Below are 254,148 nucleotides of genomic sequence, written 5' to 3' on the forward strand. Positions count from 1 at the left end.
CCCTTCCTAACATCCAATCTAGATCACTCATCTCTTAGTTTAAACTCATCTCCTATCACTAACTGCTGATGTAAAAAGTTACGGTTTTCCATAAGCCACCTTTAAACACAGGAAGGCTGTAATGAGGCCTCCCCAAGATCCTTCTCTTTTCTGTGTTGAAAAGCCCCAGCTCCCCTCAGTCTGTTGAGTATTTCTGTTCTGCACCTTAGAAGACCACACTGAGTAGGACTGCAGCAGTCTTCACAAGCTAAACCTTTGAAGAGACATAATATACTGGTGCAATAAAGCTGCTGCATTTCTACTTTTGAGTAACATCTACTGCATGACCATGCCACATTAACAAGCTCACAGATGGAGCAGTCACAATAAGAAGTTTCAGTACAGTTTCTTTTCTCCAACACTCAATATGCACAAAAACCTGCATCTAAGATTTCCTTGGTTTCTGAGCTTACAAGGAACACAAACTCTTGCCTTCAGTGACAGGACCACCTTCAGCTGTACTTATGGGATGCTAGAGTCTCCTGTTCAGTAATTTCCCAACTCTGGCACAGTCCAAGTCTCCAAACTGTCAGTACTGTCCCCCGTTTTCTTTCTGAAGATCCTCAAAAAGCACCATATTGCATTAACTGCTCATGAGCCATTCAATCAATCACTGGTTATTTTCATCAAAGAACTGCTATTGACAACATTTCAGGGCTAGTGCTGCATTGTAATAATGTCTGAGCACAACCTCACTTATGAAAGTAGCTACTTGGACCATAATAATGCTCTCTAAAGCAACTAGTAGTTCATAAGACTCTACTTCAAGTAATAAGGTCATGCTGGAAGGAGAAAACAAACCAATGCCTGCCCTAGTTCACTACACAGAGGTCACAGCAGTGAACCTGGTACAAATTCCCACTAATTCCAGGATTAGGAGGCCACACAACAGCTTTAAGGTTGCTTCTTTAAGTGAGGAACTCAACTGTTAAGAATTGTAGAACCAGCCAATAACCTATTTTCCTGCTCCAGCAAAAGTTCACTAATCTCAACTTTTTCAGAAAGATTCATTGTAACACAAAGCCTAAAGCAGTGTGCAAAGAAGTTCTTATCCTGCTGCTGTTTGAGCATTGAACACAGTCCGTCCAAATCCGGGTGGATAAACTGCTCAGTTGTCAGTCACTGGAACTCCTTTCCCTCACGCAAATAATGCAAAATCATTTGGATAGTGACTACTAGCCAAATTCATGACTATTGTGACCCACAGGCATCACTTTTTATGATTAGCTAACAACTCATCCGGCAGGAATAATTCTTCACTGAATACCCCAGCTATTAATTAGATTATCAGCCACTTCTGGATGAAGCAAACTTATTTCAAGTTTTACCCTGTTCCAACAAAATAAATTTAAATCTAAAACCCTATGAACACTTAACTAGCTTGTAGCTGAGAATAACACTCCACTTAATTTTACAGGCTACCAATTCAGTGAAGCTGTAGTGCTCTTGCTACCCACAACTGAAGGTCAATCTAGCAATGACTTATAAACTCAAAGTTTAGGAAATTTTTTTTTTGGAGAGTGCCTGTCTCAGTGATTCTAGTTACATTAGCAAAAAGCCTTCAAGAGGTGCCCCTCAAAACTCCTTAATAACTGCAGCTTTCCTGAGAAAAAGCATACTTCACTAACAATTAAAACCTGCATATTTCCATTTTCCCACCAGGTGCTTTGTTCTGCTCCCTTCAAACAGGAATGTTTGTCAAGCCACACAATGAAGAGTCACATTAGAAAACCACCCATTACTATTAGGCTTATGTTTCATCCATTCTTCACTTCTATTTCCCCCATGATCACTTGCAGAAGCAAGAATGAACAGCTGAAAAAGTGCTGGATCATCTTTCAGCATGAGCACTTTTAACTGTCTCAACTATGACATTAATGCATAGTTGGATCTATTACACTGTTAGTATCTCTCTCCTTTCTCCCCTAAATACCCTTGAACTCCTGTCAGTCCCTTTGTATGGCTAAAGGTAAACAACTGTTTCAGTAACAGGTCTTAGCAAGGGCTCAGACCACACATGCATGCACAGACAGGCTACCACAGTAAGTTAAAGCCAAAAGTCTAACTGCTGGAGAGCATCCAGCCCATTGAAGTATCCTCGTTAAGAACAAACTGAAGTTCTGTAGAAATCGTTCGTTTCCCTGGTAAGCTACCATAAATGTAAACTACACACCACTTTTTGCCCAGTCTCCTACAGCTCTTTTCTTCCCTTCAAGATTAAAATAACTTGCATCAGAATGAGACAGGGCATTTGCTCTACAGCCAAAGAAATATACACATTTTGTTATTTCTAATCTCCTGCTTCACAAATAATTAAGAATATAGATGACATTGCTTTGAGACTGCACTGCAACACTACCAGAGCTACTGCTTCTTTCAAGATAACTGCTTTCCTGAGAACTGCTAAAAAAAACCAACATTGAAACAAACAAGAAATTACTACCAGCTCATTAAAGTTTGCCTTCATTTCTGTAGCTTCAAAAAAGCACAGCCACACCTCCAATACGCTGCAAGTTACACAGAGAGCTTTTAAAGTAATCCATTTCTTGGTTTTCAAGCAAAATCTGTTATCAAAATGAGTTACCTAAAAGGCTGCTTTAAGAAGTAAAATTCTAGCTATATAAACTATTCTATAACATAAGCAAACAATTCTTACACAGTGAGGCAGGCAATTACTGTTTCATAATTACAGAATGCATGCCTAAATGCAAGTACTAATAAAATGTTTTTTCCCCCCTGATCTTTACTTGAAATTAATGGTCTCCCTTTAACACATCTGCAATGAAGTATTCACAATGTCAAGTCCCACATAAATCAGTGCTGTGTTTAAAGAATCACTGTACACTGAAAGCCTCTCTGGAAGCTTCCATTACAAAAGAGTATTTACCTTGTGTCATATGATGCCTACACAAGAAGAATCAGTAATCCAGTCATTTTAATGTTTGATCAACAAACCAAGTGCCTCCTCCCAACACCATTCCAGGTTTTTTGGGGTTTTTTTTTGTAACAAAAATAATAGGCACAGCCTCACAATCTCTAGGACTCAAGAATCTTGCTCTTTATAGTCCACACAGAAGTCAGTTGGCACAATGCTCAGCTGGTAGCCACCTTCTGACACTCAAAAGAGGGGAGACTGCTCTTTTAAAAAACAGTGCTTACATCCTAAAACCTAAGCTCAAATGAGACTACAGACATTTAAAACCTTCACACTGTCATTCCTAATTACTGCCTTCTCCCTTTCTTTCCTGGCATCCTCTATAAACCTACAAAGGAAAAATGTAGTGCTGTTAGATGCTTCCAATCCTGTTTTTCTACCCTTCCTCCCACAACACAGGGATGCCCTGCAGGCTATATATGCGACCAATATGAACTACTTACAGCAGCTCCCAGGTCCCCAGTCAGTTCTTATATAACTGAACTCCACCTCACCATATTACTTATGTAACACATATTAAAGAGCAGCTATTATACAGAAATCTTCTCTATTAGTCATACACTCAGTTACTTTCATTCCAGTTCTCAAACAGCACATTTGTAAAATAATCAAGCTTCATGCCCTATCAGGTTGCTACTGTGGACGTGAAAGAAAAATCCTAACTATCCAGGGACAGACTAAGAATAGAAAAAGCGAAACACTTCCAAATAGAACAAACCAACACCTTTAAATCATTAACAATTTTAACTGTTAATTTGTTCATTGGGTTAGATGCCATGGCTAAATTTACACTGTGGCATACAAGAACAAGACACAGGAACTAGCACTGAACTGCTTTGAAAATATGAGAAGCTCAACCAAACAGTAGCAGGAGTTGCATTCCTTAAAGAAAAGAGTTAGGATTGGAAAACACACATTTTTCACTTCCCATCCAGCAAATATTGGAACTTTTTCAAAAAAGGGCCAGAAAATATATTTGCCAACATTCCAGGCCTATGTAACAAGCTCATTTACCTATGGACCTCAAAGTAAAACATGGGGAGTCTGCACAATATTTGCAGACCGTATTTTTCAATTGCACTAAGTATATACATCAATTCCTGTATTAAAGATGCAGGCCCATCTGCGGCCTGACTTTGGAATACACCTATCGCTCCACAGAAAGCTGCTTCAACTCCTGCAGTAGGACTCAACAGCACACAAAGAACAGCGATCCACTTTTCCTGTTCAAACAGAAAAAAGTCATAAACACCTGAGAGATTTTCCCTTGGCTCCCCCACCCCGGCAGAGCAACACTAGAACAGCCAAGACCTCCTCGTCAGAAGAACAACTCCGCACGGCCTGTACGTTTCCCTCAGCGGCTTTAATGAGGTCATTTAGACATCGCTTAAAACGACTGTTCCAGTAAGAACCGCTCCATAACCCCCTGCAACTTAACTCAGAGCAGAGTGCCTTCGCACCGAGCGGGCGGCACTACGGTGAGTGCACCCGGCTCCCACGCTCGGGCGGAGCTAGCAGGCACCCAAGGGGAACTTTCCCTGGCGGTGGGTAAAGCCTTGCGCAGAGAGGGGGCGGAATGGAAAGCTTCCCCCAAGAGGAGCTACACCCTGGAGGTGGGTGGAGAGTAAAGAGAGAAGCGAGAACCTTCCTCGGCAGCAGCTACACCCTCGTGCATAAGGCTGATGGGGGAAGGGAACGAGCGCGGGACCGACGACGTTGTGCAGGAGGAGGGGGAGGGAAGCCCGGGCTCTCCCGGGCAGCCGCCGCCGCCGCCTAAGCCAGCTTGGTCCGCAGCCAAACCCCACAGGAATGCAACGCGGTCACATGACCTCCGGCGGACGTGCAACTCCCTTCCCTCTCCAGGGACACCCTGCGCCATCTTGTATTGACGCAGTTACAAAGGCAGGCATGAGTTACTCCCCTCTCGCTCGTTTCCCGCTCCTCTCAGCACAGCCCCGGCACTATTCGGGAAGGAGAAGCCCAGGCCTGGTCCTGCTTTTCTTTTCGCCAGCTCTTCGGGGACGCCCTGCCCGCGGAGCTCTCCCTGGCGCTGAGATCATGGCGCCCGTTTTCTCCCTTTGCCTCCCCCGGCAGCTCCCGACCCTGCCCAGCTGCGGCTGCCCCTGCTGCAGGATGATGTCAGCGCCAGCCAATCAGGGCGCGCCGGGCCACCCGGGCCGGCCCGGCCATTGGCTGCCGCGCCGCTCCCGCCCCCCTCCTGACTCGGGCTCCGCCGCGGTTCGCTGCGGAGCCGCAGCCAAGGCACAAGTGCGGGGAGGGGAATAGGAGGGGAAGGGAAAAAAAAAAAAAGCCCTACACAAAAAACCGACAACCAAACCCACCAAGACGCCAGCCGCCATTTCGCGCAACAACAGGCAGAACCCGAGCGAGCAGCCCCAGCCAAGCGCCCTAAGGAGAGAGAGAGAAAGAAACAAGAGACACACGCACAGAAGAGTTAGACAGGAAAAAAAAATACCCATAGACTCCGCCATGATCACAAGAGGTTTAATCGCCCCCCCTCCTCCCTCAGACTTAATGCCCCATTACAGCCGCCTCCTTTGCGTCCAACCAGCTAGCAGATCCCTTCACCTCGGCTCCCTCCTGCCGCAGCAGCAGCTGTTTAGAGCCCCAAACTCTCTGTGCCCAAGGTGTGGGGGGGACGCTAGTCTATGGCGCTGCTGCTAACTGCTTCTCCAGTCACCCGAAAGTGGCGGCTCCATCGAGGCAGGGTAAGAGCTGCCAGCCCAGCTTTTATCTGGTGCCCCGAGTTTGCGCACTGAAGAAGGCTCGCTCAGCCCCTGGTGGGCGTCGAACGAAACCCCAGCCGCCGCCTCCCCTCCCTCCATCAGCCGTATCGCTGGAGGGGCTGAAGCCGGGCAGGGGAGGCAGGGCGGCGTAGGGGTACAGCGGGAGCTGGGAGGAGATATGGTGGTTAGAAAGACGGGCTGCTTACGAATGGCCGGAACTGTGCCTGCCCTGAAAGGCTGAGCGAGCTCCTGGCATTGGCAGCGCCCGCTGGTCTGGATGGAAGCACGCCATTCCTACTCCCCGAGCGCCGTTCCCTAACGGGCAAACGAGGCTCGTTCTCTGCTTGTCTCATTCCCTGCAGAACAGAAATGCCTTCAGCGAATGCACTCGCACTCGCTCTAAGGAAAGAAGGTTTCTCCCACTTGCCTTAGAGTCCTAAACGCTTCGAGGAAGATTCTCAGCCTCGAGAGTCTTACTGAAAGTTTCAGTCAAAACCTCCTGAGCAGGTCTGCAAAAATTCCCGCTCCTTTCTCGCTCCCCTCTTCCCCTCCCCTCAGGTAGTTCTTCTGCGTGTGTGAGATCCGGCGGGTCTGCCCGGCTTTTCGCGCAGTTTAGGCCGAAAATGTGCTGTCAGAGATTCATAAAGAACACGTATGCTGACAGCATCGACGGTCGTGAGGAAGAAGCCGGAGGCTGGGGGTGTGAGAGCGGCCGAGGAGGGAGTTTTGGCGTTTATTCCTCCGAGGATGCAGCTCTGACTCAGACACCCTCGCTCCCGCCCGCGCTCAGCCCCACAACAGGCCGGGACGGAGCCCCCGCCCCTCCCGCGCGGGCTGCGCCGCCGGGGCTGCGGATCGCCCCCGGCGCCAGCCCCCGCTGCCGCCGCCCCTCCTCCTCTGCCCTACTTCCCTCCTCACGGCCCCCCTGCCCAGCCCCTGCCGCAGTCTGGTGCCGCGGCCGCGCCCAGACCCCGGAGCCGTTCTGCGTGTTGCAAAATGGACTCTGAGGGCTTGGCGGGCGCGGGCTGCGCTCCCGGCCCGTAAGCAAAATGGCGGCTGTTTGGCTTCGCCTTGGTAACCCTGCCCCTGTCAGGCGGGGCCGGTGAGCCCCGTGCAGGGGGAGGGAGGGGAGAGCGGACGCCATTTTCCCAGAGAGAGGCAGTGACATAGAAGGGAGCGTAGGAGGCTGGAGGGAGGGAGGCACGGGAGCAGCGGCGGCAGCAGCGGGGTTTGTACACAGGTCCCAGGGCAAAGGCGCCTTTGAGCTGGTCCCTGTTGGGTTCTGCGCACTAAGCTAGGCTTGGGGGGAGGGGGGGGTCTCCTCTTTCCCTTTCTTTTACTAGAGCCTACTGAGGGCTGAGTCTTACCTAGGGTAGGGATATCCGCAGTGGGGCTGTTGCATTGTTTTGGTTGGGATAGAGAAGGGGCTCAGCTGAGGGGTCCTGCTGCCTGGCCTGTGACCATTACAGGTGAGTCTTTGGTTATTTACCAGCATATTCTGCTGTGGGTGCTTTGGGGGAGGAGGGGGGGTGGAAAAAGAGAGTGAAATGCGACGGGAATGTCTCATTACCTTCGGTGCGAGTATAACTCCTTCTCACCCTGAAATGTGTTTAATTTCTGTTTAAGTTTCCTTGAATTTGCTTTTCCTTTTGTGGGGTTTGGTTAAAAAATGGCAGGCTGTCGCTATATCTTATGAATATGGCGGGTTACTGTAACTGGAGGAGCTGAGGAGAATTTTTTGGCAGTTACGCCAGATTTATGCATTATGCTTGGAAAAAGAGCCAAAAGGAGCTATTATGTGACAACATAGGCTTCCTTGGGCTGGCGGTTTTCAGAACGGGTTTGTGCGTTATTGGGACTGCGTATTGAGTTTTACGAAGCTTGGGGAAGCGTATTCTTTTCCTCCATCCTGTATATTTTTGCTTTGTGGTACTAAAATGGCTCGTTATAGGCCTAATCTCTTTGCCTTCCACACCCCCGCCTCCTTGCCTGCCTCCCTCTTAATATCTCCGCTTCGTGGTGTAACCTGGACAAACGGAGAGCTGTCCCCAGGAGTTTCTGTGCCAATTTAAAAGGGGATCATTCTCCCCACCCCCTTTCTCGAGGCTGTAAGTAGTTGGACGGGTGCACCCCTTTCTTGCTTTAGTTTCTGCATCCAGTGTTCGCGTTCCCTGGGTGGCATATTTCATTCTCTTTCCTGGAGCAGTAAGTGTTGGTGGGTTCGACCGTATTGCTGCAGACACCGGGGAAGAGAAACAAACGGTTCACTGTGTACTACTAAATAGGGTAGAGAAACATAGTATAGCCTGATTATAAAGGTCCTGTATTCCCCCATACTCGGCTATTAGGGAATGTGCGGTGTCTGAAAGCCCTGAGGTCCCTAAAATGCTACATAACTACGTGTCGTCAAAAGCAGAAGTTCAGTGCTGCATCTAGATTTACGAATGTTTTAGTCTGTTTATTTACAGTAGCTTAAAGGAATAATAACGAAGCATTTTTGTTACTCAGGGTTCAGATCAGAGAACAGCAGGAGATATCCATGGCAGTACTTGCAATGCATGATTAATTGGTTATCATCACTATACTTTTGAAGTTACTTTTTAAAAAATGTGGAGCAAATTTATTAATTTCCCTCTTTTGTCCTTTAGAGATTCTAAAAATGGCGGCCTCAGGCTGATGTTGTGGTAATCTAATCAGCTCGGGTCCTCCACACCCCATGCAGTGCGTTTGTCTGCAGCATATTAGTGTCTTACTATGTTAAAATGAAAAGGCTGTTCCTTTCAAATAACGTACAAAACAACTCTTGACTTTACTGCGATTTAAAAATGTTGTGTTCCAGCTGATTAATTTTATTGGTTATGTGTGTGAAAGGCAAGTGAACGAGACCACTCTTGTCGGGGAGAAGGGGGGTGGAAAGAGGCAACAGACTCAAGCAGCTCCTTCGAGGGGTGTGTATGTGGTGCTGTAAGGTAATATGTATGTCGGTTTAGTAAATTGGAAAGGCTCCTGCGTTTGTGATCGATACTGTACAGCTGTCTGTCCTACTAACGACATAAAATCAGTAATATTTATCAACAAGGGTCGTGGATTACGATCACTAAGACAGTCAGCTAAATTCTTTGTGGTAACACATTTGTGAACGTCACGTTCATCTTCCAGGAAATACCTTCACTGGACGTCGGTGTAGTAATTCCATATATTCATAGTTAGAGGATACAGAATGAATTTAAGGGAATAATGCACGTGAGATTATAACCTGTTACTTTATTTAAAGACACAGAATTTCTTCTGCTGCCATGTAATTTTGGCATTACCTTTTTTTCCTTCAGTTTATTTTGTATATTGCTATATAAATTGTATATGTGATAATACACATACAAGTACTGAGCGAAGATTCGTAACGTCTAATTTTTTTCCTAAATGAAATATGAACCATTTAGTATCACCACTATAAATATGTTTGAGTGGGGGGAAGGGAGGTCACAAGGATTCATTATTTGGTAGTTGGTGTAGTGTACTCTGATACGTACTATGCAGCTGCAAATTGTTAAGCAGCAATAACAAAAAATAAATTTTCACCTTTTTTTAATGCCTGTCTTTAATCTTGTCCTTTAAATTAATGAGATATGAATTCCTATTCCAGTATAGCTTTAGAACCTTCTGGATTTAAGAAATCAGAAGTGAGGTATTGAAGTAGCAAAGCTGTCTTCAATCTCTGACGAATTTTAATTTGAATACCATTTAGAAGCACTGATGTAGGATTTAAGGTATACTTGAACAGTAAGACTTTTACGGTATTGTTAATGCATGCCTTTAGTGTGTTTTGAGGCCAAAGGCTGAGTGATTTCATTAATTCTCCAGTAATGCATGCTCCCATCGTCTTTATTTGTATAAATACAATTTTTTCTTCTAAGCCATGTCTTATTCTCTCTATTTAAAAGTACATGAAAAAGACAAAGAATATATGGAAGCCTTTATGGAAACCTTTTGCCTTTTTCTTTCCTTGCCTTCATTTGAAAGCTCCTGTTCTTGATGCTATACAGTCTGCAGCTCTTCATGGCTTCTGTCATATTCTCAAGCAGACATCTGATTGACAATTATAGGAAAATAACCTTGTATGCTTTACAAAAAGTGTTTGGGGGAGAGTAATGAAATAACCCAAAAAATACTAGTTTTCAAATTTTACAGGTTATTTTATGCACTAAGAACCTCTTGGGAATTTAGAGATCTTCCAGAGTTTTCCTGTATGAGTTTTAATGACTCAGTTTGCCTTCGTGACTCAGTTTCTCCATTTGTATAAACAGATTGGTGATTTGTTTTAAGGAGATGAGACTACAAAACAAATTCTACCTTTATTTATTAACTCCATTGATTTTTTATTTGTATATTAATAAATAATGAAATACCCCCCCACCCGCAAAACTAATACAAGGTTCTTGAAAGAAGGAAGGTCTGAAATCGAAATTCCTTCTATTTTAAGACGTTTCTTTTCCACAAACATTGTGTCACAAATTCAATAATATGGATTGGACTTATGAATCCATTTATGTATCTTTAAGTTTTTCCTATCTAAAGGAGAAATTTGCTTAATTGTCACTTAGGCTTTTGGGTGAGTTTTTTTGCCATCTGGGAAATTCCAGAGGGGAAATAATATTGACTCTTTAGACTAAATCTAGGGAAAGTTTCTCTTAGGACTAAGTAACCTCTTCAGGTTACTTTGAGGTAATGCAGCTCCTGATTTCTCTTGAACAGTTTCAGCATACACAACTGTTAAAGTTCTGTTGGAAAGTAGCAGTAATACAGAAATCAGTGTCACACTGAAGGCTGAAGTGTTTCTCCAGTTCTGTTCTTGGTTTGACTAAGGACAGTCTTAATTTTGCATGCATGCTAATACTAATTTTAGTAAGGACTATTTGTGGGACTGAGTTAAGGAGCGGTGTATGTAATTGTAGAATCATGGTATTGTTCTAACTAGATTAATGTAAATGAAGGTTTAATGAAAGTATTTTGCTGTTGTCATGTGACATTCTAATAAAGTTTAGTGGGAGGGGCATAGATGGGTAAAGATATAAAATAGAACCCAATTCAGACTTCTGCAGAGATCCTAAAGAAGTGCATCTGTGTTATTTGCCTCATGACTTCCATACAAATGAGCATTTGTGAATCTCTCAAAACCAGATTTTGTTGGACAGTGTTTTTTCAACAGGTACACTGTTTAAGTGTTACCACTGTGCAAATAGTTGTGATTTATTGCTGAGAGTGACACTTAAGACATCTCTGGGGGGAAAAAATTTCCACAGATGAGAAACGTGGATTTGGGAAAAAATCCTCAATTCTATACTTCCAAATTCTGGATTATTTAAAATATTAATTGTAGCGGTCTTTTGAATGGTGCAAGATGGATATTTCTATCTACTTCAGTGTTCACATTTTCTTAGCAACAGGAGAGTTGTACCCACAAGACCTAATCTCTTTGAGGATCCAAAATTCTGCTCATGACCTTCACATTACAGAAAAAACCTGCAGTAGTTGTGTTCAAAGAAAACCTGCTGTTAACCTTTAAGGCCTAACAAACAAGTACTTAAAAGAAACCTTTTCAGGGTTTCATATACTTGCTAGGAGATAGTGCGATTATATTTATTTCCTTTTGCAAATCTTAATGTAATAATGAAACGGGCAAGATTTAAGTTGTGTTGGTAGTTAGAAGATTTTAATAAGGTTATCTCTAAACCTTTGAAGACAGTTTTATTGCATAGAGTATATTTTTTTAACATGCCTGACCTAGGTGGTTTTGTATCTTATTTTTCAAAATTAAAATATGGGTAAGAACTATAGTAAATCAGTGTCCATTCAAGTTATGTGTTTCAAAAGTGAATGTGAAGAATATATTATAGTAGCATGCAGATTGCGTCCTGTGCAAGTATGTTTGTTAATTTTGCATATTGTATTACCAGAGTGCTACCTCTTGTTTAATGTGATAGTTCATACACTGCTTAGATGGAGATCCAATGCTGTAAACCTAAGTGAGACTTTAAAGGGACCAGCAATTTTGCAAATCAGGCACTTTACAAAATAGTATTGTTCCTAGTTTGAGAGTTTAAAATTAGCTCTTAGATAGTTTAGATACTAAAATTTCATATTGCAGGCTCATGTTAAGGAAAGCTTTTTTTATTTTATTCTCATTTGTAGTTGTGTTTTTTGTATTTTATGCCATCATAATCTTGGTAATCATTCACTTTTATATCTTCATCACAAAAGTAAATTGCCTTCAAGTTCAAAGACAAGATGATAAGACTAAATTTTAATGACATTATTGTACTTTATATTGCAACTTGAGAAGGAAGCCATATAATCTGTTGTTGGCCCCCTTATCATATAATGGTGTGGAGTTGGAAGGGACCTTCAAAACCACTTTGTTCCAGTGCCCGTGCCATGGGCAGGGACACCTTCCACTAGACCAGGGTGCTCAAAGCCTCATCAAAGTCTGGCCTTGAACTTCCAGGAATGGGACATGAGCCGCTTCCCTGCACAACGTTTTTCTAGTGCCTCAACACCCTCACTGTGAAGAATTTCTTCCTACCATCTAATCTGAATCTCTCATCTTTCAGTTTAAAACTGTAAGCCCTTGTCCTATTACTATCTACTCATGTAAAAAGTCACTCTCCTCCTTTTTTATAAGCCCCTTCTAGGTACTGAAAGGCTTCATTAAGGCATTTGGAGCCTTCTCTTCTCCAGGCTGAATAGCACCTGTTCTCTCAGCCTTTGTAGGAGAAGTGCTTAGGACTCTGGATTATCCCTGTGACCTCCTCTGGTTCTGCTCTAACAGGTGCACTTCTTTCTTGTGTTGCAGACCCCAGAACTTGACAAAGAACTGCAGGTGGGATTTCTTGAGGGGCAGAATCACCTCCCTTGACCTGCTGCCCACACTGCTTTTGATGCAGCCCAGGGCATGGTTGACTTTCTGAGCTGGGAGTGCACACTGCCGAGTTGTGTCGTGCTGCTTGTAAACCAGCACCTGCAAGCCTCTGTCCTCCTCAGGGCTCTTTCTCCACCTGTTCTCTGGCCAGCCTGTACTTGTGCTTCCCGGATGCAGGTGCAGCACCTTGCACTTGGCCGTATTGAACTTTGGGAGGTTCACACAGGCCCACCTCTCAAGGTGTCAGGGTCCCTCTGGGTGATATCCCTTCCCTCCAGCCTGTTGGCCACACCACAGAGCTTCATGTCATTGACAGACTTGCTGAGAATTAATTGTGTCACCAACAAAGATTTTAAACAGCCATAGTCCCAAAACCAGTTCATGAGGAGTGCCACTCATCACTTGTCTCCACTTTGACATAGAGCTTGACAGCTTTTGCAGCTTGTACGAGTGCAGCCATGCGGCCAGTTCCTTGTTCACCAAATGGTCCATCCATCACATTCGTGTGTCTCCATTTTGGAGTTAAAGATGTGCAGAACAGTTATATATCAGTCACAGAAACTGATAAAACTAATAGCCTGTATTTGCCACTCACAAAATTTGAAGTTCTATATAGAATGGTAGATTCGGGTCTTTTACCTTGACGAGTTCTGAATATTTAAATTTGTTTGGTGTTCATTACTTTTTAACTCTTCTAAATTGATAGGACTGAAGATACTTCTTGACAGTTGGTGATGCTCTTAGCTTGCCTTAAGTAGACAGAGGGACTTGACTTCTAATTAGAATGGTTATAATGGGCCTGAGTTGAAAACTGTATCACAAAACAGATGATAGTCAAGTCTAGGTGGTTAATCCCGTTTTAATAAGGAGTTGTTTTAGTCAGTTCAGTTTAAACTGAAGACTTGAGAATTACAGCAACATATATAACTTTTGAGGAAGGTACAGAGTGATTGCATGTCTCTTGGTTTCCAAACCTATCATTCTAGAACTGTGAAAAAATACATGAATATTTTATATATAATTTATAAACAATACAGTAGTTATTTTACTGGTGATAAGGGTAAGATTCCTCCCTCAAATGCCTTACCAAGTGATTCCACTGATTTTTTTTATTTTGCTTAGGATAGGAATGTTTGATGTGAATCTTAAATATTTTTAATATTATGAAGGATTTTTATGAATGACCGTGTTGTGGGGTTCTTTTAAGTGCTTGTTCCCTGTCTTACTTTCCAGTGATATCTTTTGTGTTGAAAGACAAAAGCCAACACTGCTTTTTGTTCCCTTCTGTGTGGTAGTAGTAGTGAAAATTAAAGTTGTTTATTGAGCTTCCATCACTGGGCAGAATTTCTTTGTGCTTATTTAAAAATCAGGTGTTTCATGTCTCTTGTTACTATAATTGAAAAATGTATGGAAGCCTCCATTGAAAACACAAAGCTATAGAGTTAAAATGCATGGAATGGGAATTTCTTAATTCAAATAACGCAGTTTTACAAAATAATTGTAGTTTAAAATAAATTCAGTTTTGTTTTCTTGAAAGTCGGAAGGATCTTTTGATCGTACACTTCTGTAATTTTTTGTGTGTCCTTGAACATGAAATAATCCCTCCATCTGTTCTCTCATTTTTTCTTGCCTGTATCCTCCCCAAGTTTTTGTAAAGAACATTGAAATACTGCCAAGTTGTTATGAAAAGATATAGTCCAGGTTGAACTGTAGTTAATGGGGTTCTTCTAACTGCCAGAAAGAATTAGAAGTTTGTGTTTGAAAGAATGTGACTTTCTGACTTGCTTGTGTTTCGGTTCCTAGGCATAGGTGTAGCAGTTAGGTGAATGTCTACAAATAGCTGCCATGAGTAAAAGTAGAAGCACTGTTGGGCTGTTTAGGTAAATCAAATGTCACGGATAAAAGAGGAGCTAGTTTTTGAAATCTACACAAGTGAAAACATATCAAAACAAAAAAATGCTTAGCTGAAGTCAGACTTGAAATAAATAGAAAGAATTTACTTTTTCTGTAGTAGGTAGCTAATAATTACAGTAGACTCCCAATTCTTATTGAGCAGTATAGAAAAAATTAATTAGCTTTTTTGGGATCATGAAGCCCTCAAAATATTTATAGTATTGAAGGCAATGCCAGTATTTATTTTTAGCCATGTATTTTTTCACCCCAAAATCTGTACTTGTTTGGAGAAATATTGGTGAATGAATTGCCATGAGGGATACTGTTATATTTAATAAAAAATGAATAGACTTAGCCCATACAGTTTAGACATGAATTTGGGTGTTCTTGCAGAATGTGGACTTGTATATACTTGCAGAAAATTATTTTTTTAAGATGTTTGTCAAGAATAATAATGTAAGATAACAGGTAAAATGTTTTCACTGAGAGTAATTGCCAAGTCACATACAGGCAGTTTGTCTAAGTTTAATCAACAGCTTTTTATCATTTTGTGCTAGATGAAGAAATACTCATTTGCAGTAAAATAGTTGATGCAAAAAATGACATAAAGCCAAGATATTTTTACTGGGAAACTGCTTTATTAGTGATCCTATCCTTTGAATTTTTCTTTAAAGGCATTTTACATTTTTCAGTGATAGACTATAACAGGCTAATGTTAGGAAGCTAATGTATACTTCTCCAGGCAATATGCAATATTGCTATGAAAAAATAATCTTACACCTCTTCATGTGCTGAACTTGTTTTGTATTTTACTGTTCCTTGGCTCTCTAGCTCAAATAATTGATGGTTTTTGAATGGCTAGGACATTTTTGTGTAATTTATTTTCAGAAGTATATCAGGTGTTTAGTAAACTTACATCAAGCAATTGGTAGTTAATTTTCAATCCTGGATGTTGAGTTCTGAAATAGAAAACCTATAATCTGTAAGCGTGGTGTGTGTTAGTATATCTCTGTTTACTGTTTCTTTGATTCTTGTTCAATAAAATAATCCTTATTCTTTCTGTAACTGCTTTTACCTTTATTTCCCTTCTACCACTCATTCTTTTTCTCTTCCTAGTCCCATATTTTGTCTAACTTCCACTGAGAGAAGAAAAGGAGTGAAGAGAGAGAAGAGGTAAGGTCAAGACTTCATGTTTAAGGGACTAGCATAAATATTTGAGGAAGAGACCTTGCTTTCACTCACAGGAGTAAGCAAGAGCAGCACTATTGGACCAGATAGTAAAGGAAAATAGCTTATGTCCGGTGGAAAGCAGCTTTGGTGTGTAGCAGAGGCTTGGCTAAACTGGCAGGCTGACTCTTGGTTTGTACTCAAAAGCATGGCTTGCTTTGTGCAGGCTAGAGTCTGAGTAGTGCATCTTACGACCTGTGTACCAATGAAAACCTAGTGACATGATGGAAGCTCAAGTTTTTTATGCATAAATCTTGGATACCATGAACGAGGCAGGGATCTTTTTCTCTATTTTAGAGACTAAAGTCTGGCCAATTCATAAAGTTTGGCTGTCATTCCAAACCTGACTGTGATCTTTATTGAGTGTAAAATCCTGCATTTGTCTCAGGGTGTTCATAAGCTGAAACAGGTTGCCCAGAGAAGTTGTGGCTGTCCCATCACTTGAAGTGTTGAAACCCAGGTTGGATGGAGACCCTGAGCAACCTGGTAGCAGAGGTGTCCCTGCCTATGGCAGGGATGTTGGAACTGGATCATCTTTCAGGTCACTTCAAACCCAAGCCATTCTGTGATTCTCTGCTAGTAAATTTTGCTTATTGGCACTATTTTAAAAGCATAGTTGGAGGAGGAGTCTTACTTTGTAGTTGGTTGTAATAACAGTGCTTCTAAAATAAGTTGGTCTAATGATTAAGTAGGTTTGTGTCAGTACAACAAATAATGTGATAAAACAGAAATTTGACAGGGCTGGGAACTTAGTAGCCTTGAATTCTCTGAAGCTTACTGAAAATCCAAAAGGAGGTGGGGGCAGCTATGGGCAGTGTCCTGTGAGAAACAGGGAGAGGAAGCATAATGATTTTAGCCATTAGTCACGTGTGACTTCAAACCAGCCATAGCAAGTACTTTTTTGGGTTTTTGTCTGTCTGACAGGGTACATTAGAAAGAGGTTAGATGGACATGATTGCTGACAATGTGTAGGTGACCCTGGACAGCATAGGAAGATATTGAGGGGCTTGTGAGTGAGGCTAGAAGCAGTTAATATTGTGATGTGGAAGAAGATACTGCTGAGGGGGATATAGAGAGTATTAAATCAGTGGGAATGTTTGAGCACACGCTCCAAATACCAGATTTCTTCTAGGACAAGTTGTTTCTTCTATACGATTTGCAGGACTTGGTCATTAATTGGTCTTCATTTGTATATTTGAGTGCGCCTCCTGTGTCTTATTTTTCCTGCTCCCCTTTTTTTGTTTCAGCACAGATTAGAAGTAAGCTAAGTTATCTGTTAGGTTACCATAGAAAGCAGCAAACAGTAGGAAAGGTCTGAATTTGGACTTGGAGTTGTTTCTAAGTCTGTGAAGTTCTTACTGCAGTGGTGTAACATCTGGAAGTTGGATATCCATCCTAATCTCTTAGGAAATCTGTTGAGTTCTGGAGCATGTTAGGAGAAACAGAGAAAACTTCCTTGTGTTTAAGATTAGTCATTTATTCATGTATTCTGCTTCTAGGTCTGATTAAAGGCGTGTTACCTCCTGAGAAACAGACAGCAATGAATAAATACTCATTACTTTATACATTTATTTTATGGTATGTGTATATATGCTGCTTATTTTTTCCATATTTGTGTTGATAAAGTATATACATGTATACACATGCACAGTATAGTTCATTATTTGAATGATACCTAGAGTGTACTATTAAAATGCCAGTCTCTTGCTAATTTTAAAAATAATCTCATTTCTTGTTAGACTTGTGTGCTCAGAGCAGTAGTAGAAAGCCGCAGTTTAGAAAAGCATGATTTTATTTAATGAAATCTTCTTTAAATCTTCCCTCTTATTCCTTTCCAATTAAAAAGAAAGTTAAAAAATCAAACAAACCCAACAAACAAACAGAACCCAGCACACACCTCCCAAACCAAAAACAAACAAAAAAATTCCAAAGGAGGGAAAAACCTGTAGGTAGGAAAGCCAAGTAGTAAAACTTAGTTTGTTGGCCTTGTGACAGTTCAGGACATTAGTTTTCACTCTGTGTTTGTGGAGTCTGACAAACTATTGATAGTTGCGTTTTTAGTTAGATTTCTCTTGTATAGATTGTGCCAGGGCCTAGGTATATCAGCTTTCTTGTGGATTTCTTGTGGTCAAGGGTGGTTCCCATGACCATGGGTTAAAATCTGGCCTGTAAATCTGAAGGAAAGTATGACAAGAATTGCTTTTGCTCATGATTGCAAAATGTGTGTACACATATGATGTAATTGGAGGGAGGAGGAGAATGTTTAGATTGTATTCTCCATAAATGCTGTTCACACATAGAAGATGCATGGTGAGGTAATAAAATGCAATAAAACAGAATACTTACTTTTGGTCTTCTATTACCTGAGATGAGTTTGTATAAACAAGTGACAATAAGATATGCAGGAGTCAGCAGAGGTCTGAAAGCAGTAATGCAATCTTGGAAATCTTTGCATCTTGCCTGAAAGACCTTATTGATATGGGAGACAGTAATTAGTTTTGTAGTCCTTTGTAACTTTGGAGCCAACCTGGACTCACAGTAGTGTGAATTTTCTACTGGGAGCAAATGGAAACTGAGTAGAACACTTCTACATTCAAACTGCCTTGAAGTTACAACCAGGTTAGCATTGCGTGCTGGTTAAACTGAAGGGTCTTGCTTAACTCAAGACTGTCATGTTTGTGTGTTTTAACACTGATTTATTTTTTATCTGTAAATCTTGTAACTCTTCTTCCTTGGTCAGTGCTTGGACAGAAAATTGTCTGTTTCAGCAATTTCTTTTGTTGCTTCAAGTTGATTCCCTTAAGATTTGTACACATTTCATGAAAATGAGCCTTCATATATACTGTGTGTATTCTGATACTTCATATTGCTCCAGGAAATGGTTATTAATTTCTTGCCTGGATTTAAAGGTGTGAGGGAAGGGGTTTCCAAATACTTGTAGTTTAGCAAAAGAGAGCATCTTCATCTTCTGTGCTTGTATTGAGGGGAAATAAGCTCTTCATAAGCATGAGGTGAACTGTCCATTGCTGGGTAAATTGAGAAACAATGTAACTTGTTAGGTGTTGGAGGGGGGGGAACTGACGATTATTCCTGGCCCTTTCAGGTACTCAATTTACTACATATGGGAAAGTTACTGCTTTTACCTTTTATGTGTTTTGTAATAGACATTTCAAGTTACATAATTTTGCTTTTAAGGAAAGATAGTTGTCATATGTAGATAGGTTAGAAGGTTTTGATTAGTTTAACTCTAGTTATGTGGATTCTGTATATAGACCTTGTGAAAATACAGAGTATAGGGATGGTAATTTGGTTAGTATATAAATACTTCTGTAGTGACATTAGTTAAGGACTTCGTGGTGAAGTTGTATATATCAGTATAAAATCTAAATAATTATCTTAAACTAGCACTGTTGCGTCTAATGAAATAGCCTAATTATAGGCTAATTAGAATTAGATTTTTCTCCTTAAACCTCTGTGTTTAGGAAGATCCTGGTAATTTGCTTTGCAGAGCTGATCTGTGATGAAATCTCCCAAATCTTGGAACATCTAAACCATCTAATAATTATTTTTTTATCTTGTAATTGTTGATGGGTGATAACTGCAGAGAAAAATATTAAAGAACTTTACATGTATACAAAATTCATAAAAACAGAAACAAAAATATTTAGTGTTTTTGTAATGCCTAGTGATGTGAGAAACTTGAACTGATCTAGGAATCCATGTACTTAAGTTAATTTAGTCTTCTGTGTATGTGGGAAAATTCTTATATTCAAGATAGGATATAATTTAACTGTAAGCTTAATTCATGGTTCCACTTGCGTCCCTTTATAAATTAGAAAACAAATGTTAAGTTTCAAGTTGCTTTGAATCTGTTCCTAACTTCTATAATAAATGTATTTTTTCTAACTTCTGTATACTTTCTGTATTTGTCACATGACAACAGAATCTGGAAATTGTTCATCGAAAGGGAAAAACAAGGAACGGTGACACTGTCTGTAAAAGTTGTCAGAGATGTGAAGAAGAATAGCAGAAACAACTTTTATTAATAATTTTTCCTCTTTGGTTTTTGTAGTATTAGACCTAAACATTGTTTAAAAACCTCCCAACAAACTAGAAACCCTCATCGTGTTGTAATAATAATATTACTGTAAGTATTATAAGTAGTTATGCTGTCTTGATATATGTCTCTTAAGGATTTTTTTTATGTTTAAGACAAATAAATTGTTACTGGTGTTGCCACCATCTCTTACTGATTATTTTGTAAAGTTTTGTATGTGTACCTAGACTAGAGCTTTAATATTCTTAGGCATACAGCATAGGGTCTAGCAGGTTAAACACTACTGATGTAATTTCAGGAGATCACACCCTTGTGTTCTGATTCAAGAACTGAGCTGTCTATATTTGGGGGTTTTTCCTCCTTTCTATACCAGTGGCAAAGTTAAGTTTTTTCTCCTGATGTGACACAAGTGATCTTAGCAGGATATGAGAGAAAGGAAACATGTGGTCTCTGCTAGACCACAGAATAATGTTGTTTTAGTGGAATACCTCAGGGATAATGTATAAGTTATTTCCTGTTCCTTAAAACATAAATTGTGTTCTCTGTACAAAGCCACAGAGATTAATATTTTGGAATGTTTTATGCTCTTATACTTCTGGATTTTGAGTACAATTAATTTATACAAAAAAGGGCCGTGGTGTCATAAACAAAGTGGATCGTAAGAAGTATGGTGAGGCTTCAGGTATTTTAGATCTGATGCAGCTGTTGAGTCAAAAACTCCTGTGTATTCTCTAGAGACAAAGAGAAGTGCCATTAAAAGTGTAAACCATTATGAGTGAATGGTGAAGTGTGATTGGTGTGAAGAGGTTGATCTTGTACAAGATAAATGTTTTAACCAGATTGAACAGAAATTTGTCTGGGTTTTGAGATGAACATTTTATTATTAGGGCAAGATAAACTTTTTTACTGCAACTAAATAAAAGCAAAATTTATTTGAATAAGGGATTTTTTTTTTCTCCTATACTAAAGCTGTAGGGTGATTATGAGAAAATTTGGTGAATTTAAGGAATTGCCAAAATGCTTTCAGAGCTTAGAGTGTACTATTACTAATGGAGTAGACTGTAACAAAATTGTTGTTAATTAAGGTACAATAGGTGAGCCACTTTGCCCAGTAAAGAGCTGATCAATGAACTTGGGACTAGCAGATTTTATATGGTGGCTTTTAACTCTGTGACCCTGAAATTAACTGGAGAAACCAGTGTGATCTTCCTATCTTTCAAATTCATGTACTGCTTGAAGATGAATGTACCTATGAAGACAGTTTCTTAAAGGCCATGGATGACAGTTTGTCAGAGTTCTGAAAGAATAATTACTTGAAATAGATGGATACTTGCAGGAGTTGGAAAGTACCAAATCATGACAGCAGATAGTATTTTATGACTCATGTAAAATACCAGGCTTCAAAGGATAAGCAATCTCTTCATAGATAAAATTCCCCAGTGGTTGTGTTATTTTCTTTCTGAACTTATAAAAATACTGGGAATATTAGTATGTCATGACAATGTTTCAGATTCTGACATGGTGGAAAATAATTATTTTCCATTGTTCCAAATTTAACATCACTGTAGGGATCGTAATTGGATGGCCTATATATAAGGTCACAGTTTTGTTTAATAAGTGGGTGTAGTATTATTAATTTATCCTAGATCTCCCCCCACTCTCATTATGGGCATTTGTTGAGGATGGCTACTCATAAATAATGAGCAATGTTTGTTTGAATTAACTTGGCCATGTAGGAATTGCAAGCCAGTGACTATCTTCATTCTTCCCTACTGAACTATAGGCAAAGGAAAAGCTTTAGGGAGTTCTGTGTGTGTGATTAGAAGGTGGTAAAAACCAGTGAGTTAGTATTGCAATCATGTTCCACTTCCTTTTAGATAAAACATCTGTTTAATGGTCTTCAGGCAAAAAAAATCTTGATTCCTCTAGTTTCTGACCTTATTCAGTGTAGATCAGGTTATTAGAATTTTTTTCTGAATTCTGACTAAGCTGTATAGGGCAGGAAGTTGAGGAAGTTGGTTTTGGTTGAGTCCCCCCCTTTTTTTGTTGGTTTTGTTTTGTTCTGTTGGTTTTTTGTTTGTTTTGTTGTTTTTTTTGTTGTTGGATTTTTTTAGCACAAATGGTGGTGTATTTGCATTGTCATGAATGAGGGCATGCATAAGCCATTGATCTATACATACATCTATACATATGTATACATCTACGTAAATCTATACATAGCTATAATACATTCATGGCTCTTCTTTTTCTGCATTACATTTTAAAAAAGCCCCAAATATCACTTGATTATCAGATTTGGTGAGCATTTCTGCTTGATTATCAGATTTGGTGAGATTTTCTGTGTTGACAGTGGAGGTCACTTGAATTTATGATGATTGGGTAGTTTTATGTAAGTTTGGAGATGTCACAGCCCATGAGACAGCTTTCTAAATGTATTCCTCACTTCCATCAGTCTCCAGGGTATTTTTGTCTGCGTTATCTTACAGCTGATGCTCTACCTGGTCAGAAGCATTTAAAGAAAATGTTTTAAGAAAAACCACACCACCAACAAAATCAAGTTTAAGTGCAAGAAACACCTTTCTAAGTGAGGATCTTCATCCCAAACAATGTTGTCTAATATGTCTTTTAGATCTACATTGAACCACTAAAGCTGTTTTTAAAGAACTGTCTAAATAATAGGCATAAATTAAAAACTCCATTCTGCTGATGATTTGGTAGCATAGGTCACACTGGAGGAGTACTGGAACAGCAGTTAACCCTAGGCTAGCTGATTTACCTGGATTTAGAAAATTCATGGTTTCTTTAAAGTTACTGGGTAAATTTTTTACTTTTTCAGAAGATGGGGACTGAATGGTGAGTGGCTGTTTCCTTTAAGTTGTAGGTACAGCCATTCAGGGTTCTGCCCTATGAGTAGAGTTAGCTATATGGTGGGAAAATGAGTGCCCACTTAAACTGTTAGAGGGGCTTATGGCTTTTTCAAGCCTTCTACTGAAAATATTCTATACCTGCTTTTGATTTAACATATTTTTCTTGCTACTTATTCTTGAAAATAGTATATTTTTTTGCATAGCTAGTGATGCAGTTTGTTACTTGTGGTATTTAGTAAGAAAACACTCAGTATTTAAATTAGGAAAGCAAAATATTCCAATGGCTATTTGGCCCAGTAGCTTTCTAGCTCATTGCATTTGGTGTCTCACATAATAGGACCAAAACACCTTTTGCTGTCAAAAGAGAGTGAACTAGCTGTAGGTTTAGGCACTTCAGACATCTTGGCATGTTCTTAAGTTAATTGCCAATCTTCACCAGTTTTAAAAAATTTAGGAAGTTAGATGAAGACTTGCTGCTATCTCATACTTTAGAGATGTCTTGTACATGCCACTTTGTCATCTTGAAGGTGCTGACCTAATCAGTAAAAGAAGACAATTCAGATTCAATTCACAGTGTTTATCTGAAGTCCATTTCTCACCGGGGGCTTGCGCTTTTTGTGAGTATCGTGTTTGGCAAGGATAACATGTTGAAATGAAGTTCAGCCAGGATAGGTGCTGGATTCTACACCTGGAATGGGGCAACCGTGGATGTGTGGACAGACTGGAAATGAGAGGCTGGAAAGCAGCACCCACAGCAAGGGACCTGGGGATCCTGGTGGGTGACTAGCTGAACATGAGCCAGCAGTGCCCTGGCTGCCAGGAGGGCTACCTGTGTCCTGGGGGCATCAGGCACAGCATCACCAGCTGGGCAAGAGAGGGGATAGTCCTGTTCTTCTCTGCAATGGGGTCGCCTCATCTTGAGTGCTGGGGGCCGTTTTGGGCCCCACAATATAAAAAAGACATTAAACTATTGGAGAGTTCCCAAAGATGGTGAAGGACCTTGAGGAGAAGCTGTAGGAGGAGTGGCTGAGGTCACTGGGTCTGTTCAGCCTGGTGGAGACTGAGGGGAGACCTCACTGCAGTTACAGCTTCCTCATGAGGGGAAGAGGAGGGACAGACTCTGATCTCTTCTCTGTGGTGACCAGTGACAGGACCTGAGGGAGTGGCCTGAAGTTGTGCTGGAGGGAGGTTTAGGTTCAGCATTAGGAAAAGGTTCTTCACCCAGAGGGTGGTTGGGCTCTGAACAGGCTCCCCAGGGCAGTGGTCACAGCACCAGCCTGACAGAGTCCTAGAAGCGTTTGAACAATGCTCTCAGGCGCAGGGGTTGACTCTTGGGAATGGTGCCATGCGTGGCCAGGAGTTGGTCTTGATGATCCTGGTGGGTTCCTTCCAATTCGGCACATTCTGTGATTCTGTGAAAATAACATTGATCTCAGAATTATTGTGCTGATGTAGACATCAGCTAATATACAGCATTTTGTGGTATGAGTGGGGTGTCTTTATTAGGCACAGTATGTGCTTCATTGCAAAGTGGTTTGTGGTCTTGCAACTTTGACATTTTGGTAAGAGTTTGCAGTTATTCATTATGTAACTACTGACAATACTGGGCTGTTTTACTTAAATTACCTAATCACGTGTAAAACCTGGTCTATATTAATGTATAAAAGTACATTAATTTACTAATCTGTGAATAGCTGAAGAGCTGTTCACATTTCTCTTGTACTTGGTTGGGTGTTCTGCCCTATGTAGGAAGGGAAGTGGGGGACTGGTAGTAACTGGCATACAGATTGGATCCTACATTCACTTGTGCAAGTCAATCAGATTGCAGTTTGCTCTGCAGTTAAAAACTGCTACTGATTATTTTTACTTTACTCCTTTAAAGAGCATACATCACTTCCAAAAATGGTCCTGAATGAGCATAGTATCTTCTAATTTATTACAATGGTGATTTATTAAAATGGAAAATATTTCCTATCATTATTGTGAATTATTAGAATTATTTTGTTTAAAAAAAATACTAAATTGTAGTTAAGACATTAGGGTTTTTTTAATTGCAAAACAAAAGAGAACAGTCCTGGCTAAGACCTACTTGCAAATTCTCTAACTAGGTTTCTGTGGAAAGGTACAGCAACTAAGCTTTGACAAACAGGGCCAGTCTCTGGCACTTCCCTGATTGTGCTGGGGTTTTTAATTAGAAATTTGGACAATTGTCCATTTGTAATATATTGAAGTTCAGGTGTTAAGATCATTACGCTCTTTAAAGGTGTTTATTTGCAGTTAATTTTAGAGAAGATTGAAAGTTCTCCTTTTGCTTGTGTAAAATAAAACTAGTGAAGAACTAATTGTGACAGATATAAATGGCAAAATTTTTAAGATAAAATTAATACGTGATATAAAATTGCCTGGGTTTAAAATGAACTGACTTAATCTCCTGCATGTTGTGTTTTGTTTTTGACAGGGTTTGTGGATGCACTTAGATGTTTGCAATGAGCACTGTGGCTGGCATGCCCCAGTGTTTTGGATACCAATGCATAGGACTCCGTAGTAATCGAATTTATCAGAAACGAACGTCATGAGCATAGTGATCCCATTGGGGGTTGACACAGCAGATACTTCTTATTTGGAAATGGCTGCAGGCTCAGAGTAAGTATGTGAACATAATTTGTAAGTTCTCTTACCCGTTTTTAAATTACTTTAATTTTTTCCTTCATGGCCATTTTTTGAATACAGTTGGAGAAAACTCAAGAGTTTCCTTAGTTTTGTTGAATTTTTAATTACTTAAGTTAATAACTGTCACTTCACTATGTCAGTTTCTCTCACTTTAGGGGGAGCAAAGGAGAGAAGCTAAATGTTTCTACAAATGTGTGTTTTCTTGCTTATCAGACTGACAAATAAAGATGCTGCTTGGTTTACTTCTCATACTTCAAGTATTTTGCCATTTCAGTTTCCTTTTTAACTACGTGTAAAAAATTTTTTTGATTTTGCACGTTAGAAAGATAAAATAATTTGGTGCATTAAACTGCAAGAAAGTAGTAGTAATCAAGACAAGGGTGCATTTTTTAATGAAAATTGAAGGCCTAGCTGAAATGCTAATACCATGTCTTCACAGAGTTACTTCTAATTGTAAAGCTAGTAGAAATCATTTAGTAACTGTGCAGAAAGGGTTACAAAAGAGTGAAATCATGCATTCAGTAAACTCTGGCTTTGCACCAGTATTGTAGTGTAGTGAGTTTCTGGGTTTTAGGGGATGGGGAGGGTGACTTGTGAGGTTTTTTTGGGGGGTTGGGGGGAGCTGTTGCTGTGCATGTGTGGTTTCTGTGTTGTGGTTCTTTTCTGGTTTTTTCCCCCTACTCTCCTGTACAGTATTGATGGGCTAAGGTTTAGGAATTGTTGATCTCTGACTGGATACATTTCTTGTCAAGTAAACCTTTCAGTGTGTGTAGCACACAGAATGTTTAAGAAGCAAGTGGTTTTTCCTCTAAACTTTGAAGGAAAGTTTTAGGAGAACTCTAGAACAGCTTTTTAAAGGGATGTTCCTCTACTGTGCTTCCAGTATATATGAGGCTGTTCTGGGTTTGTGCCGTTTATTTGGAGAGAACCAAGAATTTACAATTCAAAATTTTTTGTTACATTAGATTGTTAAAGTTGTTTTGTCTTTTCGTATTATAAATACTCTTAACCTTGGTGCAGAAAATTTTTTAACTGTAGTGAACCATTCACATTTCTTTTCATTCTTTTCCTTTGCTTTTCTTTTATGTTTAGAGAGGGTCATGATTCCTGAGGTTGCTGACATTCCTTGCAGACACAGCATGTCATGCTGAAATTAAAATAAATAAATATAGTTGTCAGTATAAACAAGATAGAGTTCACAGTGTGTTATTTGCTTGATACTGTGGCAGAGCGACCCAGTTAGGAGCTGCTTTTCTTCAGATGTTAAGTGGCTGTTACCACTTAGATTAATTCTTGTCATCTCTGTTGTACTCACAGTGAAATGTGTGTAGTTGCATGATTGGCGTACACTGATTTAAAAGCCATGTTACTGTCACAAGAAGTGTGACACAAAGGTGTGTCCCTAATCTACCAGCTTATACAGTTGTAAATCTTTCCTATCACAATCCGTGTGGCTTAGTCTTTGTTCTTGTACGTTTTCTTCTAGAGGGTAGCATGTTGGATGTGGAGTGTATTGGTAACAGTGCTACATGGTCTTTGAGCAAGTTCGGGGGTTTTCCCAGGAGGGAGGAGCTAGAATTTTTCCACTGTGACTGGCAGGTCGGATATTGCTTCATCAGTTGCTGAAGCATGAGCAAACACAAGAATGGGGGAGTGGCAAACTTGATTATGCAGAAGAAGCAGCTTAGGGAAAAGCTCTTTGTGTAGTGCAGTCTCCTAGTGCTGAAAGATTTTTCCTTATGTTTTGAACCAAGGCATAAGCCTATTAAAAGAGGGTATAATTCATATGACTAATAGTTCCACATATTATTTCAGTAAGTGTAGCAAATAACTGTGTAGAGTAGCCTACTAAGAGGTTTAAGGATCTTAAAAATTGGGTGAAATAGTTTGTTTCTTAGGTTACGTGTACTTAAGCAGGGTCTCCAGATAGATCTTTGTGTCATCGTAGTCAAAACACACACACTTGGCCTTTATGGTCTTACTAAAGATGGAGATTTATGACTTCTTAGTGGTAAGGTCCTTGTACTTGTAAGCAGAACAAGCCATTTCTGAAGGTTCAAAATATGCTTCCTGGCTTCACAGAGTGCTTGTGTAGCTTAGAGCCTAAGTATAAGCTACACATTGGGAAATGCCATTGATGGTACTGCTTTTCTGGTTATATCCATACATGTTTTTAGGGAGAAGGCCTGTATAATAAACCTCACAATCACAGTGATCACTGTACTGAGTTCAGTATCCAGGAGAAAGAGAACATTGGGCCGGTCTGACATGCAGATAGCATCGGGCCAGCCTGTACTTGTAGGGCCTGCTACAAGGTGCTTAGGTAGCAGAACCCACTCCCTGGTAGAGAAGCAGTCCTTGGTTTTTGTTGTCTAGATATTGAAGCCTGTCAAATGTCTTTGGTTAGATGAAGTGTCTTGAAATAGAAAATATTGTTTCTCATGCAAAAGATATTGTATTCTTTTATCTGAGATGGCCTTCAGCTAGATACTGTTCAGGTGCACTGGTACAAACAGAAAACAAACTAAACTCCTTAAAAATTAGACCTATGGAACTGGATTGTGGAAGATTGATGTTGCTGAGAGGTTGCATTTGGAGTTCAGACACATGTTCAGGAAGTATTCGTAGTATGCTTAGCTCACCGCCTAAAGCTTGGATACCCCATCTGTCTTTGAGCATTTTAGTGAGATTTTGTTTCCTGCTTGAATATATACGTATTTATGGAAGTGGTTGATGGCCCCAAAATCTAATCTAACTGACTGTATTTTGGGCATTAGTCAAAATTTTTTTTTTTTTTAATTTATTACTGAATGGTCAGAAACAAAGCAATGTTTAAAAGGAGTTGAATGGGGAAGATGACATTTTAGAGACGAATTTGAATCCTTTGAGTTGTTGCAGGTTGATTTCCTTAATACAAGTTAACTAATTATAAAAGTGTAGTGACAGGTTTCATAAATTAGCTGGTCTGCTGTCTTGCTTTTAATTTCTCACTAATGCCATCTGCTGGCAACATGCAGAATATTTTGTTTCCATTTTAGATATGAACAGTAGGAAATGACTCAGAACATGAAGTTGTTTCACTTCCTAAATAAAAGTTCTCTCAAGGCTTTTTTTTTTAAATATGGATATCTTTGCTTTTTTAACTGATTTTAGAAAATGCTATATTTCTGTTTTCAAGGTACAGGAATGTCTTAAATCCCTGCAGCCCAAGAGCATGTGGAACACTTTTGTGCAGAGCTTTTTGTTTTGTTCCCTGTGAACATTTTGCACAGATTTGAATTGCTGACTACAACGCTTAACAAATATATATGATATTTTAGCAAAATATGGTCACTTTATCACTGTGTTTGTTTATTTAGGAAATTAATATTAACGTTTTGATCAAGCTTCATATATATTGTGTTGTAGTACAAACATTGCAGTTTGGACGAAAACCAAAAATACAATGAATATCTTTAGTTATGCAGTAAGACAGCAGTTGTTTGAGGTGAAGCTGGAAAATGTGGTATGGTCAGAGGACTGACAGTCTTAGAACGTCCATCTCTGACAGAATTGGCTAATGTCTAAAATACAAGCAAGGAAAGCCTTACAGTGTTTTCACAGATCTGAATGCCTACATGTTTTTGTCCTGAAAACTTGCTTTCTGGGATGGCTGTAGGAATGCCAATGGTGAAATGAGGGGGTGTTTGCCTGTAGTACAATAGTTAGTGCCTTGCTGCTTGGGCCTTGGTACTTGAGCCCAAAAAATGTAAAACTTGATTTTTAAATTAGGTAGCATCTCATGCTTTAATCATCTGTACAATTGAATATTTTGCCAAGAGGCATTTCTTCTCAAAGCTGTGCAGTTCTGAGATGCCTGTTTCAGAAGAAGGGTTTGACCTTTGAACAGACAGCAGTATAGAGGGCATCTTTTCTGTTGGCAAAACCAGGAGTGATAAGGAATTCAGTAACCTGTTTGTCAAAGTTGATTTTGTCTGTGGCTCTCTGGAAGAATGGTGCTCATTCTGTACTGTGTTATGGCATCTGTATCACTTTCCTGTTGACTGTAAAGGAAACCTATGATGGTTAATTTCTAGCTTAAGTGAATGCTCTTGGAACTCCTTCCCATAGTTCTTGGTTTCTTTCCCACTTCCCCAGCCAGTGCAGTGGGTAAATGGAACAGTAGCAGTTACATTCAGAGCTCTAGTGAGCATCTGTTATAATTGAAAGTAGTGTCTGTGCCTGGATAAGCATTTTTAAAAAGTTTTACTGAAAGCTGATTGTGCTCCAGATTTTTTTAATAGTTGCCTTCCTGTATCACCTGATTTTGCTCCCACCATTTTTCTGGTTTTCCTTGTTCAAGTAAAGATGTGACTTTTTCTTAGTAACATTGTTCTCTGAATCTGTTTTATGAGTGTTAAAACAGTTGGTGATAAATGAAGGTTTCTGAAAGATTTACACTTTTGCTTCCCACCACTGTTATGCCTCTAAATATTAAATTTTGTTCTCTTAAGTGGTTTATAAATGGCTAGAGTAATAAGAAATGGATGTAGGGTGTTGGGTGTATCGTCTTGCCTCAAATCTTGAAATGGACCTGGACTATCTTTTTGACTTTTGTAGTCAGATGATGAAATACACAAGCTCTCTTTTTAGGACAGTTTCATTCTGGTATCTTTCACTGAATGTTCCTGTGTTTAAGTAGCTGGTATTTAGGTCATAGTAATATTATTTTTAATGAAGGAAACTCTGCTAAATTAATCCAGGATGGATTGTGCCAGAATCCCCTCCTGCCTGTCCTTAGTAAGTCTTCCTGCTCTAAAAAGAGAGTGTTTTTCAGCAAGACTAAGGTTGGGCATTGAACATAGAGTGGATAAGAGTACCTGTGATATTGCTTGTCCCATTCAGGAAATGGGGAGGAATAGCAGTAGAAGCAACGCAGTGGTCAAGACTTTCTTGTTCCTGGAGAAGCTAATTTCTGCCACAGTCATGATGGATGTGTCGCTAATGCCTCATTCACTGGCATTGTAGTTGACTGGGTCATCACAAGGATTACTGGAGCACAGAAAAGATGTGTGATTACTGCACAAATGTGTTGGTAAATAGGTAAAAGCAAATTGGTTGGAAAGACAGTTTTTTCATCTTTTGTCTTTATTTTAGTCATGAGCTGAAGTTCTTCTAGAAGCTAATTATAACAAACTCCAAATAAAATTGTATTTTCAAGTTGTGAAAGAGTGTAAGAGAGTAAATAAGGATTTTTCCGGCTTTATGAGGTAGCAAAGAGCAAGTGCTGTCAGATTTGGTTTGTCTTATGCTAGTCAGAAGTTGTATTTTTAACATTAGTACTTCACATGATTTTTGTGCTCATGTGTTTGTTCACTCTCTCAAAAAAAGGCAGCTGATGACTGTTGGAGACAGTAATCTTTTAAAAAAGTTTTTTCCTTTGGATTCAAGAAACTAAAGCCCTCCCCCAGAAGTGCTTTTAACTAGTTTCTTCTTAAATAATTTTATCATTGGGGTAGTAACCTCACATGGGAAAAAGCTCTTAAGAAGAAATGGGCCATCAAACCCAATAGTAGGACACTTTCAAAGAGATGTGAAAATACCGCATTTTGTTCAGAAAGGTAATAATTAATTATATCCTTTCCAAAAAGTAACAAATGTAAGTTTCTGGTGTCATTTTAAAGCAAACTAGTATTGCTTCATGGCACAGCAAAAAAGCCTCTATTTATGTGTAATAAAAAAATCCCATGAGTATCTATTTTAATTTAAGACTCAGAAACACCAAGTTTATTTTAAAAATTAGCTCAAGGAATTAGTAAGATATGTGACAGGCAATAGAATTCACACATAACAAAAATAAAAATAGAAAACTGAACCAGACCTGATTTGTAATGTGAATCAAGTCCACTTCAGTTCTAAATGTTGATATTTTGTGGTGCCTTTTTTTTGTTTAAAACAAGCCCACTTCTGGATTCATTTGTCTTAGTGTTATTAAATCATAGGGTGCAATGAAAAAACTGCAAGTTATGTCAGTCATGCTCACATGAACAACTGCTCGAGAAAGGCCATGAAGATGTAATTTTTTGTGCTCAAATAGTTCTTCCTGTTCTAGTATTCCTTTATCTTACTTGTTTTGTATTGTGGTTTAGTGCATATAAGCCATAGTTTGTATATTGAAGAAGGCACTGCCTCTGATATAAAACCTTGTCTTGCAAATTGTTATCAGCTTTTTCTTTCTGTTTAAAGATAACTGAATTGAGACTGCCTTGTTTAGATAGTTAGTCCTAGTTGGATTTCTGCTTGTAGGAGCAGTCAGTGCGGCGGCGCCCCGCCACTGCCGCTGCGTGTCGCTGCAGGGCTCGATGGTTGTGCAGCCCCCAGAATGCAGCATCAGTCCTCGGGCAGAATTCCCTTTGGCAGCTTCTGTTACCGCTCATTGAGGGGGCTAGTGGGGGCTTGCAAGTTTGTTGCTGCCTCCATACGCTGCTTTAAACGGAATCAATAGGAAATTATTTAGAAGTTGTGCAGCAAGTACCTCCAATTTTTTAATATAAATTACATAGTAATTGCATTTGTTCTTCTTCTGTCTTTTGCCTTGCAGACCAGAATCTGTAGAAGCTAGCCCTGTGGTAGTTGAAAAATCGAACAGTTATCCACACCAGTTGTATACCAGCGGCTCACATTCACACAGTTACATTGGTTTGCCCTATGCAGTAAGTTTTGTGTAAAGTATTCTGTACAAAATACATTATGTAAAAATCTGCTGGTTTTCTCTGGAAAAACTGATTCATGCTTATCTTTCTATATCTTATTGGGAGTTGGGTAGGTTGGATAAAAATGGTCTATCAGAAGCCGAACATAGTGCACTTAAATGTACAACATAGTTGAGAAGTTAGAAAATAAGATTAAATTGGGATATGAAATATAAATATTTAAAAATACAAATACAGAATTTTACATATCTTTAATATATAAAATTGGGATATGAACAGAAAATCTTAACTTTTTACTACAAAATTAAGCCTGAAGTTCTTTGCCAAATGAATTCTTACATTTTGTCTTGAATAACCATCAGTGTATGAGCAGTTACGATTAATTACCTTTTCACAAAATTCTAGGACCATAACTATGGTGCTCGGCCTCCTCCAACGCCTCCAGCTTCTCCTCCTCCATCAGTGCTTATAAGCAAGAATGAAGTAGGCATATTTACCACTCCCAACTTTGATGAAACCTCCAGTGCTACTACCATCAGTACGTCAGAGGATGGAAGCTATGGAACAGATATTACCAGATGCATTTGTGGCTTTACACATGATGATGGATATATGATCTGTTGTGACAAATGCAGGTAAAGCATAATAAAATAACTTAAAAAGTAAAAATTACTAAAGGCTGCACTGAAAGTAAATGTAGCTAAATCGTGTTTTAGTTACGATGAGTCGCAAGAAATTTCCTTCCATCAAAAAATGCTTGAAGGCTGTGTGTTTTTCTAATAGGCAACATAGTTAAGGCCAGTGATTATTTTATAATTTAACCAGTCACTCTTGACTCCTCATGAGTTTGGTCATGCCTTTGCTTGTGCATTGCTGCTTAATAAGGGTATACCTTTTTTCCCCTCTAAAAAGGATTTCTGTGGTACTCTGTCCCAAGTTATTTATTGGTAGGGTAAAGTGAATACCTAGGCATTACTTAGTGTGCATGTACTGAGTAATAAAGCATCTTGGTGAATTATGTATATGTAAATCAAAGAACTTGAAGGATGCAAAATGATGTGAAAGAAACTTCATGAGTATTGGTTTCTCTGTGCGTGATCTTTCTGATTACTCTTCGTTTTTCAAAGGATTTGGTTAATAAGTATGAAAAAACTAACCTAGATTCTTAGTGAAGAAGCAGAAGTTAAATATTTAGACTTCTGAGTTTATGCTTAAGTACCTATTTGATCACAGTATAATAAGAGATAGCTTTTGAATACTTGGAATTGGAAAAATAAGATTAGAAATTTTTAGAGCTGATACACTGACCAGGAGAAGACAAATGTTGTATTTCTACTCAATATTAGCCTGCATTCTTACATTTGTTTAATGAATGCTGCTGCATTTGTTATAAATTTGTGTATTTATAAGATAATAGTCATAGCTAGTTAAAATATTAATTTGAGCTCCATTCTTCTGCCTGCTTATGTAACAAGCTTGTTAGTAATTTCTGATTATCCTAAATTCTGATAATCTTGCTCAGTATTTTGAAATGTATTATGTTCTTCCAGCAGTGGTGTTGTGGGCAGTCACCAGTTAGGTAGAGTCTTTTTCCTTGAAGAAGAGATTCTCTGTGAGGAGTTGTGAATTTACCACAACTCTTTCCAAGTGGGAAGATAACTATTTTTGTGTCCCTCATCCTTCTAGCAATGTAGGGCTGAGTGTAAGCTACTGCTTTATGTTAGCCTTCAGTCTAGCAAGCCGTCTCTTCCCTGACACTGGGAAAAGTTAAAGCTCTTTCTATGCTGTTCAGCAGTACTACCAGTTTATAACAGGGTGCATAAAAATGTATATTTGTTTTTCTCTTAAAATATATAAGGAAATCAAACTGTACCTTAGTGTATATTTCTTAAATAGAAATATTTTATGTACCCATTTCTAAAAGGGAATTGAATCCTTCTGTTTAAAACCAAACCACTTGTTGCTATGTAAATCGTAAGTCTTGTTGCTGAGGGTATTTGTCTCTATCTTGTTCTCTATTGTGATAATTTACCATTTTATTTCTGATGTTGGAGAAAAATTTCCAAGAGAGAAAACAAGTCAGCTAGCAGAGTGGTGGCAAAGATAGTGATTGAGATGTAAACAGTATTCAATCTGAGTAAAGATGACAATGAAAATAAAAGAGCAGTTTACTTTCTCTGTGTATTGTGCATGCAATTTTTAAAATTGTACTTTAAAGTTGGGGTTTTGTTTTGGTGTTTTCATAGTGTCTGGCAGCACATTGACTGCATGGGGATTGACAGACAGCATATTCCTGACATATATCTGTGTGAACGTTGCCAACCCAGGTGAGTAGTTTGGTTGATTTTGAACTGTAAAATGGAATGGAACAGTGCACAACTGGTATTTTTCTAAGTATCTGAACGTTTAGTTACTTTACTGTTTATTCTGTAATAGTCAATGGGAAATGCTAGAGGTCTGTTTTAATACTTTAATGCACTCATTTATTTTCTAATTTCAGGAGTTTAGATAAAGAAAGAGCAGTGCTGTTGCAACGAAGGAAACGGGAAAATATGTCAGGTGAGTGAAATTTAAAGCTCTTTTCTTAGTAAAGCTGATAAAATAAATCTAAATTATATATAAAGACTTCAGAGCACATACATGGTTCCCACAGTTTCAAGAGCCTTCAGCATATAAGGTTCAGTAAATCACTGCCTTTTACTTGACTGTTTTGTTACCAAGATAACAGTATCAGAATTGTTGTAGCTCCACCTGTTTCATTAATGGTTTTTTCAGCACTGTGGGGTTTTTATAGCAGTGCGGAATGATTCAATCTGTTCAACAGTGTTTGAGTTTCTTAGTAAGCAATGTTGCTTTTATAATAACTGTAACTCCTTTGACTAAGGTGCTGAAAATAAAGTGGAAAAGCTTTAAGTTTCTTCTTTTGGAATGAGAGACGGTTTCTAAGTCTACTTTCATTCTGGAAAAAAGTTTTAGGAAGAAATCCTAATTCTTACATGTTGGATATAGATTGGGTGTTTTGATATGCCTCTGGGTTTTTTTGGACAATGGGAAAAATTGTTTCACCAAGTCAATACAATGTTGGTGATAGCAATGTTTTGAGGGTTTTTTGCCTTTGATAACCAAGGTGGCATGTAGTGCAAGTACCCATTTCAGTCTGGGTATTTTATGCAAGTAGTTCTTGAACTTGTTCACAGGATTTCAAAACTCATCTGGCCTAACTTGTCAGGAGTTCTGTCTGGCCATTACCAAAGCGTGTTGTAGAATTCTTGGTTGGCAGCTGGTACTTTGAAGCTCTATTACAAAAGTAATAACTTGGGAGGAGGTCATCCTCCTAAATGTAACATGTTTTACTTCCGCATCATGTCTCTGAGGTAGTAGAGTGTGTGGGTATTTTAAGATTTCTTTTTAAATTACCGTGTACATATGGTCTTGCAGTCCACTTCATACAGCTTCAGAAAGTCTGAGGGGCTTGTGGCACAGCTGGGCTTCTTGGTGCAGTTGACACTTGGTGTTGTCTGGTACTGAGTTGCCTGAAGTCTTTTAAAGGTGTTAATGACCTACTTAAAAACCCACGGTCATTTTTTGTTTTGTCTGTTTTCATTTTAACAAAACCAAGCTTATTTTACAGAGTTTTGGTTGACCTACTAGGTCAACCAAATTTTAATTGTAAAAATTTTCGGAATTTAAAATTATTTTTGTTGATTCTTTTGAAATAGTAGAACAAGTAGATTTATAACTCATTTGGAGTTGGAGTTCACTGACTGGTCTCATACTACTGTGAGGTTGAACTTGAATTTTCATAACAAATAGGGAAAGTTGATGATCTGAGCTATTTAAATAATCTCTTGGGATTTGCAGACACACTATCTGATCATTTACTGTAAACTTAAGGGATGAGAGATTAAAAATCTTAGGAGCTGATGAGATCTTACCTTTGAAGTTAATGTTTAACCCTCCTCAGTCTTGATGATCAGTGTTCCAAATGTGTTACATGAATTAAGTAGGAAAGGAGATACTAAATGGTAAAGCAAAAGTATCAGAACAGTTAAAAAGAAAGAAAAATTCTGGGTCTCTTTAATCTAAAATGTGATCAAAGTGCAGTATTGATTACTGTGATTTATCATACGTAACTTGAATGTCTGTGCTTACACCTCTTAATTCCCGTTCAGCTTGGGTGAATGTAGTTTATGTTGACTGCTGGACAGTTTGGTTGGACTTAGTGATTTTGGGTATAAACTGAGACGTGTGAGACATGAGTAAAATGGGCAATTTTCATGGATGATTTTGAGTAGGAAAAGCACAAGTGGCATCAGTTTGAGTGGATCTTTTCAATGGTTTAGATACTCAACAGAATGTTACTTTTAACTTAATTATTAGTAATTTACAGGTGTTTGATAAAAGGTAAGACTGCATAATTTGGATACTCTTTGATGAATAAGTCTGTATATATAGGGCTTTTCACTTAAAGATGAGAATTCTTTAGAGTAAAATGTTTGTGTTGTAAAGATTTCTTAAGAGTTGCTGGCTTAGCTGTGTTTCATTCAAAGGTTAACAGTGGGGAGAAAGTAGTAGATTGGATGGTTTGCTTCAAGAAAAGAGCTTTTAATTGAACATTTCACATGATAGAAAATTGTGTGTGTTAAGCTTTTATGTGTAATCACATCATTTTTTTTCTGGCAACGTTTTTAGCCCATTGTTCTGGGTCCTGTGGTTGTATGAGATGGTGTTGATTTTGTTTTTCTGGTATAAAAGTCCAGTTCTGGTACAGCTTAATATGCAGTGGATTACCGACTATGGTTCAGTGAACTGAGCACCTTTGTTAAGCCAGTGCTCCCTCAGTTGTATACTGGATGTTTTGGGTTTCTCTGGGGGGCTTATTTTGGGGTTTTTTGGGTGTTTTTTTGTGGGTTTTTGGGGTTTTTTTGTTTGTTTTGTTTGTTTGTTTTTGAGATAAAATATCTAGATGTATAACTTAAACAAGGATGTTGCTTCAAGCTGTTTGATCTTGAAATTGATGCTGTCAAGGTTACTTGCTCTTTATGGGTAAATGAATCTGGGCCCAGAACTTGTGAAATTTGGAGAGTTTGTGTCTTTGCTTCTGACATGCAAACTCAAGATCTCCCCTTAGTGTGCTTTACTAAGGCTCTTCAAAGTGAAAGCAGGTTATGTAGGTTAGAAAGGAGTGTCTCAAAACAACTCTTTGTAATTATATGTTCAGCTGAGGTAATTATTCTTTACAGTAAGTTAGAGCACAGTGTAGACAGCAATACTGAAATGTTGTTTCCCTAAGGAAGACAGTGTTTTGTGGGCTTTGGGGCAAGGGGGAGAGGTGTGTGGCTGTGATGTCATGATTCTGTAGGCACTAGTGTATGGACTACAGACACTGACAATTTTCAGTTTCTGTTCTGGAATTTCTGTATCTTAGGCATTGGTTATTCTGCTGTTTATTTTTCTTTGATTAGACGTTTGTTCTTTCCTTGTGCTTTTTATGCTCATTTAGGAAATATTCTCAGTATAGACGTTAACAAATTCAGAAAACATCATCAGTTCCTAGCTTATGAAGTATAATTATGTGCCTGATAAGGTGTTCAAAAGAATAACCAAGATGGTAAAATGGGATTGTTTGCTATGCACAGAAGAATCCTGTTAAGGAGTGTTGTGAGCAGGAAAAATCCAGAGTAACCAGTAGCTGGAGTTCTTTATTTAGTAAAGAGGGTTTCGAGAATTAGGACTGCTGAGTGCACTGATTAAAGCAACATCCTTCTGAGAGCAGAAGGAACGTTTTCTCTGCTCTCGTAGTAAGTATTTGTAAAGCCTGCTTCTGTGCCATATGAGGAAGTTTTGCTTAGTGTGAAGTGTATTTACTGAATGCAGAATATTTGGAAAAGCTGCTAAAATCTGAGAAGCCTGTACTGAGCCACATGCAAACAACAGTCTCTTATCTGTGTGCATCATCTCTTTTCCAATCCTCCCCATCCTTCACAGCCTTTCATCTTGACAGAACTAGGGTAATCCTGTTTCAGGTCAGGATATGTGTTTGTCTGACATAAATGCTGATGTATGCTAGATTTCAGGCTTTGGCCTTTAGGTCTGTGAGAGCACAGCACAAAGAAAAAGTATCTGTCAGTTTATGTCTGATCGTCTCTTTTCTCTTCCTGAGTAGCAGAATGTTACTGTTAGGGGATTCTGAGTACAAAAGGCTTTTGGCTAAATTGACATATTAACCCTGAAAAAGGCACTTGACAGTGCAAATTGCAGCTGAAATAGTTGATTATGTCTAGGACATGTGATTAATTAATAGGGCTTCACAAGAAAAGCTGGTCAGTCATTAATTTTAATCCCTTCTAGAATACAGTCATCTTAGAGACTCCAAATGCTGTATTACAAGTAAAAGCTACATATAAGTGAATGTGTTAACAGATTTTTTTACCTCTTTTGTTCTGGTTCTAATTTTGCTTAAAGTGGAATATGGTCATAATTTCCATTCAAAGAATGGAATTTAATCTGCTACCTTTTTCTAACCTTGCATTACAAACCTGTCTTAATTACCAGTTTCTCATTGGTCCTTCATTTTTAAGCTGTTGCAACTGTTGGTGAAGTTTGCATATGAGTGCTTGGAGCGTTTGTCATTATGAATTTTTGTGTTTTGGAGACAGATGTAGAGTAGCTAGTGAGTGTTCTTTCTGCAGTACTTAATTATTTACAGAGTATTCTTTGTTTTAAAGATGGGGACACCAGTGCAACAGAGAGTGGTGATGAGGTTCCTGTGGAACTATATACAGCTTATCAACACACACCAACGACAATTACGTTAACTGCTACAAGAGTTACAAAAGTCAATGATAAGAAGAGGAAAAAAAGTGGAGAGAAAGAACAGAACATAGCAAAATGTAAAAAAGTAAGTGAATGTAATTTCTCTTACTACTTTGTGTTATAAATTATAGCTATGTGACATTTCTTAGCAAGAGACACTGATTTAAAAATCAGGCATTTTACTACCTGGTTTTAGTTTGAAATGTATTACTCTGCACTAAATGGTAGTCTTCCTGGGTGCCTGATCCCCATGACTCCTCCGTATTTCAAGTTAATACATCCTTACTGGGCATGTTCAGTTTTATAATTGAGGCAGAATCTCACCACAGGAATTGTATTTACTGGACCATTTGAAATAGTTAGAGGTGGTGCAGAACAAGCTTTGGGTTACCTGAAGAAGAATTCCTTAAGTCTTCATTTGTGGTGGTTTTAAGTACGGAAATACTTGCCATCAGTTGTCCTGATGTGACTCCATTTATTTGAGTAGAAATTGTGTGGAAGTATGCTGTCACAAAGCTAGCTGCTAAACTAATTAGAGTAAAAAAATACTGACATGCTGTTTAGCTACAGATGTATAAACAGTATAACATGTGAAGACAAAAAATTTGTGAAGAAGTACATGGGACTTCCTAAATAAGTGGTTTTCGTAGTTCATTTTCTTGGCTTGGATAAGAAATTTTTTCTTTAAAACTTCAAGTCAGAATAAGTTATTGATGTATTTTTGGAAATCTTTAGTAAAATGTTTCCTTTTGATTGAATAATTTTCAATACAAATCTATTGCCATGTATTCTTCTGTTACCTCTGATATTTTGGCTTGAATTCTCCAGAATTCTGAAATTCTGGAGAATCAAGTTCTAATGTGAGAGAAAGGTATAGGTAGCTGACTACTGTGCACTTAGGAATGCTGAATGGTTTTTAAAATGTGTTTTGTGAGATGTAAACTCTTACCTTCTTGAAATTTCAGCTTAGTTTGTTGTGTTGTTTTTATCTTTCATGTTTAATTGAAAAGTTGTTACTTAGTAGGTTTTCAATTCTTTAAGAGATTTTATATTTCCTCTAGTGAATATGAGTATCTTAATTTTATTCCAGGCATTTCGAGAAGGATCCAGGAAATCTTCAAGAGTAAAGGTAATATGATTTTGTTTGGGTTTAGTTTCAGACCTTAACTGTAGTGTACTTAAATAATAAGCATCAAGATTATAATTGGGGCTATACACTTAAGAACTACAATATTCTCTTCTTGGTAACTAATATATTACGTATGCATCACAGTGATTTGAAATAAAAGTATGAGCACTACATCTTTGTCCTGCAAAATTAACTGAAATTGGTGCAAATTTTTATTTCAAGAGCCAGTGGATTAATTGGGGCTCGTGTGTGCTATGCAAGGGAGTAAAATTGAGTGAACGCCTCATTTGAATTTAGTGGCTCCAGCTTTTCATAACTGTTTAGCGGCGAAATAATGAAATGACTGTATTGAATTTGAAAGCTAAGTTAGTGGTTCTGCTCTGTCAAACCTCCATCTACACCTCGTGGGACTCCTGTATATCTGGCAGGATTTTACTCACTGGTACTGGCGTAGTCTGAGGGAATCGTATTGGGTTGTATGCTTTTTAAGAATTAAATGTTACAGCAGTCTTTAAATTTTCTGTGACATAATGTGCATGGTGTGAGAACTAGGTATTTCCATACTTCATTCATGCTTGGAATATATAAAAAAAGTGGGATGCAATTTATGCTTCAAATATCTAAGATGTGCCTTGGGAACAGTGAAGATGGAATTGGGGAAGAAAAATCTCTCATTTTGTGGGGTTTTTAATATGGTGCTTGTAAGGTTCCATTGTTTTTTCATGGTTGTCTTAGCATCACACCTTTGAAATGCTGTTTGTGTGTATGGTTTTCTTCATGCACAAAAGAAATGTAACCAGGTAAATTGAATTGCTGAACTACTTGTGTTTTATTAATGTTTAATAGTGTCTCTGCTCAGGTGGATAGAAAAGGGAGCGTTGGCTGGCTGCTGCTGTCCGTAAGGAGCTTTGGTTGGCTGCAGCCTGGCTGCTGCTTGTGAGGTCTGGAGGTACAATGGCACTTTCTTTAAAAGTGAAAGGATCTGAAGCACTGCAGAAGGAAATTGTATAGTGAGGAGCAGATAAGGAGAGAAAAATTTTATGTGCAAAGCCTGTAACATTAGAGTCACAACCTTAATGTAGCAGGTGTACGATCAGTAGAGTTTAGTAAGTTATGCAGCAGAAGAAAAGATACAGCATGATCTTTGAAGTTGAAAGGGGAATATCAAGTTTTGTGTATTACAGGATAAAAGCTGGAGTTCTCTATATTTGCATATGCTCACAAAAGTTGAGTGGGCAGGGAGATCTGACCCTCCAACTCCTGCACTTATATTCATGATGCAGTGCAGTTGTGGGAGGAAACAATGTCACTCTCCATTCTCATCCCACTAAGAGCAGGAATCACTGTTGAGGAGGGAAAGCATTCCTGAACTTGGGTGATACTTAATAAATAATAAAATTCTTGAAAGGACGAATGTAATGGGACTGAATTTAATTCAATGTTTTTAAGTAATACAAAGTTTTATGCTAGACTTGCTAAAGAAACCCAACCCGTAAATCAGCGGCATACCTTTGCCCATCATTTTCTGTCATGTTATAGAATTTTTCTTTTTATTTTAGTATCTTGCCTTCTAATATCTGGTCACTAATTCCATTTTTAGGGCTCAGCTCCAGAGATTGATCCTACTGACAGTTCGAACTTTGGATGGGAAACTAAAATCAAGGCATGGATGGATCGTTACGAAGAAGCAAATAATAACCAATACAGCGAAGGTGTCCAGAGGGAGGCACAAAAAATAGCTCTCAGATTAGGCAATGGAAATGACAAAAAAGAAGTCAGCACCAGCAATCTGATTTTCAAACCTCCGGTAGAGGTAATGAGCTGTGCCTTGTTGTGTTACTGCATGCTGTGTTGGTGCCATGACATTAGATGCCTAAAAAAAGCCCCAGCCAACCCCAACCAACCAAAGAACCCTAAACCAAAACAAAAAAAAAGCCACAGGAAAAAACACCAAAAAAAGGGACTTCACATTCACTTTTTGTTCCTTGTCTCATCAGAATTTTAACATATTTTTCAGATTTTTATACATTCTGTACCACCCTGGTTATGTTTACATTTGCATATCATTTATCCTAAAAAGTAGCTAAGGTGTTAGTTTCAGCCTGAACATTAGGTTGCCCTTAGATTGTCTCTTGACACACAGTCAGCTTTAGTCAACTTTGCTGCTGTTTCTCTCTGAGAGATACCTGGAGTGGTTAGAGTAGAAAGAACCACTGGAACTTAATTTATTTTTTTTCCCCTACTGTGTGTATCAAGATGTTCATTGTCTACATTTTTCTTAAGGTGTGGTAGGTGTTCTGGATGTTCATGGCTGGTACTTCTGATACTGATTATTTTTTAACTCATGATCCTGTAATTTCTAGTTTATGAAGAAATTGTGCAGTGCTTTTTTTCTAATTATCAGTAACTTACCAGTTACTTACAGGCTTAAAATCAGAGCCATGTAAAAAACTTAGCATTTTGTAGCAGAAATCTTGAGGAGTAGTTACTGTAGCAGATTAATGGAAGCATCTTTGCTTCTTTTTCTCAAAGACCATCATGGCATATGGGACACCCTCCTTAGAGGAATATCCCTACTTACAGAGCCTTTTGCCTACATAGAGGCTACTTCCTTTTTCATTGGTGATGACAGTTATGAGAGGTGTGAGTTCACTAATTGCCAGGGTATGTATTGGTTTTTAATTAAAGCCATCCTTCCATCTAAAGATATGAAAATGAATTTGGAAACTCTGTCAGGATTTTTTTTTCCAATTATTATGTTATTTCCCTGTTCTTTTTTTTTTAATGAGTTGTGAATGTTGTTTTATGTCTGCATGTTTTGTTTTGTTCAAAGGAATTGAAGTTTTTTGAAAATTGTGCAAAACAATGCAGCAATTCATCCTAGTCATGGTGAGAGTTAAGTGCCCTAAAGGCTATAGTACTTGAATTGTAAAAACATGAATATGTTGGTTTTCAGCCATGTCCTGGAGAGCTAGGGCCAAATTTAGACCTTGTGTCTAAATTGATAACTTGTAGCATTGCTAGGTGAGCAAGACAGCTTGGTCAGTTCAGTCTGGAGGTTTAATTACAAAAAGAAGGGGCTTTTTTAGTTCATATAAAATTGTTTAACAGTTGTGAAAATATAATATGCTATTAATAATAATGGAAAAATGGTGGAAAGTAAAAATTCATAAATGAATCTATGTCTTTACAGAGTTATGTGCAAAAAAACAAGAAAATTTTAAAGGCTGCCAAAGACTTGCCTCCCGATGCACTTATTATTGAATACAGAGGAAAGTTCATGCTGAGAGAACAATTTGAAGCTAATGGATATTTCTTTAAAAGGTTTGTTCATTCTTAATGTTTCAGTCAAGTAACTGTTAAAATGGTGTTTGGCAAACTGTTGCTTCAAGTACAAGTGGATCTTAGTTACCAGCAGTGTCTTGTATTTTACTGTGTCTGATTAAAAGTAGTGACAGCTGGAACCTTTTCTGTCCCTTTCTCTTCTGAATATCCTTACAGATTTGTTCAGGAGCTAGTTTTCTTTTTTGTTCCTCCCTGATTATAGAACTCCTGCATGCTCAGTTGGGTGGTTGTACACCTTAAACCAGGAAATAGACAGGTTCTGCCATCATAAAATAATTAATATATTAATGGTAAAGGCTTTATCTTTCATGAGAAAAACGGATTTTAAGTCCATGAGGCTGAGAATGAAATTGGACACAGGTCAGCTTGGGGCTGTTGTACTGTCAGAGTTCTCTAGTTAGTTTACTGAGCAGTATGTGACTGCTTCCTTCTTCCTGTGGATTGGTTTTGATGCTGCCACTAACTGCATGAACACACCTCCTCAGGAATTTGCAGAAGGCCTATTGGAGGAGATAGAACACCCAGCTTTTGCTCAGTAAAGATAGAAGGGTTGGTTCTTTGGCACTTGGAATAGCAGAATTTAAGGCATGACTTCATAAAGTATTTGGAGGCCCCCTTTCCTTCAGGAGGATTGGTGCTAGTGATGCTGCAGTTCTTAGGCAGGGATGTGGTGGTCTTACTTTTTAAAAAATTATTCCATGTGGTGTATAAATTTCTGAGTTTCATTTTGGGGCCTGCCATAAAAAAAGTTTAAGGAATTTGAAAAACTTTAACTGTGTGTCTGCCATGTCTAGTGCTTGCTCTGTTAATGTTCTCCCTGTAGATCCTATGTAGATGATACAGGGCTGTAACTCCATCTTGAGGTTCTGAGAATATATGTGGGGAATGTACCTGCTGAAGTCATGAAGCTTAAATATAAACATGTCATTCTTAGGTTAGCCTCCAAATTTGGTGTATTGTACCAAGCATCATGTTACAAAGCTGGCTAATAAGGAGAATAAGCACTGTTTAGTATCTTCAAAAATTATTAAATTCCCAATTTTCTTGTGTGTTTTTCAGGCCATACCCGTTTGTTTTGTTTTACTCCAAATTCCATGGGCTAGAAATGTGTGTTGATGCAAGGACTTTTGGAAATGAAGCTCGATTTATCAGACGTTCGTGTACACCAAATGCAGAGGTGAGCACGTTTAGGAAGTTAAACTAGGTTTAGTTTACTTAGGAATCTCCTTTTCCATGAGATTCCTGATAATTTGAGCAATCCCTACAATTTTTATACAAGGACTTGAAAGTAATTCATTATAATATAATAACATTCTCTTGACTACAGGTGAGGCATGTAATTGAAGATGGAACAATTCATCTTTATATTTACTCCATCCATAACATTCCAAAGGGAGCAGAGATTACCATAGCATTTGATTTTGATTATGGAAATTGGTAAGTATTTGAGAATGCTGTTCTAAAATACCTCTAATGCTCAGTAAGTTACTTTGCAATTCAGAATGGCTTTGGTTTTGCATCATTTACTTTCTTGCATGTTTTAATAACACAAAGCTCCTTAGGCACTGTATTTACAATGAACAATGTGTGTGTGGGCAGAGTTGTGTATTTTTATTACTTCATTTCTGTGGCCTGCTCTTAAACCAGCTTGGATGTAGTGCTGTGCAGACATGCCTTTGCTGCTTGACCTGAACTGTGTGTGACCACAGAGCACGTGCATTAATCAGCACGGGTTCAGACTATCTCAAGATACTGGGCATTCTTAAGAGTTGTAGACATACTCCTTCTAAAAATACATAGTAGTTGTGTTTAGTATGTGAAACAACTGACAGCCTGTTTCAGTTGAACATGTTTGAATTTACTGTGTATTCAAGTGTATTAAAATTGTGCAAAGTGACTCTGAGTTTGGTGTGCTCGTGCTGTAAACTGTCTGCCATCTTTGCATATAAAATGAACTCTCTGACTTCATGTGTCTATTTTGTGTTGTTATATTTCCACCTAGGATTATACTCAGGTTTTAGATGTCTTTTGGCCTTCAAGCAGAATACTAACCTTGAATTTAAAAGAATTCCATGTGGCAGAGCTAAAGAATTAACCAGTAGATAAGGTTTTTGAGTTACAGTAGTGTTGTATACTGTGGTGAAAACTCAAGTCACCTGGATTTTAACATGGTTGGTTTGCATTATAGCACATGTTTAATGTGAAATATCAGTGATTTAGTATGGAATGATCTCATTGCTGTACAACCTAATCAAATATGCCTACTTGCATTTAATTACTTGCAGTAAATACAAAGTGGATTGTGCTTGCCTCAAAGAAAATCCTGAGTGTCCAGTTCTCAGGCGTTCCGAGCCTACAGAAAACATCAATACTGGATATGAAACTAGAAGGAAAAAGGGAAAGAAAGAGAAAGACGTTTCAAGAGAAAAAGAGACTCAAAATCAGAACATCACATTGGATTGTGAAGGAGCAGCCACCAAAATGAAAATTGCAGATAATAAACAGAGGAAACTCTCTCCCCTCAGGCTGTCCATTTCTAATAACCAGGTACTGACACAAAGATGCTCAGAAATAAATGCTCTTAAATACAGATACTCTCCTTTCATACAGCTACTAAAGGAATTTTAACTAGTCACTGAAAAGCAAATGTGGAGATTTATCAAAAGTCAGAATGATGGATAAGCTGTTTAGAATTTTATATATTATTTTCAGTTTTCTTTAATATTCAGTTGTAATTAAAGCTATGCTGGACTTTTTTCCTCTGAATGTCTTTGTGATTCTCTGATGTGAAGGCCTCATGTCATGGTTTTAGGAGCTCCCAGTCCATCTTGAAGTGCCTTTTGGTTAGTTTGCCCATGTTACTCAGAAGTATTTTCAACATAGCAGTACATAGCCCTGCTCTTAAAACAGAACTCCAATCCAGAACATTGAGTGTTGACTGCAGCTCCATTTTTAATGGAGCTCTGCAGTTCTGTGTTTAATTCAGTTGGGAGGAAGAAAGTGTTTTGAAACTAAATGTGTAGGTAGTATGGTAAAGCTATCTGGTAATGTACTGGGATAGTAAATTTTACATTAGTCTTTTTTTGAATTTTGAGTCTGAAAGAACTGTTGGGAGGGGTCCATGACATAAATTACTAATTTTGCAGAGCAGCTATTAATGATAACTATTCAGCATTATTAGATTGTTACCTTTTTAAATGTCTACATTTCATCATTTTGAGGGTAGTGGTGGTGATTTTTTTTTTATATGATGGTTTTTTGATGATGATTTAGGGGCAGAGAAAAGGGACTTACTCTAGGAGGGAGCAATTCCTAGTTCTTTTAACATCATTTTAGGACTGAAAAATAAGGTAAAAATGAGCATACTGACACCCAGTTTTCCTAAGATGATAAATAGCTTAAAAATGCTTGGAAGTCCAGGAGATTTGCATGTGACTTGCATGGTTTCCAGAGGGGTAGTATTTAAACTTTCTCATCATGAGCGTGATTTTTGATTTGTGTTTTGTGTCATGTTTTCAAGAAATGATAGCTAGTATATGGAATCTTCTCCTAATGTTTTAATGTAATATATACAGTGCTTATATAGAACATTCACAGGAGAACTTGTATTATTTTTCAAAATTGAAGAGTAGGAGTTGTGGGAAGAATAAATCTGTTAGAAGTAAATTTACGTTTTCCCATACACTTTCTTTAGAGTAGCATCATATATATCACCCCAGGAAAAAGCTACTATTTGCCTGGTCTCTTATGTTTCTATATATATTTTAGGACAAACGTTAAATCTTTGTCTAGTCCTTAATGTAAAAGTGAAGTTGCATATAGGACTAGTGAACACTTAATTAGTTTCAAAGTTACACTTTGTCATGCTTGTTTTTTCTTTCAAAACAGAAAACCATTTTTAGGTAGCTTTTGTGTTTCCATATGATGTGGCACCATCATTATGTATATATATATTCAAATGGAAAATGTGACTTCAATTGAGTACACTTCAGAGCTGAGTAAAACTTCGGTGTAATTGATAACATCTACTTTGGCATTCATTCTATTTCACTAAAAGTAATATTTTTTTGTGGGTGGATAATATAAAGCTCCTAACTGTTTAACTGATTACAAAGTGGTTAGAGCAGTGGCCATTGTTAGTGTCCAAAAGTTTCTTTTGTTTTGAAGGTTTAATTCTGATACTGCTTCTTGCTTGGTGGCATAAGGGAGTGGGGATGGAACACTTTACATCCTGATCTGTTGGCTTGGTTACTTCTGATGTAGTGATCTGAGGATTCTTAGTTCTGTTTAGGTTTTAGATGACTCTAATTTGCAAGAGTAGAACTTCTGTAAAACGGTCATTTCCATTTTGCAGGAGCCAGATTTTATTGATGATATAGAAGAAAAAACTCCCATTAGCAATGAAGTAGAAATGGAATCAGAGGAGCAGATTGCAGAAAGGAAAAGGAAGATGGTAAGTTGGGAAGCAAGTAGCTGCCTAAAAGGCATAATTAAGGCTTAGTGACACCTGCTCTTCCCATGCTAATTGCTGTCTTTTTGTGGGCTTGTAGGATCTGCACATGTGCAAAGTCAGATCCTTACATGAACTTAGCCTTAAAATGCAAGGCTTGCTATTTGAGAACAGTTCATCTGGGTTCATCACTGCATTCTGACAAAAATCTGCTTTTATCTTCAACTGTATATAATTTATAAGTGTCTTTAGATTATTTCTGCAATGCCAGTTTTAGATCTCATTATTTGCTCTTTATTATTGCTTGTTATTTGTTATGGCCATTTTTATAGCTAGCATTGAGAATCAAGATTTTCCCCTATTTTATTTGAATTCCCTACTTGAATAAAAAGTCTCAGAAATCCTAATTTTCAGATTTTGGTAGAACAGTGTTAATAAAACTAGCATCTTAGAATCTGCCCGTTTTTGTTAAGTATTCAAAAACTTGGGCAAGTTCTTAAATTCAGAGTAGGATTTTCTTGTTTGTCAAGCTGGTATGGTTGCAAGCCTTTCTTCAGAAGTCTAGTATTTGCAGTGATTGTAACATATCCCTTTAATCTGAGCTGCTGCTGAGCTTGATCTTCATGTCAGACATATACTGAACATGTGTAGAAGTCCTTAAAAAAATAGGAGTGAGAGTATTTACATATTTATATATATATGGAAGATAATGACTAAAACTGATCATGATTATTGTTAAATCCATCAGACAAGAGAAGAACGGAAAATGGAAGCTATCCTGCAAGCTTTTGCCAGACTAGAAAAAAGAGAAAAAAGAAGAGAACAGGCTTTGGAAAGAATCAGCACAGCAAAAACGGAGGTTAAATCAGAATGCAAGGAAGCACAGATTCTCAATGATGCTGAATTTATTCAGGTAGTTATCGGGAGCGTTATTTTAAAGCTAGCTTTTAACATTGCATATTTTATCAGTTTGGATGGCAAGCTGCATGTTAAGATGTATGAATTTTATTTTTCTCTGAACTCAAATACATGTAACCAAAATGTTCTTTGACATTACATTTTATTAGCTCCTGATTTTTTTTGCAGATAAGATACATATAGAATTCTTTAATGAAGAATATCAGTTACATGAATTCATGCAAACATACACACACACCAGCTGTGTAATTCAGTCTGTCTTTGAAGTTCAGGATAGAACATTTATCAGTGTTGACTTTAGCCACAGGAGGTGACTGTCCTTAGGCACCCTCTGTAACCAATAGAGAACCATTTGTTTCTTTAGTGGGTTTTTCAGGAACACACAGTATTATAATCTTTGTTATTTTGAAGGAAATGAGTTAGTAAAGTTTGGGTTTTTTCTGAGTCCTTGCAGATGATACTTAATGTTTTACAAACAGTTTTTGACTCTGTTGTTAATGGATGCTTCTTAGTTTGCAAATACTCATATAACAATTCTCAGTCCGGTTTGTTTCCCTCAGCTATGTGTGTCAGCATTCTCTTAAGTACCTTTTGTGACAAAGCTAAACACCTAGTAAACTATGATTTGCCACAAGAATATTGGACTGAAAGACATCATGATATAAGCAGTTGATTCCTAGCTTATGGATGAATGAATGTCAGTTCTTATACAGATCTGTCATGATCTGACTAGTGATGGGTGTGTGTGAACACTGCTGATGATGCAGCACGTGCTTGGGAGGAAACTACTGGAAATCCTGTCATTTGCCTTCAAGAAGGAGAGAATTATTGTAGTTCTGACAACAAAAATGAGATTGAGACTTTCTTCTGTAAAAGAAGAGGGAACTGACTTCTGTTTTTTCCTAAGAAAAATAAGTAGCTCTAAACATGTATGGGATCTGTTTACTTGACTTCTGTCTTGTCCCAGGAACCGGCAAAAGAAGAAACTGCCACCAAGCCCACCCCAGCCAAAGTTAATAGAACTAAACAGAGGAAAAGCTTCTCCCGGAGTAGAACTCACATCGGACAGCAGCGCAGGCGGCACAGGACCGTCAGCATGTGTTCAGATATCCAGCCCTCCTCTCCTGATGTGGAAGTAACTTCTCAGCATAATGAAACTGAGAATGCTGCACTGGTAGCTGAGCCTGAAACAGAAACTGTTGTTACAGAAATGGTTACTGAAACAGAAGCTCCAGCACTTAGTAAATGCCCTACAAAGTATCCAAAAACAAAGAAGGTAAGTGTCTTAAGGGATGAGGAAAATACAGACCTTAACAGAGTTTTAAAAAAATTATAGGCTGCTTCATCAGTGTGCAACTGTGCGTATGGGTTGTTTTTAAAATGTTTACTCATTTCTTGAAAAATCACCAATGTAGTTGCTCATTGGTAATACATTAAAATATTTGTAACGTCGTGTGGTGCAAGTTAGTTAGGATTTAAAACACTTCTAAAATACATCTTCAGAGCAATTTTGGAACAAAGTGTTTTCTTAATGAGCTTTCTAAATGAATTGAAATAATATACATAACCAAAATATAATTAAAGCTGAATTTAAAGAAAAATCCAAGGAAATAAAAGTTGCCTTTCTTCCTTTGTTCAATGTATGCTTCAGGTAGCAAACAATATCTCCAAGGAACTCACTAACTCCTAGTACTTCTCAGATGTCTGTTCTGAAGTCAATGGATCTAAACACCCTGAATGTGTATGTGCATGTCTGGAGGGAAAATTCTTTACTCTTTAATGCTTGCTTTTAAATTTCTTTCCATTAGACTGCATTGCAGAAAAGTTGTACGAAATGGCACAATATTAAAAGACAGTCAGAAATCTTAAATCTGCAAGTACAACTAAAGCAGTACAGCTTTCTGCTTTAAACTTCACAGAATGCATTAAAAAATACTTGTAGTGTGATTTACAAGAAGTCCCGAAAATTTTAATCAGTAGAGGAAGGGGGGGGTGGGGAAGTCATAGATCAAAACTTCGTGTCAAAAGAAAAATAACAGTTTTAAGATGGTTTTCTATCTTAAACCCCCAAACATAATTTAGATTGGTTTTTTTCCAAAAGGTACTTGAGTCATTCTATTACACTGCTTATTTGCATCACTGTTACATTCTTGTGGGGGGGAACACTTCTTCCTTTCTTGCCTGTTGCATAGCAGAAAAGAAGGAAGAAATGTTTAATACTCTGAAACAGCAAAAAAGTGCAGTAAAATTCAGGCTTCAGGTATCTGTGAAATGTCTCTGCATTGCATCCAGTGTACCCTAAGTGCAGAGAAGGTCTTGCTTTAAAAATTAATAAAAATGGATTTTTAAAAGACAAAATAAAATGTATTATAATAATTTGTGTTAAAGTCTTAATATCATACTAATATTATTTAATGTTGCATGCCCTTAATTTTGAATCACTGTAAAATCCAGGAGGTTAGTTTATCTGTTAATAAAAACTAAAATCTACTGGCATATTTTTTTAAAAACACTGAACCAGCTAGGAAAGACTAGCCTTTTTAGACCAGTGTGTCTTTGTGTTAAATTACACCACATTTACTTCTACAGAAGAGTGTTGAAGGCAGCTGCCTGACATGTTGACTGAGGCGCAGTCCTGACAGTATGGAAATCTGATGAGGGGCTTCTTTAACTTTGCTCTGTTAACTATTTCTCCTCAGCCTGGATACTCATGCACAAGTTTAAATTTTGTTTTAGAATTCTGTTACTAAATTGACATCCTAAATACTGTTGATCTGGGCACTTGTATTGTAATGTTCAGTGAGCATTAAATGCAAAAGAACTAAGTGTAGTTTACAACAAACTAAAACACCCCCGCCCTCTCCCAAACTGGTGTGTAAGCAAATCTGTACTATTTCTTCTGCTGTTCCATGATTTCCCTAAAACTGAACTCATTCTTGCTAGGTATTCTTAAACTTGGAGCCTGGAAACAAACTCTATCTGGTTTGTGCAGTAGTTAACTAGATGAATAATTGAACTAAACACTTCTAAAAAGCCACTGGTAAACATACTCATAAAACGCTAATTTTTTTTTTCTCTCTGTTTAGCACTTGGTTAGTGAATGGTTAAGTGAAAAGAGTGATAAAGCAGGGAAGCCTACAGACACTCTACCAGAAAGGCCTCTACGCATAACCACCGACCCTGAAGTTCTGGCTACCCAGCTGAATTCTTTACCTGGTCTCACTTACAGTCCACACGTGTATTCAACTCCAAAGCACTATATCCGTTTTACTTCTCCATTCCTTTCAGAAAAGAGGAGGAAAAAAGAACCTGTGGAAAACATTACTGGCTCTTGTAAGAAGGTAATGCTTCCCTTTGTTACAGTGTTCTGTCCCATATTAATTAAAAAGAAGTCTTTATTTACTAGCATAAATTCAGGCAGAAAAAGGCTGTTTGGCAAACCAGTCATGCCACACATTTTGAAATGTTCATCATTAAAGTTTTAAGTTGCTAATTAGAACTTCTTCGTTTTTTACAGCGTTGGTTGAAGCAGGCTTTGGAAGAAGAAAACTCAACAACGATTGATAGATTTAATTCACCATCACAAGAGAGATCTAGAAGTCCAGCCATCAATGGTGAACATAAAAGTCCTTTATTACTGAATGACAGCTGTTCCTTAACAGGTGTGAAGCTTTTGTAAATGCACTACATAAAAGCTATGATGAAGTAGCTGATTGTGGAGCACTGTGTTTTTAAATTGATGACTTGATGAAAATTCCAGGCATATTTGCATGTTTTCCTGATGCTTTCTTTGAAAGAAATGCTTAGTTGCATAGTGCCTGGGAGTTTTTCCTCCTTTAATGTATATTAGATAAGAAACCATTATATATCCTAGCATTTCCAGTCACCAAAAGACTAATGGTTTTGGTTTTAGTATTAAGATGTCAGGTTATAAATTTAATTTTCTATGCTTTCCTTACACGTGGAATGCCTTTAAACCTCGGTATGCCAGTGTAGCACACAGGGGGAAAAGCCGTGTAATCTTTCAGGTGTAATAGAAAATTGGAGTGCACTACAACCACCTTTTAGCTGAGCAGTCTTGAAAAAGCATAGAAGTTGACTTTGCCTTCTCTGGAGACATAGGCAGTTCTTCCCAGCATCCTAGCACACGGAATTCACTTACTGATGTATCTGTAGGCTGTTAAGAGTTTATTTTTCAGGAAGCCTGTAGGCTGTTAAAAGTTCATCTGTCAGCAAGCCTGCACTTCAGAGATTTTTTTGATCTTAGAATTCTTAAATTTGGAATTCACAATTTCATTACCTAAAGTACTTAAACAACTCTAAGTGGTTGTTATGTCTAGAAATCATATAACTTTTTTTGAATTTTAATATAGATCTAACCACACCACTAAAAAAACGAAGACTGTATCAGCTGTTGGAGTCTGCTTTCTCAGAAACCTCCACACCTACTCCTTCTCCCTATGCCACACCAACCCATGCTGACATCACTGCCTCCGAGCCATCCTTGTTTGCTACTCCTCCCAGGGTAAAAACAGAAGATGAAGCTTGTCGAAATGGTTACAAACCCATCTATTCACCAGTTACTCCTGTAACTCCATGTATACATGGAAATACCATGCACTTTGAGGTGAGATTTAGAATGAATTTTAGAGCGTTCAGAGAAGCTGTTCAGACATTGCAGTGTAATTCAGTATTTTGTACTCCTGCTACAAAATGGGGGGTGAGGTATTTCTCTAGGCTGAAAAATTAATTGACTTGCAATTTCTTCTTGTTTATTTAGAATATTTCCTCACCTGACAGTTCCCCAGAAATAAAAAGGCGAGCTTACAGTCAAGAGGTAAGGAAATTTGCAAAACCTGCAAATGGTGTAATTTCAAGTTCCTGAGAATTTAAAGGCTAACTTCCCCATAGGTTTTACTTGCTTACTCCTTCATATTTCCACTTTATCTGTTATATTTTTCTATTTTAAACTGGTTTCTCTCTGTATCACTTTAAAACTGTGATTTGGATCCAGGATCACCTGCTGTAATGGAAAGGAGTAACTACTGCAGTTTGTAAATAGGAACAGAAAGAGAACACTTTGCTTTCCAGGCTGTAGTTAGATTCAGATTAACATTTCTCCTTGTTACCACATTTCTTAGTTGTTTCTGTTGATCCCAGTTATGCTCAAAGTGAAAGAACAGAGCAGACAGTTATTAAATCAGCATAGGTGGTGGATTAGTTGAAGAGCAAGTGCTGTTGGAATATGCCTGGGTATTCCCAGCCTGCAGGGGGCATGTGTCCTGCCATAGGGCTTCATGCTAAAATTCAGAAGTGTCTTGGAAAAACTTCTCATTCCTTCTCCTTCTTGGAAATAGGTGTTTTGACACTGAGGAGGATTGCTTTTATGTTGAAGCAAGTGCTTTCTAGCTTCCTAGCCTGGGACTTGTTCCTTTTGAAGCTCTTCCCCTTCTTCTGTCAGTCATAAATAAAACCTGGCACTTAATGTTTATTTTTACTTTGGTTAATATACATTTTACTAAAATGTTTTAACGTAGTACATGGGAATAGTAGAACTAAGAGTCTGGCTGTAGAATTGTTTCTTAAAAATTGATAAATTTGTGCTACTGGAAGGCCTTTAATCCCACTTAAAGGCACATCTGAATGTCAAATAAGTTTGATGGAGTACGAAAAAATAGTTACATGTTTTTTCTTCCTGTAGGGTTACGACAGAGCATCGATTCTAGCACTGAATTCTTTCAGAAATTCCAACCTGACAGAAATGGGCCTGCAAGAAATAAAGACTATTGGATATTCTAGTCCAAGGAATAGGACTGATGTCACACGGCAGTGCACTGGAGAAATGGAATCTGTGTCAGACCTCCAGCTGGGACTCGAAGTAATTGAGCAAAGTGCACTGCATAAAAACCTGGAAGCCCCCACACATGATAGGACTGATTCAAACAGCCAATTAGAAACTGCTCATTGTGGACGGGGCACAATTTATTCTTCCTGGGTAAAAAGTCCTGACAGGACAGGTGTAAATTTCTCAATGAATTCTAATTTGAGGGACTTGACCCCTTCACATCAGTTGGAGGTAGGAGGTGGATTCAGAATAAACGAGTCAAAGTGCCTGATTCAAGACGATGCAAGAGGCATGTTCATGGAAGCATCTGTTTTTTGTACTTCAGAAGATGGAATTGCACCTGGCTTTGGAAGGACTGTCAATAACGACAATTTGATGGATGGAAATTGCACACCCCAGAACCCTCCACAAAAGAAAAAGGTTATACATTTAAGAATCATTTGGTCTGTCTTCCATTGTCTGCTAATGATGTTTCTATAACAGAAAGAACCCCAATGTAATAAAAACCAGCTCATATTTACATACTACATTGTAGTAGACATTCAGGAGAAGTAATGAAGGGCAAAGAGCAAAGCTGCATAAAACTATTAGTAAATACATTTTTTCAACGTAAAAGATACAAATTTTATTTCATGAGTCTTAAATGAATTGCCCAATAAATAATTGCTTTTCAGGTTTGAAAATGGTTGCTTATGCCACCTGGTGTTACGGTACTCTGTTACGCAGAATATATACTAGCATCATAGAGACCACATACTGTGAACATCTGTTATGAATTACTGCAAGAAGTTGCAAGAACAGATTTATGTTACTCAGATTTGAAAGTTAAAACTGCATGGAAATCCTTAGTTCCAAGAAATATTTTTCTTGCCTTAATTGGGTTTTTTGAGGGTTTTTTTTTTGTTTGAAAAGTAAGCACAATCTAAATTTGCTACTCTCATGAAACAGTTGTTGTAGATAAGTGATGTTGTCATGGGTAACTCAAACCAGGATTGCAGGTTACTTTGTGTAATTCTTAGACTGCATTGCACTGTCAGGTAGACTCCCTTTGCAGAAAGAATGACAGATATGAAAGGCAGTGGTCTCCAGTGTACCAGCTTGCCTGTTCTGCCTTACCACAGACTCTAGTAATATTTCTTGTTTGAAAGGTGTGATTTATTTTCTTTACAGAAGTAGTGATGAGGAGGATGGGGTTTTCTGCATGTGTACATGCCTGAACAATAGGGTTTGGGGTTTTTTGGTCACATTGCAGCCCCTTGTATATTGCTGCTGCTCTGGGGCATCCTGCTGTGGAGCACTGAGGAGTCTTCCTTCAGTAGTTCTTCATCAGAACTTTGTTTACTTGCTTCAAGCTGAGACATAAATGGAGCAATATTGTAGGAGCTCTGATCTTACCTGGTCACGGCCCTGAGAATTTGATAGATTGTGTGTGTGTTACTGTAGCCCTGCTATTTTGGCAAACCTGAAAAGAAAGCATAAGCTAAAATTCCTCTAACTTGACAGTCTTCTTTTTCTGAAGCCTAAATTAGTCTTCACAAATTCCAGCAGCACTTAGTACTTCAGTAACCGTCCCCACGTCCCTTGCTGGCAAGGATTGTTCCAGGTTGTTACTGCTGAGAGCTTACGCTACACTAATCCTCCACTAAAGAAAGGGGTGGCTGCTCCCTTCACCCCTCCAGTCCCAGGATTCCTGTCTGAAAGTCTGTTTGAAGAAACAGCCAGAACAAATTGCATCTGTACCCCGAAAGAGAAGGGGGTTTAGGATTTCTGAGGACACACAAGAATTTGAAACCCTAGTATAAAAAAAAGAGTTGATTGGCTAGATGCCACCTAAGGTGAAAGGTGAGGATTCAGGAATTCTGTAGGAGACTCATAAAAGCCTTTTCCCTAGGGTCATGTAAGACAGCAATATCCTTAGGTAGGTCTTTGTAGGATGTTTTTGCATCTTTCTGTATTTTTGTGGACATTTGCTCCTGTTTTCTCTTACTATTGCACAAGTCCTTTATCAATACAGACCTGTACATTGTGGCCACACTACATCGGTTTCTTAACATTTAAGTTTTCTTTAAAACAGTATTCTTTAGGGGGTCACTGTCACATGATATGGAAATAATACAAAATTGTTTGAAAGTGAGATCAGTTCTTAACCTGAACTTTTTAATGCAAAATTGGGATTTTTTCACTGATTTTCCCCTGACATATGGATGGGTCTGTAATAGATCTGTTTGAAAGCAAACAAACAAAACCTCTTAGGACTGGAAACAGCAGCTTTGGTTTTTCTCTCTGTTTAGAAATTGATGTCCAGTTTTATTGAGGATTAAGCCAGTTAAACATTAGTATTTTTCATTATTGCAGTTTAGTTTGTTGGTTTGGCTGCTGTATAGTTCAGAGCAGGATGTTGATAACTAGAAGAAAGTTCATAGATATTAAATGTAATTTTTACCAAACTAGTGTAGTTACTGAATAAAGTAGGTCTGAAGGTCAGTATTTCAGCTTTCTAATTCAAATCCTGAAGATTTGAAATCCAAATACATTTGAGCATGTATTTTTTTCACTGAAGGCAATTTACTAACCACCAAAACTGGTTTTTCTTACATGGAACTTTGGTGTAGTGATTGTATATACATAATACATGAAATAGGAATCATGTGTCGTTATTTTTAGTAATAGAGTTAGCTTAAAATATGTTCTTAATCAGTCTGTCTTAAAGGGCAGTTAAGACAAAATAAGCGGGAAAAGTAAGTTGCAAATTCTGGATGTTAAAAAAAGGCATGAAGAGCTTAGTGCATCCTTTAGTATATGAAGCAGAAGGGTAGTGGGTTCTCATTCAAGGGAGTCAATCTGAGACATGGGTGTGGCATCTCTTGAAATTAGCTTTACTAGATCAGTGTAATAGTAAAATTCTGCAGTTCCAGGAGAAACTGTACAGCCAAGAAAATGACTTCAGCAGTGGACCTTCTGCTGATCTGTGTCATCTGCTTCTTCTCTGACACAGAACACATACTGCTTCTCTTGGCAGAAGCATTTTTTTATATCACCTGTACAGTTGATAGTAGCTCAGTACTTTTTAAATTCTACTGCAGCTGTGGTGAGATATCTTCAATTAATTTGTCTTTTTTTTTTTTGAACCAGTTACGTGGTACGTATTACTGAAATATAAAGTTCATTTAATAGAAACTGTGAGAAAGAAAATGGGTAAAACTTCTTTCTAATGTTTGTTTGTGGGTTGTTTTTTCTCCTTAGGTGTCCTTGTTAGAATACCGAAAGAGGCAGCGTGAAGCTCGAAAAAGTGGCTCAAAGACAGACAGCTTCCCCCTGGTTACTGTATCTCCTCATGCTGCTGGTGGAGGAAATACAAGTAGTAATAATGGTGCTAGTGATGGGTATAACAACAGTGGTGAAAATGGGGAGCAAACTGATAACACTGCAAGCCTGCCTTTACCACTGCCAACTACTGTTTATAATGCAACTCCAGAAGACACTGGCAACAACTGTGCAGTTAAGGAATCTTCCTCCAGTGAGAAGAGTGAACCAGAAGTTCAGTGGTAAGCCACAAAATTACAGGATTTAAGTTTAATTTGGAAGAATTATTTATATGAATCTAAGTCTTTGGTATTTGAAACCTGTTTTTCATTAAGACTGCTGTTGCAGGTTACTGACTGGAAATTCTTCCAGCTTACTGAAGAGTTGTCTTACCTTTTTTCTCAGAAATACAGCAGACGTCTCATAATGATTCAATTACATGAAGAATTACCCAGAAGATATTTATTAAATTAATTTATCTTCTAATGGCAAAATAGGTATTGATTTGAGCATTTGTCCTTGTATTTCCACTGCTTTGTCTGTGAGATGAAGAGAAATTCTCATGTTAAATCTCAAAGCCTTTCCAGAAGTACTGTAGGGCATAAGGTGCAAAAGGAGAAAAATCTATGCTGATTAGCAAAGGCTTCTGGAAGACCTTAGGAGGTCTGGTTTTCAGTTTTGGCTGGAATGTGTGTGGGATATTTGTTATTGCTTAATTGCCCTGTGCAGGGCTGAATGCAGCCTGGCCAGCAGCTCCTGCTCAGGTGGGAGCATGTGGTGACACAGCATTGTTGGTGTTTGCTCAGTGGTTCCCTTGTTTGCAGACCATATGGGCAGTGCGCGCAATGCCAGATACTCCAAACAATCCCAGATCCTGAGGAGAGGTGTGGATGGGGAGATGGAGTGACTTCAGTCTGTGTAAAACACTGTACAGTTTTTTCACTGAGTTTTGGTAGCTTTAAAATAGATGGTCAATTGTGGTGTCACTGTCTCCAAAACATCAGTAGCGCAAAATAAATCCTGCTGATGTTCATCATATGGTACTGATGGTGTAACTGTAGTGAGGATGAACCATGGGCTTAGGAGTTGAATATCCTTCCACTCAGATGCTCCAGCTATTCCAGAAAAGATGATTTTGTAAAGCCAGTTGACGGGAGAACATAAGTGCAGTCTTCAGTGTTCCACTGAAAAGTGGCTGTTAAATTCACTGTGCAGAAGCTACTGCCCTAAATTGTGGAAACAGGCTAACCAGGAAGAACTCACTACTTATATTATGCAATAACGCTGCAGAGCAGCACCAAGGCTTATTCCATTGCAGCAGTACTGTAAAGTGATGCCATACATCCTTGCCAGAAGGGAAGATAGTTTTGTGGGGTGCTGTCACGATGTTCCTGGTCAGGTTTGAGAGATGTAATAGGTTATAAGAGAGATGTGAGTGTCACTGCATACCCACTGTCTGGCAACTCAAGTTTAGAAGTTTGAACAGAGATTTGTAGTGGTATGCAATTTACAGCTGTGCATCCGCTATTAAAGAGCAGATTCTTAACAACAAACAAACAAGATGACTACTTCCACTTCTGGACAAAGACAGTTTTCTGCAAAGTGAGACTATGAACCAGTAATTGTGACCTTTATTTTTTTTACTTTTCATTTGTTTAGACAAAGAAAAACCCACAGATCTACAGATATTTCCTTAGTAAGAGCAAATGCTAGTTTTTAATGGTTGCAGGAAATTACTGTATTTAAAGTGGGAGAAAATAGATACAAACCACTTAAGTAATAATAGTCCTTATGCACAACCAGTTATTTGGTTGTTACATGCAGCCAACACTGTAGATTTTCTCTGACTCGGTATTTGAATATACCTTGTCCTAAATTTGGACCATGGGAGTACATCCTCTTAAATTTAAAACGGCCTTCTCTTGCAGGACTGCATCAACCTCTGTGGAACAAGTGAGAGAACGAAGTTATCAGAGAGCTTTACTTCTCAGTGATCATAGGAAAGACAAGGACAGTGGTGAGTTGATTTATTGTTTTGAAGATACCGAAGTCTAACCAGTTCCCCTATGGTAATCTGTAATAATTCTAATACTGTGTTTGGGTCTGCTTCGTCTGTAGGGGGAGAATCACCTTGTAGGCCATGCTCACCGTCTCATGTTCAGTCTCCATCTCATTCAAATCTCATTTCCCAGTTGCAGCTTAAGGCCCCTTCTTTCACTGAAATTATGGAAGGTCAGTAAGCAGATGACCTTGTATGACACTTGACATATTCAGTGGTCTAACAGCAGCTTTAATAGGTCTTTTAAAGTCAAATATAAAGTGCTTAGTGACATCTGCAAAAGAGTTGATTTTTCCACTTTGATATTTATGTCTGCTTTATTTCTGTAGAACCTGATTCTGAAAATCCAGAGCCAACTTCTGAATGTCCGTCCCCAGATACTTCACAAAGGACTTGTAAGAGTCCATCAAAAGCAAGCAAGGTAATGCAAGGTGTTTGCACAATATGCATAGGAATAGCTCCATCCATCTCTGATTCACCTTTAAAAATGTTAATAGTAGGATTTCCTACTTTGGTGACGTACACACATTTTCATCTATCTGTGCAGCAGTTTAACATAGGTAGACATTTGCAAGAATATTTGTCCATATACACTAAAAAGTGGGTTTATATGCTGTGCTTTCAGTACATGTACGTGTTTATGGATGAGAGAATGTATCTGTGCTGTTCTGAGGTGTGAATGCTGAAGAACTGGCACTCAGAACCAACAGTAGTGATGTGACTTACCCTTAACAGGAGGTTGCTATTGCTCTGCAAGGGTTTGGCATTGTTTGGCAGTGAGGGCTCTGATAATATGGAGAAGGATGTTGAGTAGTGAAGTGATTCGGGTTGTCTTATTTTGTCTGTCTGCTTTCACTACCCCAGCTTTAAAATGTTAAATCACTCAAAAAATTGCTTTATTCCTATAAGTGGTCTTCTCTGGCATTACTTCTTTCAGATTCAGAAATCTAAAACTTTTAAGAAAGAATAGATTCAGACTTTGACCTAATGGACTACTAAAAGTGTATTTTAAAGTTTCTGTTACAACTTTAAAATACACTTTGACTTGGCAGAATTATTGATATATACTTGATAAAAATAGTTCCTTCTCAAGTTTACTCTGTTACTGATGTTTTTCTCAGACCAAATATATATCCTGCACCTCAGCACTTCTTTTCACAATCTGGGGAGGAGAGTGTTCTGAGATGTCCTTTTTTTTTATTGCATGCATGGTTGAATATTTCAAACATTGAGTGCTGACCGCCTTTCTTTCCCTTCCAGCCCTCTTCACCGAGTCCTGTAGTTTCAGCACAGCCACTTGGGAAAACACCCACAAAACCAGATTCGCACTGGGAAACTGCAGCTAATGCACCTGAGACTGAAAGTGCGAATCATCCAAAATCTGAGCTGCAGCAGAAGCAGCTGACAAACAACGTCCAAGCACTTTCAAAAACTCATCCATCTCAGTCACATCTGCGCAGCTCTGCTGAGCAACTTTCACATTCACAGAAGTTGCCTTCCGCACCTTTGAAGCTGCATTGCCCCCCTTCGCCTCATGTAGAAAATCCCCCCAAGTCCTCTACCCCTCATGCGCCTGTGCAGCACGGTTACCTTTCACCAAAGCCTCACTCACAGCAGCTGGGATCTCCATACAGACCTCATCATCCACAGTCACCTCAAGTTGGAACACCCCAGAGGGAAACACACAGGAACTTCTACCCGGCGGCACCGACCCTCCAGCCCAGTAATCAGGCGCAGGCTAGCGGTCCCCTCTTCACTCAGACATCATCAGGACAATCTTCAGCTTCCTACAGCCAGTTTAACCAACAAAATTTGAACAGCAATGCGCCACCTCCCCCACCCCCTCCACCCCCTTCTTCCACTTACTATCAAAGCCAGCAGCCCTCTGGAAACTTCCAGAGCTACAGCCAGCTGAAAGGCAGCATACCCCAACAGACTGTGTTTTCATCTGGACCAAATCAAGCACTTCCTGGCACTGCGGGTCAGCAAACGGTGCCAGGCCACCACGTAGCTGCAGGGCATTTTTTGTCCTCTCAGAACCCCAGTATTCATCACCAGGCATCGGCATCTGCTGCTCCTCCTCCTCCTCCACCACCACCTGCTCCAGGACCCCACCTTGTCCAGCAGCAAAGTACTCATCAGCAGCACTCTGTAGCACATGTTGTCGGTCCAGTTCATGCCATGGCAGTGGCTCCTGGATCACACATTCATTCTCAAGCTGCTGGTCACCATTTGCCACCGCCACCTCCACCACCAGGTCCTCTCCCCCACCACCAACCTCCCCATCCTTCGACGGGACACCAAGGTTTGCAAGCACAACACCAGCACGTTGTAAACTCGGCACCGCCTCCCCCGCCGCCCCCTCCATCCAGCGTTATGGGCTCGGGGCACCACCCCTCATCAGCACAAGGGTTACACCACCCATCTCATCAAGGACCCCCCCACTTCCCTTCCAATGCTCACACAAGCGTCTCCTCCTATTCCTCTCAAGCCCCACATCACACAACGTTAGGACCTGGACCTCAACATCAGCCTGCTGGCACAGGACCTCATTGTCCACTCCCTGGTCAGGGTCCTCACATCCAACCTCAAGGACCAAACAGTATTGCAACACCTACTGCTTCCGGGTTCTGCCCTCACCCCGGCTCCGTGACCCTTCCCCACGGAGTGCAAGGGCAGCAGCAGGCCTCGCCCGTGCCAGGACAGATCCCCATTCACAGAGCACAGGTGCCACCCACCTTCCAGAACAATTACCATGGGTCAGGGTGGCATTAAAACAGATCCCTTTAGTTATAAACATTTTTAAAATGTTCTGTAATATAAACTGTGTATATTTAATATGTACCTATTCAAGGTACTTTTTAAAGCTTGTACATGATACTTTGTATAAAAGCAAACACCAGTGCTCTTCCATTGTATCCTTTCCATTTTTTGCTTTTTAAAATTCCTGAAAATGTGCTGTTAAGCCAGTATTAGGTATTTCTTTTTATTTTGTAAGTGGACATTCCAGCTGTTTTTTCTGGCAGTAGGTTTGATGCTGCATAATGTTTAAAATTTTATTGTTGCAGTTAAATTCATTTAGTGAAAGTTTTCTATATTACTTTTATACATATGTAATTAAATAAGTACACAGGCTAAGTGATGGCACTAACAATTTTTTTTTCCATTTTCTGTCAACAGTTTTTTGTGTGCATAGAGATAGGAAACAATGCAATACAGATTTTTATAGTTTTGGTGTGGACATGGCTTTTTGTTTCATCAGTTATTTGCAGAAATTGTAATTTAATGTATAGACTGTTTCTAATGTCTGAGACGAGTGCTGTAAATACTGTATTTCTTTCGCTTGTAAAGTTGCTTAAAGCTTCTTTCATTTGATATAGTATTGTATATAATAAGTCTTTTGCAAAAAAAAAAGTGTGATCTTTGTGAAAGTAGTACAGTATATGATCTTTAATTTTTTTTTTTAATATACTGTCACATTGCAGCACTGGTTGGGCATTTTAATTCATGTTAATAAATCACAATTATGTCAGTTTTACCTACTTGTCCTGAAAGGGTGCTATATCAGCAGGAAAGTGGCCTTAAGTCTCTGATCTCCCCTGCTCCTTTTGAGGCTCTTCACTTCTCTGCAGTTTCCAGCTGTGACTTCACTTCTGTAGCACAGACAGATGTGGAACAGCCTGGAGGAGGGGGATTCTTGCCACTGCTCCATTCAGAGGTTGAGGAATAATCACCCTGAGCACATCAGAGTCCTGGGTCAGTTTACCAAGGGTCAGCAGGGGCACTGATGGGCATTTTTGTGGTAGAGGTGACCTTGGTTACAGAGCAGGAAGCACCTGCGTGCTGCAGTACCTTCCTCTTGGGAGGAGCTGTGTAGCAGTTAGGGGTCATTTATTCCTGTTGCTGCAAGCTGTGCCAGGATGGTGCTGCTGTGCTCCCCATCCTTCCATCTCAGCAGGAACTGCTCTCAGTCCTGCTCACACAACAGGAGGTGCTCAATGGCTCCATCTCAGACCAGAGAGGAACCCATGAGTGAGGAACACTGAAAGGCACAGGAGGGAAAGTGGCTGCTCCCACCCAGTAAAAAAAGTGGTAATTCATTTTAACATATCAAAAAGAAAAAGGGGGCCACTTTAAATTCTAATTTGCGTCTAACTACAGAAGAATCTTGCTAGTTAAAATCATACACTAGAAATGCTATCCTGAACACCTGCTGGCTCTGAAGGACACACATGGGAGTTCATATTTTACACTAGCAGGTGTAGTGTAGGACAGCATAAGGCTATCAAAAACAAAAAAAAACCCCAACCCACCCTCTGTGCAGTTGCTCAGACACAGGTCTGATGTGCATCATCCTGTCTAGCCCAGCATTCAGATCTGGTTGTCTGCCCCTCTTCCGTACCTCCAGGAAGTGACAAAATCATTTTGAATACAAGAGAACATTAAATACCCCACTGTGCTTGGCAAGGTCTAAGTGCAGGATGAGGAGCTGCTGCACTGGGGAGCAGAACCAGACGAGGCCTGGGCAGGGCTCCCCAGTGCTGCTGCAGCACCAAGGCCAGGCAGAGGGCAGAGCTGTGCCAGCCTTGGGCTGCCCCTGGCACTTCTCATTCCCGTGTCAGCATTCTGTGTAGTCAAGAACGCATCTGTGACCGGTTGCAGCAATCAGGCACTACAGAGCTGGGCTGGGTGTGAAGCTGAATGTAATTTTTACCTCCAGCTGAGTCCATTGTGGCATCATCCTTCTGAGCAGCGTTGTCCTTGCAGCCCCTAAAAGCAGTTCCAGGATGAGGGTGAAGGGACTCGGTCCTCAAACCCAACTGCCGCGGGGGCCTCAGCACTGGACAAGAGAGTTTCTCACTGCGGTGCCTTGGCAGTTCTCTGGAGGAGTGGCTGCCCCAGCTCGGGACAGGACAATCGTTCCCTTGTTTACAGGACTTGCTACGGAACAGCTGGTAGGAAAGACGCTTTTTTTTTTGGTCACATTTCACCCAGCAAACCACTCCGACCCACAGCCCCTCCTGCCACAGGGCCTGTGGGGCTGCTCTGACAAACACCAGGTGATGTGTTCCAAAAATGAACACGGCAAGCTGTCTTTCTCTGGCCAGGATGGGCCAGCCCCCACCTCCCACCCCTCCAGCACCCCCAAAGCTGAGTCGTGGCTAGGCAAAGATTCCAATGACCAGCAACATTGTCTGAAAAAACAAAACACTTTAATTAGACAACTGCAAGCACCTCAAACAACTGGTTATTGTTACAGCATGGGGCTATCTTCTCACAATCTAGTTATTGCAAAGGCATGTGAATAAATTTTATATGGACAAAGTCAAGAAAAAAGTGGCACTGTAGTTACATGAAGATCAGGAGTAAGCTTACATTCATCCCACTGACTTCTAAAAGAGGCCCAAACACACCTCCGTACTGTACATTCTAAAATCTGTATTGCCTATAAGCTTCAGCCTATGCAGCTTTTTTTCCTAGGAAACACATAATTGTTGCGTGCAACTTACAATGGGCAGTCGTATGTCTACGGATGGGAAAGAATAAAGCTAGTGCAATTTGTTTTAGAAACATGTAAAGCTATGAATGGAATGAGCATGATCTTGCTTCTTGGATTATTTTACCCACTGCACTGTAAATATCTGCAGCTATATCCTTCCTTAACTGATGCCAAGCACACACTTTTATTATAAAAGATCAGTAATTCTACACAGAGAGTGGTTCTCATGCTCTACTTTTAATTTTTTTTCTTTTTCTTAAGGTATAGTACAACTTACAGTGCTTATAAAAAGGCAACACCATATGGTACCATGTCTTCACTATCACATTGTAAGGGAAATTGCTATTTTTCTTTTCTTAAAAGCACTTAAAATAGGCAAAAGTTCTAAAAGGGAGTGCTAAATGATAATGCATACTTTATTAGAAAGAAGTCTAGCCTTCCTTTAAAGTGCCGTTTGGGGAATGAAATCCTGTAAACCAGAGCCACTTTGTTTAAAACCCAATGAACAGGAACTGCTACAGAATAGAAAGTTTACACAATTCCTTAAAGCAGTTTAAAGTCCACTACATGCAATTGGTTTGCTATAAAGCTCTCTAAAACTTAGTCGCTTTACTCTGAAATTGAGTCCCCAGTCCCATATTTAAATGGAAATAAACATTTACAGGGTGCATTTACATACACTATAATACAAGAATGACATCCCTTTGCCAGAAGATAAAATTGTACAATTCCTTGCCGTAACTCAGTTCTGACTTGATAAATTTCTTACACTCGTAAATTATATAATATGCATCAGCTAAAATATTTTTTTTTCATAAATAGTTACAAAACTTGCCAAAACACATGGGGGGAAGTTTCTTTTGTTCAAAAATCTGACATCTGAATGTCACACAACACAAGAAACAATGCTTAAAGACACGTTAAGTGTTTTCTGAAGAAAGTGGGTGAGTAAACTACTAGCTGAGGACAAAAAGACTACCCTTCCCCAAGAACACAGTGCACAAAAAGCAAAATGTCAAACAGTACCTCAAGCAAAATAAAGGTCTGAGGATTGAAGCCAGCTCACGTGTGATCCTGCTAAAGATTTTGTGACAGTCACCATTTAGGTCCAACGCATTGGAAAGTAGTTGCTGGCTTTTTTTTTTTTTTTTTTTTTTTAACAGCTGGAAGATTCTGCTAAGAATTCAGCCACGGATGCCTAAGGCATTCTCCAGCTGAAGCGCGTTTCTCTGGGACCATTTCTAGCATGGGGATCAGGAAATCTGTAAACTGTGCAGCATCTTCATGAGGCCAACCATACTTCTCCACAAGCACATCAAAAAGACTCCAAGGTTTCAACTTGGTAATGTGTCGGAGTTCTCCTGCAAACAGAAATATTGATGGCATTAGAAAAACACCTTGTTACTCATCAGTGACTAATCCCTGTTCCGTTTCTCTCCCACTCTGCCTTCACAGCACCTTCACCGGGGGCTGGCAATCGCAGTTTAGGAAGGGCAGCGCACACCAAGCTTGCTCGAGGTCCTCAAAGGAGATGGGTATGTTCCATGTCCAAGCCAAAAACTCTTCCTACAGCCATCAGCACGTTACACGTGGACTCCACTGATGCTTCCGGCTGACTTCACTCTCCTGTGCACACAGGCACTCATTCACACTCATGCTCCCACCATGGCCAAACCACACAGCAGGCCTCTCCTTCTCATCAGCCAAGGAACTCAAATTTCACAGAATCTGCTCCAATCCCAAAATGGAGGTCTTGAGATTGGAGAAACACAGGTCCTTGCCTCACTATGCGGCATTTGCCAGCAATGCAGCAGAGCACTGATTCATTCCTAACCAAGCCAAGCAGAGGTTTGGTGCTCCAGAGATCCTGCTCCATCTCCCAGGCAAACACCCCCAGAAAGCCTGGTCTGAGTCTTTCCTGAGAGGGAAGCAGCTGCCCGGGTCTCTTTCAACCAACCACCAAAAAAATGGTGGCAGCAGCTGCAGGACTGGAGCTGCCCCCAGAGGGGCGACTTCTGCCAACCTGGCAACGCGTCCCAGACCAAAAGGAAGGAGGTGACAATCGTTCTGCCATTCAAACCAGCAGCACTACCCAGGTCTGTCCATGGGTCATCCAGCATGATGGGGAAGACTCTGCAGTTTCCTGCTGCACCACTGTGTAGGAATGAGGCCCAAAGCCATGAGATGTGCCATGAGGTACGTGGTGAAGGGATTACTGTGGGCACAAGAGGGACGAGCAGCTGCCAGGCGGAATGACCCTCACTGCTGCCATCAGGATACTGAGCTGTCACCTTGCGCTAGACCCACAGCCTTTGCAGTCCAGGCTCTCAGTATCCCTCATTTACATGTGGTGTGGCTGCCCCCTCGCCATTCAGGATGGCAGTAACAGGGAAATTCACTACAGCCACACCTCCACTTCTCCCCAAAGTGTAAATGTGACATGGGACATCCTCCTTGGAGAGAATGAGAACAGGACCCCACTTGCAGACAAGTCAATGGTCTTGCTCCTCTCTCCTCCCCAAAGCAGGGACAGCTCTTTGCTAACATCTGCCTTCTGACCTGTCAGCCCACAGCCAGGAACACCTGTGTGTAGTGCACTTACACTTGGTAGATCCAGTGCATTTATCACCAACAATCTAATGAATCTATGGCTTCTTGCTGCAACAAACTACACTAGCCATGAATCTGTGTATGTGAAAGTTCTTACTGAATCTGAGCAGAGTAAAGAGTGCCTGATCTGTTCTAATCTGTAAGTAAGCCCTGCCACACCCAGCCCCTCTGATCTCTGGGGACCAGCTGAAACCCAAGGCGGTTGTTTTCTGCTGAATTTCTATGCTCTTAATGCAACCCATTTGAGCATGTGTATAAGTCAGACAGTCTCCACTGGACACTGCAAAAAGCACCTGAGAGACCCCTGTGGTGCTTCTGCACTGAGGAGAGCGATGGGGTCTCACCCAGCACTGGAGGCTGAACAGGCTTCACAAGCTCACTGCACCACCTGGGATGGGGCATCCAGGACACACTACATGTGAGCCAAGTGGTTTGTCAGTGTGGTGCTTGGTCCCTGGCTGTAACCTACTGCCCATAAAATGCCATCTGACATCAGCTCACAGGACAGAGTTTCTGCACATCTCTGTGGCTGGGGAAGTTCCAGGGCAGGAGAAGTAACCCATCTCCATCTGACTGCCCCAGGGGCTGAACATCTCAGTGCAATGGATTAAAAGCCCCAAAGGCTCAGCAGGGCCTGCTTCTGCTGCCTCAGCCCTCAGCAGTAGGTCCTAGGCAGAGTGCAGAGCCTGAAAAAGCAGCTCTCCAGCTCCTGTCACGAAGTCCCCACAAGAGCAAGTGTGCAAACAATCCATCACCCAAGCTGCAGAAACAGGAACTCGAGGTGTGCTGCCCCCAGGGAGGAATGGCTCTGGAGGCCACCTTCTATAGTTTGTGTGTGAACACTCACAGGACAGGTATGTCCCACCAGCAGACACAGAAAAGCTCTGCTGTGGGCCCACAGCTGCCCCACACACCTTGGAGCAGCATATAAATTTCCAGGCTCACTCTCAGTCCTTTATATCTTTGTGCAACCCTGAAACTTAACTGCTGAAAATCTTACCTTCTGGAAGGTTTCCAAGAGTGTATTGGTGACTGCTTACAAGAACAGGTAGTAAATTATGTAACAGGAATGCATGAAGTCAAATTACTGCCCAAAAGTGATAGAAAAATTACTTGTTACCGACTGCAAGCAAAAAATTACTAGGAAAAAAATCATGTCCATGGTTTCTGCAGCTCCCAGCATTCATCGCAAGGGCTGCTGTAATCATGTACCAAAAAAGGCTCAGCTCTGAGGGAGGGTGGGTGTGTGTTCCCATCCAGCACTGTCTTCATCTTTGCACTCACATTTTGTCATTTCCAGCATCTTTCCCCTCTCAGATCTGGTAAGGTAAGACTGCACAGTGAGGCTCCTGTGCCTCTGTGGAAGGAGAGTTCTTGCTGTCTGAGTACTCCTCATTTTGTGAATGCCAATGCTAATGCCAGCACAATACTCAGCAGTTTTTTTGCTAAGGAACAAACTGTTTTAGCACTATGGCTGAAGTTTTCCATGAGAAATTCCGTGAAGATTGTAAAAGCACTTAAGAAAACAGGATTCAGTAAAAAGTATCTGTGCAGGGGGCACACCTAAACTAATGCTTCAGTTTTCAGTAAGGATCATGATGCTAACCATGGAAACAAAATAAGGCAAGTAAAAGAAAATGACACAAAGTGTTAATTTTGAAGTGGACACAAAGTCTTAGAAATAATTTTCATGTGGGTCCTTCTCATTTCCATCTAAAAAGTGAGAAGAGCACAGGAAATGGAGGTGTCTGCCAACTCACATTTTCACCTAGTTCAAGATGTTTGTACCATGTAGCTGGAGGAGAGAAAGGCTGTACCTATATTTAAGGGAGAATTTAAAAAGCACAAGCCCCACCAGTCTGACACCATCTGTACTCAGGGGATTAGCATGAATTTTCAAAGAAGTGCTAAAAATGTAATACTGAGAGCTTCCTCAGAGAAGCTCTTTATTTGGATTTTTGATAGTGAAGCACATAAGAGATAATCTGCAGAGGACAACGGAGTTGTCAGAGCTGTAAAACTCCTGTTGCCAGAGCAGAGGTAGCAATGATGTCTCTGAAAAAGAAAATGTTAAGCCAGTAGGAAATTACTAAAAAAAATTTCTGAAGGACCAGGGGAGAAAAATGCTATTTAAAGCTGTCTCTGCTGACCCTAATAAAAAAAACCCCAGAGCTAGTCTGTAACATTTGTCAAAGACAAATTTAAGATGTGTCACCAGGCAAGAGGAGGATGGATTACTGAACAGTAAGACATGGATGATGTGAAGAACAGGGGAAGCAGCAATGGGATATAATCTGCTGCTACACATCTATGGCAGGATCCCGAGAACTAATTCAAGGACTGGTGGTGCAGTGGTGGAAGTGAGGAGCGCGGAGGGAGCCCTCCCTCCCTTCCAGGACATCACAAGGAGTGCTTCTCATTGCTCAGCTTCCAAAGGGCAAAGCCAGCACCTGGCCAACATCTTGCAGAAGTTTAGCTCACAAGGAAACAGGACTAAGCAAAGAGCAGAAGAAAAATAGAAGGGACCAGGGTCTAGGAATAACAAAAGGATTTTACGTTTTAATGCCAAAACATATGAATAATTCTTACAGTCAAAACAGCTTCCATGAAGACACTGAAGAAAAGGACTCCCTGGAGTCCTTTACTGGGTTCAATCAAGATGAGACCCTATAAAAATATGTGAGCATTTGTGTTATAGTATAAGAAGTAACTTAAAAATGCTTTTCCTCTTTTAAATGCATCCTCCTATTTGAATGTTTAAAAATGCTTCAGGCAATTACTAAAAAAGGACTCGATCCTCTGAAGTCTTTAAGTTACTAGCATCTTTCTTTTTGTGCCTGGGACTTCAGTAGCACAACTCAAATGTTTACAGCACCTCTCTGAGGTCAAACTTGCTCATGGACAGGAGCAAAACTCAAAGTGATTTTCACCCAAGACTGATGTTTTCAAAACAGGAGCTCAAAGCAAGATTTCTAAGCCCGCCCTTAGATCACAGCTAGAAATTCTCCCAAGAGCCCCAGGCCTGTACCATGAGGCTTCTGATCTCCAGTGCTCAAGCCACAAGCAGATGAGTACAAAATGCAACAGCTTGCTGGCCAACTCTGAAGCCTATCTCTCATACCCTGCCAGCCCACCACACACAAATCCCAGCTGGGGACACCAGAGGCTGGCAGCACTGGGGTGGCCAGGGGAAAGGAAAAGGGTGCCTGATGCAAAGAAAAGATGCTCAAGGAAGCAGGACACTTGGCACCTCCAGTTTTGTTCCACAAACATTTCAGCTTCCCCAACCTGCAACAGTAGAATAACTGGTATGATCTGAAAAAGCAGCTTGGTTTGTTAGTCCTTTGTCTTGCATTTGAGATTCTGTGGTTTAAGCAGAAACAGGTGGGATCCAAGTCTACTTAATCTTCCACAGCAAACTTGCACTTATATGTTGTGTGGTTGGTGAACCAAGCCTTTAATCCTACCTTAAACCCCACCCTGAGGATGCAAGAGGCACCCCCAGTGTGTCTGAGGAAAGTCACGGACATTTTGGCCCTAGAGGGTAACAGTGACACTCTGCAGTTCAAGATGCTCACAGAAGCACCAGAGACTCCACACCACAGGAATTTTACAAACTGCCCTCTTATGTGCACTGCCAACACTGCAGTTACTGAGTAACTGCTAGGTCATTTTACAGTTCTGTCACTCCATGAGAAAATGTCAACCTGTCTGCTGTAAGGTGAAAAGCAGAAATGTGAGATACACTCCAGCAGCTGCAATCCCTGTCTGGAGGTGCTGCAGGGTGTATCTCCTGTCCAGCCCTCTTACTGCTTGATGCATTTCCAGACCTGTGGGCCTGGAGTTGGTACATCTCAGTTACCAGGAGAGTGTTTGAAGCCCACTGACACAGGAGGGCTGTCAGTGCCCTCTCTCTGCCTGCTCCCGAATCTCACTGCCTGCTGTGCAGGGAAGCACTTGTTTAAAGCCACCCTCCGCAAATTTCACTGCCTTTCCCCCAGCTCTTACATGGTGAGTGCTGGCAAACCGCAGCTTGCCTTCAGCTTATCCACTGACTTTCTGATCATGCAAACCTTTACTCCACACTCAAAAGCCATTTCAGCCTCCCCCAAAGGGCAGCTGCTCCCTCCTACATCATCACTGCTGCCCTTCTCCACACTGCAACGCCATTAGCAGCCTCCTTAAGGACACGGAGGCACAGGGAGCCCCTGCTGCAGCAGGAATACCAGCACAGAGCAGGAGGGAGGCTGAATCACTGCTGGGAGGGCATGGCAGTGTGAATCACTGATTGTGCTTGGCCTCACAATCCTGAGCTCCAGAGCTGCCAGCTCAGCCCCCAGACACCGACACCTCGCTGCAGCTGCTGGGCAGGCACGGGCAGGGCAATCCCCAGCTCTGTCAGCAGCAAAGTGCCCTCCCAGCTGCAGCTGACAGACATGGATGCTCCCCCACCATGTAACAGGATGCTCTGACAGACCCTGTCCCTCCACACAGCACAGGCTGTCTCACAACCGAGGGGATGGAACACACCTGAGGCATCACCCCGTTCCCCCACGAGTCAAAACCCTGCCTTGAAGAGCAGCCTGGGCCAAGCTCCATCTGCTCTGCCTGCTCCCTGGGTGTGACAGCAGCTCGGTGTCCACTGCCCAGGTATTCCCTTCCTGCCTCTGTCATTCCTTACCAGTAGCACCTGCTGGACCACTAGCTAGGATCCAAAAGTGCTGACAGATGATTTTTCACCACACTACAAGCTCTGTATCACTTGAGTCCTCACACTTACAGGAACATTAGACAACAGATTCACACAGACACTTGCTAACATCCACACTTTGCTGAGTACATCCCCAAATGAATTTGAAATGAAATTCTGAAATGAACACCTCAAATTGGGGCTTTTCCCAGAAAGCCAAGTTTACATCACAGTTCTTCTTTAGTAAGTGCTCTCCATTTAAATGGATCTATTTCTTCAGTACCCATAAATGAACATATTCTCCTTTTGGATAGTATTATGCTTTAAATTAGTGTTGCATAAATACCGTTACCTTTTTTGGTGAAAAACTCCTTGGAATATTTCCCCAACATAGCGTATTTTCGAGGGATTTTTCCCAGCAGTTCAATGATCAATGCTATGTGGTCTGCATTGGAGAACATTGCCAGCAAAACAGAAACATACAACAGTTTAATCAGTACATTGCATGCACACACTAACACTGGCCCGGTACAGACAGAAATAGATTGATCCTGGAAAAAAACACACGTGCACACTGCTCACTCAGTGGCTACTTTGGAAAGATGCTTTCAGCAAAACTTCCTTCTCAAAACGAGTATCAGCTGCCACAAACAAGTTTTGCCATGTAATTTAAAATGTACCAATAGTTATTTTTCAGAATATTTGGGTTAAAAAAAAAAAATTGTCAGAGATTTCTGGGAATTTTGCTTTTCAAAATGAAAATTTTGTTGTGTGATTTCAGGAAATGCTCCTCGCTGGGACATGATACAACCAGCAACAGCAATTCCACTTCTGTCTGCATCACGGCACCTTTCAAAAAGAAGAGGTACTACCTCTGCGATTGAAGAATTCCCGAGAATATTTTCCAGATAGAGCAAAGTGCCTTGGGATATTGCCTAGCAGCTCTATGATGTGTGCTATGTGGTCTATGAGGGAGAGAAAAAAAGGATACGGGGGTGGAAGGGGCAGGGAAAGGATGGGATAAAAAAGAAGAGGAAAGAAACTGGAATTAGTAAAAAATCAGAAATAGTTTCAAATCAACAATGTTTGCAGCAAATCCATGCAGAGGTTTCCAGGATCAGCAGAGCTCTGGCATCATTAGTAGCATTTAGGAACAATGAATGATGCCCACATTACCACTGCAAAGAGCATTTACAAGCAAACAAGCATGAAAATGGACAGGTATACAGATGGAAGCAGGAGTTAACTCTGATTTAAAAAAAAAAAATTAGTAATTGCCTAATACAAATAAAAATACACAATGTAAACATTATTCCAGTGTCACTCTTGTAAAGAGAATAATAGATAAAATTCAAATTTGTCGTTTCTTTTCTAAACTAAAATGCTATTTTCAATCAGGTTTCCACACATATGCAATCTTACAAGAAGGGTAGTTTAATTCCTTCAGGCAGTTGTTAAGTAGATGAATATCTGCAGAAGGCAGTTTTTGCCCACCCACTGCTAGTGGTGGAACTTACAACTAAAAAGAAAAAAAATGATATTTATGTTCTGAAAACAATGTGTATGAACAGTTCTACTCAAATACAAAAATTAAACCCCACTGTAAGCTCACTGGAAATTTAAGAGAAGGTGTATGAAAATATGAAGAAACTCTTACAATACCTCAAAAGAGTCATACCTTCATCCCTGGAATAGTCTTCACCAGAGTGTGGCTCAAACAAGTAATCTCCAGTCGCTAGCTCAAACGCCTACAACGCAACAGACACAGTCATGGGTACTGCAGAAGTAACGCTTTCCATCGAAAGGTGTCAGCAGAACATCACAACCATCTCAGAAAGCAGAGGGAATTCACACTTAAACCTTGAGCCTGTGACTGGATCTAAGACTGAGGAGCAGCCACTTACCTGGGGACATCATTCCTGCAGAGCAGCAGCAGCAGCACGAACCCAGGCTCTGCAGAGAGCCCCACAGCCAGCCCCACATCCAGCCCTGTGCGGGCCTGGGGCCGCAGTGTGCCCACCCCCCAGGGGATGCTGCCCATGCAGGAGGGATGAAGGAAGGAAATCACCCAGGGCTGGAGTGCAGCCCCTCCCTGCAGCCCCTGGGCAGCCCTGGCAGTGCTGCCAGGCTCCGAGAGCTCCCGAGGCTCTGACAGTGCCGCACTGAGCCAGCCTGAAACACAGCCTCACCCCCTCGTGTGCAGTGTGGTGATTGTGTCAAGTACCTGAACACATCAGGCATTTCAAAATATAACAATAATACACATAAATAATACAAGATCATATATATAATAAGAGCTACACATGTATCTGATGGGTATTTACCTGTCAGACTGCATGCTGGAGGCTGAACTAAAAAGTCTGAATCACAAATAAAATCCATTTCTGACTATAACTAATCACTTGGAATTGGCCAACAAAAAAAAACCATGTATGACTATAATTAATCACTTGAATTAGCTTCTTGGATGACTAAATCTGAAAGAGTTTTTTTAAATACTTCAGTGGTGGGAATAAATGGCGAGATACTGATGGGGAATCCAGAACAGACACCAGGACATCAGATCCCCTCAGGGCAGGCAGTGCTTCCATGGGATGCTAGCCCTGTGTTAGGTGAGGGCAAAACTGACTTTCTCTGTATGGGTGGAATGAATATGAAAAGCTGCAAAGCTCTGAAGCAACTATGAGAGCCCCTACTTGTGTCCAGACATGGATTCATCTGGTCTAATTTGTTAAACTAGTCTCTTTCAGCCCTGGCTCACCAATTGCCCAAGCAGCCACAGGAATCTAATTCCTTCCAGGTGGTTTAAACATCAAACTATTTCCCATGTCCAAGACATGGGAAAACAACTGATCCAGAAAAGCATTCCAAAAATCAGGCAGACCTTCCTAGCACAATTCTAGGATGGGATTCCACTCCATTAGAACATTTACTACAAAATACTTGTCTCCTGAAAATAGACACTTTTCTGTTCCAATTTACAAACTGGAGTTGTTAAATCACCTGTAAATTTAGCCTATTTATGAGCACTTGGCTTCTTCAAGCTGTGAACTGCAGCGTCATCCAAGTGGGCTACAGCCAACATAACTCACTGCAATCACACATAGCAGCCAAGAAAACAAGAACACCCCCTGTTGACATTTCTGCTGATCCTATGAACAGGCCTTTAACTTCTAAAGTTACTAGCACTAATAAAGAGTCATTCACTACTTTTCTTATGCCACTCTTAGCTCAGGACTGACAGTATGCATTTTACAGCTGAAAAAAATTGGAATGACTTAATAAAATACCAGGTTTCTAAACAGAAATAAATGTTAAGAGCAGCCCGAAGTGATCACTGGGATTGATGGCTGAACACACCACAGAGAACACTGTTATTCTCTTGAGATGAGACAGAGAAGACCCAAGTGTCCTCTCTGTATCTCATGGCAATGCATTTACTCATAGGAAGAGCTGGACCAGTTTCCCAGGAGAGCACACACCAATGGGGCTGATTCCCAAGGACACTGAGAAACTCCCTGCTATTACATACAGATCCCTAGAGAAGAATGGAAATGTAGCTGAATTTAGCCACAAGGGTGGACTACACAAGAATAGTGTAGTTTCTGTCCATAAAATGAAGTATTAATAGCTCAATATGTCTGTGTGGGACTAAAAAGACTGAACTGAAAAACTGTGAAAACTGCTTATAGAGAAGCACAAGAGGTAAGCGTAATGCTGTGATGCTCTGAATTTCAGATCAGTTTGTGTATTGCAAGAGCTGAAAATTCCCACAGATTTGGGATATTGTTTTTGTGTGCCAACCTCTCGCTGAACAAAAACTACAGCTTTTGAAAATGACAACGATGCTTCTCTTTTCCTTTTAGTACAGCTCTGACTGCATGCCCAGGATGGGCTGTGGCTGCAGCACTTCACACATTTCATTTTCTGACTCTCCCTAAAGGACTTGAAGAACAAAACCACTTCTGACTCAGATGCACCCAAGGACAGCCCAGAGGCAGGTGCTGTGGTGAGTATTTGTAATGATGGTTCCTAGCATCCATGGAAAACAATGTCTCACAGGCTTAACTGTGGCAACCTGGTACTATGTTCCCAGCTACTTTCAGGACAGATAGGCTACACAGGGCAAGATAAATGAAATTAATTTGTCCTCATATAAAAAAGAATAAAATCCAGATCAAGGTTTTTGTCATAAAGAATCAATGCTAGAGATACATTAACAAACACATAAATAGCTGTACGAAGGACAACCCCAGCTCTGGATTCTATCAGAGTTTTTCTGCCCTTCAAAGCACTCTCCAAAGGGGTGGTGCACTGCAAAGCCCACGCTGTTATGGAGTGGGAGCTGCTGCAGACTGAGAGCTCTGGCTGTGAAACCACTGCTGCTCTGGGCTTCCTGGGCATCCTCAGTACTTACCCACACGTTACACCCACCTGCAGGCACATACAACACCCAGACCCCATAAGGGAGGTCAGTGACACTCTGTGATGACTCTAGGAGACCCCATGGGCAGCACAGTGACCACGGGTCTGCTCTGCCCAGCTGTGACCAGTCTGGGGCCACCAGTGTGAGAGTGACCCTGTCAAAGTGGGGAAGGGTCAGGGAGGACCTGAGGCAACTGGGAGGCTGAGCAGAGGATGCAGGAGGGGAGGCTGGCAGGGCTGGGTTTGCTCAGGTGGGAGAAGGGATTTAATTGCTGCACTCCACTGCCTGAAGGCAAAAGTGGAGAAAAAAAAAGTTACACTGTCCCCAATGAAAGGACAACAATGGCAGCAAGATGGGAAATTCCAATCAAACATGAGGGAAAAAATTCTTTGGGGAGACTGCCTGAGTACTGGGACAAGCTGCTCAGAAAGGCTGTGGAAATGCCATTGTTACAGGTGCATACTGAGGTATGTACCCCTCAAAAGGACATGGCACCAAGTGACCTCATCTACCTTTGACAACAACCCTTGTTCAAGAAGGAGGCAAATACCAGAGATCACTCTAAACCTAAATTTGTCTAAAATTTCCATGATGCTACAAATACAGACTAACTATATTTACTTACTTTCCCTTTGAAAATAATAATTTCTAAAAACAAGTTTCTTGACAGAAGCTCCAACTTTAAAATACCATGATTTTTTTACTTAATGTTGACATTTACCTCAAGACAAGTCAGCATTTCATTTATTATATGGAGATAAAAAATTAGATACATCACACTCAACATATGGCACAGAATGCCACAGGCAATCATCCATCTTTACTGAGTGTTCTGGCAATTTCTACTTATCACTTTCCTAAGGTTCTCACAGAAAACCAGTCTAGACTGCTTTTCTCCATCTGCAGATGGTGAACCTTTCATATAAATGGCTACACTGCTGTTTTATAGGCTCTGAAGAGGCTCTATTTCTTTCCTGCCACACGATTGTATGTGAACCTAGCACAGCACAGAACTGGTGGCATCACTATATAATGGACCCATAGCTAAACACACAATTGGAAATAGCTACATTTTCACTGTGTGACAGCTGTGTACTCAATCTGGTGATTGAAAAATGGATGCATGCCTAGGGAAAGCTCTCTGGGAGAGGACTGGAAGAACAATTCACTTGGACTGCATCAGCCTCCCTGAATTGAAGCCCCAGCTGAAAAAGAACAACAAGCTATAGGCCAGAATTATTATTTTGACAGATGAGATGCAGCTCTTGGCCAGAGCTTCTCCTACCCAGCTGAAATGAAGAGATGTGAATGCAAAGACTGTAACTGCCTGTTTTTAAAAGCAGGCTTGGTTTTAAGACTATTCCAGAGGTCAGTGGGAGCATGGAAAGAAGATCAGAGAGCCTTCTGAGATACACACACCAGCTGACAGTTTGTTCTCCCATGGACATCCCCCTGTGAAGAGCCAGGCAATGGGACAAGTATGAAAGGCATTTTGTTTGGTTAGTGCTTGGTAAAAAGGCCACATATACAAACCAGAGACTTGCATGGGATGCTTGGAAAGGAAACAGGGTTGTTTTATTTGCTGTACTCCGATCTTGGAATCATGCATACTGAGTGGTGGTTTTGGAAAGTCAGCTCCTCGGGGAAATCATTTTCTTTTGAGTGTTTCAGGTTGTCCACCCACCACCTTCAAAAAGGGTGTACAGCGAGTAATAACAGCATTCTGTACTGTATCTGCCTACTGAAAAATACATGCATAGCAACTTCAGCCTTTTCTCCCCTTGAAACCACATTTCTGATTTTCAATTTTTCCTCAAAATACTGCTTCTGTGCAGACTGAAGCTTGTCATCACACCTTTGGTATGTGCCACTCACACATACTGACATGATGATACTCATGAACCCATGGAGACATGATCATTTTCCCTGCTTACAACAGTGAAGCCTGGTTAAGGACAGTTACCTCTGCACTCCACACCAGAGAACAGCATACAAAGAAATAAACTGGGGGCACAAGCCTGCAATGCACCCACAAGCACTTACATGTGGGTTTAATTTTAACATAACTTACGATATCCTGTTCATTCTCCATTCTGTTCCTCTGAGTTCTCTCACATGAACAGAAATGGCCAGGAATAAACCCCACTGCTGTAAATTTGCTTGCCTTGTAGTAGCACGTCCTTTGTTTTGAAAGCTCTTTGCCTGTCCCCTTTCCATCACACCTCGTAGTGTTTTCTTTCATCATCTGTATTCTCTTTGGGTAGATAAAATACCAAGTACAATTTTCACCTTCTCTGACTTCCTGCTGATCTATAGCTGTCATCTGTATGCTAGCTCTTATTACAAAGAGAGGATATTGCAGGAATCACAACTCTCCACAAAAGACACCTCAGAAAAGTGTTAAAAACTTAAAAAGCCTTGTTCATGTCCCAGCCTGTGACACAGTCATCTCTTCCCAGCAGCTCAAACCAAAGTCAGATGATGAGATTCATCACTTCAGGTGCTTTTCCTGTCTCCAATCCAAGGAGATTGGAAGAAGGAAAAGCAGCAGTGGAATCATGGTGCTTGCAGTCATTTCCAGAAGCAATACAAAAGGATGCTGTCTGCCAGTACTAACTCCCTTATCTTGCCAGGATTTCTTGGCAGCAGCAGTGGAGTACTGTGTTCTGTGTTTTCTGGGATTTAGGAAATGCTAAATCACTCAGAGTCTGTTCAGTTTCTGCTCTAAAGAAAGCAACCCGTTCAATACTGTTAATGCGGAAGTTCAAACCAATACAACTAAATCATCAAGAAGGTTTTCAATCCTGTCAAAAGTACTGCTGCCTCCAAATCTATTCCCTTTTTTGGATGAAAATGAGAGATGCACCTCCCTGCTGGCAGAATTTAATTAGGGCTTAGTACAGGAAGGGAACATCTTATAGAATTTAGTAAATGTGGAGAGATTCCCAGTGTCTAGCTCTCCATGAGAGCAGCTGAGTATTCCACATAAGCAGGCCACATTGTTAAAAGAAAAATAAAAGCACTGTACAATTTCCTTAACCACACTTATGCATGTCCAGCAAATGACAGCATCATTCCAACCAAGATCACCAAAGTCTAGAGAGAAAAATTTAAGTTCCACTTTGTGGAATTCTTTGCCAAGCACTGACCAAGCAAACAACTCCACCTTGGTCTGCAAAAGCCCACTGACATCCAGCCCCTTTCACAGCACTTCATGCATGCACTGATTAGAAGCCTCCAAAGATATGCATCATGCTCTTTCTTCCCTTCCTTCCTTTGTTTTTTTCTGAGCAACTCTGCAACTCAGATCACCTGAGCAGAGGACTGGTACTGGTCTGAGGATATTCACACTCATCCTTTAAACCTGATTCAAAGAAGTCTGGGGCACAAGAACTGGGCCATGCCAAACTATCTAAAATTAGAAGATTCAGCTCACAGGCTGCTGGCTTGCAATCTACTTATTCACTGACATAACACCAAAGAAACAGCACTGCAAGATTATTAGCACTGAGTTATTTTGCCCTCTTCTGCTGTTTGGGTAGAGCCCTTACATGGCTCTGATTACATACACTCCCAGCACAAGAAATCCTGATCAGAAACTGGCTAGTCCCACACTAAAGTCAATACAAATAAAACAGAACTTTTCCTTCCTGGAAGCTGCATCAAAACCATCACACTCCTGGCTAGAGGAAGCCATCCCAAACGAACTGAGGCCAGGTAAGGAATGCTCTCCATTCAGACACAATGTACCATGTCCCAGAGGATTCATAAGGGGATATTCTGGAGGTTGCTGTGCACACAGGAACACAGGTGCTTTGCATGCTCAGGGCCTGTTTATCAGAGGCCTTGTTTAAAAACTTCATCCTTATTATTAAAGACTGTGTAAAATAGACTGGCAAATGGTATGATGGAAAAAGCCATTCTACTGCTGCTGAGATAAAACACAATCTTCTGTGCTTAACACACTTTATGCCATAAATACAAGCCAATGCAAGAACCAGTAGCATGGTTAGTGGTATCCTCAGTGAGCAAATTATTTCATTAGCAAGCAAAAGGCAGTGAAAACCTTGGGCTCAAATGGAGATCTATAAAGCACAAGACCAAGTTAAGACCCCAAGTGAATCCTGGTACCAAGCATTCCAAGTCATCCTTCATATATACCAGGACACAAAGATTTGTGAGCACGTAAATACACACACATTTTACATACACATTTTCCAGGACCTGTTTCACACCACTGTACTTTTCAACTTGTTCCATGACAGCCAAATTAAACCCTACAAACACTAAGTTCCAAGAAAGGCCTTTTTTTACTGTTTTTTAAATGGAGACGTGAGCTAGAATATCTGACACAGTAGTGGATACAAAATACATGGAGAAAGTCTTCTACTTTGCAAGCTAAACAGTGTTCATGTGTTCTTGGTGCTGTTACATTAGGTAAAGTATGGATGGATGGAAACTTGCCAAGGAAAAGTAATGGAAATACTGCTGGACCACTCATTTTGCACAGTACTGCTTCCAAAAATGCCCTTAGTGACTCAGGACTTGTACAAGTAAAGTTGCCTCTGCTCTCCTTTGGGAGTCCTGGACACCAAGGCTAACAGGGTATCTAAGCTGCATTTTGGCTGAAAATAAGCACCACCTGCTCCAGCAGACAATCCCTTTGAAAACACAGTAAACATGGAACAGAGTGAATTACATATGAAACAAGAGCAAGATATCCTAGAACGGCATTTTCTGAACCAAATCTAGGTACAACAAGGAAACCAAACTTGAGAAAACAAGTAGAGCTGTAGAGGCATTAAAACACTTTGGCACTTCACAGTTCTTGACTGCCTTAGGACTGTAGAGGTTCACATCATAATTTCCAAAGACAGCCTAAATAACTTTGGGAGCTTGCAGTTCCACATCAGGAATGCTTTCCTGGCTGTTAATCTCTATTGCAAGTCCTCTGCAGAAAGAGGTATTTAGGCCTTCAAGGCAATCCCTACCTCAGAGCTGTTTTCCATCTGATACAGGATCAGCATCCCCAATGCTCTGACCCATTTTCTCAGCCACACAGCAATGCAACCAGATTCTAGGGGTTTTTAAATGATGAATTTTTTCTATGAGCTTCAGAGGCTGCTCTCTATGTTTTACACAACCATACCACGACGACAATTGTATTCAATGATTGTATTCAACAATTGTATGTAAGTGCTGTAATGTTATAAAATTTCTACTGTATTTCTTAAGGGCAAAAACCTAAAGACTGTGACAGAAGACAGAATTACAGCACTTCTGCCTCAAATGCTTCACTATCTGCAAGGCTTACATAACAAAAAAGCAGAAGTACATTTTTCTCTTTAAAATAATGAAATTTCATACATAATTGTGAATCTGAGTTAAGGCACCTCCAGTGGCAGTGATGCCTTAGGCCTTTTCCTTTCCCTGAGTTTGAAGAAAGCAGTAACACTTATATAACACAGAGGAGAAGTTGTAATAGGCTGGGCAACCCCAAGTATTGCAAGAGTATTATATTCCTTAGAGGTGATATTGCTATTTAGTACCCCACTATCTTTGAATACAGTTCTAGGTAGACCTCAGCCTCCTTTATGTCTTTAGCTACAAGACTAGAAGACTACAAAAGACTATAAAATTAGCAGTGACAGCTACAACTTAAAGATGAATGCAGGGCATCCAATAAAATAGAAGGTTATCAAGTTCAACTGAGGTTTACAAAATACTAGGTAAAAGAAACAAGTCTCTAAAATGACTTTGTAGTCAGTTAAGAGAAGAATAACTTAAGGAATTAAAGAACAAACTGTGGAATATTTTATATGCTTTTTTCCAATGTAATAGAAAAATTCTCCACTTTGTCCCCAAACAGAAGAGTAATTTTGGAAATGGATGGGTTTGCTGTGTACTAAAGAAAAAGCTAGTATTAAACTCCAGAGCAGACATACTTTAATTTCACTTATGGGTTAGCTACTTCCAACACATGGCTTGCTGAACTTATAACATCTGTAGGATTTTATGTTCCTTTCAATCCTCCTCCTCCTCTCCCTCTGAGCTGTGTAATTCTTATTATCACCCACGCCTGCAAACTGTGTCTAGTATTTGAGTCTTCTCCTCCTCCTCCTCCTCACACACTTACTCTTATCAGACATGTATTTGTAAAATATAAAGATTTTATTAAATTTTCACTTTTAAAATAGGCAAAGGTATTTCTAAATGTGTTTTTCTGGATATACATACTATCTTAAATGAGGAGATGCATGCAGCTTGTTCATCCTCAAAGAGATATTAAGATGTTTCAGAAAGGTGCTTGATTAAGTTTTCACTTTTTCTGTTCTACAAAGACCCTTAAAAAGCTGTAATTTCAGTTGTGTTAAAACTAATCCTGCAGAGTGTTACCACATATTTTATGCCAATAAACTGAATTCCTTCTCTTGAAAGTTTAGAACCAAGCCTAATCCAATCCATGTTTTCACTGCACTTGGCATCAATTTAAACTATTTCCCTATTTTGCTGCTTTACACAAGAAAAGGGAATGCAATCACAGCTAACAGTAGCCCAGGTTCTAAGACTGGAATGAAACAAACAGTTGTACTTTGTCAGTTACATTTTTGTTAGATTTTGTTAGAATTTGTTACATTTCAGAATAGACATATATTTCTTCTCCAAACTTGCGTGTTTCTGACTACAAGTTTAAAATGCATCACATGAAAATTACATGTGCTCTCCAAAATATTTCCTTTTGCTTAAGAAGGCTTGAGAAATTGAAAGAAAGGGAAGAAATCATCAGCAGCTATCTGATACAGCATCATTTATGATAATATATTTGTGTCAAAACATCAAAAACATCCCCATCAGGTTTCCTCACTAAATAAACAACTGTTTTAGGAGCTTTACCCTTGTAAAATACACATTGCATTGTTCTTACCATACATGCTGTACTCCAGATATCAGCAGGTGTACTGTAACCTGCTCCTATTAAAACCTCTATGGATCTGTACTGTCTCGTCTGGATGTCTTCTGTGAAGTGTTTGTGCTAAAATAGAAAGAACCACATTAATGGGAAAACGAGGACTATAAAAAGACCTGTTCTAAATAGTGAACAGCCAAAATGATGTAGTTACACTTACCACCCAGCAGGCATTCCCCAGGTCAGCAATTTTAACTCTAATTTTATCTGCATTTCTTGGGTCCAGTGGATTCACCAGTAAGTCAGCAGCACGAGTTTTTGCTAACACAAGCAAAATGCAGAATAGTTAGAATGTTAAGCCTACTGTTCATTATCTCTAAGCAGTTTTGCCTTGATACTTTGTTCAGCGTTGTCATAGACTGAAGACATGAAAATAATTTGCTCAATGTTACAAGAAATTAAAGCAACATAAATAGGATTTCTTCCCCTGATTTCTAAATATCCTTATACATTTCAAGTGCAAATTTCTTGCATTTTTTAGCTGCCAAATGACTATTACTACAATAGCCAGAGGAGCTTCTAAGCAAAACCAGTGTATGCTTCCCAGAACAGATTCAGACAGAAAATGTGAAAACTTAAGACTCCAAGAACTCACCCACTACACACATGAAAGATATGTTCTTGGAACAGTCTGGTTGAGAAAATAAATCCTGCATTTCCATGCCTGGCTACAGTAAATAAAATCTGGCTGAAATCTTCCTTTTTTTTCTTTTTTTTTTTGCTAAACCTATCCCAAGGGATAAAAGACTCACCAAAACCTGGCTAATTTGAGAGCCTACAGGGCTGTCATCCTTTTCACAAATAATTCAGCACTTAAAGTTCTCTGAAGGTCTTATTTGCATCAATTATGAAACAGACTAAAAAGGCAGAACTTTGATTAATCTTGCAATCTTTAGAGGCTCTTGGGACACTGAAACCTTAACACCACCAGTAGAGGTGCTGCTTTTCTCTGTCTTGACATTCCACCTGCTAGGTCCTAAACTGGGAAGAAAGCAGATGACTTAAAAGTAGAAGACAGAAGCAGGTATCACAAATCACAGGGGAACACAGGACTGGTCTCTGTTTCCTTGTCCCAAGGCTGCAAGGTGTAAATTGGAAACTGAAGGGAAGAAGATAAGAAAGAGGAACGAGATCCAAAAGGCACTGGTGACTGCAGTGACCTGATAAACTGGTGAAAGCCTTGGAAGGGGAAATACACCAGACATGGGACAAGGACAAAAAATGCTGCATGTCTAATGGTGAATTAGGAGTGACTGAACTCAGATGGAGATCTTCAACTGCTGGCACAGGAAGCCTGAATGGGTCATCAGAGCACTGAGTATCAGCCAACCAGAAAAGAGAGTGGCAGGGGTCCACTGGAGCAGAGAGGGAATGAAAATACAGGAGTAAACAGCAAAAGGCAGAGGGAGCAGTGACCTCAACAAACAGCCCTCTAGAAAAGCTGGAATGGAGTCCAAGACTCAAGTTCATAGAGAGCATCAACATAAGGACAGAAGTAAAACACTCAAAAGATAGAAACTAGTAAGACTAGTAAGCTTAATACTAAAGTCTTCCCTTAAAAATGTGCTGCATAGTACAGTGCAATTTTTTTATCACAATCACATGCATTACTGAAGAAACAACAGGACCTTTCTCAGTTCAGCAGTCTCTGAAAAAAAAAAAAAAAAAAAAAAAAAAAAAAAAAAAAAGAAAAGAAAGACAATCCTGGATAAATCCTTCCCACACGTGTTGTTGAAGGACTGTGGTAAATAAAGTCAAATGAAGGGGGGAAAAAAGCCCCATGACCAAGACATTTGAATATGGCATTATGCAACAGCTTTCTTCAACCTCTTCCTAAGAGAGGGACCTGAGCAGGCAATAGGGAAGTGCCTACACTTTTGTGTTTTTCTAAAAACTTACGATGCTTAAATCCTGTCTCTTCTTGGATTCTGTATTTGACAAAGATCATTTACAACTGAAAGTGAAGTCAGAATAAGTGTATTTTCTAGAAGGTAAGCACAAAAAAGCATCCAAATAAGCTTAGCCTCTGCACAGAATTAGTGAACACTTCTGTGTCCTAGTTCCATAAAAACTAAGAAATATCACCTTAATTCACACAATCTCTGCATGACAATGTACTTAGCAAACATTCAAACACTGGAAAGAGGAGGAGGAGAGTCGTGAGGAAATTACAGATCTATCTTCAGGGCATTTGGTCACGCAGAGAAAACTTGAAAAAGACAAAAACTGCTCATCCACTAAACGCAAATTGGTTTGTGCACGGAATAAGGCAAGAATCCCCAAAAAATTAAGATGAGACCATGCACTTAACAATGCGTAGCAATGCCTAGAGAAAGAGGAACAAATAAAAGTCTACTTCAGTACAAAACAAGGAGAATAAAGATATAGTGAAAAAATATGCAGCACCATTTAAAAATATTAAACAGCCTCTAATTCCTGCATGTTTCTTTCTAAATAACCTTCATCTGTTTTACTACTGTTATACTCGATGTTATTATTGATGCCATTAATATCTGTAACGTTCAGCTTTTCCTCTTTCTTCAAAAAAAGTCAATTATCACTGAATTTACAGTCTGTCTTCTTTCTTTGCAAGAAAGGTGTGTGAACTGATGGGATAACATCAAGGAGGAACAAAGTAGGTTTGTTTCTCCAGCCATGGAGCTAACCTGTTTCCATGAGGACAAAAGCAGCTTTAATCTCTGAAGACGTGAGGATTTTACACACCACCACAAGAAAACAGCAGTGGGGTCTTTCTGCCTATATACAGCTGGCAAAACAAAAGAAGAAACTACCAGGCATCTAGGAATCTCCTCTGTATTGTTTCAGGCACTTCAGAGTGTAAGGAGATGGACTAAAAGCCTTATTTGTCTGGATCTTCCAGAAATGCAGTTCTACCGAGCTGTATTTTATTTCATATTTCTTACCTTACCTGTCAGATCCTGTAACAAACTGTGTGAATTGCTCTTCTAAAGTCTTAAACCAAGAAATACACTTGACTGCATTTTTCAATGCAGCTCTAATTCATCTGTGACAAGGCTGATGGCAGGCTTGGTGATCTTCTCCCTAAGCTCCATTTTCTTCTATCCACTTCCAAATTTAGGCTCTCAGTATTTTCTTTATTAAAGCTGAAACCCATATATTTATCATTTAACCACTGGCACTATAAATAAGACCTATGTGTAATATCCTGAAGCTATTTAATTCAATGGCAAAAATCCAGCTCTTTGCAATGACACCAAGATTTCACCTTCCATGTCTTCAAATGGATTTACAGGCCAAAGTTCTGGACTGATGGCCAGAATTTAAATGCCCAAACCCATGCTGAATACAGAAACACCATAATGAGTTGAGGGTTGGCAACGTAGCCTGTTGAGTATTAATAAAAGGTTAAGACAGTCACTGTCTGAACACAGAAAGAACAATTAATGAATGAAAACACAGCATAGTACAGAATTTTTCAATATGACTGAAAAAAGATGTGACAAGAAGTAACAGAGAGAAGCTGCCACTAGAGAAGTTCAAACTTGCTACAATTCTTCTAAAACAATTTTGAGTACCAAGCAGTGGAACACATTTCAGTTACAACAGATTACCATTTCATTTGTCCATTTAAGAATATTTTTCTATTTAAAAATACTTTTTAAGCCAACATTCAAGGTTACTGGGCTTAAAAAATGGTACATTACTGACTTATTATCTAAGGACATCAGGTTACATGATCTCATGCTCATCTTCTACCTTTAAACTACAGGAATGCTGTTTATTTGCAACTATAGATTTCCTTTTCTCTTTCACGTGTAGACTGACTTGTCAATGCAAATGTTTATTCTACAATAATTTATCTAATACCCTTTAAAAGCAACTTCTAGAGTGGAAAATAACCCATGAATCACAGTTCTGCAAGAAAAAACATCCAATTCACTTAAACAATCTTTTCTTAACCTAACCACTGCCTTTGTATTCCATTTACCTGCCTCTTTTATTTAATACAATACACAGCCATGCTACTAGACAAAAGCCATTAAGAGGGACACTTACTTTTTGGCAAATCCCCAGTGCTGGAAGCTGAAACCGTTCTGCTCCTGTCATGAGATGGGCTGCTCTCCTCCCTTTCAGTTACAGTTGATCCTTCAGACACAGCAGAGCCACAGGCTACAGACTCCAGAGCCCCAGAGAACACCGACGCTGAAAATTCCGAGAACTGGGACTCTGGAATTTTATGACGTCCATTTGGCAATTCACCGTTAAACTGTTCATAGGAGCTGCTATAAGAGTAATCACTTTTTGCATTTGGATCATCAAGATTATACTCCTCTGGATTTGGACATTCTTCCTCTTCTTCTTCTTCATCTTCAATCTGTTGTTCCAATAGGAATGGGCCGTTCACAATATGGCCATTTGTTTTGGGGGATTCTATCCACTTAGGGTCTGTAGAGTCAGTGTTGACAAGTTCCTGCTCAACATCATCATCTTTTTCAGTGTTTTCCTTCTCTGTGTCTTCTTTTTCATCCTGATCTTCTGCTTCACCTGAAAAGTTTTGGCAAGCAAAACATTACATCACACATCAATAAACCAGACAAATTAGGCATTCATCATTTTTAACTCTTCAGTAACCACCTGACTTCTGACATATCACACAGGGAACACTGAGTATCACTGAAATATGCAAAGCTTAAAATCTAAATTACAGGCAAAAGGATGGACTAGTAAGATTGTTGAAAAAATAAAAAATGGGAAGTGGTTCAGGAGGAAACAATCCAGAAGAGAATAATGTTATGAAGGGAAGATGATTCAGGCCTTGAAAGTAAGCTTTTAAAAATCTAGAATTCAACCTATGTCAATGGAGTCACCACAGAAGTAAGAAAACTCTCTGTAAGAGCAGAACAAAACCAAACCAAACTGAACTACAGTCTCAGTAGTTACATCTTTATCAGGACTGAAGAGCTGACAAGAAAATCAAGGAAGCCAGAATGGAGCTGGACCATAACTACTATTTTAACAAGGAATTTTAACAACACATATCAAAAATTTTAGTGAAGAAATTGCAATCTTTGTTACCTGATAGATCATTACAACAAACACTGTAAGAAGAAAAAGGAAAGCAATGATGACTCCAACTACAATAATCATAATATAGAAAAATGCATTTTATCCTCCTTCTACTTCACCAGGATACTCAGTTATTGCACTTAACGTGGCATGGTGACTGTTCTGTTCAATTTTCTACGTGCTTTTTTGAACTGTTTATAGCTATACACTGCTATTGAAGGCTTTCTTCACTTCTGTATTAAGTCTAATTTTTCTTTCACCTTTTCTGGTTTTGTAGTTACAATTATACCTACAGGAGAAAATGAACTTAATGCTTGGAGATTCTGTTCACTGCACCAGACGCAACACTGCACAGTTACTTTCTGCTCTCAAACAGTAAACTCAGGGGCAATAAAAACAAGTAATACTAACCATCATCATTTCCAGGTTCTTCATCTACTACCTCTTCAATATCAGCTGTTTTTAGTTTCACCTCTGGGTGGTACTCATCTTCTTGTTCATTTGATGGTACAGCTGAGGTTACATTTTCTTCTATTTTTTTCCTTTCAGCTTCCCGCTCTAGTTCCTCTATTTCCTGCAGGCGTTTTTCTAGCAGCTCAGCTTGCCTCTTCTGTTTTTTCTTCAGTTTTTTCTTTTTGTTTTTGGATATTTTTCCAACCTGAAATATTAATACCAAAGAAAGAAAAAGTACTTACTTATTTTCAAGGCATCTCACAACAAACTAAATTACAGTTTGATTATCATTTTTTTGAAAATACTAGGTGGCAACTAATTTAGTAATTATATTACTTTTTGCAGTTTACTTCAAATCAAGAATGATACAGGATTATATGAGGCAAAAATCCACCAAAATTTTACACAGTTAATCATGTTTTTACATGGTCATTATTAGATACAAGAGCAAAATACATCTATACATCTAAGATGCCATAATAAAATTCCTATGATCCTAGAACCTCGATAAACACAATAATCTTGAACTTCAATCCAGACTAACAGATGATATTACATGTGGAAAATAATTGGGTATCATATTAGTTGTTTACATACAAATTTAATACCTTATTTCTCTCTCTGTATAACGCAGGTAATAAACAGCAAAAGTATTCCGAGCAAAAAGACACAAGAAAACTAAAGAGACTGAAAACAGCGAATTTTAAATAAAATTTGTTTTTTTCAGCTATTTTCTTGTGAAAGGAAAGCATTTCTATTACTCCCTTCTGGCCCAAAACATATGAATTACAAACAGCAGATGGCCATAATGAAGTTTCTCATTTTATATAACATAAGGATTGAAACGCTCAGGTACAACAACAAGGAAATAAAAAATGAACACATCAGAGCTTGGATTGAAACACTTCCTTCCATTTTAACTGAATCGTGGCTTCTATTTCTACTATCTGATAAATGAGATCTATCCATATTTCATTCATTGTTTAAATATCACAGTAAGAAATCCTCATATAATCAAAAAATAAAATACAAGGAACAGAGAGAAACATTTCCTCAAAGGCTTATCTGTTAATCCTGTTATTTTCATAAAAAGCCATGGGATCATCTAAACAAGATATTAAAATTCACAACCCTAATAATTTTCATCCATGTTGTATACCCACTGAAATTATACATGTTCTGTACACACAGCTTTGACCACAGATATTTCTGAACAGCTGTTACCACCACTGGTGATTTCCTATATACTTATGTCAAAGAGATCTTTCAAATCTCATAAAATTGCCCCAACTCTCAGGCCTTGATGATTAAGGCCTTTATGCCCTGAAGGTATCTGCAATGCACAACATTTAGTGCATTCTCCCATTTTTGTCAGGATTTGGACAAATGGGTTATTCCTCAAGAGAAGAAAACAGCAATGCTTAACTTAGTTTGACATAGCTATAGAACTGAATGTCTGTGAGAATTTCCATCACAGAAATTCTGTGCTTAAAACTGCTAAGGCCACAGACATGAAAAGAAAAATGTTCTTTGAAAGATAAAAGCTTTATTCAAAGGAAGCTCTTAAAAAGGGTTGAGGATACTAACAGTCTAATACATATTAATAGCCAGAGAAACACAGAAAATAAGGCAGTTAAATTGTATTATATAACAATACTTACAGGCTTTTGTTGTGGAGCTGTACTCACTAAAAAGACAAAAAATAAATTGTAAATAAAATAAAGGTTTTCTTTTTCAAAAACAACTCTATAAAAGCAAAAACAAGTAGAAATAATTAAAAATATTTTTAACTAAATAAAGCAGTGTTAAGTTTACTTTGTCAGCCAGATTTTTTACTTCTTTACAAGTAAATGGTGCCTGAAATCAGCATTTGATGTCTCCATTAGAGCATCTGGGATTGGAAAGAGCTAGCAGCTATCTGTGTTCACTGTGTTGTGCTTGGCAGAGAGCTCATGAAATTAAAAAAAAAAAGGCTGAACCATTAAGAGTGGATAGAAATCATGGAATGACTGCAGAGCTGTCACAGATGAAATGTATGCAGTCAGCTGGCAGAGCAGGTATAGACTGGAATATTAGCAAAGATACAACTACTGTGTTGTACCCAACAGAAAAGCCAAATACTCATGTGTTTTACTCTGCAAGAAGGCAGACTGATTGCTAGGGCTGGAGGCATGAAGAAGTGCCTAAGGCAAAACACACACCGTGTCACAGAAAAAGCAGCTCCAGCATGGGCCTCTTCCGAGCAGCTCTGAGCAGATCCCATCAGTGACTGGCTCTGATGGGACTGCAGTGCTGACTGTCACACACTCAGAGCACCACAAGCCACATTAAACCTCCCCCTGTGATCAAAACCAACAGAAATAACCAAATATGGGAGACAGAAGCAAAGCGAAGCAAGAGGAACTGAACGGGGGAGAACCTCTCACAAACTTCTTCAGACACACAGGCCTATGGCAATTAAGGAATGCCAAATAAAATACACATTTGTTTTACAGGTTCAGATCCTGCTGCTAAGCTCAGGGAAAAACCTGCTTGAATACTCCTGAAACGGCAAGGTTTTGAAAAAGATTCCTAAAGCTGAGCACTATCATTGTTATAAAAAGAGAAATTATACATAACCTATTCTTGCAATGCAGTAAAGAAAGCACGTGCTCAGCTCCTGTGTGAAAAGCCATATATTTAATTACAATTTGCTAAGAACCAAGTGTGATAAGAACGCCATTCCTTAAAATAATACTTATTTTAATGTCAGGAAGCAATATAAAGGCTGCATGAACAAAATCCTACATAACATAAAATTTCTAGCTATGTGATTACACATTATGTCAAATTCAATATAATACATTCACCATTTATAAGATTTTTCATCTAAAATATATAATGGTAGGAAATGGATCCTGATCAGTGTATTTGTTACCAATATAGGAAGTATTTTTAGCATACCTCACAGATTTTATTCTGTGATATATTTTCTGAAAATATTACAAAGGGAATTACTTTTCCACTGCCTGTAGCTGATGGGCTCAATTGGTAAATTAGTAGCAACCACAGTACTAAAAATATATAGTACATACTACTAAAAAGAAAATCACTAGAAAAGCCACACTTCCTCCTTGTCTTTGCTTATTGCTGTGAACTTCTTTACCTTGGCTACTCCTAGATAAACATAAGGTACAGTTCCTATCAAAACTCTTGGCAAGCTTAACATAAAACATTTTATACACCTAGGAATATGGGCTTATCATGAGTTCAGTTAGGTACAATCAATTCCATTTTTAAGGGTGAAAAACAATGAATGTAAAACTTTTCATGCATCTTAAAAGTAAGTTACAACAGACAAAAAGGCAGATGATTTCACAAGGATGGTGGTGAACTCAGAACTAGACATAATTTAGGTAAGATTAGTAACTGCTGTCAATATTAGAGATGTAAGCTTCCAATGTGACTAAAACCCAGGCATTAAAGCTTGTGGGATGGGAGGGGAGTAAGTTTGCACCAACAAATCCTTTGCTGTGTCTGGGGACCCTGAAAACTTAAACATGCAAAACCAGCATGAAATCATTACTCTGATACCTTCCAGAGCAGGGATAAGAATTAAACAGACATGCTTTTTTCACATGCAGTTGTTTAAAATGTGAATTCTCACTGGACAAAATACTGCTAGCAGTAATATACTGATGGCAGTTTCCCACATAGCATTTTAATATCCAGTTCATACCTGCTGAGCCAGACGGGGGAGGAGCCCCAGCCTTCTGCCACTCGGTAGCCTCAGCAGCCATCCTGCGCACGTAGGCATCGTCCACGCACATCAGAATGTTCTCGGGCTTTATATCCGTGTGAATGATCTTGCACTTGCTGTGCAGGTAATCTAGACCCTGAAGTACCTAATTACAGAGGGATTTTAAAAAATCTGCAGTTGAAAGTGCAACTAAATTTATTAAGAAACTCAACCTTCAGCAGCATTTTAAAATAAGCCTGATTTTATCCCACTGCTCAAAAGTACCCGGAAATTGGAAAAATGTATTACCAAGTAGTAGCATAAACTCATAATTTTCCACTGCAACATGGAATTACAAAAGCTTATGAAGCAAAATTGTTTGATGCACAGTAACACCAGTGCAATCTCACCCCACTGAAATGAAAATAAAATTATCTTAGACAGCAGTAAGAGTTCAGTTCAAATATAGTAATTCAAACCTTTAAACTGTTAACAATTGTGGAAAAACCTGATTACAGTATTAACAAAGCTTACCTGTCGAATTATGCTTTTAACACAACGGATGGGAAGGCCTTGATAATTGGACTTTATTATCCATTTTAGGAGATGATGTCCAAGTACTTCAAAGACCATGCAGACATCTGTAATTTAATTAAGGATAACTTCCAAATAAACTTGTTCATGAGATCAACACAAATGTTTGCTTGTGTTCTGGCTAAAGGAGTCATCACCTCCTTTAGAGGGAAAATGATTCCTCCTAAAATGAACATGGAAAATGCTTGGGTACCTTGTTTCAATTATATATAAACCCATACAGAACCAGTGTGCAACTGCAGAGTGAATTAAAATAAAACATTTTAATTACAAAAATCTTGTCCATTACTTCTACATGTCAACAACAGCATTAGAGTGAATAATTAAGAAAGTACTTGTAAAAAGTAACTAACTCTTTTTTTTTTTTTTCTTTGAGACAGCTGAAAGTACTGATTTGGCCTATACCTCCAGTTTTTAATAAATTTTAAATTATATTAATAAAAGGTTTTAATAACAAAAGTATGGAGCAACCATGTTTTAGAAAATGAACTACCATAACCATTTTTTAAAGTTCAATAGTCACTTGCCAACAAATACTAACATAGTATGAGAATGTATCTCAAAGTCTACAGCTTTAACTGCAGAGAATAATAGCAATCACCAAAGAACTCTCAAACAAAGAAATGCAGAACTCAGAAGCAACATGCAAAAAACATAATGTCAAAATGTTTAATTAGACACAGTGTTTACTACTGGCCCCTGACAGGCAAAGAGTCAATTATCAGGGGAGATTATTAGGAAAAAACATGATGTAGGAACTTCCTGTGATTTCTGCTTCAAAGGCTTTTTAAGTTAAGAGATTCTACACCTACATGCCTGGGTAGGTTATCTTTCTATTGAGAAAATTTGCAGATACTGAACCTAATGTACCATCCACAACATTCTGGCAACAAGTTATACAATTAGACTATATCCAATTAATCCTCAAACATGAGCTGGGAATGACCTTTGTGTACCTGGAAATCAGAAAACCTGTTAAAATCTCAACTACATGATACTATAACTTTGCAAAGAACAATGCAATACAAATAACCAAAAATTAATTGATGGATACTGCAGGAAAATCTTGATGAATTAGACTATGTCAGAGACCATTCATACAGAAGATCACTTCTACACTGTTAGAAATCTCACCTAACTTCTCAAAATTTTATTAACTAGAGTCATGGCAATGATCTTAAGAGTCACTGTCTGGTGTTAAAAGGAGACTTACCTTGTCTGTCAGTTTATCAACACATTCTTCTCAAGTACCTACCTATATACATAAAGGCAGCTCAAGTTTTAACATCTGCATCCTCTAGAATGAAGTTACACCAGTAGTAAAAGGTCTCAAGACTGGTCAAAGCACAGTGTGAAGAACTGTGTAACAAACTGTTAATCTCATTTCACATTCCTGATTCCTGTATTAGAGGAGACACTGAATAGTCATTTCCCACTCACATCAACCGGGTGTGCTCAGAACTTTGTTCCATTCAGAAGAGGAAACAGTCTTGGTTACTTCACCCCACAATGAACACAAGTCACTAGCAGAACACACAGCCATCATAAAGGATGAGCAGAGAGCATGAGCTCTGCAGGGCTCATTAACTGAGCCCACGCAGTCAAGTTGCAAAGCTACAGCAACACAGATTGCAAAAAGGACACTGCAACATTCAGCAATGAAATATAGGACACCCGCCCACAGTCCTTCAGACCACTGCTGCTGCACTCTCCAATGCACATTCCTGACATTCCTTGCACTTACAGAAATGCTAAGCATTGCCAGTAACCAGAAGAGAAGGGGATGTAGGGAAGTAAACAGCTGACAGGCAAGGGAGAGCATCAAGAAGGAAGATGCAAGAGGAATAGCAGAGGCAGGCAGAAAGAGGGAAGGTCATCAGAAAGTGGTGTCTACCTGAAAAAAAGAGATTGCAACATTTTGCAGGGAGGACTTGGAAAAACTCAAGGGACACTCCATACTGGAGAGACAACTGGAATGGAGAGAAGATACAAAGCAGGCTCAGTGCTGGGAGTAGGTATACAGAAATATGCCTGCTGTCTGATTTACTATCCTGATCTGAAAAACATTAACCTTAAGCCAGACTGTCCAGAACAAGGAGTTTGGGAAAAGCTCTGCATTAACTACTAGGAAACCAGCCTTTCAAGTCCCAGGATCCTCCTACAGCACCCATAACCTGACTGATGAGAAGGTCCAAAAAGTCCTGCAGCAAAAAAACCCTGAAGCCCACCTAGGAGACATGCTTCTCGTGAAATTCTCTTCAAAGCAGCACAGGGGATGTCTCACAGGAGGAAACTAAGCACAGCAGCAACAGTGAGAGTAAATCTAAAAATTATCAGCTGACAAAGTTAGCTGTAACAAGTACTGAGAGCTGGAGCTGTTCTTTCTTGACTCAAATCCTACTTGTAACTATCTATCTATAAATACACATTACTCAAGCATTTAGAAATATGACAAAGGACAAAGGCTAGTTAAGCTCTAGTACCAGCACAGAAGACTTCAGGATGCATCTGAGCTGCCTCTGGATTGGCAGCATTTGGACACTATGACATTTAATTAATACTCTATATTCTTTGGAGATACATTTATTACAATCATTCATATCATCAGACATAATGTCTGATTGTGTGGGAATGTTTCCTTCTTTATTTTTTCCATTTGTCTCTCAAAACACTTGTTCCATTATATGTTTATCTGAATCTTTCATTAAAAAAATGCTGCACTGAAACGAACATTTATTGCAGCTCTTATAAATGTCCACTGCAAACAAACATAATAATTTAGACTTATTGAAAACACCAAAGTGCCCAAGATCATGAATTCTGTTATATCATGAAAAAGTCATAATGGCAATCTTTGCAAAATAAACAAGTAAGTAAAAAATTATCAGCCTAGTACAGCATAACACATTATTAAAATTCCTCTGTATATAAGCACTTACTCCAGCTCCTAGGAGAAAGTCGACAGTTTGCAGTCACACAGTGCAGGCCAATGGCTCTGCATAATCCCAGCTCTGTTCTACATGGTTCTTGACAATTTTCCCTGTTTGGAAGCTCCATGACATTTTGTGGTATTAGCCATCCAAAGGATTCACCCACCTCTCTTCTGTCTTGTTTTAGCTTTTAAATGCATTCCATAACCAATAATCAAGCCTCTCTGAAACATATGTTGCTTTATTTTATAGTCAAGCAACAGATATTTAGTGAATTGCTCAAAGGAAGCTGGAAACAGCAGAGCATGGAAAAGATCTCAAATTACTCTGTTTCTCTCAACCTGTGCAACTCAGTGACACTAATGTAGTTACTAATACAGCATTTTAAAAAGTAAACAGCACCAAAACATTAAAATCAATTACCTGCTCCATCCTAAGAGAACCTAGACCAAAGATTATTTTCCCTAGAACTTAAAAAGGAGCTGATGAAATAATGCAACCAACCACTGCTCAAAACACTCAGGATGCACAAGCTGTTCTCAGGAAAACTCAATGCCTAAGATACTCGGTATCATATTTTTGCTGGCAGTCAGGACTTTGACAGACTTCCAGATGCAATTTAAATTTGAGCCCAGTATCAGTCCATCCTGTATTACTGGTACTTTTCTGGAAAATGTACTTTTCAGTAAGGGAGGAACATCTGCCTTCTACATAAAAATTTCTGTACCACCAGTTTTCAACGTGAAAGCAAAACTGAAATAAATTAAATCAACATCAAATGTCCAGTTTTAATCTGCCAATACAAAGCTACCTGACCCCTTATTTTTCACTAGCACATGGTCTCTTTTGGCCTTCTCAGTGCAAGTGCTATACTGCAATAAGATGTAAGTTTGGATATGATTTCAAAATATTATCGCTAACAAAATTTACTCTTCACACCTAGAAACAGCCCTCACCTTTAATACAGTGGTATACATGAGAATCTTATCAAGAATTTAGGAACATCATTGGGAAATTGCTCTGATAAAGAGATAAGAGTTACTTCTATGTATAGCTATAAATGCATTCTTGTAGTCCTTATTTCGTATTAGTGTTTACAATAAAACAGTAAATCAAAATTCTTGGTTTCTAAAAATAATTATTCTTCAACTGTACTACAGTCAGATGAAAACAAATAAAAATGGGCAAAGGCAAAGGAGATTAGACACTAGTCTGTAACTGAGAACACTTGACCCCACACTCTCATTCTCACCACATACCCAAAGGCGCCATAACTAATGTCAAGAGAGAGATGAATGGGATGAAAGCTGCTGGCACGCTTCTGTCTGGAGGGATGCTTTCTAGTGAGCATTCAGATTTACTGACAATCACCTTCTACATTCTTCTCCTAGAAGATGGTGAAAGGTACCTTAATCTGCTCTGCTGAAGGCTGAAGGCACATCACCAAAATCAATGTAAAATTAGGCTCTCTAGAGCAGGAACTGTCTCTCTGGCAATGTGACCCATGAACAGTGAGGTCTGCTACTGGGCTCCAAATACAACATGCACAAGCTTAAGTCCAGCTGTAACAGTAAATGAAAGCACAGTAATATTATAAGCTACTAAAATACCTAATATAATTAGCAAGGAGAACTCAGTTTAGATCAACTCTAAAATCAAATTTATTCACAGACCCAAAATTTAGACCGAGAATTAGTCAGTTGTATTTTACTTTATCTCTTTTTCCACCACCCCTCTTCTGTTTGTCTCTAAAGCTTTCAAAGACAAAGCTTTACAATCTTAGCCAAAAACAAGGTAAACACCTGGCCAAAAGATGATTACATGAACAAGAGAAGCATCTCCATGACCTCACACTTCTCACAAGAAAACAGAAACCAGCTTTTTCATGACACCGACAATTTCTCTGTACCAGTCTAGAACAAAAAAAATATTTCTCGTAAGCTTCAGATATTACAAATGTTTTCAGTAAACTCAATTTTTTAAGTAATCTATCTCTAGTTCTACCAAACCATGAAAGGATATATAAGACTTCTTTTTTAATTTTGCATTGCGTTTAGAAAAGCTAAGTTACTTTCACTCCATAGAGTGCCTTCCACACTGCACTTCTCTTGGCTTCTACAGACATTTTGGTGTTTCTACTTTCTATATTTAAAGTAAGATTAACTACAGAAAGTCCAGAACTAAATGCTTACTTATTTCAGTAGAATATCTTTAATGAGAATGCCATGTTCTCAAAAGGATACGAATTCCATTCATTCCAGAAATTTTGAAGTCATCAATTAGCTGTACAACCATATCCTTGTTGGGATCATTAGGGTCACTTTCACGAACCTAAACCAAGAATGCAAACACTGACATTTTAGGAAAAAATCACTTTAAAATACTAATTAGATTTCCACAGAAACTTATATATTTTGGAGGTTCATAAAACATATTAACTCATAATAAGCCAGATGTTTAGAGGACAATAAGTAAAAAACCAAGAGTCTAAAATAAATTCTCAGTGGTTTTTTAAATTCACTATTAGTGTTACAATTGAACATTGTATTGCAATAGTGATACTTACACATTTGAGTAACTTTATTTCATCCAAGGCTGTCTCCGTATAATGCTGGGCACTTTTTACAACTTTCATTGCAACAAACCTTTTTCCCCTTGAAAAGAAGAGAAACATTTTCAACATGTACACTGAGCTAAAACAAACATACTTTAAAGGTTGGGAAATTTTAAATAGAATATTTCATAGTCTAATGCATTTGTACAGAAAATGCTGAAATTACACTAAATGACAACTTTTTACAACACTGTGTTAACAGTGTAATTATTGATATTTTAGTCTCCTTGAGCTAATGTCTCTAAAAAGGAATCTGCTTACACATTTTATCATTTAATGAAGGTAATTACATTTATTTTCATTAAAGATACAAAATAAATAAAAATATAAGCTTATTCTTGCTCAAGACAACATGTAAATTCAATAAGCAAAGCTAATTTGTCAAAGAAAATAGAATTACATTTATCTCTGAGAGCTTTTATAAACTACACCGTTAATCAAGAGCAAAATAGGACTGTAAGCATCTTTCTGCACATAAAGATAGTAAACATTTACATAACTTTATCATGCACATAAAACAGAAGTTACTGCAAACAAAATAAAGAAATGTACTAAGAAAAAAGTTAAGTATGTGGAAAAAAATAGTTTTCTTACTGCATATCCCAGCATAGCCAGACTGTAGAGAAGTGTCCCCATCCTAACTTTCTAATAACATGATACCGGCCATTGAAAAGATCACCAATTTTCACTGGATGATAGCCTCCTTTCATGAAAAAACAAGTAGAAAAAAGAGTAATTAGAAAATAAACAAGAATTCCCAGGTTTTCAAGTAATTTTCTTGAAGAAAAAATTTTCCACTTCAAATTGTCCTGTTCTATAAATAGGAAATATAAAGAAAACTCTAATGGTAAAAATGTTGCCTTGCTTGGCCTGGAGGGAAAAAACTCATGTCCTGTAACTACTGTAGAGTTTATTCACCCTTCTCTCTTATGGCTTTTATTTATGGTAATATAACCATCTGTTCTCTATTTCCTCAGGCTTATCTTTCATTTCACAGACAGTAAAGATCTACATTATTTCTTTATCATATCTGAAGCCTCTCCAGTCAACATATTTTGGATGATTGCAGAATCTCAACAGAGATTGTTTTAATTCCCATTTGCTTTCGAGTAATAAAAGCAGCAATAAAATACTTCCTGAGAAAATGTTAAGAACAACGCAGACTTCACTGATGTTCTTCTACTTGGCTCCTGATCCACAGCAGCAATGCATTTTTCTGACATCTGATGGTTTTACAGTGAGGAGGAAGAAGAGAAAGCAGGCAGCTATGGGCCGTGTCTGAACTACTTTTCCATTACTAAATTCTGCAGTCCAAAATTAAACCCCTACACAGGCTCTCCACAGCCCCATCAGGCAGAAAGGCCAACAAGACAGAGTAAGCTGGAGCTCAGGTTTCTAGGAGGTGTAATGAAGCCTTTTATTTATTTCCTTTGTATTTTTGGAGACATTCTTAATCTTAGCTAAACACAGGGAAGACAATGAACACACAAGAATTTTATTCAGACCTTAACACACCAACAGTAACATCCATAATTTTGCCTAAATTGCAAACAAATAATAAAGCTGCACCATGCAACCCTGCAGGCCATCAGCAGCAGAATCAGAGCAGCTTCCAAAGAACCACTTATTTTTCTCTTTCTGGTCCTTCACAATGTCATGCCCAACTGTCCTGTAGCAGGAGCCTCAGTTATTGACTAATCCACTGAGAATCAGGAAAACCTCCAACTACTTTCTCAAAGTTTCTGGATCTGTTTTGAATCCCCTGAAAATCTTGTTAGAACTGGTTAAGACAACTATGTGAATTTATAACTTAATTCCTTGAATTTAAAACAGAGACTTCTCTCTTATCTCCTTTTATCTGTGGGAACAGTGATGTCAAATCTGGATATATTTTTATTCTCTTTTTGCTAATAACATCTTCTGCCTTCACAGAAGTTCAACAGTTCTTTTATGAACTCTCCTATGCTGCCAGAGCAGAAAAATAAATTTAACACAACTGTGCTACAGAATTATAACAATTACACACATAGGAGAAGGATAAAGCTTAAATGACATATAGTGTTAGATGCTGGTGTGTCTAAGAACCTACAACACACACAGCTTTGATGTATGTGTGCTATGGTGTAACTGCAGGCTTAGCAAACAGCAGACACAGATTAACCCAAAAGCTGACCCTTCCCTTGGGGAAGACCTCCCCAGCCCTCCCATGACCAGGAAGGAAATGCTCATGAAAGCTGCCAGGACAACTCACCCAGCACAGCAAAATGATACTTTCATTTCCACTGCTGAGTTGTGCCACCCTCAGTAAGGATGCCCACACTGCCAAGCAGGAGCTCCTTATTTCCAAATCAAAACCCAGATCACTTTTGGAACACCTGACTGGATTTACTCTCCAGTAGAGAAGGGGGGACCTGGACTTACTGAGAGTAAGGGCTGACTATTATACTGCCCATCTGCAAACAGAAACAGCATCAGCCGCAGATGAAACACAAGTCTATTGCAGTTTCACTAGTATAGAAATTTTGCTGAATAAACACAAATACATGAATCTGTACTGATACCAAAATTAGAAACCAAACTAAATTTGATTTTGTCTATTTAAGCATCCTTCTAGTACCAGCTAATGGAGATATTTAAATATCTGGATAAATATAATCATTATTTAAGACAGCTATTGACTGGTTTAAAACAAACAAACAAAAATCTAATTACTTCGTAATTTTTTTCCCACAAAATTCTAGGCAGGATGATGAAGTCATAGATGCAAGAGGAAAGTTAAGAAAACATACAGGAAATTTACCTTGATGACCTGCAAAATTTATATGAGACTTTCACACAGATACACCACCACAGATAAAAATATGTTCCTAGGAGTAGTTTAGGCAAACAAGCGCCTTTTAAATCTGACTCTACAAATAGCTTTTGGCATACTTGTGCTTCAAAGGGTCAAAAATAATCAAAAACTTGTGATGGTTCCTTCCCATCAGAGACAGAAAAGGAAACAGCGCAGAGAGGAAATCAGACAAAGACACCAGAGTTAATGAACTGAGGCTTGATAAGTTATTTTAGTAAACTCTATGTGTTGGTAGCATAACAATACTATATATGTAAAAATCATGTTGTTTTGATCCCTACACCACTGTCATAACTAATTATAACAATACACCAGCATATGTGACAGATGCCAACAGCAGGGGCATATATAGCATATGAGTATATCTATTTCACAAGATACTTTTCACCCTCCTAAGTCACAGCAGGAGCAGTTTTGGAAATAATCTGTTACCATTCCTGTACATGTTACTCTCTGATTATTGCTATCAGCAACATGTGCAATTACAGGTTGTGGACAACCAGGTAACAACCCACTTAGTTATGTGTATTTCAAAAACTGGTGTCATCCTATGATGAATGTAACCATTTAGGTTCTCCATGATACCAAAAGTATTTCTAAGTATTAGTAACAATAAAGCATCTATGCAAAATTTACAAGCTGATAAAAATTATGTGCTTTTGGAAAAACAATACTGGCATTTGAAAATATGCAATGTCTAAGTGGCACTGCTGAAAATGTAACACAAAAAACACCACTCTGTTGTACTGCAGCACACATAGAAAAAAAAGTGTCTCTCACAGCTAGCTACATGCATGCAAGAAGGAGGGTCAGAAAAATGAAGTCATTATTCCTGAATGTCTCCAGAATGCATTGGTAATTGTAGCTGGCTCATTCTATGTTTGTATAGGGAATTATTCCCTTTGTGAACTGGATGAATGGGAGACATCTCCAGGGGGCAGCGAAGATGATCAGAGAAGCAAAAAAATTCCAATTACATCCATGACACAACAGACTCTTGCAAAAAAAAAAATCACCAAGTGTTTCAAGGCTTTTCAGAGAAGAAAAACTAGCTTTACAAAGTACCCCTCAAAAAATCCTGCAGTTGGACGTTTGATATTTCCATTCCTTAAATAAATATTTGAAAAGCATTTTATGCAAATTCAGTAACACAAACAGAAGTAATGTCACAGACTTAAACAGGCCCTGGAGGAAGCCCCCAGGGAACGGAAGTCAGTCTGCTTTTCACAGATGGCTGCTAGTCAGTCTCTTTCACATCAGGTGCTAATACAAACTGATCCAATTTCCTCATTAAAAAACACTACTATGACTATTTACTAATCACCATGTAATGTGGTCAAGATGCAAGCCCAGCACACAGTAACACACCCTTAAAAATAAAAGTAGCAACAAAAATACTCAACAGGAAGTACAGCTAACAAGCCATATGTTGAATTTGTGAAAAAAAATTTATATACTCATCATCAAAATTCCCCTCCTATAAAATTTCAGACTGGGGTTGAGAAGAGATGAAGTATGCTCCAGGCCTCAGTCAAAAACGCTGGAAGACTGCCATTTTGAAGACAAAATTAGGAATAAAAGAGACACTCCAGTAATAAATGATAATTTCCAAATCTTTATCTTCCCCTCGCTACCCAAAACAGAAAAAGATACTCAAACTAATAACACATCTCTCAAAAAAATGGAAAATGCATCTAAAAGCCATTTAGGAGTTCTTTACCAAATAACTTACTCATTCCCTATACAGGATATAAAACAGATAAGCAAATCCCAATGTGGTCATGAACTTCAGATTGTTATGGAGACCCTCCCTTCAATTCCACCCCAGCAGACTGAAAGAAGGAAATGTACTGCTCAGTTGTACAGGAAATTAGGGTCAGAAAATAAGCAAATCCTCTACTGAAGGAAGAAAAGCACTGCTCCCACAGAAACAAGTAATGATCATGACATCCAAATGAACCAAAGCTTGAACCATCCTTAATGTACTTTAAAAAATTCAAAGCCTCAGGATCAGAAGAATTCAGAAGAACCTTTATGCACACAGAAGTTCCCTTTAATTTTTCAGGAAGCCTACAAGTATTCTTAGTGTAATGCAGTTTATTTCAGAAGTATACAGATCTCACTACTGACCTGCTCTAGTTAAACAGGTAACTCATAAGCAGGCTCTCAACTTAGACTATTTTTTTTGTTTTGTGATCTAGCTTCTGCAGATGGTGACATTTTACAAGGGATACTGGAAAACAGACAACAGCAGATTGTTTGAAATTAAATGCAGCTCTTACTTCAGGAAAGAATAAAGTCAGAGCTTTGAAATGCTTAATCTCAAGGAAATACAGATGTTTATGAGTACACAGATGTTTAAACAAACCCTTATTCACTGACAGAACACGTTAAAGACCCCAAAAGACTTATCTTACGGAACAAGTGTGTTTTAACACAAATAATAAAAAAACAAACCAAAATACTTGAGCGTGGTTCAGCTACATGTCTTTCTCTTCCCTGTTGCAGACTTTGACATCTAGTTTATTGTTTGGCTTTCACTATTAGCATTTGTAAGCCACTAATACATCTGAAATATATTATATTAATAAAACTTCTTACACCAAAATGAAACAGTCACTTTCCATTGTTAAATATGTAAATACAAAACATTTTTCTGGGCTAGGAAGGGGAATCCTTGAAATAGCACATTTCCAGCCTTATACAGAAACTTCTGATTAAGAAGACATTATCACATTTGACACAGGAAATGTTTTTTGGTATGAGGAATACAGAATACCAGATACAGTCAGTGTGCATAGAGTGCTTTTTGACTATTAAAAAATACTGATCTGAAGAGATAAAATTCTCGTGTATGTATTCTTGAAATCTACTACAACAGCTAACCCAGAGTTGATAGAACTTTTATCATTTTTCATGTAAATACAGTGTACATTCTACCCTAATGGGAGCAGACTTGCAACTTTAGCAGTGACATTAAAATAAATTTAAGTATTGACACTGTTATACCGCAGTCATGCTTTTACGCATTTAAGCATATTTAAAACCTGAATATAACCAATACAAAAATAAAGGAAATTGAGTTAAAATGAAGATGTAGAGAGCCTCAGACAATGCTGAGAGCTGTGAAATACACCACGTGGAAAAGAAGCATGTAGCATCCCAGGCTAGTGCAAGTGAGACAAGAAAGGAAAAATAAAGAATACAGTTTAAAAAAACAAATTTATGTAATGCTCTTATAGGCACCAAACCATTTTAGAACAATTTGGAGCGCAAGAAGAGTTGTTTGTCTTGGTTTGGGTGTTTCTGTTTTTCTTACAACTCACATGAATCAAGGGAAGTTTATTCTCTATTCTTATAATTGGGGCATCAGGAAGAATACAGGGATGCCATACTTGTGAATCTACTGAAAAATGTATAAACAAGCTATGGCTAAGTGAAAAAGTAATGCTGAAGACAAGAATGAATTAGGAACAGCTCATGATTTCAGGTCCTGATGCATAATTGTTTCAGGACCTGAAATAATGAGCTGTTCCTAATTCTTGCAAATTCCATAATTAAAGATCAGCTCTTTAAAAATCGCTCAAGAAGCAGAAGTAAGACTGGCATGGCAGTGTTTAGCCTCAGCAGCAGCGGTGACCCGCACTCACCTTTGCAGTAATCTGCGGGATCCTCCTGCTCCTCATCGTCGGAGCCCAGAATCTCCTCCTCGGGCTCGGGCGGGGCGGGCTCCGGCAGGGGCGGCGGCGGGGGCGGCGGCGGAGGCGGCGGGGCAGAGGGAGCTTTCTGCTGAGGCTCTGGCCTGCAAATGGCACAGAGAGCACACTTAGCAAAGAGCCCCCGCACTGGGCTGCTCAGCCCTTCAGGGGCGATGAGAAACCAGAGCAGCGTCTCACGTTCTCGCCGACACCTCTCACATCCCCTCTGGGACGCTGGGGAGGCGAGCACAGAGAGGAACCCGGCCAAACCAAGAGCGGCTCTCATGTCAAAGAGCTTGCAAAAGACTCATAAATATAGAATCGGGTACAGACGAGCTTTTGAAATTCCTGATGAGCAAATGAGACGTTAGACCCGTCTTCTTGAGCACAACTGAGAAGAAATACTTTCCCAAAGAATACCAAGTTAATTAAAAGCTCCTGCCTGCTAGCTGAAGGAGGAAAGATCTCACTAGCACACACCAAGAAACAATCTTCTAAAGAAACTGACCCAAACCTTAAAGCACTTCTCATCTGTAGCTGCTGCCAACACTATGGAAAGCTGTATCAGTATACAAAATACTGAAAACATCTATTAGAAAGTAAGAGAAAAAAACCTCATCTTCCTAGGTAGCGTACGATGCTCATCCCAGGGCACATCATATGCTTGAATAGGCACTAACTAATTTAAAAAAACCAACAAAACAAAATCACCAAAATCTGACACCACCAGGCAAGAGATGTTTTTTTTTTTTTTGTCTTGCAGCTCCTATTTTTTTAAAAACACAACCAAAGTGAAATATATTTTATATCCTGTTCCAAAGAAAGCTGTACTAGGTTACTACAAATTACTCACATTTCAAAACTGAGTATTTTCCACAGACTTAAGTCCAGGGTTGAAGTGATATGATCTCTCTGTCATATAATTAAGAAAGCCTTCCCCAAACAGGTTGATGCTGTTACTTTTTGTATTCATACCTCTTGCAAATAAAAAGTATATATTTTCCAAATACATTTGCAAAGTAACTTAAGCATTTATGACATCAAAAGCTGCTATAACTTACATTTACATCTACTTCAAATTAACCACATCTAAAAAACACTATATCAACAGGATTTTGTCCTTCATGAAATAAAAAACCATAAATCTGTTATTGGCTGATATTTCAGCACCTACAATTAAGATCCAAATACTTCCTTCATCATGCGTAAAAACTGTACTTATGTTTATCCCACTTCTAAGTCATCTTCCTCATAATTCCTTTCCACACACTGCAATTGTTCAAGACAGACAGAAAGACGATTTGGTATCAAAGAGAACATGGTTGGTCAGAAACAAATGCCACTGGCAACACTCACCACCTGCACAGCAGCTGCTATTACGCCTTTGCTTAAAAGGACATCACTGCAAGCTGCATTGCATACTAAATTTATCTGCCTGCTACCCCTTTCAGATAATAAAATTCTTCAGTCAATAAATGGTCAGATTTACAAAAAGGTTATTCTGAACTAATTTATCAATGATTTAAGTTATGATGAGAAATCTCATTAAGTAAACAAATATACATCAGTACCACAAGCAACTAGACAGAAGAGAAAGAAGGAATCCTTTTGTAGGATAAAAAATAAAAATATTTGCAGGTGTTCCTACTTAAAATTATGTTGGTTATTTGCTTCCCTCTTTCATTTTTGGCTCCCAACAGATGTCTTTATCTGGTACACTGAGAGGAAAGTAAACTGCAACTGGAAGGTTCAGCATATTCTCTGTCCAGCTAATCCTACTACAAACCGGATTACTGACCCTCCTGGTTTCATGAACCAGCCTGGTTTCATGGTGCCAGCAAGCTCCCAGTGACAGTGGCAGCTCCTACACCTGATCTGAAGCTTAAACCCAACAAACCATCACAAAAGGACCCACATTACAAACCCTGAAACTTCATCTGCTGGGCACGGGACCATTTTGGATACACAGATCAAGAACTAGGAACACCTAAAAATAAAAAACCTAATGGTTGGACTTGATGGCCCTAAAAGTCTTTTCCAGCCTAAGTGATTCTACCAGCAAGAAGAATGCACAGTGAAATAGTCTGTACTTCATCCATGTAGCTGAAAAAAGGGTGCCAGGAACACAGGCACATCCATCAGTGCCTGGACTCCTTATTTTGGACGGTACCATCATCTTACTTTGTAGTGACCACAAATGTCCATGTTACTATTTTGGTCACATGAAATGGTGCAACTATAGACAAGTCCAGGGTAGGGTAGGGAAATCAGTGTGGTGTAAGTTCAGAAATTCACTGAAAAAGGTTAAGAAAACTTCTTCTGAGTCCTTCTCAAGCTACTGTATTTGATTTTGGTTTGAAAGGAGTTATTTTTCCTGTCTTCAATCCCATTTGATTTTTTATACAGGAGTGTTTTCTTATTGTCCTTTGTAGACACCAGAAAGGAAGGAAAGATATAACTGTATTTTGTTCCAGAGATATTTGTGATTTTTATCTGCAAATAACAAAACACTGCTTTAAACTGAGGAAGATCTTGGGTTTACTCATTTAGCTTTGCTTGCATCTTCTGGAGCAATCTAGTACAGAAAGATGAGGGAAGGAAAGAAACATACTGAGTTACATCAGTGATTGCTAATTCTGCATTTTTGGCAATTTTTTCCTCTAGTTGAGAATTCTTAGCAAGAGATTCCTATCGTTCTTTGGTTTTTTCACTTTTACTTTTCTAGGATATATGTAAAGATCAAGTCTTCAACACTTCACTTGATGGCTTAAATTCTGCCTACAGGTTGAGTAACTCATCCTGGCATCCCCAATGCAACTGGCTTTTCTGCCAATTCATAGTTTCACAGTGTTAGGAAGGACATCAATGAGAGAACACCAGTTTTGCTATTTCTGAATGGCCTTTTATTGAATTGCAAAGATAAGCTATGATGAATGCTTCAACAACATCTTCATTTGCAATTTAGGGCATGAATATACAGTTTATTCATCTTAGATTTCATATTTTCCAGTACAGTCTGCTAAATGTAAGTTATTTTTTCTTTTGAGTAGACTTTAAAATATTATTGGCATTAAAAAATCCAACCATTTAGAAACCTGTGAGTCACAAACACAATCTCCGTCTCCTTTTCAGAAATATAATTGTCAAATACTATTACAACATAAAAAGCTATTCAACAACCATTATTTCAAGTTATTAGTCTTTCTCATTCCTAAAATGCTATGTAATGATATGCATTAGGTAACACACGCATGCAGAGATAAATATTAAACTTGTTTTTCTTTCTTCTGAAGTAATCACTTGGTACTCTGTGGTCTACCACTATTAGACTGTTCATCACCATCCAAGCATAAACACTTAATTAACACAAGAAGATGACACACCATTTCTAGACTCTCAGTATTTTGTCAGCAGGTATGCAGAGAACTGACCATCTCCACAGGCTACAATGACAAACCTTATAACTGTATTGAAAGAAACACTAAAAACAATTAGCAATCACTAGCCAGTATTTTTTGTCTTTTAATTATTGCCTTTTCTAGGGGAAAAAATAAATTTACAGCAAAGTCCAATCAAAATACAATTAAATCCTATTTTTAAACTGCTCTTCAAAGGGAATACTTAGTAAAATACAAAAGAAAAGCTGAAGTATTTCTCCTCTACAGTGAACTTGAAGCAAAATGCATCAAAACCCTGCAAGGAATCTTACAAAAAATCAACTGCCCACTGTTATGAAACATAACATTTCTGACAATTTAATTTTACTGCTCTCCCTCATGGACAGGTTGCTCTATGCTCCCACTGGGTAACAGACAACAGTAAAAGCAATCTCCTTAACACTCAAACCTTAAAATGCTGAGAATATTATACTATGAGAAATCCAGAAAATTCCATTCATTTTTTGTTGTTGTTGATATTGTGGGGACATTTGCTATTCTTCTGTTCTGGAAAAGGTAAAACAAGAGTAGTGAGAGTGATTAAAATCACAAAATGCCTTCCATATGGGAAGCATCTGAACATACCAGAACTCTCCAGCCAAGAAAACAAGACAGCAGAGTGCAACAAAATCTAGAGAGATACAGAGAAGGCAAATAGGAAATGGCTGTCCACTGCCTCATCTCACACAAACTGAGCCAAGTTGATGGAAAACTCAAAAAAAAAAAAAAAAAACCACTCATGCAATATGATGGTAATAACTAAGGTGAACTTTTTTCCCTTGGGTATCATGGATACAAGAAGTTACTCAAGTTCAAACAGGGCTCAAAAAAATTTATGGAAGAAAAACTGACCGATGGCTAACCCAGGACTGCCTGTGACTCGTGCAGCCCAGCAGCCTGGAATGTGGAACAGCATTCAGCACCCCAGGGCACAGCCCTGCACTCCTCCCCAGGAGCTGCTGGCTCTGCTCCTGGCCAGAGGGAATGTAGGAGCACCATGCAGTCACTCCATCTTCAGACATTCATTTCTTTTCCTCAATTAATGAGTGATTTCCATTACTAAAAACCAAAAGAGACTTCAGGCCTCTTTATCTGAAACCCTCACAGACAAAAAAATATATTTTCATTATGAAGTAATGGATAAGAATGTCTTGCAGGCAAGAGTGCTGTAGAAGAAGACCACCTGAGGAAAACCTCCTGTTCCCATGGGGAACAGGCATACAACAGCAGGAATCTCTCCCTATGAACACTGTACTGCACTCCTGGTGACCACTTTTAGGTAAACAAAGCTTTACCTTGAAAGTGGCTAAAACCTGCACCTGATTCTCCTACCTTTAGGAAAGCATCATTTCAGAAGGAAATCAGACTGTGTCAAATGAAAAAAAACTTGGGAGAAAGAAATTTGTCAAAATAAGAACTACCTCAATCCAAGGGAAAAACAAAACTCCCCTTTAAGATTTTCAGATGAACACAACCAAAGACATTTTCTGCTAACAGAAAATGCAATTAAAATTAGGTCAAATGACTTCTTCATATATCGAATAAAATATGGAATAAATTATATTCTAGTTTATATGAACCTTCTGCCATCTCCACAGAGGTTCTACAGGGAATTTCAATGTGGAGTGGTAAAAAAGAGGAAGCAAGGGGGGGTGTGAGCAACAGAAGAATTACACTGTAAGCCTCCTAAGAGAGAAGCTTTACAAAATCTACTACTGAGTGTGGGTCAATCTCTCCAACTCCTAAAAGCAAAAGCTTTTATGCTCCTGGGCAAGGCTCTCAGGGTTCTGTAGAGTTAAAAGTCTGAATCTCTATACAGAAATTTCTTACAGCTGTTATTAATTGCTGAAAGTCTCAGCTATTTGGATCTCTTTCTCGTTTGTACAAATGGTATCTGCTTTATGAGCTGAATTCTTGCCTGCTCTTTTTTCTCAAAAGCAAATTTAGCTTAATTAGACAGGTGCCTTCTAACACTGAGCTCTTTGAACCGGAGGCAGCCTTAAATGGAGGCCTTCTAAATAAATTCACACTCATAAAACAAACAACAAAAAACATAAAGAAGATCAAAAGAACTCTGAAGTTATCACTCAAGGAACAAAATTATGTTCCATGTTTCAAGTAAGATTTTAAGTGGATCATAATTCAGAATATTTTAAAATTTCAATAGCAATGATAAATTATTTGTAATTTAATCATTCTTTTTAATTATGCCAGAGGTCATCTTACCATTTTTAGAAACAAAGTCTACAAATCCAGAAGGAAACAGGGCATATGGAGAAGTGTTTTTAACTAACTCCAAGAAATTGTTGATGTGAACTTCAACGGATAGCTTTGCTATACATGAAAAGCACTATCTGTGTTCTCACTGTAGTACAAAACTGTACTACAACCTATAATTCTAGAAAATTTATGCATAAAAACATAGAGCACTGGTATGTCACAAGCATGAAGCAGTTTCTACATCTGGTCATTATCAAACAAAATTGTAATTCCTCCTGGGACTGTTAACATTCCTTCCAAAGATACCATCCTACCATCCAACATTAATAGAAGCCCCAGTAAAAATCCCTCCTGGAAGGGAGCAGGCTGCGACATGGTAGCTTTTGTAACCTCAAACAGCAACACAGAATGAATTTTTCATTCCCATCTTACTAGTCTTTTGGAGGCCACCCTGGGCTTGAATGCACACTCAAAGTCCCAGTGAAATGCCAAGGAACGCTGCCTTCTTCCGTTCCAAACAGCAGCTACTATAAACAAATGCCATTTCATGCAGCAAGTACTGCAATTTTACCACGCCACCGCCCCAGCCCAGCATCACAGGAAGGGCACACTGCCAAGGGCACAGCTGAAGGGACCCAGTATCAGCCTGCCATTACATCAAATCACATCCAGGATGAAGCAGTAAAGTCTGCTAAGTTTAGGAGGCAGTTCTTATGGCCTTTCTCTGATAAAGTTACACTATGTTCTCAGAAGTAACTTTCAAGCTCTGAAAGTCAGTTCCAAATGAAATTTTGTTCTCAAACAAATGCGAGTCTGTTAAAATGTTCTTAAGACAGTAAACCAGAAGCCAAATCTACCCAGAAAGCCTCCAGCTTAACTGGACTTTAAAAACTAATATGTTTTCTTCCTCAAATACTGTTTTTTCTCACAGAGTTTTATTTTCCAGACAAGTATCCATTACAGATTTGCAAAGAAAAAAAAGTCAACAGTTAATTAAAAAACAAAGACCCACCTGGGAACACAAAAATAAAATATATAAATAGATACTCAGCAGCTTGTACCTTACCTGTATTTCTTGTCACCAGCAAAGTGTTGTAAAGGCTGAGAATGTTAAAATAATAGAATATTTTGAGTCGTAAGGGACCAACCAACATCATCAAATCCATCTCCTGGTCCTTCAGAGGAAAGCCCCAGAAATCACATTGCATGCCTGCATGTTTTATCCAAATGTTTTTTAACTCTGTCAGGCTTGGTGCTGTGACCATTTCCCTGGGGTTCCAGCGCCCAGCAACTATCTGGGGGAAGAATTTTTTCCCAATATCAAACCTAAACATCCTTGGCTCACTTCATGCCATTTCTTCAAAGTTGTCACTGATCACATGAGTGAAGAAATCAATAACACACCTTCTGCAGAAGAGGTGACTGTCAGATCCAGCTTCACAGAGAGACATCAGGCACTGGGCAACCTGAGCCCTGAAGAGTTACACCTACCATCAGGGCTGTCCAGGTGGAGATCCTGGTCACAGCTGATGCTGCGATTCCAGCAGCTACCGCGGAAGGAGTTCCAAGGCAAGACCAGACCAAACCTGAGCAAGTGTTCACTGCTGAGGCTGGGGATGAGGGTGTCTCTTTGTGCCCTTCTTCACCAACTACTGACTCTGTCCATTGCCTCTGTTAGCAGCTCCCAGATATCATGGTCTGGTGCCTGGTTCCTGGATTGCATGTACTTGATTTTTACACTCTGACAGTGGAATGGCCCCTATGGAGAGGAGCCTTTCCATGCCCTATTTGCCTGCTGTGCTTGCTTGCACTCATTAGGGGCTACATTTCATAGGCATAGAGGTGGTTACACTGTGCTTTAATCTCCCACCACTGTCTGGCAACACCCAAGTCTCTTTAGGAGGTCCCACAAGAGCTTTTGGCTAAAAAAAATAAGAAATTCCAAAGAGCCAAAGGGGAGAAACCAAGCTGTCATAAATCCATGTATTATGTACTGTTCAATGAAGAATACAGCTTCTAATACAGTTTCTTACATATACATCCTAACACATCAAAATAAAACCTCTACCTGAAGTACCTCAGATATGGAATACCACTCCAATACAATGATAAAAAATAAGCTAGTCTCATAAACCAAACATGAAGCTTCAACTTCTTCAAATCCTCTTGCAACAAAAATGCCTTCTCAAGCTGCAAACCTTCTTGCTCTAAGTGCAGCAACCTCCACTTCTGACCAGTAAGACAACCTGACAGAGAACACTAGCAGATGGTGACAGCAATGGCCACTATTTTGACTTCTTTCTCCCCTCACCATGAACACACGATGGATTACTTTTAACAGGATGACTCATGAGTGTATAAATGGAAATTAATTTTTTACTTTCATTCTGGCATGTTATGCTGTAGTATTTAATTTCTGCCTTTCTCTCTGGCATGTTAAATTATAGTGTCTCTAGTCTTTCTATTAATAAGATATATTCAGGAAACATGCTGTTGTTGCTTCAGTATCCTACAGTTGCCACTAGCAACAAATTTACATGTTTTGAAGGAGAGGGGGAAGAAACACCCTCTGCTCTACAACAGCCCTGACCCTGGTGAAGTTAGCAGATTGAACTTGATTTGGCACCAAAACCACTTAAGTGACTGACCATTTGAGGTTAAATATGGGCTGAAATATGAATTCATAACTAAATTACAAAATACGGGATTTAGTCTTTATTACAAGACAATAACTCCTTCAAGGAAGTATATATTCCATTTATACGTTAGAAACAACACGAAGACAACTGAAGACAAATGAAGCAAAATGAGCTGAAGTAAACCAACAAATGCAGTGTTTCACTCTCCTTTTTACACATTTAAGAGCCTAGTACAAAAATTTCACAGGAATAGCGAAATTGCACCCTTCACTTAATATCAAATGCAGTCGAGCAGCAGAGTACCTCTCGCCTTTGGTTGGTTGGTTTTGTCCTGACCCCTAAAGCACCCTGGCAAAATGTAATCCTGACTTCATGTGATCATCTCAGTGCAAAAATGCATTTTTCATGTCCATATTTATTTAATGTTTAGGAGACCCATTCATCCCATTAAGGGCAAATGCATCATGCTCTGGATTATGTCTGGGAACTCAATTCTTCAGGCAATGAGAAAAGGGTAACCAGACAGGCATTTTGCATTGGACAAACACCAAGGGACTCAACTGGCAGGTGAAAAAAACAGAGCCTGAAGGAACAAGACTGCATGACTAAGCCAGCAATTAGAAGAACCTCTCTGTCTGCTGCAAATACAAATATTTGCTGCAGTGATAAATTCTGAATGCTCCACTTGGAATTCTATTGATACCAGACTTCTCATTAACCTTGCTCTCAAGAAGCCAGAACAAGCATTTTACATGAACTCTTTACATTAACACAACTCCTTTTCACTAACAGGTTTTCTTTCTAAATAAAGAATTGCACTCAATCCTTCAAAAAACACACAACTCCTCTCCCAAATTTCCAAATCCCAGTAGCATTTCCTCTATAAAACAAGAGTTTTAATAAATCTCTTCACAATTCCTACAAACATTTATGGAAGTACCCAGCTTCCACTGCAGCATCATTAAAACTGATAAAAGCAGCTAAACAAGCAACATGAAACATTTTAACTATTAGACATAAGTTGCAAAGACACCTATAATGCAAAAACTTTTTGCTGGTGTTCAAGTCAGTTATATTCTTCCATTTTGGGTATATGTGTGGTCATAACTACAATATATGAAATGTCTGCTTTGAGTTTCTGTATGTATATCACTCATTCCTGTTAATTTAAGCACTAATTTTCCTAAAAGAAATAAGTAAAAACAGCAAAAAGATTGCAGAGTCCAGCTGCAGTCAAAAGCAAGCAAACTGAAAACTCACAGATGTTTTTCACAAAAATTCATTATTACCCAAATATAGATAAATAACAAGCAGCTGGTTTTAGCTTTATGACCATTTACTAAATCTTTCTGTCTTCTTGTCTTCATAGAGGCAGTAGCAGTTATTACTCTTCAAACACATGAAAATACTTCTTATTTGGATAACTTTGATAAACTAATCTTTAAGAAAGCAGCTATTTAAGCTCCTTGACTTAAAAAGTTTCCTTTTTTAAGGTGCCTAGATCTCTCTTTTTTTTTTTAAGTTTACTTTTCATACTTCTTAATGCAAAACTGAAGTTGATCTCTCGCCCAACAACTTCACAGAACATGGCATATTTTATTTATTTTATGCAGATGTCGTTTCCAAAAGCCATTGCATTCAGCATGCTCTCCTGTCACACTCCTCAATGAAGAGGTTGTCATTCTCACTCTGTAAGACTCCTCCATGTGCCCTTTGTCTTTCCAGATGTTTCCAGGGAAATGCCCTTCCATTCCTTATTGTCATCAACCATTTGTCTTGGGGGCTGTAGAGGCAATTTTGGAGCTTTCCATTATTTTTAAAGCTTGCAAGTGAAGAATGTCTCATTTGACTGGATCTTCAATAAGCAAGCAGCCACTTCAGTAGAGTTAGGAAAGTCACCCCAGTATTACAGAGCACCGTCCAGCTGGCTTGAATGAGGCAGTTTTGTATACTAAATACTGTGACAATTCCTGTTGAGATTTTCAGAATCTATTTTGTGTCAGCAAGTCTGAGAATAAGGGTTATCAGACCATCTGACTCATCCCAGCCTTGACATGCTTTACCTCACAGCATGGATGCTGGATGACTCACTTCTTGGAATATTCCTGTTTCCAACAGCAAGAAAGAGTCTCATCCATGGTGGAAAAGCACTCAAGGAATCCCAGCTGTCGTGATATCCCAGATGAACTGTGTCCCTTGTAGAGAAGATGCAAGTATTCAAGAGGCACCTGTCTTCAAGAGTGGGATCTTTCCATATCCTGTGTCTCACTACCAGAACACTGTGACTGAAGCTTCCTCTACTAGGGCAGTAAATAGAGTAAACTCTACATCTCAGGAAAGGAAGCTCACCTTGCAAAGGTAAATTCTGGACCCAGTTTACAACAGAACAGCAACTATTATTTCCACGAGGCTACAGTCTCCAGTTCAATTCTTTTCCAGGGGTAACCTTATCTAAGGGTTTGCAATGGAAGGACAATGGTGTCTGCTGCACCTGGTCCCACGAACAGCTCTGAACAACTGAACTACCTCCCTATTCCACATTTCAAAAGTCAAATGTCCAGGATAATTGGCATGGCACAATAAAAATCAGAAACGCTGTGGTGGTGCTGAGTTCTGATGGCACTAAAGAACAGTGATAGCATGACTTCAAACCCATAACATTTTATAAGCAGAAACTGAGGTCCAAGGAACATGGCAAGCTTACTGCTGCTAAAAATGTTAAGGTATTATGGTGGTGACAAAGCTTCTGATCTGACTGGTGCTAAAACAATGACATATTACATATGTTTGTGATGTGCCAATGCCATGACTTTCACTGAGACAGTGTCAAAGGCAGCTAAAGTCTTCTCTGCCACTGGCTCAGTAACAAGCCTCAGAGAAGTCTTCAAGCTATGCAGACTCTCAGTAATAATGAATGGTAAAGAGCTGAAGAAAACTGAGTTGAACCACTGTGTTCCAGGAGATGAGGCTAAGAACTGAAAACACAGAAGGATCATCTCCCCTTATGTACCTATGGTTACTGCAGAGGCCAAGTTGGTTTCCTCCTCCTGAATGAAGATGTGTATATGCAGTCGGTGCCGCTGTGCACGCAGGCTATCACTGAGCATTTTGATTTGCTAAACCTCTGAAAACATGATAGCTGAAGCACAGGCTGATTGCAGGATGGGATGGAGATATTCCACTATAAAATGAGACATCCTTAAATCATCAGCATGACAAGGCAGCCAAGCCTTGGACAGCTGTAAAATGCCTTTGAGCTTAATCCTGATTGATACTGTGGGTGCCAGACATAGGAAAAGGCTAATATTCTTCCATGAACATTTTATCTACTTGGATTTCTAAAAGAGTTCCAGCTAGGGTAAATCAGCTCCCTTTAGACATTTGATGAATTGTTGCTAGGCAACATCAGACACAGACTAACTGTATAGTGCCAGGGTTGGGAAAGAAAGATGATGATTCATAGGGATGAACAGAGCCCTTCACACTTCTACAGAATACTGCTTCCAGTTTGGTTAATCTTCTCAGAAGGTTTGACTTCTCAGAACATCCCACTTCACTGAGGTGGAGCAAGTACTCTGCATGTAGGAGGAATACAGAAATGCAAAGAGATCACAGAATCATTGGGGTCAGAAAAGACCTTTAAGGTCATCAAATCAAACCATTAACCCAGCACTGTCAAGTCCCCCACTAATTCATGTCCCTAAGTGGCACATCTACACGTATTCTAACACCTCCAGGGTTAGTGACTCAACTACCCACTAAAGAGTCAAGATGAACAAAGCTTCACCCTAGTCACATCAAAACTTCAGGATTAAGAAATCCCTCCCCTAAATGACTCCCAGTACTAAGTACCATAGAAGGCAAGAGAGGGTTGAAAAAACAAACAAGCAATCTTTTGTAAATCCAGAACCAGAGCAAAAGGACTGCCATAAAAAAAAGAAACATTTCTCTTTAAGTCTTTGTGACTCTCTAATTTCTTTGTGAAAATCATCTGAAAGGAGTTCAGAAGGTGAAAACTAGAATGAAAATGCTAGGAGAATATGTCTCAGTCTATTTTGTCCCTGTTCTGCCTCAGGACAAAATTTCCTTTGTCCTCAGTACGTACTGATATTTCCATGCAAATATATCAGTTTTAACTGTTTATATATTTAACAGCAGCTTTCTATAATATTAGATAAAATGAACAATTATTTTTCTATTGCAAACAGCAAACAGTAAGTTTCAATTTCAATAGTTAGACATATCTACCTATACAACAAATTTATAAAAACTGCTTAATGTTTTTGTGCCTTGAAATACATTTCCTGTCTAAAAATGTAGGTCTGCATCTCTTCCCTTGCATAAAAATACCAACCATAGCACAGCATCAGCCTTTCTCCCAGTGCCACCGTGTTGCCATGGAAACTGGACCCGATTTCTACTGCAAACATAGGTTCCATGTAAGCAGGAAATGAGCTTAAGTAATATTTATATAATATGCAACAGAGAACATACATACAACATTTAGATTTCATTGGAGGCCTCTAGACTGGCTGAAGCAGCTTTAAGTATTCTCAGATTGTTTCTATCAGACATTCCAAGTATATTTTTATTACTAGCCTCAAAAGCATAGCATAGGAAATGCACACATATGTGGAATTCAGTTTATTCCTTTCTCCTTGTTTTCACTCAAAAAGACAGACAAGCACCACACTTCATAAGTAAATAAAATAATGTGTTGAAAAAAACTAGGAGTTAATTTATTCCTTGCCTTACTCTCAAAAAGGCACGATAGGAGACTATGAAGGCTATTTTATGTAACATAACTGGAACAAAAGGAAAGCCAACCTAACCTTCAGTATATCCCATGGCATGTCTTTCTTCTCTTTCCCTCCTCCCCCTTCAAAAAATTTCCCATACAAATATTGCCGTAAAAACACTGCCCCACAATACTGGTGGGGGTTTGGTGTTGGCTTTTTCCTCTGAACACAAGCTGTGTATGCCCACAGTCATAGAAGGGACCTCTGGAGTTCATCTGCTCCAACATCCCTGCCACTCCAGCCAAACCACCTAGAGTCAGCTGTCCAGAACCACCTCCAGATGGCTTACTTGGAACATGTCCAAGGATGGAGAGTCTACCACTTCTCTCATGGGCAACCAACCCATGCTGGTGCTCAGCTTTCAGCACCAGGCATGAGATCAGGAGACACAGCTTCTAAACAGCAAACAACCCACTGAGTGATGGCCAAAATACATTTTCAATACCAAAATAAATTTGTTAGGCAGCTTACTGTAGAATGACATAACACAAAATACCTTTCAAGCATACTTTAAGAGGTGGTAAAGAGACTTTCAGATAGAAGAAAAAAACTAAGTCTAACTTCCCTCAACTCTCTTAGATTCTCTCAGAACACTTTTTCAAAGTTAACATGTTTTGAAAAGAACTACTGGTCTTAAGCAGTTTTTTTTTTGTCTGGAAGAATTTCAAACTGGAAATATTAGAGTGGGCAACAGAGGCAACACGAATTCTCTATGTGCAGACAACCTGAGGAAGACTCAAAAGCTGACTCAAATCCTTGTTCTGCACAATCAGAAATGTAATTTTCACTTCAAGTATCTAGTTCTTCCCTATATTATAAAGCCAATACCCAAAATCTATTCCTAGAGTTAAGTCTTACCTTCTTTCTCAGCTATATAGCCAAGCTTCCAAACTAAATGCTTTAAAGTTGCAAACATTAACTGGAATGAATTATCTTGAGGGCAGAAATCCATAAAAAGGAGCAGATGCAGGAACTTGAGCACAATGATATTAGAAAGGCCATTCTAGGTCAGTTCAGTGATCCACACAGACCAATAACCTATATTTAGAAAAACAGCTACATGCAGATGTCAAAGGAAAAGCATAAGAGCAAACTAAGCACACAGGGATCCTTCTTCCTGGCAAGCTGGTTTCCAGAAAATGGCAGCTCAGAGGCCACCAGATGGGATTCCTGTGTATTTAGTAACTCCCACCTGATGTTTACTCCATAAATCTATCCAGTTCCCCTCTGAGCAAATGGAAACTTCTAACATCCATCTCGTATGGCTCAGCATGAAATTCCAGAGCATACTTACACCTCTTCCAAAAGATCATCACCTCCTGTTTGTTCTGTATCTGCCATCTCAGAGCTTCAACTGATATCCTCTGAATCTTGTCCTGAAAGCCTGCAAACATTCATTCTGCAGTCACCTTCTTCCTGGCACACAATTTCAGAGACATCTACTGTACACCCTCTGCCATCTGTTTGTCAGCCTTGAAGATTCCTACTCAATTTTGTCTTTTCTCACAGGAAAGCTGCTCTACAATTCAAGATCCTACCCTTCACTCTTCCCTGAACCCTGTCATGCTGCACTCTTCGTACACAATATTCCACAGGCAATGTGTGGAGGGTGGATATTTTGGTATAATGACATTTTCTACCATGCTGTCTCCTCCTTAATTTCTAATCATGTATTTGCCTCTTTTTATCACAACTGAACACTAAGCTGATGCTTTTATGAAGCATCTATTTAAACAGCAGTTCACTAAATAATGACTATCACCTCAAGATCCTTTATTTTATATGAAGTTACGATTATTTTTCAGCATGCATTGCTTCAACATTTGTTAGGCTGAATTTCATTTGCCATTTTGACACCCAAAATGCTGACATTGGGTATAGTGAATTGGGCCTGAGCTTTTTTGACCAAGATCCACCACCAAGATAACATGGAAGGGAAGAAATGCAAATCATATAATCAAACTAAGTTTCATCACATAATATAACCAAACTAAGTTTCCTTGTATCTTTGGGAAAACAAAGATTTGATTGGCTTTTTATTTGTTTCTAACATCCTAGGTCTATGACTAGCTCATGTAACTGCGACTCCCCAGAACTGTCTATTTATTTCATAATGAGAGTGTGATTAAAGTATGAGTTATTAGATCTTTAATTAGAAGTAGATTAATCAGTAGCTCTAAAAGGAAATGACATTTCCTTTTAAAATATCATTTTACATTAAAATAATTATGTATCTCATGAATTTTAAATAAATTAGATTCTAGAATTGTAAAAAGACCTGAAACCAGAGCCATACACAAAGACTCCTGCTCTGTTTTAGTTAACATTGGACAGTCCCACAAAACATATGCTTTGCTAAATAATGCAGAGAAGACATATTCTTAAAAGTAATTTTATATTTGAATCAAATATACTACCCAGGTGCTCTTAAAAGAAACATATGTAATTTATAATATAACCTGGGACTTAAAAATAGTTATCTCTAAACTTGAATTTCTATGGATGTGATGAAATAATTGTCATTGACAGGAAGAAAGTATCAACATGAAATGCCATGTAGTACAGACTAAATGAGAAAAGAATAGTGTTCATAATTGCAATTCTGAAGCCATATGCCAGGCAGATAAAATGTACCTACCTAATTTAGAAAGGTGAGGAGACTAAAACTAGAACTTAGAAACCTAGTTCAGTGTTGCAGACTCAACTGTCTACAACAACGGCAGAAAAAAGGGGCAAATTTACATCTTAGGTGACTAGTAAAAAATAGGTATTTAATTTCAAATGAATGCGTGCTATACTAGTAAATGAAGAAACGTCATTAAAAATAATTTTCCTTTTAAAGAAGAGATTATAACAATTGAGAGATAGGGTTGCTTAAGTTCCAGTGATAACTGTTTACATTACCAGAATATGAATAAAATGAACCAAACATGTCACAAAATTAAGTTTTGATCAGAAAAGCTATAGTTCTCTGAAAACAGCTGCGCTAAAAACATCCTAGTGACAATGGGTAAAGATAATTGAGAACAATTTTAAAGTCAATAGTTTGGGTTTTATTCTTAGCTATTTGCAGAAGTCAAAAATCAGTGTAGGCCAGACAGCTCCAAGCTTAGAGCAGATTTTGGCTTAGCAGTCTAGAGAAGATAGCAGTTTCTTCAAGCAATTTATAAATTAGTAGAAGTCTTCCATGTGTTTGTAGGAAAGCAATATATTGAAAATTTTATTATGTTTTGCAGTGCAGCATGTTTTCATTTCACTTCATTATTACAACTGCGAAGAAATCTCGACTTTATAATGCTATTTATTATTTTTCAGGTGATTGGAATATATCCAAATAAAGATCCTACAAAATTGCAGCAAGCTGCAACTTAATCCAATAACATAAAAAAGTAATTTTCCCTTCAGCTATTTCTGTACAGACTGCTATTCTCAGAGATACCTCTTATTTACCTATGTCTGTCATTAAATAAAAAGTAAAAAATCTTTATGAATCATTACAATCTATAAAAATGAATAATAAACCAATTCTAGTTTGAAAGCAGCTGCTCTTCATGCAAATGAGAACTCCAGTAGCAGAGTGATCTTTGTTCACAGTCTGAGCATTCAGCAGCATCTTCCACAAAAGGTGTACTTTCCACTGCACATCAACAATGTGCATTTGTCACTACTGTGAGGAATTTTAGGATCAACTGGGCAAAAGGGTAAGATCACTCTAATAAACACAACTAAATGAGCAGGAAGGAATGAACCTTTAAATGAAAATTGCTTTTTAAATATAAAATACTAGTTTGCACTTTAAATTCATGGTAAATCTCAGGAAGTTTGCTCTGACTTTCTTAAATTTTTTTTTCTGTCAGATTCCTCTGGAAAAAGTACACTACCTTAAGTGCTAACACACAATCACATGTATTTGAAATAGTTTTAAAATGTATTGCCTCATAATCAATTATCAGAAGTAAAATTGTTATAATGAAGAGGGTTTTAAGACCAATGAATATCTGGTGTTTGGTTTTGCATTTTTTTATCTGTAGAATAAAATACCAATCTAAGTTAGGACAAAGATAGGTGAAGGAATACTTCCCTGCTGATCTTCAAGGCTTTGCTCACTCCAGCTTCTCCACACAGAGCCTCCAGCTGACCCAGCCCAGCAAGAGCAGAAAACAGTCATAACATATAAACAGGAAGATACATTCACTTATTTCCTGTAAATTTTCTGACTCTGCTGAATGTTTAGATCAATTAAAGGAAAACAGACGTCAGAAATGTGACTTAGCTCATGTTTTCTTGCCTGGTTTTGAACTGTGACTGGAAGTGCAGGTACCACAGCCTCCACTAAAAAAAAAGGCTTTTGGCACAAGAGTAGAGATCACAGCACGAGGAGTGTGTAGGTACAAAGATTTTACTGCAAAAAAACCCTACATTGTTTTGCCCCTTCAGCCTCTGCTCCTCCGTTTTTGCCACTTTTTTCAGGCATTTATCTCTGGTCATTGTATTTATTATTCAGTTAAGTGATACATTATCCTCACAAAAGTAAACCACAATCTTCCTCACAAAATGTCAGGAGTAGACAAAAATTAAGCACTGCCTCTCCCCTTTTGCAAAGTATAGGCTGGCTAAGGGCCTAAAAAAAATTATTTGCAAAACAGGGTCCTTGAAACCCACAGCCCTATATGTTCTATTTTGCAACAAAATTTTGTTCAGGTTGAGGGAATTCTCAGGAACCAGAAGCAATGTGAGCAAAACTGCTGTTACAGTTTTAAAAAAATAGGGCCATAATTTGCACTGCAATCAATGTGCAGTGAAAAACGCATGTGGACTTCATAGTGAAATAACCAGTACTATTTGCTCCTACAAAACAAATCTGTGATTTCAGGGCACACAGATACTGGAGACAAGGACCTTAGGAATCATACTCTGAGACTTTATTCCAGATGACCTCTAAGAAAGACAGAAAATTATCTGAAAACAGGCGTGAGGGAAATGCAAAGCTTTCCATTTTCTTTAGATTACCTATCAATTGTAAACTTGTATCTGGCCTAGGACGGATTTTCTTTTAAAACTCAAATGCAGCAGTCAGGCTGCATGTCTGTACAGGAATAGTTCTTTAGGAAAAGACAGAAATATTGGAAAACATAACTTGTTTGTTGCAGTGTTACTTTCCATGCTCTACTGACTGGTGTTTAATTCTTTTAGAGTTTTTTTTTTTTTAATTCTTTAGAGAAGATGAGAAGCAGGATGCATGTACTCTTACACTACATGTGACTACACCTCAGAGGGAGCTCAAACTGCAGCATTCTCCTACTCATATATGCACTGGAAACTGAGTTAATCACCTGAAAGGCAGCTGCAGACTGCCCTGTCTCCATTCCCAGGGCTGGAGAAGCCAGGACAGAAACAAGTAAAGCACTAGCCTCTTTTTTTTTTTTTTTTTTTAAATAAAGCCATTTTTTTTATTCAATAAAGCAGAGAATATTGGTGTGGCAACACAGGTGAAATGAGTTGCTACATTTTGTTTTCTTCAGCTTCTAACTGTTCTGCAAGGCTACAAACCGAGCATATGATTCCGTGCCTAAAAAAGGTTTATGGATATAGGTTGAAGAGAAATCCCTACAATGGTGGCAATACACTGACATTTTGGTTTTTTAACTTAAATTGCTCTTTGAAAGACACTGGAAGAAATTCACTAGGGGGAAGTAATTCGCTGCTGGAAAAGATCAATTCTAAAAATGAACAGACTGCCTAAACTGCTAAAACTCTTGTTAAAACCCCCAGATGTCCAAGCAATCTAGCTGAAAACCACAGGTATTTGAAACAGGGTAGTTTTATTTAGCCTACGGCCAATAACAAAATCACAGTTCTTCTGTCTGCTTCCTTCTTCTACCTGAGACAGAATAACAATTAGGAACTACGCCCACCAAATGACCCACAATAACTTGCTCAATTTAAAACTTCACAGAATTTTTTTTAACTGTAAAATTGCATGAGCTTAAATAAAACTATTTTTCTATTTCATTTTCTACAAGCTAAAAATTCATTTTCTGCAAGCTAAAAATTACTGTAAATCAAAGGGCACGTAATGACTGCATCATTAAGTATGCTGCTGCAATAGTGACAACAAAGACTGGACAAACTCCTCTGCAAGAATTTAAATGCTTAAGCTCAAAATTATAATGTGGCTAGGAACAATGTGCTCTTCCATATTTTTCCTCTAAATCAAAATAATAAAAAATTAAAAAAAGCAAGTAACTTAAAAAATGTCTTTTCTTGGAAATACACTCTTGCAGGTCCCATTTTTACAGCTCAATAACCAGTTCAAACCAAAGGAGGCCATGTTTTGCAGAACCAGCCACCTAAAATAAACATGCAAAAAGGACAGGAAAGTTCAGAAACTACTGCTGCAAGAGTGTATGAATAGAACAGCAAGTGACAGTTTTGGAAGTCTGCTTTCCAAACAGCAGAATCTGCCCTCAATTCTCCCAGGATAGAGCCTGTAGTTAAATCAAAACATGTCTGAATACAGGGTCTAATCCACTCTGAAGCTTATAGATGTGGGCACACTCTTCTGCCATAACAGGACATACTTCAAAAAGACTTTAACTCATACCAATAACAGCTTTTAACCTGTTATCTGTTTTACTCCTTACACCTGATCTACAATAATTTGGAAACACTGAAAATAATTATATAAATTTAAAAGGACAAGAATTCCTGAATGGTAGGATAAAGAAACATTTCATGAAAACTTCAAAAGGACAGTCAAACATCGGATTGCAAAATAAAGTCACTCAGCATTTTTTACCACTCAGCCTTCACCTGCAAGTGCACAATAGTGGTGCTGAAACTGTAAAGGCCTAAACATAAGAATAGCAACAATCTTTTAGTAAACAGTTCTTGACACTGGGAATGATAATCACACTAGTATTCAGGCTCAGAGTGGTTCAACCAGACTGACAGTGAGCTGGTTCTTGTTAAAGCGGAAAAAGAAGTTCTAAGCCCAAAGATACGTTCACTTTCTCTAAGTAATTTAATTTAATAAAAGCAAAAGGCATTCTGTAATTTCAACAGTTTGCATTGCAAAGTTATTTCAGGAAAACACTCTCTTGCCTGTCTCTGTCTGCAGAAGATGGACAAAGGATTTATGCATAGCTGCAACGAGGATCCTTCCGCACAGAGACAACACAGAAATCTTCAGATAAAGGCTCATAGATCTGACTTCACTTCTCCAAGAGATGCCTTTCAGCACTTTTTCAGCGTCAGCTGCCCCAGAACAACACCTCCAAGTTCACTGCAGGAAGACCTCCCCAGCAGGCTGCTGCCAGCCCCTGGGGGTCAGCTCCAGGTCCTGCTGCCCAGCACATCCACCGGCTTTCCGCAGGGCGAGACCTCCACAGCCCTCTCCCACACCGGGTCCCAGGAATTTGGGAAGAGCATGGTAAGCATAAGTAGTGCCTGAGCAAGTCCACACTGAAGAGCACAGCCAGCTGTGGGCACAGGTCCTCAGGCACAGCCTGCCCAGGGTGCACTCTGAAGGCACAGGAAGGGATGCTCATGGAGTGCCCATGAGGTCTCATGTGAGGTTAGACCGCTACAGACAGCAGCAGCCTTATTAGCACAACCATGGAGCTTTAGCAGAAAAGTGGAGATGCCACCTTTGAACATAAAAGCTGAGTGCTTTTGAAGGACCTACTGCTCATATTATGGATTCTTTGCCCTCTCAAATTATGGTATGAGGGGAGAGAAATTGCTGTAGTAGAGAGTAATATGAAGGCATCCAATTCAGACTCTCATTTTATACTTTAAAAATGTTCTCCTAAGAAACAGGATCATTGCATTTCCTGGAGATGGGTACAATTACTGAATGTACACTTAGATCAAAACAAAGCCTGGAGTTTAAGTCACTTTCCAAAATATTTCACTCTCTCCAAAATCAAAGGAGTTCTTTTTAAGCAAAACCGAGTACCACGGGCAGGGCCTGACAGTCAATAGGCTGATAAAGAAAGGAGGTTCTATGTAACCACCCTGTCAAACAGTCTGTGTAAAAAACAGGCTAAAGAAAAACCTTGAATATTGTGAGAGTCTATTAACTGTGTTTTTATGAGGATTTTTTTGTCCCTTCTTTCAGAAGGAAGAAACTGCAGACCAGAGTCACACAACTTTTACAATACCCTAAATCCAAAGTCACACCACTTGCCTTCCAAGTTGCAAATGGGTCTGGCTCAGTACAATCTTACTCTTCAGGACTGCTCATGAACTGTCATTCAGATTAAAAAAAAAAAAAATTAAAAATATGGACAAGTGGGTGTAATATTCAGGCAGCATGTGCTACACGTACACAGTGGTGAAAGGGAACTCAGCTGTCAATAAGGCACTATTAACATCTATAAAAAACTTTACAACTAAGCTTACAAAAATGGCTTTTCCTATTGCTACAAAAAAGCAGTGGTATAACATTTTTACACAAAGGTTATTTTCAGCATTCTAAAGCATTGCTAAGGCTCTGGACAAACAATGCATCATTGAAAATGGCTTGTAGCTTTCGGAAAATAAATTAGTGTGTGGGTGCACCAAAAACTGTATGGCAGTACTGTGGCAAACAGAGACTGAAGTTACTTGCAAGACTGTAGTCACATTTCTGTGAGAGAGATTGAAACTAAGCTGGGAAATCAAAACAGAGATCTGAAACACACACAAGTGACAAGATGAATGTGATGTCAGCTACCATATGCTGAATCAGAGAATGGAATTTGTACACCAGTTATGAAAACAGGAAAGCTACAGTTGAATCTACTTAGATTTAAAATGGACCCCATTCATCTGTAGAAACAGGCTATAGGGTAGTTTGATATTTCTCAACTGTAATAGAAGCAAAAGCTTTAATTAAAACCAAAATAGAACTTCTAAATTTCTTTAATTCTTAATTTTTAAACCAACTTAAAATCAGGATTGCAACCTAAAGTCATTAAGCCCTGAGGTTAATTCAGTAAATTAGAAAGACAACAGAATAGAAGCTTTCCAAGAATTAATACTCATCTCGCAACAGAAAAATTCTGGATTTGGTTCTCTTAAAGTTGAACTCCAAACCACTGTCATGACTTCATTAATTCTGTAGGTACTCCCAGCCCTTCTAGTTCTATAAAATACATATAAAATGTATACCACGCATATATAAAGTAACCTCAAACCAGGTAAGTGCTGTAAGGATTTCTCCAGTCTTGTGTGAACCCCATGACCCTCCATCTATCTCACATATACTGCAGTTACATTGCCATTGTAATCAAAAATTATGCTGCATCCACTTAAAGAGTTTTTTACTTAAAAACACACACATGCCCCCTAAAAGAGAAGAACTTCAGAATACAGAATGATGTAGGATTACATCTGCAAGTTCCTTATGAAGCTTGAAAATCTGTACATTTTCCTTTTGGAATGTAAATATTTTCCTTGCTGGTTCTTACTTTCAACATATAACTACCATCTATGTTAGAAGATTCTGTAGGTGGTTAAAATTATGTGATTATGACTTTAGAGATGATTAACCTAAGATTTAACATGAGATATGAAGTTTTGTTCTGTTTTGTCTTTTCCACCTCAGTCTGCCTTGATAAGGATTCAACAACTCTGCCACTTTAATTAAAACAGTGAGAACTAGTAATGCACATCTGACTCATGCAAAACAGAGAATATACCACACTAGAAATTTTATTTAAAAAACGTAAAGAGCTGGATGAGTTCAAAAACATTTCTGAGAGTAGGAAGGGAACATTTCAGAAGACCTTCCTAACTTCTGTATTCATTTCAAAAATGAGGTACAAATTCATTTCTTCTTTATTCTGTACATGGCATGTCCAAGTGAACAATCATTATACAGAGAATAGTTACTGCCTTTAGTGTAGCACCTGAAATGGCTTCAACAACTTACTGTTCACCATTTTAAAACAGTCTTCACAACAAAGGACTAATACAGAAATATTTTCTAGAAAAAGAACACCAAACTTGTGATTTTTACTATCTGATCACTTCTAAACCCACACATATGAACTTTTTCTTATCTACAGACATGAGACTGTAATCAGGGATCTATACTGACCAAGGTCTTGAAAAATATAGCATGAATTTGCAACTCTCAATACTTTGAGTATACCAATCACTTTGCATATGTGATTTAACCTATCTTCTACAATTTTAATATTAAACAGCACAACTGTTATTCTACCTGTAGAAGTACAAATATCAACAGCTGCAAATTCTCAACTTCAAAAACAATTTTTCTTACCTGAAGAGTTCAAACATTATCAGTGCCAAGCGTGGTCCATTAATGTTCAGTAAGAAAAAGTCTAGATTCACTCATGCCATTTACAGATTACAATCTAATTTTTTTCCAAAAGAAAACTTATCTTGACAATCCATGCGGCTACTTTGAGTTCTGCTAACAGTTACATGGAGTCACATCAAAGTTCCATCTACTTTGTCCATTACCCTACTCCTGCAATGGCTGAAAGTGGACACCTTGGGAAGGGTACAGGAACGATCAAAACAACAGCCAAACACTGGCCCACTCTGCAACAATTTGCTATAGGGGCCACAGGTAAAATCTTTATATTTATCAGTCTTCAATAAAGTATTCTTCTACAAACTTGCTCGGTCACTCCTTGAACTGATGAAGGTTTAACATTCTGTGCCAAGGACTTCTACACACTTAACTCTCCATATCTGAAGAATAATTTCCTTTCTGTTTGTTCAAAAATTGCATGCAAGCTTCCTCTGTGGGAAGAAATAGAAAAAAAAAATTTGCTTTTTTCATTTTACTCACCATTAAATATTTTCTATGTCATTTCTCTCAATCATTTTATTCTGAGATAAAAACCATATTTAAGGCATAAGATAGTGCTTATTCACTATTTCCTTTCCTGACAGTTTCTAACATCATGCTTACACTCCTTTTAAAGCACTGAGCTGTGACTTCTGTGGACACAGCATTCCTCGAACACTGATAACTGCACAAGATCCCATCAGTAGATGTCAAAAGTTTTCCCGCCATGAGCTTCATTTCACATTTCTTACTCCTTTATGGACATGATTTCCCTCTCAAAGCATTTTTTTCTGATTTTTTTTCAGCGATCCCTCAATTTTACTATCCACCCCATACCAGTATGACTATGGTCAAACTCCCTACTTCAATTTTTTCACCTGCCTCCTCTCTTGCTCAATCCACCAAAAAGCCCCCAAAGCAAAACCAATCAGGTAACTTTTCTTTTTTATAGGTTAAATGCAGCAAACAGAAGAGTCACCAGTGATGCAGCTGAAGCAACATAGGATACAGAATAAACCTCACCAGAAGAAGGAATCAATGCCTTCCCTTCCTTCCCACTTTTGACAGCAGGAACCAATCTCCCCTTTTCCTCTCCTGGGGCTGAGAGTGGATCTGCGGCTCGGTCACACATATGAGGTCAACCCAAAGTCAGTGCTCCTGTCAAAGAGTAGTTTGCTCCTCTCTCTCCCAGCCACGGGCACACAGCCCTGCCCTCTGCCCCAGCACTCCTTTATCCATGTCTTTTGAAAGTTGTCCTAACGGACCAGTTGCAAAGTAAGTGCAAATGCAGGCATAACCTGATGTGGACAGAGGATGGATAAGTTATTTCAATGGTAATGAGCTCTTGGATTTGCTGTTATTCAGTGTATCTTTTGAGTGATATTTATTAGCATTATCACTTAAATACAATTTACTTGCATCCAGCTCGATTCTTCCAGTGGAAAGGACTTCTGCTTCTCTCCAGGCACTTCCTGTGCCTGTGTTCATGTTCACACCACTGTGCCATGTGGTTCCCTAATCCAGACAAAAACCTGCTCCCATCCTCTGTGGCAATTTTCAGGCTCATCAAACTGTCATCCAGCTGATTACATCAAAAGCACCAGTGCCAGCACTAAGGATAAACAGAAGAAACCAGTGCTGGGTATAAGGCAAGACTTTAATCAAAGGCTTTAAGCCTACTGTGAAACTGTGGCCTTGTGTTTTTTCAATATGAATTATCTTCTCTGCAAAATTTTACAAAGAACTTTAAGAACTATGAAGTAACACTGCATACAAATGGCTTAAAGGGTAAATACACATAGTTCATTATGGACTCACAAAGAACAAAACTCAGGTGAGCTGGGTGATTCACCCTAACCTTTCTCCTGCCAATGACACTGAAATAAATATATATACACACACACAAATCTTCTCATACTCCTGATCTGTGCAGTATGACCTTGTATTGAAAATCATTAGCACTCTATGTAGATTTCAGCATCATCTTAACTAAGTCTTATTGCCCTGATTAATTCAACATTCTGTACTGTAAATAAAGATAAAGAAATACAGCATTTTTGAACAGACACTGCTTTGAACAATGTTGAGAGTATATACATGAGTCAATATTTTATTATGACAGGTATCGTATTCATTTGAACCAAAACATTTACCAGAGATAAAGTAAAACTTCACTTACTTAGAGTAAGTAAAACTTACATTTTACTATATTAACAGGGTTCCTTTGCCAGGTGTTGCCTTTCATCTCAGGATGAAACCCAATCATGCAATATTTTTAGTCACTGGTACTTGAAGGTCCCTCCTTTTCAACTGCTTCAAGGAGAGCAAATGCCATCACCCTAAGTCACCTTGTCCAAAGCTCAGTGACTTGCACAAATTTTTCTTCTACCTCCATAAAGAGCTATCAACAAGGCTGCCCTGTCCCCTGGGGTTACTAAAACCTAGATCAAATGTCCTTTCATACTAGCATGATCTAGCTATGCACTGTTCTAACTTTAAAGCTTAATCACCTTTCCTGCAACAAAAACATAACATTTTGGACACAGTGAACTTGAAACCATTACTATGGTCTGTGACAGGTACTTTCATGTTTCAAATGAATCTTTGACAGCTTTTAGATCTCCAGTTTCTGGCTGACATACTCAAATCACTGAAATGGGCAAAAACATAAGGTAATTCTCTAGGGTATTTTGGTGGGGTTTTCTCTTACAACTCAGATTTTTTTTTCTTGAAAGTGTTACTGTTGAACTAGGGTTAAAATTCAGAAAAATTTTTCATTCCAAGACTGGTCTAAAAAAGCAATTATATTGATTACAGATCAGAATACATTTTCTCATTCCACAAATAACTACTTGTTGCCATGCATGATACATTCAGGAGGATGTTACACTGAACACATCATTCTAACAGGACTGCCATTGGAAATATTCTCCTTTTCAGAAACACAGAGGTGATGCATCACATGTGCTGGACATGTAACCTTTGTAGGTCAAAATGTTACATATTTCTTTTGTAAATATCAATGACTACATTGTCAAAACTTTATCAAACAGAAACAGAATGCCTTAAAAGTCTAACAGTTCCACTACTAGCAGTAAGAACTGCTGAGACAAGAAATCAAACACCTTATACCACACAGCTTGATTGCTGCTGTTCATCTGTGAATTCCAAGATGCTGGATTAATTAATGCTGAAAAGAAACCGTAAAAATAGAAACCATCAAAATGCAAGGATAGCAGCTGTCCTGGACACTTCTGGAGGGAAGTAATACAATGTCACACTCATGATACTCCTATCAGACAACCAGGATCCAGAAGAAAAACCCCATGAAAGTCTCAACTTTCATCCCCCCAAACTGGAAGGAACTGGGTGATAAAGCTCTACAAGACCAAATGAGTCTGTTTTGTAGGTGAGCTCTTTCTCCACATCAGCCTTCAAGGAGTGGCTGACTTTGCAATTCCTGAGTGGGAATTGCAAAGTACCCAAGAATATTTCATAGTTTTTCTTACTGCTGTTTCATTTTAATGTACCTTAAACCCAAAATACCCACACAGTATGTTAAGGTGAAGATCGCACTATCTAATAATTAAGATGAAAGAAATGTCTGCCTACGTAGCAGATAGACATTGAAGGATTACTAAATAACTCAGTTAGGTGGAACTATGCATGAACTTTATTAGGCATTTGATTATTCAATATGCTGAAAGACATTCCATATTCTTGCTTAATACAAATGAGCTTCCATCTAGATCATCATATTCTTTTATGCCAGAATTTCTCTTAAAAACCTGAAATTTTAATTGCAACATTTTCTTTTAACTAATTTTCTTTTAATGCTATAATGATTGCCAACTGCAGCTATAATGGCAAGGACTACAAGAAAAAAGTACACAAAATAATGGTGAAATGCTAAGGCTGCGTTAGAATAGTAACAAGAGAATCCTAGTTGAAGTTCTAAAAACCTAAACACAAATGTTATGCTCCCAGACAGCATTCAGGCTCTGGCACTTACCTGATTCACCAGTGAACTAACTCAGCTCATTGTGGTAAGAACTTTTTGGGGCAAAGCGGACTTCAGGAAGGCTGGTGCTAGTGAGGAAAGCTGGACCACTCATTTGGGCTGCAAAACACTGAGGCTGCAGTGAGCCCTTCCCACAGAACCACACACCATAGGTATTAATCCCCTTTAGTTCAGTGGGAAGCATAAGGAATCTGGATAAGCCTGTCATGTCACCAGCACCAAAATCCTGTTACAGGATTTGCCAAGCAGAAATCCAGAAACTATCCACCTCAAAGACAGCTGAGACAGTGCAAGATATCACCAGCTCTCTTGTACTTGTTTCTGTGCAAGAAATCACCCTTCCTGTAGGAAAGCAAACAGAACAGGAAACTAATACTATACCCCTAATTCATTAATCATTAATCCCAGTACTAGCAGACACTAATCCCCTAACAAGCCTACAGAGATCCAAGGAGGGCAGCAGCACTGCCACACTAACCAAGCAACCCTCCCATTCACAAGCACGGCTCGGTCAGGGTGTGCGCACACAGAGTGAGCACCTGCCAAAAGCTACAGAACAACTGCTGTTTTCCTGCTGTTACCCCAAAAAATTCCAAGAAAGCACAAGCCTCATCAAAAGGTAAATCAAAGTATGTTAAACCCAGGAAAGAATTATCACAACCACGCCTTAGTTCCTTTCTGATCCATAACTGCACAACACAACATGGAGAAATAAAAATGACAATAAAAATGCTTACAAAAGTGATCAAAATGGCTTAGAAGTTAAAGCAGTATGAATACAACAACATTTGAGAACCAAACACAGGCCTTGTGCTTTGACTGTCACAGGCTGGCATCATTTCAGCCACAGCACACTCACATCCTGAGGGACAGTAATGACTTTTGGTGCTCTGCTTAAAACCCTAAGGACTATCCAAATAAATAGTTATTGATGAGTCCGGGAGGGAGATAGATCAAGCTTTCCTCAGGCAAGGATGTTCTAATCATCAGCCTGCTAAAAGTAAGTAAGAAACAAGAGTATTAGATGGGGACAGATAGCTTCAATCAATGTGGGCATAAATTAATGCTGCTCATTGAAACCAGAGTTTTGCCCGCCTCAGTCAGTATCTGTTTGTTTTAGCTAATGCTTTAATGTTTGCAAACTGCAAGTGTAACAACAGTGGAAACAAGATAAGGAGTCACCAAAACAATGCTGAGGTGTTAGGACTGACTTCAAACAAGTGCAAGAGAACATCAGGTGAATTTTTAAATTTTGTTAAAAAAAAATCAGGAGCATTAAGCTAAACACATAAAAATTTTAAAGATATATATTGTGCCTTTACACTTCAAAAAAATTCTCAAAACTGAAATACCATTCATTCTTAAAAAAAAACAACCGAGGGAAAAAATCCTTCTCTTCAGACAATATACATATAATGTCTCTCCATACTTGCTTGGAAGAAACATATATATGCATCTTTCATACTAAGAATCCCAGTCTTTAAGAAAAATGAAATCATTTGAAAGAAAAGTTCTAAACAGACAAACCACAGTCATGCAATTAAAAGACATGCTAGCAATCTCCTGTGAATAAAACACTCTGTGTTTATATTGTTAATGAACCTAATTACACTACAACACCACCATCATGTTAATTATATTTATGGATTCCAGCTCAACAAGCGCCTGGATTGTCCTGAAATATGCAGATAAAAGCACTTGCAGTTGACTAAAAAAAAAGAAACCTTGAGCAGTGCACAATATGACCTACGCAAAACACAATATATTCAACAAATTTTGGAAAAATTAAACTAGTCATGTTAGCAACACTGAAACAGTAATTAGCAATATCTAGACATATCTGCCAAACTTAACTGGCAGGAAGCTCATAAAACTAAGAAAACTATACTGCCAAATGAAATATTTATTGCACTAGTATGATGAATCAAAGCATCTGATACTGTCCCACACAATATCCTTATCTTTATACTAGAGGGACATGAACTTGACAGATGGATCACTTGTGGATAAGTAACTGGCTGGCCGGACGCACCCCAAGGGTTGTGATCAACAGCTCGAGGTCCAAGAGGAGGGCAGAGAGGGCTGGGGTTCCTCAGGGGTCAGTGCTGTTGAACACCTTGGTCAGTGACAGGGACTGAGCCCACCCCTGGCACATTTGGTACCAACACCGAGCTGCATGGCGCTGTCACACCAGAGAGAAGGGATCCCGAGGGACCCTGACAGGCTTGAGAGGTGGGTCTGAGTGAACCTCATGGTTCAACACAGCTGAGTGCAAGGTGCTGCACCTGCAAAGCACAATCTCAAGGCAATCTGAAGCACAAATACAGCTGGGTGGAGAATGGATTGAAGAGAAGGATTTGGGGGTACTGGCGAATGAAAAGCTTGACACAAGTCAGCAATGTGTGCCTGCAACTCAGAAAGCCTATTGTGTCCTGGGCTGCACCCAACGCAGCGCAGCCAGCAACTCTCCCCCCCACTCCACTACTCTACATCCACCTGAGTACTGTGTCCAGATCTGGGACCCCCACTTTAAGAAGGATATGGATCTGCTGGAAGGAGTCCAGAGTAGGCCACCCGGATAAGCAGGGGGCTGAAGAGCCCCTCTGCTAAGCAGACAGGCTGAGAGAGTTGTTCAGCCCGGAGAAGAGAAGGCTGTGGCAACACCTTGGAGAACCTTCCAGCAGCTAAAGGGAGCTGAAGGAAAGCTGAAGAGGAACTTTTTACAAGGACACATTGTGACAGGATAAGGAGGAATTGCCCCAAACTGAAAGAGGGCAGGTTTAGTCAATATGCTGAAGCACTGGAACAGGCTTTCCAGAGAAGCTGTACCACAAACCTGGAAGTAAGTGTTCAAGGCCAGGTTGGATGGGCTTTGAGCAACCTGGTCTCAAGTGGAAGGTGTCTTTGCCCATTTTAGAGAGGGTAGAACTAGATGGTCTTGAAGGTCCCTCCCATCTAAAAGCATTTTATGATTCCATGAAGTATTATTCTCCCTTACATTTAATTTTTCTCCTTTGTAAAATAAACTGCGCACTTCATGGCTCCTAGTAATTTGCATTCTGAAGTCAAATCAACACAGAAAATAAGATGACTTATAAACTCTCAACTTTACATCTTCCTACCTAGTTCACGATTCAAACCCAACAAATCACCTCCACTCACATTTTGCTGACATCACCCATACAGCTACAAAACAGCAATTTAAATCCTCCAATCTGGCACAAGGAAACCAATCTGTATCTCACCAGTTCTAACAGTTTCTACTACATTCCATGAAATAACATTTTAATTAAAAGCAGACTTTTGCATTGCTATGGAATTATGGGATTGAATGCTAACAGCAGCAACAAATGTGCCAAAATATAATTAGAAAAGAAACTTGAAAACTCCCAATCTTCTCTTATATTTTAAATTACAAAACTCTGATTTTCAGCCCTGGAGGACTTGATTTAAAAAGCATTAAGTTACTTGGGAACAAAAGATAAAATTAGATGTATCATGCTCATGGCTTCAGGACAAAAGGTCAACTATGCTCTTAAACAATTCCACCTGTAAAACAGTGTGTAAACAAATAGTAGCTTCCTGTAATGCCTCATATTTGCTGCACTTCACAGAATCATAGAATCACAGAATTGCTTGGGTTGGAAGGGACATTAAAGCTCATCCTGTTCAACTCCCTTGCCATGGGCGAGGACACCTCTGACTGTGAGGGACTGCTCTGTGACAGTCAGCCTGGCCTTGAACTCCTCCAAAGAAGGACCATGAGGATGGTGAAGGACCTGGAGGGGAAGCCACATGAGGAGAGGCTGAGGTCTCTTGGTTTGGCCACTCTGGAGGAGACTGAGGGGAGAACCTACTGCAGTCTTCAACTTCCTCAAGAGGGGAAACAGAGGGGCAGGTACTGATCTCTTCCCTATTGTGACCACCAACAGGACTAGAGGGAATGGCCTGAAGGTGCGCCGGGGGAAGTTTAAGCGGGCCATCAGGAAAACGTTCTTCATCCAGATGGTGGTCAGGCACTGGAACAGGCTCCCCAAGGAAGTGGTCACAGCACCAGCCTGACAGAGTTCTAAAAGTGTTTGGATAGTGCTCTCAGGCACATGGTGTGACTCTTGGGATATCCTGTGCAGGGCCAGGAATTGGACTCAATGATCCTGATGGGTCCCTTCCAACGTTTTCTAAGATTCTATGATAATACATTCCTCCTCCAATCAATTGAACTACTCACAAGAATCCATTTACAGATTGCAGTATGCACAATACAAATCACCAAGGTTTACATTTCAGTAAAAATAGCTGTAGCCCACTAATTATTATAATGTGCCTATCCTAACAAAAACACAATGCTATGTATTTTACAAGTAAAGTGCTCCAGTATCTAAGGCATCTCTAAGCATGGAAAGGAAGGTTATCAGGAAGAAACAACATGGATTCAACAAGAGGAAACCACGTGTGACCAATGTAATACCCTCCTACAGTGACATGTCTGGCTTGGGATGGTAACTCAACAAAAGGAGAGACAAGAAGCATGAAGGCTGGAGTGGGAGCTAAAGGGAAAGCTCTACGATAAATCTCCCACTGTATTATTTCCATACAGAACCCCACTGCAATTCAATCTCAGATTACTTTCTGCAGGTAACAGTACACACGTGAGCTACTAGCTGTGAACAAAACAACAAGGTCTTAGAAGTAGTTTAGAAAACCAAGAAGTTAGTCTCAAGCTTTCAGGAGTTAAGGAAGACAGGCTTTTTTCCGCTGACTCATACAGGTTTAGACCAATGGAGCAGGGTGATGAAGCACCACACGAAAACCCAGTGAAACTTTCTAGAGAAGAAAAGCAACATTTAGAAGGGGGAATAAAAGCTACAACCAAAACCCAGGGTAGTCTTAATCTAAACACTCTTGCCATAGAGAAATCCAGTGGAAACCTGGCAGAAGCCTTGAAAGACAGATCTTAAAGCAGCTCACACCTGTCCATGGGAAAGATCTGACAAGAACTATTTGCAGTAAAGGGCAAGAGTCCTCAGATACCATACAGAATGAGCTGGAAACAAACTGCACTGACCAGAAAGTTAATAAAGGTAGTGCAGTACACATAAAGATTTTTTTTTTAAGCTGTATTTTAGGTATAGCATTTTTATCCTACAAATTTTATGGCTGCGATTGAGCTACTCTCTAAGCATTCAGTATTTGGCTGCAGTCAAGGCTGAGACTTGGGCTGAATACACTCCTTTCAGTCTCAGTAAAAAAGGAACATTAGGTCTTTTACACAACAGCTGAAAAAGCAGGAAAAAAAACCAGCAAAAAAATGCTGTGCCTGTGATTCCAGGAGAGAGTTGCGTGGGGTTTTTTGGGTGTTGTTTTTTGAATTTTAAGGGGGGTTTTTTTAGTACAGTACTTGCTAGACAGGCAGACTTGAAAACATCAGCAAAATAGCTGCTTGTTGCACTTTGTTTCTACTCTGCTCAAGCAAATGAGCCCTGTTTACATGTTTTGTGTAAATAAACAGCACTGCACATATACACACAAACACTCCCAACCTTCAAATCATATATTTCTCTTCCTAAGAAGAACAACTTGGCAAAGTCTCAAGTATTAGCTATCTCCTGGGCTCTGAGAGTAGAAGTAATACATGCCAGGTTTTCTGAATACTGATGTCAGATAGCCAGATACTGACTAATACACATTGTGGCTCTGTGTCTTTTGCCTGCTCAGCTACCTTGCAAAGGAATTGAGCAGTATCTTGATGTCTGCAGCTCAGATTAACAACTGGCCTTCCAGTCTACCTTGGAGACATAGCCTTGTTTAGAATGAGAGTAATATGATTCTTTTTGCCTTTTTTAAACTGGCACTTTGTGACCACTATTACCAGACATCTCTTTTCTGGACCAGACCACAGAGAAGAAGGATGTGAGACAGTTTATGGTTCAGAGGTGTTTACTATTATTATGCATCCCTGTTACCTCAAATGGATTTTGTGACAAGCACAGATACCAGGTCAGCAGAGTAAGGAGCACTGCTTGGTTTTGGTCATGCCCAAGCTTTGTCTTCATTAGATGTATGAGCTCGACATATCCAGCAGGGTATGTCTGAAGCACAGAGTATGCATCTAACACACGGTAAGAATATACATCACTCTTCCTTTCCAGAAATATAGGTCTAAAAACTAAATAGGAGTTACACAGTAGACAAAACTCTGTAATATCAAACTTTCAGGAGACTGAGAAGTAGTAGCAAAGCACTGGTGCATTTCATATCCCCAGCTAATTTCAATCTCTTGGATGTCCACATTGGATGACCAAAAATGCAAACAGACCTAGATCCAGTTTTCCAGTTTTGACAGGTGGTACTAAGGCTCCTGGGAGACCAGTGTTAGGTTATCTGATTGAAAGCTAGCCATAACAGAAACGGATCCAGCAAAGATCAGAAGCAAAACCACAGGTGAATCCTAACATCCTCAAGAGCAAAAATGGAGCATGTGAATCAGCTACTCCTACGACTATCAATTAGACCATATTCCCCCAGTGTGAAACCTACCAAGATGAGTCAAAATTCTTCCAAAAAAAACACCCTGAAAACTAAAGGTTATTGCCTTAAGGGGTAAGGGACATATTATGGGATGCAGGGAGAAAGAACATTCTGGAATTGTATAAAACCTACCACAGTACTGTAAGAATAAGCAAGACGCTATGAAATGTTCAGGGGAAGGTATTAGGCATGGAGGAAAACCAGTATAAAAGTGGCTAAGGGAGTAATAAGTAAGAAAAAATAGCAAAGAAAAAGGATAAATGGGGCAGGTCCAGTACAAATAAGCATCTGGTCTATGCACTTATCTGACCAAGCCCTGTCCTTGATCATGACAGTCCATCCCACACTGTCACTAAAACCCTATACCTGTCTTCTTTGTGGATGCACTTTCTATTGAGTGTGCATGTGTGAACTCAAGCCAATTTCAAGTCAGACTGGCCAGCCAGTAAATAAGGTCCAAGTGCCAGCAACTCAAGCGAGAATATGAATCTTGAGGGCTCACGCATTTAGGGGCTAGAAACTACTTAGAGCAATTAAAATTGGCACATTAAAAGAGAGCACACAGCTTTGGTGCGAGTTTTTGTGAAAATTCCACCAGTGGACTTCCACTGTGAGGAGCCGGAAAGGAGAAAAAGGACAAGGCTGTTCATACAGTTCTTGCCTTAATGCTCTGTATGTATGTTTATGTGGGTGCCAATAAAAGTCCTGGTTTGAATCTCTGCTGCCCCATACAGCCAGCTGTGGATGCATTTTCTGAACATGAGTTTGTGTGCACACACACACCTCTGGGGAGCCCACGCTCCTCACTGCCTGGCCCTGGGGACACAGCACTCACCTATTCAGCTACAACAGGGGATACTGCCCCTGGGACACAGCAGTCCTGCACTCACCTATTCAGCTACAACAGGAGATACTGCCCCTGAGACACAGCAGTCCTGCACTCACCTATTCAGCTACAACAGGAGATATTGCCCCTGGGACACAGAGCTCTCCATGCTTGGCTACCTCTAACAACTGGCATGGCTAGAAGGACACATAACTTTAGCAAGTTTCTTAGCAAAGCTATCAGTAACACTTTGAAGGTGAAGTGTCTAAATCTGCCTTACGTTTGAGTTTGGGGTAGTCTTTAAGACTTTTAGTTGCAGACTGTTTAAGCTGTCCTGGCATCTGTTGGAACACACTCCATGTAGTTTTGCTAAGGCATTTTTTAAAACACTGAGTATTTAAATGATAGTAAAAAAAAGCATTGGCATTCTCGGACACTGTCCTGCTTCAACTGGATGACTTCTGGTTCTTTTAATAGCCCTCGAAATTCCTATGTGCTAAACACATTTGAAAAGAATCTTGACCAGTTCTTTCCTGTATGTTTTCTTTCCAAGCCAGGATTCATTTAACAGAAAAGTAACATAAATAAAGCAGACATACAGGTGAAACAAAGTACATAGAAATCAAACTACAGAAACATATTCAATAAGATTGCCTTGGAGAAAGCTGTGAAGAGATTTCCACAAAGAACACCACCACTTTTAAATATTAATGGTCTACACTAAAAACCCCCATGTATTCACTGGCAGCATACTGCAGTTGGGGTGCCCAAGGAATAGGGTCTAAGCTAATTCACTGTGTCAGTAATCCACTCACAAATATCAAGAGTTCTTGAGAGAAAGAGGAAGAGTGTTTCCTTGATCACCAATAATGTGTTCATTATTGTTCAATGAACATAAGTTCATTCTTTTACTTTAGCTGTGGAACATAAGCATTCTGAGGGTGGCTATATCTCCCTTTATTTGGCTTTCTAGACTAATACTCTGAAACATTAATTACCTGGAAAGGAGCCGAGTGAGATTTCTAAGTCCATGAAGACTGTTTGTACTCTTATTTATAACAGATTAAAGGTTTTAATTGATAAAAATGTACTTCAGAATCACTATGGTTGATGATCTTTTTCATACCTTAGGGAAGTCTTGGTCCAAAGCTGTATGAGACTTCTTGGAAGCTGGCACTTCTCATAGCTAAGGCAGCAAGCAGCAGTGGAAATTCCTGATTCTTGTCACATACGCAACAGGAGCTGTCAGAAAGGCTTTACACTGTCACACTGGGGATGACAAAGCACCACTCAGAGGAAACCACCACACGTGGTCTCCTAAGGGTAAGGTAATCCTTTTATAGAAGGATTCATAAAGAGCTAACGCCAAACATCTTCCATTCTAGTTCATGGCACGAAATAAACAGAGGTGGATAGTGTCTGGTATGTGGGCATAGCAGGAACTGAATGCTTCTGTGGACACTGGCTGCAGCAGCTGAAGACAACAATGACAATCGGTAGGTCCTGATGCTGGAGAGAGAATAACAGAAGAGCTGTCCACTGCAACCCACAGAAATGTCAAACCACCTTTCCATCTCCACCAAAAAAAAAAAAAAAAAAAAAAAAAAAAAAAAAAAAAAAAAAAATTGCTGGGTATTTTCTGACAGCAGTTGCAAGAGAAAATAATGCTGTCTCTTTATAGTAGTATTAATGACAAAAATAATACTCACAATTTCTGACAGAACTAGTAAAAGTTAACCTTTCACAACACAGGACAGAAATGTAGTTTAACAGGAGTTTCTGCTGCAATTATATGACCTCCTTTGCCCCCAGAAAAGACACACACTACCACCGTACACAGCAGTACTGAGCAACAGAAGAAAGGATAAGCCCTTGCCTTCTTAGAAAGGATGAGACCATCTCACTCGGGTTGGGGCACAGGAAGTTGATTCAGGAAAACAAAGCACTGAATTCTTCAAAGGTTTCATGTTACTCCAAATAAGAAGTAGGTTCAAGAAATTCTCCTTTCCATGGACTGAGACTGTGCCAAGTTTGGGGAAGACAAGTCTGGAAGATTAACCAGCCCAACACTACAATACAAATGTTTCACAACTCTCAAGAGAAGAAAATACCAATTTATGACCATTTGTTATATTAGCAGATATCAAGACAAAATTAGGACACTTTTATTAATACAGAGAGGTTATTTAAAGTGCCTTTATTAAACACAATGGTCAAAACTTCATACAAATAGAATATCTACATGAGATGTGGTTCTGGTTTTGAACATCGTCCAGCCAGGAAAAAGAAGCAATCAACCAGCCTGACTGACCTAAAGCTATAACCAGACAAGGAAAGTTCTGCAGATATATTTGGTGAAGAACACAGGCAGAACTTGGAGCTGCACACATTTCTTTGGTAATTGAAGCTTTAAAGACTAAAAAGAAAGAAAGAGAATGAAGCAGAAAAAAAAGGAAATCACAGTTCACTATCCATCTACTCACAAATATCAGCATGAGTTTGGAAAGCATCCTAGATGAGATAAATTTCATCTGGTTTTAAGGTAACAGTGACTGTTTATATTTTGTCAGAGATCACCCAAGACTAAAGGTGAGTTTTGAAGAAAATACAGAAGCTTGTAAGGCAGATACTGGTTCAGGAGTGTAAAATTCCTGAAGAAAGAACTAGTGAAAGACCTTCTGGTCACAACACCCTTTGGACAGAAAAGGTATTTTTCAGTCCACTGGAAAGTTTAGACATCCTCCAAACTGTACAGCAGGATTCACATAAAGTCAAAAGCTGAGAGATGGCACAAATTTCCTGATAATATGCTTATAACACAAAATATGCAACAAAGTGGAATGCTTAAATCTGCATACATTTGCTTAATGTGTTCCTAGCATCCCTCAGTAACTACATCAATTCTGAATCAATGAAAATACGTGTATCACAACACAATAAATTCACTGAATTACATGAATGTGTAAACATTTTATTATTATTATCTGTAAGTATATAATATGAATATGCATACAATATGAAGACACAGAAAACCACAAATTAGTTTATCCTGTAATACACTACAGCAACTACAGAAATGCAAGCTTTGGGCATAGGTACGCATTGTTTTATGCAATCCATCTGGTAACATTCCTTTAGCATCCACCTAGGGGCTGGAGTGGACAATTTAGTGAAGGCATGACCAAAACAGTGATTAGGCAAAATGTTTCAAGTCATGAAAGAGACTAAATCTGTAACACAAAAGGCTTGCTTAAAATGACCCATTACTTTTCTTCCCAGGCATTTTACCTGGGTAGAACTGGAATACTTTAGAAATACCTTATATTGTGCAAGTCATGGTTTCCCAATCTTTTACATATCTTTTATTTTAGCCATTAAATAACTGTGTTCAAACCACCACTGCTTGCTTGAGTTAGTTTCCAGTGAACAGCTGTCATACAGGAAAACCTCATACAATGCCCCAGAACTTTCCATCTCTCCCTTTCACAAAATTCTCTCATTTTAGTTCCAACAGGAACTGACAAAATCTGAGGTTTTAGTTTTCAGAAAGTATATTAGAAATTTCCCTGTATTAAATACCTCACAAATACCTGCATGATGAAAAATTGCTAATAATTTTTAAAAAATAATTAAAGAAACAAAATAAGGAGTGCACAGGCCATCTGAGTAGCAGGGATACTAATGGTATGTTTCACTTGTAATTTTTTTACCTATAGCAGAAAAGACAGAGAAATAAACCAAATCTATCCCTGAAAACCAAAACACATTTAAAATTCTCAATCTTTTCAAAGCCTACTGATAAACTGATAGAGGCAATACCAGCTCTAAAAAAGAGTACAGTGTCCACTAAAAATACCATCTCAAGTGAAAAACATGCTCCACAAGTGGCTGCTTCTATATAAGCTATTTCCATTTTTTCCTACACAAGGACAATGGCACGTTGCAACATTCCTTGCCTCCACATCCCTTTCATATTTCACTTAAAAGCCTCACATGCTAAAACAAGTTAGACTGTGGAACCTTCAATATGAAAACCACACAAAACATAGGATTTATTTTGGTCCAGAACTGGTAATCTAAAATTAAGCACCTAGTCAAAGAGAGCTCTGCAGATACACTGTCACCCAAAAGAGTTGGTGGTGGAATCAAGTGCCTCCCTGGACAAACAGCTTAGGGTCCACACTCAGCTAGCATGATTTTCTTTCTATGAGATAAAATACAACAAATAGAATGAGCTTGCAATTTTGGGGAAAAAAGGGCAGCGAAATATATATTGGTCACTGTTACCATATATTAAACAAATCAGAAAAGTTATAGTTGTATGACCACTAAAACTAGATTTGAACTGTCCTGAAATAGAAGACGTAAAAAAATTTTTTATCCTATAAAAAAGAACCAATAGAAGAAAAGCAGAAAGAGAGCTAAAGAATACACAGTATTTTGAAAATGTGTTTAAAAGTTACTGGAACTGATGAAATAGTTGCATTATTCTGACAACTTTTTTTTTTTTTCAGTGTTAGTTACATAAATAATGGAATCATTATCTTACAATGCCCTATTATCTAACAATTATTCCAAACCATTTATCTGACATACAGCAATATCAGCTTACACATCATGTTGTTAGCTGATGGTTCTACTTTTAAACATTATTTCCATATTTATTACAAGTTACACTTTTACCTTAAAAGCAGTGCACCCACAACTAAATTAAAAAAGAAATACACACACAAAAAAACAGAATTTAAAAAAATCACTGATGTTCCAAAACCTGGAGGAATCTTTCAGCATCATAAGTTGTTCCACAATGCCTCCTCTAAAAACTAACATTAGGTCTCTCAGAAAAGGAAGCTGACAGTACTCAGCCTCCATCTTTTTCCTTCCTTCCCATTATTCAGATTTTTTCTCCTTTACTTTATCCCTGAATGCCTCCTTGGCATGACCTGATGAAGAAACTATGCTAAAGCAGTGAGAAATACATTAATTTGCTCTGCAAAGATAAATTACAAAGATAGAGGGGTATACATACCCCAAGGCTTAAAAACAACCCAACAAAAAGCCAAACCAAAACTACCATTATTCCTTAAAATTTGCCTGCACCACCTGACACCAAATACTTCTACACAGATTAACACAAACTTGTAATTTGAAAGTATCTTCCCTTTACTGCTATTCAGGAAATCCCCCAAAATGATGGAAATTGAATTATATACATACCAGCTACCTACTTTAAGACTGTTCATGAGTGGCTGCTATTGATTTTTTCAAAAAACACTGAAGCAGAAACTAATTTCAAAGAAACATGCATATGCAGCATTTGTATGAAGAGGGAAAAAGAGCAGGTCAAACACTTCAGACTGATCAGCCTTGCTAATAACCTTTATGAGAAAATGCTCCATGGTAAAACTGCACTGCTGACACAAATTTAGAATCCAAAATCAGAGCTGAAGAAATAACAAGTTCTTTGTCCTAAAATGTGAAAAAGAAAAGTACTACATACATGAAGTCTGAAGTCTTTAGAGTCTCAAGTAATCCAAGTGAGAGAATTAACTTTTCTCAAAAAGAAACAGAAATCTATCAAGAGTTCCACACAGCCCCTAAAAAGGGGGGGGATAAAAAAATCTGTGCAGCTGAAAGCATTCCCTATAGATGAGAAGAGTGCATAACTCATACACCAGAAATGAAAAGTATTTTCACCTTCCTGGAGGGCTCCTGGAAGACCATCCCTTCTCCATCTGGGCGCTGCTACCTGCTTCCTCAGGACATTTGCAAGGCTTGGAGCAGTAACCTCATGCAGCCCCCAGGGAAACACAAAGAACAAGGAGGTACGTGGTAGTTTAATTACTACTCATTAGATAAGGAAACCAGGTGAGTGTCACATCGTAAGCACGCTGTAGGAAAACATATCTACGGTCTTCTTCAGGCTCAGACATCCAAACAAATCAATTCAGCGACAGCAGCCGCAGTGGGTTACCTGATCCACCGCCCAGCCCACGTGCACGCTCACATCCCCAGTTACCTGGGTTACCTTATCAACAGGGAACCAGGACTTTGGCCCAGGGCAGCATTAACTACTTGGAAATTTAGGACATAGAGACTCTGCCTGATTGTGTCTGCTCATGAAATATCCCATAGCATGCCAAAATATAGGTATCTTAATCTCATCACCTCAATTCTGCAACTTCAGTTTTTCTAGGGAGAAGGTAAGTGGAAAGATCAATCTATGAAAAATGTCTCAGGTTTGTATTAATTTACTTTTCAAGGCTGCCAAACATCTCAGAGGTTCCTCAACAAAAAGGTTCAACTTTCTTGCTCATGTCCCCTAAAAGGTTCTTAAATTCAGAACAAACCACTATCCTCAGAGAACGCTGCAGGATTTCTAAAATGCTGAGCCTCCATAACAGCCAAACCATCCATTACATCCCAGCTTTCTTCTCATCAGTAAGATGTGACAGCATGTTGAACTTGCCAAATGAGCAGGAAAACCTACAAACACTAAACTGTCTTGTATAAACAAAGACCAGCCAAAGAAGGAGGCAAGTAATGGGCTTCTCTCATTCCTCCTCTACCCCCATTTCATCAGTCTCTGTAAATGCACAGAGCACCTCCTCTCCCCTCCCCTCTGGCTATGCAAGCGCTGTCTAGCAGCCTCTGCTAGCGTGGAAAACAAGAAACAAGCCATGGACTCTTTCAGATCATCCACACAACATTCCCACACGGAGAACTCAAGCTTCACAAGAAGTCCAACCACTAGGAGCAAGGATTAAAACCATCAATAAATAAATATGCAAGAATTCATTCCCTTTCTGTGTTTTCAAGAACATGCATATTCTCATGTCTGTATGGCATGAATACACATTGCAATTCTTCTACAGAGCAGATTGGGTCAGTTTAACAGTTCAGACACTCAATATTACAATTATTTCTGTTTTAAAAATCTTATATATTCATTTTCAAAGAGCCTTGAAAGGAACTGGCAGCTAATAGGATAGACAGCACTGTTTCATAACAGCTTGCAAAAAAATTCAGTCTATTTTTAGATGGGTGAAAAGAATGTGGTTATTTAAAAAAAAACAAAAAAACAAAAAACCTCATATGAAATAAAGATGCTTTCATTTATAACTGACCATGCAGCTGATATGTCAAACCAATCTCCAGGTGAACAGTACCATATATTTAAATCCTCAAAACAAATCTGTGTGCATATACAACAGCCACATTTTAATCTTTTTTGCGTGATAACACATCATGCTGTTAAAAAACTCTTTACTTTTTAATGAATGTCATTCAAATGAATCTCAGACAAATGCATCTTTTTCTAACTGTGTTATGATCCTTTAAAAGGACCTCTTCATCTAGGACTACCATTAGTTCAACCATAAGCATGTTCTGCTCAAAACCAGACTGATCAGATGTCGGATGCTGCATAACACTACTTTTGATAAAATAAATATCTGTATTATATACTAAATTCCCACACAGCAATGCCAACATAAGTCTTTCCAAAAATCAAGTTAACACCTGTTTCCTTTACTATTTTCACTCCATCATCCTCCCTGTTACCACCACCATTTTATGAGTCTTGTATTTAAAAATTTTAGGCATAAGAGTGGAATAAACGCTAAAAAATAAACACTTGCATTTTCTCTCATCATTCTTAATTTTGAACAAGTAAATACTAAAATTTCTCTCAAAGCTCTTCTTATATTTCTCCATTTTGGAAAGGTGACTTAACATCCCATTCCCCCCCACCATTTTCTGAATCTCTTATTGCTGGTATTTTGTTATAACCACAGCTGGTGAAAAGCAATGCAGTTTGCTTCTACATATCATACATAAATATACTTATAAATCAAATTAAATTGCTCCTTTTGGTTTTTCAAACCACCCATGCCACACAGCACTCGTTCATTTTGAAAGATGTCTTTTAGCCTGTTTCCTTAAGATAGCATTCAGTGCCTTATCATGTCTCTCTGTGCTGAGCCATTCAATAAAATAAACTTCAGCTCATTTCAGCCTAACAGTTTGAGAGCTTAAAATTAACAGGTTTTTTTTTGCCAACATCCAATATTAAAATGGTGAAATAGAACATTCAAAGGGTCTTTTGCATACAGCCAAAATGTTTACTGTAAATGGGGGGAAATGGTATCATGTTTCTCTAGACTGAAGCAGTTTCTAAACCAAAAATGCCATAAAATGCAGCTGCAAGCAAAACAGAAGTGAGCAGGGCTCGTTTATTTAAAATCAACAAAATAATCACCGGGAGGCTATTTCACGTCAGAAGACTTAAATGTACATTTAGTACCTTGAAGTATTTCCCTAAAAATGAAACAGCTACTTGAAACAGCACTGATCTGATTGACAGATAAAATAATTGCTTTAAAAACACTTCTGAGTCATTTTGTCCTTACCTGCAGGCATGAACCATTACTGCATGCAGCGACTGCTCCATTTCCTAGCACAGACTTGAACAGGGATCACATCTATCTTACAGAATGTGACTAATAGGGGGATTTGCGATTCCTGAGCTACTTTCCAAAGGACACTCCCTTTTCCACATAACCGGGCACGAAACGCTTGGCCAAGTTCTATTTGCTACCGATGCTCGGGGGCAGGAGCGCGGGGAGCGCGGGGTCTGTGCGGTGCCGCTCGCCTGACAGGCGCGGCAGAGCGCGGGGTCTGCACCAGCCAGCCCCGCCAGGATCCGCATGCTGCAGCCCGCCGGGCACCGGGGCACGGCCGGGCACCCGGAACCGCGGCCAAAAGGCACAAAGCTCGACCAGGAGGGCAGGCTGGGTGGGCACGGTGCGAGATCCAGCATGCAGCACGCGGACAATGCCAGCAGCCCCGCGGAGGCAGAGGGAGAAGCCCCGCGTTCATGCGGACGGGGATGCGGCCGTACCTTTCTGGAGAGGACGACTTCTCAGAGTTAACTGACATCAGCAGCTCAGTCTTCTGCTTGATTTCTGGAAAAATCAGAAAACGTTCACCACCGACACCGCCTGCCCTCGCCTTCCGGAGGTCTCGCTTCCCTGCGCCCTTTTGTCCGCCGGAGGCCCGGGACGCGGCGCTGTGCGAGGCCGCCCAGCCGCGCTCGGAGGGCCGGGCCCGCGCACATGACCGCGCACGGCGGGCGGAACCATCGCCGAGCGGGGGGCGCCGCTCAGAGCCCGAGCCCGCGGGGGCGCGGCGGGGGCCGCGCCACCGCTGCCGCCGGCGGGGGGGACGCGGGGGGGGCCCGCTGAGGGGAAAAACCCCGAAAGAGAAGATTCCCGGAACGGATCGTCTTCCCGGGTACCTTGCTAAGAGGGACTGCACACCCGCGAAAGCCTCCAGATCAAAAGCCCTGAAAAATATGGCTCTTTGAATCATTTTTGTCACAAAAAGCGAGGTATTAAATCACTACTTTCACACACCGGTGAGAAACCAGACGTGGAAAACGCTAGGCACACCTGGATTTTGATTATTAGTGGTTTGCCTCTAATGTCCCCCAAATACACTTTGAAAAGTGATATTGCATTTTTCTTTTTCTTTTTTTTAACACCTAGTAATTCCCGCGGAGGGTGGTTGGGCTCTGAACAGGCTCCCCAGGGCAGTGGTCACAGCACCCGCCTGAGAGAGCTCAAGAAGCGTTTGGACAATGCCCTCAGGCACATGGGCTGGCTCCTGGGAATGGCGCCATGCGGGGCCGGGAGTTGGTCCTGGTGGGCTTCATGGTCCTGGCGGGCTCCTTCCCACCCAGCACATTCTGTGATGCTGGGATCACCAGTCCAGCACTTGTAGGGCCTGGGCTGGTAACTCGTTCCCGAAATGCTGGCAGCACACCCAGGCACGGACACCCGGCCGCTCGCTTCACAAGATCCTGTCGAAGCAGAACACAGACTGCTGAAAAGTGAGTTCACCGGGTGCTCTGGAGTCGAGCGCCCAAAAAACCCAGAAGAACAAAGGGATGTGAGCCTCATCTTAAGACTGTATCCTTGCCGGAGACCGTAGTGCTGCCTGTGGTAATACTGGTAAGACGTGAGCAACACTATGTCCGCTTGTTAACAGCCACAGTAAACCTCAACTGTTTGGGATTAACCATTCCAATGGAAAACTTTCAACCTGACTTTTCTTCATCTCTTTGTACGTATCTCAGGTACAAAGACACAGAAATTTCTGAAAACGGAAGAAGAAAAGCTGGGTAACTAGATTTATTAATTTTTTTCCAATCACAGTTACAAAAGTATTATTACTATCTGAATGAGTTTATCACTCTCATGCTCTGGTGGAAGGCTTGCAAGCTAGCAAGTGATCATCACCTTTTAAGCATATGCCACTTGTTCTTCCCAAAACATACTGATCAGAAGAACCTCCAAGAAGTATCTCAGTTCTCACATCCAAAGTAGACGCTTCTCGGATCTCTGGAAACGTATCTGTGAGATGTCAGTATGTTCACAACTGGCTCCACTACATGACTGCAAGTACCATAAAAAACTTCTTTTACTGTTGTCCATCCCAGGCAGCAAGTGGTCCTACAGTCACAGCTATTGGGATACTCCTCTGCACACCCAGACACACATCCCAATGTAGGGATGATCTGAAGTTAATCTCTCTACCACAGAGCCTTGACACCAACTGACTGACTATAAATATGGTCCTGAACTTCAGAGTCCAACAAATTTTTAATTCCTTCTGAAGATGCTTATAAATTAAAATTGATTACACAAACAGATATTAACAAGGCAGAATTTTATAGCAAAACAAAATCCACAGAGTTTGGAAGGAAGTGATCAAATTATTTATTCCATAATTGAGCCTCCACATAGGCTTTGCAATGGATGTCCAGAGATTATTATACTAAGACTTTATTGCTAACAGTACACCACAAGATGTTAAAAACAAATCCAAGATATAAGTTGTTTCACCACAAACTTTGAGTCCCTGGATTCTCTACAAGATGTACAGACATTTCTCCACGATGGTATTAAAGCACATAATTTAATTTTGCTTCTAGTAACCAAGTGACAACAAAGTCTTATTTAATATAGCTGCAATAAGAATTTCAAGAAAATAAGACCTCATAGAAAAAAAAATTCTAATGTCTTACTGAGTATTCTACTCCACAATTAGATAACACTCTCATCACAAGGTTTTGGGGTTTCTCTTTCCTGTTTCTCATCTGTCAATTTGAAATATTTTCTTATTTGGAATTTACCAATCTTCTGCCTCTGCTGCCTGAGATTTTTGCACCCCTTTTGTTCATTTTTAAAAGCAAATCTGTACCTTTACACATCCATATGGCACCAGCAAATTCAGGCTGATGCCATCACTATCACTCCTCATACAAAACTGATCGTGGGAATATCACCTAAATAAGACACATGAGTTTTACACTAAGTGCCTTTAGGCCATAAGAGAATAATGGCTGCAGAAACAGCAATGTTCTCATTTGTTGATTTTGATAATTTATAAATTACTTATCCAGAAGTCTGGGATAAGTAGAATTTAGAATTTATTAGAATTTATTAGAACTTAGAACTTGCATCTTAAGTCCAAATAACACAACAGAAAAATCCCTTCAAAACTGCAGCCACCATAGCACCAGTCTACCGGCCTTTGAGTCCAGAAGAATGCAAATTACAGCAGTATTTGTTAAACTCAAAGTAACAGAAAAAGAGAAGAGAGGAAAAAGGAAAATTTTATAATTGAATAGCTCTTCCTGGAGGTTTCTTGGTTCAAGACCCTCCAACCTAACACAGAACTAACATTTCCACTTTACCTCAAGTACAGTGCCACCAAGGCAAATGCTGGGCTGTTCAGGACCTGCCCCTCTTAGAGATTCAAGGAACCACACCTTTAAAGGGTTTCATGAGTAGGTGCAATAACTGTACTGATCAGCACCCTGAGGTACAGTGAACTTCTGCTGAGTGAGCAAGCATTTACATCCTCACTGAAGAGTTTTGGGTTGTCCTAATTTCTGAGGCCACAAAAAAAGCACTCTATACAGAACCACATCCAGAGCAGATCATAACACTGACTGAATAAAAGTCGAAGATGAATGAAAATTAGAGCTTGCACATCTCAAAGAAGCAGGAAATGCAGTAAATTTTTTCAGCTACAAAATAACAATAAATTCAGGTATGGGGCAGTATCATTGTCACCAACTCCTCAGTCATTCCATGCATTTCATCAGCCCACTTTGAGTAATTTTGCACTGTGTACAGATCAAGTGGCAGACAACTGGCTCTCAGCCAATGCCTGAGAGAAGCAGATACACTAAGTCTCTAAAGCCATACTATTCAAGCTGTGATTGAATAAAAACAAAAACCAGAAAGGCTCTACACTGCCCAAAATGGCTTCCTAATCATCCTGGTTGTTATTCTTTCAAACCAAAGCAAAGCCAAAACTAACCATAATTTACTTTTTTTTTTTTTGCCTAGATGTTTTCCTCCTCTGATACGTTCAAGTGGAAATTGTGTGTTAGACTAGAGAAAAAGGCATCAGATGAAGTTAAAGGAAGAAGGCATTTACTATGCCAAAAAATAAAAATACCAGAGTCTTGGAAAAAGGGAGAGGAGAGTCCTAGAAAGAGATGCTGGCAGTTTCTAAACTCACAGGGGATTTGTCAGAGAGCATCATATCAAAAGCTTCAAGCAACCTGAAGTTTCCACACCAAATTTAGAACAAACCACCTCAGAAATTATAAGGGAAGAAACTCTCCACACAAGATGAAGAACAGAAATTCTGTTATTTCAGCAGTGTGAAAGAAGAACAAAAAAAATTTGACATGGGAACTAGGGATATCTAAGGGATATATACATAATCTGGAAAAAAGAACTGAGGAGCAAAATTAGCCTGGAGTTTTGTTTATTTGTTCTATCAATTAAAAAAAAACCCACACAAGAGCTCCTCACAATAAAATAAAATAAAAAATCCTAGCTGCTGTTTAAGCACAGATGGAAAAGTGTGGACAAGGTATATGGCACTGCACAAACTGTTCCCTGTGACATATGGGTAGATATCAGAGTCACCACGATTTCAAAGTCAACTGACAGAAGTCACTGTTTCACTAAAAATTTAATCATGTCTACCGCAAACAGATTATCTCCATGGTCTACAACATGTTCATCAGTCAAGATTAAAATATCTTACTGACAGTGCATGTATTAAATTTATCCAGGGCAGAGATCCACTGTTGCAGAACTCAACTAATACAGCTCCTTCCTCCCACCACCCCCGTGCCTTTTGGGAGCAAAGGAAGAGACAACAGAAATACCTTCAATTTTTTGCAATGCAAACCCTGCCATACAAGTTTCCATACATCCTTTGTACAATAAATATTATACTAAACAGATGCAAGAAAACTAATACTTCATTTTTAATTAATAGGTAGGCTCTCCACACATCTTGTTAGTCAAATCAGATCATAAACTAGCAGGTTTAGTGTTTTTCTTCCATTTTCTGTATGGTGTGTATGTTAGGATACAAGCTAAAGGTGCTTTTAGCCTTTTTCTACACTATCTTTAAACATGTACTTCCTTATCAATATCCATCCTAATCTATTCTCCACTGAATTTTCCATCCTTGCATCACAATTACAGCTTCTTGGATCTTACAATTTGCCTATAAAACCCTCATCCTACTGCAAGTTGACTACTTCCAGTATTACTCTTAAAAGAAATAGTCCTGCTTCCCAAAGGAGTCTATGAAGGCATATCTGAAACTATTAAACAAATCAAATTAATCAAACTATCTATTTTAAGTAAATTTTCAGCCTTGAAGTAATGAAGTGCACTAGGAACTTTGGTATCAGTAATGTGATTTTATGTGGACAGATCTATGTTTTGAGCTTTGGATAACTGTCGTACAAGTGACATGCTAAACAGCACAAAAGCATTAAATTTAAATTCTCCTGATGAGGCACTGGACTCCAGACAAAATGAGACAGCTTTGCACACAACTTGAGAGTTCACTGCTTTATATGTTTTAGATCATGTACTTTTAAAATAAATAGTTCTAAAAGACTGCTAGAATCACAGGCCGTGTGATTAAAGTGGGTTTCAAAATGGCACAAACACAGAGCAAGTCTAAATTTGATAAGCACAGGAATACTAAATGAGGTAGTATTGAAGCATAAAGAGTATAACTGCCCTAAAATAAAATCTTCTTCCAGATGTTACTAAGCTTTTGAAGTGAGGAAAAAAAATAGTACCTTTATGGACTTCTTCAGGTCTCTCATGCATAACATTCACATCAACACTGAAACACAAGGCAGCAACTGCCTCACTGAAAAACTAGCTGCAATCTCCTCTTGAGGAGATTACATTCATATTCTTAGTATTTTCCCTCTTCAATATGTTAAATAATATTTCTGCACAGAGCATGAGGAAATTAGAACTTTTAAGGTTATGCCATACTTGTAATATTAAAATCACCATTTTAAGAAACTGTTTACTTCCAAATGATAAAGCAAACTCTCTCCTTTCCTAAAGACATGTATTAGAAAAAGTCAGTAATATTGAAATGCATTTTAAATTTTAAACACTTTTGTAAGAGTTGCGTTTTAGTTACTGTTCTGAATGCTGAGCATGTTTTGAAAAAAACACTTCCTTGTCCCACACACAAGTTCTAGGGACCAGATAATAGATACAAAGGGAAGTTTTTTTCTATACACTGCACAAGTTCAACTACAGCTGGGTCTCACTCATGCTCAGCTCAGCAGACAATATCTAGGAGTCAAGACCTAATAATGGGAAAAAAATTATAAGATTTTTTTTAAAGTCTCTCATTTTCTCTCACATAAAGGGGAAGATGGATTTACTCAGTATCTACAGGTACATTCAATGGACTTCATGTTAATAGTACTGACTCTTTTGGGGTTTTTGAGAAATATATTATATATTGAGAAATATATATATATATATAATATATGGCACCTGATCTTCTCCTAGTGATCTCAGAGCCACTGCCTTTTTTACATTTCTGATATACTTAAAACTACTGGAACCATATGCTCGGTACTTTTAAAGAACATATTCATAGTATACATATTCACTGTTGTCCTTCTAAACAGCTTTCCACGCGTGAGCTGTGGTTGAAAAATAATACTGTCACAAAATATTCTAAGGAAAACATGTCTTCCTTCAAAATGGCTGCTAGTCCCAGTACTAGCTTTGCTTAGTACCCAAAAGTTAAGTCTACCCTAATTCTTCAAGCCAGACATCCTTCACATGCAGAAGACACTGCCAGTTGCTTAGCAGAGTTTTCCTTAACAGAAAGAGAGGCCAAAGCTGCTCTGAAAGACAGTACATACCTTAAATGGTATTTTTCATTCAAGAAAAATAGCAACACCAGTATTATCATTTTACAACTTCATTTCACTGAATCTTCACCATGAGAAGGACACTGAAAAACATGGGATACAGAAAGGAGTGAAATGTGGTAGGAAGGAAGCACACAGTGCAGATCACAAGAGTGAAAACAAGCTTGAGAACATCCACCATTACAGTCAAGCTTGTTTCTGCTTCTCCAGAAGGGAAAAAGGAATACAGAATGCACAGATGAATTTGTCTTTTACTTGTTTAAATAATTAGTTTCCAAATATATAAATATACATGATCCATATAAGTTACACTTCTGAAGAATTTTTAATGCAGTCAGATTATATATTAATAATTTTGAAGGAAGTCTGTAGATAAATTTGAGGAAGCATTAGATATTTAAGGTAAAAAGCATTACTATATGCTACAATTACTCAATAAATGGCCCATTATGAACATAGGGAAGCAGAATTACCTATGTTTAACTAGTTAAACATAACTATTAATTTGAATTTCTTTTAGTCATCCACATAACTTAACTAAGACTGGCTGACATAATCTGACATTTGATCTATTGCCAGACCATAATATTCCCTAATAAAGTGCTTACTGAAACACAGAGGTGACAATAGGAGGAATTCTTCATTCTCATAGTTCTGCTGGATCTGGCAGCATTTGCTGTGCCAGAGGCATGTCCAGCATCACATTGCTTTTCCCTCCCTCCTCCCATCTCAGGCCAATAAACAACTGTCAGTTTGGTTTGAAAATATGTGCTTTTAAATCTTTGAAAATCTGTGCTTTTACAACAACCCATTCTGCAAAGAAAAAAAAATTCTTCATTTTGTATAACTACTAGTCAGATTAAATACCAGGAAGCACACCAAAGTAAGCACTATTCACCCCAAATATATCTGTGCTTGTTATTTCCTAATTATTGATGTACTGAACTTTATTTTTTGTAAGTATTTAAGGTTTATGAGAACAGTTTTGTTTGGAGGGGACAGGGACACAATTGAGAACATTTCCTAGAGCTACCAGAAAACAGAAAGCTTATTCCTACAAGTTTATTAATTTTAGGAGAAAAAGAAAAAACAACCCAACCCAAAATATTCTAAGTATGTTAAAGCATATCTTTTGTCCTTTTAAAATCAGTTGCCAATTACTTCCTATCACTAGGCAAAACCCCATATTTCCATGTGGAAATAATTGGACACAAGGTAGCTAGAGACAGATTGAATTAAAAACTTATTACTCTCTTAGGTAAAACACAGTAAGTCATTTGCTGTATTTTCCAAATCTTGTCTAGAGGCACGTAGCTTGCCAAGTATACATGGACAGCTTTTCTGCTGAAGCTGAAAAAATTTGAAGTTCCACCAAAATAATGAGTGTTAAACACCCTCAAACTACATAATTTCTAATATCTTCACTATCTTAACTCAATGGACAGAGTGAATGATTTCTGATTTCTAATCCAAAATATTTCTACTTTATTCCCTTTATATTCTTGAGTACAATTATTACTGTGTTAGGATCCTTCTGATAATAGCATTTTCTTTCAGTTCTATAATTTGCCTGAATGTCTTAAGTGCTGTTCAAATTTTCAACTACTATTATTTTTCCATCATTTGTTATGTGCTTTATTTTCCAAATTGAAGGAAAAAAATTGCTCTAATGTAGCAGATTGACAATTCCAGTTTTAAAGGAAAAACAGGTTTCTATTCATCCAAACTGAGTCAAGCATATGTTACCTTATAAAGACTAAAGCAGTGACTCATAAAATCTTGCACACACTGATTCCTCCCTCTCCTAGGAGATGAAGCTACATGATTTACCCAAAAGGATTAAATGAGGTCACAGTTATTGAATACATGTTATAACCTTAAACTTCAGGTTAGAATTTTTTCTTAGTCTTATTTTTCAGAACCATTCACTGTTCTAAAAAGCCTTCTATTTTTACTTTTCCTTACAAAATTTACAGATAGAAATCCTTATAGTAGAAATATTTTTAATTGAGGTAATTAGCACATTTGCCGTATGCTTTTCAATATGTTTTTATATTGTGATTATTATCACAGTATCTACACAACTGATTTTTCCAAGTATTCTTGCAAGGTTTTTGACATTTCTCATCCAGCAGATCATCAGGCTCTTATACTCCTTGAATTTTCAGAGGCAAAGACATTCTCAGCCCTGCTCCTCTAGGACATGGGAACTTGTTTCACCTTTTCCTGGGTTCATAGGAGTACACATAGTTCTCAGAAAAAGCTCCATCAAAAAAGCACATCATCCCAAGCACAAAGCAAGCCAAAAATCTTTCCACTTTAGCAGTGATTTGTGCCCCACTGGGACATGGGCCCACATGGTGATCAGCTTACCTGAAGTCTAAGTCTTGAGGAACATTGGACAGATTACAGAGTTGTCTCTGTCAAACATCATGTAAGATGTTCCATATTGTTTATAATAGAGACAAGGGGCAGAATAGGGAAACAAAAAGTGTTTTGCATGAAGGAATAAGTGCAAGAGGAGCATCCTCAGCAGCCATTAAAAGAGCCAAAACCAAGATACTGATGCCAACTGTACCATGCCACACCCACCAAATAACATCATATACTCCTGGCTTTACCTTTAGTTCCTACATTTGGACACAGTACAACTCCTGTCTAAATAAGCCTGACCTTGTCCACTCAGCAGTACAGGCTCAAACCAGTCACCCTTGAATGAAATAGGAAGGATTTGTCTCACAGCAAATTTAATATTAAATATTAAACAAACCTCAAAAATCTCTATCTGAGCAGTCAGCCACCCTTCCAAGTATGCTCTTGTTTCTTGTTGAAAAGGCAACTGAAGGGCCAATGAAATCCTGCTCGAGCCTGTCAGACCAACATCAATTACCGCAAGGAAAAGGCTTTGGATCTGTGGCACCTGCACACACCTTTGCTATCTCTGAGGTAAAACACACAACTGGCAGAAGAAACTTAACGGGAAAGCACCACCACTTGCCAGTCACTGGAGTTGCACGAGCAGTGACTGCAGCCATCCCTGCCTCTCACAGGTGGATGTGCCCTCCTGCTGCCATCACCACCACTGGCACCAAGAAGGAAATCACTGTCTGCTGTAACACACACCCCAAGTAAGAGATAAAGCTGCAATGATCACACCTGGGAACAAAGACAATTCTCTGTTAACACAGCATCATTTTATTACCTTAGATTTTTTAGTTAAATAAATGGATCTACCTATTCTCAAATTACATCTTGATCAAGTTTAATCTTTTGGAAACAGTATCATCAGTAAAGCTGTAACACAGAAAAATTAAATTTCAGAATTATTACTGGAGATAAAATTGTAACAAGATAAAATTGTAACGATGACAAATTTTAAATACGCATGCAGTGCCCACAAAAGGAGGGACCATCTAATTATATTTCAAGTGTTTTTCTCACATATACCATTTTCACTCTTTAATTGCCAGTGCTCTGGATTAACATAGCAACATAAAAATACTGGGGATTTTTCTACTGGGCTTCTCCCAAGTGCAATGGACATAGCAGTAACACAGGAAAGTATTTCCTTAAACAAAAACCCAACACTGATAACTTGGCACTCAGCCAGCTGACACTTCCCGTTTTGTAAGGAATGGAAATACCTTTAATTCTTTAGATGCCTGTCTTTGTGAAGTCTGACTGTAATTACCACATAACACATATATGTACTGAATATCTATAATTGGAAATATTGGAAAGAACATACTACGTTCACAAAAAAGGAAAGAGAAAATATGAGGTGTTTCCAGGTAAGGGAATGCTATGAAAGCCTTCTACTCCTGAGGGACTTCTATTAGGAATATTTTTAATTTTATAGATAAAATATACAACATGCATGCAAATATCCCCTTGCTTTGTTTCTGGCCTGTTCTTCATGAACTTGGATGATTAAAAAAAACAAACCACAAACATTATACATATGCAACAACAATTAACGACTGAAGTGTAATCTGGAGAAATATCTGTAAATTTTTCTGCAAGATATGAGATTTTTAAAAATCTGATCAGAAGAAAATTCTGGCTACTAAGGACAAAGTATTTTTATATGAAAGAAAAGAGTTGAAAGCAATCCCAATAAGGGAGGTATTTACATAAAACAGAGGTTTGTCCAGACCTGATGAGATCTGATCCTGCAATTAGTAAAGCTATTTAGATCCATGCTGCTTGCTTTTTTTTCCTGTTATTCATTAATATCTCATTTACATTGTATCATAATCAGCCATTGCTGATGTAAAATTACAAGTGTTCTTGGCTGGCCTGAAAAACTACCTCTTAAACAATAAGACTTTCAAGGCTGGTTTTTTTTAGCTCTACTTTTTTTCTTTTCACACCCTCTCCTCTTCTCCATCTGACTTCCCCATCACTTATTCAGCAATCATATGAGAAACCTGCTATTGTCTTGCCTAAAAGCTGGCTACAAATAGTTTCTTGTGTAGTGAAGACACAGCGATGTAGGTGGCGAGAAATCACCCTGTGCTCTGCAAGCGCGTGGTGATGTCACTCTGGTCGCTCCCCTCCTCTCCTGGACCGCAGGGCGCAGCTCTGGAGGTGCAGGACATCAGCCAGCCTGTCCCCAGCCTTCTCCTCCCTGCACTCCTTGTGCCAGCCCTGGGGGCTGCTGGGACCCAGCCCATGGCAGCACTGCCACGGGCCCGAGCCCGGCCGATGGCATCCTCAAACCAGGCACTCAGGACTTCTACACGTGCCCGTCTTTTCTGGGAATCTCTGCTGCTCACAACGACCCCGAGATGCGTTAAAAGTCTCTTTTCCCAGCCTGGCAGTCAAAGAAGGAGTCAGAATTCTTCAGCTGTAGTTTTCAAGGTTGTTTATTTTCCTGTTATCTATAATCTTCTTTCCCTGGCCTGCTGAGATCTGTTCAGCAGGTCAGTCCAAGGCACACTAAAAACTACGTGTACATTATTTACAATAATTTCCAAATACCTATCACCTATGTTAGACAGTGTGTTCCTACCTTAAACCAATCCATAAGTGCAAGCATCACACAGAACACGGAGGCTAGGAAGAAGGAGAAAGAAGGACAAAACACGCCCAAATTCCTCCATCTTGGGACCCCGAACCTCCATTCTAAAAACCTTAAAATTCTACTTTTCACCCTGTGATAAACTAACTACTATTCTACTTAAACCCTCCTGACTTGTAATTCTTCATACAAAGGTGGTAATTTGTTCCATGGATCAAAATCAAAGTCACAGGGCTCTGTGCCAAGGTCTCTCAGCCCCCTGGCAGGGGCTCGAGCCATCCAGGACAGCCAGAGAGATGTCCTGGGTTCCGACAGTCCTTCCCTGCACACGCCAGGCAGAGACTTCACTGTTGGCAAGACAGGTCTTCAACAACACAGTCCTAAGTTTGGCAGTTGTTAGAGCAACATTTAAACAATATACAATGCTGTACAGGCTGCCAACAGTGTCAGTTACGTCTTTCATAAAATTAAAACCCTACTGAACTAAAAGAAACTGTTTTAGAAACTGATCAGTGCAGATGATCACAAAGACATCAAAAGGAAAAAGAAAATGGGAAGACAGATTGGCAGATAACACTCTACCTACTATTTTATATTTTGCTGAGGACTCAGAGCAAGGGTTCAACCTTAGAGCATTTCCCTTTATATAAACACAGGCAAACAAACCAAAAACCTTGTTGAATAAAATAAAAAACCTGATGAAAGAGCATGATAAGTTGTACTATCTGAATTCTCTTCCAGTTTCACTACCCTATTCACCATTCCGTAAAGTACCTAAGTTCACAGTCACAGATGATACATGCTTGAAAATCAGATTAATCAAGTTTCAACAGGACTGACAAGTCTAGCCCAGACAAACCAATGATCATCCTGGCTTCCATACAAGGAAGGAAACACACTTGAAGGATTATATATTTTTAAGTACCACTACTACTTCAACTTAGCTTTGGGAAACATGGAATGTGACTATATTTATATCATCTTTATTTGCTCCTGGAATTTAACACTCATAATGAGAAATTATGAATAAGCATCACAAGAAGAGACCATCTAACAAATTGATTCTAAACAATGTGATTTTCCTAAGTTATGAGAATCACAAATATAGCTTCAAATGTTAATTAGAAGGAAAAGAAATGTTAACATGAAGGAAAAGAAATTAAAAAGAGTACAGAGACTGTTGGGAAAATGGGCAGAAATCACTGAGAGGAGAAAAAATGAAGCAATAGAAAAATACAGCAAAATTTCTAGAAGAAAGAGAAGGAACATTGACAGAGAAAAGGTATGTTGCCAAGGCAAAAATAGACAGCTGAAGACAGTAGACAAAGAAAGGTGAGAAAACTCAGGAGAGTGTAGGAAGAAAACCAAACTGAAAAAGATGAGGACTAAAACTTGCAAGGGAAAACACTAAATGCAGCAAATGTGTTCAAATGAGCTGATGCAAGGTTGTTAGGGAGAAGGACAACAAGAGCATTTTTAATATTTCAGGGAAGCCTGATGCGTGCTTTTCTATACAGTATCTACAGGATACCTCAGAATATGCACTGGAAAATAACATTTGCTTTCCACCCAAAAGGACATAACAGTGAGGACATTACCACTCTCCCCCCACAGCTGCACTGCTGCTTCTACTCAAGCAAGCACCTAAGCAATGACAAGAGCAGCTGAGGAAATGGCAGATCTGCAAGTTGCACCCATCACCTTACATTTAAAACCATGTTTTGGAGATTTCTATACACTGGAGAATATGGTATCTTGAGTACAATTTAACCTGACTTCAGGAGAGAGTACAAAATGTATTCAGAGAACCTGCAGCACCTATTTTTTTACATTCAAAATTCAGCTTTTGCCCGTTGTGAGTAAGGCACTATAATAACATCATGGAAACAAGAAGTAAAACATACATTTAAAAATTGGATCTTCTTCAGAGTTTTGATCAGTTACTCTTCATGCTTATTACATAGAAGACTAGGGAAAAGAACTTGCTTTTTCTTACTTTTTAAATATGCAACACCCACAAATTGCTACGTTAAAGTTAGAAAAACTTCCCATCAAAATGAATCAGCAAACCATTCCTCCAACAAGAAAAAAAAAGGGCAAAACTTAACATTGCCCTGGTTTATTTTTACTTAGAAATATCATTAGGAAAAATGATTGAAAGTGATAAAATATTCAGACTTTATCCCTCTAGGATAATTATTACAATTATTTCATCCCTCTGTTAATATCCTTGAGAAAGCACACAAGGGAACTAGATAAAGAAAAGGCCACATCCAGAAGAAGTGTAAATTAAATTATTTTATGTTAAGCTTGTGAATGTCCAACAGTCCTCTTAAAAATCCAGCTGGAACAGTTGCAAAAGCTACTAAACCCAGCATTTGTAGGTGTATAAATCTCTAGCATACTGGCAAGATCACTGAGGATATCAGCATTATTTTTAAGAGGGAAAAAATGGCTTTCCTACAATTCTACTTGTTCCACTGACTGAACAGACACAATGAGAATTCTCAGCCACTAACTTTTAGACAGATTAAACAAATTTTCCCTTTTAGTGTCTTCATCTGAGTTATGAAGCTCCTTTTACCATAGGCAGGGAAATTGCCTAGGTTGAGAGTTCAACTCATGACTTGGTTAATCTAATCCCAAACAGGCTGAATCCCCCCAGTGCCAGCATCTCCCCACCAGCAGTAAAGAACTCTGTGTAACCAGACAGAATGTGGATGCCTACACTGAAGACAGCCACATGAGATCAAGTGAATCCCACTTTTACTGTACAGATTCAGAGAGTTGTATCAATTCAGATAATCTTCACCCATTCGGTTACCAACTTCTGCTGCCATTTAACATGGGATTTATAAAATTTATCACCCATTTTGTGTATTAATGACACCAAATCACTTTCCTTCTATAAGGTATAAACAGGGAAAGAAGGCTGTGGTTTGGATGGTTTTTTAGTTTGTTGAACAGTAGAGTCATTCAGCTGCTCAATTTTTGAAATTGCTGTTACTCACTGCAATCCACACATGATAAACATTAGAACAGGTACTAATATACCTCCAGTAGCACATAAATCCCCTTACACAGACACAAGTCATCAATCACATTAACATTTCATCTTGATTGAAAAAGGAAATAACCTGGATATGACACAGTTTGAAAACAGGAAATGCACAACTAACCAGGGAGAGTAACAGTGGAGAAAAAGTGGAGTGCTTAAAAAAGTTCAAACAAAATTTTAAGAATACATAGGCATGTCGTCTGAGAAAAATAATTTTTAAAAAGCAGACAGGTAAAACCAAGAAATTTCTTTTGTATTTCCTTCTTATCATCACTCTTATATTTATGCAAAGAAATTATATTTATGCAAAGAAACAAAAGGGCTCATTTATTTTTTTTAAAGTAATATGGCAAAATAGACAAGGAAGTACACAACAGCACAGGGAAATTTAAATACTGATGGAAATGCACTCAGGCTGATAGAGTTAAATGGGATAAATCTAAGCAGATATATTTGTGGATTAAGAGACACACACAGGACTGTAAGAACATTTTCAGACATATAATGCCCCTAATCTCTATTTATATGAAACTCCTGGTTACCAAGCCAAATGTTTAAAGCCTGCGAGTAGAGCAGGGTAGAGTAAAGGCCATTGTAGAACCATAATTTTTATTTACTGTCCTAGAAAATTTAAAATTTCAGGGGCAATAAATATATTGCTACTGCTGACAGCACAACAGAATTATCAACGTAGCCATTGTGCTGTTTCCAGAGCATGAGTGCTCCAGCACAGGTATGGCCACAGTTCTGCAGGCAGGGCCAGGCTCTGAAAAACTCTGGATGCTGCCACAGTTACAGCAACCATTATGGACCCTTTTCAACTCAGCTGTGTAATTTTTTTTCCCAAACTTTGAAGCTAATACCACACTATCTGTTCACATACAAGCACGTGAATTCCTGACAGAAGACAAAGTTTTAGACACACAGCAGGTTCAAGGAGCAGAATCCTCATGAAAAAGACTGAAGCATCTTATAATAGGGCACATTCTAGCAAACATCAGTTGAAAAGTGGCTGAGCAGAACAGTTAAACAGTGGAAGACTTAATCCTGTAACCATTCCATGAACTATGGTTTCAACAAACCTACTAGCAGGCAGCTGAATGATAGAATAAAATTGAATCTTCCACAGTCCAAGTAACAGGCAAAATAGGTCAATCAACAAAGATCTCATCTTTTGCTGTGTGGCAAAATCTATCCCAAAGCGCTGACATGTAGTGGTTTTTGTTCTGACTTACCACTTTTGTAATAAATGTTTATATTAAAATAAATAATGCAACATTTTAAAATATAAATATACAGTTAGAATTCAAACCAGGAAGTGAAAATATTACCTTAAAGATAGCTAGCTTTTATTATTAAACCATGTCACAAAGTATAAATTATTTTATTCTGCCAATTAACCTGCAGTGTCAGACCACTGAAATATCTTTACAGAAGCTAATGAGAGGCTGTCTAGCAATGGCACAGGTTGGTTTATGCCTGGCATACTGCCATGCATACAGATTGGCACCACAGCAGCTAAAATTACCTCTCCATTACACTCCTGACAATAGCATGCACATACTGAGTGTCCAAGCAAGAATAACTGCATGAGATAATCAGAGTTTAAAAACAAACACACACAAAATACAACCATACCCTAACTACTTTCTGTGCATTTCTGGCACAAAAATTAGTCAACTGGAGGATAACTGGGAGAGTTTGTTTCCCTCTACTTTTATTTTTTTCCTTTTCTGTTTTTTGGTTGGTTGGTTTTGGGTTTTTTAACTTCTCCTCTGAGATGGAGACATCAGTATTTTCAAAACAGCCTGAAAGAGCAGAGGGTTCACACAGGTGTGGGATTTTTAATCACTGCAAGTCATTTAAGTCATTACAAAATACCAGAAATGCCTAACTTGACCATTTGGCCCTACCTGTAGGGAGCTGGTGTATGTGCAACTGGGGCAGAGCCTTTTTTTGCCTCCTCCCTCTTGCCCTTGGACAGACACAACAATCAAATATTCAAGACTGCTGCTAATTTCACAAATTTTGCCTCAAGTTTTTCAGAGTTTAGAACCAAGATTTGTCCCTCTTTGCCAGTCAAGGAGGTTTTGGCAATGCTAAAATAGGCACAAGTATGAGACCAAAATGCAACCACACTTAGGGGTAACTAGCAGAGATAAAATCCTGCATATTATTAGCTGCTAACACATGGCAAAGGCAAACGTGGTCTGCATGTACTTACATGTGGTGTCATGAATGCCAATCCCAATTTAAGCCCTCTGTCAGGCTTTTACTCATCTTTCCTTACTTCATTGAGAGTGTCTTGAATCACATCAAAAATTCCTTCTTTTTTTTGTCTTGTCCTTAAGACTATTTTTGTATACCAAACAGAGTGTATATATATTAAAGCTGTGTGTTAACCTATTAAGATCTGCCCAGAGAGAATGTGCTCAGAGAACATGTTTTAAACTACTGGTCTCCTTTATACTGTTCATTTTCTCACAAAGCTTCATTACATGGCAGCATTGTTGTGACTGGCTCAAAAAAGCAGCCACTTTCTACTAAAAATGAAAAGAATAAGTAAATTGTTATGCATGAATGAGGACAACAAGCATGGTGAACAGCTGTGATTTCCATTTTTAAACACAAAGCCATGTATCCCACAGGTATCTGAAAATATTGCTCCTGATTAAGTCATATTCACTTTAGTTCACCTGACCCTGTCGGTCAGCCTGGTGTTTTCCATGTTTGAAGAGCTCACAGCAGGTTTCACCACACATTTCCAATGCTGAGATAAGAACCATTTCAGTCCTGGTTTACCCATAGAAGTAGACTGGCTGTCTAGAAGAGGAGGACATGTTCATCACTCACCTGAGTTCTGCCCTGTAAGACTCATTCTCACAAAGTACAATGAAAACATTCATTAGTTTGGCAGAGAGGAAAAGGGGTTGAAATCAATATTTTATTACAGTCCGTGTTTAAATCCCTCTAGTAATCCCTCTTACTTTGCAGTGTGCTTTACTGTTAAAAAAAAAAAATCATTAGTCATCTTTTTCCTGCAGCATTCCTCGGGGCAGACTGATTATAATAGTGCCTTCTCCCTCTTTGTAAGCAAAAAGCTGTAGAGGACACTTGGCACTGATGGTGCTCTTGAAGCACTGCTTTCATCTCATCTCAGAGACAGCTGTACTGCACACAGTTCCTCAAAAAACCACACTCATGACCAATAAGTGCCAGGATACATTTGTGATTTATTGACACAGCACTGTTAAGTTCATTCGACATTCAAAATGCACATTTTTCCAGTGACTGTGGAGAGTGTCATCTGTCAGGGATATCCCAGACATGTTTCCCTTTTGAGGACTATTGTACTGCCTTCCAGTTAAAATCACTTTCTTTGCACATTAGTAAGTACTTTCTGTACCTTCACAAAGAAATGCTAGGATGAGCGTGTTCCAAATACGTATCTACATTATGGTATTAAAGCCTTTTTGAGATACATTTTCATGCTAAGTCCTTATTTTTATCTCCTACAGCATTACAGCCATGAAGCATTCGTGACAGACTTCAAAACTTACTAAGACTCCAGTTTTTCATATTCTAGCTCCAACACTGCCATCAGACACAATTCACAGCAAACACTGAGGATCCCCTCTACACCAGCCAAAGCATCTTACATAATAATGAAGTGTTCTTATACAGAGTTTACATTACATTACCCTCAGACAGGGTTAGAGCATACTGTTCCATATAAAAACATAGAGACAAGACAGCTTTCCTGAATGGAGAGCTTAGGGCTAAGAATACAAGGAGTGTTCCATGGGGGAAGAGAAGGCAAACATGGCAAGATAAAAACTTAAGAGCATCTACACAAGTAATATTTATCATTAGAGTAATGCAATTGCCTACCAAATCCATCATCTCCTCAACTCCTTATGGCTGTGATGGCAAGAAATGGCTAAGGAGGTAGAAAAAGAGGAGTGCAGCAGCTACAAATGCTCATGATGAAGGGTATTTATAGCACAGGAACACCACAGGAAGAAGAATGGAGCATTTACAGGAGATAAGGAATGAGTGGGCAAGGTTTACAATGCTGACAGATATGAAGAGACGGAAAATACAATCAGATTTGCACATGAGGGAGGAACACAGTGGGCAAGTGCAGATAATAGGGGGAAAATAATCTGGCTCAGTTTAGAGCAAATGCTGATGGAAGAAATTTTGAATGGATCCTTCAGTCAAAATAAGAAATAGAATTCATTGTGCATGCTTCTTGGAAGGACTCAAAGGGATGACCTTCCAGTGATTGAGTTGGTAGATAAGATATACATATTTCCTTTCTCACATAAATACTTCTACCTGCTTGAGAAGCTGCCTTTTAGCATATAAATATATTTTACTGCTCCCAGCCTCAATTAAGATGCTCTTCTGCATTTTTTATTTTAAGTCACAGCACAATATCATGTACAGGGTTTTTTGGGGGGGGTGGGGGGGTTTTCTTAATTCTTTTAAGAGCTTTCATGATTTCATACTAGCTTCACAATGAACCAGCAGTCTAACACAACTTCATCTGCAATATGTTATCTTTAGCAGCACAGTGTTCTTTAACATATGGAATTAATGTTATGCAAAATTTGAAGAAGAAGGGATTGGTAATAATCTTGCTGCAATGCCTCTGAGAGCAGGAATGGGAAAATACCATGAATTAAATGACTGTGTCTTCTAGAACCATGTACTTTAAAATACCTTCCTGTTATTGGTTTCATGACTTCACTAGATGACAAAACTATATTGATTTCTTAAATAAATGTGCATTTCTTTAAATCTCTACTGAATTCTGTATTCACTTAATTATATGCCTGAATAGTAGGATATCTCAGTATTATTTAACCTGTAAAACAACAGTACATACATTTAACACTAAGGATACCTGCTTTTTGCCTCTAAGTATGCAGCAATATAGAGAAACTGCTAACCTTCATTTATATTCTAATGCTTTCTTGAATCACACATTTCTGTATCATGAAGTGGGCAACTGCTCAGCGCCACTGACTGCTAGCAATTATCAACAATGTCACATGACCAGTCAACATTTCCTTTCTGCAGCTGAACCCAAAACACAAAAGATGCTAAATTACTCAACTAGTTCTCCAAAAGATGATCACAGGTCTCTTTCCCAGATTCTGCAATAACTACAGAGATCAAAGTAGCCTTCACCCACTCCAACCTTCACTCTGAATCTACTCTAAGAGAGTGCCAAGCATCATTGGAAGGACAAATTTGGTATGCAGAATTTCTAACTTTATGTGGCTTGCCAAGTCACGCGGAAGAAAGGTTAAACAACTTTATCTATATCTATCTTCAAAAAAACCCCAAAAAATCAAAGGTCATACACCTAATGCTTTTCTAGAAAGAAACACCAGCTAATAAATGAAGATCAAAAGCTTTTTTGTCTATTGATTGCTTTTCTTCTCATTCTTGAGCAGAAAGTCCTGTTTTAAGTCAAATTATGCTAATTAAATGTAATGATCTCATAGCATTATCACTGTCAAAACCACTACCTGCTCACTGAGAAGAGCCCCCAAAGACTTCAAATTGTAAGACATCAGGGTGGATGAGTGTGTAATCATCAGGACAAACCAGTTCAAGGTCCTTACTTTTCTACCTTCAAGACAATCGATTAAAACAAGTTCAATGAGAACAGATCTAGAAGTGAGAAAAATAACATAGAATGAAATTACTCAAACCACTGAGTCTTCAGTGCAGCTGTCAGAGATATCAAAGTCTTAGGGACATCTGCAACATTTATGTCAAAAAGTTTATGTAGATTCTATGGCTTTACGTTTGCATGTAGTCTGCATACAACCCTGAATCTCAGAAGGTCCTACCTCTTCTTAAGGTCTTAACTAATCAGTGCATTTAATCTATATCCCATTAAAAATAAAGAAGATAAGTAAAAAGGCAGAAATATAACTTTGGAAACCTAGTGGGACAGGACTTCACAGGATAATGCTTTAATATTTGTAGACCATCAATCAAAACATGGAAGGCCATATTACGGAAATTCATTTTCAAAGCAATACTTCATGTAATTACCCATTGTATATTTAATCATTACAGTCAAAAAATACAATAATGTAGAAGAACTATCATTCTCTTTAAATTAAATACACAAGCAACCCCCAGATAGGGTTTGTGCTTGAGGTATTTTTTCCTATGGGAAGGGCACATCTCAAAATTCAGAACTGCTGATTCTGATGAGGGAGTTCATGACTTAGCCTGAGTGAGAAATGTCCAACAGTGCTTCAAGAGCCCTCAGCCCATAATTTCTTTCAAGAAATAATCTAAAACCTACTAAGAGGGCAATTTTAGAGAATGAGAAGTATTTTTCTCTGTTGGAGAGCTGGCATATGGTAAGCTATCACAATGTTCAGCATTATTTACAGAAAACAATTACAGACCTTACCATTATCTGAAAGGAAAGTTACTATATCAGGTTTAGACTTCTGCAAAATGAAATACAGGTATAGGGAAAAAAATGAAACAAAAAAATGACATCATTCTCCATGTTAGAACAAAAACCATATATACAATATGATAGCTTAATGTGTCTCTGCAAGCCTGTGTATTGTGCTCTGGGATGACCCTGCTTGGCAGTTCCTGTGCAAGTGCCTCTTCCTTATACCAGTGGCCTCTGTTCTGAAAGAGCATTAATGCCAGCAGGGAAATCCTTCAGACAAAAACTTTGAAGTAATGAGGTTCAAACCAAAATTTTTCCCTTGCAAGGCAGACTAAAAATCAAATACTGCTCCAAATTTAAACACCTTGAGAATAATTACAGGAATTTATCTTTTGCCTTTACTTACAGGCTATTATTAGTTAGTTAGTTTCTTACCAGAGCACTGGAAAAGCTTGCTTTCTCCTATGAGGTATTAGGGCTTCAGGTTTATAACTATACAGCTCATGTAAAAATACTGCTATATAGAAGAACTAACATCTTCAGCCATCTCTAACATAAGTATCAAGAGTAGGCAAAATAAGCAAATAATTTCTAAAACACACATAGTAAAAGATAAATAAAAGCTTTGCCAATCCACACAAACCTGACAAACAATTCCACTTTGGAAATTCTGTAGTATACAGATCTATCACTTGAAGGCATAAAAAAAATAAAAAACATTTGTTCTGCTTAAAACATCACAAATGTTAAACCCAGCCTCTTATTTTTGATCTGCTTTAGATCTTACAATTAATTCCTGCTTTGATGGAGAACCTGACTGCACAAATATTCTGAGTGCCTAAGACAGTATTTAACTTTCATCTGGTAATTTAATAACTGTAAATGAGATGCACATAAACAAAGAATTTGTTTGGAAAGCCCCATCAGCTGATGTCTGAGATGGGAATGAAAGGTCCCCTTTGTCTACCTAAAAGATGTTTTTCCCAATGACCTCTGGCATGTCACTTAAATTGAAAGGAGGAGCCTGAAGCTTTCATGAATCTGAGGTTATATTCCTATGTGACCTTTGCTAAAGACATTGAATTTACCTAGCATAAGTTATTACAAAAAACATCAGTTTGTTAAATTTAGAATATCAAATGTGCTATAAGTAACATCAAAATGAACAACATGTAGAGTCCAAAACAAAATTAAATGTAGGTCTCATGCAAAACAAAATTGTCTGGTTTACTGATGTCTTTCAAATAATGACTCAAGAACACTTGATTTGAATACATCAAGTATTTTTAGCAAGTAGCCAAAAATCAGTACAAGACTGAGATTATAAATCTAATAATATTCATCTCCTTAAATGGATTTATTAAATTACCAAAGGCTTTGATTTCAGTTCATCACTAGCAGCAGCACAATCATATAATGAAGCAAATTCAAACTGGCTCATGCTGGAATAATCCACATTGACTTAGCACTTTAATTACTCATGTTTCAGACTGCTATAAGCTACTGTAAGGTTTTCCTTTACAAGTCAGGGGGTTCTTTTTTCTCCCATCAGTGTCTAAATAAGTAGCTAAGTATTCCTAGTTGCTTTGAGTTTTTGTTTCCATGGAAGTCTCTCAAATACGAATAAATGCCCTATAGTATGGCTTAAAAACTTCATTCCCCAAATCTGACCCAGAAAAATTTAATATGCCAATTTCTATGATTAATTTTTTTTAAAAAAATTCCCAAGCAGCCACCTTAGTGATCTAATTTATTTAAAGTAAAATTAGCTTTCTCTCCCTCTTCTTCTGGCATTAAATTAAGCTGTGTCCCACTGCAGTTTTGATGTTTTAACTTGAAATAGGTATCTAGCACTTGGATTGCTATACTCACACAACTGAACACAAAGCCTTCCAACCACTTCTGCCCACTCCATACTTCTCACCTCAGCACAAGTGCAAAATGCCACATCTAAGGCAGTTACATCACCCTAATGGTATTCAAAATCTAAGTAGCACAGTATTAGCTTCACTCACACTAGTGATTTCTTTATGCATTCTTAAATATTACCACACAAGCTAAAGAGCAGCATAAAATTCCTAACTATAGCTCTCTGAAATTATAACATTGGTGCACCATAACATACATACTGCAGTCCTGAAACACCACATCTTCAAAGCCATATCCACACTCCTGGTCACTGCAGTTAAGATATGCAGATAGATCTGTAGTCTAAAGCCAAAAATAAAGCAGTGTAGGAATACCTAATTCTTGCTTAAAGTTCCAGTCATAAAACCACAGTGATTTCCATAAGCTTTGCTTTCTACAGCCATTCTACCACAGCCTGGCAGTGAGTCACAAATGCAGTCACAAATCCCTGTTAGACACAAATTCCAGGTTTGCAGAACACAAAAGCCATTTTCCAAAGCAGTACAGCACAGCATAAGAAAAATCTTCACAGTAGCACAGCTCCCTCTCCAGCACAAGGTAAGTCCACAGCAGGACATGGAATAACAAGGTTATCCAGGAGTGGTTTTTCTTAATGACAATTCTGATTAGTATTTATAGTGATTTTAGGAAAAATTTAACCAACTACACAATTTAAGTAAGACAGAAGTACCCTTTGCACCTTCCCTACCACACTAATTTTCACATTTAGTAATATTTATTAAGATATATTTGGATTATATTTTTAATTGTTGAAATACTGAGATTTTGAGTATGTTAACTACAAATATTCAAAAGGGTGGGTAGAAATACTTGCAAAAATAACTAATCCCAAGTACACTATAATAAACAAATTACATAATTAACAGAACATGATTGCCCATGATTAAAACTTTTTTCCTCACCACTGTCTTACTCCAGTTACTGCAAGCTTCTCCGCTACCCTTCAAATGCACCTTCCTGACACAGGACAGCAAAACTCTGCCACCTGCCCAAAGCAGAGGTGTTAATCCAGCACTCCCTGCCCAGCAGGCAATTCCACTGCATTCTCATGGTTTGTCCTCGAGCCCCAGATCTCCTGAGTTGGTTTTAAGACTAGTCTAGAAAAAGTTGTCACTGGCAAAGCCTGTTAGGTCCCTGGAAGATTTTGAAACTCTCAACTTCCCTGGAATAGTACCTGTACTTAGAAGGTACAGAAATATGTATTCTAGCATTCACTACTATTTTCAATCTAGGACTAATTTATATGCACATCAAGGGCTTTCTTAACATGTAAAGCTCATCTTAGCCCCTCAACATGCTAACATGGAGATTAGTTACATTAGCTGATGCACTTTAAAGCAAATTAAAATAATATTTTAAACCTACTACAACATGAAGAAGTGAAACCCCTTTTTACCTCACAGAGTATTTTAGACAAAAGCATAAGCCAGTGCCCTCTTGGCTCTTCAATCCACCAAAGCAAAATGTAATTTTTACACTGCAGAATAAAAAGACAAGTTTTGTTCAAAGAAAACCTCACTGTAGAAGAAGACAGAACTCACAGAAAATCTGAACAGGACAACAGGTGGGATGTTTCACTCAAAGTAGCACACTACTTCATTCTTCAAGTGAAAAAAATCAGGCTGTGTAGTACATCTTGGTAGTTACAAAGACAGTTACATTTTTATTATATAGTCCCCATGCTCCTAGCAACAAACTACAAAATACCTGATTCTAAGAAACATTCTAAATAGTGCATTTTTGACTGATTTTATCAGTCACACAATACAAATGGAAGTAGAAAAGAAGTCAACCCAAGCATGCAGCTGACTGATGGCCAGTATTCTGCCTGCTACCACAGAACTGCCAAACCTTTGTGGGAGGATTAAGGGATAAAAAAATTTTAAAAAATTTTAAAATGCACTAAAGGGTACTAAAAGATGCAGCTTTTTTTTTCCCTGTGGTTGTGGAACTGACTTCCTTTTACTATTTGCATTTGTGTTTATATTCAAATTGTTCGTAAGCACACAGATAACCAACTGCTTAGCCAGCTAAAACTTCAGTTGTGTCATGTAAACAGGACTTATAAAGAGCTGTGTCAATGATATGTCAAACTTCATTCATGTTTAACAGAGCAGACACCTTTCATTGCAGGAGAAATTAAGTAAAAGTCAACATGTAGCTTTTAAACAGGTAATTACTTGGACACAAATGGAAACAAAGCTTAATATAATGGGAACACAATAGATTCTATAGCATATAACTTGGTTATCTTTCCAGACAAGATCTTGGGCCTAGGCTACTTGGACAATTTGCCTGAGACAACATAAACATACAGGAGAAAACTCAGTACAATAGAAAAACTATTTCAGGATTTAACTGAATGAGCCCTGTAGCCAGACTGCATTGCATTTGCTCTTCTTTTACAAAGTAAAAAACAAGTAAGGAAAATAATTCTACTACACACAAATAAATGTTTTTGTATTGCAGCTATCAAAACTGAATCCATTTCTCAAAAGACTGAATAGGAATGAAAAGCCACAAGGGGAGCAGATGGATTCAGATGATTTTGAAGCAAAAACCACTGCCATCTTCCAAAATTTTTCAGACCACCACCTAAACTCATTGTCAACTTTGTATTTATTGTAGTTCTGCAAAGTCACAGCAAATTATTTTCCCCTGCCTGTCATACCACAATTAAGGAGCCAGTGGAAAACAGAGAACCAAAACCACTTTTTATTTCGGGGTCTACAAACACACACATACTGGCAGCAGCTCCTGAGCATAAATCATAAGGTACAGGAACAATCAGTGAACTACTTTACACACTTCTGGTGATTTTAAAGAAGCAACAGATCAGTTAGCTTGGGTGCTGAGTGTTCAACCTGTGCTGCTTTCAAGGATCTCCTCCTTCCCAGGAGCCAGAACTCCCTCACTGCAGAAGCAGCTGCAGTCCCTGCTCCCCAGGGCTGTATTGCTGCTAGACAAAACCAGGTTTGCTCTGCTGGATCACTGGGAAGCATAAACCAAGGGCACACCTACAGAATTTATTCTGTTTTCAAGAAGCAGAAGGGAAAATAACAAAACTGTTATTTGCATAGGGAAAAAAGCACTAAAAGCATGTGCAATCTATAAACTTTAAACTAGAAAGCATTGCAAAAAGAAAGTTGAAGTTGCCTTAAATGAAGAGAATTAAAGCTAGCATTTGCAGCATGTGGGGCAGATGAAAAAACAGACATCCCCCAAAGCATCCCACTTTCTGATGTGTTTTAGACAAAAGTACAGAGCTGTCTACAGAGCACCAGTCCTGACAGGATACTTTCTGAGGCAGGTAGTTCCAGCAGTCCATCTGTTGGCTTTTGCTATGTTTTTGGGTATTTTAACTTATTTGAGGATTCTTGTTTCCAAAGGAAAAAAAGCTCTCCCAGACATAAATGTGATCAGGGACCTGCCTAGTGATTAACCCAGCTGAAATCAGTCAAAGACAACTCAGCTTTTACAGGAACAAAGGCATTCAGTACTCAATAGGATTCGTCAGTAGGAAAAAAAAATATTCAAATGAAGTACAATTGAAATATCAGGGAAAAAAATTCACAAGAAAGAAAGCCTGATGGCACTGAAGTACAAGGAATGTTCAGGTTGTGTCATGGCTGTCCTTGTCCCTACAGAACCAGGGGCTGCCTGAAGAGGTAAGGGAGCAACACTAAGGTAGAAAATCACAGGAAAGTAATTAGAAAACTGTTAAAGGGAGACCTATTTGAAAAGACTCAGATATGGTAAGCCTGTGGTAACACAGACACCAGACCATCACAGAAAGCAAAGCACTCAGAACAAGAATGCCAGGAGGGCATGGACACATTTTGCAAAGTACATGCCACACCTGGAAGAAAAACTGTTAAGCAGCAGTGACATAACATTATTTTTGGACTAAATAAACCCTGAGAAAAAGGACAGCTAAGAGAATTACAAGTGTTTCCTTGTGGTAGAAGAAATACCATCAGGATTCAAAATTGACATAATCACAGAAAATACACTCTTATATATATCATAGGCAAGTTTCTGCCTTGCATTAACACAGGCCACCTCAAACATAACCAGGATACTTCACCTACAGAAACATGCAACAATGAATACCAGGAGAGAAAAATCAGCAAGAAAGTCAGGATTGGATGCTGGATCAGAGTCTAAAAACCTTGAACAGCATTTGCCAACTCATTTTGCCTGCTAAGTGAATTTTAGCATTTACATTCCCTGCTCAGTTATCCCAGATACAATATCAATGTGGCTGTACTGATCCCTATGCCTAAGACACCCCATAACCATGAAGCACTTTCTACAGAGCCTCTAACAGTGTAGTGCATAAATTATAAATTATTAAACTTAATAAAAACCTTAATAGCAGCAGACTCTACAGGCATAGGTCCTACCACAATACAAAGTTTTGGAAATACTTTCCTGTTGTCTCAGTAGTGTTTAAATGTCTACTGTAATAGAGTAAGATTAAACCACCTACTCCTACAGAGGCAGTGCGTGCAAAGAACCATGTTAAAGCAACAATACCACCATGTACAATGTAATTACTTACCTCAAAAGGAAAATGGAAAAGAAACTGAAGTAAAAAAACTTAAACAAGCAAAGAAAAAATAAAAATCCTTAATGGCACAATCCTTAATTGCCTAGACCTCATATACTAGACATAGCAACTTATGAGAACCTACCACTGAATTTAGGGAGCACCACTCACAACCTCTCTGAACAAGCAGCCCAGTCTGATTTATGACAGAGTTTACTGGGCTCAAAGACCATCAAATCAAGAATTTTCAATACCACTTGAAAAGCAGCACTTGAAGGGAATGCTTGTGATGTATCAACCACACCAGAAATAGATCAGGAGAAACTGCATGACATAAGGACTGAGAAACATAGTCACTGCAAAACACTAATAGACAGCAGACAAACAGAACAAAGGCAAAATATAAACCACTCCAAGATAAATTAGTTCCTCTAGCGACTGCCTGATTAAATGATTATAAGTCCTAACAAAATAAAGACTAAGTATTAACGCAATAGACAGCATTACCTCCTCAAAACTACCCGAGAGACACAGCAGAGTTACTGACATGCCCATTACTGACAGAACAAAGCACTGAAAACAAACCCCAAAAAGGCAAAGCACCCAGGAAGAAAGCCTAACAAGAGCACAGCATACTACACAGATGTTTCAAAAATGCATGTGGAGTGGTCCAGGCAGGATGGAGCAGGCAGACAGGAGCTCCAGTAAAACCACGCTGAAGCAGAAATGTCACTGTTACCACATACCAGCAATTTCATTATATGTATTCTCAAAGTAACAACCCAAACAGGAGCTTGAATAGTTCCTTGAGCAGGAACACCAGCAAAAGCATCTTGAATAAACATCCTGAAAAAAGACATACATATCTAAATAAAAGGACCAGACACTTCTGGTAAGACAAGTCCTGTGACATGGGATATGGTTTCTGTATGGCTTAGCTGTGCAAGTCTCTTCAGTCTTCTCTCTCACATGCAAACCCAGCCTGTGTGCTGTACAGTGGCACCCACACCAAAGAAGATAAAATCAGCACACCCATTAATAAGTGTCTACTTGTAAGAGACAAATATTTCATTATTTCACCCACACCCATAAGTAAATTTGCACTAATTTTAAATTAAGTAGTTTGAAATGTTTCATGTTCACACCAATAGAGATTTGTTTCTCAAGTAACATTGATACAACCCAACTTATTCTAACTGGTAGGTTAAAACAAGTTTCATCAAGAAGTAGTATGATAATAGTTCACCTTTGCAAATGTCTAACAAATATTCCAGAAATACAAAAAAGAGAAAACAAACAGACCCAGCAGTCCTCAGTCACCAATCACCCACACCGAGTGCTTTGGAAGAACACTTCCTCTCTACATCAAGAAAATCTTGCATACAACAAGTTGTAATGTTTTCACTTTAATCAAACCTACTCCTTAGTGCCCCATTTTAGATGACAACTTGAACTGCATGTATTGGAAATTTTTTAATTGATATTGCCACCTAGCGGCTTGTTTCAACAATATTAAATAATCATAAAAGCCAGCAGGAGAACATCAACATCTACAATAATTTTCCCAAGACCCATCAAATATGGTTTTTCCTCAGTATAGAAAAATCGAATTCTGTTTTCCACCCAAAACAAAGGAAATCCTCAATGACTACATACAGAATTAAGCCTAAGGTAGTATATACTCCCTAAAATAAAATTATTTCTATGGTCAGAATAAAACAGCATCATAAAATCATTTGGTTTATGTTATGCAATAATGCAATATTGAAAAACTCTCCAAGCACATAATTGCAGAGAAGTACCACTATGAAAATCTATGTATAAAATTTACCTTTTTCACTTTCTTGGACACAAAATAGAGCAGGGGAACTTATTTCCCATCTCTCTGGTCCTCAGCTTAATGTAGGTCTGCTGTTGTGTTTCATGCCAAGATGATCTGAATACCCTAAATACAGAAATTAAAATGCAGAAAAAGTCCTAATATAAGGGAAAACAATTTTCAAAACAATTCTGCTGGCAAGTGCATCTTAGTTATTTGAGAAAAGAAAAACTAGACCAGAAGTTCTTAGTATGTATGCAGCTTTTCCACTGCTATTTTATATAATGATAAAATTGTTTAGGTTGGAAAAGATCTTTAAGATCATCAACTGGAACCACTGACTCACCATCACCACATTCACCACTAAACCATGTCCCTAAGTGCCACATGCACATGCCTTTTGAACCCTCCCAGAGATGGTGATTCCATCACTTCACTGGGCAGTCCATTCCATTGGCAATGTGACCATCTCTTCAGTGAAGAAACATCTCCTAGTACCCAGTCTAAGCCTCCCCGGGTGCAACTTGAGGCCATTTCCTCTGCTCCTGTCCCCTGCTCCCTGGGACAAGAGGCCAACCCCCCTGACCACAGCCTCCTGTCAGGCAGCTGTAGGGAGTGATAAGGTCACCCCGAGCCCCCTTCACTCCAGGCTGAACACCCCCAGCTCCCTCAGCCACTCCCATCAGATTTGTGCTCCAGACCCTTCCCAGCTCCGCTGCCCTTCTCTGAACTCTCTCCAGCCCCTCAATGTCCTCCTTGTACTGAGGGGCCCAAAACTGACCAGAGGGTTGAGGTGTGGCTTCCCCAGGGCAGAGCACAGGGGACAATCCCTGCCCTGGTCCTGTGGCCACACTGCTGATGATACAAGCCAGGATGCCTTTGGCCCTCTTGGCCAGCCTCAGCCAGGCATACACAGGCTCACCATGATCCAAACCAACACACACACAAAACAGAGTCCTACAGTTACAGATAACCCTGCTCTTTGCTCACACCACAGCCATCTTCAGTATTTTGTGGAAGAACTGGTGTTTATCACGTAGCATTAGTAAAAACTGATTGACAAGACAGTAATTTTCATTCTTTCTGCTTCCACATCCCTGTTTCTATTGGACAAAAATACTTTTTTTTTACCTTGCTGCTTCAAAAACCTACATAATTTTCATGTATCTGTGCATCCAAGCTTTTTTCAGAGCATGAGGTTCAACAAGACCAATGCCAGGTCCTACAGTTTGGTCACAACAACCCCAGGCAGCACTGCAGGCTTGGGGCAGAGTGGCTGGAAAGCAGCCCAGCAGAAAAGGACCTGGGGTGCTGGTGTACAGTGGCTGAACATGAACCAGTGCATGCTCAGGTGGCCAAGAAGGCCAATGGTATTATTATAGCCCACAAATATATATACTTACATACACACAGAGAGAGAGAGACTGGTTATTACTCCACTTTTTTTTTTTTTTTAATACATTTTACATAAAAACAGTACTGAAGTCATAATCAGGAGAGGAAAAGAAAAAAAAAATATATTATTTTCCTTAACCTTGAGGAGATACACAGACCAGGTCTTTTGCTTATACTATCATCCTCTAAAAAACTCAAAAGACCTCTCCATTATTTGCTGCCATGTTTCTGATCTACTTCAGAACACTAAGTATTTCTATAATGAAGCTAATACCTTGAAAATGCATTCAAGCCCTTTCAACTATATTTAGCTAAAATGTTTATCCAATGTTTAGTCAGTTCAATGCTACATAGTTCTGTCCTCTTATATCTCAAAGCCTTTAGAGTTTCTTTCATAACTGCAGGTACAAAAGTTCTATTGTGAGAAGAAATAGCAACTTTCTAATGAGGTGCTGAATAACTCCATGTTAAATGTAAAGAAAACCAAAAGCTACTCTGCAAACCACCAATATTTAAAGACAGTACTCCAACAAGATGCAACCTTCACAGGTCTTTCCAAAGCTTATTTGCAAACAAGAACTTTCCCACTACCCAGATTTTCTCACTAGCAACTACTGCAGTTCCCAGCAAGGAAATAATTTAGGACAAAAATAAAATAGTTTAAGATTATATAGACTTTCTGTAAAAACAGAGCAGATTGTACTGGAATCTTGAAGCTAATCCTCTTACAATTTTTCAAATGTACAGGAAGAACCCCTTTCTCTGGCAGCATCCAGGTTACCTGAACAGAGAACAGTGATTGCTGCTCACCATGAACCACACTAAGCAAGGTCATGGAGCCAATAAAAATGCTGCTGCCATTGTTTGTAATGGGCCTTTGTGTTAAGGTGAGCCTTGGGACTTTCCATGTTCTGACTGAAGGTTTGGCCTGCCTGGAGATTTGTTTCATCATTGAACAGCATAGCCCACTGATCAAAGGACTATTACCTACTTTTCCAGCTATGGCTTCACCTTGTACAGTTATGCAGCATAGCACCCATTGTTATAAATATATCTGGAACTAATATAGCAATAATAATTATTCTATGTAAATAACTATTTAAGATGCTGGAATAAAATGTAGTATAAAGGGTTCAAGATATGGAACCACTGCAGAGGACTAGAACGTGAGAGGATGATAGAGAGACTTGGAGCTAGAAATATCTGACCAGTGTTCAGCTGCTGGCTGCAGAACTGCACTCACAGAAGTAACAAAGAACAAGCATCAAACTGTTGTGAAATACACCATTATATAGTAAATCTGGATGGCTTGACATTGATTGTAACATGGATTTACAAAGCAGCACAGAAATAACCTGCAGAATCACATAAAAATTATTCAAATGGATTTCAGAATAAGGAGTAGAAAGCTACCAACATCAAGCTCATAGACCTCTCAGCAGGACCAGGAGGCTGATGGTGACTGGTGATATCCCTCTCTTCTCCCACATGAAAGCATCCATCCCAGAAGGGTAAGCACAGCACTGGGGAAAGAGCAGGTACTACAAAGTTTGGGAATGTATAATCTTGTCTGTAAACAACTGGAAACAAATACTGATATCACTGTAACTCAACTATCAATAATGATTTGGTTGGATCTTTAAAGACTTTCTAGCAACCCCTCTGAAACCTGAGTGCAACAAAGCGGTGAGGAGAGACGCCAAGATTTGGAAGGGCAGATTCAGATGGATCCATTAGTAACTGTTTAACCTGCAGAGAAATACATGTCCAAGCTGCATTAAAAGAATACCTCAGCAGCTGGTGGGTGCAGATCATGCTGCAAAAATGAGAGACAAGCAGTGAAGAACTTCAGGCTGAGAAAGCACACAGCTGGAATATTAGATTCCCTTCTTCCCAGCCTCCATAAAGAAAATAGTGAGTTCAGAATTAATTTATCATCCTGTAAATAAGACAATATGTTACTTGGAGGAGAAATAGCAAACAATTTTATTTATACATATAAACACAGAGACAAGCTCTCTTCACCTCACTAAGTCCCTATTTCCAATTTTCACAGACTTATTAGAGCATTTTGGGTGCCTCCTCACATTAACTGGCGCACATGCACATATTTTCCCCGTCAGTGAAACCCTACATTGTACATCAGTCTTTCCATCTCTGCTGAAGTAACAGTCCCCTTACTCTGGCCCTGTCCTGTCTTCTATTTCCTTTCTCCAGACATCCCCCCCATTATATTCCTGTATATCTGCTAAGATAAGGCAATGTCACCATACACTCACTGACTCTTCATTCTGATATTCTAGGTATATTCTAGTTACTGACAGCAAATATGGCCTTTGCTGCTTTCCACTGCTGCTGATAAAAGCCAAAATTAAATTTTATCCTGTGAAATGGGGTGAATATGCATTTAGTTCTTGATTAGGTTTTATTTCCATGTGATCTATAATAACTCAGTTCGAATGAAACCAGACCATCTTAAAAACAAGGCAGCTTACTCCTTTTTATTTCACTTGTTTATAATTGCCATACGTTGATGAGAACACTACAAGAAGCAAACCCAAAGAGAAAGGTGATAATACGGGGCAAAGAAGTGAGAGGGGACCAATTTTTCTACTTTGTGGTTTTCAGCCTCTCCTGGAACACTAAGATTACACACTTCATCCCTGCTATGAGATTAAAGGGACTTTATCTACTGAATTTAAATGATATTTAAAGACTCCCAAATTAAGTTTCCTATGTAAAGGCAACGGCTTATGTACATGCATATATATAACTACTACTTATAACCACTACCAATGCAAATCAACCATGAAATATGAAGTATAATGTATTTTCTCAAAAATAAAATATTGGCAGAATTGACACAAACTGTGGAGGAAAAAATCAATTAAGGATACAAGCACCAAAAAGCAATAAAATCTTTTGCTTAGTTCTGCAGTATGATTTTAAAGCAGCTCCTTTATTACCAATGTAAATTTCATGGCATCAACATTGAAATATCACTACAGAACAAAATCTGAGAAAAAGTTTGAAAAGCAGACTCTGAGAATTGCTGGATATTGCTAAGTCAAACATGCCAATATCTGGTGCACCACAGTTCAGAGTTTAGTAATCTGGTGCACCACAGTTCAGTAATTTAAACCATGCACAGTTTCAATTCAACTTAATACCTCGGGCTGTGAACTGTAATTAGGAAAAAGCTGGCACAAATTCAGTTCCACTGCCCTTGCATATTAACATCATTATGTCTTAAAAACATTCTGAATAAACCAACAGGACAAGCATGTTCTCTGCACTTTGCCCATCAGGTCCTGATGCTAAGAAACAACTCAGAGAGGTCCCATGAGGACTGGTTTGCTTTTTTAGGTTTTTGCTAACTCTTACATTATTTTCATTATTTTTGCCAAAATTAAACACATACTGTATAGATTTGAGACGCTGTCAGCATATATATAATGCCACTTTCTGATTAAAAATCTCACTTGAATTCTTCTACTTAAATGCATGTCTTCCATAAAAATTCCCACTTATTGAAGAAACCAGATGAAGTGATTTTTAGCAATCTATGCATCTCACAAATAAACAGAAAAGATAATTATTTGCTGACAGTTAACTTTCTGGTGTTAAAACCATCATAAAAGGACCTTCTTTTACAGTTTCATAGTTTTAAAGTGGCTTTACTACTTGACATACTTATCTAAAATGTTGATTGCTTTAAAGTGGGAAAGGAGAGTAACAAAGCAAATATGTCAAAATGTCTGATTCACATTGATTCAGCACAACTGAAAGAGTGAATAATTCCTTTTTACCTGTATAGCCTTCTTCATGATTTGCAGAATATCAGACAAATCCATTAAGAAAGGCCTAGAATTTTTAACTATAAAATTAATTCCACTCACCAGACACTGATACATACAGTGATCCCACACACTGATGTATAGAAAAAACTATAATGAAAACAGAAAAACTTTAAAAATAAATCTGTGTTTTTCCTTCAATGTATGCATTCAGCTGTAGTTTATTTTAATGTTCCTTTCAGTTGCAGCTATTAAAAATTCTCTGTTTTCACTGGCATGGCAAAGAACATGTCAAGGATTAAGACAAGCAGCTCCTGCAGAGAAGGTACAAGTGGAAGAGAAGGGAGTCTGATCTACTTAAACTTTATCTCAAGTTTTCATAATGCTACAATTAGGACAAGATATGGCACCATGTGAGACACAAGCTACTGAATGTCACTCTGGAAACACAAAATTAGATCAAAATGATCATTTTAAAAGAGTAACATCTTTATTCCTAAAACAAATATTCTCATTATACAAAACTGATTTTCTAGTTTCAGAAATAAACATTAGATAATACAAGTATACTACTTTTCAATTATAAGAACAGGATAAATTTTACTTCCTGTACCATGCTTCTTATACAATATGTAAAAAACTAGTCAAACTTTGTTGCAACATTTTTTAGATAAACTAACCAATTCTCAATAACACTTGTTTTAGACAAATGAAGAAAAATTGGTATTGTCTATTGGAATAAATAATTTCAACCTTGTTTTTAAAAGCTGGATTTACTAAAGAGCTTGGATTAGCAGTGAGAGTGTAACACTTAAAAGTAACTGATCCATACTAAACACCAAAGCAGTTATGTAACAGGTATCTGGTGATCTAAAATATAGTGGTAGCCTCAGAGTAGTTCTTTAAAGCTTTATCTCCCATTACAAGTCCACTTGAGATTCACATCCTGCTTCTCCAAGAGCCTTGACTGGGTGGTGTGCCCAAATCATGTCTGCCCACAACAGCATTGCTGAGTTCATCACAAAGCTCTCAATTTGCAGCACTGCTCATTCCTGATTAAAGAGTGTCTCTATGAAATGCACAGTGTGGAAGCAACTACCAAAAATCTCTGTGTGTCATCTTCACAAACTCAACACTGTTGACACAATCCAACTTACAAGTTACTATACAGAAAACATTTCTGGGACACAAAAAAATAAACACTAAAATCTCTAATTAACTTTAAAAAGAGAGGCAATGCTCTAAGAGTATTTGACTGGAATGTGATTAGAAGTTTAGGGACCAGCATAATGGACTTGGACACCAACATGTGCTGACACACCGTGTTACTAATACACAAAACAGGTCATCCCAAGCAATAGACTACATTAAAAAAAGAGTAAAATCCTTTTTCAGATACTATTATCCATGAAGATGATTTTTATTCTTTTGAGCCAGAACTTCCTAATAGTATCATGAAGCTCCTGGTTGTATCCAGGTTTCCCTGACACTTTACAACATTCACCAGGGAATAAATCCTGGCAAAAGGGATCTGTCATAATGTGCCTTCTGACACCAGGAAAGGGAACTTGAAACAAAGCTTAAGCCTCTGATCTCCTCAGGGCTCCCTCTTTCATGAAAGTGCTGAATTGTGACTGCTGCACTCAAAAGAAGAATCATTTAATGACCCATACAGCCTCATTCTAACCCAATCACCATTGTTTTGTAACTCAGTTACCTGGCAGCAGCCAAGCAGCATGCTGATACCTGTGTGTGAGTGAAACTTGATAGCAACGCTTCCCTTTTAATCACTCGCCTTCCAACTCCATCAGTCTGCTGCTTTTGATCATGCTGCAGAAGGGCTGTGAAGCTACTGGCCACCCCTTCCACACCAAAGCCTAGCACAGCCTATAATCTTATGATTGACACTTGCACATGGCAGGTTGAAATAAGCTTGAAATTCCTTAGGCATCTTGACTCTTACTTCACAGGTGAGTGAACTTCTGAGCTATTACATAAGCATGACAACTGAAACCTTAAAATAAAGCTACTTGTTCACAGCAACTGAGGAAATAATCTGAATTCTTAGATTCACAACTTTAAAGCAATCCCAGGCTCATTTTGGCATCAAACTCAGACCTGCAGATGGCATCAAAGCCTACAGGAAAGTAGCATTTCAAGCATGCCCATTCCTTCAGTATTTTTCACTCCCTGGAAAGCCTCCTTACCCTATCATCATAACCGTCCTGTCCTTGGGCATGAAAGCTCTTCTCAAGGACACCTCTACTGATTCACTGTGCACTGGGATTTAGGAGCTAACTCCAGCTTCACTGCTCCTTCCTGAGCCAAGCACAGAAGTGCCACACATTAGCCACCCTGTTTGGATCCAGGCTCACAGATCCTGTCAGACTTGTGTATACCATCAGATGCTGCAAGTGATCCACAGAGGTGGCCTGGAAAATCTAAGGGCTGCCACACTAATTTAGGTCAAACACATACCTAGGCCAGTATTGTACCACTGGGTGCCAGAAACATGTGCTTGGAGATGAGTACACAGGTGGATCACTCTGTATTTTTAGGACAAATTCACTTGACAGGTCTTCAGCAAACAGGGGCTTGGAAAATCACACTGCACTGACAGTAGCATTCTTAAAAACTACTGATGGTGCTGGTTACCTGTCTTAGCCTTCTTAAACCAACCTATAACTTGGACTCTACAACATATTGCAAAGCCACATTCTGTCTCTGATACTGTACAAAAAGAAGTTGGGTTGGGCTTTTTTTCCACTGGAGTCATTCTTTGAATAACATTGTTTTGTAATGAATAAAGACAAGTTATTTCTTCTTCCATTTCTATACCTGTAATGATTTTTTTAAGCATATCAAAATGCTTCTTAATCACCTTAACGTATCTGAAATGCACTAGTCATAAATTAAGCTGTCCAAAATCCTCAATCACCTTTACTACCTTCTTCTTTGAGCAGTTTTTAGTTCTACATAATCTTTTTGAAACAGTACAATGTGAACTATGTAATCATCATCAATGCAAACCACCATTTACAAAGAAACACAATTTATTTAAAACATTGGCTTTCAAACATTAAAATAACCATTAAAAAAGTACTTTATTTATTACATGTTTAGTCAAGTATCTTACTTAAGTCTCAACTGCACTTAACTGCATTCTTTAAATTACTTTCTACTTGGATTTTAATTATTTTAATTAATTATGTGGAATTTTTAATGATTTTAATGATGTTTTAAAAAATCTACATCCCAGTCTGTGATGCAGGAATAACATCTCATACAGGTGAGCAATAACAAGAACGTAACAGGCAGCAGACAAACAGTTATCACACAGAGAAATTACTGAAGTGAAACATGAGACCAGAAAAAGCAGAGCAGTGCAAAGGGAAGAAATATGTCCCAAGAGAGCTTTCTTTAGAAACATGAATACAAAGCCAATACAATTTTAATACAGTTTGAAAAGTAGTAAACAAGTGATTTTAACATTGGAATTTAAGGTGCATATACTGTAGTTAGACTGCTCTGACCTTTATCACTGCAACAAGAACAGTAGAGACACAATTTTTTTTCCTCAGGGATAGGAAAATATAATTGACCTCTAACGATGGAATACTCCCTTCCATTGTAGAAAACTGCAAACTAAGCATTGATAATAGCTCAAGGCAACTGAAGCCCTTGGTTCTTTTAATCTCCTACATTCAAATTATCGGCTTTTAATTAACTAACTAACTTTTGTTGAGGAAAAACAGTGAGGCACCAATACTGTCAAGTAGCATTATTTCACCAGGGTCTATTCAGTAGTTTCCCTTTAACCAAGAAGCTCAAGATAAGATTCCTTTAGCATTAACACTCAAAGATACTTCCTTAGCTAACATTACTTCATTATGGAGGACATTGATATAAAAGTCAAAAGACCGCCAGCTGCTTTGCTGGACAAAGTCAGAGTATTTGTTATTTAGACATACATTGATTTTAATCCCAGGATTTTCCAATGTATAACTTAAAAACAGTACATGTGAAATGCAGAAAAAGTTAATACCTTTACAGAGGTTCACTTTGAAATTAGCACCACCTTTTCCAGCCAAAAAGCTTGTTCAGAGTATCTTCTTTAAATACAAAAAGTTCTTCTATGGTTATCCTAGGCTCAGATGCAGACTGCTCCAATTCTGTTCTGTTACATGTGCTTTATTATATTAGGCTTATTTTTCTAGCCACTTCTGCACATTATCAGAGATCCATCCAAACATAATAGCTTACAAAGGCAGAGTTCATCCTAAAAGGTATATTACTGGGGTAGACAGTGGACACAAGAAGACTGCTATCAAACCTCTGCCAACTTCAAACAGGACCATCCCTCTTACACTTACCATATGCTGTAACTGTTAACAGATTAAAAGTGAAAAATGAGATAAGGATAAGGATTGTAGAGAAGAGGAAAAACAAAAAGTCTTGCCAGGAAAACCAGGAAGCAAGGGTTATCACTTCAAATATATGAAGGATGAGACAAACAGTACTTTAAAGATCCAAACACTGGGAACTGTACTAACAGGTAGAGAGACAAGTTTTTGTTTCTTCAAATATTAGTAATTTGAATTTTCTTTTTAAACAACCCAGTAAAACAATGCCCATTCCCAAAGTCCCCATAGGCAATTAGAACAGAATTAGTTATTGATGATTAAAATATAGGTTAGATTGCAAAGATAAGAGTCTGGTAGAATCACAACAAAAGCAATTAGTACTCAAAGGGAAGGGATCAATTATGAATACAACTGCTATACAGTTACATTTCCATTTTATCATTTAATTTTCTTTGGTAGAGAACTGAAGTCACCTTATTCACTTTCATTAGATATTGGCATAACTTTGGGTTCTACTTTTCTGAATCCTTCCTAATCCTCCTCTTTAAAAGCTTTTAAAAATGTAACATTAGTTTTTCTGACATTTTTCAGTAAATTATCCCAAGAAGAAAAGAAAACAACAACTTCACAAACGTTGCACTTGAGGGGTGGCTACAAGGCCACTGCAGACTGTGTGAGTGCACAGCCACTCTCATATAGAAAGGCCAAGAGCTACATCCATAGTCTTTGGTCAGTGTCCAGAATACATTCAGCCAGTGTTCATGGGAACAGGAACTACCTCATAGAAGCTGCTTTTAAGAAAAAAAAACTACTGAAAGAGGCTGAACAACACTGTGGTAGAGAGAGTAACAAACAAAAGCAGTGCATGACTTTTACACATTTAACATTGCATAAGAATGTAAACCTAACCCTTGATAGCTGTACAAGACTTGTGGGTTCAAGAAGTTCGACATCTGCAAGTGCACAGTGCAGAAATCCGGCACTTCCCGTGTGAGCCAACACGGGTGTATTGCACCACTGCAAAGTAGTCTCCCATGGTCTAAATCACCTGTCCTAAAGTACTGCTTAAAAACAAAACCAAAATCCATCTTGGTACTTGGATTTATACTTTTGTATCAAAATATGCAGCACACATAATCCTCTCTCCATAGGTTCACATACCATCATCTAGGCTTTTTTTTTTTTACTTACCAAATGCTTTCTTTTAACTTTGGGTAAAGATGCACAGTTGATGTGCTAAAGAGGACAACTCTAACTGGGTATTCACTTGGGTTTTGTCACATTCACTTAGAAATAAAGTCAAGCAAAAAAATATATCCAAGGCAGAAGTTTACCCCAGTTGAAGCCTGTACTGGTCTGAACATAAAGAGCCTACCATTCTGCTGAATGCAAAAGGTAGATGTACCTGAGGCCATCTGTTAGCACCAAGTGAAGGACAGTAAACAGGCTTGTCTGCCTGTAAGCAAGTTTATTTCTGAACAGACTCAGGCATCTGTCAAAATCACTATTTCACAGACCTCTCCCAATGCAGACCTCCACTTTAAGGAGAAATAAATTGCAGAGGATCCAAATTAACAATTTTGATTAATCTTTAGTCCGGCTGAAAAAATATGTGAGTTGTTTGAACACACTGCATGTAAATTAATCTATTACAACCAAAATCAAGTGGTAACTTACCATAATTCAGTGAGATACTCTGTTTAAGTAGCCTGGATGTTTGATTTCAAAGTAAAGCCATAATAAGTAAATTTTATTATTACATGTAAGTATAGGCATAATCTTGATTCAAGACAAAGTGCTTCCTCTTAAAAATATGAGACACTCAACTTCTATTTTCTTTTTTTTTTTTTTACCCTATTGCAAAAAAAACCCCAACAACCCAGATTCACCTCCACCAGTTCTCATGTTCTCATTGACTTAGGGGGTCAACACTGAGCAGCTACAGGACCACTTTTACAACCTTCTTTGGCAAATAAGGTCATAACTGACAAAAAGCTATTCAGAGCACTGCAAATTTTTCTTCTTGTGTCATCACCTTAACACTCTTCAAACAAAAGCCTGCAAGTAAGCTACAATACGATATAACTCTCCTAGCCAATTTTACAAGAGGAGTCCTGCAGTTCTCTTTGAAGCACATTGTTAACAGCAACAATGGAAGTTACTCCATAAAGATTTGACCTGGCAGAGAAAAGTTTTCATAAGAAGCACAGTTAAGAAAAAAAACTGCTTTAGATTCAAAACTAAGTCACAATTTTCCTGTAGTGAACAAGTTCACTACAGGGAACTTATGGTATAGAATCTCCACCCCTCAAATCAACATTGTCATTTGCAGATACTCTGCATTTGACGCACATCACCACTACCATAAGCCTCTAAAATACTAGAATATGCTATAGCAGTTAAATTTAAAGTAAAACTAGAAAAAGGACCAAAGAGATACTGAAAATACTGGTTTTACTTTGGAGCCCTCAACCATTTGCAAGGAGACTTAAAAACCTGAGAGGAGTTTTGCTTTCATATAGAAGCATGAACCAGAGTAGGTCATCTTCAGAGCACAGAAGCTGTATGAAGAGAAAACATAAATAGCAGAAGAGAAAAGATGGATCTTGTCAACTACAGCAAAACCACTTGTTTCATAAGGCAACTGATCAGATTGAAGCATTGCATCTGGAAACGCCGACTCAGCCAGGCAAACGGCCAGCTCCTGACTGTGCACCCTGACTTAACAGTAGCCAGTTTCTTCAGCAAACACAAAGACTACCAGTTCTGTACTTATTAAGTCTCTGTGAAAGCAAACTTTTAACAAACTCATGCAGTAAAACATCCCACTTAGCTCCCCTAAGAAGTGTATTGAATGCTCTATCACCTAAGAATAGACGTTTATTAACAACCTTGTGGTTAACACAACTGAAAGTTTCAAAAATAACTCTGAACCTAGAGCTATAATGAAATTTAGCCTATTTCTGTTTTCAAACTGGCAAAAGACAAATCCACGTAACACTACAAACTGAAAGTTTTTGGAAACAAGGGAATCAATTACTGCATATCTTGCACATAACATTTGTTTCCATTGCAGTAACCCCAAATTCAAACAACTGAAAGCATAATACAGCTTTTACACAATGCTGGAGGAAACACCACGAGTGGAACAGGATGTGAACAAAAGTTAGCTGCCAAAGTCTAATCACCACTACACCAGCACCTCATCTATGTTTTTTTTACCCATCCTAACGGGGAAAAAAAGCACTCATTCATTGTAACTAGAAAAAAAAAAAAAAAAAAGCACACCAAACACTTCATGGTCAGAGATAAATTGTTATTTCTTCCAGTAGAAGTCAAAAAAAGACCTTGCCCCTTGAAACATTTGCCATAACACACAGCAGCATCTCTCCCCACCACATATATCCATCCATCCATCCACCATACACTGCTTCTCAGTTCTAAGACTAGCCAACTCGGAGGAGAGAAGAATGAGTAACATCAGGATGTGTTTCCCTGTCAGAACAAAGCAGGTAGACTGGATTCCTAAGTAACAAAAACAAAGACAAGAGCCTATTGGCAACTTAATGAGTCACCAATAAAGTCCCACTGCACAAAACACAGTGAAAGTTAGTGACACAAGCACGTAATCCTTCAAGGACAAAAAATGAAAACAGTCCAAAGCCACAATGTCCTAGGAAAGAATAAAGTATGAACACTACAGAGATGGAAGAATGTTCCTATGTGATTCAGTGAACAATTATCATGAGAAAAGATCAACTGGACAGTGACAAGAACATGAAGGGCTAGCAGAAGACAAGAAGGGGAAAACAGAGAACAACTTCTGTTCTTAGCTGCAGGATTAACAGAAACTTAAATCAAAGAGATACTGGTATCAGCATCGTTGGCGATTAGACACATCTGGGAAGGGGAAATAGTCTGATGGTACCAAGGAGGATGAAAAAAGGACTGCCTGTGGATGGGACAATGATGCAGAAAACCTCGGAACAGAAAGCACTAGGAAAGGAGACCACAAAGATGAGAGAACTGGAGGGAGAACCAAGAGGAACACGTGGGCTTGGCAGGTCCCCCACAAACCGGGGGTCTCAGGGCCGACGGCCAGAGAGCCTGGCGCGTTCCACGGGGCACCGGGCGGCCCTGCCCGAAGGATGCTGAGCCGGCGCCCGGGCTGGGGACGGTGCCCAAGCGGCCGTGGCGACATCCGCCGTGGGAGAGCCCGGCCCGGGCGGGTGCTGTGCCCTGCCGGGGGAGCCGCCGTGCGTCCCGCGGGACCGGGCAGCCGGGACGGCCCGCAGGGGTTACGGGGCAGCGACGCGCGAGGGGACGCACAGACAACGGAGGGGTCGCGGGGCGAGGCTCCGTCCCGACGGGTCGGGGGTCCCCATACTCACTTTTTGTGGGGCGCCGGGTGCTTGTCCCTCCTGCCGGCCGCCGCGGACTGCTTGGGCCGCCGCCTGCGGGCCTGCAGGGCCAGCACTGCCGGGAGAAGAGAACGGCCGGGAGCCGGCGTGAGCAGCGGCGGCCGCGCAGCCCCCCCCGCTCCCGCCCGCCCTCCCGCCCGGCACAGCGCGGTACCTTTGCGCGAGTTCATCGCCCCGCGCCGCGCGCTGCTCGGCGGGCACGCCGCTGCCCGGCTCCGCTCCCGGCTCCGCTCCCGCTCCCGGCCCCGCCGCCAGCCGCGACCGCGCGCCCGGCACCGTCCGGCAGCATCGGCACCGCCGCCCCGCGCCGCCGCCGCCGCTGCGCAGGCGCGGGCGAACCGGCGGGGCCGCGGCCGGAAAGGCGCGGGCGGGGCGGGGCGGGGAGCGGCAGGTGGCGGCGGGCGGGCGGGCGCACCTGAGGAGGGAGCGGCGCCGCGGCCGCCGCCGAGCTGGAGCTTTGTCGGGCGGTCGAGCCAAAGGGAAATTAATTTTGCCAAGTTTTGGGTCGTGATGGGAGTAGCGGAGCGTTCTGCCCTGCTGCTGTGCCACGCTGGGAGCTGTGGGAAGGGCAGAGGAGAGAGGTGTCAGGCTCTCTCCACGGCAACAGCTGGGGCGAGATCAGCTTTAGCTCGTCCCGAAACCTGTGAGGGGTGAGATGCCAGAACCAATTAACCTCGTGGCCAAATCCAGGGAAATTAGATTTCCTTCATTCTGATTCTCACTAAGTTGTTTGATTACCATGACGGACAACTCTTGGCAATTGGTTTTTTCCTGCCAACGGCATCTTGTTGCCGATGGTAGCAGACGCTGCTCTGATTTGGCATAGTCATGACCCAGTGAACACTGTCACTTCTTGCCTGAGCTGGGACAGCACGGCTCAGCGCTTGACAGTGTTATGACTGAAATTTTGTGCCATCTATACCTTACTGCCTGGGGCCAGCTATGATCTGGGTCATAGCCAAAGCTCCAGTCTATGAGTGAGGCTTGTCTGGCTTATCTTCACGTGGCAGTGGAATTCCAAGGCATAGTAACTGAAAGGTAACAGGGGATGGTCATTAAATTTTGAGGCAGAGCTGCCTCTCTAAGTGGCAACAGAAAGAATCCATAAGGATGAAGATCCTAAAAGCAGCTACAGTCAAGGCATTATGAGAGCGAAGGGAACTAGCAGTAATTGCTGGTCTTAAGTAATTGGATCATTGAGATTTCATTTAGACAGAAAATTGAATCCCTAGGTCTGGTTAGTTCAGCTTAGGAGGGGTAGAGCTACAGAAGCATAAAGCTAGACAACCCAAAACGGAGGCACTACACTGTATAATGCTTTTTTTGTCTGACTAGAGAGCCTGGTGAACAGAAAACAATAGGACCATGAAGTTTCTAAACTGCAGCTCTCATGAGGCACCCCAGCTGCATTTCTAAATCAAAACATTTTCTGTGTCCCATCTTCCATCATAAAAGTACAGGAAATAAGCATTTTCAGTATAAACTACTACCAGTAATATGCAACACTGGGAGGTTACATTTCTCCCTTACTGTAGTTAGTTGTTTAGTTCAGTGTGATAGGTTAGGTAACAGAAGGGTTTATTGAAATTTTGAAGACTTTCTGCCGATAAAGTTTAGGTGCATGAAAATTAATAATAGCTGAATGCTAAGAAAGCAGATTATGTCTTTACTCATTATTTCCAGGCTAATTTTAACTTCACTGGTTAAATTGTGTCTGTGCATGAATACTTGTTCCTGTGTAGCGAGTGACAGGGAAGAGCAGCTGATGATGGAGAAAACAGTAAGACTTGCTTTTTTTCTTTGTCAGGGCAGTGCTGCATTAAAGTTATCTTGTAGCTAGAGCAGAAACCATACCAGGGTCCTGGTCATCTTTTCAGCAACTTGTGTGACATTCTATTTGCTTTAAGGGGAGTTTTATATGTAGAACTGATTGGACAATTGTGTCTTAGATAAGTACAGGGAGCTTTGCTTAAATCAACAGGATTATAAATCCACCAGATCTGGAGTCAGGAAGGAATTTCCCTCACGAGCATAATGTCAGCAACATAATCAGGGCAAGGGAACAATCTGCCAGCACACAGAGAAAGGAATTGTTAGGACCAGGTGGGTGTATACTACGCACACAATTTCATTCAGTTCTAGTGGAAACATATTTTGGGCCTGTATTTTATCGGGGTTTTGTTGTTTTCTTTCTCCCCAAGCCTGCCAAGCATCACTCAGAGGGCGATCATGCAGGAGTGCAAAAAAATCACTGAGACTATGTATGTATAGAGGATTACCATGTGCAATTAACTGACTGGAGAGTAAATTAAGGTCAGTAGAGGCTAAACATATTTCAGAAAATGAAAAAAATAAAAAACCAACAAGCCCCCACCCTATTTCTCAGACTCAAGAGAATAACTCCCTGAGAAGACAAATAGAAAATGAAATTTTAAAAAATTACAAGAATAAATTTATTTATGTGCTTATTAAGAAAGAGTCTACCCTGTTTATTTGAATCCACTCATTTCAGGGAAATTTCCCATCTTTATTTAAATACATATCTTTTTCAAAAGGAAAAGATGAGCCAAGAGAGAAGACAGACTAAATAGCAAAAGGCAGCATTTGCAAAATCAGTGTACAACATAAAGGTGGATTGAGCCAGAATGTATCTGCCTGTCTCTCTCTGAACACTTTATGGGAACAGGTGTCTGTTTTGTTGCAGGGATTACCATAGAGCTCATTCACTCAGGGGAAAGGCACTGTGAGGTTCAGGTGATATGACCTATACAGAAGGGAGGGACAACAGCAGATTTAGGTGATCTTAGGTGCAAACATCAGGAGAGAAGAATAATTAAGTATCAAATTATGGAATGGTATTTTTGCCTGTCTATACTATAGCTTGGATCTGATATCCACAGATGTTTGGTTTGTTTCATTTTCACCTAGCTTTGAAATATTCCCTTACTTATGAAGACTAACTTTTCCTTTTGTACAGAATAAGTTACCTAGCAGCAGTCCTGTAAACATGATACAGTCATCCATCTGAGAATAAATGAAAATTCTTACTTCAGTAGAGGGATGTTAGAAAATTTTGTCCTGATTTCTGTACCACTTCCTTTTAGCACTGCTTTTCCCACTCTGTAGTAGCATGGGCTCATATTCTTATTTCTGCACTTCTCAGAAATCAGGATATGAGCCAACTTCACACTGCTCTTGCACAGAATGGAACAAACATGAAATAACATATAAGGCAGAGGAAGGAAAAAAAACAGCAAAACGATAAATGGAGGAAAAAGGAAAAAGAAAAAGGTAGTGAAAGGAAATTCCCAATTACAGGCGAGTTCTCATTAATATGCAAGTCCAGCCTTCTCATCCTCTCGCCTTTCATTGTTGTCTCTTGTTCCTTCAGTTCCCACCCCCACTCTGAATTTCTTTAAGTATGACACACCCAAGTAGGCATACAAGCAATGCGTCTGTCCTTCTCTTGCTCACTTGAAGAATTTTCTATTTACCAAAGTGGTTTTTTCCTTCTCTAGGATGTAAACAAAGCAAAGAGGACAATTCTCAGCTTTGTTTTGAGCAACACAGACAACAACAAACTTACAGATAGGAAGGATTAAGCAACAGTAACTAAGTAGCTGAGTTTCTTGTAAGGTCAAGACTATTGGCTCATCAGTGCCTACGTACAACCAGTTAACATTAATAGGAGCATTGCACAAGTTAAACATGAAAAGTAGTCTATTATCTCGGTAGTGTAATGAAAAAAAATAGCAGGAAGCATGAGCTGGGATTTCCAAAAAAAGCAGGAGGTCAGAAATTCCTCAGTTTAGATTCCTGGCTCATTCACTGATTCATTGTGCCCTTCCTAAAGCAAATTACATGACTCACCTAATTTTCTTCATCTATAAAATGGTATAGTCAATGCCAGCTACACAGCGTTTACATTGGTAGAGAACTCTTGTTTATCAAGTTAATTTGGATTACTAATAAAAGAATAAAGACATAAAGGACAAAGCAGACCGGTTTAACACCAATTTGACATGAAATTAAAGACTAACCTGTGCCCAGAAATAGCTGCATCAACCCAGATATGTATCGAATGTTGTTTAAAATAGGGCATGAACTGGCATGACTTAACTCAGATCTGAAATAGAATTAAAACAGACTCTGGCAATATTTTTATGAAAATATTTCTTCTAGTGTTGAAGCACGCAGGTTTTCAGAATGACTCATTCTAGCTTCCCCCATTACTTCCAGCAGGCTCCCAAACACCCCTTCAATTAAACTCCCTCCAGTTTCCTGGGTCCTTGTCTTAAATTTCCTCATTAGACTCCACTCTTGGTTCCCAGCTCTTTACCCAGCTTGCCCTTCTCATCTTGACCTGCAGCAGCTCCTTTTTCAAATATATTGTCTTTTTTTTTTTTTTAATTCTGTTTAAATTGGATAGTTTCTTCCTTCATGCTGATTAGAGGTCAGCAAGGGAAGAAAGGATCACTGAAAGATTAGCAACTGCTCTCAGTTTTCTTTTCAACCTAGACACAAGCAATTATAGCAAAAGTTTCTCAGCAGTGATGCAGTGGTGTTTTGGATTCAGTCCTACAACTTCTTCCTGATTGGCAGCTATGCAGTCTGTGAGAGATGTGCATGTGAGAGATTCATCTGCTAAGGAAGCATGGAATATTTTCAAACTTAATTATTAAACACTCACATGTCTCCAACATGCACAAAATGCTGTTTTACGAAGTCTCATCATTTGCCCACATTTAAGCAGATTTTCCTAAGGATTTCAATGGCACATCTTTGATATTAAAGCCTTTTTCTACGAAATCTCAGCCTCCTACTCAAAGATAGGGATTGCCAACCAATGAGATGAGAATCCATTAGCAATCAGATGCAGGGCTTACCCTGTTTCCCCTTCTCTGGACTTGGACTACACAAACAATAGTCACGATGAAAACAATAAGGGACAAGCCATAAGCTTAAGCGTAATGTAAGAGGAAGCAATGGACTCATTTTCTCTGGGAGAATAAAGCTTCTTTCTGCCCTGTAACCTCCCCTGTACTTTTACTTTATGCAAGATGTTTTCACAGCCTTCAGAAAAATCAGACACCAGCTGACTAGTAGGATGATGCCATGTTATGTCAGTAGTACCCCAAACGTCCTTTCTTCACACATCCTGCAGTGTGACATCGCTGCAACGCCCTCGCCAACACCCTCCTGGGAAATTAACAGCCACTGCCCCACTGCTGCTCAGCGAGCACCAGTGCTCCTTTGCAAACTTCCAGATTACAATGCGTTCTGAAATCAACTCCTGTTGGGGGAACGGCCTGTAAAGAAACACTAGCCAAACAAGCTTGCTTGGATACAGTTCCCAGAGCTTCATCTTGACAGCAGATTTGTCCTGCTTCATAGAAAGCAACCATTTGGTAAAGGATGGCTCAGCTACACTGGCCTACATACAGAATCCAAGGAACTACTGGGGTAGAGGGGCATTTCCAAGAAGTGACTGAGGATTCTTTTCATGTTATCAAAACAGCATTCTTTTAAAAGTATTAATTATTTCATTACTCATCATGGGATATTTCATTCCATATGATTAAAGTTTTACAAAGTCAACAGTAAATGGATCTTACAAAGTGAAATGTCAGCCAGCTTCATAGTCATAGGCAGCCTGGCTCATAACTGGTATGAACTAGCCATTCAGTTTCATTCTGTCTGGATAGGTCTATAACATATCTGTGCCATGTAAAACAGCTACAGGAATTTTTTCAAAAGCTTAAAATCTTACAGCTAATTGTTAAAATAAAAGCAGAAATAGCTTAGCTTGTTTCCTAACCTTGTTAGCCTTAACATAGAACACTCATGAATCAGCCTTGTTACTTTCAAAGAACTGGAGAAAGACTGATCATCCACCTCTAGGCATGGGAAATTCCCTGTGCTCCTACTGTAAGATGCATAACATCTAATCACAGTGAAAATATTATAAACAGTCAGCTATGTTCATTCAAATCACAGAGAATTAATCTACTGAAAATTGGCCTTGTGCATTGTTTCTTAGAAATTAATTCCGTGGGCTTGATTTTTTGGGTTTGATTTAATCATGTTTTACGCCCACTTTGCCATTCAGTGTAGTAACACAAATGACTGTGGTAGGAAATATTCACATGCTTTTGCCTTCAGAGCTGCAAACTATTATAATAAACATTAAGAATGTAAATATTGTCACCAAAGAGTGTGTCTTCATTGCACTCTTTACTCAAGTCAGGCCTTTAAAATCACTTCACTTTTGGAATATATTCACACAATAAGTCGTATTATTTACAGTAACTTCTAAGGCATGAAGATTTTTACCCTTTTTCCAGAATACTCAGTGCCTTACTAGCTGAGCTGACCTGGTACAGATAAACCACAAAACTAAAGGATTATGGCTATTATGTCCCTAGTGAGGAAGAAATCCAGTGTAGGACAATGATTTCTTCTTTCTTCAGATACCTGACTTTAACTTGTTTTGAAGATAAGGGGGTTTATTTTCTTCAAACACTAGTTGCAATAGGTATATAAGTCCATTTCCTAAAACCTCCTCCTCTGTCCTAAATTATGCATTATTCTTTAAGTAAGCACAGAATTGCAGAAAACTGCAGAAAAAGCAGAATGGCAAGAAGCAATTGCAAAATGGTGATAGAATGTGTATCTGATTAGCTGATGGTAGGATACATCCAAATCAACATGTTTACCAACATGCTTGGCACTATTTACATTCAGTGGAACAATGCACTGGACCATTTATATGGGAAAAGAAGCAAGAAATGATATTGTGAAGTCAGTACACCCACAGCATGCCTCTTATCATTGAAAACCCAGGAGAACAGAGGGCCTTTTCTCTCTCTTCCTTTGAACTGTAGTTGAAATCCATGCGGAAATATGATGATGTTGATGGCTTTTTGTACCCAGCAATTTATCTAAGACTGTTGTGGTTATAACAACAATGGTTGGACTTGATGATCTTAAAGGTCTTTTCCAACCTAAACAATTCTAAGAGGCTATGCCTATTGCCTATTGCCTGCTCTGATCAAATTTTTGAATAAGGCTCCTTGTCCTTTGTTTTCCCCAAAATAATACATAGTTCAAGATTAAGAATTCTGCTACAAACTGAAGTACTGTATGAAATAGTACTGGGAATTCACCTGCAAATAAAAAAAGTGTTCAGAAATCTTATTTACAGTGAAATCAATCTCAATTACTATGGAAGTCTGCATTGCCAGCATACTATTATCTTCTTCTCTAGAATTAGCCTGGTCCTCATATAAAAGAATTACATATGTCCAAATAGTCTTTCATTTCAGGAGTTAATGATTGGCTGTTATCCTTTAAAATCTGGAATTGCCTAGCCAGCTGAAGAACCTGATTATGGGAAGTACAGGTCCCCTGTATATCACATACAACCTGGTGAAAATGTGGGTGTTACAGCTTATTGGACATGAGGAGAAAGAGCAACTCAAGAAACCATTCTTGATTTTGTAATATGCAATCTAACTTTCCAGTTGTTCTCTAAGCTATTGGCAACTACTTCTCATCTCCCTTTTCAGAACTCGAGATGCACATTAGGCCCATGTCCAAGGTTTCTTTGCAGCAAGTTATCCTTGAATCTTTGTTGGTACTGTTTTGTATGGGGTTTTCAATTGTTGTTGGATAAGGGTCCTTTTCACCAAATCTGTATCTGATTCGGCCCTCAGAGAGACGAAAGAAAAAAAAGTGTCACCCTATAACACTTTGTATCATGCTGAGCCTTAAATTAATATTTTATGTGCTTACTGTGCTTTCATTTCATCTCTTTTTTCTGTTCAGAAACAGTTGTATCCCATGCTGCCAGTGTACAGAGCCTATAGTATTTCATATTAATGCATTCTTACACAGGGACTGTGATGGTTAGGGAGGCCCTTGCTGAGGGATGGGAGCTGTCAGATAAAAGGGATGTTTACCAGTTAAGGTTTCAAACAGCAGTGCCATGAGAATATATTAATCAGCTGGAGATCTCAGACTGGAAGAGGAAACAACTTTTCCCAGTATCTGCTAGAAGACCATTTTAGTCTAGCAGACAATTAGCCAGCCATTGAATGAAGAGAGACAGTAAGCTGTAGGACAGATACAGGGAGTTCTCTCCAACAATTTCACTGACTACTGTGATTTTCCTCATATTTCAGTCATTTGTAAGACTCATCAAGCAAGAACAGGGAAAATACACAGTTGAACATTAAAAGAATAATTAATTATAATGCTAAAGCTAGCCAAAAATAAATCTGATTCTTATCTTTTTGGCTGGAAGGCATTCTGTGAACTAAAAGAGACAAGAGACCAGACACAGCAAATACAAAATTATTTCCTCATTTAACACAAGTGGGATGTAGCATGGGCACTCCCTGGAACAGGGCTTTAATGCTAGCACTTGTGTGACATTCACAAAATTCAGGTGTAGATAAAAAGGCAGGCACTTGGTTCTCACTAAGCATCTAACCTCAGCTTTCAGCAGGTTTAATAGTTACCAGTTAAACCATGCCTAGAGAAAATCCTTAATTGCAGAGGTAAATTTTCACCAGTTGGAATTTGGATTGGATTCTATGCGCACATACCCAACAGAATAAGGGTCCCAAGGGGAAAAAGGAGACAGAGGTTACAACTCCTGCCCTTAACCAAAGGAACAGTCATACTATGCTGTCTGCTATCCCTCATTCTAATTAATACCTGCACAGGGTATATTGTGGTGATGCTGTAATTCTAGCCATCCTACAGCAATGGCTGTTAGCAGTTCTGTTTCTGTATGAGTCTGTCCTTTGGTAATATCATGGTGTCTGTCCATTTGGTTGTTTTTGAGACCTGCTCCACATCTCAGTTACCACTTCTGCTGCAGGAATTTCTTACAGTACAGCCCTTTTTGCTCTTCTCTAAAATCTGATACAAACTGATCTGTCTCAAAAGCTGTCCAGCGTGAATGGACATGCAGATGTACTTTATTTTCTTTTCCTGATATTGAATGACTCCCTGCTTGATTCTTTTATTATCAGACTTACAAAAAGTGTTTATCTGAAAGAGTTTGCCAGCCTGAATTATCTTTTTTCCTGTGCTCACCCTGAGGACCACTAGAAGGTTGTGCAAGTCTCCAGCTAGCTCACAGCATGCACAGGCACAGCTGTCCCAGAAGTCTCTTTTTGCATTGCTTAAATAAAATAGCTGTAAAGAAATGGAGAAAGTAATGTGAAAACAGGGACTTAAACTGCTGCATGGTCCCTCATGGAAAATGGGTAAGCAGCCAGACAAAAATAGAAGTTGTCTTGAAGTGTGCAAGGCCACAGAATAGTGCTACAATTGACGTTCACTCCACTAAATAGGTGGGATGGATACAAAAGGACTTTAATTTATCCACTTAGCTAGGCAGATAAGACTAGACTCAGGGGACTTCAAGAACATTTCCTAATATGACTTTTTCAGGAAGAGATTGCAAGGTATAAAAGTATAAGCCATGCTTCCTCTCCTGCTCTATTTTTGGACATCACTGGCCTTAACTTTTCATCTCTCTAAGAAGAAATGCTTCAGAGTTTCATCACAGTAATTTTAGGTTTTTGTTGTCAGGAAAAAACATGCCTTCCTGAATTTTTTTAAAAGCCCACTGCAGACAAAGATCCAGGTGCAACTTGCATAAGCAGGTCTATGTTAGCTCTAAATGAGCAAGTCTGGCTACTATAGCAGCAGCCTGTTATTGGGGACCTGTGGTAACTCTCTGCTAAATTAGTGAATTAATGAACTAGTAACCTAGAAAATTAGCAGGCTACACTACTGGATATGTGCAAGTCAACTAGTTAAAATTAGCTTAAATTTGTTCGGAAAATCTGTAGTTTCTCTACAAAAGTGTACAAAGCTGAGAACTGTATCTGTGATCTTGGACCTTAAATTACACTCTGCCATGTACCAATACATTACAGTCTCATTGCCAGTAGATCACTAAGTTGGAATTCAGGGCCTGGAATCCCCAGCTATTTCTCGGCCTTACACTGAAATGAAATCCAGCCAAGCCTGACCTTCTCCACCACCTGGCTTCATGGGTGGAATAAAAATTGGGCATGAGGCCAGCAAGCAGCAATGCTGTGCTCTGGTATGATCTCTGATCTGGAGGAACTAAAGAGGTAGGGTTTGGTTATACTGAGCAGCAAAACACTCTGCAGTTTAGACTGGAGTTGAGAAAGTTTAGACTGTTTTAGATTAATAATGTGTTGATACTGTGTGTATAAAAACCTTTTTTTCTTTTCTAAATTTAATGACTGCTTAATCATGTTTCCCTAGCAGACAGTAAAAGAGAAGAAACACTTTAGATTCTTTCCCCATTTTTCTTAAAACAGTGTACCATGAATTTCCTGTTTCTTAAGAGTTATTTTGTGGAGGTTTCTAGGCTTGACCTCTGGATAATCATCCCTCATTGTATATAGTAACATTTCACCCCATATATTTAAACACTTAGACTTTAAACATCTCTATTTTTACTACACTCTTTACTACCATCTTTTAAGGAAGGTTTAATTTAATTAATGAAGTCATGGTACCCTAACTCCCAACTTCTGTTGGCAATGTTCAAAAACTTTGCAAAAAAGCTATCTAAAAAGCGTCATGTTTGTTGTCATGCTGCTTTTATGTTTATTTCCTAAGCAATACAACAAAGACATCTATTAATGAAGAGCAAACACTCAGTTAACCACAGACACAGTTTTTTAATCAAGTAGCATTTCATTAAATTGTAAAATCATCCTTTTGTAGGGCCTAAAATGTGGAACCTAAATAGAGATATATGTCAAATTGCTCTTCTTTGAATAAATACTACAGCTTGCAAGACAGTAATTTTAAAATGTCAAGAAACATTAGCACCAGAACATTTGAAATGCCAGAAATTTTTAGTTAAGTTTTTAGAGTTTTTCATGCTAAATAACTTATTCATCTCATAACTCATTTAACCTCTTTCTTAATTTCTTTTTCTGAAGTGGAAAATTATTTGTTTCTACTAAGTGCAAGCAATCCCATACTCTAAGCTAATTAAAACATCTACATTAAACATCCCTACAGCTATCTTAATTGGTTTTTTCCTCCTGTTTTAATTTTTAGTGGGATTTCTATTAGTATTTTCTTAGCATATTTTCCAAGCAAACAAGATTTCTATGAAGGGTTGGTCTTTCTCTGATACATTTTGAATTAATTACCCAATTTCAAATGAAGCTGGCAGTGGGTTTGTCTGCCATTTATAAAGTCTCAAAGTTACTGTGAGGACACTAGGGATAGCCTCTACTAATGTGTCTCTTGACAGCAAATGAAGGAGAACTGAGAAGCCTTCTACTCTGCTTGGCAGGATTTGAATGAGTCAACCCATTCTCCTACCGTGGTCCCAGCAACAAGCTGGAAAAAGGCAAGCAGAGGGTGTACAAATGATGTACAAATGGCTAGAATGATGTACAAATGACCAGAATTACAAGGTGGGGGAAAGGCATCTGAGGAATAGAAGGGAGCTCAGGGCATTGGAAGGAAGTCTAGGAAGCAAAGAAAAAGGCTGGAAGAATATTTTGATGGCATAGTGGTGGGAAGTTGTAATCACCAGAGAATAGAAATTTATTAAAAAACAACCTAGATTAGTTTTACCACTCATGAAAAACAGTAGTGGCTTCATAGTTCAGCACTGTCTTATTTTTGGTGAGAAAAACTCAGCATGCTTTTATCAACATGCTGTTATTGACCATGGGGGGATTCAAGCTACTTGAAAGTAACTGTAATTACTTGCAATTTTTGTAGTTTCTTAAAAAGTTATGAAAAATCCTGAAACTAAATTCTTTTAACTTGGGTAGAGGACTGTGAGCTGGTTACCTTGAGCTACCTGGAGCTAAATGGTTCTGACAATCTGTCTGCAGTGTGTTTTAGGACAGTTTTTTTCTCAGTATCAGTTCAATGACAAATACTGTGTGCTGCTAGAGGATAGAGATGCTGTTCACACACTACATAAATGCATTTTGTAAAAATACACACTTAGGAAGGTTTTTTTAAGAGATCTCTTCTGAATGTATCTAAGGAAGTATGTGATTAAACAGCTCTGTAGAGGGATGCTTCAAAATGTGCTAAGGAGCTTTGGTGGTTTATTAGACTGTATGGCTGTCAGAGAGAAAGCATTGGAAATACAATGGGCTTGTACATGATTATTCACGTTGTAATTGCCATTCTATCCTCAACTGCATTTCTGTAATGGGAAAAGTAACACCAGGAAAATGAGTGGAATTATTATTTGTAGACCTGCAATGACTAACAGTGGCATGAAAACTTGAAGGACCTATGAAAGAACACTCTGTCTGCAGAGGCGTGTGTTGTCCACAGGAAAGTCTCTGTACAGAAACTGCCCACACAGGGCTGTGTGTGGTGTTACAGTGCAGCAGGGAGCACAGTGTTCCTGTGGAGGCTGCTCACCTAGCTTGCCTAGCATGATTTTCAAATGGGACTTTCATACTGCACTGGAAAGAGGTTTTCACACTTTCTCAGTTTGTAAAAGGCAGTTCCAGACCCTATTGTAAGGAGGTGTGTAGAGCCAAATAGCTGCTGATTAATGCCTTCTCTTCTGTGCCTAGAGAATTTTATGGATTACAGTGAATAACAGGCTAATTTGTCTACTAAAGCATATATTGATATAAATGTGATTTTCTGCACTACCTAACTTGGGTTAATGGAGTGTAGTTTCAATGTATTGTGTTTCTGGCATGTTCTGACTGTATCCATAACGTCTTTGTGAGATCTGAACTTCCTATTCATTACAAATTGGTGAATAGCAGTAAGCAGTTCAACAAACAGGTATTTCTTAAGCTGTCAAACTGAAAGCCTGAATAATCTAAAGAGAAGTGCAGTCAGACCTGCCAACTGTAAACAATAAATACTTCTAAAATGTTGAATGGCTTACAAATGAAATAAAACTGAAAAGTTAGGGTGACCTGCAGCTCAGCTGTAGTTTATGAAAACATTAAGAATGTTTTCATAAGAAAACAAAAGACTGAAGGCGGCACCAGTGCCTGGTAACAACTCCCTGCTTTTCTGCTTTTTTCTCTTTCTGTTGCTTCCATGCACAGTGTAACACACTACAAGCATACAAAAGGAAAGGGCTGCAGGGTTCCTTGAATTGTTCCAGTCAACTCTCTTCATGTTTGACTGCTAACTCCCATGCATAGAGATTAGAGGGAGACTGGAATAGACTTAAAAGTCTATTAAGAAGCTGAAGCAGCAGAGCAAGAAGTAGGTGTTCATTGCTTCATGCAGAAGCCTGAAAATACACAGGTACTCTCCCTGTTTGGCCCTTCCTTTCACCTTTTCTCTGTAAGAAATTATTCTGAAATTTTTGAGTCTGCACACATTTATACCTGAATTTGAAAAGCTACTGTCAGTTTCTTAGTTAATTTTCCCTCCAGAATCTGCATTCTTCCAAACTGTTTTATCTGTTCCAGCAGGAATTTCAGAATTACTTTGGACATAATGTTATGTGCTGCACATTTCCATTTGATTTTCTGTAGCATCATTTACTGAGGCTAGACAGGAAAATGCCCAGACTTTCCAAACTGGAGCACCAGACTGCAGTGATAGCCTGGTCATTTTTTTTGTGTGTATATGGTAGAAATAGAACCACCCTTGCTTCTATTTCTACAGAATAAAGCCATCAATCCCAACTGTATCAGCATAGAATTTTTACCTGGACCCACACCCACAGGCAGCAGGCAAATACTGGTCAACAACATTAAAAATAACACTATGTTAAGAGGTTAATTTAGATATTATTTTAAAGAAAGGGTTTTAGTCTTGGAAAAAGCAGAAAAGCAGTATGACTGGCAGTGAACCAATTGTCAGGGAACAGAAAATAAGGAGCTGAGTTTATTAGTCAAGGCTTTTTCTGTTGTCTTTCATAGCAATTCATCAAAAACATGCATGTGTTGGAAGCCCTAGAAAGATGAAAAGGTATTTTTTCAGTCCTGGAAGAGGAGACTGTCCTTTCAAGGATACAATGGTGCTTTTCAAAAGAGCAGTGACTGTGAACCTTGTCCATCAATGGAAGGCTCCTTTCAGAGCAAATATCGCTCTACTGCTTTAGGTAGCTATTGTCTAACATTCACAATTGACTAAAATTACTGTTGCATAAAATATCTGTAAATATTACTTTGATATGAGTAAAAAACAGGGGGAAACCCAGATAAATTGCTCAATCAACCACTTTTGAATGGTGTCTGTTGAACCAGGCTCCTCCCTCACTACAAGCTAAGAAGAAGAAGAAAGAAAACTGGACTTCAGTATTGAGGGCTTGCTTGTCTGACTTGCCTCAGCTCAAACTGTGACTGGCCAACGGGACTTCAGCCAAAAACACTTCACCTCTCATTCTCTTTTCCTTGCTTTTTCTATTCCACTTCAACAGACAGTTTCCACAGAAACAGAGCAGCACAAATAGCACAGGTTTTTGGTGCCTTTCTGGAGAAGTAAATGTAACAAAACAGTCTGCATATAATGTCTCATTTTGGTGAAAAGCTTTATTACATTCAGAGGTTATCTGGATACTAAAAATTATATTTAGAATTCTCTCCTTTTTAAACCTTGTGTAGTAACTCCATGGATTGTCTGACAAACTGGCAGCAGAAATATGAATCTAATACTCTATTTTATCACTTGGTTTAGGGCTTTTTCAGATTTCTTTCCTCCTTACTATTCATCAGCAACATTGACAAGTGTCTAACAGAAGGAACAGAATCAGGCAAACCACTGTACCAGCCCACTATCCAGCTTCCACTGTGCCTCACAGCCAAACTTAGTGTTATCCCTAACACTGCACTTATTTCATAGCTACAGGGTAATTTTGTACACTGAAAAATACAGTGAAGGTGGTTGCTCTCAGAGCATATTCCATGTCCCCAGCTGACCAGCTAGCAGGTACCTGAGAGGATTCAGGAGTCTGCTCCTCATCCTTGCCTGCATAGGACCCCTTATTTATGTGCTCCTAGTATGGATGCACTGGTCCAGTGAATGCTCAGATAAAACAAGCTGCTGTGAAATTACACACTTACCTACTTCCTATTGGAAACCATGAATGTTTTCTGTACTGCTTCTACAGAGTAGCCTGAAGTCAGTTGTACTCTTTTTGTCAAGCAGCCAGGAGGGCCCAGGGATTACTTTTGCCAGTCCTAATCAGTTTGAACAACTCCATATGTGAATGATGAATGCCAGAGGTCTCCTTCATATATCCCAGAATCTTCAGACAGCAGGAAAGTGATAGGTGATAGAAAGGTGAAGGATTATTTGTATTCTGGATTTTATTGTATTTAGGCACATAAAGAAGGAGTACTGCATTGTGGCTATAATCTGGAAGTTAACCAAACTCAGGTACCAGGATTTTCTGTATGGATGATGGGGAATGAGATTTTAAAGTCATTCATAACTCTGAGGAAAAAATACCCCAAATATTCCCATAATCCATTTCAGTTTCACATCTGTGAATCTTTGATATGAATGCTGTGACTTCTAGCCAGTTTTTAGTGGCCAGATCCAGTTGCAGTGAGGAAAACAGGCATTTTACCAGGAGCTTAATAGGGTACAAAATTTCACAGCAATACAGTGATCAAAAGCAGCTAAAATAATTCATGGAAAACCCAGTGTGACAGCAGGCACAGGCAAGGCAGGCAGGCATGTAACGAGCACACACTGCTACCCCACAGGCCAGCATTCAAGCAGCATGAGCTGACAGGAGAGTTCATTTTCTCCCCCCACCTTTGTAATCTTGACTTTTCCTGCTGCTTGTGAGGCAGCAGCTTTGCTGCAAAAGAGGGTCCCACACAGCATCACTCCCCCAGCCCTCATCAGCCCTGTGGGCAGCTCTCACTTCAGCCTCTGTCCTGTCCCAGCTGTTCCCTCCTCCTCTGCACAAATACACAGGAAGGTCTTTCACCCCTTAAAGGCCTTCTGAGATAATTGTGAATAGGGGCAGAAATACCTAATTATTCCTCCAGCACAGATCCCTATTTCATATTGTGTTTGCTCTTTACCATCTCTGCAAAAGCTGAACACTGCCACTCAGACAGTTGATCTGTGGGTGATTGCATCCTGTTTTGTCTACACTGCTGCAAAACTTTACAGCACCCCTGAGTCAATTGTCTAATGGTGAAATTAAGGTAAAAAGAGAAAATATATTTCACTGTTACCTCCCAATCCTATGCTTGAGGTTGATTTTCTATAGTCATATGCATTCTTATTTTAAAATCAGCCTGTAGAGCACATTAATTTTTTTAGATATGAACAGACTTCGTAAAAAAAAAACCCTCTCTCCCTAAAATTCTCCTGATCTGTCTAGATAAGATGCTTCTCCACCTTTCTTCTATTGCCAACTAATTGACAAACGGATTTAGAGATTAATTTCAAAACTAAGCAGCTTTTTATTTTAAAAATAATGGGTGAAGGGAAAAGGGGAAGCATCAACTTAAAGATGATGGCCTATTAAAGTGATATAAACTGATAATTTGTTTTCTTGGAAAACCATTTTTGTCATTATTTTGGAAATCTGTATGATTCATTTTGGACTGTTTTCAAAATTCCTCAAAGAACATTCTTGCTGAAATTGCGTTGTAAATAAAATTCTGTATTTTCAAAAAAATCCCTTTTCCATACTTTTATATTTTTAAATTTTGCATGCTAATGAGTTATCACCCCCACTTTTTGCTTCGTGCAAGGCCTCAAAATAAGCATGAAAAATGCAAACAACCTACATATGAAAAATACATTAGGCTTTTAATAGTTCTTTGGTTTTAGTTCTCTGTGGTGCTATTAGTAGCAGGTAAGAATCAGGTTAGTTAAGTACAGCTGGTGCAAAGGGGTGTAAAATTACAACTTATCTGCCTGATTGTCTGTGCCCCCTGGGAGGCATAAAACTGAGGAAGAGTGAGAGCAGTTATTGCTGCTCTATTTTATTAGCTTTTTCTATAGACTGGGAACATCTCAACTTTGTACCTTAAGATTTTCAACAAGCATCTTTGGAGGAGATTGACTCAAGATGGTTCTCACTTGCGTTCTCTTCCTTGCCAGATTTATGCTCCCATCTGCCGAGATGAGCTATCCTGATTTCCCCTCCTAGGGAGCCTGAGAGTAGGAAGACATTACAAACTTATTAGAGTTTGCTCATATTTTTTTTCCACAGAACAAACCTCCTTTAGGTTACATTAAACAAAATTTCTATGGGAATGTACTAATACATTGTAATAGAGATGAAAATAATATTTTAATGATACCACCCAAGGGATATATTAGATAATTTATAACAGAAAGGGTTTTAATTGTTAGACCAACCAGAGGAAAAAAATCAACCCCAAGCCATATTATTCTTTTCTTTTTACATTTTACAGTATAATTCTCTATGTAAAAGGAGCACTTGACTAATGGAAAGAGAAAGTGGTCATAACTGCGAGCCCTTCACCAGCTTACACTTGGAAACCATGTTAAGGGTAGATCATAACAGAAGGTGACTGAGCAAGCCATTTTCAGTGATCTCTACTGATGGTCTCTACTTGCCAGGGTGGATCAGTTTTCTCTGAAGCAGAACTATAATTTCCCTCTTTCCAGCCCCTGAATCATAAGAAGGGTGATCTCGTGCATTTTGTCTGTAGATTCTCAGACACAGGTAGACAATTCTTTAATATGTCAGAGAATGCTTGTTGGTATTGAGAAAGCGTAATAAACTTTTCTGATTATATTAGAAGACTTGAGAAACACATAGGAATGATCATATTAAGCTATTTACCTTGTAGTAGCACCTGCAGGTCCTTCAAAATGCTGGGTCTTCAGTGTATGAGGTACTTCATACCACTCCAAATTCTATCTGAGCTGATGGTAGTAGATGATAGATGAACACCTAGTCAACAGGGAAAACTAAGAGAAGGGTAATTATCATACCAAGCACAGTTGTAAGATGCAAGCTACTTAATTACTAACAAGGATTTTGAAGACAAGGAGGTACTTAATGTAGGAATTTGGAGGAGGAAAAATGTCACTGTTAGGTCAGACGTGACATACACACATGTGATCAGGGTCCAAGAGGAAAAAGTTTTTATTCTATAAATACACTCAAAAATAATCAGTTGTTATTTCTTCTATTAACTCAACTTTGCTTACAAACCAGCTGTCAAACCCCTCCATAGAAAAATAAGTATTTTAGGGAAGCTTTCCTGCACAAGATAGAAGAAGCAAGAAGTTACATGACAGAAAAAGTTGGACCAATGCATGGAAGCCTTCCTGAAGGTTTCCCCCAGCCAGGTGTTTTTTTCAGCAAGATGTTTTTGCCTGGGAGAAGTGAAGAAACAACTTTTCAACATACCACAGCCACAGGCAATGGCTAAATGAGAGCAATGTTCAAATGATGTCCTAGCACTGGCTTCCTCCTCGATACTACAGCTGTCAGAAGTGCCATGATCTGCCTTGTCAACCACTAACCTCCATTGCTGTTTCCAGTCCACTGTTCACCTCTCCTCAGAAGTGCTCTGAACCCATTCCTGATATCCCTACTGGTATTTGGTAGGTTAAGTTCCAAGTGTGAAGGCTGGACAGGGGGTAAACTAAAGCTCTGTAGAAAAGACTAAGATTTGATCCCCTAGGGCTTTATAAAATAAATCTCCATGGATCAGTCTCTGCTCAGACCTAAGGAGAGCTGAGTCTTTGCCCCTTCTTTTTTTCCTAGATGAGGTCTTTTATAAACTAGTCATTGAGGAATTCCTGCATACCTGGGATTTTTTAAATTCCGAGCAAAGTACTCCATTGTGTTACTTTCTTATTCTACTCCAAGGGAGAAGGTAAGTACTAGAGATGAGAAAATAAGTTACCCATATATATATATATACCAGTTGTAAGTCTCATCACATAAGACTGTGAATACAAGACTACTAGAGAATAAGTATGAGACACTAAATTATTAATAGTCTGGCTCAGAGGAAGTGAGACGGACTGGGATTAGGACATGCAACACAGGGTCTTAAAAATAAGGACAAATCTACGTGTTGAAGTTAATGAAAATACCTTTGTTCCACCAGTACTTAAAATAGAAAAGAGGGTAGAAGATGACATTCTGACTGTATCAGAAAGGACTGATAGCACAGATCTGGCCTGGTTTTTAAAGTGATCTGCATAGTTACAGTGTAGTTTTGGATGGTACTCGAACATTCCCTTGTCTTGGGACTAATGTTCAATTAGCACCACTTGTTTCAGATGCTGGGGAGGCTCAGGAGGCCACCATCTCGCGCTCACGATTCCCTGCTTTGGCTATAGCCGCCTTTTGGAAATTAAACTTTTGTTCTGCACAGTTGCAGTTCTTCCGCAAATCACCGCCTGCCTACCCTACCCTCTTCACAAGCAGCCCGAGCAGGCCCGGCGCTGACGGAAGCGCGGGCAGGAGCAGCCCCTCGCCAGGTACCACCTCCCGCCCCGGCTCCGCTCGCCGCCCGGCGTCAGCGCGGCGGGGCCGGCCGGGGGCGGGCGCAGCCTGGGGCCGCCTCCGCCCGCGCGGGGCTGGGCCGGGCTCGTTCCGCGCCGCCTCCGCCGCCCGCCCCGCCGCGCTGACGCCCGGGCCGTCCTCCCGTGCCGGCGTGCGGGTAAGTGGCTCCCCCTCGGCGGCTCCTGCCTAGCGGCGGGCGGAGCCGCACCCTGCCCCGGCAGCCGCGCAGGGTTCCGCGGCGAGGCCGGCTCTCCGCTCCCCGCCCGGCCGCGGGGGTTCCGCCTCAGGGAACTTCGCCCCCTTTGGCGCCGGGCTATCCCCTGCCGTGTTGCGCCGCGTGTTGCCGGGACCCCCGCGGCAGAGCCCTTCCTCCTGCCTCGCCCTCGTGCCCCTCCTGCCCCGGCCCCAGCGCGTCCTCCCGCCCTGCCCCGGCAGCCTCGGCGCTCGTAGCGGCTCTTCCGGCCCGGCCCGGCGCCCGGAGCGCTGTGGCGGCGGCACGGCACGGCCCGGCCCGGCCCGCGGGCTCCGAGCGCCGCTGACCTACCCGCCTGCGCCCTCCGCGCTAGGCTTGGCCTTGGGGCGCTGCTGCTGCACCATCTCCCTCTCCTCGGTCGCCTTTTAATCCCACGTGCTTCGTCTCATGAGGAAGCGGCTTCGCACCCCGCGCTGCCGCGCTCCGGCTCGGCTCCTCTGTGCCCTGCAGCGCCCGCCGTGCCTGCTTGACTGGTACCGCGCCAGGAGTAATCGCTCGGCGTTTCTTGTTGCGGAGAGTCAAGTGTTTTATTTGTACTAGTAAACTCAGTCTCTGTTAGAACACTGAAATTGCTGCGGAGTTGATGTTTATGCAGATTCTGGCTTTTATGAAAACACCTGTTAGGAAAAGGCCGAGACAATTGAGCAGCTGTCAAAAAATAATAGGAGCCTTTCACTAGCAGTCTGCACAAGTGAGGCAGTGTGTGGCACGCTCGCTTCAGCCTGCTCCTTCAAGCAATTATCCTGCAGAATTTATCCCCGACCATGGTGCCCTTGGGCACAGGACAGTACTCTGTAGTATGTGAGTCTGCTGTGGGAATAGTCTGTGTGTGACAACTTTGGAGTGTTTGTGCCCAACATCGAATTTGTCTAACAGTCTGTATAATTCAATAACTAGGTATTACAGTTTTATTTAAGAAACACGAGATTTCTCTTCTTACTACCTTTCCCAGGTGGATTGCTCAGAGGATTTCACTGTGCTGAATGGTATTTTGTTTGCTATGTGAAGATACAAGCCATCTAAAAGCCTTTACCACTTCAGCGCTTTATAACCCAGCCTCTATAAATTTTGGTACATGGGAAAAGAATCTGGAAACAGCAGTGAATTGCTTCACTTGGCTATGACTTTTATTTATTATTCCTCTTGAAAGAAGGATTTTATGAACTTTTATTTGAAGACAGAATAAAATTGGTGCTTTCAGCTTGAAGGTACATTGTTTTGCTAACTGTTCTGCTTTCTTGCATGTGTGTCTTATCACTCTTCACGCCATACATACACTTAATTTTATAAGTCTCTCTTTATTTCCGTTTTGTTAATTTATTTTTGTAGCATTCATTTTCAGTTCTTCACTTGAGCAAAACATTTCAGGTGTTTCTAAAACAGTTGTTCCTGCCTTTTTAGCCTAATCTAGTGATCTCTTCACTGGGGTGTCCAGGCCATGAAGTCAGCCCTCGCTAACAGTTAACTGGTAAAACTTACTTACCAACCCAGCAAATGTTGATTGTCAAGTTAGTTGTGGAACTTCCTTTAAAAACAAGCCCTTTAAAATTGGATAGATTATGCTATTTGTCGCTGGAGAAATAATACAGGGTGATGTATGTAAAATACATCTAAAATATTGCTCCCTGCCTAGATTAATTTTTCAGTAACAGCTAAATCCTATTAATTTAGAAACTTGGTTGTTGTGGACAAAATTGACTTGACATGGGGAATTTAATTCATTACCTTTTAATTACTTTTAATAACTAATAATTAACTTTTAATTACCAGTTGGCTGGTGATATACAAAGAAGACCACAACCTAAACACAGACTTGGGGAAAATGGCTTTCTTCCCCTTTCCTCCCCAGCCCTAAGGTTATGCTCTGGCCCTTGGGCAAGGCAGTGGTAGTGCAGGACGCTGGGGTTGCTATATGGAGATTCCTTTATGCTGCTCAGTTCTTCTCTTGCTCCCATGGGGGGCCTCTCCATGGGCCCCTCAAGGGTGTCCCTGTCCCAGCATGGGCACCTCCACAGGCCACAGTCCCATCAGGGGTGTCCCTGCTCCAGTGTGGAGAGTTTCCTTCCAAGAGTGCATCTCCAGTTGTGTCCACAGCAGTTGTCCCTTTCTCCATGCTTCCCTGTGCCTTTTTGAGCACTGTGTCATGTGTCTCCTCCTGTGCTTTCTTTTGCCTTTGCTGCCACTGGCAGCTTGCCCCTTTCTCAGATAAACTGGAGTGGGGGCACCATGTGCTTGTTGGATGAGTTGGAGGGTGGCAGACAGGGGGTTTATGGAGCCAGCTGAACTGGTCATAGCCCACACAGGGCAGTTTATGGCCTCCTCCTGCTACCAGAACCTGCACTGTGTCCCCAGTACACTCCTGTGCCAATTGGGTGATGCTGGAAGAAAGGTCCTGCCCATGCCTAATTATAGGAACCCCAGTTTCATTTTATACACTTAGAAATAAAACCAAAGTTCTCTCCTGTAGCTTGCTAAATAGCAGTAATATGTTGTGTCACTAGGATGGTAATACTTTGGCAGTTGTATTTATTAACATGTATATCTGAGTCCATATGTGATTGCATTCATATATATGTTTTATTTCATATGAATATATATTTTTTAATATATGTTCATAATTTTTTTTCATAAAACCTTCTCAAAGAGTTATTTTCCTTTTTTTTCAGATCTGAAGGCAGTGGTTCTGCTGACACAAAGGTGGCAGCTCTGAGCCCTATTCCACCAGCGTGAGTAGTCATGTTCTTCTCAGAGATCATTTAATTTCCTTGTTGTTTTGTTTGTCTCACTGATTCAATGATTTTGGTATCTTATCCCTCTTATCTTTTGGGCTGAATTGATGCCACCTTCTGTGTAGCACTGTGTGTGTTGGGAGCACATAGAAAACAAAGACGTAAGATTTCAGATTTGCGGGAACTCAGCTGTTCTCTCTCAGTCTTTGCAAGATGGAATCTTGATAGAAAAGGGAATAATTGAGAGTAACCATGTTTAAGAGAAGGCTTGGGAACAAACAGTTTCTTAGGCACTAAACTGCTGCTGGCAGCAGAGCCCGTGTGTGCACAGGCCTGCAGGCAGGTGGGCAAGAGTGGTGATGGTGGTAAATGGTCAGTGTAGTACTGAATCCTGTTCTGCTGTAGTCCAGTATGCATGCTGCCCTTATAATATCTTCCTTCTTTCTCCCCAAGTACATATTGTTTCTAGGTGTTCAAAATGTTTACTTGATGTTTAACCTAAATGCAGAAAGTTTATGGTTTTCCTGAAAAATTGCAGGGGGCAGAGTCCTTGGAGTGAAGTGCCTATGTATTGATACTGCTCTTAGCAGACAGAAAATAAGCCTTTCTTCTTTTTCAGGGCTTCCTATCCTACCCTGTGCCTTAAACATGGAAACTGTAGAAATGAACAGTGTGTCCTTGAAACGTCCTCGCTCTGAGGATGATGTGGCCAATGCAGATGAAATTAAAAGACAGAAGATCTTGGAGAAGTCTAAGGCAGAGAATGACTCTGGGCAGAGTATTGAGACTGTAACAGAACGACCTGAGGATGCGAAAAGTGAAATAATCCCCAATGAAGAAAGTGAGGAGCAGGAAGAAGAGGAACTAGAGGATAGTGATGAAGATGGAGATCCAGAGAGCTTTGCAGACATGATGAAGCATGGACTGACAGAGAGCGATGTTGGCATAACTAAATTTGTTAGCTCTCACAAAGGGTTTTCTGGAATCTTAAAAGAGAGGTAACTCTTCGTCTTGTTTCACATGTTAATTCCTTGTGTAACACAGCTCTATTTGTCTGTTTTCCTTTTTGGACTCGCTGATTGCAGCTGGATTAAGTGAGGTTCATTACTTTTTTTACTGCTAAAGAAAAGTTTAATTTAGGACTTTTCTAGATCGTGGGTTGGGGGTTTTTTTTTGTTGTTTTGTTCGTTTGTTTGTTTAGGGTTTTAATTTATTTTCCTGTCAAATGGAGCTCTGAAGAAGGAAGCTGGGTATGAGTAGAGATACATGATTACACTGACCTTTGCTGTTTCCTTTGCTCTCTGGCAGCAGCAGAGACATAGAACCTTATCCAGTACACCCACCTTTTGTACCTCTCCTCAGTGCTGATATGAGATGCACTGAAAAATGGTATCAAAACCATCTTTCTTTGGTTCTTTGCTTTTCTCTAACTTTTTTGTTCTAATGTCTGTAAACAAGGATGGTTTGGCGTTAAATTATTGTCTGCTCAGTTAAGCTTTAAATTATCATCTGCTCACTAATGTCATTTACATAGAAGGGAGTTTCAAAATTCAGGATGTGGAATTTATTATACATATACATTATATATTTAATAAGATATTTGGTGTTTAGTAGCTTTTTAAAATGAAACTTCTAGGTTTTTAAAATTAAAGAACAGCTTTGAATAAAACAGAATGCAAATGCAAAAGCTCACTGAAGTGAGAATCACTGTTTCTCTGACTTAGCAAAGCAGTTCAGGTTGATTTGTTTACACACTGAAAAGTTCCTGTGTTTAAATACTGGCTTCATACATAGATAATTTTACATAAAATGATATATACATATTATGTACGTATTTAATCTTTATGTGTGCAGCATTAAGCAGCTAGTGTAATCCTTCTCTGGGAAACATAGTCTGTGCTGAACTTTCTTCTGGGAAATCTGCCAATTTTGGTTGGCCAAAGGTAGCCATGTGGTAGAAAATTTGTGGTGTTTTTTTTAATTCTAGTTTTTAACACCTATTATTAATTCATTCTTGGCTTTTTTATGGAGCCATCACTAGCATGTCTAGACAGCTACAGACAATACAGGAGAGGACACAATACTTCTCAGGAAGGAATTTACCAATATGGTGTATATCTGCACAGAGGGATGGCAAACTGGGGCTTGAGTGAGGTACAGTAGAAAGCATCCCATGGTGAAGTTTTATTCATCTTTCAACATTGATAGAATAAGAATTATTTTCTTTTTTTTTCCACTTTGCTAGCAAATGCTTCCTAAAAATCATTTAGCAGTTGCAACACAAACTGACTATGCTCTATTATAGTTGGGCTGTTTTTATTATTAGACATGAGTGACTGAAAATGTCAGAGTAAAATTCTTTTTTGCTGTCATAGAGTGTGCAGAGTAACTTTATTTGAATGATGTTCTGTACAACTGAATATATGAACAAGGCTGAATTTGTCCTGCCTTCTGTAGAGTGGCTAAAATGCACTTTATTTTGCAGGTTATTTCAAGTGACAGAGATAATGCAGTAGTTAATAAATTTCACATTGTGGCATTGCAGTAGTCTTAATTGCTAGTAATGACTGGGATTGAGGATAAGCATTACTGATCTCTTCAAACTAGTGAGAGAATGACTTGGAGTAACTACAGCAGGTGTTTGGTGATCTGCAAAGAAGTCTGCTGTATTTGCCTATGTGTTCCTGTGCTATTCTTCTGGGGGGTGGGAATAGGTACAGCTTTCTCATCGTTGTTAAGTTTGTTTTACATGAATTGATTTACACAAATTCAGAATACTTCAGTGAATTCTGCTAACAGCTTTCTAGAAAAGGACTTTGTGTGATGTGGGATTTTTATTACAAATGTAATGTATGTTTCTTTCTATCAGATACTCAGACTTTGTTGTCCATGAAATAGGCAAAGATGGACGTGTGAGCCATTTAGATGACTTTTCTGTTCCAGTGGATGATGAGGTAAATTCTGAGGTAGATTTGGTAATGGTTATGCTTCTTAATGTTCCTTAAGCAAGAACATTGAAAGATTGGAAGTTACTCCATGAGGGTTATTGGATGTTTGTTTTTTCTCTCCAAATATGTATTAGGACCCGTCAGAAGAAACATTTACAGTTCTGTCAGACGAAGACAAGCAGCGTTTAGAGGAGCTCCAGCTTTTTAAGAATAAGGAAACTAGCGTTGCCATAGAGGTAAAATTATGAAATGATATGAAGTTTGGAATGGGGGCAGAGAGAGGCTGAGGGAGGGAGTAGAAGGTACATGCTTTCTAATGCATGTAAGGTGTAAGAGCAATTTGAACATGATGTGACAGATAACACCAAACTGTGCAGTTTAGGGTTTAATTCTCTGAAGTCTTACAGATGCTCTCGAATTCATGCATGTGTGAGTTGTTACTTTGATTTTGATGAGACTGTACACAGGAACTTAAATACAGGTTTTAATTCTTGTGGTGTTAAAATTACCTTGCAGTATTTTGGTTTCCTGTCTAGTATTGTTTTAAAGAATAAGGAGGTTTACATAAAACATCTATCATGATGGAACACTACTTTCAAGGTCAGTTTTTAGTGATTTAATAGAAAAGAAGATAAATATGCTTTTCTGTAAGAAGAAAGATAAGAAAATGACATTAAACCATCAATATTTTTAAACATTCTAATATTCCACATATTGAAAGAATTACTATTGAGCTAAATTTGGGACACAGAGATGAATAGGATTATACCTGGTAGTTTCAAATAAGCATTCACACACTAAATAATCTTATCTGGCTAATTTTTTTTCCTTTAAGGCACCCTCCCCTTTTGTATTAATTTATTTGGTTTCTGCATATATGTGTATTAACACAGGTAATTGAAGACACCAAAGAAAAAAGAACCATCATCCATCAGGCTGTGAAGTCCTTGTTTCCAGGACTAGAGACTAAAACAGAAGATAGAGATGGAAAGAAATACATTATTGCTTATCATGCTGCTGGGAAAAAAGCATTGGCAAGTGAGTTTCAGTATCACAGCAGATGGGTAAAGTAAATGCTAAAATTATCCCCAAAGTAAGAATTGTTAGCAAGTACTTCAAGTGAGTGTGCTTCCTAATGTAGTCTTACTTCATTTTTTCCTCGTTTCAGCTGCTACTGTGCATCTAAAATCATTAGGACCACAAGAAATGCTTTAAATTTAAGTTTATATTTGTTTTTCTTTCCAAATAATTCATCCAATACAACCATATTAGAAGAGAGAATGTTGTCTTCTTCTTCAGTGGGAATAGGCAAAACAGAGGCTTTATTTTCAGTATTTTTTGAATTTAACTTTCACAGTCTTAACTCTGTGTGTGTGTGTTGTGGATGTAATAGGTTGTAGTTGGAAAATGTACATTAGATTGATAGATGGTGTAATCTTGACTGTCTTGAATATTGATGACAAAATTCTTAGTGACTTGAATAGAGACAAGCATCTTTTTGTTTTCTCAGATATATAGTTTCATATAAACATAGCTTACCATGATCATTACTTCTGCTTCCAAGGCTAATTATATTTGCAAAAAATGATCTTTATACATTATAGGTCACAGTTAATCTTTCGAAATAGTCAAAGTCATGAAGGATTTTCAAAATGAAGTGTTATCCACTTTAATCTAGCAAAATACTGTTTTGGATACTGGGAATAAATTAACATGTTTTACATCTTTTAATGTTACTAAAAATCTGTTGCTACTGTAAGTTTAGAGGATTATCTACCCACAGAACAGTGCACATTTAAGTAATGGTTTGGTTTAAATTGTTTGCAGTTCTCTGTCATTTCAACCTACTACAAATCATGGTATGCAAACCTAACCCTTTAATTTTAAAGACAAAGGAGATGGAAGAACGATAAAGAAATAGAGTCATTTAAAATGGGGACTAAAGTAATTTCCCCTTTAATTTAGTTGTTTGTTTAAGGCTTGTTATAAGCGAATATGGGAATGTTGTATTTTTATTGGTCAAATTATAATGTGTTCATGTGTCTTATTTAGTCATGTTTAGAAAATGTGTATGTTTGCATGCTTTATGCATGGAGTTTGTATACTTACCAGCACAGAATTCTCCTCAGCCAGTTTTGTTCTGCTCGTTTGTAATGGTTTTTCCTCCATATTTTCCTTCTGCTGCTTCTATTCTTTAACAACTGTCACAGTCAAGAGGATGTTGTTAAGCTGATTTAAGGGATAATATATAAAAGAATTTAGGTATTTGAAATATGGTGAAAAGAATTGAGTGGTGTGTCTCTAGGATTAAAACATTATGTGGAGCACCATCTTGTGATGCAGAGAAGCATCATCTATTTAAACTTGGATTCCCCAGCTGTGATGCTGCAGGCACCTGTGCATTTGTTGGTGGAGATGTCAGTTTCTGCGAGTGTGCGCAAATGCTTATGGATGTAAGATTGAAGTTCTTTTTAGTCAGGATTATATATATCTTTCTTGTTTATATAGCCACAAACATGTCTTAGCCATGAACGGGCTCCCCAGGCAAGGAATATTTCAGAAGTGTAGAATATTGGATTATTAGCTGAGCTACCTGATTACTTTGTTGATAACATAAAACATTACCAAACGTGCTTCCTAAAATTTAAAATCAGATGCTGCTTTGTTTCTATAGTCAGTTTATCCTCCAATTACTTAAAATTACTAAATTGTCAGTAAACTCTTGTTTCATCATTGTCCACAAATTAAGTTTGTTGCATCTCCAGTTGAAGCTTTCCATATGTTCACTGTTTGCCTCTGCACGATTCCATTCCATAATTGTCTAAATTGCTGTCATCCACCACCTAGCTGTTGGATGCTCCCTGAAGCATAAACAATCCCATAACCATAAACCTGCATGTTCACCTCTAAAAACCCTTTGACAGTCTAAAAATTAAATGCTACTCTTTTGTACTCTTTATGCTCTGCATTGGGACAGAGGTCAGAACTGCAACAGGTAAGAGATGTTGACATTTCATACTAACAAAAATGAAATGCCAACCATTATGACCTCCTAAATAGCAACCGGACTCGCCAAACTTGTAACAATTTCTTAAAAATCCCTACACATAAGTATTACTTAAAATGCCCTGAAACAGCCAAGAATTAGGCTTATTCTGCCTCTTTTTTGTAGTGCAGTATAGGCAGTATTCATTTGGTGCAGAGAAAGTCTACTAGTAATAAGTGATATGAATTATCAATTTTTTCAGTACCTGTTGACAACTATAGTAAATTTCCCATGGATTTCAGTTAGTGAAGCCTTTGCCCTTCAGCCCCTACTTCAGACACTACTATCTGTCTTTATACAACTTTTAAAGCATTTATCACACATCCTGCTATTAAAAAAGAGCTTCCAAGCCTCGAGTTTCAGCAAAAGGCTAGGAAAAAGGGCTTGGAAATACAATTTTATTGTCAGAAATGTAGCATGACTCCGAAACACAGCAATAAGCACTGCAGATTGTCCCACTGCTCCATCTACCCAGTTGAATGCTTTGCAGTATTGGGTGAGGAATGGTGGAGTATCAGGACTGTGGCTGCAGCCTCCTTTGCATAGGGTCATGGCTGTGATGCCCAAAGCATGAGGAGCCCATTGGTCTGTGTAGTACCTGCAGAATCCTTTTAGTGTAGATCACAGTAGAGCTCACTTCTTGACAGGTGTTGAAATGACCATGTGCAAGATGTATTAGTTAAATATAAAGAATGATTCCAGTTGGAGAGGGTTCTCCTTTGTGAATTGAGCTCTGTCTTACTCTCTTCTCTTCTGATTGCTGAGATCTTAGTGCAGAACTTTGCTCTTCCAGCTGAATGCAGTGTTTCATTGACTGAGTTTGAGTAGTGCTGGCTCAGAAGGGGAGACCAGCAGGAACATGAGGTCTCCAGTTCAGGTCCAATGAAACTCTGGGGGGGGGGGGGCTGTGCTTAGAAAGTGATGGTGCAAGGCAAGTGATGCAATAATTCTAGGTGACTAAAACTTGTACATATAGTGTTTTTTACTGTAGCATCCAAAATTGTCTTTGCAGAAGTGTGCGCATGAATGGCAGCTTCTCAAAAACAAGCAAGAGTTAAACATATAATCTCTGTGGGATATCTGAACTGTGTAAAACCAGTGTGAAGCAAAGAGCAGTATTTCCCAAGAACTTTCTTCCTGCATTGGTGTTTATATATTGAAATAAGGCTGGCTTTTTCAGTTAGCTTTTCCTGTTATGAAAGATGCTTATGCCTGTTTTTTTACAAAACCAGGTGTGTCTGCTTAGTGGCTAGCAAGAGATAAGGGACTTCTTATTTAAAACAAAACAAATTCTTAATTTTGTTCTTAAATAACAAGGAATTGAAAAACCTCAGAATTGAAGGAACCTCACAGTTGGTTACTAAACCTCTGTGCAGTCTCCCTTCCCATTAATGCCATTGGCAGTGGATTATTGGAAGCTGAAAGTTTTATCTCTGGTGGTTTTTATGTGCAAAAAAAAGCTTAACAAATCATTGACAGTTTCCTTCCTTCTACAGAAAATGTCATATAGTAGCACAGAATTGTAAATTCAGTTGTTAATCTATGGGATCTAAAGTTATTTCAACCTCTGGCCTTCTCTAAGCATGGCACCATAACTGCCATGGATTGTATGTTCATGTCTCTCTGGTACTAGATTTCTTGCTCCCATTGGATTTTAAAAAAGAACCACCAAAAGCAATTTTTTGAGCATGATATCTTAGTGTTTTGTAGTGATACGATTCATTCTTTTGTATGGCACACAGAAAAAATACTACAGAAATAAAGAATATGTCTGTACTATAAATAATAGTGGTAGTCTTCCCACAAACAGGGCTCCAGTGGTTCTCAACTATTAATTATAGAGTGAGCTAGAAGAAACGTGGTGTAGCTTCTATTGCTGAAAGTCAGTATAATGATAATGTTTTTGAGAAATTTAATCAGGTGATACATCAATTAAGTGACTAGGCTATATTTTCAGATAATTTCATGATAAAGGAACTGTCACTATTTCATTCAGGATTTTCTAGGTGACAGAACTGATTAAAGAGAAGTTTACAGTCCAGTGGAAGGGGCAGTCTTTTCAATGTGCTTTACAGCTTCTGCTGTCAGTAATTAACTCTTTCCTTTTCATTTTTTTAAAGCAGATGGAAATTAGCAGAAATTGAATCTTGCATATTTAAAATAAATGTAGTTGCAGCGGCAAAAATACTAAATTTTTTTTAAAGTGACACTTCAACCTTTTTGCTTTTAAAGATCCAAGAAAGCACTCTTGGCCAAAATCTAGGGGAAGCTACTGCCATTTTGTTCTGTACAAGGAGAACAAGGACACTATGGATGCCATCAATGTTCTATCCAAATTTTTAAGGTAAGGCTGTTGTTTCTGCCATCCTGGCTGGCATGCAGCCCTCTCCCTCCATGTTCCTTGTTGCTTTTAACGTTGTGCTTCATAATTGTGTAAGAGCAACACAAGTGATTGCTATTCTCTAATTTGTAGACAGCTTAAAATGAAAAGTTACTTTAAAGTATCAAATTTAAAATATCGAAGTTTTGTGAGGAGGTGAGAATGGAACAAAATGAGCCTAAGAAATTTTAAAGACTACTCTACTGCTTCAATGGAAAAAGTCCACAATTTACATTGGCTGATCTGAGAAAGGCTTGGCAGCTGAAAGCCTCAATGTACGTAACGTGAATTAAAAGCCATTTTTTCCCCAGTGTGTGAATATATGCAAGTATGTTATGAACCTGTCAGATATTGTTGTGATAATATGCTGATCAGTTCCCAAGCAGTTACAGTTGATAAACTGTTGTTCCATGTATTAATTTCTCCATGGCAACACAGGCTTAGTTCCTTTCACCCCATCAAGTGCAGAAACAAAAAGATTTGCCAAAGCGTGACATGAGCACAGTGAATTGCAGAGGAAGAGCAGTTTTAAAATTGGGTCAGTTCAGTGATCTACTCATAAGGAAACTTCCCTACTTTTCCATTTGCCCTTCTTGCCCAAAAAAAAATTTGTAATCTAGACCTTAACCAGTGAACTACTTAGTATTGGTATTGAGAACAGAATGGCAAGAGCGTAGTTAGGTGGAAGACTGTATGTAATGGAAATCCTGCTCCCCCCTGGAGCCCTTAACTGGAATAACTGGAAAGACTCCATCTAACACAGGCTGTAAAGTACAAAGTGAAAAGGAAAGGAAATTTTCCTCTCAGGGAGAGGAGTGGATCAAGTTTTAAATTAACTTCTCATACTCTCTCATAATGTGCAGGCATGGTATTCACACAGACAGGTTTGAAATTTAAGGAAGAAGTGGACGTGATTTTTTTTTTTTTTTGAAGTTGGTGGTGGCTGTTCATTTGTGTATTGAGTGAATGCATATAAAGAAGTACTTCAAAGTTCATATTTTGCAAGCACTGTTGGGTTAGAAGTGAATTGCCTACATATAATTACAACAAGTTTCCTTGTGTTTTATGTACTCGTGGGTGAGATTAGAAAATGTCACACACATGTCAAATTTTAACTGAGTTCTGAGGAATGTAGGTATATTTTTTCTATTTTTAATTTATAAGATTAATAATTCTAGGCAATTATGCTTAAAATTATGTTTGATCTCTTGCTGTTTTAATATACATAATATCTGTTACTGTTGCTTTTAAGAGTGAAGCCAAACATATTTTCCTACATGGGAACTAAAGATAAAAGGGCTATAACAGTTCAAGAGATCGCTGTTCTCAGGTGAGTAAAAGTTCAGTCTTGAGTATTTGCACTTCTGCTGTGGTAGCTTGGATAAATACCTAAAAGACTCAGTGACACAAATGGCAGGTACAGGTCCTGACCTTGTAAAACACAGGTGTTTATGAAGATGCCACATTCCTTTTGTATTCTGTGGCTACTGCTGATATTTTCAGGCACTCAGGTGCTCTGAGTCACGGGCTTCTCACGTGTACTTGGCCAAGGCAGTGGGACAGATTGCCTGCCTGCTCTTAGGCTGCTTGGATCTCATGCAACAGCAGAAAAACAGAATGACATGGTGAAAATAATGTCCCACTTCTTCCTGGCTTTTGTTTCCTCCTTTCTACAGCTAGAATCCTATTTTCTTTCTCACTCTACTCTCTGAACAGTGCCAGAGAAGACTAACACTGCCCTTGCTCAACTGTGAGTAGCCAGAAGGGGCAAAAAAATGATGAGGAATTTTTCCTGCCTTAGCCTACTCCCTTAAGTCACCTTCTAAGAGAAAATAAAATTTACTTTGTCATAGTCTAAGATAATTATATTGTTTCTGGGCACTTTAAGTTAGTGTTAGATCCATATGTGAGAATAATAGACGTCTCCCAGTCATTTATTGCAATATCATTTCAGCTGGCTGGAATATCCTGCCTGCATTACTTTTTACAAATTTCTGAAAACCAAACTCCTTGAGTGAGGAGTTCACAGCTTGAAAGCCAGAGGTTTGATCAAATACTTGTTAAAAGGAGGGCATCCACTACTGAATTGTTTATGTATTTCCTCCCAATGTTTTGTATGTGTGTGTATTAGCACAGATAAAAGGAAATACTGGTTTGTGAATTGTGAGAAGCTCCAGATTCACGTTGATACAAGGCAGCTTTGCAAAGTGGTAACAGTTAACCAGTTGTGTGGTGTAGCCATGTCAAGTGCTGTTCCATTTTTTTTTTTAACATTATCACATTCAGTGTTGTGTCCAAGAGCTCCAGAGTGCTGTAAGTGTTGTGTGGTGTCTGCTCTGTGGTGCCACAACACCTGACTCTCCTGCACAGGAGGGGGGACACTGCCAGTTGCCAGCCTGCTCTAAGCTGAGTATGCTGGCCATGCTGATTCATGAACTTCACTATCCTGGTCAAAATTTAGCAGAAATGTCTAAGAGCAGCTTGGTGATGCAAAGAACAGGGTATGCTTCCAAAAATACTAGCAACAAAAATGGCAGGTATCAGTGACACATTGGATTCCGTATTCCTTCATCTGCACTAGGCATACACAGTAGCTAATTTTACTTAACTCTGTATTTATGACTGTGCTGACTGGGGTGTATGTATTCATTAAGTAATCACTCAAATTATGCAGAGTTCAGCTTGTGGGGTACAGTATACCAAATATATCAATACTGCAATATACTTTTTCTGGAGTACATGTTTTAATATAGATGTGAAAAGACAGTGCTAACAGTCTGTCACAGTATACTTTTTCTTTTGTATGAGTACCCTTCCTTTAGCTCTTTCATTAAAGTATTTTGAAAAGGCAACTGTAGAAAATTGGGGAAACTGGACTCACTGTTTTCATTTTGTAATGGCAGCATTTCTGTATTTATCTGCTTTTCTAAGCATAGGTTGGTCACTGTTGTCTGTTTCTTTTTAGAATCACTGCACAAAGACTTGCTCATTTGAATAAATGTTTGATGAACTTCAAATTAGGAAATTTCAGTTACAAGAACCATCCACTGAAACTGGGAGAGCTGCAAGGGAACCATTTCACTGTTGTTCTCAGGTAGTATGTTAGTAGGTATTTGGATGGTCCTGTTCAATATTTTTTTTCTTTAAATAGATAAGTGATATCAGTGCAACTTGTGCTACAAAAAATAAGTCCTGTTGGCAGGAGTTGAATTTGATGCATGGTATATAATATTGATGTTGAGCTTTAATATAATGGGCATCTCAAAATAGCATAAGCCCTTAATCTGTCTATAACTTTTTTTATGCTAGAAACATAACAGGAACTGATGAGCAGATAGAGCAAGCAATGCATTCACTCAGGGAAATTGGATTTATTAATTACTATGGAATGCAAAGATTTGGAACCACAGCTGTTCCTACTTATCAAATTGGCAGGTATGTGTTGCTTTCATCTTCCCCCCCCACCCCATCCTTCTTTTTTTTAATTTTACTCTTATCACCATGTAACTTAATGTATTTTTGGGAACATTTTTCTAACATATTGCCTGTACCAGTTTTAAATTTAGATTCAAGAAAGATCTTGTTTCTGAACTTGCTTCAGCAGTTATCTTGCATAATAGCACTGCTTTTAATATTGCATAAGTCTAAACACTAATACGTATTTTTTTGATAAGTTGACTAAATCCCTTTAAAATAGATTTAGTCAGTTCTTAATACACTTTCTTGTTTGAATCCTAGAGCTATTCTACAGAACAATTGGAATGAAGTAATGGATTTGATATTAAAACCACGACCAGGAGGTGAGAACTGAAAAATTATACATCCTGTGTTTCTGCCTCTTCTCCAATAAGCATATGTTTAGGAAAAGCTTAAGCAGTTTAGCAGAGGAGAAGCAATTTTCAAACTCTCCCTTTTTGCCTCACTTTCATTGCTGTAGAGTTTCTTGCAGTGGGGCTAAAAAGGGGCCTGAATACTTACAGTGTTTCCTCAAGCTCCATGTGAAGCCTTCCAACCTCAAGTGTTCTGTGATTCTGTTCATCTTCAATTACCATGACTGAAACTTTAATTTTTCAACTGTTTTAACAAAAGGTGAGATGGATGCTTTTTTTGGTGTATAGTTAAAATGTTTTTATTTTACATCCTTGTTCTAGCTGAAAAGGGATACTTAGTCAAATGCAGAGAAGAATGGGCAAAGACTAAAGATCCAGCAGCAGCCCTCAAGAAACTACCTGTAAAAAGGTGCGTGGAAGGACAGCTTCTACGTGGACTCTTAAAGTATGGAATGAAGAACATAATCTCTGCATTTGGCATAGTGAGTGTAAAAGTTGGGCAGTATTTACTTGAATAAACATTCTTTTGATGGTATCAGGATGAATTTAAAATAGACTCATTGATGCTTGATGAGTTGAAAGTTAAGTTTAAAAACATTTACATTTATCATGCCTTTTTTGCTAGAAGTACTGCTGTTTAGTAACTGATGACATCTCTAATTAATGTATGCATAATGAGCTTTCCAATTTATACAACAGTCTCTCTGGTATGTGGGAAGCAATACAGTTATACTTAGTAGCTATGTATAATACAGATCTGAGAATTGTGCAAATGTTCAGTTTCAGTGTTTTCCTGTTGCTTTAAAAGCATAAATCAACCTGATGGTGGGCTAATGAATCAGTCTGATATGGAGGTGATGGATCCACTTGTCCTTTTCAAGTCCTGTAATCAAGATCAAGTCTTTGGAGAAAATACCTCATCAGCAGCAAACTACTGGGCCCATTGTAGGATCTGGGGGATAATTTCTTGTTTATGAAGAAGATAATTAGAATAACACAGTGCTTTCACAGCTGCAGAGTTTACTTAAGATTTCAGGAGATTGAATATGAATTCAGTGTTTTATAATAGACCTGTATGTTTGACCTGTAGAGTTAAAAGTGTTGGGGTTTTGGGATTTTTTTTTGTAAATTTAAGCACAGTTCTTTTTTGTGCAGATTTCAATGTGTAAAAGCTTTATTTCTTCACATATCCTTTTCTCAAACAAAGAACAAAAAACAAATATGTATACCAAGAAATTGTGTATGTCTTTTTGCTGGATGAGGTAACATTTCAAATATGCACCTTTTTGGTTATGATTGTCAGAAAAACCAAAAAATAGATCTATCTAGTGTTTAATTTTTTTTCTTTACCTCTAGATACCAAGAAATAATCGTTTAATGTATATTCATAGCTACCAGAGTTATGTGTGGAATAATATGGTGAGCAAGAGAATAGAAGAATATGGGCTTAGAGCTGTACCAGGAGATCTCGTACTGAAAGGAGGTAAAATCAGACAAAGCCAGTGATGCTGTATAGTTCAGATTCCTAGGAAAACAAGGCACGTAGTTTATGTTGTGTCAGTGTTTGTCTGATGCTGCTTACATAGTTCCTTTATTGTCACCAGTTTTGGCCCAGTGATAGCTGAATCCATTGGCCTGTTTTAGACAAATTGTGCAAGGAATATGATGTTAGGCATTACACTTCCATGAGCTGTTTGTAAGCCTGTTTTTTCAAATAACTGGATAAGGAAGAGAGACTATGGAGGACTGATTATTCTCAAGAATGACCTCAAACCTTGTTGAGCTGTGAAGGACTGTGGAAGGACATTATGAAATTTTAACTTCAGAAGTTTTTGGTTGCATTAGTATCTTGTAAAGCAGAAGCTCCACTCAGTTAAAACTTTCTCTGCTTGTATTTGCTCTGGCATTTCCTACATTCTCCTTTACGTATGCTTGGTGCATGGAAGGGGGCTGTTCCTCTAGCAGTCCTTCCTTCATGTAGCTTTAAGTCACTGGAAGCCAGGCTGTGATTCTGCCAGTAACTGTGACAGCCTTGGAGGCTGTTACTTCTTTTCTTAGAAATGTTGTCTGTTAAGTGGAGATAAAACATGGTAGTTATCTTTCTCAGAGTAAGCTTATTTCAATCAAAGGCTTTATTTTAAATTTAGCTGAAGTTAACTGTCACAGGCATCATCTGTACTGGTAACTTCATTTTTCTGTCCTGACTGTAGCCACAGCTGTTCACATTGAAGAAGGAGATGTTGATAACTACACTATCCACGATGTAGTGATGCCATTGCCTGGATTTGATGTTATTTATCCAAAGCATAAAAGTAAGTCTGACAACTGAAGTACTTACTCTGAAAACATAAGTCTTCTTTAAGATTGTTCTTAAAAGGAAGATTGGATCTACTCAACCTTGGTGACTTTTAAAGCAATACATCACTTCAGGTCTCTAAAACATTAATGTCAGCCTTTTGTTGCTGCCAGGGTGCTCTGCTCAGTCTCCTTCCCACTGGGAATCCCAGATGACTGCAGAGCAGAGTTTCTCACTAACCTGTACCACTGCAAGGATTTAATCAGGTACAGGATTTTGCCCTTGATGAATTTCATAAGGTTCCTCTTGGCCCATTCCTCTTTTGTGCCTCAGTCCCTCTGAATGGCAGTCCTCTCCTTGCATGTATTGAATGCCACCCTAGCTTGGTTTAGCCCACAGATAGGTTGGGGTGAATTCCAGCTCTTCTCCACTATTTCACAGGACTCATCTCAGTTCCTTGAGAAACTCTGCTTTTAGGTAGAGCTGCAACCAGTAGTGACTATACTGTGAGATGCTGAGCCAGACAGCTGTTACCCACTTTACCAGTCCACTCACTATAATGTTCTAACCTGGGACACAAAGATGCTGTGGGAATGCATTGACAGCCTTGCTAAAGGCAAGGCAGGCAACAGTCCCTGCTCTCCCCTCATCCATAGGTGTAGTAATTTCATCATAGAAGACAGTAATGTTGATGGGTTTTTTACTTTTTTTACTTTTTCTCCCCCATATTAAAGCCATAGTCATTGTGTGCCCAAAGAGGATTAACTCCATTATTTTTTCCAGGGACCAGAGTGAGCCTGACTGGTCTGTAATTTCCTAATTATCATTCCTGCTCTTTCTGGAGTTGGGTGCAAGCACTTGGTTTTTCACAGTTGTCTGGGGCATCCCTAGATCTGCACAATCTCTGAGATGATAAAGAAAAACTTCACCATGATGTGAGCCAGCTCTCTCAGCCTGTATCTTCTCCGACTACTGGTAGTTTTCTTAACCTTGTCTCTAAGAAGAGAAGTGCCTGGGGCACTTTGCTGGTCAAGGCTGAGGCAAAAGAGGCACGGAGACACAGCCTTATGTCTGTCACTAGACCAGCTGCCCTGTTTAGCACCAGGCCATTGCTTTCCTTGTCATTCAGTCCTTATATTGCAGCTGAACTCTTCCGGTCTTGATGTCATTTGCTGCTTTCAACTGTAGTTGAGCTCTGGCTTTCCTAACACCATTTCTGTGTGTCTGGACAATGCTGGAATAGTCCCTCTTTGCAGCTGGCCCTAGGTTTCACCTGTTCTTTGTGTTCTTATAGATGAGGTTAGTCATGAGTTAGTTCCCTGCACGTTTTCCTCAATACTGGATTGAACTGTTCTTGTACTGTCAAATTGTCAACTGATTTCTCTCTGATGCCTTTTAATGAGAGAGTAATGGGTAGTCTGGCCCTTCATTCTTTTTTCCATGTACCTGAGATTAGTCTTGTGAAGTCTAAAAAATTGGAATGCATATATGAGATGGCATTTACATGTCAATAAAGTATTTTGTAAATTTTGTTTTCAAACAAATGCATCAAAAATTTGATGCATTTTTTGTTACTGCCTCTACTAATCAGGGTGTAGAAGTAAACAGGTAATAAGATCTGCAGTAATTTTAAACTTCTGTGTAGCATTTATCCCATATATGCTGAAAACTACTAGATGTAAGGGAAGGGAACAATCCATGAAAACAGGCTGTTTAAATTGGCCACACTACATTTTCTCCTATTAAATATTTTCCTCTCTTGCAGTTGGTGAGGCCTACAAGGAGATGCTGGTAGCTGACAACCTTGATATCAACAACATGAGGCATAAAATCAGAGATTACTCACTTTCTGGAGCATACAGAAAGATTATCATTCGGCCTCAGAATGTCAATTGGTGAGTGGGAGCATAAAGGAAATTACACTTGAATTGACAGCATAGAGTTTATTTAAGTGCAAAACAACATGAGACTGATCCATGGGACATCCACACGGACTGAAACATAGGTAGAAAGGAATCTCTCTGCAGTTCTGTCATGTTTTTAATGCAGCTGAAGTGGAACTATACCCTTATTTCTTCCTTGGTTCTCTCATTCTGTGGTGGAGGAGTATCAAGACATCTTATCTAGTTGTTCACTCCTTGCAAGGGCTTGCCTGAACACTTCATAGGTAATTACTTATGCTGAGAAAATGATAGATAATACTCAAAACAGGGTTTTTTTTTGTAGTCTTGCTATGAGAAAAGTTGGTCTCCAATTACCTGGCAGTCAGAAAAATTTGTGTCACTTAACCCTACTAAATCCCTGTTGTTAGAGATACAACCTAGTTTTCATATGACAACTGAATAAATACCTTTTAAACAGGGAACTGTACAAATGTGCAGGAAGACGATCAGTGATGCCTAGAATTAAATATAGAGGGTTTAGGAGGGAGCACAAAAAATATATACTTGAAACATCAGCACTAACTAATATTAAGCTTGTCTACTTCCCAGTTAGTTTTTTTAGCCTCATGGTTACATATGGGATTTCTGTTAAATGAATGGCAGAAACCATGGAATGTGTCTTAGCCCTTTCAAAGTTTGGATGACTATTGAAAGGCTTCACTCCTGCTAGGTAGTCTTAAGAGTTGACACCATTCTTCCCTTAATTTCATTAACTATACTTCTTATATAGTTGGAAATTCTGACAGCACACAAGGGCAAACAGATGAATTATGCAAAGAAACTTCTCACTAACTTACAATTGCTTTTTAATAATCTTCACAAGGCAAATCTTCTACATAAAGCTCTACCCATTATTTTGCTTAATTAAATTTCAGTTGTAAATGCCAAATTGCAATAATAATAATAAAAATAGTATTATAATAATACATATTTATATAAAATGTCTTAACCTAAATAATTTAAAATAATAATAAATTTTATGTATGTTATAAAGGGAAGTTGTTGCATATGATGATCCTAAAATCCCATTATTTACTACGGATCTGGATAAACTGGAAGGAAAACCATTACCAATTCTCCCTACAGGTGAGTTGATTTTTCTGCTGGTTTGCTAAATGGAAGTTTGATCTGGCTGTTGCTTTCAACTGCTACATATTTAAAGCTCCTTTAAGGAGGACCTTTCATGTAACTATTGACTGTTAAGCAGTGGTAACAATGACATCTAAGGCCAGCTATCTAAATAAGGACCCTAATTTCTCAAGGGTGCAAGCCAGTCCTCCAGCATCTGTATGTTACATTTTCTTACAGGCATCTGTAAAATCAAGTAAATGCTTAAGAGTATAAATGTCTGCAACTAACAAAGGTGGAATTAAGTCATAAATTGTCTATATACTAAACTTGTATTATTGGTGCTGAGCACAGATGACTGAAATACTTAACTTTGGTTACTATAACACAAGGTGTTTTGACACTGCTTTCCAGAAAAGTGAAGACAGTCAAGGAATTGAGTCTGAAAGAACAAATGTTTGCTTTTAGAAGAAGAAAACTCTGAAACCACCACTTTGTCCTGAGAGAAAATGTTCAAAAATTGTTTCATTAAATTTTTCACTGTGGATTATAATCAGGAGTGCAATGGTGGTGGTTGTTTTGCTTTATGGGCTGGGGAAGTTGGTTGTGGAAGCTGTTAGTTCAGTTTAGATGGCATCCAGAATAAGCATTATATATGCCCTTAACCACTTGTTCTTGCTTTTTGTCTCTTCTGATAGATGGCAAATTCAGGGCACTAAAGATGGAGTTCTCTCTTCCCCCATCCACTTATGCTACCATGGCGATTCGAGAAGTTTTGAAAATGGACACAAGCATAAAAAACCAGACACAACTGAATACTACCTGGTTGCGCTGAATGAACTGCGGAATGACTTAATTTTAACAAAGTGTTTTCTTATTTACATGTTCTGTACAAATCTTTCAAGAGTCACAGTAAGAGATTTGTATTTTTTTAAGTTTTTTTAGTGCTAGCATTTAACTTCAGTAGTCCTTTGCAAGATGGTGACTGTAATATAATACAGATTTTAGTGACTGGTGCTTTTTACTGAATGAGTAAGTTACTTGAGCTGTAACATGGGTGCATCTTTAGAATTGTGCTTTTAATGGCAGCAGACCTGGAACAATGTTTAGCTTGCTTTTTTTGGGCAAGCACTGAATGTTTTCACAAGGAAGGCTTCAGCCACCCTTGAAGTCTTTTCAAATACCATGAACTACATGGGGAAAGATGAATTACAACAAAATTAAGATACTGATGAACATATGTATTGCTGGTATTTTGCTGGTAGCATTTGCACTGATGCGGTAGCAGATTCTGTTAGCAAGGCTTTTGTGTGCTGTAAAGCTGTACAGCTCTTTTAAATAGCTCGACTTTTCATTGAGAAAATACTTGTATTTTCCAGCTAATACCTGTACCAAAAAACAGGTACTAAAAATAAACTAACCTGAAACTCTGAGCGTGTAGCAGTAAGTGATTCCTTTGCGCCTGTCACTTGCCCATTGTTGGCAGGGAATGAGCCGGCCTTCGTGTTGGGGAAAAAAAAATACTGTGCAGCTGTTCTGAAGAGACCTGGCCTTTTCAGCCAAGTGCAAAGCCTGTGTTGCTAGTCCGGTCGCTGGCCACGGCGGCTGCGTGCGGAGGGAGCGGGGAGGCCGTGAGGTGCAGAGCCGTGTCCCTGTGAGCACGGGCCGGGCCAGCCCGTCAGCCGGGCGGGCTGCGGCTCTCGCCGGGCCGTGTCCCCGTGAGCACGGGCCGCGCCAGCCCCTGAGCCGGGCGGGCTGCGGCTCTCGCCGGGCCGTGTCCCCGTGAGCACGGGCCGGGCCAGCCCGTCAGCCGGGCGGGCTGCGGCTCTCGCCGGGCCGTGTCCCTGTGAGCACGGGCCGGGCCAGCCCGTCAGCCGGGCGGGCTGCGGCTCTCGCCGGGCCGTGTCCCCGTGAGCACGGGCCGGGCCAGCCCCTGAGCCGGGCGGGCTGCGGCTCTCGCCGGGCCGTGTCCCTGTGAGCACGGGCCGGGCCAGCCCGTCAGCCGGGCGGGCTGCGGCTCTCGCCGGGCCGTGTCCCTGTGAGCACGGGCCGGCCAGCCCCGAGCCGGCGGGCGGGGAGCGGGGCCCCGGGAGCGGCCCCGCGCCTGCGCTCCGTCACCCGCGGCGCTGCTGACGCGGCGGGGGCGGTGCCGCGGCCGCAGGGACCCGCGGGGAGCCCGCTGAGGGCTCCGGGCGGCGGCTGCCGCGGCTTTTCCCGTCCCCACGGCGCCGTCCTACGAGGGGAAGCGGCGGCTCGTCGGCCGGCACCCGTGGCGGGGGAGGAAGGGCTCGCCGAGCCGCCGCCCGGCTGAGGGGCTGCCCGGCCGCCCAGCCCGGGCCGCGGTCGCGGCGCTCCGCTCGCAGCCTCCCGGAGCCCGCAGAGCCTCCAGCCGGCCCTTGGCAGGGCCCGGCCGTCTGGCCGAGGTGGGTGCTGAGCGGGCAGCTGGCGGGAGGGATGCGCCCACACACCTGTTCCTGTCTCCTGTAACCCGATCCTTTCCACTAAGTATGAGAAGGGCACCGTTCGGTTAGGTTTTTCCTGCTGTATAATGTTTACACTGCTGCAAACAGGAATTTTACTGCTCTGCTTTCTTTATTCGGCTGTTCCTCTGCAGCACCCTTGGTCGCCCAGTTTGTCCTGCCTGGTGCTCTCTATTGCCTCTGCTACTCTGCCTCATCAGCTGCACCACTTTCTCACTGCAGTTGTCATTTTAATAGGGATTTTAACTTAATTAAAGCTAGTAGCAGACGAAGGGCAAGTGTGTCGGGTTTTATTTTTAAATACTGTTTTGAAAGTGACACGAAGAAGTAGAGGATTGAACCAGCCAAACAGTTGTCATTGTTGTCTTTTTTCTTTCACTGTGAACATCCTCTCAATGTCACGTTTCTCTGGATGCTGCCAAATGTGTGGATCAGCAAGTGTCTTTTATGTTATACTGTGTGGGGGTTTTTAGGTAAATATTTCAGTGATGTATTTCCTTTCCAAATTATTGTAAGGCCCGCATGGATACTATGCTAGTAACGCAATAGTCATGAGTTGGTAACTCTGAAATTTCCTAAACTTGTGAAAAGGGAAAGTGGAATATTATTTTCCTTTGCATTTTACAAGTTTTTTTTTTGTAGTTTTCATTACATTTTCCATATTATATATGTAGGAACTACATATTTCTTGAACTGCTTTTAATAAAGTTCATGCTTTTGGGGAAGGGAGAAGTTAACAGATGTGTTTCTCTTCAGTAGTTAATGTATAATAAATCACCAGTTGGATATGTCAGCAAGGTTTTATCAAACCTGACTTACGCCAGCAAATTGTCTCACTTAAAGCAGTACAATTCATTAATATGGTATTTCAGTCTCAGTTTAAATTGAACTGCCCAGCTTTTCATGGAGTTTTGTTCCTCAATAGTTAATATTTGTTTGTTCTGTCTTAGTGTTGGCTAATTAGAAATCATATACTCCATATTGCAGAGGAAGAAGCCATGGCAAGCATTGGTGTTAGAAAGAAAGAAGTCACTAGAGACCTAGACCACTGTGATATCCCATACTATGTTTCTGAATTTGTGGAAAGAGAACTTGGAAATGACTATGATTCCCTGGGGAAGCTAGACAGCCTGATTGAAAAGCTATCTGAAAACAAAAAGCACTTAGAAGAACAGGTAAGCATCTTTCTGTTTCATTTTTTTTTTCTTCCTCTGAACATGCTGTATGACTGATTGAGTATATGAAACTAAATTAAACGTATCAGTGGGCCTGATACACAATGGCACTGCTTTACACAGTGCAGTGGTTTTATGTCTGCCTTAATACATCTCTGTCAATGCAGGTACTTACAGTTTCGTCAGAAGTCCCTAAAAGAATTCAGAATGCCTTAAAGAATGCAGAAGATTCCAAAAAGTCTCTGAGTCAGCTTCTGGAGGAGGAAACTGTTCTGTCTGAGTCCATCAATAGCCACTTGCTGAAAGCTGAGCCATGGATGGAGGATCTCGATGTGCTGATAGGTCAGGTGGAGGAGATCGAGCGACACCTGGCCTACCTCCAGTGGATTTCTCGCATAGAAGAGCTGAGGTAGTTTCTGAGTGCTGTATGTATGTTCTGAGACTGGTGACCTGGTTTATCCCCTTATTAAAATATTTTAAATTCAAGAAAGTTTTGTCTTTACTTTTCAATATACAAATAATTCTTTTATGTTGTCAGTAGTGAATATTTGGCCTTATCTTTTTTGTGTTTTATAGTGATAGCATTCAGCAATATCTGATGACCAACAATGTTCCAGAGGCAGCCAGTACTTTAGCATTCATGGCAGAGCTGGATATTAAACTTCAGGAGTCATCTTGTTCTCATCTTCTTGCTTTTGTGAGATCCACTGTTAAATTCTGGCATAAAATCCTTAAGGACAAATTGACAAGGTAAGAGGGATACTGTGACTCCCTCATCTTTACGTTGTTCTGTCAGTTGGTGTCCAAGTGCTGATTTTGTGTTGCAGTGACTTTGAGGAGGTGCTGACGCAGCTCCGCTGGCCCTTCGTGGGGCCACCTCAGTCCCAGGCATTTGGCCTTGCTGCACCAGCCAACGCTCCTGAGGTGTACAACAACTTGGAGATGCTCTTCTGTCAGCTTCTGAAACTGCAAACCTCGTATCCTTTTAAATTCTTGCAGTGTATTTTAGCAAGAATAAAAACTTAGAGATACATGTTCTCAAGGAGAATTATTTAAAATTTTTTCCTCCCTAAAGAGAGAAGATAATTTATATTTCTTTGTATTAATATTAGAATGTTGTGGGGATTGGGGGGGGGAGGGGGTTGTTTGGGGTTTTTTTTTTTTGGTATTTAGGAAATGCCAAGTGCCAAAGTTGTCCTTTTTGTCAGTAGCAACATTTTAACTCCAAGTCATCAGATCCAATGCTCTCATGGTAGCTGACAGTTTAGGTTGCATGAGGATTTGGTCTCACACTGTTTGGAATCATTGCCCATGCATATTAATGAAAAAATGGTGATGTGTGTTTACTACACAGTTAATACTATTCTTTTTATAGCCTTATGTGAAATAACCTTTAATCACTTTAATATGTCCCGCCCCAAAAGGAAAAAAAGGGAAAACATACATGTCTTGGAAGGAGACTTTACAAAAAGGGGAGACTGCAGGAGGATTTCTGTTGTGCAGCAGTCATAGTCTGCCTTTGAGGTTGCTCAGAGGGCACTGCTGCTCATTCTGTGCCTGATTTTTATGAATTAAATAATTCACAAAACTAAAGCTCAACTAAGTCTTTGTGTGTTCAACTAAGCCTGTGAGTGTGAGTGAGAGACTGTGGCTCATGGCTGCTGGGTTTTTTTTTAAATCATATAGTGGAAAGATGCAAGGCCATTGTGCACAATCCTGAGTTGGCAACAATTTTGGTTTGGCAGAGTGGCTCACTTAAATCCATTACATGAAAATGGGAAATCATGTGTTGCATTTATTAATCCCAGGAGTCTTTATCCTTCTTTAACAAATATGAATAAGTGTGTCTCTTGGACAGCCACAGTGTTTGTTTCTGACAATGATGGTTTGCTGGGTTCTTACATGTTTCCTAAATCAAACAGACTTAAGGGACATGTATTGTCATTGAATAAATAATCCCTAAAGGCCTGAGTTATATTTAATACTACATAAAGTGGAACATTTTGAGTATCTTTTATAAGGAATTGTATTGTTTTCATAGTACTGCCTTCAGTCAATAGTGTAGAACTAAGCAGTGTTCATTTTTATAAAACTGTTCTATTGAAATGATGATGCTGGGGTAATTCAACACTTAAGTCCATCCTTGACTGTCAAACTTAGAGATGAGCTGTTAACTAAACCCAAACAACTGCCAGAAAAGTACCCTTTACCCCCTTCACCACCAGTCATCCTTCCAATACAGATCATGCTGAATCCTCTTCAGAAAAGATTCAAGTATCATTTCACTGGAAATAAACAAACCAATGTTCTTAACAAGGTATGGGAGAAAGTGGTTCGACATTTCTAAATTGCTTTGTAAGCAACCTCTAGATTGCTGTGTTTAAATTGTGTAGATTTTCCAAAATTAGGATTCTTCAAAACTGTGCAGTTCTTGTGCCTACCTAAGTGTGGACAGACATTGAGATAGCACTTGGAGACCTTTCAGAGACACAGGCATTTTCTCTGGGTGAGGCAATATTTTTCCCTTGTCCAGATCCTTCGTAAAACATCATTACAATCTTAGACTGACTCCCATCTGTTGACAGGTTTTGATTAATTTCCTCAGTCTTGTTGCAAATGGTTCTGCACTGTTATGTATTTCTTGAGCTCTAAGGCTGTGATTTGATTTTTGGCACTGTTTTGCTACCTTCATGTAACTGAAAATGTTGGATATGAAATGTGATTAGTCTAAAGATACTGTTAAATAATTTGTTTTTTTAATGGGTTGAATTTTTTGATTGACATAAAAGAAGAGCTGCTGAGTTTATCAGATGGAAACTGACTCACTTTTTGTGTGAATTGCCTTCAAAGACTGAGGATATTTGTCTGAGAATTACCACTGGAATGGGTTTCATTGCATTAATGCCACTGCAACATTGGAGCAGAGTTTAAGAGCTGTTTTGTAACAGTCCTGTTGCACAGGTCTGCTTATGATCACCATCTTGTGCAAATCTAAATAAATTTGCAATCTTGACAGATGTTACCACAGAGCTTTTTAAAATACTGTTGTGTATGTTAGTGGGAAGGAAAGAGGTGTTTTAGATATGGACAAAATTATTTTAAAAGCAAATGGAAAATTTATGTTCAAGACATTGAATTTTCAAACAACAATAGGTGAACAATTATTTTAAAAATAAGAACTTATTAAGAAAATGTTACAGGGAATCGTGTCAGGTCAGAAAGACATTTCAACAGGGAAATTTGGTTTGGGGTTTTTTTTTAGTAATTACTTGGATAATGCAATAAAGAAAATATCAATGTAAAATATTAAAAAGACAGCAACCTGGACAAGATTAACAGTATTTCAGAGGAGAGGCTCAGAGTTCACAATGACCTTGCCCAGCTGGGGAAGGACTGTCAAAAAAAACAACCCAAGCATGATAAAATTAATGAGACAAGTGAAAATGAATACAGGGGTGAGAAACAGACACACAGAATGTGAGCGCACCTCAGCAGAAGGTTCTTGAGCTGTCGGGAGTGAGGAAACAGGAACTGCTTCCAGTTGCACTAACACTGAAAGAAGTGTTCATCAAAACCTGCAGCCCATACTTTTAGGGGTAGAAACTTCAAAAAGCTTAAAGGCATTAAAATGTGAAATGAGAGGGTGATAGATTCCCCACTTCTAGGGGGAAGGTGGGGCTGAGGTTAGGTACGATAACAATAAGAGCAGAGCTTTTCTCAGGAGCACATCCTTTTTGTTGTACCAAGAAATGAGGGCCACACAGGAGAACAGGAAGAAGTATATGAAGCAGAAACAAGTCTCACATGAGTGAGAAAGCAGTAGAGAAAGGGGAAATTAAAATGCAACTTTTGCTTGAGAAACACAATATTTGGTACATTTAAGACAATGCAAATCCAGAAATATTTTTCTTATAATGCTTTAATATAAATGAAAGTTAAGTAAAACAGAGTGAAAGACTCATGTGACCTGAGATCACGAGAAGGCAGGGAAAGAGTTGTATTGTCCTTAAATACTAGTAGCACTGAATAAATGTTTGGATGCATTTAATAATTTATTTTCTTTTTTAAATAAGCCTGAGTGGTATTTAACACAAGTCCTTATGTGGATTGGAAATCATTCAAAGTTCCTTGATGACAAAATCCAGCCAATACTGGACAAGGCAGGATCTTCAGTGAATGCTGGGGTAAGTAATGAAATGGTTTGTAAATGTGAATATAAATATCAAAGTCAGCTTCTGATAGATATTTGGCCCATTTCCACTGAAATGTGTACATGGTGAGACTTAGTCTAGTAGCAGTTTCTTGTGTGCATGTTTGCACATGTCAGTACTTCCTGTCTCTGACATGGACTTCTTTCCTTTCCAAAGCTTGAATTCTCTCGTGCTCTAGTGATGCTGATTTTGGAGAAGTTGGCTGCTGATATTCCCTGCCTGTTGTATGATGATACACTCTTTTGTCACCTCGTGGATGAGGTCCTTCTATTTGAGAGAGAGTTATACAGCGTTCATGGTTATCTCAGCAGCCTTCCCAGCTGCATGCATATTCTGTCAGAAGAATCCTGCTTCCAGAGGTGGCTGACAGTGGAAAAAAAATGTAAGACTTCCAGTGCATTTTGTTGTCCTTTATATTGCACAGTCAGAAAGTATGTGTCTACTTTCACAGCTACCCTTCTTAAGTAGGATAAGTCACTTGGACAGGGCTACTACCAAAAACATAGGTATTTTTATGCTCTGTCATTATTCTGAATAAAAATTGATTAGGTTTTAACAGTGCCTCTGTATTTTGTGGGACTCTTGCCCCTAAACTGTATGCAATCAAGAAGGCTTATTTTTAGACAAATGTTATGTATGTGCAGAGATGGACTTAAAATTGAAATAAGGGCGATGTATTAGTTTTTGAGAAATTAAGAAGAAATATATTGGAAAAGAGCAAGCCAACTATTAAAATACAAAACCAACCCCCCAGTCAATTCTGGCATTTAACTCTGTTAACAGTGTTGCAAATAGATACATTGAAGCTGATTTTGTATGAAATGAGTTGTCAGTTATTTTTTATAAACTGAAAATGCGAAATTTAATTTATCAGAGATAAGGCTTTTATGTTACCATACTTTAGAGGGGCTTTTGTTAGATTTTTTTTTAATTAAAAACTTAACTTACAAGTTTTTTGCATTTCAGTTGCTCTTCAGAAAATGGACTCTATGCTTTCTTCAGAGGCAGCATGGATATCACAGTACAAAGATATCACTGATGTAGATGAAATGAAAGTTCCAGACTGTGCTGAAACTTTTATGACTCTCTTGTTAGTTATAACAGGTAACTATATCTATGGGCATTGCTCTTGTTTGTAATGAACAGTAAAAAATCTTCAGCTAACAGATTTCTTTACTAAATAGTTTACTAAATATTCATTGTCAGTAGTCATTCATTGTCACCAAATAATCTTGCAAAGTTGTAATGTTTGCAGTTTAATAAAAACTTCCTGTTCGTTTTGTATTTTGGACACTAACTCATGCATGAATAATCTTGACCTACTGACATGTTTAGAAAATAATAATTATAAATATATGTTTGATTTTTACAATATTCTCTCATAGTTGGCAGAATATAATTTGTTGCAATTCAGTAATAAATCGTAATAGTTCTTTTGATTTTGTGTCAATTCAGAAGCTATTAAGTATCTTTTCTTTTTTTTGCAACAGTACATAAGAGCAAGTATGTTTTCAGGAGCCCATTGCATCTTCAATGGCTTGGTCTTTCTCTGTGTGAGGATGCTTTAGGGGCCGCCCTGGAGGGTGTGGTATTACCACACATTGCCTCAAGTGTTAGAGTACAAACTGCTCATGGAATCGGGAGGGGGAAGAAAGTCATTGCATGTTTAGCTTTTGCATGGGCAATTTCCCTGAAAACATTGAAATATTTATTGGCTGGTTTAAATACTGACATCTAAATACTGACTATATGATGTTCTCATAGGCGTGAGGTGGTCCATGTATGTACCTGATGCCTGTGATGTTTCTTTTTGAAAAGCTTTCATTTAGTGTTGGAAAGCCTAAAAACATTTTACTAATGTCTTTCCAGACAGGTATAAGAATCTTCCAACAGCCTCCAGAAAACTCCAGTTCCTGGGCCTACAGAAGGAGTTAGTTGATGATTTCAGGATACGATTAACTCAAGTGATGAAGGAAGAGACAAGAGCTTCCTTAGGATTCCGATACTGTGCAATCCTTAATGCTGTTAATTATATTGCAACAGTGTTGGCAGACTGGGCTGACAATGTAGTAAGTAAATATTCTTCTTTAGGAAAAAAAATATTTTAAAGTGGACTCGGGATGTTTGTTTTGTAACAAACATTTTATTTTCAGCACTTTTTAGGTGTATTCAGGAGAATTAATTACTGAAAAAATAGAATGAGATATAAATTTGGATTTAGTAAAAGATGTATAAATAAGGACAGGTTATTGTTTGAGGCCTAAGCTGCCATTTATAAACTTTCTAGGGAAATGCAGAGAGAGGCTGGGAAATGGAATAATCTGAAGAAACCCAAAACCCTGGTATCTTTTACATGCTTTTTATTGTAAAAAAAAAAGTGAATTGATTTTGGAGATCTCAGAACCAGAGCAGCAGCCTTTGCTTGGTGCTTCAGCTCCTCCCATGGCAGGAGAGCTTAGACAGATCCCATGTGGGTATTTGTGTTGCAGCGCAGTTCAGGTGGGGCCCAGAAAAGCTGCTCACTGATAACTGGGAATTGGTGACTGCTGTACAACAGTCTGGTGGCAGCATGGCCTAGTGAGGAATTTTAGTTTTTCTGCAGATATTGGTGCTGAAGGTCAAAAAACCTTTTACACAAGGAGTGTGCAGAATAAGGCATTGTATGAGCTGTGGGCAGCCTCCAAATTCTTACTGTCTTAACAGGAAGCTGTGGCTCTAGCAGGGGATGATCTTGACTTGATAGGACAGCAGCCTTCATGTTGTATAACTGCATCTACTAGTGTCTTGATCTGCTTAAAAGCAAAACCAACAAGCTGTTGCCACAATGAACTCAATAAACTAAATTCATTTTCTTGCTGTTGTCAGCACAGTAAATTTATGATTCAATGAATAATCATTGCTAAAAAAATTACAATTAAAATTTACTTTTGCAAATCTTCAAGAGGCCAAGGTAGGGTTTTTTAAAAGCATGCTGCTGTCAATCTTAAAATATCTTTTCAGTATTTCTTTAGATCTCTTCCCTTTAACCTATCTGCTGTTGTATCAGTTCCATCACTAGGATTAAACCACCATGTTTTGTTTTTCTCTAAATCAGGACCACAGGGAAGGATAAGGAAGTGTTTTTAAAATCTTAAATTTTTAACTTCATAAATGTGCCAGAGGAGAGTGTTTTCTACAACTGTGTCTAACAAAGTACCAATGAAAAGTTCAAGAAGTAAGGTTATTTTCTGTGGTGTTCCTCTCTGGTTTTGTTTGCCTAGTTCTTCTTGCAGCTGCAGCAGGCCGAGCTAGAGGTCCGTGCAGAAAGTGACACCATGAGCCAGCTCCAGCTGGGACAGCTGGCATCCATGGAGAGCTCTGTCTTTGATGACATGATCAACCTCCTGGAGCGCCTCAAGCATGACATGCTGACACGACAAGTAGATCATGTCTTCAGAGAGGTCAAAGATGCTGCAAAGCTGTACAAAAAAGAGAGGTGATTCTGTTTATTTAATCTCTTTGCATATTACAGAATTATTTCCTGTTAAAAATATTGACATTAGTAAAGGCAAGAATAGATAATAGGTGGCATTTTTTTTCTGGAGTAGGAACGCTGCAGGGTAGTAAGTTCTGGAAAATACTCTTTATTCTTACCTGGGGACAATTGTCATGCTATGTTTTCTAAAGTAGTTCCACAATTAGTAGATGTATTAGTTTAACATCCTAGGAAAGATTCTGGATAGTTCTAGTTTTCTATTTTGAGCAGGAATTATTTTCTTCATAGTAGTATAGAAGATTTTATGCAAAATGGCCTGTCATGACTGTTCTATCTTAACAGACTCCTAGGGCTTCTTGAATATTTTCTTCTGAGTAGAATTTCTGAAGTATTTCATAAAAGGAATAGAACTCAATGATTTTCAGATTAGATGGAGTTCCCTAGAATGACATGTTCAGAGATTTATAACTAAAGCATGAGTTTAATATTAAATGAAATTCAAACACAGCATTAGACTGATAACTTTTAGATTAGAAATGGGAAAGGATTGTCTCTGAAACATTGTAAATGGGTAAGATTTTTCTTTGAAGGGTAATTTTAACTTTAGTTGTTGTAACATGAATAATTTCACTCTAATGACTGCAGTGCAATGGTTTCTTTTAGGTGGTTGTCTTTACCCTCTCAAGCAGAGCAAGCAGTGATGTCCTTGTCGAGCACGGCGTGCCCGATGCTGCAGACACTGCGAGACCGTTTGCTGCAACTGGAGCAGCAACTCTGCCACTCACTGTTCAAAATTTTCTGGCAAATGCTTGCAGAGAAAGTGGATCTGCACATCTATCAGGAAGTGAGTATCAGTGTGACCTGTGCAGTGCCATGTAGGTGTCAGTGACAGCAGACATTTAAACAGCAGATGCACCTCTTTGTGTTTGTAGATCATTATGGCAAATCATTTCAATGAAGGAGGAGCAGCACAACTCCAGTTCGACATGAGCCGGAATTTGTTCCCCCTATTTTCACATTACTGCAAGAGGCCAGAAAACTACTTCAAGCAGTAAGTAGGCAAACTTCTGATCTACTGGTACTTCAGAAGTGAGTGTCCAGAGAAATATAAGTGTTCTATTTAAACCCAAGATTTTTTCAGTTAGTTTTGATCCACACTATCCACACTTTAAATGTGTGGATCATTTATATGTCTGATGTTTTCAGCTAGGAAAGTGGATTCTGCAGCATTCTGCAGCAACAGACTGTGGCATGTGTCTTGGAGTATTTTGTGCAGTCAGGATGTCTAGATAAACTTATGGAAGGAATATTAAGAGGCACAAACCTCTGAATTTGGGGCCAAAGAAACTAGTCAAAGATACAGTTACAACACAACAAACTTTACTATTAGAAGGACTACTTTAAACTATTTTCCTCCTCAGGATTGCCTTGTGAGGCATGAGAAGCTGCTACTTTCTTTCTGGTTAGTCTATTTCACTAGCCCAGAGTGTCCTAAATCGTCCAGTATCAAAATCCTCAAGTGACTGAGGCTGAAATCTGAATATTTTTAAACCAGCATGGAGGATGGAAGGGTTTTTTGTTACACTTAAATTTGTGCTGCTTACATTAATCCACGCAACTTTTCCTCTAGCATAAAAGAAGCCTGCATTATCCTGAACCTGAATATTGGCTCTGCCTTGCTTCTGAAGGATGTTCTACAGTCAGCTTCAGAAAATGAACCATTAAAGCCCAGCCAGCCATCTGCAACAGCAGCACTAAATGAACTTGGAGTTTATAAACTGGCTCAAAGGGATGTTGAGATTCTTCTCAGTTTGAGAGCTAATTGGCCAAATACAGGGAAATAAAGACTTCTTCAGAAATGGTTAATAACTTGGTCTAGATTACTTATTCCAAGCAAAAGCAAAGCGAATATCTTGTAATATACTTATTTCTTTCATTTCTGTATGCTGAGAGATTGAAACAATCTAATCTTATGCCTTATTCTATACAGTTCAAAGAAAAAAATCAAAATGCTGCTGACTTGGTGTTGAACTGTGCAGATCTTATTTTCCATGGCCACCTCGCCGTTGCATTTGGAAGCCAAAACTGTTGATCTCTAATGAACAGTCTGCCTTGTCTGCTTCATTCTAAGGAACAGAGTATTTACAGTGTAAATGCAGTTTTGTATGTGGGCTAGTGTTCCCTATGAACTGGTCAGTCTTGAGTTAAACACAGATGTTTTGTATCTCCAAATTCCAAGTAATGGATGTTCTGTATCAAAATGTATATTATCAATGCAGAAGGAAGGAATATGTCACTGTTTTCTTCATACAAATTAAGATAGTCTTTTACAGAAAACACAATAGCCTAATTTTTTTTAAACAGTTTTTCCTTATAAATTGAACATTGTGTGCTAAGTTTGAAGATACCACTTGGAAGTGCTACCTGCATTTACATGTGGACATTTGTCAAAACTTGTTGAAGTTGTTTTTTCCTTAAAAATACCCGAAAACCAAAACGCAGTGCAAGCCCAGAAACCAACTTAATTTTATTCAGTGCTAATGAGCCAACAGGTAACAATCCTTTACTGTAAACTATAACCTGAAGGAGGAAATTCCAAAATACTATCTCAGTTGCAAAAGAGATTTCTGCTTTTTTTTTTTTAAACCATCTAATTATATTAAGAACAATTCTTAACTATACTCCCTCCAGTGCCTGCTGGACATGCACATGTTCTTGTCACTTGTCCTTTTCAGCTGATTGATCCACTGAAGGGCAGGGAAGATAAGAAAAAGAGAAAAGAGAATATTGCTTAAAATCGACTCTTCACAGCTGACAAACCAGAAGAAAAATTGGGGAAGATGCCTGTTTTTAATTATATATAGCAGATCATTGCTCAAACTAATACACAGACCAGCTCTCCAGCATCTTTTTCTTCCTAAGAGAGAAAAAGAAAATCTCTAGTTAGATAATGAGGATAATTAGTTCCTTACCTTTCAGCAATTGCAACAGTTACTAAAAAATTGCTCCTAGAACCATACCTTGACTATGAGGAATTATTTGAACTCTGAACCTATTTCATCTCCAGCTGTGCTACCACCCCTGACAAAGAAGACAACAGGGTCCCACATTTCTAGATCAGTATTTTAACCCCTGGGCTGCCTGATGACCTTCACTTTGACCTGAGGGGTGGGAACCGTGAGAGGATCCTGAAACTGAGGTGGTGGAGGGCATGGAGTTTGGTTCACCTTACAGCAAGGCAAGAAGGTCAGGCAGTAACTGACCTCTTTTTTTTTTAATCTTGCAATGCAAAGTGACACAGTTGAGCTTAAACTAGCAATTAAACAATCTGTTAATTATGGTAATAAAAAATAAATCTCAGCAAAATACCTCCTATGCATATGTCCCCCCCTCCAAAAAGAACCAAAAACAACACCACAATTTTAATTAAACTTACATTCCTTCCTTGAATTCATCCAGTGTGATCTCCACATCATCATCTAGCTCCAAATCCTCAGTGCTCAGTCCCAAAGTTTTGAGGGCTAAAGTTAACAAAAGAGAAATTTTTATGCGAGTCATTGGAAAGACAGATTTAAATTTAAAGGTGCCTAGATCTAACCAGGTAAACGTGTGTAACATAACAACATGTAACTTAAACGCAGGAAACTTAACCACATGTAACTTTTTTGAACTTTCCAAGTTCCAGGTTGTGTGGGCAGCTGTGCGGATAATTTTGAAGTATACAGATGGGTATCTCGGAAGCTATTTTAACAGTTCTGTGCAAGCGAGCGGTTTGGTGCGGCGGGGCCGCAGGCGGACGCACCTTCCCTGTACTGCGCGGGCCTGATGGAGCCCTGGCCTAGGACATCCAGCAGGCTGAACATGGCGTCCACGTTGGCCTCGTCCATGAGGAACGGGTACTCGCCCTCGGCTCGCCTCCCAGCCTTCACCCGCTCCAGCACCTGGATCAGGAACTCGCGTGGCCGTTCTGCAAGGAGGTCAGAGTGCCCGCGGGCACCGGGCCTCAGCCGGGGCGCGGAGGCCGCGCAGCCCCGCCGCCCCCGCTGCCGCCCCGCTCCCGGCGGGGCCGGGCCTGCGCGCACCGGGGCGGTGGAAGAGCAGCAGCGCTCCGAGGCGGTGCAGCAGCTCGGGCAGCCGGTGCCGCCGCAGGTACTCGCGGCTCTGCTCCTCGCCCGCCGCCATCCCGCGGTACCGGGGCGGCGTGAGGGGGACAGCGGCGGGAGCCGTGCGGGCACGGGCGGGAGGAGGGCGAGCAGAGGAGCTCCGGCCGCGGGACGCTCCGCGGGGGCAGCGGGAAGGGGGAAGGAAGAACTGACTTTCCTGGAAGTCGTCACGGTAGCACCGGAACAGCCACGCCTCGCTCCCCGCTGGGTCCCGGCTCTGCGCTGGTTCGTGGCGAAAGCGAATGACCCGCGGTGGGTCCTTTGTAACACGTACGCGGGTGTAGGGGCCCGCTAGTCCGGAGAAGAGTCATGGTACCCCCTGTCAATGCATGTAAGTGTCTCAAAGGCCCGTGCCAGGAGGATGTGTCAGACTCCTTTCAGTGATGCCAGCCACAGGACGGGTAGCGCTGGCCATAAAACAAAACACAAGAAGTTCCACCTCAACATGAGGAAGAACTTGTTCATGCTGAGGGTGGCAGAGCACTGGAACAGGCTGCCCAGGGCGGTCGGGGAGTCGCTCTCTCTGGAGACATTGCGAACCCGCCTGGACGTGCTCCCGTGTCACCTGCGGCAGGTGACCCTGCCTCGGCAGCGCGGCCGGCCGGATGATCGCCAGGGTCCCTCCCAACCCCAAGGGTTCTGTGATTCTGTGTTCTCACCTCCAGCCACGTCTCCTTCCACCGGCGGTAGCGCCTTCTGCACCTCCCACCGTTCCCCAGGCACAGCCCTGGTTTCATCCCCGCCGTGTGAGGATGCCAGGATGTTCCCAGTGTTCTACACCCATACGAGCGGCAAACCAGTGACCACCAACTGAGAGTAAGAGAGTTTACATTTTAAAGCCATTACTGAGTCTTGCAACATATCCCGTGCAAAAGAGACATCAAAGAAGCTTTTGACTGTACTACCCACTGCTAATAACCGTAATCGAGTAAAGCGTCCCACCAAAAAATATTAAGGAAAGATATAAAGATATAACTATCTGCCATCAAATAAAATCAGACAATAATAAACGAGCATATAGTAAAGAAGAATAGTATTCCTGTGAAAAGTCTAGTGCTAAATATATCTATTTGCCAAAACTAAAATATCACAAGACATGAATAGAATTCACTTAATCTTTTTCTCAGCTTAAAGTGGGAGAAAGGCAGCATCCAAACCTGCAGAGATTTTACAGCCATGTGCTGTCTGTATTCTCTGTTATTTTAAAGTGACTATGCTACCTGCTTTTAGTCTCAATTAGGGCTAGAGGAACTGTAGGTTTACAACAGTTGCCTCTAATGACAGTTGCCAGGCAGTGATGGAAACCTCCTTCTCCTGATTAAAACATTCCATAGTTACTCAATCCATTCCTGCATTTGTCTTTCTATGCCTTTCTGCAGAGTTTGCAAAGCATTAGGAAAAATTTTTCCTAAAAAAGCGCCACAGCAGAAAGTGTAGATTGAAATGTGGAGAGGAGGAGAAGAGCTGGTCAGCAGAGGAGAAATAAAGATGTGGAAAATACAATCTTGAAAATGAGAACCTAAGGATAGGAAGACTGACAGGAAAAGAAGGAGCAAGTGAAATACTGGTAAGTAGGTAGGTCAGTGTTTGGGTCAAGGAAACCAGCATTTGGCAAAGGATGTTTCTCCTTTAGTAGCCAACAAAGATCAACAGTAGGAAATACATGTTGAGGCTAAAATTTTAAAACTAAGCACAGGACTTATGGATTTAAGTGTGTCTCTCTGAGGAATGGTTAAAAAAAAAATCACTAAACAGAGCAAATCCGAATTTGATTTACAACTAGAAATGTATTTTTTAAAATTCTATTTCACTATTAGGGAAGCACAATTTATTTACTTGAAAAAATATTCTGATGATGAATCATGTATTTATTATTTACATAATAAATTATTATCCTCAGTTCATATAATGATAGTACCAGCTATATAAATGAATCCTAAAAGTATGATATTTTAGGATAATTTGCAAGGAGCTCCCTTGGGCTATTGTAAGGGAAACTGAACTTATGGTGGCTGAGAAAAACAGGATTTGACAAACACCTGAAAGTATTCTGGTTCCATTATAGAGATGCTGCTAAATAAGTTTTAATAAAGAACTAAAGGACCAAATTATTTTCATCTGTTTAAAGCATCCTGGTTGTATAAATTAGATTTCTTTAAAAGGCTTAATACCTGTTGTGATAGAAGCTGAGCCTTCTACAGAATATCACTAGTAATTTAAGCCTTTTATCTAATTTAATAGGGGTAAATAGACTACAATGAGCCTTTAAGAGTTGTAATGAAGAGATACAGGTCAGATATGCAGCTGGTTCCAGAACAACCATTTGTCTTGCAGGGGAAAACAGGCAGATGGATGTGTTCTTTCAAATGGGAGTGTCAGAAGACTGAAGTCTTGGGCTATGGGAAAAGACAGGAGCAATACAGGCTGGGAAGGATCCTGAGATGTGCCACAGGTTTCCTGTGCACACAGCAGCTGAGAGCAGCTCCTTGAAGGCTTTTCTTACCTCTGCTGCTCCCTGGCATGAGCATTGGGAAACACTCTGCTAGGGATCAAAGGATGTAGGGATTGGTGCTGCCATTGCTGTAGCTGCTTTGGAAGAGCTCCACTGCAGCTTCCCTCTGTGTGTCCCCAAGGACTTCTGAGATACAGGTGAGTTCCTCATCAGGGGATTTTATATTATACATTTACAGAGGAGAGTGCTCAACTACAGAAATATTGAGCTTCTGAGTATTGATTATCCCAACAGCCAGAACCGCTTTTTTTGTTGTTTTTACTGTACAGAACAGCAGAATAATTAAGTTGAAATTGTCCTCTGGAGATTGTGTGGTCAACTCCCTTTCCTTTTCAGACTGGGCTAATTTCAAAGACTGGCTCAAGTTGTTCACAGCCTTGTCAAGTTTTTACTGTCTCCACAATGGAGGCTGCTCAGCCTCATTTGCTCTGTGTTCCAGTGCTCAGCTGCACAGGAATGGTACCAGCCTGTATCCTCGAATCAAGCCCAGCTTTTCCCATAGAGATGCAGGAGAAGCAGTCCCTCACTCAGACATCCTGGGGATAGCAGCTCACTGGCCAAACTATGCCCAAAGCTCCAAGCACAGACCTCTCCAGTTAAAAACTGAAGCAATGCATGTACCTCTGTCACCTCCCTGTCCTCTGGGTTACCTACCACATGTACTGGGGCCCACATTTTACTTTTCCTTCCATGTTAATGTACTGGAAGTGTCCTTCACATCCCTCCCTAATTCCAACTCCAGCTGAGCTTTGGCTTTCCTGTTTCTGTTTCAGCACGCCTGGGCAGTGTTTATTCCTCTAGGGTAGTCCACCCCTGCTTCCACAGTCTTGCCTTTTGCCTCTGACTTTGTCAGGAGCTCTCCATTCAGCCATGCTGGCCTTCTCCTGTGTCTGCTCAGCTTCCTGCAGATCAGAATGGACTGTTCCTGTGCTTCAGCTAGCTCTCCTGGGCTCTTTAGGTCAGTCTTCTGCAGGGTTCTGCCAACAACATGTCTGCAGGAGACAAAGTCTGCTCTCCTAAATTCCAGGATTGCAGTTCAACTATTTATCTTCCTCACTTCCCTCAGAATTGTAAGCTTTGCTATATTGCAGTCACTTGCCAAGGCTGCACCAGTGTCAGTGCTCCCAGCAGCCCTTCCTTATGTGTGAGCAGCATGTCTAGCATAGCCCCACTTGGCTTGTTGAGCCCTTCTGTCAAAAAAGTGTCCTTGATGTACTGCAGAAGTAGCTGGATCACCACTTGTGCCATCCCAGTCCTCTCCACAAGAACAAGAGCCCATAGTCATCTGTCTGAGCTGTGAATGTTGGCTTTTTTTCCCTTTCCCCCAGTCAGCTGCAAAATAAAGAATTCTGTCATCAGAAATCATGTACTGGCAAAAATAAATCAGGAATTACAAAAATACTTCTTGTTTCTGAGTGAAGGAGAAGAATAAGTCACAACATGCCTAGATTGATATCAGAAGAGTTTACTGTAACAGAACTGTCCACTTCTCAGTTGGCTGAAAAGCCATGAAACTGATTTCCTGGAACTATGGTTGGACTCCTGCTGAAGGAAAAGGGGAAAAAAGAAGTTACTTGAGCAGGAGCCTGCTTTCTTTGAGATACAGTATATTTTCTTGTGTAAGTATGGCTCTGAGCCCATCAAAGCACAGATGCTTTTATTCCAGCAGTATCTGTAGAATGAGCTCACACTACACATGGTGGGAGAGATCAGAGGTCCATCTCCACCACCTCAGTGTCTCTGACACCCCAGGGTTCAAGCAGACCTTTTGAGCAACAAAAAGGTGGGCATGCAGTTAGGAAGCAGAAGTCTGGATTGTGCATCTCCAAAGGTTTGTGTTTCTGAAGAGTAACCCCTGTCTTTTCCTGTACTTGATTCCGAATCCATATATCTACTCTAACTGTAGTCACGTCAGTCAGTACTTTGTAAGAGCAGAGTTACCAGGTGTTACAAACACAAATCCTAAAGAAAAGTAACATGGAAGGAGTAGCTCAAGACAAGATTATAAAAACAACAAAAACCCCAAATGCCCAAGAAACCACACTACAAAATCCCCCAACTGATTATGGATCAAAATAAGAGAAAACTAAAGAAAAAGAAAGACAAATAATTGCAATTTAAGACTGGAGCTGACCAGAGGGGAAGGCTTCTTGTGTAGGCTGCTGAGAACACCTTAGAACAGGGGCAAGATATATACAGGTATATATATATATATATATATATATATATTCTGGTGGAAAAGGCAAAGAGGTTGAGCCTGTGTAGTCATTTCCCAGTAGTGACCTATCTCACTCACCTGTGCCGCCACGGTGCTCCAAACCAGCACTGAGGAAATTTCCCACTGGGAAGGGATGATGGTTTCTCTTCTGCAGTGATTCCTCCATCACCATTTCATCTGCTGCCTCAGTAGGGCCAGGCTGGAAACGAGCTGACACAGACACGGGACTCCCAGGGCTGCACTCGTGTTCCTCAGGCTGTTCTTTGTACTTACACCAAAAGGCCTTCACACCTGTGGGTTCTGTAAATGCACTTTGTCCACAATAGACAGCTTTTCTGAAAAACAACCCTTGTGGTGTCACATCAGCCATGTTAGCAACTACTCCAAGTTAATCAAACCCAGACTGAATTTCAGAGCTCAGTGTGTCACATTTGGGAAATGGGCAAAGGGCACAGCTGAAGGTAGTGCCCCATCTCAAATCCCTACTGGTGTCCTTACCCTCAGATCAAGCTCTCCTGGAACCTGATTATTATTGCTGGCAAACTTCTCCTAAAGCTTCTCTTCTCCTTTCTGCAGGGACAACAGATCACAGACTAAAGCTAAATATTTTTGGGACAGCCATAAACAACAAAACCCCCACAGAAAAGAATCCAGCTTGTGTCATTTGTAGTGCCTTACAAAATGAGAACAAGAGCTCAGCACTGCCTGCCATGGATCCTCCAGGCAAAGGGCAGACTGGCACCTGCTGCTCAATGATCAGCTTTAGCTTTCTTCTACTTAGGAAACTATCTTTTTAAAGAGATCTGCATTTGCTTTGAATAGTTGCTTTCAGGAAGTATTCAAGGAGCAAAACAGCATAGAAAGATTTGCATGAAATAAACATTCTTGTGTTCTGAAGTCTGAATGTGTTTTATGACTCTCCTCCAAATATTTCTGGAATCAGTATTTGGCATTTTTTCCAATTGTGAATCCTGACAGATTTGGAAGAATAAAACAGATCCTGGTTGCACACAGCAATGACTTCTTTCTAAAATAAAT

At 39.3% G+C, this 254,148-nt stretch overlaps 5 protein-coding genes across 17 annotated transcripts; 3 read left to right on the plus strand and 2 right to left on the minus strand.

The window, feature by feature from the left end:
* The first annotated feature begins 6,952 nt into the window (after positions 1-6,952).
* Positions 6,953-63,434, plus strand: KMT2E (lysine methyltransferase 2E (inactive)). Of its 3 annotated transcripts, XM_084206454.1 has the most exons (27): positions 6,953-7,190; positions 15,647-15,703; positions 25,140-25,324; positions 31,932-32,043; positions 32,449-32,678; positions 34,290-34,370; positions 34,544-34,602; positions 38,772-38,944; positions 39,950-39,988; positions 41,589-41,801; positions 43,182-43,312; positions 44,393-44,510; positions 44,661-44,770; positions 45,619-45,880; positions 47,688-47,786; positions 48,532-48,696; positions 49,669-49,977; positions 51,788-52,042; positions 52,219-52,363; positions 53,075-53,328; positions 53,482-53,538; positions 54,403-54,966; positions 57,790-58,091; positions 59,778-59,866; positions 59,968-60,081; positions 60,238-60,329; positions 61,169-63,434. In XM_084206454.1, the coding sequence occupies exons 3-27, from the start codon at positions 25,254-25,256 to the stop codon at positions 62,681-62,683; spliced, it is 5,559 nt and encodes a 1,852-aa protein (XP_084062580.1). In that variant the 5' UTR covers positions 6,953-7,190; positions 15,647-15,703; positions 25,140-25,253; the 3' UTR covers positions 62,684-63,434. The 3 variants fall into 3 exon arrangements, with proteins under 3 accessions (XP_084062580.1, XP_084062582.1, XP_084062581.1); XM_084206456.1 differs by lacking the exon at positions 59,968-60,081; XM_084206455.1 differs by lacking the exon at positions 15,647-15,703.
* A 2,130-nt stretch (positions 63,435-65,564) lies between these two features.
* Positions 65,565-193,181, minus strand: SRPK2 (SRSF protein kinase 2). Of its 11 annotated transcripts, none has more exons than XM_084206440.1 (17): positions 193,049-193,181; positions 192,865-192,949; positions 105,964-106,115; positions 100,054-100,162; positions 99,412-99,499; positions 99,089-99,176; positions 93,856-93,962; positions 93,322-93,487; positions 91,265-91,290; positions 89,562-89,808; positions 88,140-88,628; positions 84,262-84,362; positions 84,060-84,167; positions 74,387-74,456; positions 73,581-73,673; positions 73,061-73,153; positions 65,565-66,769 (listed from the first exon to the last, which is right to left on the minus strand). In XM_084206440.1, the coding sequence occupies exons 1-17, from the start codon at positions 193,062-193,064 to the stop codon at positions 66,585-66,587; spliced, it is 2,223 nt and encodes a 740-aa protein (XP_084062566.1). In that variant the 5' UTR covers positions 193,065-193,181; the 3' UTR covers positions 65,565-66,584. The 11 variants fall into 11 exon arrangements, 10 of the variants coding, with proteins under 10 accessions (XP_084062566.1, XP_084062569.1, XP_084062571.1 ...); XM_084206443.1 differs by lacking the exon at positions 193,049-193,181 and adding an exon at positions 149,693-149,756 and having other exon boundaries at positions 192,865-192,927; XR_014616182.1 differs by having other exon boundaries at positions 66,723-66,769; positions 74,371-74,456.
* Positions 193,182-212,442: 19,261 nt separating this feature from the next.
* Positions 212,443-234,294, plus strand: PUS7 (pseudouridine synthase 7). Its single transcript, XM_084206792.1, has 18 exons — positions 212,443-212,540; positions 213,589-213,844; positions 215,303-215,362; positions 215,985-216,363; positions 218,235-218,319; positions 218,448-218,549; positions 219,207-219,351; positions 223,592-223,703; positions 224,992-225,069; positions 226,705-226,833; positions 227,049-227,174; positions 227,478-227,539; positions 227,891-228,051; positions 228,926-229,052; positions 229,780-229,881; positions 231,631-231,760; positions 232,803-232,894; positions 233,575-234,294. The coding sequence occupies exons 4-18, from the start codon at positions 216,014-216,016 to the stop codon at positions 233,709-233,711; spliced, it is 1,938 nt and encodes a 645-aa protein (XP_084062918.1). The 5' UTR covers positions 212,443-212,540; positions 213,589-213,844; positions 215,303-215,362; positions 215,985-216,013; the 3' UTR covers positions 233,712-234,294.
* A 728-nt stretch (positions 234,295-235,022) lies between these two features.
* RINT1 (RAD50 interactor 1) lies at positions 235,023-246,621 on the plus strand. The gene is made up of 14 exons (XM_084206063.1): positions 235,023-235,299; positions 236,344-236,531; positions 236,699-236,940; positions 237,108-237,281; positions 237,359-237,508; positions 238,692-238,848; positions 240,605-240,715; positions 240,899-241,124; positions 241,709-241,846; positions 242,612-242,811; positions 244,003-244,217; positions 244,881-245,061; positions 245,150-245,268; positions 245,848-246,621. The coding sequence occupies exons 2-14, from the start codon at positions 236,355-236,357 to the stop codon at positions 246,059-246,061; spliced, it is 2,304 nt and encodes a 767-aa protein (XP_084062189.1). The 5' UTR covers positions 235,023-235,299; positions 236,344-236,354; the 3' UTR covers positions 246,062-246,621.
* A 104-nt stretch (positions 246,622-246,725) lies between these two features.
* EFCAB10 (EF-hand calcium binding domain 10) lies at positions 246,726-248,511 on the minus strand. The gene is made up of 4 exons (XM_084206064.1): positions 248,300-248,511; positions 248,020-248,184; positions 247,654-247,738; positions 246,726-247,134 (listed from the first exon to the last, which is right to left on the minus strand). The coding sequence occupies exons 1-4, from the start codon at positions 248,397-248,399 to the stop codon at positions 247,098-247,100; spliced, it is 387 nt and encodes a 128-aa protein (XP_084062190.1). The 5' UTR covers positions 248,400-248,511; the 3' UTR covers positions 246,726-247,097.
* Positions 248,512-254,148: the final 5,637 nt, after the last annotated feature.

The sequence above is a fragment of the Fringilla coelebs genome, assembly GCF_963513975.1.
Source record: "Fringilla coelebs genome assembly, chromosome: 5".
In the NCBI taxonomy this organism is placed as follows: domain Eukaryota; kingdom Metazoa; phylum Chordata; class Aves; order Passeriformes; family Fringillidae; genus Fringilla; species Fringilla coelebs.

What these genes read in the sequence shown, in the direction of transcription:
- EFCAB10 (XM_084206064.1), bottom strand. Translation starts at nt 248,399, where the DNA reads ATGGCGGCGGGCGAGGAGCAGAGCCGCGAGTACCTGCGGCGGCACCGG. An exon ending in GCTGCTCTTCCACCGCCCCG is followed by an intron (nt 248,185 to 248,299) that starts GTGCGCGCAGGC and finishes ACCTCCTTGCAG; the next exon opens with AACGGCCACGCGAGTTCCTG. An exon ending in GATGAATTCAAGGAAGGAAT is followed by an intron (nt 247,135 to 247,653) that starts GTAAGTTTAATT and finishes TTTCTCTCTTAG; the next exon opens with GAAGAAAAAGATGCTGGAGA.
- KMT2E (XM_084206454.1), top strand. Translation starts at nt 25,254, where the DNA reads ATGAGCATAGTGATCCCATTGGGGGTTGACACAGCAGATACTTCTTAT. An exon ending in GAAACGGGAAAATATGTCAG is followed by an intron (nt 34,603 to 38,771) that starts GTGAGTGAAATT and finishes TTTGTTTTAAAG; the next exon opens with ATGGGGACACCAGTGCAACA. An exon ending in TTTTCAAACCTCCGGTAGAG is followed by an intron (nt 41,802 to 43,181) that starts GTAATGAGCTGT and finishes ATGTCTTTACAG; the next exon opens with AGTTATGTGCAAAAAAACAA.
- RINT1 (XM_084206063.1), top strand. Translation starts at nt 236,355, where the DNA reads ATGGCAAGCATTGGTGTTAGAAAGAAAGAAGTCACTAGAGACCTAGAC. An exon ending in CTTCTGAAACTGCAAACCTC is followed by an intron (nt 237,509 to 238,691) that starts GTATCCTTTTAA and finishes TGTCAAACTTAG; the next exon opens with AGATGAGCTGTTAACTAAAC. An exon ending in ATCTGCACATCTATCAGGAA is followed by an intron (nt 245,062 to 245,149) that starts GTGAGTATCAGT and finishes TTGTGTTTGTAG; the next exon opens with ATCATTATGGCAAATCATTT.
- SRPK2 (XM_084206440.1), bottom strand. An exon ending in TTCTGGAATGAATGGAATTC is followed by an intron (nt 93,963 to 99,088) that starts GTATCCTTTTGA and finishes ATTAAATTACAG; the next exon opens with ATGTCTGCATGGTCTTTGAA. An exon ending in TGGGGAATGCCTGCTGGGTG is followed by an intron (nt 84,168 to 84,261) that starts GTAAGTGTAACT and finishes TTTCTATTTTAG; the next exon opens with CACAAACACTTCACAGAAGA.
- PUS7 (XM_084206792.1), top strand. Translation starts at nt 216,014, where the DNA reads ATGGAAACTGTAGAAATGAACAGTGTGTCCTTGAAACGTCCTCGCTCT. An exon ending in TCTGGAATCTTAAAAGAGAG is followed by an intron (nt 216,364 to 218,234) that starts GTAACTCTTCGT and finishes TCTTTCTATCAG; the next exon opens with ATACTCAGACTTTGTTGTCC. An exon ending in CAAGAGATCGCTGTTCTCAG is followed by an intron (nt 225,070 to 226,704) that starts GTGAGTAAAAGT and finishes GTTTCTTTTTAG; the next exon opens with AATCACTGCACAAAGACTTG.